Below are 224283 nucleotides of genomic sequence, written 5' to 3'. Positions count from 1 at the left end.
GTCCTTGATTTACGATCAGAGTTGAGCCCACAATTTACGTTGTGAAGAGAGAAATTTGCTAAGTGAGTTTTACTCCATTTTACAACTTTTCTTGCCATATTTGTTAACTGAATCATTGCAGGGGTTAAATTAGTAATACAGTTGTTAAGTGAATGTGGATTCTCCATTGACTTTGTTTGTCAGAAGGCTGCACAAGGGGATCATGTGACCCTGGGACACTGCAACTCTCATAAATGTGAGTCATTTGCCTAGCATCCGAATATAAATCACATGGCCATGGGGATGCTGCAATGGTCACAAATGTGAAAAATTGTCGTAAGTCACTTTTTTCAATGTTGTAACTTCGCACAGTCACTGAATGAACTGTTGTAAGTCGAGGACTACCTGTACACCACTACACCAAACTGACACTCTATTTTTTTCTCTCTAATTAAATATGAGAACTAATCATTGAAATGACTTGGTTAATTAGGTTTCATTAAATCCTTAAAAAGTGTTCCTCAACTTACAACCCTTCATTTATTGACCATTCAAAGGCACTGAAAAAAGTGATTTTGACCAGTTTCACACTTACGACCATTGCAGCATCCTCAGTTACGTGATCAAAATTCAGACACTTGCCAACCGGCATGTATTTTTGACAGTTGCAACATCCCGGGGTCATATGATCACCATTTGTAACCTTCCCAGCTGGCTTCCGGCAAGCAAAGCCAAGGGGGGTGGGAGGAGAGGGGGAGAGCCAGATTTGCTTAATGACTGGCAAAAAAGGATATAAAATGGGGCAAAACTCACTCTATTTATTTTATTTTTTCTTAATTATATTTATATACCGCCCTTCTCCCGAAGGACTTGGCGGTGAACAGCCAAGATCAAATACATAAATATAAAAATTAAAAACAATTTAAAACCAGATTAAATACTTTGGCCCATAATTAAAAACATTCCATTAAAATCCAATTTAAAATTTAAAACCGTTAAAATTAGCCTAGCCCGGCTTGCTGGAATAACAAAATCTTCAGGGCACGGTGGAAGGTGCGCAAGTCCGGGATCCTCCGTACCTCCGGGGGCAGCTCGTTCCAAAGGGCAGGAGCCCCCACTGAGAAGGCTCTCCCCCAGGGGGTCGCCAGTCGACATTGTCTGACCGACAGCATCCCGAGGAGCCCCACCCTGTGGGAGCGTACTGGCTGGTGGGGGGCTGTCGGTAGCAGAAGGCAGTCCCGTAAGTACCGAGGTCCTAAGCCATGGAGCGCTTTAAAGATGTTAATCAACACCTTGAATCGCACCCGGAAGACCACTGGGAGCCAATACAGCTCGCGCAGGAGAGGAGTTACATGGGAGCGCCCTGCCGCTCCCATAATCACCCACGCGGCCGCATTTTGGATGAGCTGGAGCCTCTGGATGCTCTTCAAGGGGAGCCCCATGTAGAGAGCATTGCAGTAGTCCAGTTGGGAAGTGATGAGGGCATGAGTGACCGTGCGCAGGGAGTCCCGATCCAGAAAGGGACGCAACTGGCGGATCAGGCGAACCTGATAAAAAGCCCCCCTGGCCACGGCCATCATATGCTCTTCTAAAGACAGCCATGCGTCCAGGATACCCAAGTTGTGAGCCCTCTCTGTGAGAACCAATGACTTGCCCCTAATAGCCAGCAATGGCACCAGCTGGCTATATCGGGATGCCGGAAGCCACAGCCACTCAGTCTTGGAGGGGTTGAGTCGGAGACTGTTTCTCCCCATCCAGACCTGCACGGCCTCCAGGCACCGGGACATCACTTTGAGGGCATCATTGGGGTGGTCTGGGGTGGAGATGTACAGCTGAGTGTCATCAGCGTACTGATGAAACTGCACCCCAAAACCACAGATGATCTCACCCAGCAGCTTCACATAAATGTTGAACAGAAGAGGCGAGAGGACCGACCCCTGCGGCACCCCACATATAAGGCGCCTCGAGGACAACCTCTGCCCCCTGCCAACACAGACTGCGATGGGTCAGAGAGAAAGGAGGAGAACCACCGTAATACAGTGCCCCCAACCCCCAGCCCCTCCAGCCGGAGTAGCATGATACTGCTGTGCTTAGCAATAGAAATTTTGGGCTCAATTATGGACGTAAACATATGACTACCTGTATTCAGTCTCAGATTGGCCTTTGACCTTGATAATGCAACTATTTTTGAGCTAGAAAAAAACAATGAACAGTAGACAATATTTTAACTACACTTTAATATCATAACATCATCTGCTTTATGCAACAGTTCCTGCTATGAGTATATGACCTTACCATCTCAGAAGAGATTTTCTGTAAAGCCTTATCACATTTTCAAAAGCCTTTTAGAAATCCATCTGCTCCCCATATTTTAACTGCCATTCCCTGTGTGTTCTCTTGCTCTTTCCGGGACCCCTTTCTGCAGAAGCCCCGGAAATGAAGAAACAACCCTGGGACAGGAAATGGGCCTCTTGCACTCCAACCTTTCTAGTCTGTTTACTTCTTCTTGCCCTTGGCAACCCCCTTGTTAGCAGCAGAACCTTTCTCCAGCTGGATCAGCTTGGCGTTAAACTGGTCCTCTGTGACTTTTAGACGCTGGTCGATGGAAAGGCGCAGCTGGGTTAACTCCTGGTTGAGTTGTGAGACGATGAAGTCCCTCAGGGCAGCCGTGGGACCTATAAATGAGTGAAGCAGAGTGAATTGTAATTCTAACAAAGAGCCCTAGTGGCGCAGTGGTTAGAATGCAGTCTTGCAGGCTGCCAACTGCCAGGAATTCGATCCTGACCAGCTCAAGGTTGATTCAGCCTTCCATCCTTACGAGGTCGATAAAATGAGGACTCAGATTGTTGGGGCAATATTCTGACTTTGTAAACTGCTTAGTCAGGACTATAAAGCACCATGAAATGATATGCAAGTGCTATTCCTATTGCTAATAAGCAACCCAAGAGAAGCACTGCCATCAGCCACTCGGGCTTCTGGTCCCACACTGCCAAAAATCATGTATTACTTAGCATTTATAATTTATAAGATAGAGAACTATTATCTCCCTCCTGAGGCTAAAAGAGAATGGCTATTAATGGCAAAGGGACAATCTAGAGAGCTGTGGATTGTTCGCCTCTGAAACCCCTACACCATACCCTGTGCTTCTGAAGCCCTCCACTTACTTTCTGCAGGGCCCCCAGCTTCCTCCAATTCCTCTTGCAAAGGAGACAGTCCTGCTTCTGTACTCTCAACCATAGCTTCTGTAGAAATGAAAAAGACGCTAAATCTTTTGGCAGCCCTGGAAGAAAAGGGGCGATCAGATAATGCTCTCTTTATTTTTAATCCCATTATTTTATATGATTGGTTGATGTAAGCTAACTCATTTTAGATAAGCCAAACTTGGACGGGAGGGTTATTAGGAAGTTTTGGTCCCTTCGATGTCTTGCGAATTTTGCTCCTGAAAGGAAGAAAGACCACAATCACAGCATACCCACCTTGCACACCCAAGGTTCAAGATTCCTTCCCAAGTGAACGGATCTCACTGATGGAGTTGAGAAAGATACCATCTCCAATCAGAAAGCCTCTTTCAGGAAGAAGAGAACTCAAATCTAGACTGGCCAATGGCTTAAGCCCACATCATGCAACTTTATATGTTTCCAGATCCAACCCATTGGGGGATATGTATTGCTTAGGTGTTTTTCAATCTTGGCAGCTTGAAGATGGGTGGACCAAGTCCCAGAAAGCTATGCCTGATGGTGAATTCTGGGAATTGAAGTCCACCAGTTTTCAAGTTGAAAAACACTATAGTTTATCTATCTTCCCCACTGTTGTTGCCTAGACTACAATGCTCAGTTGCTGAGTTGACTGAGAAGGTTCGGTAAACCAGCCACATCTGGAGGGCATCAGATGGGGGGGAAGGGGGAGAAGCTGTCTTAAGCCATCTTTCCAATGTGATTATCACTAGCTTTAGCTCTATTTGACCTGGGAGGAAGGTTTCCCATCCTGCTCCATTCTTTTTTTTCATCCTCCCAACTTAAAAAAGGAATGGATCAATGTACAGTAGACCTCAAAAGTGAGTTACAAAAGAATCCCAGCCCACCTCAACACTCACCTTCTCCTTTGGGTTCTGGTTCAGGCATCCCAACATAAGTGAATGAGATGTCCAGCCGCACCTATTGATTTAAAGCACAATCAGGGATGTTAAGCCCAGAGAGGTGAACTAATATTTGGATTTCATCTTCTTGAACCTCTATGTTTGGGATGCTCCCTTCATAAAGATGCTGCTCCATTTCGTGGCAACAAAATTCTCAGGAGTAGTCAAACGATGTCAGAGATCACATTTTGTAATTGGGCTGTTTTCCAGAGGGATGTTCTTCTTTTCCCATTGCAAGAAAATGGCAAGAGAACACCGGCCCTTCCCTAGAACTGCTTGGGCCAAAGGAAATCAGCCTTACCTGTGGGGTGAAAGCGTATTTGTAAAGTTTATAGTGACGGAAGTAAGTGTTAATCATGTAGTCGCTTAGGAGCACCAGCTGGTCCTGATTGAAGAGATCGATGCTGAAGGGGGGTCTCTGGAAAGAGAGAAAGAAGGAAAGGAGCCATAGAACCACTGCAAGGAGAGGGGAGGGGAGGAAGGCTCTCTGCAGGGAAGCTTCACTGAAAGCAAGCCACAGGTAGTCCTCAACTTATGACCATGATTGAACTCCAGATTTCTGTTGTTAGATGAGACAATGGTTAAGTGAATTTTGCCCCATTTTACGATCTTCCTTGCCAGAGGTTAAGGGAATCACTGCAGTTGTTAAGTTAGTAACACGATTGTTAAGTGAATCTGACTTCCCCCTTGACTTTGCTGGTCAGAAGATTGCAAAAGGTAATCACATGACCTAGGGACACTGCAACTGTCATAAATAGAAGTCAATTGCTAAGCTTTTGAATTTTGATCACGTGACCGTAGGGATGCTGCAACGGTTGTACATGTGAAAAATTGTCATAAATCACTTTTTTCACTGCAATTTGAATGGTCACTAAATGAACTGTTGTAAGTTGAGGACTACTTGTATGTGGATAAGGCAACATAAATCCACTTTTGGCTTGCCTGGCATTCACACACTCACCCGAATGGAGTGGCAGAACATCAGTTCAGAGAAATATTTATAGCATTCCTCCACATTGGGCAGTGGTGTTTCTACACAAAAATAACATGGTAGGAATAAGCAAAAGATCCACTTTAGCCTCTTTCCTTTCCTCCCCATCCTTCTTTCTGGTTCTAGCCTCACCCTGCTGCCCCGTTCCTCCATATCACCATCTCTGGTGGAGGCCTTTTTCCTTCCACTTCTAGGACTGGCTGCTCTTACTCACAGAGACATTTTCTCATGATGTATCCCCACATAACATCAAAAGGCAAACACAGCACATGGGACTGGCGGTACTATAGCCAGCCTAAGACAAACAGGGTCAGGGCAAACTGCAGAAACGTAATGTGATCTGGACATCTGAAACAACTATTATTTTCTCCCTTATCTCTCGCACAGCCTATTTCACTAATAAAACTCTTAAGTAAATAACGGAATAAGTTGCTTAGAGCTTTGGGACTGAAGCCGTGTAAAAGAGCCCAAATACGCAAGTAACTAAATAAATACAGTTTTCATCTTCTTCCCTCATGTTTCTCCACTCCTACAACCTTCCTTTTTTCGGTCTTTCTCAACATCCAGTTCCTTACCCACACAGGCCTCGTGCACATCCCTCACAATTGAGAAGAAAGCAGAGGTTTGTTCCCGGTTGAAGCTCTGCTCCCGGCTGAACTGGATGGTGTAGAAGTACAAATCTAACAAGATAGCAGAGCGAGGATTTGATTCAAAATCCTTCAGATCAAAGAGGTCAGAGAGGAGCCTGCAGAAAATAGGGGAAATTGAGGGGAAATTGACAGCTTGAACATTCACACCCATTTACCAGCTATTTTCATTACTTGATAATAACCTTTTAAAAAAGTTTCTATGTTTATGGCAAGGCTGGTAGATTTATTTGGTTAGAACTGGCATAATTTCATCTTGGTTTCTTCTGAGTTTAATTGAACCCAATTTAAAATCTCACTGCCACTACTCCAAAATTATGTGTACTTTTTATAGTGTGATTATCTCCTCTGTTAATGAAGGAAGGGAGATAAATCTGTTTATTGCACCACATTATGCTGGGATTCTCAAAAAATCTTTTTTGCAAGATGCTTCATGCTTTGCAACTATGCATCTTATTGTATATAAATACACTTCTGGGTTGGGCTATAGATGAAAAATGGTTTTATTAGTCGCTAGACTGGCAATGAATTTATTGAGATCTTCATTCTATGCATTTCTCATGTTTTGTTCACAAAAGAGATTAAGAAAGCCAGTCATGAAATGTTTCATAATCTTAAACTTGAATCACCTTTTCAGTTCATCAGTTGTTCCAGCATTATTGATGAGGTCCATGGAATGAACATCTAAATATTTCCTGAAACATCACAAAAAAGAAAAGAGAAAAACTAAGAATTGCTAATGTAACACAATTTTTTTTGTTTCTAGCAGTGTGATCTTATACAGGTTTTTTTGAAAATAAGGTCCAAATATGGTAAGTTTAAAGATGCTTACAGTGGATAAAGGATGTAGCCTAGTCAGCCAGAAATTCAATGAACCTCTCTCCATGGATCAACATGCAACTGTCTCTTCTGAATCTCAAGAATGAAAAGCTACTTACCACATACATATTTTTGCCTTATGTGGCTTGGGCTGAAAGAAAAAGATAAGTTTTAGATACATTTTCTGATAGTGTGATGTTTAGTCCATAAGGTCAATTCATTGTTTACTAAAAGCATCAGCAGTACTAATAGCTACATTTTATTGGTAGAACTCTAGATTTAATTCACACACTCATTATGGCCTATAAACCATGTTTCATTCGATAAACATTTATCATCTGATAGATTGCAATAAAGTATTGTCTACTATAACCGTAAACTTATATGTATCTTCACCAGGGTGGATTTGATTTAAATCGAGTTGATTTAAATCACAATTTAAATCATGATTTAAATCACTAGTAAAAAGGCTTGATTTAAATCAACTCGATTTAAATCATAATTTTTAAAGAGAAACTGTCATCTCTGCTACTCCCTTGACCCACTGTTGACTCACCGATAGTCCCAGTGTTGCAGAATATACAGCCTCATGCTACATAACTAAGCTCCATTTCATGCTGAATAAACTAAATTATTTATGTATTTTAAATAGAAAACTATCTTAAAATAAATTCGATAAAAATCAAAAAAATCCAATTTAAATAAAAAAATCTGATTTTTTTGATTTTTTTAAAAAAATCATTGATTTTTATCCATCCTGATCTTCACCTTTTGTGGTGATTAATTATACTTGCACATGTATCTCAAACCAGTGGTGGGTTACTATTAGTTTGCCCCGGATCAGGCAAACTGGTAGCAGTGGCAGCAGGAAGCTCTGCCCACTTGACAGGACGCTTCTGTGCATGCGCAGAAGCATCACACGCCTATGGGAGTGCGTGAGTGCCCACGAGCGAACCAGTAGTGATGGATTTTGAAACCCGTCCGTCTCAGACATCTACTAAGAAGCAGCCTGTGACTTGTAGCATTATGGTTTATTCAACAAGCCATAGTACAAAAAACTCCTATTTATGACTGTTACAGTGTCCTGGGGTCAAATGATCAACTTTTGTGACTTTCTGAGAAGCAAAATCAATGGGGAAGCCAGATTCTCTTAACAACTTTGTTACTAATTTAACAACTGCAGTGGTTCAGTTAACATCTGTGACAAGAAAGGTCATAAAATGGGGCAAAATCTATTTTACAAATCTCTCACTTAGCAACAGAAATTTTGGGCTCTATTGTGGTCATAAATCAAGGATTAGTTGTACTGTATTTCTTCACTGGATAATCCAATGGCTAAATCTTATTTAGTCAGGAGGAACCCACTGATAGCAAGGGTAATAAAACAATTTTCATTAATTTCAACCCTAATTATTTTATTTTAACTGTGGAATAAGCTAAAGATCAATTGACTCGAGTTTTGCCATTTTCACTTTAGCTCCTTCCCAGACGTTTTTTCTATTCGTAACCAGCGGTTGCACGGCAGGCAGACGTTCAACAGGTGAAACTTCCCAGCGATTCTGGATCTGTGGAAGGTGCATTTTTATCCCTCAAATGCCATAACATTCTCAGCCGAGGAAATAATTTATCCAAGATAGCAATTATAACTATTACTTTAATATTAATTTCACGTCTATTTTACCGGCTGGAGACTCTCCGGCCCCATTTCGGCTAGTTGGGCAGCGAGGCTTGGGGAAAAGCACGCGTTGCCATGGCAATCCCTGCTTCAGCCTCTCCGGGCTCCATCAGTAGCAGTGCAATCACGACGGGGTATACTAAGAAGGAGGCGGGACTAGCGAACGCTTCGCCAATCGCAGACATTTTCATTGGGGCGAAAGAAACGGGAGGACTTCCAATTGAGATAGAATATAATAACATAATAAAGTTACAAAAAACTCGGAATGGTTGCCAAGGAGAAAAAAACCATTTCTTTGTCTACCTTGCATAGAATTCATCTCTAACACTTGATAGTCAAATCGCCCCTTGCTACGCAGATGAGAAAACTTAATTCCCTCTCAAACAAAGTCCAATAGAACGGTTGTCTTGACATTTTCTATCTCTATCTCAATATCAATAGAAGGAAAGAGCCAATACGCCAGCGTAGCTATGGTAACACTATCTTTTCCCCCAACGTAGGCTCCAATCAGAGGGGACTTTTATCCAATCGCCTTCTTGTCCCGTCCCCTTCTTCCGACCAAGTGCGGAATAATAATCCCGCCTACTTTCCTACCGTCGTCGAAGAGGTGGAGCGTTGGTCGCCTAGCTAGCACGAGCGCCCGCGTCTGCGCACTGTGCTGAGCGCAGAGCGAGGCCGAAGACGTTGAGTTCCGTTGAGAGCGGAGGCGGAGATTGGGCCTCCGGGAGGAGAGTCGGACGAGCATGCGCAGTAGTTGCGCTGGCGTTGCTTGTCGGCAGCGTCGTAGCGAGCCGAGGGGTATGGAGGAAAGGGACGTCCGTGTGGGCCGGTGAGTGGTTGGGCAGCCTCTCCCTCACCGGGGGCTTTCCTTTCGCCCCCTCTCCTTTGCTACCTCTCCTCACTGAGGTCTCCCGCCTTGCCTAGCTTTCTGCAGACGGACCGTTTCTTCTTATACCGTATTTTAAAATACGCGTTGGGACTGAGACTGCAATTCGTAGCGGATACGGGGGCTTCTTTGGGGAAGTGTCACTCCTGGTGGAAGCAGGAAAGTTAGGAGAAAGGGCAGCCAATACTCAGGTTTTTTTCAGCTCTTTTAAGCAACCCAGATGTTGACAGTCCTTGGCTGTTTCTCTCCCCTTTTCCTCGCCCAAGCTGCCTTCCCCGTCTCTTACCTTTCTTCCAGTTTGGGTGTTTGTGTGTATACACATGTACCTATACATATATATGTGTCTATGTATATATATACACATATGTATTTATCCATATGTGTACGTGTGTACATATATATGTATATGTATATGTATGTATGTATGTATGTATTTCTCTTTAGCCAGGTTCTTCCTATGTAAACCAAGAATTTTATGCAGTCCTAGTTCAATGAAATCACAATCCACTACTTTCTAGGCTTTTTTCAGGCAGCCAGCAAGCACCCTGCTTCCCATTGGGAGACTAAGGAGACTAAGATAGATCTATTTCAGACTTTTCGGATCTATCTTAGTCTCCTTAGTCTCCCAATGGCAGCAGGGTGCTTGCTGGTTGCCTGAAAAAAGCCTAGAAAGTAATGGATTGTGATTTCACTGAACTAGGGCTGCATAAAAATCTTGGTTTACGTAGGAAGAACCTGGCTAAAGAGAAATACACATAAAGGCCTACGAAAAGAAAAGAAAACATACATATATATATGTATGTATATATATGTATGTATGTCTTTGGTTATTCGGGTTTTCTCCTGCATAAAATTGGAAGTGTCTTGGCTTCTAGGAGCATGAAGCTGAAAACACCAGCCTGAAGATGACGAATGAGACTTCGTCGAAACGTCATCAAGACACTTCCACTTTTACGTGGGAGAAAACCCGAATAACCAAAGACCTAGATACAAACACCCGCGAAAACCTCAGAAAACATACACACACACACACACATGTATGTGTGTGTGTGTGTGTATCTCAAATTTATATTTTGCTGATAAATAAAGCGACTGCTTGAGGGCTCCTGGATTGGAACTGAAAGGCTAAAGGGAGCAGAATCCCCCCTCCCACATATTGGGGTACACCAGGTGTCTTGATAGAAAAGCACTTTATATATATAAAGTGTTTTTCTATCGAGACACCTGATCTACCCCAGCATGTGATGTGGGAGGGAGCATACTGCATCCCTTTAGTTTTTCATCTCCAATCCAGGAGCCCTCAAGCAGTCACATTCACGACAAACCATTTTATACCAAATTTCTATTTTGGTGATAAAGAATAAAGGGAGACATATATATATATATATATGTCTTTTTCTTTTTCGTAGGCTTTTAGGTGCATATTATGTGCATATTATGTGCATAACCTGGCTAGAAAGAATATGCATATATATATATACATACATACATACATACACACACAAACATATACATATATATATACACACGCACACGGTATGTGTGTATATATTCACACACACACATACATACATACACATACATACATACACTGCCCCTCTACCCTACAAGGTGATTTTGGGCTGCAATTTCCCTTATTCCTTCTCTTTTCACTCTTCCCAGTTTTGTACTTCATCCGTACAATATTTAATAGCACCCACCCACCTGCTCGTATTTTTAAAAAAACACAGAATGGAGCAGGTTTGTGCTTAAAAAAAAACGCCATGCATTTTAAAAAATTTAATGCAATTTTAATGCAGTTTTTAATTTATCGCTTTAGTACTGGTGGAATGCTCCTCCCCCCTCCATGAAATTTGACTGGTCTCAATCCTGACAGCCTTTGGAAAGGCTTTGAAAATCTGATTGATGGACCAGAATGTGAGATTTGTTGGTGGACCCCAGCATTGTTGTTTTGTTCTTATTGATTTTGGGTTGTTTTGTTATTAAGGCCTTTGAAATTGTTTTTATTGATGTATGCTGCCTAAAGTTGCAAATTGGGTGCCCAAATCAATTCTAAAAATAAAATATGTTGCTACAGTCCCTGATTTTGTTCATGTTCTCCATCAAAAGTTCTGTGATGGGGCTTGTTTATCCCTCTTCTGGTCAGGTTTAGGCCAGTGATTTATTTGTTTATTTTATTTACTACATTTAGAAATCATCCATGTCCCTCACATATAAATATAATATAAGGTAGATTAAAACAAGAATAAAATATTTAAAATTCAGAATTAAAAGATTGAGGAAGGCTTTTAGACATTATATTCATTAAATATCATTCTAGGCTGCTTTTGGAGTAATTTCAACTTTTTCTCTTTTTTAGCTGAACAGCTGCCTCTTTGGCTAACTGCCTGATTCTTGGGTTCAGACCCATTGCTGAAAGTCACCATGTCAGGAGCTGGAAGCAAGCGGGCTGCTGGAGATGGAGGAGCAGGGCCTCCTGAGAAAAAATCCAACCGGGAGGAGAAGACCACTACAACGCTTATTGAACCAATCCGGCTTGGAGGCATCTCTTCCACGGTGAGGGATTTGGGGATTGAGTGCGGAGTGATAAAATCTGTGGCAGTTTATTTTAGAATCCAGCATTAGGAAGAAATATTGAGGACACTTGCACATAAAGACATAGCCCGTATTTGTAAAATGGGAATTCAGGATATTAGGAAATTGCAAATAAATAAATAAATAATAATTATAGAGCAAGGCGAGAAAAACCCTTTGCCTGAAAACCGACATAGGCCCAACTATTTTAGTAGCATCTAAACTATTGGAATACCAATAGTTAAAAGCTCTCTCTCTTTCTCTTTCTCTTTCTCTCTCTCTTTCTCTCCCTCTCCCTCTCTCTTTTTCTTTCTCTTTCTCTTTTAATAATTGAGATACAACATTTTGACCTACCTTCTGAACCATATAGACTTAAGACTCTGCCTATGTTGACTGGCTTATGAACCAGATCAGGTCTTAGATCTTATGCTGTGAAAGGTTCATTAAAAATGGTGGGAGGGAGTGGCTAATGGTTTATCCTATCTGAAGTATGTTAGTCTTGTTTTTGACAATCATGTTTATTTTTAAGGAGCAAAAGAGATTGGTTCATGAATTTGTTATCAATGTATTGCTAATATGATGGAAAAGCAAATGAGGAAAAAGCAGACATGTAGACAGGAATCTCTCGTGTGGAAGATTTGGGTATGATCATGATATAATATTGTAAGGTCCCAAATGTACTTGAGTCACCAGAATGCCAAAGAAAGAGACTCAAGACGAGGCTTGGAGAAGCAGATTTTATTTATGGCGAAAAACAAAATACTCGGTGGGACTATATCCAGAACATACAGATAAAATGCATATGAGGAAATAGCCACCCCTTGGGAAAATTATGGCATCCTTTTATACCTTCAGAGGCATTAGCTTAATACTCAATTCTGGCCCCCTGGTCCATGCCTTTCCTGTAGTCCAGCATTAACTGTGCAGCAAGGAGCAGGGGCAGGGGGGCTGAGCGCCTAGCAACAGAGAGCTGGGTGTGTAGCAACCCCGCTTCTTGAGATATTCACCAGGCACGGAGTGGTACAGAAAAACAAGATAATATAGAGTGGAGATCACTGCTAGAAGCAAATGGCAGAAGCAATTCTAATTCTTAGCAAAGCAATTCTTACAGTAGCAAAACAGCAACTCAAACCAATTCTACTGACACTACTATTATGTCCCACTAATTCTACCTGTTTTTTATTATTATTATTATTATTATTATTATTATTATTATTATTATTATTATTATTATTTTGTCCCTTCAATATGCTTGATATTCATCTTAGTTTGATGCTCTCTAGATCTCTTGGACTACAGTGGCCATAATCTGCTGGCAAGGCCATTGGTTAGGGATGAGGGGAAGTACAGAGGTATAGATTTGTGGGTTCAATAGTTGGAATGTAGAATTGTTTTTTAGAGAGGATTTCATTCTTGGATGTGACTTGGGGTGGTTGTGCTTGCAGGAGGAGATGGACCTCAAGGTGCTTCAGTTCAAGAATAAGAAGATAGCAGAACGTCTGGAGCAGCGGCAAGTGTTTGAGGATGAGCTGCGTGAGCGCATAGAGAAGCTGGAGAAGAGGCAGGCCACTGATGATGCCACTCTCTTGATTGTCAACCGCTACTGGAAGCAGGTTAGAGAGCCATCCGGGCTGATCTCGTGTTACTCCTTTCAGCTTCTAATCCATAAATTAACATACCAGGGGGAATCTTAAAGGTTTCAGCAAGATGTCTAGGGGCAAAAAGAAAACTGCTGCTGTTGTGGGTCCTTAAATTTCTCTCTGCTAGGCAGAATCAGAATAGAAAGTCCTCAATTTACAGCTGCAATAGAATGTGTGTGTTACAGTTATAAATTGTAACAGTTGTAAAGTCATCACGTAACCGACTTGATTTTATGGCCTTTTTTTGCTGTGTCGTTAAATGAATTGTCATGGTCATTAAATGAATCCTTGGTTGTTAAGCAAATACTGCACTTTTTTTTATTTAAAAAGTTTTAACAATCATTACAACAATTTTCCCCCCTCCCACCCCCCCATCCCCCCTCTCCCTCCAACCCCCCTCCCCCCCGACACCTACCCCCCAGACTTCCCAGAGCAAAAATGGTATAGCATAACAAACATAAGCTAAAATAAGCTAACTTTCTGTAGTCTCCAAACTCTCCCTTGCTCTTTAACTCCCCTTTCAACTAACTAAATATATTCAAAAAGGAAATATAGATTTCATTCATAAGCTATTTGAAACTTTTTAGTCCGATATTTGTTTTGAATATAGTCAATCCATCTTCTCCATTCCAATATATATCTTTCATTTGAATAGTCCTTCAAATACGCTGAAATTTTAGCCATCTCTGCTAAATTCACTACTTTTAGTGTCCATTCTTCAATAGTAGGCAAGTCTTCCTTCTTCCAGTACTGTGCCACCAAGAGTCTGGCTGCTGTTTTTAAATTTAAAATCAACTTAGTCTTTATAACAGTACAATCTGTAATTATGCCTAACAAAAAGAACTGTGAAGTAAATTTTATCTTCTTTTTGAGAATATTTTGAATAATCCGCTATATTTTTATCCAAAATGTCTTAATTTTTTTACATGTCCACCATATATGATAATACGTGGCATCATCATATTCACATCTCCAACACTTAGATTGCACACTTGGATACATATAGGCTAGCTTTTTAGGATCCAGATGCCATCTATAAAACATTTTATAAAAATTCTCTCTTAAGTTTTGGGCTTGCGTGAACTTCACATTTCTAACCCATATTTTTTCCCATGTTTCCATCATTATTGGTTCTTCAATATTTTGTGCCCACTTTATCATACAGTCCTTAACTAACTCTGTTTCTGAATCTATTTCTACCAACACATTATACAACATTTTTATATGCATTTGACTTTGATCTCTAATCTGTTTTACCAAGTTCTCCTCATTTTGCAGAAAACCAATTTTCTGATCTTCTCTCCATCTAGCTTTGCTCTACACTTATATTCTCTATCGCGTGTCTGGGTATTGCCCACAATGGTAACTTCTCGTTTAGTTTATACTTGTACTTTTTCCAGTTACGCAATAGAGCATTCCTTAATATATGACTTTTAAAAGTCTTGTCCACTTTCTTATCATATAATAAATAAGCATGCCACCCGTAAACCAAATCATATCCCTCAATATTCAATATTCTTTCTTCTGTTATATTCATCCAATCACTCATTGCTGATAGAACAGCTGCCTCATAATAAAGTCTTAAGTTAGGCATTTTGAGACCTCCTCTTTCACGTGTATCCTGCATTATTTTTTGTTTTATTCTCGTCTCTTCCCTGCCCAAACAAAATTATTAATACCCTTCTGCCATATCTTCAAATTCTCATCTTTTTTAAGTAGGTATCATTTGAAAAAGAAACAAAAACTTAGGCAAAACATTCATTTTTACTACTGCTATTCTTCCTAACAAGGATAAGTGTAATTTTTTCCAGTTTTCCATCTCTCTCTGTATTTTTTGCCACAACGATCATAATTATACTTAAATAATTTCATATTTGATGTCATAATATAGACCCCTAAATACTTAACTTTTTTTACAATTTAAAATCCTGTTAATCTTTCTAATTCTTCTTTTTGATTTATAGTCATATTTTTAGTTATCTTCGTTTTCCCTGCATTTATTTTAAATCCAGATACTTGTCCATATTTATTAATTATATCCATTAGACCTACAACCGACTGTAGTGGTTGGGTTAAAGTAACAACCAAATTGTCTGCGAATGCTCGTAATCTATAGTCATACTGCCTAATCTTAATTCCACTTATTTTGTCCGACCCACGTATCTTACTTAACAAAAATTCCAAAGTCAAAATAAACAATAATGGAGACAAAGGGCATCATTGTCTTGTTCCTTTTTCTCTATTAAAAGTATCTGTTAAACTACCATTAATTATTATTTACACTGTTTGTTTCTGATATATTGCCTTAATAGATTTTGTGAAATGTTCCCTAAACTGCATCTTTTCTATTATTTTCAATAAAAATTGCCAATTCAATGGATCAAATGCTTTCTCTGCATCAAGAAATATCAGCACCTCAGGGATTTGGTTGTTCTTCCCCAAATAGGTTAACAACTTGCCTTACATTACTCTTCATTTGTCTACCATTTATAAAACCAGTTTGATCATTATGAATCATTTGTTGCATGACTGTCATTAACCTATTTGCTAATATTTTAGCAAAAATCTTGTAATGTGTATTTAAGAGTGATATGGGCCTATAGTTTTTTGGCTGGGTGTGGTCTTGCTCCTCCTTTGGAATCAAAGAAATATAAGCTGTCCTCCAAGATGGAGGTACATCTCCTCCAGATTGTATATTAGTAAATAATTCTTTAAGTGGTCCCACCATTTCTAAGTGCAAATGTTTATAATAAGCAGCTGTCAAGTCATCCATCCAAGGAGCTTTACCCGCTTTCAACTGCTTAATTGCAAACAATCTCCTCAGTGGTTATTGGTCGATTTAAACCCTCCCTTTGCTCTTTTGTAATTGTAGGAATATTCTCTTTCTTTAGATATCTATCTATATCTGTACCTTGAATTTTATCACCAGCATACAACCTCGTATAAAATTCTAAAAATGCTTTTTTAATCATATTTTGCTGATAAACCTCTTTACCTTTATATTCTATTTTCTCTATGGTCTGTGACTTTTTTTTTTTTTAATTTGATTTATATGCCGTCCTTCTCCGAAGACTCAGGGCGGCTTACAATGTGCTCAGCAATAGCCTTCATCCTTTTGTATATTTATACAAAGTCAGCTTATTGCCCCCACAAACTGGGTCCTCATTTCACCTACCTTAGAAAGGATGGAAGGCTGAGTCAACCTTGAGCCTTGGCGAGATTCGAACCCTGCAGTAATTGCAGGCAGCTGGTCTTAATAAGCTTAATAACAGGGTGCCTTAAACCCCTGTACTACCAAGGCTCTTTTTTTTCCTTAACAAATATGCTAACCACCTCCCTGGTTTATTAGCATTACAAAAAATATTATGGTTAGCATATTGCAAATTAGTTGCGACCTGATCTGCCATTAACATATTAAATTGCCCTCGCAATAAATTAATTGCCTCTTATTTTCTTATCTGCTAGATTCAATATCAAAGCTTGTTCTTTTTTTCTGATTTCCTCTTCTAAATCCTTCTTTTTTTTTCCTGTTTGTGTCTATATTTATTATTCAAATATATCAAAATGCCTCTCATATATGCTTTACTTGCATCCCAAACCATTTCCATAGATGTATCCTTATGCATATTTATAATAAAAAATTCATAAATTTTTTACATTCTTTTACATTTTCCTCATATCTAAACAGATTTTCATTTAACCTCCAAGACTTCTTAGATCCCCTTCCATACTCTAATTCCATCCGGACTGGACTATGATCCGTTAAAACTCTTGGATAAATCTTTGTCTTCTTCACTCTGGAAAAGAAATCATTTGTAATTAATATAAAATCAACCCTTGAGAAAGATTGATGTCTATCAGAAAAAAAAGGTAAAGTATTTTTCTTCGGGGTTTCTCTCACGCAGATATCTCTCAGTTCCATATCCTCCATCATTTCAAAAAACGATTTTGGCAATCTGACACGCGTTGAAATGTTCTGCAAGAGCCCCTTATCTTTTTTATTGTCCAAAACTCCATTCCAATCACCTAATAAAATACATGATTTATAGTCCCATTGTAATAACTTGGAATGTAAAGGCTTATAAAAATTTTCTTGTTGTTGGTTTGGTGCACAGACTCCAATTAAAAGTATTTTTTCTCTTTTTATTAAAAGTTCAATTGCTATAAATCTTCCTTGATCATCTGCTTCAATTAATTTGGCAATTAAGTCTTTTTTTAGGTATATAATTATACCATTCTTCTTCTCAGGAGCAGATGCAACAAAATGTATACCTAACCTTGCATTTATTAAGTATTTTTGATCTTTACTTCTTTAACGGAGTCTCTTGTAAACAAATTACATCATTTTTAAACTGTTTCAAATAATGAAATATTTTTCTCCTCTTTTGTGGTGAATTTAGACTATTGACATTCTAGGTCAAAAATCTAGTTGCCATTCTTGGCCCCCTAAAGCACTTGGAGCATCTGCTGGAAATCTCCATGCATTTTACTTTTTGGCTTTGTTCCTCCCACTGCTTCTGTTTTTGTAGTATCTTGAATCATTTGAAGTTGTTGCACTCTTAATTCTTCTTGATGCTTGGCTGCTGCTTGAGTCGGTCTTTGATCCTTAGGTTCTTCTATCTCCAAAGCTTGAACAGTAGTCGAAAATTGTATTAATTCTTCTTGAATAATCAAATCACCCTTTTGGGCCTGTGCCAACAATTCTTCTTTCTCCCCCTTTCTTGCCCCCTCTATTTCCGTCTTCCTTCTAGCTTCCTGGGGCTGAGGGCATCCAGCCTTTAATACATTGGTATAGAAATCTCTTGCCTTCCACACTGACTTGAGACGGTATCTTTCTCCTGAATAATTCACCACTAGACCAGCTGGAACTTCCAATCTATACTGTATCTGACGGTATCTCAGTTCTTCCATCAGAAAGGTATAATCCTTTCTGGCTCTCAACATTTTGGGGGGAATTTCTTTCAGTGTTAAAACCTCCTGCCCCTGCACTTGAAGTTTATTTTTAAAAGTGACTTGTAGGATTTCATTGCATAGTCTCCTTGTTGTAAAACAAACTACAATGTCTTTTGGTAGATGTTTCTATCTGGCCACCCATGAATTGACACGATAAATTTTGTCAATTTGCCATTCAAAATTTGCTTTTTGATCTTCCATTATCTGTGCAAATGCTTCTGAAAAGATCTCTCTCAAATTCTCTTGTTTATTTTCCTTTAGGGCTCTTATTCTCAGAACAAATTCCATGTCTCTATATTGTATCATTATCACATCCGCCTCTGCTCTTTCCATCTTGTCCTGGACCTCCCCCATTTTATTTTCCAAGTTCTCATTAGACTGCTTAATTTCTTCCACTTTTTCATCTATTGCTTCAATGTGTCCTGCCAATCCTTGTACTGCCATAATAATATCTTCTCTAATTTCTTGGTTTCGTTTTTGTATAGTCTCTTTGACCTGAGCTATCTCTTCAGCAACTTCTCGAGTTTGCTCCTGAAACATTGAAGCAATTTTTTTTTCTGTAATAGAGGCTTGTGTTTTGAGGGCTTCCTGCAACATTTCAAATGTTAATATTGTTGGTTCTGTTGGAACAGAGAGAGATTGCAATCTGGATGTTTGAGCTGGCGAAGTCCCAGCACTTTTGGGGACAATAGCCTTAATTTGTTTTGAAGCCATTTTTAGTTTCCAATTTAAATTTAATCAGCTGCCAGAACAGTAGATCCACCAAATCCAGAAATCAGTCTATAAATAATATCAATCCTTTTTTTAAAAAAATCACTGCTGTAATCTTTGATCTTCTCCTTTTTTTTAAAAAAAAGCAACAACACAAATCTCTGATTTTGAACAGGGGCTGCCAACTCTAAAAGAAACTTTCCTTTTTAACTTTCGCTTTCATGCACCATTAAAGCTCAATCGCCATCTTGGTTTCACTTTCTCCCCTTAATAAGTCAGAAGGAAGTAATACTCATTTGGAGTAAAGTTCAGTACTTGCAGATCTAATCTCTCCTGAGTTTGCTCAGCTCCCATTGTTTGCAATGGGACATTTTTTGCCTAAAACATGAAGCAAATCGCAGTTATTGTGTCAGAGTTTCTTGCAAAGATCAAATCCAGAAGCACACACAGATAAACTGATGCAGCAGGATTCATTAACTTCTTTATATACACAATAATACATGAAGTAAATTTACAATACCAACAGCAGATTCACAGTTTCATTTCAGCTCAGATCAGCAGGCAGGTTGTTTCTCTGCACAGACTAAGAAGCTGCAGACTAAGACATGCCCTGGCTCCAGTCTGTCTCAGCTCCCAATTGGCTGACTTAGTTATTATGCCTATTCATTGGCTGACCTTGTTACCATGTCTTCCCAGTCATGAATATTCTGACATATTGGACTGCGAGACACTGTAAATGTGAGCCCATTGCCAAGTGCCCGAAATGTCATGTGATTTTTTTAAAAAAGATTTTTATTTTTAAACATACAATTCATCATTAATCAGTGTAACATCTGGGTATGAATTTTTTTGTGTCATCATATTCAATATTACCATCATTTTCTTAGTACATATTTATCTTTCTTCTTACATTTAAATTTAATGTATTACAACATATTTTTCCCATGTTCCTTATTTTTACATTGTCTATTGTCTATATTCAATCTCTATCCATTGATAAAATTGCCCCCATATGTAATACTCTGATTCTTCCTTCCCTCTAATTACTAATGTTAATCTACTCATTTCTGCACATTCTAATATTTTCTTAATTAGCTCTCCCTTTGTAGGAATTTTTTCTTCTTTCCAATTTTGTGCAAATTCTTGCTACCATTATTACATGTATAATCAAATATGTATTTTCTTTACTAAATTTACAGCTCCGATTTAAGATCAATGTGTTGCTGTATCATTTTCTCTAACCAAATTTGAATTTTTGCCCAATAATTTCTCGCTTCTGGACATGTCCACCACATGTGATAGTACGATCCCGATGTCTGCTACAATTTCCAACATTTCGTTGATTTATCTTTGAACATTTTTGCCAATCTTTTTGGTGACATGTGCCATCTATTAATCATTTTATACAAATTCTCTTTATATGTTGTTGCCATTGTTAATTTGTAATTTCTTTTCCATAATTGCTGCCATTTATCTAATTCTGTTGTATATCCAATTTTTTTTGCCCATGCTATCATTGTTTCTTTTACTTGTTCTTCTAATTTAACTCCAAGTAAATAACTATAGAATTTTTAAATAATTTTCTCATCTGTTCCTATGAGTATCTCATCCAATTCTCATCATCTCCAAGTAAAAACCATATAGCTTTGCATCTTTTTCATATCTCAATTGTATTTACAGTTGTATATACTACTCCATAACAATCCTTTGTTCTACTAGTTCTTATTTCGTTTTCAATTCCCCCTTTTCTGATAGAATATCTTTATATCTGATAATATTCCCCATATTAATAATATTTGGATGTACTAATGCTTCCATTGTTGAAAGCCATGTTGGTATTTTCAAATAATGTTTTTCTCTAACCTTCTCCCATACCAATAATAAAGCATTCCTTACATAATGTCTTTGAAAATAGCTATGCTTCTTATTTTTCCCATACCATAAAAAAGCATGCCAACCTAATTGTAAATTGTGCCCCTCCTAAGTCAATAACCTTGTATTTCTGCTGCTGTTTGATAGTATAATTCCCAGTTTGGTAGTCCAAATCCTCCCCTTTGTCTTGCATCTTGTAACATTTTCATGTTGATTCTCGCTATTTTCCCCTGCCATATAAATTTCATTATCATTCTATTCAGATTTTCAAAATATTTTTTTCCAGTTTTATTGGTATTGTTTGAAATAAAAACAACAATCTAGGAAATATATTTATCTTAACCACAGCTATTCTTCCCATTAATGATAATTGCAAATTTTTCTTTAAAAAAAAAAAAATCTTTATTTACATTTCATTTAAAAAGAAAGGACAAACAACATAAAATGACAAACATAACAATGCAACAATAAATATATGAACTTCCATATAGTACCCTAGTAAACACGTATTCGGTACTATAACTCTAAATTATATTCCGGAGAAGGCAGAACATCTTATATCTCTTAATACATCACTTAGGTCTATCCGACCACACTTGTCTTATATAGTATATATTATATACTATATAGTATATATTTCTCTTCCAATACCAGTCCAAAATATCCCAACAGAGGAGGCTATTATAAAAAATTTTTTTGGAATGTGCGGAAGTGGATACGCTAACTAAAAAGTTACAGGATAGAGAGCAAACACAAGTAGGTTTAGTTTGGGACAAACTCTATAAATGGTTAGAAAAGAGGAATTTATAACCCACATTAGATGAGGACTGGTATTGGAAGATAATTGCAAATTTTTCCATCTCTCCAAATCTGTCTCGATTTGTCCTTTCAATTTATAGTAATTATCTTTAATTGTTACAAACCTTGCTGTTAGTTGTATTCCTAAATACCTTACCTTTTTAGTAATCTGAATATCTAGTTTCTTCATTACATCCTTTTTCTGTTTCTCTGTGATACTTTTCACCAATATTTTTGTTTTATCTTAATAAAACATAATAAAATTTTCAACCTTGCTACTTCTCTGTATTCTTCTATTTGTTCTATCAGTCTGGGTCCTACTTCTTGAGGCTCCTCTAAAATAAACACTAGATCATCTGCAAATGCTTGTAGTTTCTATTCTTCTTTTTAAATTTTCATCCCTTTTATCTTTTCATTTTGTCTTATATTTTTATTTATCACCTCTAATGTCAACACAAATAGCAATGGAGATAGAGGACATCCCTGCCTTGTTCCTTTCATAATATTAGCCTTCTCTGTCATATCTCTATTTATTATCACCTTTGCAGATTGTTTATTATAAACTGCCTCATATTTATAAATATGATTATTTATAAATCTTCCCCCAAAGTCCATAGTCTGCAATTGTTTTATCATAAATTGCCAGTTCACATTATCAAAAGCCTTCTGTGCGTCTAGAAACATCAATGCCATTTGCTTTTCTGGGTGTACTTCATAATATTCCAAAGTATTTAAGATTGTCCTTATATTGTCTATGATCTGTCTCTTTGGTAAGAAACCATTTTGATCAGTGTGAATAAATTCATTTAACAATCTCTTCAATCTATTTGCCATTATTGATGCAAATATTTTATAATCCGCATTTAACAAGGAGATCGGTCTATAATGTTTAATTTGTTGTAAATCTGTGTCTTCTTTCGATATAAGAGTAATATATGCCTCTATCCAAGATTGGGTATTTTTGCATTTACTAAAAGTTCATTAAATACTTTCAACATTGTATTGCTTATTACATCCTGTAATATTTTGTACAACTCTGCTGGCAAACCATCTAGACCAGTGATGGCTAACCTTTTTGCCATCGCGTGCCAGGAGGGGGGAGGTGGGGGAGGGTCGCGCGCTCATGTGCCCACGCGCATGCGTGAGCAACCCCCTCCCCCCCGCTCCTGGCACATGATGGCCTGGTAGGCCCGTTTTTCTTTCTTACCTGGTTCCAGATCCTCTCTGTGTATCTGGGAAGGGCGAAAACAGCCTTTCCCACTCCCTTGGAGGCCCTACGGAGGCTGAAAGGGCCCATTTCCAAGTCTCGGTGGGACAGGAAGTGACATTTTTTGCTGTCCCCAGCGTCCAGAACCTCTCTAGGAGTTTCTAGGAGCCTCTCTAGGAGTCTCTAGGAACCTCTCTAGGAGTCTCTGGAGGCTGGGGACAGGAAAAAAGTCACTTCCTGTCCCACCGGGAGTCGGGAAATGGGCCCTTTCAGCCTCCGTAGGGCCTCCAAGGGAGTGAGAAAGGCTGTTTTCGCCCTTCCCAGATACAAAGAGGGGATCTGGAGCCAGGTGAGAAAGAAAAACGGGCCTTCCCCACCCCGCCCCCAGGCCCTCCAGAGGCAGGAAACAGCCTGTTTCCCTACTTCTGGTGGGCCCAGAAGGCCCGAAAATCAGCTGGCCGGCGCGTGCATGCGCCCCAGAGCTGAGCTGGCGTGCCCACTAATATGGCTCCATGTGCCACCTGTGGCACGTGTGCCATAGGTTTGCAATCACGGATCTAGACCCTGCGTTTCACCATCCTTTTGTTTTTTAATCCCGTCTGTTAATTCCATCATTGTTATTCTTTCTTCCAAAGCTTTCTTATATTTTTCTGCTATTTTAGGTAATTCAGACTTTTCTAAGTATTGCTTTATCTTCTCTTCACATATTATCTTTTGTATATAGAGTTTCTCATAGTATTTCTGTACTATTTTCTTCTTTTCCTCATTTTATTTATTTATTTATTTATTTATTAAATTTATATACCGCCCTATTCCTAAGGGACTCAGGGCGGTGAACAGCGAACGATAAAAATACATTTAATACAAATGTTAATAAAAAAAAACCAATTAAAATATACTAAACACTCTGGTCCTAGATAATTCAAGACATCCCAGTTTAAAATAAAATCAAAAAGCAATATAAAGGGAAAGTTAGGTCAAGCCGGCCTGCTGAAACAGGAATGTTTTGAGGGCACGGCGGAAAGTGCGCAGATCCGGAATCTTATGTATCTCTGGGGGGAGCTCGTTCCAGATGGTGGGTGCCCTCACAGAAAAGGCTCTCCCCCTGGGGGCCGCCAGTCGACATTGTTTGGCTGACGGCACCCTGAGAAGCCCCTCTCTATGGGAGCGTACTGGCAATAACATAAAGTTCCTTCCTCATCCTTTAATTGATTAATTAGTTATTTTTCTCTTTCCTTTTTCATTTCATAAGCCAACCATCTACCTGGCTTATTAGCATTTTCAAAAAAGTTTTGTTTTGACATCTTTATTTTATTTGCCAAGTCCTCTTTTTCAATTAAATTCATTTCATGTTTTTTCAAATCCATTTGATTTTTAATCCTCTTATTTTGTGTGTCTTTTTGTAATTCCATCTCTAACTTCCTGTATTCCTCTTCCAATTTTCTTTTCTTTTTATTTTTTTTTCCCAAATAAGTCATTGCCAATCCTCGAATGTATGCTTTCGCTGTATCCCACACATTTTGCAGTGAGATATCTTCCTTTTTATTTTCCCTGAAAAAGAAAACCAATTCTTCCTCCATATATTGTTGAAATTCTTTTTCATTTAATATTGTTTGATTCAAAGCCTATCTTAATCTCTTTCTCTGTCCCTTCCATGTGATTGTAATCGGGTTATGATCTGCTCAAATGCTTGCTTCAATATTTATATTTTGCACATTAACTAATAAATCTTGGTAGTACAGTGGTCTAAGGCACCCTGTTATTAAGCTGGTTATTAAGACCAGCTGCCTGCAATTACTGCAGGTTCGAATCTCGCCAAGGCTCAAGGTTGACTCAGCCTTCCATCCTTTCTAAGGTAGGTAAATTGAGGACCCAGTTGTGGAGGCAATAAGCTGACTTTGTATAAATATACAAAAGGATGAAGGCTATTGCTGAGCACATTGTAAGCCGCCCTGAGTCTCCGGAGAAGGGCGGCATATAAATCAAATTAAAAAAAAAATCAATTGACATTCACATCATATCTATTCTGGACCATGACCTATGTCTATTTGAAAAAAATGTACACTGTTTCTCCTTCAAATGCCTTTCTCTCCAGGAGTCTTGAATGCCTAGTTCCTCTACCATTGTAAAAAAAGCTTTTGGAAGAGTTTTGGAATAGTCATCTTATTTTAACTGTTAATCCCAGCATAATCATCCTTAGAAGGGCGGCATATAAATCAAATTAAAAATAAAAATAAAATAAAAAAAAATAGTTACTATTTCACCCAATATAATCATCTTTGTTTTTACCATTGGTCCCAAAATAATCTTACTTTTACTGATAAACCCAGTATAATCATTCTTATTTTTTGCTGTTACACCCATCATAATCATCCTTATATTTGCTGTTACACCCAGCATAATCATCTTTGTTTTTGCTGTTAAACCTAGCATAATCATCTTTGTTTTTTGCTGTTAAACCCAGCATAATCATCTTTATTTTTGCTGTTAATCCCAGCATAATCATCTTGTTTTACTATTAAACCCAACATAATCAACTTTATTTTTGCTGTTAAACCCAGCATACTCCTCTTTGATTTTGCTATTGATCCCAGCATAATCATCTTATTTCACTATTAATCCCTGCATAATCATCTTTGTTTTCCTAACAATCTCCTTTTTGTTGCTTCCCTCCATTTATGCATTACTTATTCATATTTAATCACATTATCAGTATCTTCTTTATAACAATTTAACATTGAGATATGAGTCTTATTTCAAATACATCCTTATAAGCATTAATTTCTTTTAAATAATCTATTTCTTAATTTCCCTTTTTCAGCTTTAAATATTCATAACATATTCTTCTAATATTTCTATTAATCCTTATTAATCCCCATATAGTTATGTTATAAATCAAAATCCTTATTTTTTGAAATATCATCTATAAAAAACCTCCTTTTTATTATTACTATCCGCCAATACTTTACTTAATCATTTTTAATCACATTATTTTTATATTCTTTATTTCCAATTATGTGTATCTTGTTTCTTCATTTTCTTGTCTGCAGGCGTATATTTCTTTTCAGTTTCAGTATTCTCTACTTTTATCCTCCATATGTCATTTTAATTCTTTTTCTTGCTTCTGTCCCAAGCAATCAGGGTGGATTTGATTTAAATCAAACTGATTTAAATCACGATTTAAATCACTAGTCAATAAGGCTTGATTTAAATAATAGTTTTCTACATAAAGACTAATTCTTGCTGGTATAACTTTAATATGCAAGTAGATGAAGATTTTTAGAATAACAACTTTTCATATTAGTTTTTTTATCCCCAGTTTAATAAGTTAATCATTCATATTTGGACAACTTTTCTGTTGTACTTAGGAAGGAGAAAAATAATCATTACCTTAATAATAACAATTTAAATAGATTTATTCAACTGAAACAATAACATTACAGTATATGTTATTTGCTTAAACAAACATCCATGTTTGTTAACTAATTTGATTAAACAAAATATATATATTTTAAGAAACTTAGACTGTCAGCCCAGCCTACACATGAAAAACTTAAATACTGTCCTCTGTAGCTCACTCGTCATCTTCATCATCTTCTTTGTTCATAATTTGGAAAAGAAAAACAAGCTTTCCTGCTTTATCGGGTCCCAAACGATTTCTCAATTTAAAATTAATGAGTCCAAAGGAAGAGAATATTTTTTCAACGCCTGCAGAAGAAGCTACTGCTGTTAAAAGTGAAATCATTACTTGAACAGTCTCTAAATCCAAGTGCTTAAGTGACTTCCACCAGTTCACTGGTGTGACTTTCTTTAAAATATCTTCAGCAAACATATATTTCTTGAATGGTTCCCCCTTAGCTTTGAAGTTTATTATCGTTGGCATTACAGATGGATGATTGCTGGATACCCATGTCATAGCTAACTCCTCTTCCTCAGCACTTAAGTTTTGACCCTGATACTGGATATTGACTATATTTGCCAAACAATGAGCTGGAGACAGTACTTGTCCCATTTGTTTTTTTAATGCTTGTAATTTAATTCTGTCCATGTGTAGTTCTGTTTTTAAGTGTTTACTCAGTTCCTTCCAAATTTCAACAGCATCAGCAATAAAACAGCAATTTTTCTGTATTTTGTTTAAAGCTTCAGAGATGGGTTTCAGGATGCTCAGCATATGTTCAACATTTCTTTTAAGCCCAATGTTGAGGATTTTGGCCGTGACAGTGCCATCTATTTTATCTCAATTTTCTTCACAAACTGTCATCAGAATAGGCCAGTTCTTGATATACTGCTCAAAACAGTCCACCACAGAGTTCCATCTAACATCTTGTGGGAACGTTAGCTTGGTTCCACCCATCCTTTTCAGAGCTGCTGCAGCAAAATGATTGTTACGGAAGTATTTAGCAATTTCAAAAACATTAGTCTTTATTTCTGGAACACTTAAGTCTTTGGCTAAGAGGTGCAGCAAATGAGCACTGAAACCATATGTTATTAGCTTTGTATTCCCTTCCTGCTCTTCTAAATTTCTTCTCATCTTGAATACATTTGCAGCATTGTCTGTGACCAAACTGCGTATTAGACATTTGAATTTTTGTTCACATGTTGTTATAGCTTTTACTGCCACTTCTTGTAAGTATTCTGCTGTGTGTGCATTTCCTGATGTATCAATTGTTTGTGCAAGGAAGACTTTCCCTTCTTCTGTTGTTATACAAGCACATACAATAGGATCATTGTGGACATTACTCCACCCATCAATATTTAGGTTAACAATTCTACCCTCCAGAACTGTTGCACATTGCTCCATTTATCCAGCAGTTTCCCTGCAACATCTGCTCTGCTGGGTGGACTGTATCCTGGTCTCAGTGACTGAACCATTTTAATGAAATGTGGGTTCTCAGTCAGACGGAAAGAAGAGTTCGTTGCATAAACAAACTGGGCAATTTTTTCATCAATTAACTCTTTTTCTAATCTGCTAGTTTTTATCACAAACTTATCTATGGTGGTTCCAGGAGGGAAGGGTTTTTTCTTTCTTTTAGGTGATAGTGATATGTGGCTGTGGGTGTCTGATGATGATGATGATGCTAATGAAGCCCTATCCTGGATGGATAACTCTGAAACTGTAGAACAGAAGGATGGTAATCTTGAAGGTGGATAATTTCCAGAATCCAACAAAAAAGTCAATGCTGTTATTTTATTGTTTATACAATTTCTGCTTATTGTACACAGCACTGCCCCAAAAGAAATATTTGCTTTTCTTCATAACTGTACCAAATGACAGTAACATGCAGTAATAATAAGAAATATAATTTTGCTCAAACATGACAGTTCAAGGCAGTCTTTAGAAATATGATTCAATAAAAATGTTTACCAACCTGAAGATCCTGCCTGTTCAAATGTGTTTCTTTGGTCATCTTCATCACAGCACTTCTCATGATGTTGCATCTAATGATGTTGCAACTGTTGCCTCATTCAGGCCACCAAGCCTTGCATTTCTTTGTTGCAGTGTTTGCAGTTTGCACGCATGCCTGCCTTACCAATAGGAAAAGGAACTTCATTAAAATATTGCCAAACTGGGTCTCTTTTACGGCCTGCTGCCATTATAGGTTTTTTCCTCCAAGGAAAGAATGTGATAAACCTCAGGTCATACACACAAAAAGATCCAAAGACTTGTCTGTCTGTGGCTGTGCAGTATTGTGCTCAGAAAGTTTCACTTTCATTTTGTACTGCTTGTCTGCTTGCCCCTTCCTCCTCACACTTAGTTTCACTTTCTTCTTGTGCAGATCTATTCCACTCCAAACAATCAGAAAAATATTGTTTCTATTCTATTCACTGAACTTCTTGAAACTTAGCACTGAAGGGGTTGATTCTGTATTCATATGTTTGTGGAACAATAGGATTAAGGTCTTTTTCTCAACTCTGTTCATGTTATAACATTTTTGCTGTGAAGAAGAGGCATGTGATCTCTGCTGAGTCAAATTCAATTTTGAGAACTGCAAAAGTAAACCAAGCATCTGTGATAATATCTTGTAGGCAGAGAAACTGGCCAATAATCTTACAAAAACTTCTGGAAGAGCATGACATTGTGAATGGATTAATGGAATTTGTTTACCAAAAAAATTAAACATATACAGCCTTAGTCTACATAATTAAAAAACTAATCTTTATTTCATGATGGAATAACCTTTGGATGGTAATATATTTTCCTCAAAAAGCATTTTATTTTAAAAAAATCCGATTTAAATAAAAAAAAAAATCTGATTTTTTTAATTTTTTTTAAAAAAATCATTGATTTTTATCCACCCTGCAAGCAATATACATCTACTTATTCCTTCTTTAATTCCTGCACCAGTTTATTCTTTTTAAGTTAATATCTTGCCAATTATAAGAGTTCCATTATAATTCCCCCTTCTTTTCACCAAAGTCAAGCCATTTGCAGACAGAGAAATCGTCGTCCGCCAATTCCCACGGTGATTATCTGTAGAACTCACAGTTTTTCAAAACAAAAAGCAAGTTACATTGTTCCTTTTTGAACCAGAAGGTGTCTCTCTGCAATCCACAATTTCCCTTAATCATACAAGAATCCGTTTTGTTTCAATTATATAACAGTCCTTCTTAAATTAATCTTCTTCTTTTCAGTTTTAAAAGTATCAAATCTTTTTTTTTATTATTTTACAATCCAATTCGAATTTGAGACTCTATCCAGCCTTTTAAGCATATCTCCATGTATAACTTTTCTAATTAGTCCTACTCAAATTCAGTTTTTGTTGGGTCTTTGTTTCTTTAAAAATTACATTTCAAGTCTTCTATGCCCCCGTATTCCTCAGCCGCTGTTTTATCACTAGGGGTCTTATAATTTAATGAATGTGGCTCTAAGCGTTGTTACAAGCCTGAGTTGGTTGTCATTCACCAGCTCCGTTCCTTTCCAGTCTCCTCCAGCACATCTCTTAGCCCGGTTGTCCCAGCTTCGTGGCAGCCGCCATGCCTGCCGCCCACCATTGCCGACTCACGGAGAGCTCCCTCTGACCTCTGAGGAACTTAGCTGTTCCACTTGGTTGTCTGAGGTGCTTCTCCTTCTACCCTATCCCTGCAGGACGGTTCCGGGCCGAAGACCCATCGGTGGTGGTTTGGCAGCCGGGGTTTTCGCGGGACTCTTCAGAGCCCGCTATTTCCCCAACTGTCTGGCCACGATGCCAAACCGGAAGTCCCCCCCCTCCAGGCGTCTTGAATGCCTAGTTCCTCTACCATTGTAAAAAAAGCATTTGGAAGAGTTTTTCTAGGCTTTTTGTTAATCTTTGTCGTTTTATAGTCCAAATCAACTTTTGTTATCGTATTAAAGTCCCCCATCATGCAGATATTTTCATACTCAAATTCTATTATTTTCCTATGTAATTTTCCATAAAATTCTTCTTGATTTTCATTCGGTGCATATATCACCACCAAGAGTATTTGTTTATAATTCAGTGTTATTTCCACCATAAGGATCCTCTCTTCTTCATCAGTAAATATTTGTTTTGGTTCTAATTTCTTTTTAATATATAATACTACACTTCTTTTACTTTGATGTGTCAATGCAGAAAATAATTCTCCCAATTTTGGATATTCCAATAGTTTTTCGTGTTGTTGTCTAATATGAACTTGTAAAAATATTAAGTCCATTTTTAGTTTTCCCTATTATTAAGAGTTCTTTTCCTTTTTATCGTCAAATTTAGACCATTAATATTTATTGATATTGCTTTTATTTCTTCTTCCATACTTTACTTATTACTAATTTTTGCCGATCTTGTCGTTCTTAACTCTGCTCCTTCTCTTATTGCTCTTCTTGTTCTCTTTTTTGTTCTTCTTTTTCTTTCACCGCTTCTTCCTGGATGCTAATCTCTCTTTCCTCTCTTATTTATTTATTTATTTTTTATTGAAAAAGTTTTTCAAATACAAGTTTTTCCCCCTTTTCCTCCCTTCTTCCCCAACCCGCCCTCACCACCCATTCCCCCTGTGACTTCTTCTTCACAACAATAAGCTAATTCATAATTAATTACATAATATTTTACCATGCCCTTACTCACTCCTCAAAGTACTGACCCTTAGCATAGTATTCTTATAACTCCGCTTTTCTCCGCTTTTCACAATCTACCCTTTTTCTCCTCCCCCAAACTTATAAAATATTATTATTATTACAACAACATAACTTTTACTTTTATATATATTAATTTAACATTTCAAAGCAGCCTTCTCCAAATTTATTCAGTTCTATCCAATTCTTCCACTCCCCAAAATATATGACTTAAAAATCCTTTTTCTTAAACTAATCAATCACTAAACTAGCCTATTTCAACCCAGTTTCCTGCAGGATTACCATGCACTACAATTCTAAATATAATCCACTGCCCACTCTGCTGAAATATACATATGTCTATATATACATTCCATTTTATAAAAAGAGAAAAGACAATAACTTTAAATTTATAATTCATTTAGTATCTTCTTTGATGTCTTTCCACTAGATTGTTAAATCCGTCATCCATAATAGGGTAACATAGCATCCTGGTGCAACAGTTTATTCAAAATCTTCAGTCATCTTCTGCCCCCATCAATAATGAATATCCTCATGTATATATAAAAGTAAAAACAACCACCCGAGTGACATTATAATTATATTCCATATAGTTGTAATTGTGGTTTTCATCAGGATTATAAATCCCCATCATCTTAGTGGGTAACAGCCAGATCTTCTGCATGCCCCAGCATGACTCTCTTGCCTTGTAACTCAAAATAGATATAATATATTTATCGGTAAAGGAAATCCAAAATAGATAGTTCAAATCCAACAATGTAAGGCTCTTTCCACATCCCAAAATCACGGCATTGCAGAGATCTGCCACTTTCCTCAAGATAGTATTAAACGATAATTCGCCTCCAATATCTTTTCACATATTCATTTATTTTTTTTTAAAATCCCTGGCTTCACTGTTGCTTGGTTTAGAAACTACTATTTCTACGAGATCTGTTTCTTTTCTTTTTCTTTTGCGGGTTGCATTTCCATCCAGATTTCCTTCCTACAAGTTGTGTATCAGCTGATCAGTTGTCATTCTGCTTTATAAATTGATCTTGTTGGTTTTGTTTTATTATCTCATATGTCTTTTCCATCACTTGTATATCAACTGGGTGATTTACGCACTTGTCTGTAAGTTGATAGTTCATCACATTAGAATCAGATGACACTGCTCTCAAATTTATAGACAGTCCAGCTGGGGTATCCAAGGAGTCCAAAGACAGTTTATCTACCACAGCCTCTGTAATTTGATGTTTTCCCTTTATTTCCAACTCCTTTTGCTTGTCCTGTGTTATGCCTAAAGATGTTAGATTTATTTTTAAAATTTTTTGATAAAATTCTTCCGCTTTTTCGACAGTATTCAGTTGGTATCTTACTCCTTGGTGTCTCAATATTAAACCAACTGGGACGTCCCACCTAAATAGAATATTCCTTTTTTTTAACTCATTCACTAGAAAACCAAATTTCTTCCTCTCCATTAACATCTTGGGCGGGAGTTCCTTAAAAATCCAGATCTTCCTTCCACGAAATTGCAAAGCAGAATCATAAGAATTCTGGACAATATTATTTCTAATTTCTTTGTCTGTAAAATAAATCACCACATCTCTAGGCAATTGCCTTTGTTTTGCCAACCAGGAGTTTATTCTATAAATTCTGTCAATCCTGCAAAACACTTCATCAGGTTGAACCTTTAAAATCCCAGCCAGAATTTCAGAAGATATCTTCCTTAAATCTCTGTCATCTTCCTGCAAACCTCTCAGTCTAATTGCATATTCTGTAAAATTGTATTGGATCATTAAAACTTCTCTTTCAATCCTCTGTTGTACATTTTCTTCATTAACAGTCTTTTGATCAGCCTCCATTTTAAGTTTGTCTTCTGAACTATTATCCTGAATGTTTGCCAAATCCTTTTTAATTTTTTGGATCTTGTCATCCAAATTCTCCTCAGTTTCTTTCATTTTAGAGTTAGTATTTGCTTCCAACTGAGTCATAAAGTCTGCTAAGCCATTAGCTACTTTTAAAATCTTTCGATCCAAAAAGCCAAACTTAGATTTCACCAATTCACCAATTTCTTTGATTTCCAACTTAAATTTTTCAAGTTGCTGATTCACAATCTCATCCCTTCTTACAATCTCCTCAAGAAGAAATTCTATTATATTAAAGTCAGGTTTCTGAGACTGGAGAGTTAAAACTTGTTGATGTAATTTATTAATGGGGGAATCCCCCCCCCACTGCCTGTTTGTCTAGTTTTATAAGTCTCAGTGCCATTTTTCCACGCAGACAAAATTTACTGGAAAAGAGAGAAAAAAAAAACTTTTTTTCCAACCAAGATCAATATCAGATCCTCAAAGAGAGAAAAAAAAAAGAAAAAAAAAAGAAAAAAAAACAGAAGTGAGAGTGAGATTTTGCCTTCAGTTACAGCCAAAAGTATTCATTCCGCTACTTTGTAATTGAAAACGGAAGGAGTTTCCCTTTCAGCCTCTCTTCAAGCCGCAGCAGCAATCGCCATTTTAAAAAAAAAACTTTTTTCCCTTCACTTCACTTCTTAGGCAAAATAGAATAAAAAGAATACTTGCGCTTCAGGATCAGAGGTCCAGCTCATATCTTCTTTAATTAATTTATTTGACAGATTTACAGGCTTGCTTTTGCCCCCTAGCTCTGCGTGTAGCAGAGATTTCCCAGAGCCCGGAGCATCGGCTGGGGATACGGGGAGTCTCTTCCGCTCCCTCCCAAAAGTAAATAAAAAACTTTTGGGATTAGGCAGAGGACTCTACCCACCCCAGCCGGCTCTATCTCCGTTTCCTAATGGAAACGGAGTTTTTTCGAGCCGCCATTCCGCTGAAAAAGGCGGCTCTTACAGGCAGTGGGTTCGACGATCCCGGAGGAGCGTCCAGCGGGAACAAGCAGCCCTCTCTTATTTTTTCTTCTTCTTGAAACCCCAAATATTGCTCATAAAATAGTTCTGCTTTCTCTATAGAGTCTAATCTGTGTCTTTGCTCCTGCCAATACACCAATATTCCTTCTGGTATTAACAAATTGAAATTTACTCCTTTTTTAATTAGACCTTTTGTCAAGAATTGATATTTTCTTCTCAAATCTCTTACCCTTCTGGGTATCTGTTTCAACACCACTATCTCTTTACCTTTATATTTTATAGGAGTATTCCTTGCTGTCTATAATATTTCTGTTTTTATTGCCTTCTTGGTGAACCTTACATGCATCTCTCTTGGTAGTTTATTTCTCATTGCATATCTTGTGTGTACTCTAAATATCCCGTCAATCCCATTTAATATCTTTTCTTTGGTTTCCTCCATCTTCCTCTATCTGCCAATATCTCTGCCATAACTTCAGCCAGATTCTCCCCCTTTTCTTCTATATTTCGAAATCTTAGATAAAAATCTGCACGATCCATCTTGAGGGAAATAATTGTCTTTTCCTGATTTTTGTCAATTGTAAGTCTATCATTCATCTCTCCCATTATTTTTTCTGTTGATTCTGCTCTTTCTTCCACTTTTTTAATTCTTTCTTCATTCTTTCCAATCATCCCCATGACATCTTTAAACTCCACTTCTACTTTTTCCATTCTCTCATCCAATTTACTTATTCTTTCTTTGAGGTCTTCATGTAAGGCCTGTATCATGTTTTTTTAATTCCAATTGCATGGCCATAGTGTCCAATGTTCTTTGAGCTGCAGGGTTTGAAGTTGTAGCTGTAGAAGGTAACTGTGTTGTTGTCTTCTTCATCTTGTCGTGTCTTAATACTGTAATCCACCAGGTTTGTAATCCAAGTACAGCTTTGATTTATAATCCAAATATCTAATCCACCCCGTTGGATGGGTTTGCGAAAAAAAAAAAAGGAAAAAGGTGGTGGTGGGGGAAAGAAAAATAACAAAAATAAAAGATGAAAAGCTCAATCAACCCAAAAACCAAAAATGCAAGGGAGGAAGAAAAGAAAACCAAATAAAAACCAAAACAAAAAACTCTGAAATTTCTCACTCTTTTTTTTTTTTGAAAAAAGTTTTATTTTAGATTAAAAATAAAAAAATAAAAAATAAAAAAACCACCACAACAACAACATAAAAATATCATCCTTACAAACAATTATAGACAGCATCTCAATTGGTTGAAATCATTTCGTGCTTACAATTCTCCAGATCTCCTCATATAACAATTATTCTTTACTTAAACTAAAAATACATATTTAAACATTTCATATATGCTATCTCATCTCCATACTTTTTTATCAAACCATTGATAAAATATCTCCCATATCAAATAGTATTGTTTATCTTCCTGTTCTCTTATTTCAAATGTCAATCTACTCATTTCAGTACAGTCCAACATTTTCATAATAATTTCTTCATCAGTAATTATCTTCTCTCCTTTCCAGTTTTTGGCAAATACAATTCTGGCCGCTGTTAAAATGTTCACAATTAAGTATTGTAATTCTTTATTAAATGTCTCTGGTAAAATGCCTAATAAAAATATTTCTGGTTTAAAGTCAATATGTCTCTTTGTCATTTTTTCTAACCACGTATGTATTTTAGTCCAAAATCTCCTTGCTTCCACGCATGTCCACCACATATGGTAGTACGATCCTGGAGTTTGATGACACTTCCAATATTTCTCCGATTTATTCTTAAACATCCTGGCTATTCTCGTTGGGGGTAGATGCCGCCTGTAAAACATCTTATATAAATTCTCTTTATATGCTGTTGACATTGTCATTTTATAATTATGTGACCACAATTTTTGCCATTTCTCTAAATCAATACTATAACCAAAATTTTCCCCCCATGCTATCATTGATTCTTTAACTTGTTCTTCTTCCAGTTTTGCTTCAAGTAAATATCCATATAACTTTTTAATTATATGGTCATCTGAACCCATTAATATCTTGTCCAAACCAGTCGAAACACTATAAATACCTTCTTGTTTAAAGTCTTCTCGATATCTGGAAAGTATTTGCATGTATGAAAACCAATCTATCTTAATTCCCTGATCTTCTAAGTTTTGTTTCAATTTAAATTCAACCTTTTCATCCAATAATTCATTATATCTAACAATTTGCTCCCCTTCAAATACCAGTGGATAAGAAAAAGCTTCAATTGTAGATACCCAGACTGGAATCTTCAAATAATGGTATTTTTTTATCTTCTCCCATGTCAAAAACAAAGCTTCACATATCTGGTGCCTTCTAAAATACCCCTGAATTTTAGTTCCTTTATACCATAAGAAAGCATGCCATCCCATCAGCAAATCATGCCCCTCCAAATTTAATAATCTAGTATTTTTCAATGTTACCCATTCTTTAATCCACATTAAACAAACTGCTTGATAGTATAATTCAAAATTCGGTAATCCAAAACCACCCCTCATTTTAGCATCTTGTAACAGTTTGAGTTTTATCTTTGCCTTCTTTCTCTGCCAAACATATTTCAAAACTATTTTATTTAAGTCTGCAAAAAATTCCTTACCCAACTTTACAGGAATTGTCTGAAAAAGATACAAGATTCTAGGTAAAATATTTGTCTTAATAGTTGCAATTCTACCAATCAAAGATAACTGCAAGTTTCCCCATTTCACCAAATCCTGTCCTATCTGTTGCTTGAGCTTATTATAATTATTCTCTTAAAGGGAACTACATCTTGCTGTTAATTGAATCCCCAAGTATTTTACCTTATTTGTGACCTGCATTTTTGTTTTTTTAGCATATTTTTAGTCATTATCTTCGTCTTCTCTTTATTAATTTTCAAACCAGCAACCTCCCCAAATTCACCTATTTTTTCTATCAATTTATTTATTGATATTAATGGTTCTTCAACAATAAAAACCAGGTCATCAGCTAAAGCTTGTAATTTATATTCTTCCTTTCTAATTTTCATTCCTTTTATCTCTTTTTCTTCTCTAACCTTTCTATTCAACACTTCCAACGCCAATATAAATAACAATGGGGATAAGGGACATCCTTGTCGAGTACCTTTTTCTATTTCAATAGCATCTGTCAATTCTCCATTAATCATTACCTTTGCCATCTGTTTTGTATATATAGCTTCAATTGCCTGAATAAATTTCCTTCCAAAGCCCATCTCTTCCATTTGTAACATCATAAATCGCCAGTTCACATTATCAAATGCTTTTTGTGCATCTAAGAATACCAAAGCCATTTGTTTTTCAGGGTGCGCTTCATAATATTCTAGAGTATTTAAAATTATTCTTATATTGTCTCTGATTTGTCTTTTTGGAAGAAATCCATTTTGATCTGGATGAATAAAGTTATTCAAGTGTCTCTTAAGTCTTTCTGCCAGTATTGAAGCAAAGATTTTATAATCCAAATTTAGCAGGGATATAGGCCTATAGTTTTTAACTTGCTGTGGGTCTGTGTCTTCTTTATGAATCAGTGTGATATAAGCCTCAGTCCATGATTGGGGTATTGTTTTATTTTTCATTACTTCATTCATAACATCCAAAAGTGGGAGGTATAAGGATTCTTGTAATGTCTTATAATATTCAACAGGCAAACCATCTGGTCCTGGTGTCTTTCCATTTTTTTGTTTCTTAATTGCTTCTGTTAGTGAAATTTCTCACTCTTCAGGTTCTTCTTCATTGGTGCCTCAAGATATCCCCACAATTCACTTTCACTCACCGGGGGGGGGGGGAGGGAGGGAGGAAAGGAAAAGTTTTCTAAGGATAGCTCATTCAATCATTTCAACTCAATTTCCATTTCAAAAGTTTAAAAATACTCCTTCAGGCTTTCTGCTCTAATTCTCTTGTTTCCAAATCAGTTTTACTAATTCATTCAATTTTCTTCTTCCATTTGGGCCAATCCACTTTCTAAGCTGCTGAAGGCAGAGAGCTGGCACACACCCACTCTCCCCTCCTCTCCTTGTGCCATTTCCTTCTCTTCAAACTATTTCCAGGGGTTTATGAAACAAAACATATATTTCAAAGTGTTTAAAAAGCAAGCTTTTCACCTAGATGATTCCACTTCCTTTACTTCTCCACTTCAGATGTAGCTGCCCCAGCTTTGTAGCAGCTCTCAATGGCTGCTTTCTCAGCCATCCAGTTGAGAGGGCTCTTCCAACCAGCCAGGGAATTTGCGGCTGTGCCTCTCTCATTCACTGTCCCTACAGTACAGCTTCGGCCAAACAAGATCCCCAGATGGCTGTGATATTGACGATCCTTCAAGAGCCCTGAAGAAAGCGCCGTTTTGCTGTGCACGCTGGCCACGCACCTGGACACTCCGAAATGTTGTGTGATTGTGGGATGGGCGCAACTATTGGAACTTTGGAACTGGGTCATAAGTACCTTTTGACTGGTCATAAGTCAAGGACTACCTGTAATTCATACTATGCTTAGAAGCTGCCTTCCTCCTATATGCCCTTACATGCCTTTAAAATTCTCTTAGTCATTTCTGTTTCTTCAGTTCCAGTTTTTTTCCCCCACTTCCTACAGCTAGATGAGACGGTGCAGGTGCTCCTAAGACATTACGATGGAGATTGTGGGCAGGTCCCTGAGGAGACCAAATTGGAAATTCCAGGTTCAGAATTGGAAGCTGTTCACTTAGAGAGCTCTGAAAGGAGAGGTAAGCTCAGGTTCCTGCATTCTGGAACATTTATTTACTTATTAGATCTTTTATCTGGCCTTTTGATCAGCTCCAGGCAGTGTGCACATCTGATTCTCCCTGCTCTTGATTTCCCTGCAGCCACAAACCCTGGAAGGTGGATGGCGAGAGTGACTCGCCCAAAATCACCCAGCTTTCATGCCTTAGATCTCACTATCTCTCCTTTTCTAGCTCAACACCTTAGTTACGACACAAAGCGTGGTAAGAGTTGAGCAAAGGTTGTGTCTGTCTGCCAGCAACCTTGACCTTCGTCTCTTTTCTTTTGGTCCGTTCAGAGGCAGTGCTGTCCCCTGTTACGCCCCCTGTGCCCTGGAAGGCTGGGGACCTTGTGCTGAACGAGCCATCCCTTTCCTTCTTGGCTACCTTGGCCAGCAGCAGCAATGAAGAAATTGAGCTTCAACTTCAAGAACGCATGGAATTCTCCAAAGCTGCCGTCTCCCGCATTGTGGAGGCTTCGGATAAGATCCACCGACGCACAGAGGAGCTTTGCCAGAAGATCCATGCACGGGGTGAGACTAGATCCCAGCTAAGGGACACCTTTTAAACTTTCTGAATGCACGCTTAGCCTCTTGCTATGCTGCCTCTGAAATTACTCCCCAAATGGAGGATTTGAGGCCTCAGATTTTTGAAAACTCAATAAGGGAAATGAGTGGTGGTGGTGGTTGGGAGGGGGGGGCGACGACAGTGGAATTACATGTTGTCATTTTGGATAGGTAATTTACTGTGGACTTGGTTGCGAGGAGGAGAATTGGTTTAGAAGTACATTTTTTCTATCCCCTCTCAGACTTTCTTTTTTTAGTTTATAATATAAAATACAAAAATACACAAGAAAATAGTAGAAAAAATAGGGGAGGGAAAAGGGAAGGAAAAAGTGTAGGAAAAGAGGGAGAAAGAAAGAAAAGGCTTCCGACTTCCTTTGGTGCAGTAGAATAAGATAACATCAAACCTTAACTTTTTACTTTTACAGAATAGTATTAACTAATCATTTCTATAACAACAAACCTATCTAATCAGCAAAACCCAGAATTAAAGATTCATTTTTTCCACTTTAACCACAATGTCCAGAAGTGGTTTCCAAGTAGAAACAAAAGTAGTGTGTTTTTTTTCTTTAATAGTCGTTTAGCCATCTCTGCTAACTCCATTTGCTTTTGCAGCTATTAATTCATTGTGGGAATCAAAGTGTCCTCCTATTCTTGTGCATAAAGTAATCTTGCTGCTGTCAACATATATAACATCAAAGACATCTCTCAGATATCTTGAAAATGTGCTATTGTGTAGAGATAGTTCAGACAGAAAACATTTGTAGACTCCCCCAGACTTAGTGTGTGAGGATGTTAAAAGTGCATACTTTGAAAAAAAACTGGAAGTGTATTGGTCCCAGGTAGAAGACATGACTTGGTAGAGTTTCTAAAGTGAACCTATTATTAATACGTTCATCTATAGTGTGTGCCACTCTTTAACTTAGTTGTACTTAACTTTTAGGGTGTCCTCGACTTATAAAAATACCCTTTGAAATCTGTGTTAAACATTTCCTAAATACTTAATAATTCAGATTTTTGTTCAGTCAAAGCTGAAGGATCTGGCAGCAGAGGATTTCTTGTATTCTGACAGATGATATGCTTTATCTTGGGGAGGGGGGTTGTATACAGGCTTTTTAAAATATGCTTTTTAAACAACTTTTTTGTTGCCTGACAATTTACAGTTATTTGGGGAGGTTGTTCTTTGTTGTGTATTTCCAGAGGAGAATTGAAGAAAACAATTTTGCCTCTGGAGATGTTGTTTTTTTAAACTCAGTCCAAGTATAGCATTCTTACCTTGGGTGTTTTGTTGCTTAAACTTGTTGCTCAAAGCAAAGTAGCACCACAAAAAAGATTTTTGGGAAAAGCAAAGCACATGTATGTGAGAGTGTAAGTGGTTGCCTGCTGACTCATCTAATCCAGCAGTCTGTCCTCCCAGTGGCCAGTCAACTACACAGGGAAGGCCATTAGCCTCCCAGCAGAAGCCTTCAGAGTCTATTACCACTAGCCACCAAAGCTAACAGCCATTGATCCCCAATGTAGTTTGGAGGAGAGTAAAAATTGGGAAGCCCAAATTCTGAGACTTAATGTCTTATTCTGCAGTGGAGTTTGACCAATTGGAAGAAGTTGTGAAGGCCCTCAACAAGGAGCTGACCAGAGAGAATCGCCACCTTCAGGACCTGATCACACAGATGCAGGAGAAACACCATAAAATTTCCTTGGAGGTAGGTTCCCTGCCCCGTCTTCCCTCTTGTGGCTTCTTGGGACAGGAGCTGTTCTGAGACTGGCTTCTTTTTCAGTACACAGAACTGCAGGACAAAGTGACTTCATCAGAAACCAAAGTGCTGGAAATGGAAACAACCATTGAAGACCTGCAGTGGGACATAGAGAAGCTGCGTAAACGGGAACAGAAGATCAACAAGCACCTGACCGAAGCATTGGAGCAGGCAAGAATGGCCTTCAAGGGGGCCCCCTCCCCTCCCTTCTCACTAGGGGAAGCTGCCTGTTTCCATTGAATTGTAACTACTGGGTAAGGGAGGGAACATTCTTCTGAATGTCCAGTTCTAAAGGGCAGGGAGTCCTTGTCTGGCTCTCCATTCTCAAGGACATGCAGACAGTAAGTGAAACAGGAGGAGCTTATCTTGAAGCTTCTGCCCCTCGATCACACTGTCTGAATAGGAGATGCTCTGGTGGGTTGCCCACTTTTAGGAGACCATTTCAGAAAGCTGTAGCTTTTCAGATCTTGCTGATCTGCGACTCCCATCCCTCTCAGTCATCGCGGTTAATGAGGAGGAATGCTGACAATAACAGTTCAGCAGATTTGGATAAACAACATATTTCCCACTTTGGTCCTACTGCAGATTTGAATCTTCTTTTGCCTCAGAGCATATATCATTTTTGCTCCTTGAGATACATATCTTAAGTGCCAAGATAATTCCTGATCTTACTCCTTTCCCTCACATCAGCTCATCTGCCCCTTGGGAAAGATGGATCTGTTCACTCAGTAGACAAGAGGTCTCTTCTTCTCTCATGGACCCAACAACCTTTTAAAGCCAAAGTTGTTATTTCTTGGGTTTGGGAAAGCTTTGAGGATAGTTCTGATGAAAATTTTTAACAAAAGCATCAGATCAACCTGATATGGCAAGGACTATAGATAGTCCCCGACTTACAATGACAATTGAGCTCAAAATTTCCATTGCTAAGCTAGACAGTTATCAAGTGAGTTCTGCTCCATTTTACGTCCTTTTTTGCTACAGATGTTAAGTGAATCACTACAGCTGTTAAATTAGTAACATGGTTGTTAAGTGAATCTGGCTTCCCCATTGATTTTGCCTGGCAGAAGGTGACACCGAGATAATGCAACTGTCATAAAACATGCCAGTTGCCAAGCGCCCAAATTTTGATCACATGATCATGGGAATGCTGCAATGATCATAAGTGTGAAAAACAGTTATAAGTCACTTTTTTCATTGCCGTTGTAACTTTGAACAGTTACTAAACGAATGGTTGTAAGTCGAAGACTATTTGTACTCTGCTTCTCTCACTATAATGACAATGATTTGCACTTTTTAATCAAACTATCACAGATTTGATAGGCTAAATAGTATAATTATTGATACAGTTAAGTATTGGCACTTTTAACAATACAATATGATAACATTTTAAATTATAATTCAAAAATATAGTGATGCTGAATTTTTATTATGTCTTAGTATATTGAAAGCCTCTTTGAGTCTTGAAATTTTTTAAGAGAAATTTTTTATTAAAGTTTATTGTAAGTTAAAATACAAATGCAAAAATTAAGAAAATTAGAAAAGATGTAAGAAATGATTTAAAGGTAATGACGTCTGACTTTTTTCAATGCAATATATATATATATATATATATATATATATATATATATATATATATATATATATATATATATATATATATATATATATATTTGTTTTCTCAGGTTTTCGCGGGTGTTTGTATGTAGGTCTTTGGTTATTCGGGTCTTCTCCCACGTAAAATTGGAAGTGTCTTGGCGACGTTTCGACGAAGTCTCATTCGTCATCTTCAGGCTGGTGTTCTCGGCTTCGTGCTTCCAGGAGCAATGCAACACCAGCCTGAAGATGACGAATGAGACTTCGTCGAAACGTCGCCAAGACACTTCCAATTTTACGTGGGAGAAGACCCGAATAACCAAAGACCTACATATATATATATATATAATTAACCTAAAGCTTTTGCTTTATATTTCTTAACATTTCAAGCCACTTCTATACCCCAAAATGTACCAACTCATTTTCCAAAAAACCTGTCAACAAAATCATTGCAATCATCAAAACCTAAAATTACAGTTTGATTTTTTCAGTTTCAAGTACAAAATCCAGAAGGAGTTCCCAAATGGAAACAAAAGTAGATAAATTCTTCTCTTTAGTTAAAACTCTTCTAATTAATGCGAGTCTTGAAATTGATATATAAAATCAATAGATCTCTACTATTGCAGGCAGAACCTATTGAAATCCAGAACTGTGACTAGCTATGCAGAGGTCCGTTTAAATATATAAACAAGTCAGAAAATGCAGTTCTGTGCACACCAAATTAATCTTTCAGTGTTATGCAAGTCCAGATGTCTTGTGAAACATTTTGTTCACACCGAGTGTGTGTGTGTGTGTGTGTGTGTGTGTGTGTGTGTGTATGTATGTATTTATACATTTGTTGTTTGGTTTTAAAGATCATTGATTTTTTCACTTTTTTTTGGTAGCTCAATTCGGGTTACTACGCCTCAGGCAGTTCTGGTGGGTTCCAGGGTGGTCAGATCACCCTCAGCATGCAGAAGGTAAGCCGGAGAACATGACTGGAAAGTAAATTGTAGCCCTGCATCTTGCAAGACTTGGGTCTTGCAACACACTTCCTGGACAAGTCTTTCTGCTGACTTAATTTGGGCTTGCTTTGCAGTTTGAGATGTTGAATGCAGAGCTGGAAGAGAATCAAGAACTTGCCAACAGTCGCATGGCAGAGCTGGAGAAACTGCAGCAGGAAATGCAGCAGGCTGTTAGAACTAATGAGAAGCTGAAGGTATTTGGATAGGTGTGAAATACAGCCACCCTGTGGTGATAAACTGGAAAAAACTAATACAGCCCTTAACAGCTGGCACTTTTGAATACATACGAGAGTGGCAGGAAACATTTAGTGACATCAAAGGCTTGAATTCAGATTTTTTTTTATTGCTGTTCATGCAATATTTGAAATTGGGTCAGCTTTTTTTCTTTTCATTAAAACCAGTGGATTAACCCATCAGACATAATTTTACTGTGCATGTTTTAAGTACAGGTAGTCCTCAACTTACGACCACTTATTTTAACAGCCATTCGAAGTTACGATGATGCTGAAAAGGTGACTTATACTCGGTCCTCATAGTGACGACTGTCACACTATCCCCACAATCACATGATCTCAATTCAGGCACTTGGCAACAAGCATGTTTTTATATAGTTGCGGCATTGACATGACAGCCATTTGCGGTCTTCCCAGGAAGCTTCCAACAAGCAAAGTTAATGGGGGAAGCTGGATTCACTGAATGACTGTATGATTCCCTTAACAACTATGGCAGAAAATAATAAAAAACATGACTCACTTAACAGTCGTATTGCTGAGCAACATAAGTTCCCATCACAGTGGTGGTCATAAAATGAGGACTACCTGTAGCAGTGGATTATGTGGCTCTAAATGCCACCAGCTTTTATTTATATGATTTAGGGGACCTACAGTTTCAGGAAGTTAGTTTGTGTTGCAGTTTACCAACCTTAGTTTAAATATAAAAGTGGAAATCTCAAAATCCATTCTTTTAGTCTTATTAATTCAGGTGCACTTAGTCCTTCTGATGGCAGTTACATTTCTGTCACTGATAAAACACTTCTGAATGAGGCCTTCCTTTTCTGGGAATCTATACCACCATATGTCTAAACCACCATTTGTCGGCTGTGGCATTCTGGGATCTTAAAGCAGCCAAGATTGAGAAGCACTGCTTTAGTTTGTAAGCAATGTCTCAAAGATCAAGCAGCTAGCTTCAGGTCTTAGATTGATTCTATTACTTGATATTAATATATTATTGAAGATATTGTTGTTTTGACCAGGGTAAAGGAACACACTCTCTCTCCCCGACTCCACTTTTCCTGTTTGCTCTAAGGATAACATGTCCAAAGGTATCTTTGAAAAAGAAATCATCTGGCTTTCTTCTCCTTCTATACCCCTGGCTTGTAGGTGGCGCTACGGAGTCTTCCTGAAGAGGCTGTAAAGGAGACTCTGGAGTACAAAGTGTTGCAGTCCCAGTTCTCACTGCTGTACAATGAAAGCCTGCAGGTGAAAACACAGCTGGATGAGGCCCGGGCCCTGCTTCTCACCACTAAGAACAGCCACCTACGCCACATCGAGCACATGGAGGTGAGCTCTCCAGCCCCTCTCCTGCTGCCAGAGGTACTGGGGTCTCAGCCATGGGTCATCATCATCATCATGGTCAGGCTTCGATGGACTGCCTGGCTTCGATGGACTGCCGAGTGGGGCCTCTTGGCTGCGTCCTTTGACTCCTGGGGGCTGATGTGGCTTCCTTCTCCTTGATGACAGAGTGACGAGCTGAATGTGCAGAAGAAGCTGCGGACAGAAGTGATCCAGCTGGAGGACACCCTGGCTCAGGTGCGCAAGGAGTATGAGATGCTGCGCATTGAATTTGAGCAGAACCTGGCAGCTAATGAGCAAGCAGGTGAGCCTGCGGTTCCTCTTCGGGGAGCCCAATATGCCTGCCCTGGGAACCAGTCATGCTGCAGCCCATTACCAGGAGATGATCTTTCCCTCTTACTTCAAGGTCTTCATTTCTTGGCCACAAGGAGAGAGCACCAACCGGTGTCCCTGGTGTTGCTAGTTACTTTCTGAATTCTACTTCCTGGTCTTTTTCTTTCCCCCAAGAAAGCTAATCTCTCCCTGCCATGTTCAGGTTGGTGGAAAGGCTCCAGTTATCTTCTGCGTGGACTCATGTTTAAATCATTCCTCCATTTTGTTGGGTTTTTAAAAATGATTTTAGTCTTTTTTAATTGTTTAAACTCTGAAAGCTCTCTCCGGTTATTCTACACATCTCTGAGATTCTTTCTAAGAAGAAGTGGTATAGATATTCTTTCAATGAAGAAATGTTGGGCTGCAACTCCCAATAGTCTTTTAAAATAAATTATTTTTTTGTTTAACTTTGGAAATTTGGATCAGAAACAGGATCTAGGCCTCCCTCATCCCTTGAAGCTCCCTGGGAGACCAGGGTATCTGTTATCTGAATAACAGATGAGGAGAGATGCTGAGCACTCTGTGGAGAGTTGGGATGGCAAAAGTGGCTCAAACATTTGTTGCTTCTCCCTTTGTCTCCCCTCTTGAATCGAAGGTCCCATCAATCGGGAGATGCGCCACCTCATCAGCAGCCTCCAGAATCACAACCACCAGCTGAAGGGAGATGTGCAGCGGTACAAGCGCAAACTGCGGGAGGTGCAGGCCGAGATCAACAAGGTGGGTCTTGTTGGGAGAAAGGCTGAAGGGAAGCCAGACATCTGGTCGATGGGCTTTCACTCCTTCTCTCCTGCCTGGTTTGGATTTGGGAAGGACACAGTTCTGCTTCAGAGCTGGGGACCTGAGGACTTGCAGATCATCTTGATATTCTTTTATTTTCATTGAAAAAGAAGGTGCTCAAAAGTGGCTTTTCACTATGAATCTAAAATCTAGCAGGCCTTACCATGGGCCTAACTTATGTTATAGCAATTTGCTGTCAATTTGTGGTTTCCTCAGCTCATGCTTCTTGTTCATCTCATGTTGGCCCTATACTCTGGAAAATGGAATCAATTTTTTTGTGTATAGCAGACCTGGGCATTTGATGGTCTGTGGGACACATCCGGTCCTTTGGGTGTCCCTGTCCAGGCAGGGATGGGCAGCAGGGTGGCGGCGGCAGGGATGGCAGCCCTCCACGACAATCCCAGTTTTTCATGTGCCCCCTTGGGAAAATGTATTGCACACTCCTGGTGTATAGGGTTGGCTGCCACCTTGTTCTAAAGTGCCTGTCAACTTGTTCTTTCTTCAGGTCCGCATGCAACAGAGTGGGTTTCCTTCTGGTTTGGCCACTGCAGCCCCAGCCCCGGGGAACGAAGACTCCAGCCACCCTGGGGTAGCTCCTGTTAAAGAGGAGGAAGAAACGGCGTCCTCTGAAATAAAGAAAGAATTCAAGGAGGTGCAAGTAAAGAAAGAGCCCAAGGAAGAGGTGGTATCTCCTCAGCTGCTCGGGAGCACGGAGGGAGTGAAAAAAGAAGAAGAGGAGACCTCTGCCCCCCAGCCTCCTGCTCCCCATCCGCCACCACCACCCCGCACCAAAGAGTCTGAGCGGTCCAAGGGACGTGGTGGAGACCGGGGAGTTGACCGCGAGAGGTCCCGGGATCGTGACAAAGAGGCCTCTTCCTCCTCCTCCTCCTCCTCTTCCTCTTCACGGGATCGGGAGAAGCAGAAAGGTGGTGGAGGTAGCGAAGATGCTAAGAAGAAAGATTCAGATTTGCTCAAGCAGCTGCGAACTGAGCTCAAGTGAGCCTTTGGAAAAGGGAGGGATGGGCCTGATGGGTGGAGGCGTTGAGTAGGGTTGGGTTTTGTTTCATTTTTGAAACCAGGTTGTGAATAGTACATGGAACATAGATGGGGTGAGAGTGTGCTATGTTTGTTCTGTTCTATCTGGAAAGCACTTTAGACTGAGAAGGGGAAAAGTCTTACTTACCTGGGAAGGATCTCTGCCAATCCTAAGACTCGGTGGAGCTGCTGTGTATTCACCCAAACTAGGAGAGAATTGGGGTGCTGGGGAGCAGAGGCAGGCCTGCTGCTTTGCCTTTATAGGAAGAAGCCATCTGGATAGTGTGAATGTTGTGAGTGGAATGTGAATGTTGTGAGAGATTCAACTAACATTCTTTGAAGGTTGGCCCAAAAAGGGGACTAATTGCAAGGGGGGGTGGAATCTGTCAGGAAGTGTTGCCTCCACTAGGTAGACCAAACCAGGAAATCATCTCCACAGGAAGGCTGCTGGAACTGTTTCTATTGAGGTTGGCTTTAAGTGGCAGAGTCCTGCATATAAGCACAAGCTTTCTTCAGAAGTGAGCTTGTGCTCACTGGAAGTTTTTAAGAAGCAGTTGGATAGCCATTTGTCTGACATGGTGTAGAGCAGAGGAATGGACTAGAACAGGAGCCTCTTCTTCATGTAGGTTCTGTTTCCTTTCTCAGAAAGGCTCAGGAGAGCCAGAAGGAGATGAAGCTTCTCTTGGATATGTACAAGTCGGCCCCCAAGGAGCAGCGGGACAAAGTGCAGCTAATGGCAGCAGAGAAGAAGACCAAAGCCGAGGTGAGATGAGGGTAGGGCCTATCCAGAGAGATGAGTCTTTCCAAAGTTCCAGTTCTTCTGCCTACCCTTTGTCATAGGAGACCTGGACCTGTGTGTCACTCTAGTGCCTGGGTCTGCTAAGTTCCGCCCCATTAGAGACTGCCAAGTTTCATGCACTTCAGTTCCATTGTATGTTTCAGGATCTGGTACTGGGCAAGGCATTTTGACTTCATGAAGAAAATGGCCATAGCTTCCTTGTATAGGGAAGAACCTGCTCCCGAAAGAAGGGTTGTGCTTTTGATAAATAACTCTATGGCATTTGTAATTGGGTTTGTTAGTTTGACCTGCAGATATACTTGGAAGGATTCTTCCCTGAGGGGTCCCAAGCGAAGGAGTTGCCCCTGCTTTCTTTGACTCATTTCTTTGGGCAGGTGGAAGAGCTGCGGGTGAGGATCCGTGAACTGGAGGAGAAAGAGAAGAAAGAGAGTAAGAAAATGGCTGATGAGGATGCCTTACGCAAGATCAAGATGGCTGAGGAACAAATTGAGCATCTGCAGAAAAAACTGGCAGCAACCAAGCAGGTATTTCTTTCCGGGAGGAATTTGTGCTGCCAGAAGCAATGCCCCAGAGCAGGAGGAGCCTAGAGAGCCTCTGAGGGCGGTTGCAACTTTTCCATAACCATAAACTCACTGTTGACTTGGCCCACTGGTTGCTGTGAAGGACCACCTTGATAGAAGATGAGGCTCAGGGTCTGGTGGTTAGCATCTGTTAGAAGCAGATCAATCCAGAAGTCCCTCTAGACATTCTAGCATGAGAAAGACAAAATGTGGTTATTAGTAAGGGCTGGGCTGGGTAAATTCCAGTTCATTCCAGTATTTTTTTCTGTGGATCAGGAGGAAGAGGCTCTTCTGTCAGAGATGGATGTGACAGGCCAAGCTTTTGAGGACATGCAAGAGCAGAACATGCGTCTAAACCAGCAGCTGCGTGAGAAGGATGATGCCAACTTCAAGCTGATGTCGGAGCGCATCAAATCCAACCAGATTCACAAGCTCCTGCGGGAGGAGAAGGAAGAACTGGCCGAGCAGGTGTTGGCCCTCAAGTCTCAGGTAGGCAGTCACCCCACCACCAGCAGGCTGGGAGGATCAGAGCTTTGAAGGAAGAGGCCACTAAATGCGGGTGGCTCCTGGAACATGTGCTGACCCTTGAGGATCTGGTTGCTTTCCTCAGGTGGACACCCAGCTCTTAGTCGTGCAGAAGCTGGAGGAGAAGGAACGAGTCCTGCAGGGCAATCTGGGCACTGTGGAGAAAGAGCTCACTTTACGCAGCCAGGCCCTGGAGCTCAACAAGAGGAAGGTGAGGAGCCAATATGGAGACTGCCAAGTTAGGAAGTGAGTGTGGGCCTTGGAGGCGCCCATTACTCCCAATAAAAAACCCCAATTAATTTTTAGGAAGTAGAAAAAGGGACAGCCCTGGAAATCGGATTTTGATTGATGGGATCTCACAGGGAGCCTACACAACCAGGGTTGATGGGGGAGCAGCCTTTAGATGTTGGTTTGGACGCCATGTTCTGCTTGCAGGCGGTGGAGGCAGCCCAGTTGGCAGAAGACCTGAAGGTGCAGCTGGAGCATGTGCAGGCTAAACTGAAGGAGATCCAGACCTTCATGGCGGAGAACAGGGCAGCCAAGGAGAAGGAGTCTTTCAACCTCAAGAGAGCTCAGGTAGAAGGGAAAAATGGGGAATGCTGGAGCTTATCCATTCATCTTCAGGTTCCTAGTTTACCCAGGTTTATGTTTTTAATGTTTTTCTAATGTAATGTTTGTTTATCCTTGTTTTATATGCCATCCAGTCGCTTGATTGAGATGGCCAGTGTATAAATTTAGTAAACAAACGAGCAAACAAACCTCTCTCCCCACTCCCTCTCTGGACTCATTGATGTGCCTGCTCTTCCTCCCAGGAGGATATATCTCGCCTTCGGCGCAAACTGGAAAAACAGCGCAAAGTGGAGGTATATGCAGATGCCGATGAGATCCTACAGGAGGAGATCAAGGAGTACAAGGTGAGAAGAGCAGGAGGAGGGGGAGGCTTGCAAAGGAAGGGCAGCTCTTCCCAATAATGCCTCAGCCCCTCACCCCTCTGGTCTGTGCATATCCCCAGGCCAAGCTCACTTGTCCGTGCTGCAACACACGCAAGAAGGACGCCGTCCTCACCAAATGCTTCCACGTCTTCTGCTTCGACTGCGTCAAGACCCGCTATGACACCCGCCAGCGGAAATGCCCCAAGTGCAATGCTGCCTTTGGTGCCAATGACTTCCACCGGATCTACATCAGCTGAGCGGCTGGCCCCATTTCCCCTAACTTGCCCTCCCATCTATGGACTCCTCGGGGTGGAGTGAGGGTGGGGAGGGCGTCTCGTGACTTACCTGTTCAAGACCAGCCTTAGATCCACCAGGACTTGTTCCAGCTTTTTTGTTGGCTCCAGTCTGGGGATCCCTTGATAGCCATCTAAGGTACTCCTGAGGTCCTTTGTTCAAGTGGATCCCTTACCTTCAAAGTACCCCCTCCCCTCTCTTCTCCCTGCTGGGTGCCCTTCCTGAGGCGGCTCGTGGGTTTTCTTTTGGATAACATTGGATCCTTTCCCCCCGGATCCTGAAGAACTTGGCTCCGTTGCTCTCTCCTTTCTGGTAGCCTTTCCTGAAGAGGCTCTTCAATTTGCCTTGGGATTCGGTGGTTTCTCTTCTAGCGTTTTGCAGATTTAACACAGAATCCTCCATCGCTGGCTGCTGGCAGCAGTCATGCAGTTCTAATGCCCCGTCTTGGAAATGGCATTATATTTTTTAAGAATTTCAAGAACTGCTTGAGTGTTTTGAAAATAAACGCAGAGGTGGTCTGCTCCTACAAAATTCCTCTCTTCATCTAAACCTAAGTGTCTGTGTTTTATTTGTGCACCGTGTTCTGCTCATTGGAGAATTATTTACAAAGCTATAAAGAGCTTTAGCTAAGACAACTCTATGTGGAGCTGAAGAGCAGTATTTGCAGCCAATGCAGTAATTTATTAACGTGCAATGACAGACATTCAATACAAAAGTTGTAATTAATATTCCTGGCACAAGAAGCTCTACAGCATACAATCCCCAAATCCTTCTAGGACTAATTTTTATCAAACCCAGAAGGCCAGGAACTATCTTTGCCTCAGAAGTGGGGAGAGGGGGCATCCTGTTCTGGAAGAACATTTAGAGGCATGGATATCTTTGACTGCAATTTCTGGGGGCAAGAGCCCCTCCTAAACAAAAACTAGCTATTTGGGTGAGAGAAAGATGGGGGAGGGGGTGGAATTCAAAGGGAGCCATTCCTGAAGACCAAGGAGAGGGATAGTGATTTAAAGGATTTTGTGTGTGTGCATGTGCGTGTAGGTGTTTAGAAAACCAATGCAAAACATGAGATAGGGAAGAACAGGGTTTACTAGCACTCTGTTATAAAATGACTGGAATTATTTATTTTATATATAGCTTATATTTGTTCAGGAGCTGCATGCTGCATACACAGCACTCTCTATTTTTGCAGGATCCAATCAGGATCAGTTCTCAGGATCAAAGGTGTAGTTTTTGGATTCATGCTAGAGCCCATCCTCGGGGAACTTATTTATGTTAGACATTCTGTTAAAAGTTCCCTGAGGATGGTCTCCAGCACTAGTCCACAAGCTCAGAAGACTAAATCTCTGGCCTCAGTGACTGACCCAGATTGGATACTTCAACATGAGCCTGGGACACACATATTTGCCTTCATTTCCTATTTTTCCCTGCCACAATAACCCTGTGAGATAGATTTGGTTACAAAAAACAAAAACACAAATTTTTGTCAATGTCGCCCAATGAATTTTCATGGATGAAGGGGGATTTGAGCAGGGTCTTCTCCAACTCCAGCACTATTACTACAGCAGCCTGTTAGCTTAAATGTTAGAGATGAGGATACAATTTGGAGCTGGTAAAAAAAAACATCACCAGAAAAAGGTGCCTGAATAGCAGGATCAACATTTTTTTAAAAAAATGAGCATATGATTTCAAGCTCAATTTTACAGGACTTGAAACAAATTGGTTTCATATCAGATCTGGGCTCACTTAATTGATGTTAGATTTTTTTATATTAGACTTATTTTTTCTGTGAATTTCTGAGACCCTTAAAAGCAGTCTCAAATATTTTAAACGTGAAGTGGCAATGCTTTTCTTTACTGTAAGCATCTATTAGGGATGTTTAATGCATACATTTTAACACCAACGGCCCAGGGTAGAACTCATGACCCGTGTACCAATCGAGTTCGACTGGAACGAGACAAATAGTGCTTCCGATTTACGGAATGAACTAGTCCGGGAAATATAGATGCGGAGAGCTCGTCGTGCGTCCAGAGTATGCCAGGATCTTTCGAGGTGGTGGGAAGGACGGGGACAGAAGTTAGGGAGGACCAGTTCTTGGGCTCGATGAAAAAGGGAATTCACTTTGGGCAGGAAGGCAGGATCAAGGCGGAGGACCACTCTGTCCTTGTGGAAAATACAAAGGTCCTGGCGAATGGAAAGTGCTCCCAACTCGGAAATACGACGAGCCGAAGTAATCGCTACCAAGAACGACACTTTGATAGAAAACAGAGAGAGACCTCTCACAGGGGCTCAAAGAGTTTTCTTTTACTCTCAATCTTGATCCATCAGACACATCTGTAGCTATGAAAACAAAAGAATTATATATAGAGATGTGAAGTCATAATTCAAATTTTTAAACTAAACTAAACTAAGCAGACAGGCAGAAGACTACATTTCCCAGAGATCTCTAAAAGAAGAAGGTGCGACACTTAAATGAAGCCGGGTTTGCAATCTGGCCGTTTTCTCTGGTTCCCCCCGCTGGACGAAAGCAGCGTCTACAGCCAGCTAGAGACGCTTTTACGGTTACATTTCTGCATTAAAGACGTGGCTAAATGTCTCCTTAGGGGAAGGGAACTGGATTGCTTGGCTATATTTTCACTTCTTCTGGGTTCCCAACTCAAATCCAGACAGGAAAGACGCGGACTGTCGTCTTCATCACTTCTGCAAAGGTTTTTTTTGTTTGTTTGCCTCTTGTCTTTCACGATTCTTTGGGAAACCGACATTTAATGTGTAAAGCTTTCACGGTCTTTAGGGGGTGGAGGAAGCTGTTGCATGCAATGCATCTGAATGCATTTTATTGTGCATTTCTTTATATTTTTTTCTTCCTTCTCCTTCCTTTCCTTCCTTTTCAATAACAGTCTTATTGAAGTCAATAAGGTAAATAGATTTAGAATGGCTGGATGAAACCTTTAGAAACCCGTCATTAATATGTTTTTATTTAAATGCAGTTCTCAAGATAGCAGCAGCACTTAAGACTTACATATCGCTTTATAGTGCTTTACAACCCTCTCTAAGCAGATTACAGAGTCGGCATATTTGAAAGATGAGGCATCTTCCCACCACATTGGAGTTGGGGAGGGTAGTTAAAGCCTGAGTTTTCACAAAAGTATGCTTGTTGGCAGAGAATATGTGTGTTTAAAAACCAGATGCTGGAAAAGCCTGTTTGTGTTGAATATGGTAATTGACGCATTGGCCCCTTGTTTGTGCACTGCCAAAAGACTAAATGTGTTCTTTTAGGGGGTGGCTAAAGTACAACTTCTAGCAGTTTTCTGACAGTATGGTAAAGGATGCAACAACATAAGCACATGCTGTTCAACTTCAGCAACTTTAAAATATGTGGACTTCAACTCCCAGAATTCTCCAGCCAGGTTAGGGAATTCTGGGAGTTGAAGTCCACAAATCTTAAGATTGCTGAGATTTAGAAACACTGTTCTACTTACTTTCCACTTCTCCTTCCCTGTTGTAAAAAAAAATGGTGCAACCACCAACATACCGTTTATATAATTAAATAGGTAGAAAATTATCCAATTAAACTTTTTGGGTGGATTGACCACAAGTGGGAAGATTTTAACTTTTATTTCTTTATTTGATTTATATGACCACCCATCTCTGACTCTGTATGCCTAACCAATATTAGAGAGTAAATAAAAACAAATACATAGACACATGCATACTATATATGTGGGTATGTAGATATGTAGATGTACATTTATGCAAACTTTGCAGATTGCTTGAGAAGTTAGCCTCCTTTTTGGAGAGCATCTTGAAAACTATTGTCTTGCATCATCTAGTTAGACAATGATCAAATTTTTTTCTGAGTTATAGTGGCACTTGATTTATGCTGCATATTTTAAAAAGTTCAGGCCCAGTCATGACTGACTTGGAAATTCAGACACTTTGCACGGAAAGTTACGGCTCTCGATCAGCTCGGCGTTACCAGGTCCTCCCTAATGGAAAGCTAAGCTCTGTGGCAGATGCCTCTGAAGCCTGGCACTTTCGTTCACTCCATCATATCTTCATGGTAAGTAAGCTGTTCTGGTTTTAAAAAAGGTTTAGAGCAGAGTTTCCCAACCTTGTCAACTTTTAAGATGTGCAGACTTCAACTTCCATGCTGGCTGGGGTATTCTGGGAATTGAAGTCCGCACGTCTTTAAAGTTGCCAAGGTTTGGAAACTTTAGCTTAAAGTTTATGGAGCTGCTTGACAGTAAGGGATACACAAATGATGACTGACTTAATTAAAAATAAATATAGCAGGTCTGATCCTCTCCAGCCATACTTTTAATAATTTTCTCATTATGTTTCCAAAGAATCTTACAATTTCACATCTTTTTTGTAGAGGTCTGGGAGTGGCAATTATGGCTTTCAGGAGTCCCAGGTTCTCAGGTTACACAAACTGTGATTTAAGTAATTTTAAGAACTTGATGAATATGATCACGGGTCCTCCTTATCTAATAAATGGATGCTGATTGCTGAGACACCCTTTCCTCTTGGACTTTCATTGGCTGTAAGATTTGACAGGATCCTTGCTGGGCCAATGGCAGGTGAGCCAGAGATACTTTGGTCAAGCAGAAGAAATTAATCAGCAGAGCACTTCATTGGGGAAGAGAATGCAAGCAGATTGGCAAAAATGATAGGGGATCCAGGAGCAGAAATTGTGTGGCTCAGAAGGAAGAAGATGCTCATCCTTTCTCTTTCCTGCAGTCCATCTTCCTGCCCCAAGGTTATCCTGAAAGTGTGAGCACGGACTACCTCGCCTACCAGTTCTGGGACACCATCCAGGTGAGGGAGGTTCCTTTCTGAGGGGCAGGGCAGCTCTCTTTCCATGGGAAAGCTCAAACCTTCCTTCTCTTCTCACCCAGAAAGGCAACTTCTCTGTTTTGGTATCTGTAGATGAGCAAGTTTTTGAACAGAGGACTTATTTTGACTAATCTTTGGGGGTGTGGGTTTTGGGGTCTGTGAGCTAAGAGGAACCCAGGTGATGAAGGCAGAACAAGAAGTAATGAATGGAAACTAATCAAAGATAGAAGCAACCTAGAACTAAGGAGAAATTTCCTAAAAGTTAGAACAATTAATCAGTGGAACAACTTGCCTCCAGAAGTTGTGGGAGCTCCAATACTGGACCTTTTTAAAAAGATTGGACAGTCATTTGTCTGCAGTGATATAGAGTCTCCTGCCTGAGCATGGGGTTGGACTAGAAGATTCCTTTCAACTGTTATTATGGTGCTGGAACTGGGCCCAGAGGATTCCTTATCTTATTCTAACTGTTGCCCTTTCTCTCTTCCTCTTCATCCCCCCATCAACCTGCAGGCTTTTGCAAGCAGCATCACAGGGACACTGGCCACCCAGGCAGTGCTGAAGGGAGTGGGGGTCGGGGATGAGACCTCCACCGTCGCAGCTGCCACTGTCACTTGGATTCTGAAAGGTGGGCCTTGCTGGAATTTCTCTGGGTCTTTTCTTCTCTTGGTGGAAGGCCTTTCTCCACCAGCTTCCTCACTTGTATTCCGGCGCTACTTCCATTGACAAGTCCTATTTCTTGTGCCTCCAGATCCCCTGGAGCAGGGGTCACCAACCTTTCGGACCTCAGGGACCACTAAATTCATAATTTTAAATCCCGTGGACCACTAATATGATCTGCCTAATGACCAGCTGGGTGGGCGTGGCTAGGTGATCATGTGACTGGGTGGGCGTGGCCAACTCGATGTCACTCACATCGAGGGGCGCCTTGCCAGCCTCTACTTGCTGCTACTCACCTCCCTGCCTGGGCTCCTTAGGGCCCCAACAGGAAGCAGCTGTTGGAGCTAAGCAGCCACCACGAGAAAAATTTGGCAAAACAGCTCAGTTCAAATTGGATCTGACCGAGAAGGAGGCTCAGCAGAAGCACCTCACTGAGGCCTAGGAGCATAGGCTTTCCAAGCAGAGGGAAGACCTGCAGGAGTGCAAGGCCAGGTACCGGTGCCTGGAGGCTCAGTGGGCTGAGATGGTCAGCCAGTTCCAGGCCATGATGCAATCCCACTGGAACAAGGCCCTCTGGCTCTTCGCCACCAGTGGTGCTTCCTTCCAGCCTTCACCCAAAGCCCCCCACCAGGAGGTTGAAGCAGACCCCAAGTTGGAATTTCTGCCCTCCTCTGACCCACACAAAAAGACCCGAAAGGGGGAGACTTTCTGCAGCAACAGAAATGTTCATTGCATGTATCCGGTCCAGGAGGCGTAGTTTGAGGATCCCTGATTTAGTGCAATATAAAAAAATGCAAATAATTTTTCTGCGGACCACCAAAATTTTCTCACAGACCACCAGTGGTCCACGGACCACCAGTTGGTGACCACTGCCCTGGAGAACTTCATCTCTTTGTCTCTTCTAATTTTCACTTAATGTAATAGGCTCCAAAGGTTGTAGCAGCTTAATCATTCTTCCTTGATTTCTAAACCCAACACAAAATTAGTGTGGGTTCGCCAACATTCATCATGGTTTATTTTAACTCTCGTTTACTTTTGAGCAGGCCAACCTAACCTAAGTCCTAAACATTGTTTTACAGACAACTTTGTTCACATAAAACACTAAACCCGTTTGCTTTACAAACAACTGTCTGGTTTGCATCATTGCTAAACCAAAATTCATATTTCATTATGAGGCAGTCAACTTGTGAATTCAGCTTGAATTTGGTAACGATATTTGAAATAGTAAATAGTTAATCATTCACGAATGTTAAATCCAGAAGTCAGTTAATGCATAATTTGCCTGTCAGGCAAGTAACACACAAATGATTTATTTAATAAATTTATCTGCCACCCATCTCACTTTTGAAGCAACTCTGAGGTTATTGTGCCATTTACATGATGATTAATTTATTGATAAAGTTGATTTCTACTGTTATATTTTCATAGATATGACTGGATGGCTCACAGCAACTTAAAAATAATAAAAAGACTAATATTCGTGAAATGTTATGCTAGTCTCTATTGATAAGTGTGCTGGGCATGATGGCTGATTAGATCTCAATTTCTTCAAATAATTGTTCCTTAAGTTTGAGCAAGCATAAAGTAAAGCTGTGGTGTATAAACAATTAAACTGCTTACATAGAATCTGTTTTAGTTGGATCTGGAGTCCCTGAAGCCATGTAGGTCTCAGTTATCATGAGTTTAAGCCCCTACTACTTTCTTCTCCTCTAGATCTACTAGCCATGGTAGTAGATCTCAAACTCAAACTTTCTCAGAATTCTCTCTTTGTGTTATTTTTGTATTTTCTTACTCTACCCTGTGTTGCCATGCAAACTATGTCTCTTCTGTGACAGATGGAACAGGAATGTTGGGCCGAATTGCTTTCGCTTGGAGCAAGGGGTGAGTCCTTCTCTCCTCACCTTAGATGGGGCTATTCATATTTTATATATTGCCTACTTTTCTCCCTAAGAACTCTCTACAACCAACTCTTGATGCCCAACTCTCCACAGCTAACTCCTTTTTAAAAAAATATTATTTTATTAGTTTTAAAAGTAAAACAATGGACATTGCTCAACGTCTCTGGTTTCTAACATTTACGTCAAAATTAAGTTAATAAGTAATCTATTCCTTGCTCTATATACAAATTTACATATCTCCTACTTCCATATATATCAAGTATACAGTATTTTACTTCCTAACCAACTATGTATGTATTTAATAAACCAATATTACATTCACAAGTTCAATATACATTGATATATTAATATACATTTATATATACATTTCCAGACATTCATTATCCCTTTATTCCAGAGTCTGGAATAAATTCTGCAACCAACTCTTGATGCCCAACTCTTCGCGGCCAACTCTCCATGCCCAACTCTCCACGGCCAACTTGCCATGGCCAACGGCTAACTTGCTGTGGGACAATTTGCTGTGGAACAAGAGTTACACTAATATCAAAGAAATGGTGGAGTGGAAAAGATGCAAAGGAAGGGACAAAATGAAATGTGAATGACAAAATTTAAGATAATGTTTTATTTATTTTAAATAATTAAATTGAACTGTTCAATTGTCCTGTGGCGAATTGGTTTTGGTGAGTTGGCCATAGCATATTGTCCCATTCTGTCCTGGAAAGTGGGCTGAGACGTAGTGATGGGCCTAAATCAATCCAGGAAATTTGAAAGACAAGTAGGGATGTGAATCTACACCTGAACTCGATCTTTAAACCCTGTTACTTCCTTGCTTGTTTTCTCTCTTTTCTTCCAGGAGCAAACTGGATTGTGATGCTAAGCAATGGAGGTAAAGAGAGATAAGGCCCTTTCTTCAGTTTTGACTTCCAATTAATAGGTCTCATGCCCAGTCTTAGGTACACATTCATACATTATCACAGCTGAGCATTGTACCCAAAAGGTACGCTTGGGGTGGGCTGATTTATTTCTAACCTTAACGGAGTGACTTTTTCAATACCACCGTTTAGACTCTTTGCCGATGTGCTCAACGACGTGGCCATCTTCATGGAGATCGTGGCGCCAGCTTTCCCAGCATGCTTCACACTTATTATCTGCACTAGTGGCTTTTTCAAGGTAAAAAAGCAAGAGTGCAGAGAAGGGGAGATGGCCATACAGGTAGTCCTCGAGTTACGACCACAACTGAGCCCAAAATTTATGTTGCTAAGTGAGACATCTGTTAAGTTAGTTTTGCCTCATTTTACGACTTTTCTTGTCATCATTTATTTATTTATTAAATTTACATTGCCGCCTATTCGCCCATGGCGACTCAAGGCGGCTTCCAGAATATAAAAACCACATTTAAAAACAGTAAAAACTAATAAATTAAATTAAACTAAACTAAAAAAAATCAAATAAATTAATGTAATAAAATCACCCCCCCACCTCCCACCCTGGCGACAGCAGATCACACGAGACATTTAATGGGCTCCATCCCACTCTGGGTTTCCCAGGCTCACTGGCAGAACCAGGTCTTCAGCGCCTTCCGGAAGAGAATTAAAGTGGGGGCTGTTCTAATCTCTAGGGGGAATGATGTTCCAGAGGGAGGGAGCCACCACGGAGAAGGCCCTTCTTCTGGGTCCTACCAGGCGTATTTCCCTCAGGGATGGGACCCACAGCATTCCCTACCTCCCTGCTCTAATGGGTTGGGTAGATGTGACTGGCAAGAGACAGTCCCTCAGATAACCTGGTCCCAAGACATGAAGGGCTTTAAAGGTGACAACCAGCACCTTGAATTGCACAATTGTTAAGTGAATCACCATAATTGTTAATTTAATAGCATGGTTGTTAAGTGAATCTGCCTTTCTACTTGTCAGAAAGTCACATGACCCCAGGACACTGTACTCATAAATATGAACCAGTTGGCAAGCATCCGAATTTTGATTATGTGACCAAAGATCATAAGTGTGAAAAATGGTCACAAGTCAACTTTTTCAGTGCTGTTGTAACTTTGAACAGTCACCCAATGAACTATTTTAAGTCAAGGACTACCTGTATTAAAGTGGAGTGAAAGTAACAGACTGAGGTCTCTCCAATGGGGAGACCAAACCTGGTGGCATGATTGTAGAGACCATGACAGTTTCAATCATGTTTCTCTTCTGTTCTTTTCTCTTGATGTCAGTGCATTGTGGGTGTAGCTGGAGGGGCCACCCGTGCAGCTCTCACCATGCACCAGGCCCGCCGGGACAACATGGCCGATGTATCAGCCAAAGATGGAAGCCAGGTGAGATGAGGGATCGAAGAAGCAACACCCGGCCCATGGCTTGGCCAAGTGGAGATCAGGAAGGATCTCTAGTCTAAACCGACTTCCTTCTAACCTTCTCCCGTCTTTCTTCCATCATGTAGGAGACCTTAGTGAATTTAGCTGGCCTACTCTTCAGTCTTTTCCTGATCCCTATTGTAGTAGACAATCTTCTGTGAGTTAAATACTGTTTTTTCATTCACTCTATATGTGTGCATGTAGACCAGGGCGATTGTGAAGGAATACTATACAAAGATTAAAGGAATGGAATGGTAAGGGAGGGAAAGGGGAGAGATGGGAAAAATAAAATTTGGAATGAGAAATCTTCTTCTTAATTCTCCTTCTCTTTCCTTCAGCCTCACCTATGCCTTCTATGCTCTCTTCACCATCCTCCATCTCTACGCCAACTATCAAGCAGTGCGGGCAGTTTGCATGGAGACCCTTAATCGTGCCCGGCTCCACCTGGTCTTGCAGCATTACTTGAAGTGGGAAGAAGTTCCTACTCCTGCTGTCATCAATCCTCAGGAGCCCCTTCTTCTAGGTATCTGAGGTCTCGTGATCCCAGGCATCCTACGGTACCATGTCCAGTGTTTGTCTTGATAATATGAACTACGGTGGCCATTAGTGATGGACTGGTTTAAAAAAATGATTATGGATAGCTGGGTGTATCGTTTTCCAGTTTTTCTCCTAGGAGTGCAAGAGGTATTCTGACGGAGAAGGTCTATCTCAATCTGATTTTAGTAAGAAAGAATAGCTTTGTTCAGGTTCTCATTTGCCAATAGGGCCAATTGAGCAATTCAGATGAGAAACATGGATGGGAATTTGCCAACTCATGGAATACAGGGTAGGACCACCAGTTCTTTTTTATTATTATTTTATTATTATTATTATTTTATTATACATCAATATCAGTACATGAACAGTGAAGCATCTGAGTATCATTCATTTGAATACAAGTAGTAATGATTGTATTAATATTATTCGCTATTTAAATCATATTTATGTAATTGTAATAATATTCTTATGCATATTTATATTAAAATATAAGCCTTCATTATTTAATTATTCAACATTTTAGTCCATTCTAATAACAATAACAGTATCACTAGAACGTACATAGTGTCACGATCTTTCAACATCTAATCTTTATATCTAGCTATTACTTTTAATATATTATATGAGAAATATGCATAATAATATTCCCCCTATTTCTTGTGTCTGCCTCTATTCTAGCTCCTAGTAAAGCCAATCTTGTGTTAGAAAACATTTCCTCTATCCATCATCTCTTGCCCGTTTTAATATTTCAATTCTTATTCATTTTTTGACTTGCCTCCTAAATTTCTCCCTTGGGTCTTCATCTCTACATCTTTCCTGTTTAACTTACATATTTCTTCCATCTCTACTATCTTTTGCTGCCAAGCCTCCAGAGGATCTGCCCAACTCTCTATTTTCTTTTCAAAGATATCTTTGTGTTTAACTAGCATCATTTTTGGTCTTTTATCATGTATTTTCCCTGAATTGCTTCATACATTTTTATTACCTTTATACCTATATATATTTATTACTCCCTCTTATCTTCTTGTTTTGTTTGTTTATTTAATTCTGTCTGTCTTTTCTCCTCTTCTCTCCATTCTCTCCTCTATTACCTGGGTTTTTTTTTTAAGTTTTTTATTTTAAACATAGTTAAAAAGACATACATAGACATACAACATATACAAGAATCTTAATTTCTTTTTCAGCTACATAACAATGATCCATTTCTTACTATATATAAATATTTACAGATATTATAATGTTAACTTATTCAGCCTTTTTCTCCTATTATATTTCATTTCTACTAACATGTTAATTGATCTATCACATTTTTCTCTTTCCCTTCTTCATTCCTTTAATTTATTTCCTTATTTTTCAGCCATTCATACCAATTATTCCACACTTTATAGTATTTGGTTTCCTCTTTCCCCTGATTTTCTTTAGTTAGTTTATCCAGTTCTGCACATTCCAGAATCTTTTTAATTATATCCTTATCTGGTAATTCTTCTTTCTTCCAGTATTGCGCATATATAATACGTGCTGCTGTCAATATATGTAGTATGAGATACTGTGTTTCTTTAGTATAATAGTATAATTATTTCTATCGATATCCCTAATAGAAACTGTTCAGGTTTTCCCTCTGCTGAATTCTGGATTATTTCTTTGATCCAATTTTTAATTTTCTTCCAAAAATTTTTTGCCACTGGGCATGTCCACCATTGGTGATAAAATGTTCCATAACTAATCTTACATTTCCAGCATTTCGGAGAATTGCTGGGGAACATTTTCGCTATTCTCACTGGTGGGAAATGCCATCTGTGAAACATTTTCATCTGGCTTTCCTTGTATGCAGTTGAGATTGTTAATTTCATATTTGTTTTCCACATCTTCTCCCACTTCTCCAACTCTATAGAATAATTAAAATTTTGGGCCCATTTGATTATTGTTTCTTTCACGGTTTCCTCTTCTGGTTTATACCGCAATAGAAATTTATATATTTTACTAATTAATTTTTGTTCATTCTTTAACAGAACTTTATCAAGGTCGGTTAGTTCTACTCTAATTTGATCTGTTTTCTTCTCCTCCATATATTTTGATCTTATTTGTAGGTATGATCACCATTGTGTTTCTCTATCTAAGTCCTGTTCCAATTCGTGTTTTGCTTTTAGGGTTCCCCCTTCATTAACAATATCCCTATATCTAATAATTTTGGACCAGTCTAGTAAATTTGGGTGTGCTAATATTTCTTCTGGAGAGATCCAGGATGGTACTCCTATATAGTGATGTTTCTTAATTTTGTTCCAAATTGTTAAGAGTGAGTTCCTAATTACATGTCTTTTGAAGTATCCATGTGTGTTCTGTTTCCCCCCCCCCCATAGAAATGTGTGCCACCCTACATGAAGATCGTGTCCCTCTAATATTAAAACTCTTTTATTTTCTAATTCTATCCACTCCTTTATCCAGATTAAGCCAGCTGCTTGGTAATAGGTCTCCAGTCCGGGAAGGCTATTCCTCCTCTGTCTCTTGTGTCTTGTAATACTTTTAATCTAATTCTGGCTTTCTTCCCTTGCCAAATAAATTTTGTAGTCATTCTGTTTAATAAATCAAAAAAAATTTTTTTCCATTCTAATCGGTATAACCTGGAAGAGGAATAAAATTTTGGGCAAGATACTCATTTTTATTGCCGCCACTCTTACTGTCCATGAAATTTGCAACTTTGTCCAATTTTCCAAATCCTTCTCAATTTGCCAAACCAATTTATCATAATTTTCTTTTTTGATTGATGAGCTTCTTGCGGTCAGCCAGATTCCCAAATATTTTATTTTTTTGGTAGTTTGTATATCCATAGTCTTTTCTAATTCTATCTCCTGTTCTTTTGTAAAGTTTTTGGTTAATAATTTTAATTTATTTTAATTTATTTTTAAACCCACTACTTCACCGAATTCCTCTACTTTTCTAATCAATTTAGGGCCTGATTTTAGCGGGTCTTCAATTATAAAAACCATATCATCTGCATAGGCTTGAATTTTATACTCCTCATTCTTAATTCTCAAACCTTTAATCTCTTGATCTTCCCTGATTCTATTTAAGAGTGGTTCCAGTGATAGGATAAAAAGAAATGGGGAGAGTGGGCAACCTTGTCTTACTCCCTTTGTTATCTCAAATCTCTCCGTCGTGTCTTGGTTAAACATTACTTTTGCTGTTTGTTTTGAATATATTTTTTCAACCATTTTTCCAAATTTTTGTCCAAATTCCACTTCCATTGTCATAAATTTCCAGTTCAAATTGTCGAAAGCTTTTTGTGCATCAAGGAAAACCAGTTAAATTTGCTTCTCCGAGTGTATTTTGTAATACTCTAATATGTCAACTATCATACGTGTATTATTTTTAATTTGCCCTGGTAAAAATCCGCTTTGGTCCGGATGAATATGCTTATTCAGAATCGTTTTTAGTCTTTCCGCAATTATTGACATAAATGTTTTATAATCAGAATTCAATAGAGAGATAGGCCTGTAGTTTTGTATTAGTTGTTGGTCCGAATCTTCCTTGTGTATAAGTGTAATTAATGTCTCTGACCATGATTTCGGAATGTTTGTCTCCTGTAATACATCATTAAATATTTCTAACATTAGCCCTCCTATCTGATTTATTATATTTTTATATAGTTCAATCGGTAATCCATCAGGGCCTGGGGTCTTATTATTTTTTTGTCTTTTTATAGCCATCCCAAATTCAGTTTCAGAAATTGGTCTGTTGAATATTTCTTTTTGTTCGTCTGTCAATTTACAAACATTTATTTCCTCAAAGTATTTTTTAATTTCCGATTCTTCTTTTTTTTCTTGTGCATATAATTTAGAGAAGAAATTATAGATTATTCGTTTTTTATCTTCTTTTCTGTATCGAATTGCCCCTTCTTCATCTTTCAGGCATTGTATATTTCTTTTGTCCTTTTCTTTTTTCAGTTTGTAGGCTAACCACCTACTTATTTTATTTGCATGCTCAAAATAATTTTGCTTCGCTGTCTTTATTTTCCAGGCTACTTCTTCCTGTGTAATAAAATTTAATTTATGTTTAATTATCCTTCTTTCCTCTTTAATTTTCTGGTTTTGGGGATCTTTATATAATTTTTCTTCTAATTTTGGAGTTCTTCCTGTAGTTTATTTTGTTGTTGATTTTTCTCTCTCCTTTTATTTGCAATATATGCGATCGAGACCCCTCTGATGTAGGCTTTTAGAGTATCCCAGAGATTTTGAGGGGAGGTATCTTCTTTTTTATTTATGCTCAGAAAGATCTCTATTTCTTTTTCCATTCACAATTTATATTCTTTCTCCTTACATACATATTGATTTAGAGTCCACCTTTTATATCTTTTTTGTCCCTTCCAATGAATTATTATAGGGTTATGGTCTGCCCATTTGTTTAATCCAATATCTATTTTTTTCAATTTCCAATTGCAATTGTGTTGACATCCAGGCCACGTCGATCCTGGACCAAGACTGACGTGGGTGTGAATAATAAGTGTAGTGCCTCTCTTCTTTATTGATTTCTCTCCAGGTATCTTTTAAACCTAATTCTTGTGTCATACTGAAAAACTCTTTTGGTAATATTTCTTTCTTTTTTCTTTTTTGGTTTTTTTCTCACTATGATAGTCTTTTTTATTATCCACTATAGCATTATAGTCTCCTATTATGCAAATGTTTTCTATCTCCTGTTCTACTATTTTATTATGTAATTTTTTATAATATTCTTGGTGATTTGAATTTGGGGCATATATCACAACTAATAAAAATTGTTTGGATTCGGTATCTAATTTGACAATCAAAATTCTGCCTTCATCATCCGCATACTTTAATTCTGATTTTATTCTTTCTTTTATGTACACTGCTATTCCCTTTTTTTTGGTTGAGATAGAGACACATATAGTTTCCCTAATTTCTTATTTTCCAATACTTTTTGAAAACCTTTTTTTATGTTAATTTCTTGTAAACAAATAATATCTATGTCTAACTTCTTTAATTTTGAGAATGTTTGTGTTCTTTTCTTCTGTATATTTAAACCATTAATGTTCACGGAAAATAATGATTTTGCTTCTTCCATCCCTTACTGTACTTGTTTTTTTGTATTTCTTGTCTCTCTCTTAACTCTTCCTCTTGCTCCTTCTCTTTCTTCTCGTTCTTTTTCTTGAGCTTTCTTTGATTCTTTCTCTCTTTCTATTTCTTCTTGTTGTTCCTCTTCTTGATTTTTACTTTCTAATTCGTCCTTATTTTCTTGTTCGTCTTCCAAATAATTTTTATAGAACTCCTGTGCTTTTTTCTACTGAGTCAATTTTGAGTTTTTATCTTGCCATGTGATAAGGATTCCTTCCGGCATAATCCATTGGAACATCACTTTGTGTTGTATTAGTTGGGATGTCAGCTGATGATATTGTTTTCTTTGGTCTCGTATTCTCCATGGAATTTGCTTTAATATAATAATTTCTTTTCCTTTATAAGATATTGTTTCCTCTCTAGATTTTTTATATATTTCGTCTCTCATTGCTTTTTTACTGAACCTAATGTGTACTTCTTGTGCCAATCAATGTCTTCTAATATAGTTATTATGTACTCGGAATGTTTCGTCTATCGAGTCTATTACCTCCTCTTTATCTCTTTGTATTAGTTCTGATATTATTTCGCTCATCGTCTCTTCCAAATCTTCTTCTTTCTCTTCCGCCACATTCTGAAAACGCAAATAGAAGGAAGCTTTCTCCATTTCTAAAAATGCGATAGAATCAGCCAATTCTTTATTTGCTTGTCGAGCATCCTGTTCTGCCATTTCTAGTTTCAGATCCAATAAGTCTACTTTAGATTTTTTTGACTTTCTGCTCGTTCTCTACTACTGTTTGTTGAATATTCTCCATCTTCTCCTTCATACTCTTTAGATCTTCCTTTAATTCTCCTATTTCATTTTTAATTTCTTTAGGGAACCTTCTAGCTTCCTCTTGGTGATCTGCCATATTTTCTTGAGATTTCATTAAAGTCTCTTGAATCGTTTGTAGCATGTTCTGCATAGTACTCATCGTTGGTTCCTTCTTATCTTTTTCTTTTCCCAGCATACTTTCAATCGAACACTGGGTTGTGGGGGAAGGCATCAAGGTTGGGGTTGATACAGGTTTTTTTCCAGTTTTTGTTATTGTTGTTGTTGACATTATTAAATTTCTTGTCAGGTTCCTCCACAATTTCATAAAAAGATTTAGATATCACTCTGACCTGTTACAATTCAATTTAACTAATCTTAGGATCTCTCACTTATGATTGCTATCTATTTGTTATTATTTAATCCTTAAATCCTTTAATCCTTGAATTTTAATTACAGTTTTCTAATACTATTTTCTATTTTGAGATTTTACCCTGTTTTAAACAATCCCTTTTTCCCTTTTTTCTTCCTATATCCCCTTCAACTCTTAATTTTCTATATCACAATAAAGCCTTTTCAGCAAAACAGAAAGCTCCCCTTCTCCGATTACAATTACTATTTCAGAAATAATCCAGTTACAATTTCAAAAATAATACTCAAACCAAAGTTCAATCTTTTACAGCAAATTTCTCTCTTTAGAATTCCCTTTTTTTTTAAAGACTGCCTTCTTCCGGTTCTTCCACACCTTATTGCATCAGCTTGCCCATTTTATTGTTCTCACCCTTGCCACTCTTCACTCCACCATCCGATCTGTCCCACTTCTCAGTCTTGCATCAATTTACATTCCACTGTATTTCCTGGTATTTATAAATCCACCGAATTCAATTGTCTATTTTTAATTTTCTGTCCACAGTTTTCTTCCCAATATTCTCAGTCCACCTACACCAATTTTATCAGTTAAAGAAAGGAAAGTTATCAGTTTTAATCTTAGTTCCAAAAATCTCTGTATTAATTTACTCTTTTTCTGTCTTCCGTCACAATAATCCTGGTTGTTACTTTGTATCTTCTTTGTTGCTTCTGCTTTCACTCCTTCCGCCGTCTTTGCTGTCTTCGTTCAATTGCCTCCTTTTAAGTGCAATCCCTCTCGATCGCCGCTTTCTCTGCTCCCTGCGTCTCTCTTTCTCGTAAATCTTTTCTTAAGTGTCACTTTTACTTTCTACTTTTTTTCTTTCTTTCAAACGATCACTGCCGCTGATACCACTATTTGCTTCCTCACTAAGGCGGCCGTCATTGCTCCTGATCTGCCTTAAAGGCAGATTTTTCCCTGCAGGATTTAAGGAGTCCGGCTTCCTTTCTCCAGAACTCTAGGGTCTCGCCCAACAATCAAGCCTTCCCCTTTAATATTCCAGACCCTCCGAGCCTGGAAATGCTCTTGACGGGGCTCCAAATCAGGAATTAGCTGGGTTTTCGGGAGCTGTCAAAAGCACCCTCACTCACTCCGGGAGACGTCACCGCCGGAAGTCTATTTCCTGGGTTTTTTTATCGTTATTCATTATCCCTTGTGGAGCACTTTCTATTTATGTTATTCATTAAGTCCATTATCTCCCTGTGATTCCTTGTCATAATATCGTGAATGCTTTGAAACATCGCCACCAATACTTTTTGCAACCCACTTATTTCCCCCTGCTGAACATCTTGCCTTCTTTTTTGATAAATCCAAATATCACTCAGTAGTCTGTCAATGTTCTATCACTGCCCCAGAGTTTCAATTATTTTTGCCCTCAGAAAGTCGATCTGGAAACCATTTACTCAGTCCTGATGTTGCTCCTCTGGTAATACAGTAATATGGTTCTTTATGTCCCACAATTAATCAGTTTAACTCTTTTTAGATAATCCAGGAAAATTTCTAAATGTCTCCTTAAGTCCCCGCTATAAGTTCAATCATAACTCCTGATTTAAAAGTCACTTTACTTAGATGTCTTCCATATTTTTAACATTAGAGCTCCAGTAGTCATGGAATAGATAAGTGTAAAGCAATAGATAGCACAGCAGTCTTCCAGGTGTTATTTCCACTTTCTCCTCTGTCTTATCAGTATTTTTTTCAGGGTTGTAGGAATATAATGTATTCCATTCACCAGTAGATGGCGCCTTCTGTTTAACTTCAACATTGCATCGATCCTAACAAGTTTAGTTTGTATTTATTCAAGCAAATAATCAAAATTCTGACAAGTAATTCCAGCATTTTAAAATGCATTACTACCAATAAAAATTAGAGATCCAATCTTTCCATGTTTTTAAAGGTTTTGCGCTCTCTTCTTAATATCCTTTTCTTTTCTTTCGGGTCTATGATTTTTCTCTCTGTAATTGTTCGCCACTTAAACAAACTCTTCAAAGAGTCCCTTTTCCAGAGTTTATTATCTTTATGGTGGGTTTTAGGTAAAAAAAAAAAATCACCTCACCCAGTTCCAGTCACTGTTCATTCATACCACTCCAGCACAGTCTTTGTTTCTTCAGCTACCCCAGCTTCACGGCAGCCATAATGGCTGCTTCTCCCCTTTGTTGTCAGATGGGAACGAATTAGCCCTGGATCAAGCAGGAGAACCGCTCTCCGCAACCTGCAGGGCACCCATCCACTCTTTGTCACCCCTACAGGGTGACTTTAGCCCCTTATGGGGCCTTCCAACGAAGGGATTCAGCACGAATTTGCAGAGCCCCGCTTTTCACGTCTGATAGTGCTACCACATCAACCGGACGTCAGGATCACCAGGTCTGAGCTGCAAGAATCACTAGATAGCAGCAAAGCTGCCACCTAGAGTCCCTTCAGTAGGAGATAGGCAGAAAATCATCATCTTCATTTAACGATCCAATAATCCCTTGCGGGGTGGAGTCTGGGCAACTGAATGGAGCTAGCAGAGTGTTTTAATGGCTGGATGCCCTGTCACTAATGTAGAGTTATATTCAGCAGATATATTCTCAGTGTGCCCTGAGAGAGAAATATCTGCCTCTACCTAGGATCAAACTCACAGGTAGAGGCAAATATTTCTTTCTCTGGGTACACTGAGAATATATCTGCAGCATTGGCAACAGGAAATTAATAAATAAAATGTAAGGATTCTTGTGCCACCTTGCTGCCCTCTAGTGGCCATCAGACATTCTGCAGCCATGGCTGATAAATCCAAGATGTTCTACTTTTTGATGGAAACCATGAAAGTTCTGTAAAAGATTTTCTGGGTACGTGTTAGTAGCTATTTTGGTAGTGATGGAGTTCATGCTCTACAACTTAGCCAAGTCTTCCACCAAACGTTTGGTCAGCATTATTTGAATCAAGGGTTGTGACTCATACAAATTTTTCAATGTAGGGTTTCGTCAGCAGCTCAAGATAACTTTTGGGGCTCCTCTTCATACAGTGACCTCCAGGTGAGTTTCCTCCATTATTCTGAGGAAACTGAACGCATGATTTAGCCTTTTAAAGTTGAGCTTTGATTTGATAAAATACAGCAAAGGGAGCATATTGTGAAAAAATACAGAAAAGAGAGCATATTTTATAGGAATTTAAAAATGCTAAGAAAGATGTATACTCTTAACTGGCGCTGCGAATGCAAACTTTTTTTCTCAGTGCTAAAAATATTCTTTTGGAGACTGACAAAAGGGTCTCTTCCCAACTTCGAAACATTCTTCTTTAACTTTTGTTACTCCTATGTTTTTTCTCCCATCCCCATCAGTGTTGCTGACTTCCAGAAAGCTCTTGAAGGCAATTCTTCGAATTACTTAATTTTCTTCAAACAACCAACAGGTGGGTATGTGATCATAGTGTAGGAAGTTGCAAAGTTAATCGACCCCCACAACTTCTTATAGAACAACTTTTTGGCATAGAGGACAGGTGTGATGTGGCGGATAGTCCTGAGCTGGGATACCTGAAATGAAAAGTCCCTTGGTCAGTTTCAGGGGTGAAATCCAGCAGGTTCTGACAGGTTCTGGAGAACTGGTAGCAGAAAGTTTGAACATTTTGGAGGACCGGTAACGGAAATTTTGAGTAGTTTGGAGAACCGGCAAATACCACCTCTGGCTGGCCCCAGAGTGGGGTGGAAATGGGGATTTTGCACTATCCTTCCCCTGGAGTGAGGTGGGAATGGGGATTTTGCAGTATCCTTCTCCTGCCACACCCACCAGGCCACGCCCACCAAGCCATATCACCCCCACCAAGCCAAGCCCACAGAACCAGTAGTAAAAAAAAATGGCTTTCACCACTGCTTAGTTTGCTCGACTTTGGGCCAATCATCATTTCTTAATCCAAGCGACCTCATGGAACGGTTGAGTGGAAACCTTTGAGTTCACCTTTGTTAGAATATTTAAATTTAGTAGCTGGACCAGTTGGGTTGTGCAATGAGCCAGAACACACAGTTGTGATTGATTGGCTGAAGATTGATGGCTCCTCTGTGAGGCAATCTGCACTATAATTAGTTGTTGTGGGTGTGGAGGGGGAGTTTATATATTGGACCCTGTCTATATATTGACCCCTGCCCTCCTCTGTAGGGGTGATCTCTATCCTACTCCATCGGCAAGCAGACAGTGTGGATGTGATTAAAGCCTATACACACGCCCTTCTTCTAGAGGCCTTGCTGTATCAAGATATGGAAACCTGTGCCTTGGAAAGACGGTCCCTCCTGAGTTTGCAACATCAGTTACGTAAAGGTGATGACCTGGGAAGTGAATGTGGAGGAAGAAACGAATTGTAATGGGGGAGGGGGGACTGTCTACAGCAGCGGTCACCAACTGGTGGTCCGTGGACCGCTGGTGGTCCGCAAGAAAATTTTGGTGGTCCGCAGAAAAATTATTTGGATTTTTTTATATTGCAGTAAATCAGGGGTCCTCAAACTACAGCCCCTGCGACAGATACGTGTAATGAATGTTTGTGTTGCTGCAGAGAGTCTCCCCCTTCGGGATCTTTTTGTGTGGGTCGGAGGGGGACAGAAATTCCGACTTGGGGTCTGCTTCAGCCTCCTGGTGCGGGGCTTTGGGCAAAGGCTGGAGGGAAGTGCCGCTGGTGGCTAAGAGCCGGAGGACCTTGTTCCAGTGGGACTGCATCATGGCCTGGAACTGGCTGACCATTCCATCCCGCTGAGCTTCCAAGTGCCAGCACCTGGCCTTGCACTCCTGCAGGTTTTCCCTCTGCTCCTAGGCCTCAGTGAGGTGCTTCTACTGAGCCTCCTTCTCGGTCAGATCCAATTTGAACTGACCCAGCTGTTTTGCCAGCTCCTTCTAATGGTGGCTGCTTAGCTCCAACAACTGCTTCCTGTTGGGGCCCTAAGGAGCCCGGATGGGGAGATGAGGAGTGGCTGGCAGGGGAGGAGTGAGGAGAGACCGACAAGGTGCTCCTTGACGTGAGTGGCATCGAGTTGGTTAGGCCCACCCAGTCACATGACCACCTAGCCATGCCCACTTAGGTCATTAGGTAGATCGTATTAGTGGCCGGTGGGATTTAAAATTATGAAGTTAGTGGTCCCTGAGGTCTGAAAGATTGGGGACCCCTGGTCTAGAGGACTCCTCATAATTTGATGAGACTGGAAATTCACATCTCAGGTTCCTTTTCTGGCATGTCTCATTAGAAGGGACTGAGAAGAACATCTCTTTGTGATCCTGATTGTCTATTAGGATTGGTAGCCCTTTTAATCCAGCACATTAGACATAGTCCTCGACATACAACTGTAATGGAGCCTGGAGCTTTCTTCAATGCTGTGTAATAGAATAATAGAATAGAATAACTTTATTCATTGAATGTACACTAATCGGCATACATGAAAATGAAATTTCATTGCCTACAGCTCTCAAAGGGTCACCACCTCCAATATACACTACATAAACATGGCAGAATAAATAAATACAAATTTATGCATATACCCACATATATTATATGACACAGAGAAATAACAGTCTAGTAAGGCTAGACTACACAATAGGCTGTGTTAGCGAAGCAGAACGGGTCGTTTTGTCGCTTGGCCATGTGGTGTGATTCTGGAAGCAGCTGCCATGTTCCCAACTATTAGAATTTCATGCAGCTGCTGGGAACGTGGTGGCCACTTCCTGAATCACACCACAAGGCCACACAATGAAGCCATCTGTTCCAGCATTGTAGAAAGCACCAGAGCTCTTCAATAGGTAAGTGATGAGGTGGAGGGTGTTTGGTCTGATGAGGTGGGAATCGGGCCTAAGGCCTGTGAGAACCCAATGAGGGAGGGGAAGGCCTGCAGGAACCTGGGGTGGGGGTGGAGGGGAATGGGGGAAGATAAGCAGGGGTTCTGCAACATCTCTGTGGTCGGTCAGAAAGCTGAGTGCTATAGTGGCCATTACTTTGGGATTGGCTTCCTCAGGAGCTTTTGGGGGCTGTTATTCTAGCACATTACATGCGGCGACTCCACTAGTGCAACCATCTATTAGCGATTTATCACTTTTAGGGGGGCTCCCCCCCCCCTAATAATTTATGTAACCTAGTCCTCGACAAACAACCATAATGGAACCTGGAACTTTTGAGGGGGTCTGCTGTAACTTTGAATGGCCATTAAGCAACAACCACATGTACATTGTGCTAGATGCACTGAATGGCCCACTCCAGGTGCATCCTCATATTTCCCTACAGTCTTCTGCCAGTGAGATGTTTTCACCTGCCTTCCTCATATCTAATCAGTTGAGAAGGGGCTTGCAAATGAAACCAAGATGTTTACACCACCTTCCTCAGGTCAATTATATTCCTTCCACAGCTGCTCTCCGGTAGACCTTTTTCAAGGAAGGTGGGGCCTATGGAAGAACTGAAGAGATTTTGGAGATGGAGGTGGCCATCTACATTAGGCTACTCCAAGGGCTTTGGGGCAGGGAGAAAAGGGAGGTTGCTCATCATAGATGATACTTGATGAAGTGGATGATTGCAACAGATAGCCCTTGGCTTACAACCATCCATTTAGGACTGTTCGAAGTTACAACGGCACTGAAAAAAGTGACATATGACTGTTTTTCACACTTACAACCATTGCAGCATTCCTAGGGTCACATGATCAAAATTTGGATGCTTGGCAACTGATTCATATTTATGACCGTGGCAGTGTCCTGAGATCATATGATCACTTTTTGAGACCTTCTGACAAGCAAAGTCAATGGGGAAGCCAAATTCACTTAACAACTGTCTTACTAACTTAACAGCTGCGATGATTTTCTTAACAATTGTGGCAAGAAAGGTCGTAAAATGACGCAAAACTCACTTAACTACTGTCTCGCTTAGCAATACAAGTGTTGGGCTCAAATTATGGCCATAAGGTGAAGACTAGGTTGTAATCTGCCTTATGTTCTAATTCTCTCTCCTGCAGCATTTGGAAAAAAATGTGCAGTTTCTGGCAACCGAACCTGTACCTTGTTTGTGGATTAATTTCCTTTGCATTTATACTGCCAGGGACTCAAGGAGAAGTGCTTCTCTTCCATTTTCCAAGGGTTCCCCCCCCTCCCCTTTTTCTCCTTTGTGTTTGGCATAAATATGCTGTGCAGGCTCTTCCTCATATCCCATCTTCCATTCCTTTTCTGCTTTTCAGAATCCAGTAAAGAGGATCCCAGGATACATTCCAAAATACATCAGTTCTTAGACAGGATATTTCCGAAATTCCTGGCAGGTGCGTGGTGGAAATTTAGAAACTGAGTTTAGTTTAAATCCTGCATTCAGCACCAAGAAAACTCAAATCTCACTTTTCAAAAGATTTGTGAAGCCCATCTACGCCTTTAAAACCTTTTTGGATGTTCGGTTGCACAATTCAATCAGGCTTGGTATTGTATTGATGGCCAGGGACCACACATATTGGGAAGGGGAGGGGGCTGGGGGTCTCAAGAGGATAGGATTTATTTATTTATTTATTTATTATTAATCAAATTTCTATACCGCCCTACTCCCAAAGGACTCAGGGCGGTGAACAGCCAAGATGAAATACAGATAATACAAATATTAAAAAATCCCTTAAAATTATTAAATATTTTGGCCGAAACACAGATTAAAACACCCAATTTATAAAATCACGAATTAAAAATTTAAAAGAGGAGAGTTAGGCCAGGCCAGCCTGCTGAAAGAAAAAAGTTTTGAGAGCACGACGAAACGTGCGCAGGTCCGGGATCCTCCGTATCTCTGGGGGGAGCTCGTTCCAGATGGTAGGTGCCCCCACAGAGAAGGCTCTCCCCCTGGGGGCCGCCAGTCGACACTGTTTGGCCGACAGCACCCTGAGAAGCCCCTCTCTATGGGAGCGTACTGGTCGGTGAGAGGCTATTGGTAGCAGAAGGCGGTCTCGTAAATACCCTGGTCCGATGCCATGGAGTGCTCTAAAGGTGGTAACCAAAACCTTGAAGCGCACCCGGAAGACCACTGGGAGCCAGTGCAGCTTGCGCAGGAGGGGGGGTCACATGGGAGCACCACGTCGCTCCCATAACATATTCATGTGGATCGTATTCATGTGGATGAAACCATGATCGGTGGGAATTTTTTGGGGTGGGGGCATTTGCTCTTTAATTGTGATAATGCCTGTTTTAGTAGCTCTCATGCATCTTCCACCTCAAAACAGCAGGAAATAATGCAATCAGCTTTTAGCAGGTGATCAGAATAGCCTCCAGAAACCACAAAAGTTTCTTTCATGACCTCTGAGGTCACACTGCCACCACCAGGCCCCCCCAGTGCTGACTAAAAGAGGAAGATTTAGATCAGTTTTTCCTCAGCCTTGGCCACTTGAAGTTGTGTGGACTTCAACCCCCACAATTCCACATTACAGAATCCTAGAAGTTGAAGTCCACACATCTTTAAATGGTCAAGGTTGAGAAACACTGATTAATGCAGTCCTAAAGAACATCAAAAGATTCCACAGTTCTTTGAAGATGTGAAATCATCCTTGTTCAAAGCTTTTCCCAGCACTCTGGAAGTGCTTCTGAGTGTCAGTCAAAACTTTGCCCAGTTTTTTTTAATTATAGCAGACATAGATAATCCTTACTTACTCATCCTTTGTTCGGTAACTATTTGAATTTGTGATGACTATTTGTGATGACAGTGCTCAATGTTGAGACTTATGACGGGTCCTCAAAGTTGTAGGCATTGCAGCATCCTGGATTCATGTGAATGTCATTTGCAACCTTGACTTCTGGCTTCTGACAAAGTCAATGGAGAAGCTGGCAGAAGCTACAAGTCACAGGGTGACATTGTTCTTAACCAACCTGCGTTGATTCACTTAATGACCACAGCCAGAAACTTCAAACTCCCATTGTAACTAGAATGCAGTCACATGATTTTTCAGTCTACAATAATTGCTTAGTAACAGAGTTGTTGGTTCCTATTGCAGTGGGTAAGTGAGGAATACTGCAGTTTTGAATTTCTAGTGCTGTTTTACACTTAATGTCCCTTGTACCTTGACCAGAAAGGTAGAAACCAAGGTTAGGGTGCAATGTTTATAGATACACCCAATCCTTTCTGTTCACTTCGGATTCCCCTGTGCTTCCAAGGATTGACAGCCGCCGGATGGGTAACTGATCGGAACCTTCTGGGCCCCGAGGAATGGCGGATGGAATGGCTCAGCGCTGAGAAGAAAATGCTCTGATTCTGATTCTGGAAGAATTTTTATGCCAAGAACCTGATTTATTCAATCCTAGAAAAGGAGATCTGATTTCCTCGGAGTTGTCTTTTACAAAGTCAACTGTAGATTTGGATTTGCCTTGCCTCATTTTACCTCTCCTTAATTGTAAAATAAAGATGAGGTGCTGACAACATAAGACCTCACTTCTTTCCAATTACTATTTTTTAAAAATGTGATGGTGTTTACATATTTTGCCTTTGGGAATAAAACTAATATATATCTTCAGAGCAGCACTGCAAGACTTAACAGATGTGCATTTAATTGTACAGGTAATCCTCATTTAGTGACTACCATTGGGAAAGACAATCTGATCATTAATTGAAGTGGCTGTTAAATGAATTGCAACTGTGTTTATGGTCTTCCTTCACCTTTCCTTGCTTTGCAGACCTGCAAAGGTTATAAATGTGAGGTTCGGTTGCAAAGTTATTTTTGCATCATTATCATAACTGAATGGTCATTGTCTGAGGCAGTCGCTAAACAAAGATTATCAGGGTGTGCCTTGTTCAGTATGGAGGATTCTATCTCTTACATAGATTTTTAACTCCCAAATTTGATTTTCTATCTCAAAGAGAAATATGTCAACTTTCTTTTACATCTGTTCACTTGTCTTGTCCTGTCTAGTATAAGGTAAAGGTAAAGGTTTCCCTTGCACATATGTGCTAGTCGTTTCTGACTCTAGGGGGCGGTGCTCATCTCCATTTCAAAGCCAAAGAGCCAGTGCTGTCCGAAGACATCTCCGTGGTCATGTGGTCGGCATGACTAAACACCAAAGGCGCACGGAAGGCTGTTACCTTCCCACCAAAGGTAGTCCCTATTTTTCTACTTGCATTTTTTACATGCTTTTGAACTGCTAGGTTGGCAGAAGCTGGGACAAATAACAGGAGCTCACCCTGTTATGTGGCACTTGGGATTCAAATTGCTGAACTGCCAACTTTTCGATCGACAAGCTCAGCGTCTTAGCCACTGAGCCGCCACATTTCTTTTTATACCTGTATACACAGATGCTATGATTGGTTTGGTTTTTTTCCCATCTTCCGAATATATTTTATTGTTTTTGTCTCTCTTTTCCAAAGATTTGAAAGGCATGGGATGGAATACGAAGCATTGTGGAAGAATAGAATAAGTGGGTGCACCTTCGCATGGCTAGTGAGGAATAAAAGGGCATCTGGTGCCTTATATATATATATATATATATATATTGCAATCCTGGAATAAATTCAGCAGCTCCTTATGGAGGAGGAGAACATGAGAGGTGCATGAGATTGGAGAGCATAAATATTAGTGAAGGACATTGAGGCAAACATACCATGATAAACATGCAGTCTGAAGAATTATAGATAATCATAATTAGAGGTAGTTTAGGTCAGGAGTCCCCAACCCCTGGTCGGTGGACTGGCACTGGGCCACGGCATACCAGAAACCGGGCTGCGCATACAAGTGAAGCCCCATCCATGGGATGCAGGCAGCACGCGAAGCCACACCCCTCCAATCTGCGGAAAACCTCTCCATGGAACAGTCCCTGGTGCCCATAAGGTTGGGGGCCACTGGTTTAGGTGACCAGTTGTGAAATTACAACAAGTAAGAAAATGTTCGTAGGAGACAGTGGCAGAGCCTGGCAGGTGGAGTCAAAAGAGGAATTAGCCTAGAGTCGTTATATAGCCACCAACAGACTGACTCTAACTCCTTTTGAATCCCATTAATGGTTATCTACCACCAAAATAGTGCTAACCATTAGTTGACTAGATTCCTAGGCCTAGGCACAACCAATAAATCAGTTTAATTAGAACTTAGCATGTGACTTTGGTGTTTCCTGCCTGACAATATTTTCTAAGACTCTGAAAACTGAATGTTCCAAGTCATCTCTGGACACTTAAAAAGGATGAGTTTCTCCCTAACTCCAGCTGTCCATAGTTTTGTGTGGCTTGTCTTTTTCATGATCTAAGATGGTCTCCCAAAGATTTAGTTGCTATGAGATTTGGTGAATGTTGACCTGGATGACATAGTTAGATCTTCAGTGATTTGGATGATGGCAAATGACCCAGATGACTGTTAGGGAGTCCTTGCTGGTGCCATCTTTTTGCTCTTCTCTGGGCCTGATGGGTTGATGGGATGTAGCTGGAGGGGTTGGTGAACTACATATTCTACTGAGCTTTTGAGGACCCTCAGGCATAGAAGGCCCACATGAAGATGGCTAGGGCCATCATGATCACAGCATTAATGTTGACTACTTGCTTCCAGAGTGTGCGCTCTATGATGACTGCCAGATCCTGGAAATCCTTGTCCTTCTCTTCTGGGTTCAGTTCTGGCTCCTTTGGGCTGCCAGAATTCATCCCACAAAACCAGGCCAGGCTTTGACGTAGTCGGCCACAGGAGGTCATTGTTTTGGGATCTGCATGGAGAGGGAAGAGGCATCTGAAGTTAGGGTTCTCTCTCAAAAATTGCGATGATTGTGAAATTGTGACAAGGGCAAACTCAAAAGGAAAGTCACACACACACTGAGAGAATCTGATGATTTGGAGACATACTAGAATTGTAGGTTTTATAAAGGCTGTATCTTGTTTCCCAAATAATACCATGTAAGAGCTAATGTGGTGCAGTTTTTAAGGGGTTGGACTGGCATTGGGGAGACCCAGATTCAGGTCTACCCTGACTAGATGATTTTGGACCAGTCATGCTCTCTCACTACCTTAAAAGAAAAAGGGAGTCCTATTTTATTTATTTAATTTTTATTCTGCCTTTATTACTTTATAAGAAGGTACTTTAAAAAGTAATAAAAATATTTTATAAGTTATTCAATGTGGCAATAATACTCCTCCCTCCTCTTCCTCCCCAACAACAACAATCCTGTGAGGTAGGTTGGACTGAGAAAGAGTGATTGGCCCAAAGTTACCCAGCCGGCTTTCATGCCTAAGGCGGGACTAGAACTCACAGTCTCCTGGTGATTGGCTCAAAGTCACCCAACCAGCTTTCATGTCTATGGCAGGACTAGAACTCACAGTCTCCTGGTGATTGGCCACAGTCGCTCAGCTGGCTTTCATTACTAAGGCAGAACTAGAATGCATTGTCTCCTGGTTTCTAGGCCATTACTTTAACCACTACACCAAACTGGCTCTGCTTTGAGCTCCCGAATGAAGGAAAGCTATCAATCTAATAAATAGATAGCACAACGTTCCCTCACCATCCACTTCTAGGACCAGCTCTGGTCTTCCATTCGTGGTGGCTGCATTCTCTGCTTGCCGTTGCTGCTGTTTTGCTTCCTCCTCCTCCTCTTCTGTATCCAGATCAACCCGTGTTTCTTTGCTGTGCCTGAGGCTGAATACTAGGCGATGCAGCTGGGTTGGCAGAATGTAAGTTTTAAAATGCACAAATGGTGAAACAGAATGACTGGGTGGGGAAGGAAGGGGATTCTGGGAATTGTTGCAAGTTTGTCAACAACAAGCTAGAAGAGGTTAGCTTGGCTCTATAAAGGAGAAATGAGTGCATTCCGTTGTCAGGTGATCAATTTCTGAGTGAGGGAGGTGAAGTGATTCCAGGAAACTCCCTGGAATCTCCCAGGTGTCACCATCTCTGATTTTCTTTGGGATCCCTGTCAGTGCCTATGAAGAACAACTTGTAAATAATTCAGTTGCCATGCAAAAGGTTTGTGGACTAGCTTAGGGCCCTGAGTCTTCGGAGAGGGGCGGCATATAAATTGAATTAATTAAATTAAATTAAATTAAATTAGAATACCTGCTCCAATTAGAAGATGAGAAATGGGGGCTGGGAAGAGGTAACAGATGGACTGTTGAGGATTAGAGAAATATGGGGCGGGGGGGGAAGGAAATCCCCCCCTCCCACCAGAAATTAAAAGCTAATTCAAGCTTGGTTAATCCCTAGTACAAGTCTCCTGTGTGAGCAGGGGGTTGGACTAGATGACCTCCAAGGTCCCTTCCAACTCTGTTACTGTTAATGTAATAAATTCAGGTGTGTGTGTGTGAGAGAGAGAGGGAGAGAGAGAGAGAGAGGGAAAGGGATGGATGGATTGAACAAATGTACTTATATCCATACCAACAAACATTATATATTAATGTATTGTTCTAAGCTATGGTTTATAACACAAAATAGGTGAAGCTTGACTCTTGCAGATTTCTTAGTCCTCTTTTATCTTTAGTATACGAAAGAGAGGGGGCCTTTCTAGGCCACTGCCTCCGTGATTTGGAGGTCTGACATGGAAGAGCTTTAAGTGGACATGGGGAAGGAAGCACAAGTCTTAGAACGCTATTTGTTTAGCGACGATTCAGAGTTACGACGGCACTGAAGAAAGTGACTTATAACCAGTTCTTGCACTTCGTGCAACTCCCCACAGTTGTAATGTCCCATGATTGCCATTTGCAACCTTCCCAGCTGGCTTCCAACAAGCAAAGTCAATGGGAGAAGCCAGATTAGCTTAACAACCACACAACTCACTTTAACAACAGCGATTCATTTAGCAACTGTGGCAAAAAAAGGTTGTAAAATCGGGCATGAGTCACTGAACAGCCACCTTGCTTAGCAATTTTGGTGCTGATTGTGGTCATATGTTGAGGACTACTACCTGTATTCCAATACATTGGCATTATTTCCCTTCTCCTCCTCCCCACCCCCCCCAAATTCCCCCTGTACTTACATGTTTATCAGGAATCGGTGAAGTGCAGAGCGAGACCCCCACTGCAATGGCAGCTGTAGCCAAGAATAGGATAATGGCGAAGTAAAGGTAGTGGACCCCACAGATCAGGCGAGGGCAGTTGCTTGGGAAGAGACAGCTCCCTGCCCCATAGACGAATTCTGGGATCATTCGGGCCATGCCTATGGCTAGTCCTCCCATCATGCCCCAGAATGCACCCTGAAGAGGAACATGGAGGATGAGGAACAAACAAGAAGGACACTACACATTGCATCAGGGACACTTTGATCCTATTCGGATAGCCCTTCCCCCTTCCCTAAAACTAAGAGAAGAGACTATTGCAAATCTGGGGAAAGCATAATTATTAAAAATAAAGGGGAATATTTGTAGCTCAGGAATGAAATGAGGGGTCTTTGGTGCTCTCTGAGCTTGCTTGTTTTCTTCCAGATGTTTCATTACCCTAACTAGGTTATCAGTGCTAACACTGATGCTAACACTGATGATGTTACCTAGTTAGGGTAATGAAACATTTGGAAGAAAACAAGTAAGCTCAGAGAGCACGAAGGATCCCTCAGCTGGAAGTGTGTGTGACACAGACGTCTTTCACCTCTATTTCTCCATGCTAGTAGACCAATGTTTTCCCATCTCCAAGGCTGCATATCATGAAACGGTTGACTTCAACCCAACTCTTGATGACTATGGCACTTGGCAGAAGTAGTTTTCTTCTGCCTTCTTAGGGATTTTTTTCCCCAACTTCTTAGTATCTGGAATCTCTGAATGGTCACTTATTTAACTATATAGGAAGTCCAAATTGGCTTAGGGCAGTTAAGGTAACCTAGATGCCACCATTCTAACTGGGCTTAAAATTCTGGTACTCTTATTTTCTTTATTTTGAGTGTTTGTGTTTCCCCTCCATGGATCTCACCCCTTATGTGGAGTATGTGGTTGGCTGTGTCTTTTTTTTTTAACCTGCTCACCTGCTCATTAAGCCTTTTGACAAAGACTCCAAGGAGGAAAATGGCAGCAATGGGTGGGGCCAGATAGCTGCTGATGGACTGGATGTAGTCAAAGAGTTGTCCACCTTGGGCGACCTGTACCACAGGGATCCATGCAATGCTGATCCCCACAAGCAGCAAGATCCACACCCTGTAGAGAGAAACAGCAAAGTGAAAATGTATCCCTTGCCCGGGAGGCGGGGACATGCTTGCAAAGTGGGGTTTAATTGAGGATATGAAAGAATTTTTGTGGGTGTACTCACAGCCACGTAAAATTTACTTATCTCGTGATACAAGTGAGTTCTAATATTCATGCTTCTAATGCAGTTGACGTGGCTCGCAGGATGGCAAAAATATCAGAGAAGTGGACAAATTTGGGAACCTTGTAGTATTTATAGCAGTGAGGTGCCAGTGTGTATCATTAACAATCCTTGATGATGCCTTCCAACTTCCAAAATTAAAGAAAATAATCTCACAAATTTGCCAGACTTTGCAATATTTCAGGGGCCGTGCATTAGTTCTTGTAGATTCCAAGTGAGAATATTAACCTTGCAATGAATGAATGAATGAAAATGAATGAGTGAGTGAGTGAGTGAGTGAATGAATGAATGAATGAATGGAGTTTTGGTGCCTGCATCAGTGCACAACTCCCCTCACTCTTTGAAAATGTTGCCATTCTGTGAGCTAAAGCTTTAACTTGGTTAGTATCACCAATCTCCCCCCCCCAAAAAAATCTGGCTGAGCATTGCAAGAATTACAGTAGAGTCACAACACATCTATAGGGCACCCAATGGAGGAAGACTAACAAGATGCCAGTGGTTGCTGTTGCAATAGTAAACGAAGAATGTGCATGAACAAGGGTGCCCCAGATCTCTTTCTCACCGGCCCACAATCAACAGCTCCCTCTCCTTGGCTTGGGGCCTCAAGCGTTTGTAGATGTCCATGGTGAAGAGGGTGCCGCTGCTGTTGAAGATGGAGGCCAGGGAGCTCATGAGGGCTGCCAGCATCACTGCTAACATCAGCCCCCGAAGGCCTGTGGTAATAAAACATAATGGGAAGGAACAAGGAATGAATTCCAGCATTCAGCATCCCTCGGGGCCATACAGCTGGTTAAATTCACAATAGAACTGGGACCTCTAATTCAATGGTAAAGTCCAAAATCCTGCTCTCTGTAATAGGGCTGGTCAAACTCCTCCATTATTGTTGATGGTCCCAACTAGATGGACAAGTTGTTTGATTTTGCAGGTGCTCCTCAAGGCACGGAGCTGTTACAAGCTTCCGCCTCCGCTGCCAACTTTGGCTAAAGCGAGTGTATTGGGGTCAGGAAGGAAATCTCATTCTTACCATTTGGCATGAGAGACACAACCAGTTTTGGATAGGCAATGTTAGAACACCCAACTTCTGTGCCACATATTTGCTTGCATTCATCTGGAACGACGCAAGCTACTTCGTCTGTAAAGTGAAGAAGAAGAAGGAGGAGGAGGATGAGTGATTCTGTCATAGGTAACAACGCTGCGTTAACATATACACATGCATGTGCACACAGATATATATATGACCAAGGTTGTGTACACCAAATACAGTATACTGTTTCTGCTGGGTGCCAAGAAGTGTTTGTTTTCACCATCTTAAATGCCTCTCTTCTACATTTGTGAGCGACCAGCCTGAGGTGCTATGTTCTTAAATTAACAGAGGAGAAGGTGGGAGGGAGGGTTTGGGGATTTTCTCTACAGGAGACTACAAACCCACTCCTCAGTTCCTCAGAGAAGTAATATTATTTTCTTGTAGAAAAATGGTGGCATTTAGACTCTTTTGATATAAATTGTACAAAGTTTCTGTTTTGAGAAGAATCTTTCTATTAAAATTGATATCTTCTACCTATCATCAATCAAGGGATTTATGATAACCTTTCTCATATCACTCTCTCTCTCTGTCTCTGTCTCTGTCTCTCTCTCTGTCTGTCTGTCTCTGTCTTTCTTTCTCTCTCTGTCTGTCTGTCTCTCTCTTTCTCTCTGTCTCTGTCTCTGTTTCTCTCTCTGTGTCTTTCTGTCTCTGTCTTTCTCTCTGTCTCTGTCTCTGTCTGTCTTTCTGCCTCTGCCTCTGTCTCTGTCTCTCTCTCTGTGTTTGTCTCTGTCTGTCTTTCTGCCTCTGTGTCGGCAGTGGGGTCAACCAGAAAAGAAAACCATAAACAAAATGAAAGTTTCAGAGCCAGCAACAAATGTTAAGAGATAGAACTACTAATTCGACTGGCCAATTTTTCTCTCCCTTTCAATAGAACAATAGAGAAAGAAGTTAGAATCATCAGAATAGAGCTGGAATGGACCTTGGAGGTCTTCTAGTCCAGCCCCCTGCTCAAGCAGGAGACCCTATAAATGGATAACCTGTATTTTTTTCCCAAAGGGTTTAATTCCATTTAAATTCTCTGGCACTTAAGTTTTAATTTCAAACGAAGGGAGGAAGGGTTTTCAACATTTCACTTGTGACAGTTCACCAACCCTATTGTTTCAGCATGTCCCAGTCCCAGCCCAGGCCTCTTTGCTGTCCTGACTTCTAATCGACCAAAGATATAAGCTGTTATTTCTCCTGACGAGAGAAGCTGAGAGACGTGGATAGAACTCATTTTCTCATGGACAGTAACCTTCCCATGGGAAAGGACGGTGGGGGCTGCGGCCATGATGGAAAAGGGGAAGAGGGGACTGGAAAGAGTGGTTGAAGTTCTAGGGAGATAGAAAAAGGCTGTCTGGCCATCCACCAGTGCTATACAGATAGTCCTTGACTTATCACAGTTCACTTAGTGACCGTTCGAAGTTACAACAGCACTGAGAAAAGTGATTTAGGATCATTTTTCACACTCATGACCATTCCAGCACCCCCATGTTCACGTGATTTACATTTGGATGCTTGACAACCTGCTCACATTTATGACGGTTGCAGTGCCCTGGGTTTACATGAGCCCTTTTTCTGACAAGCAAAGTCAATAAGGAAGCCAGATTCACTTAACAACCGTGCTACTAATTTAACAATGGCAGTGATTCACTTAACAAATATGGCGAGAAAAGTCGTAAAATGGGGCAAAACTCACTTAACAAATTTTTCACTTAGCAACAGAAATTTTGGGCTCAATTGTGGTTGTAAGTCGAGGTCTACTTACACAGCATAAGATTCAGGTAGTCATCAATTTATGACAGGTCACTTAGCAACCATTGGAAGTTAATTGGAAGACAAATTCCTTGTGTGTCCAATCACACTTGGCCAATAAAGAATTCTATTCTATTCTATTCTATTCTATTCTATTCTATTCTATTCTATTCTATTCTATTCTATTCTATTCTATTCTATTCTATTCTATTCTAAATTCTGAAAGACTTTGAAAATAGGACTTTCAACCCAGGGGTGGATTCTACTTACCTTTACTACCGGTTCACAACAGGGCCACACGTGCGCTCTTCTGCGCATGCTCGGAAGTGTTCTGATGACGTTGGGGTCGGTGGGCGGAGCCTCCCGCTGGTTTTACTACCGGTTCTATAGAACCGGTGCGAACTGGGTGCAACCCACCACTGTTTCAACCTGGATTTGAAGTTCTAACATCCACTTCCAATGCCACACGATCACATGACTGCATTTTAGGCACACTGGCAGCCAGCATTTATGGCCATTTCCAGCACCCACAGTCATATTGGTGCGATTTACAATGTTTTTGCTAGAAACTGGCCTTTACTTCCGAGTTCTGGCAAAAACTGCCCCATAGCAAACAATAGGTAGACTTAATAACCTTGGCAATTGCTTTATAATTGCTTAAAGACTATTGCAAAAAAAAAAGATCGCAAAATTTGGCTTTATTTATTATTTTTACAAATAACTTAAGGCGGCGAACATAACCAACAGACCTTCCTTCTTTTATTTTCCCTACAAGAACAACAACCCTGTGAAGTGGGTTGGGCTGAGAGGGAATTGGGGGCTTCAGTTGGCTTTCATGGCTAAATTGAGACTAGAACTCACCGTCTCCTGTTTTCTAGCCTGGTGCCTTAATCACAGGGTGAAATCCAGCAGGTTCCGACAGATTCTGGAGAACCGGTAGCAGAAATTTTGAGTAGTTCGGAGAACCGGTAAATATCACCTCTGGATGGCCCCAGAGTAGGGAAGGAATGGAGATTTCGCAATATCCTTCCCCTGGAGTGGGGTGGGAATGGAGATTTTGCAGTATCCTTCCCCCAGGAGTGGGGTGGGAATGGAGATTTTGCAGTATCCTTCCCCTGTCACACCCACCAAGCCACACCACCACCACCAAGCCACGCCCACAAAACCGGTAGTAAAAAAAAATTGGATTTCACCACTGCTTAATCACCAGACCATGGGCTGTTTAGCTGCACAAACATCAACCCTTCAGTGATTGCCACTTCACTACCATTTATTACAAAACTACAGAACAATAGGAAAAGGAATCCAACCTATTTAGTTGTTGTAACTGCCAGAATCTCTTTACATGCTTGGAAATTAAACGAATGGCTTGCCTTGCTGATAAAACAAGGAACAAATTCACAGGGAGGTCCTGGCTGTCGCACTGATTCCAGGACTTTACAAAGCCTTCCTGATTTATACTTTGGGGTCACAGAGGTGAAACCTGATTCATCCAGAGCAGAGGATAATTTGAGGGTGTTGACTGAGCCCAAGAGAGCCATCTGACCAATCTTAGTGATTTCTGAAGAAAGCCTCCATAGTGTGATTGACTGTATATACGAATCAATAGAAAATAATGCTAAATTGTAAAATTGGGTAGTGTTAAACTTAGGTATGGACCTTATGCTTGAGTTGAGTTCTTCAATAGCCTCTTCTAAGAATCCTGCACATATAGCTAATCACTATGATTGGTGGAAGAGTAGGGTACGGTAAGGTAGGGTAGGGTAGGGTAGGGTAGGGTAGAACAGAACAGAACAGAACAGAGACCTTTGCTGAAGAGCTGGAAGGGACCTTGGAGGTCTTCTAGTCCAACCACCTGCTCCAGAAGGAAACCCTATACCATTTCAGACAAATGGTTGCGCAATCTCTTCTTAAAAACTTCCAGTGTTGGAGCATTCACAACTTCTGGAGGGAAGTTGTTCCACTGGTTAATTGTTCTGACTGTCAGGAAATTTCTCCTTGGTTCTAGGTTGGTTTTCTCCTTGATTAGTTTCCACCCATTGCTTCTTGTCCTGCCCTCAGGTGCTTTGGAGAATAGTTTGACTCCCTCTTCTTTGTGGCAGCCCCTGAGATATTGGAACACTTCTATCGTGTCACCCCAGGCCTTCTTTTCATTAAACTAGACATACCCAATTCCAGCAACCGTTCTTTATGTGTTTTAAAGAAGTGTGCCATAACTCTCTTCATAACACTTCTCTGCGCAATACTTTTTATTGTTAATAATAATTATTTTTGCACTACATGCTTTTGTGTGGTAAAGAAATGAACAGTAACTGTCTCCACCTGAGGAAATGGACACTCAGTTGTGAATATATATACTGTGGACGCTCTTAGATTTTATCAGAGCCATTTTTATTTAAGTGAAGAGAGAGTGACTATCTTCATATATTTTTCTTTTCTGCAAAAGTTTAAGAAGATTATTTCTGGGTTAAAGCCATTGTGAATAAAGCACCAGTTGAATTTTAATTGGAATAGCTTTCAAGTCCCTTCCATGGGCAGGCTGGGATGGGAAAAAAAATGCTCATAAGCAATAAGTAAACCAAGATTGAGAACATTAGAAAAGTCAATACTGGCTCTAATGTAACTAGATCAGTAACTAGATATGTTTCCTTGTTTGAAATAAAATTAATACATTTTTACAATTACAATGAATTGTTTACAATTCATACAAAATTCATACAGTTGATTATGCAACATACTAGATCAGGGATGGTTAACCTTTTTGGTGCCGAGTGCCCAAAGTGCGCACCTGCGCATGAATGCACACATGCATTCCCGAACAAACAAAATGCAATGCGAGCGCCCCCCTGCGCATGCCCCCTGCCCCCTGTGCCCCATTCTGGCTTCCAGGTTGGTGCAGGAGGCTTTCCATGCCCAAAACAGAGCGTGGGGGCACTGCGTGATGGCCCCCCCCGTGCCCCATTTTGGGCCTGGAAAGCCTCCTGCACCAACCTGCACCCCCCTATGCATGTGCCCTGTGCCCACGCATGTGTGGCAGAGACCCGAAGACCAGCTGGCTGGCAGGAGGCGTGCACGTATGCTGAAGCTGGGCTGGGGCGACAGCTGGCGTGCCCACAGAGAGGGTTCTGTGTGCCACCTGTGGCACGCTTGCCATAGGTTTGTCATCACAGTACTAGATCAACCTGGAACTAGAATCTGTATTCTCAGCTATCTGAACCCTGACAAAGCTAGAAAAGGTTTTTCTTGGCTGAGTTGGTTCCAAAGATCTCTAAATTCTCTAAAGAAGTAACTTATGACCATTTTTCACATAACTGCGGATCATGCGGATAACTGTGGATCATGCGGATAACACATGTGATCCGCATGATCACATGATCAAAATTCAGATGCTTGCCAATTGGTTCATATTCATAACCCAATTGCCGTGTCCCGGGTCATGTGATTCCCTTTTGTGACCTTCTAACGAGCAAAGTCAATGGAGAAGCCAGCTTCGCTTAACAACCATGTTACTAATTTAACAGGAGCCTTGGTAGTACAGTGGTTTAATGCACCCTGTAATTAACACAGCTGCCTGCAATTACTGCAGGGTTCGAATCTCGCCAAGGCTCAAGGTTGACTCAGCCTTCCATCCTTTCTAAGGTAGGTGAAATGAGGACCCAGTTTGTGGGGGCAATAAGCTGACTTTGTATAAATATACAAAAGTATGAAGGCTATTGCTTAACGCATTGTAAGCCGCCCTGAGTCTCCGGAGAAGGGCGGCATATAAATCAAATAAAAATAAAAAAAATAAACAACTGCAGTGATTCACTTAACCACTGTGGCAAGAAAGGTCATAAAATGGGGCAAAACTCACCACCCCTGTCTCAATTGTGGGCTCAATTGTGTTTGTAAGTCGAGGACTACAGGTAGCATCTGAGACTGTTCTTTGGCTCAGTTAGATCAACTGTTTTTCATTTTTCTTCTGATATCTCCATTCCAACCATCACCTCAGAGGTTTACCTGGATACAGGATCCGGCTCATCATGCCAGGCATTACCATGAGGAACATGGGGAGCAGTTTGAGGTACCCACAAAGGATGCAGCCAGCTTTCACATGGGTCAAGTTCTTCCCGGCGAGGCACCTCTGTACTATGACCTACATGGGATGCAAATGGGAAGGTTTGCTGTAAAACATCTACGCCGTCTTCATTTCTGCCTTAGGGTAGCCTAGGGGTTGAACAACTATACTATTGGCAAGGTGGATATAAAGTCAGAAGTTGAATTCAGCTTAACAGAGGCTTGGTCTTAAATATACTGTAAGTAATTTTCCTTCCACACCAACAATCAATCAGGGGGCATAATCAAAGGTTATGCACAATCAACCTGGAATTAAGGAGAAACTTCCTCGCAGTTAGTTAGAATAATTAACCAGTGGAACAGCTTGCCTTCAGAAGTTGTGGGTGCTTCATCACTGGAGGTTTTTAAAGAAGAGACTGGACAGTCACTTGTCTGAAATGGTATAGGATCTCCGGCTTGAGCAGGGGGTTGGAATAGAAGACCTCAAAAGTCCCTTCCAGCTCTATTCTGATCGATTAATTACTTCCAATGGAAAGCCTTAGGAAAACTTCTTAGGCATAATAGCAGGATTTAGTGGGAGGCTTCTAGGCAGCTAAGTAAGGAACTGGGAGTTTAATGCAGACTAAAAGGTTGTGATTCTTCAGAAATAAACACACTGTTTTTATTCCCCCTTATCCTTCCCTAAAAATCATTCTGTACCTGGTCACTGCACCAATACCAGAGAGAGTTGATGGAAAGACCGAGGATGACAGCTGGCCAGGGCAGATCGCTAGTGGTGGCATCTCTGATCATGTGAAAAGAGTCTTCACGGGGCAGGTAGCAGGAAGACGAGATGTTGTAGAGGGCAGGGATGGGTGAAAGTGTCTGCTTGGGAATAGCCCCCATATATTTGTCAAATAATCCTTGATAACCTCCGATTTCATTGAAGGCTGTATGGGAAGAGTCATGGTCACGCTGGAACTAAAATTGCATTTTTATTCAGATGTTTGCATGTTACATTACACTTCCTGTTTCCCACATTTCTTGTTTCCCAGTTTGGAGATCTCTTCCCTCCCTCTGACTTTTCCCTGTACAAAGAAATTGCATTCCAGCATAGCAGCAGTGGTGGGATTCAGCTGGTTTGAGCCGGTTCGGGCGAATCAGTAGTTAAATTGCTGGCTAGCCCCTCCCCTCCCCCTCCAGGAATCCTCAAGCGCCCCATTTTGGCTTCCAGGTAAGTGCAGGGAGGCCTACTAGGCCCAAAATGGGGCGCGGAGGTGAGGCGCGCTGCGGCCCATTTTCGCTCCCAGGAGGCTTTAGGGAGGCCTTCTAAGACCAAAACGGGCACAGCCCAGGTGGCTTCAGGGAGGCCTCCTAGGCACAAAATGGGGTGCCGGGATCCAGTCCGTTTCCCCCCCCCCGCAGCCCGTTTTTGCTCCCAGGGGGCGTGCAGGAGGCTGAGTGCTGCCTGTCACACCCCCTGGCCACACCCACCCAGGCGGTCATTAGGGCAGAGAACCGGTTGTTAAATTCTTTGAATCCCACCACTGCATAGCAGGTTCTTTGTTACAGCTTTTAAAAAGTTAACTTGTTTTAGATCGATAGGATCAGTTGAACCTGAATAATTTAACTAATGAATATGTAATTGAAAAAAAAAATGGCAGAATCTCATTACATGTGCAAAATCAAAAGACTTATATCACTATATTCGTCACAAGGATTTTAGTAAATAAGGGTTAGTTTGAAAAGTTTACTGATCCAATTTATCTCTGGTTCAGATCGTGCCTCTTTTTTTTCAAAAAATTTTTTACAAAAAAATAGGTGAATCTGTGGAATGGCGTTATTTTTTTGTCCTTAAAAACTGAGATTTATTTTATGAGGATTCCCACCCTTTAGACAAAAATTTCAGAGCATCACATTAGATAAAAATGCCAGAGCATTATAAATGGCTAATATATATACTTTTTCATATGGCTGTTGACAAAAATAGGATTACCAGTATGATCGCCAACATCCGATGACGGATATGGCACAAGAGGAATAAGAATATAATGTAACCTGAATTCCCCCTATAGAGAATTAGTGATTAATTGTTCTCACTATCAAGAAATTTCTCCTTAGTTCTAGGTTGCTTTTCTCCTTGATTAGTTTCCACCCATTGCTTCTTCTCCTGCCTTCAGGTGCTTTGGAAGATAGCTTGACCCCCACCCCCCTCCTCTTTGAGCAGTGATTAGGCAACTGGTCATAAGTCAAGGACTACCTGTATCTACTTCCATGGTGCTTTCCTATGTGTGAGGCTAATGGAACCCACTTTCTGCAGTTTGAGATGAGAGAAGAAACTCAGTCTTTGTATCTTCAGCAACTTACTCACCAAACCCCATCAGGACGAAAGCACCTCCAATCATAACAAAAGTCTGGACTGTGTCAGTGTACATCAAGGCTGCTAATCCTCCTGAAAGTAAGATGGAGACTCATATGCAGGTATGATAATGCTTTGGTTCAGTGGTGAAATCCAATTTTTTTTTACTACCAGTTCTGTGGGCGTGGCTTGGTGGGCACGGTGTGGCTTGGTGGGCATGGCAGGGGAAGGATACTGCAAAATCTCCATTCCCACCCCACTCTGGATCCAGCCAGAGGTGGTATTTGCCGGTTCTCCAAACTGCTCAAAATTTCTGCTACTGGTTCTCCAGAACCTGTCAGAACCTGCTGGATTTCACCCCTGCTTTGGTTCCTCATGCAACTGGACAAAGCAATAAAAATAGTTTGTCTAGCAGTAGTGACTCTTTGGCTGAGCAGCTAAATCAATTCTTCAGCCATTTTGAGGTGGACACAGGAACGACCATCATTCCAGCATTTACCACTGATAGTACACCATTAACATCTACCATTGATAGATAACCACTTCTACTGCAGATCTCTGATGTGAGACGTGCTTTCCAGAATGTTAATATCCGGAAGGCAACTGTGCCTGATGGAATTCTGGGACGAGCTGTCAGGGACTGCGCTGCAGAGCTAGCTGGAGTGTTCACAGATATTTTCAATTTATCCCTGTGGCAGTGCTCTATCCCTACCTGCCTGAAGACATCTATTATAGTGCCAGTCCCTAAGCAGACAGTAGTGGTATCCCTTAATGATTATAGACCAGTAGCTTTAACATCTGTTGTCATGAAATGTTTTGAGAGGCTGGTGTTGAACTATATTAAGGCTAGTCTTCCATCTACTTTGGACCGATACCAATTTGCATATAGGGCTAATAGATCAACTGACGATGCTATGTCTCACGTTGTCCATACTGTTTTGAATCATTTGGAACAACAGGGGACATATGTGAGGCTATTATTTGTGGATTATAGCTCTGCCTTTAACACCATTTTACCCAACAGGTTGTTTTTTTTTAAATGTCCAATTTAGGTATAAATCAGAGGATTTGTTTGTGGATAAGGGATTTTCTGACAGATAGGCTACAGTCAGTAAGGATGGAATCTCACCATTCCTCTACTCTGATACTAAGCACAGGAGCCCCACAGGGTTGTGTGCTAAGCCATTTTCTTTATTCCTTGTACACACATGACTGCACCCGATTGTATAACACCAACACAATTATTAAATTTGCGGATGACACTACAGTGGTGAGGCTCATTAATAAGAACAATGGGTCTGCTTACAGGAAGGAAGTACAAGGGCTGACATTGTGGTGTAATGAAAATAATCTCACACTTAAAACCACAAAAACTAAAGAATTTATAATTGACTTCAGGAGGAAGAGAGATGTACATTTACCATTGTACATAAATGGTGAGGAGGTGGAGAGAGTGGGTAGTTTTAAATTACTGGGAGGACCTCTCATAGACTATGAATGCTAACGTGCTTGTGAAGAGGGCACAGAAAAGGCTGTACTTCCTGAGAATGCTCAGGAAGATAAATCTATCTCGGCATCTACTTCTGTCTTACTATCGCAGCACCATTGAGAGGGTCCTGACATACGGCATTCTTGCATGGTATGGGAGCAGCTCTCTAGCGGACAAAAAAGCTCTACAGGGAATCATTAAAACTGCCCAGAATATCATCGGAGTCCAGCTACCAGCCCTGGACGACATCTTTGAATCTCGCTGTTTGAGAAAGTTGCATAACTCTGGTCGCCGTCGTCGCCAGACGGTCTTTTATGACCGCCAGCCCCGCCGCCCGTAAAGAGCCACCTCCACAGCTGAGAGGCAGCTCGAAAAAACTCTGTTTCTCTGAAGAAGTGTGAGGAGAGCCGGCGAGAGCAGGTAGAGCCCCTGTGAAGTCCCCAGAGTGGGTTTTTTTTTGCCTCTGGGGAGGAAGCAGGATGAGGCTCCCTATCCAGCTCGCCGAGGCTCCGGGCACCAGGGGAACTCTGCTTGCTGCAGAGCTAGACGACGCGACCAACGTAATTAGTGATTTATCAAAATAAACAGGGTGAAATCCGGATCTGGAATCCAAAACCGCAAGTATATATATTAGCCCTGTGATTGGATTTAAGAATGAAGAAAGAGTGAAAGTTTAAAATGGCGTCCGGCTTTAGCTGCTTGAAAAAAAAAAAAAAAAGCTGAAAGCGAAAGTGGACTTGCCTGACTGTTTTATTATGCTACAAAGTATCTAAAATAACAGCGCTGGTTACAAGAGAAGGGAAAAGGTTTTTTTTCTTATGTTCTATCTCTTTAGAGACTTGATTAACTCTGAGAGGATTTTATGCTGGAAAAAAGGGAGAGAAGATTTTCTTCTTAAAAAAAATTGGTCTGCATGGCAGCATGGCTTTAAAGCTAGATAATAAAGTTGTTTGGGGCGGCTCCCCTATTTATAAGTCACAAGAGCAGTCTCCAAGTTTGCAGATTCAAAGCCAGAATTTTAAAGACTTGAAGGAATTTATTACTGCAGCTTTGATGAGACAAGAGGTGGCTATGGATCAGAAGTTTGAGAAATTTCAACAGGAAACTAAGGAGTTGGTTCAAGAAAAGTATGATAAGATGAAACGAGATATTTTGACAGTCCTGACTGGCTTCTCAGAAGTAATTTTCCAGATTGATAAAAAGATGGAAGAATTCAGTTTAGAAGTAGAGTCTAAAATGAAGGAAATTGATTACAAGATCTATAATGTGGACAATAGAATGCAAAGGATTGAAAATGAAGTAACAATGATGCAATTCAAATTTATGGAATCTGCTGTAAGACTGAGGGGGATAAAGGAAAACAACAGAGATTTGAGAAGGATTTGTGCTGATGCTTTGGCTGTGATGTTAAAGGTTAACTCTGAAGAGGTTTTGTCTAAAATTGACAAGATTTACAGAGTGAATTCTTGGGTGGCAAGGCAAAGGCAATTGCCCAGAGATGTAGTGATATACTTTACAGATAAAAGAATAAGAAATGACATCTTGCAAAAGTCTTTTGTTTCTACTTTACAAGTGGATGGAAGGCAGATTGGGATTTACAAAGAGTTGCCGCCTAAGATGCTAAAAGACAGAAAAGACTTTGGATTTTTGGTGATTGAACTAAAGAAACAACAGATTCCATATAGATGGGATGTCCCAGTTGGCATAAGACTGACGTATCAAGGAGAAAGATATCGATTAAATACTGTTGAAAAAGCGGAAGAATTTTATAGCAATGTTTTTAAAACTGGCTCAACATCTCCATGTATATTGTCATCGTCAGGAATACAGGAGGGAGATAAAGAAAAGCAAATTGAACAAAAGATTGAAGTCCAGTGGAAGCAGATGGAGGTGGAACCAATGGAAATACAAGGAATCACAGGGGGCTCTTTGGATGACCCGTGCTCGGATCATCCTCTAAAGGTTTTAGGTGGATCACTTAAAAACACAAGAGAAGCGGCTTTGGATCTTGATCTGATGTCTTGCAAAGTTAAAGATCAGCATACAACTCGAACAGCATACAAACAAATTCCAGAAAAACAACAACAGCAGAGGTTCAAGCCAGCACAAGGCAAGAAAAAAAGCAGGTTCCACAAAAGAAAGTTTTAGACTAATACTTTTTTTTGAATATGGATTATAAAATTTTTGTAAAATTATTACCCAACAGATCAATGCCAGTTATCTAAGAACCGATTTATGTTTATGCAGGACTTATAGAAGGCAGATATATAAAAGATAATGTGAGGCAAATTATAGACTTATTGGACTATTTTGAGAAGAATAAACAGATCCCTGCAGTGCTGGTGTTTAAGCATGTGGAGAAGGCCTGTAAGTGAGTGAATTGGAACTTTCTATTATAGATTTTAAGAAAGATGGATTATGTGTACGTTGAAGGGAATAATCATGAGGCAAGAGGACTACGGAACAAGGGCACTTGCAGTTGATCTGGTTGTCACCCTAACATGGTCGATGGAATTAATAATCTAGATGAAAGACTTTGCGGAAGATATCATATGGAATATAAATATAAAGTCACTCGGGGTGGTTTTATACATAAAATTACTCTTCAATGAGGGGGGCAGATGGCAACTAAAGACACTAAATACACTGTTGGAAGAAGGATCTGATGTGATTGTTTAGATTTTATAAATAATTATGTATGGTGGACCTGCGGGAAAGTGGGTGAAACAAAACTGATATGGGGATAGGTTAGGTTATATTGGAAAAGGGATGTTATTGAAGAATGGACTTTGAAGGTGGCCAGTCTCGCAGAAATGGTGAAGTTATCAGTATATATAAAAGACCGGACACAAGAGATTTATGTAAGGGAGAAGAGGATATGGATAGATTATGTGTAGAATAAATACTAAACTAGGAAGTACCAGATAATTCTGAGATAAATGTTGTCTAGAAATGTATAGTTTACAGGGGATAGTACACTAGAATATCAGAAGAAATGTATAACACACAGGGGGTAGAATAGATGGGCGGTAAAGTATTATATAACATGATTTGGATTTGGATTTCATCCTGGGGAAGCCATGGGGGGTGGGCAGGGTAAGGGAGGGTTAGGGAGGGAAAGGGGGGGTGGGGAAGGGGGAAAAATTTGTATTTGTAAAACTTTTTCAATAAAAAAAAAAAGAGAAAGTTGCATAACATTCTCAGAAACTCTTCCCATCCTGCTTACAATCTTTTTGACTGTTGCCTTCTGGCAGAAGATACAGAACAATTAAATCTCGGACCACATGTTTTCTGAATAGTTTTTATCCCAGAGCTATAATTGCACACTACAATGAACTAAAGGGCCACCATCAGTGATCTGTTGGACAGTATTACTTGGTCTATTGTATGGATGTTTGGGTGGTTTAAAGGTGGGGAATTGTGGTGGGTGGGAGTGTACTTGGGGATTGTTATGTGTGTTGGACCTGGTCTTTGGGTGTTAAGTGAATTTTGTTGTATGGGTATACTGTGTATACCCATACAATGACAATAAAGTTACTTATTTTATTTATTTATTTATCTGCACCTGTTTTAGGCAACTGAGGGTCCTTTAAATGCCATTCTGCAATAAGGACAAACCCACCTGGGAAAGATGATGAGGGCTGCAGGCAACGCATTTTGAGAGAACCATATCAGTAGTTTTTGACCTGTAATCCCCACTGAGCCCAATCAAGGCAGTTGTAAAATGACTTGTGCCCCATTTTATGACCTTTCTGGCCACAGTTGTTAAGTGAATCACTGCAATTGTTAAGTTAGCAACACAGTTGTTAAGTGATTCTGGCTTTCCCATTGATTTTACTTGTCAGAAGGTTGCAAAAGGTGAACACATGACCCCGGGACACTGCAACCATCATAAATACATGCCAGTTGCCAAGTGTCCAAATTTTGAGTAGGAGGATGCTATAAAGGCCGTAAGTGTGACAAACAGTCATAAGTCACTTTTTTCAGTGCCATTGTAAATTTGAATGGTCACTAAATGAATGGTTGTATGTTGAAGATTATCTGTATGCTTTCTTTTAGATCCTTCTGACCTCTTCTACCTCAAAGAATCATGCACACTGATCTGTTTGTTGGAAACATGACTACATGAGCTAATTCTACAATTTTGTAAGGCTACATTAACAGGATCTTGCAAGTCTTAAGGTGCAAAGTTCTCACCGCCACTTTTAAGTGTGTGATCCATTATGGTGAGTCCTTCCTAAGTTTCTTCTTTGACTGTTAAGCAATAGAGGGCTCCTCCCTCTCTTATCTTTTCGTTCCCTAAGCAACATTTCTTTCCTTATTCCCAAGGTCATCCATACATCCATTACAAGCATGCACAGGCAGGCAGCATCTTTTTGGAAAGATGCTTTCCCACAGGATTCTGGTGTGAGTCATGGCGGACTGAAGACATCTCTGCAAATGGCCAAGATGACAACCGCTATGTAGAACGAAAGATTGCCAAGTTAAACTGGTTCTTCAAATTTCTCCAGAGAAAGAAAAAATCAAGAGATCGCCCATAACTGCTTTGATTGACAGCACCCTGTGAGACCATAAAACAAAGGTCTCTCACCCATTTGAGTGCCAAGGGACAGGAGCAGAGCCTTTCATGAAGAACTCCCTTTCTAATCACTTTTGGAAATGTTCAGCTTAATCATTTTATGAATATTAGAGACCTTCAAAACAGCAAACTTAAATTGGCACCAGGTGAGTTTTACATTCTTCTTTGCATTTAAGAAATTTTAAAGAGAGTCTCCAAAATTTAAAATAATATACAATTGGCAAAAGGAAGGGAAAAAAAGGAGAAATTATTCTGAAATATTAATAATATTGAGAGATATTAATATCTCAGAAAGAATACAGATTCCAATGAATAAACTTTTACAAGGCGATAAGAATATTTTTTTAAAAAAACATTGACCTAACAAATATTATAGAGTTTGGAGACATGGAAGACCACAAAAATTGAAATTACTAAAATGGGAATACAAAAGAGAAATCAAGAATCTGGATTTGGATTTGGATTTGGATTTACAACAGCTTTGACAAGAAAACCTGGATATTGTCTCTTTATGTAATTTATAAAGTAGGCTGGTAGTTTTGAAATCTCTTTGAAGGTTTATTTTAAATACCAAACAGTGATGAAAGATCAAATCCAGCAATGCCATAGGAAGGATTTAAAGGTCAAGATTGTGCAAAGCAAAAAGAAGAAATATACAGTAAAGTTGAATTATTTGACTAGGAATAAATGATTCTTATTTGTGGAATCCTTGGTGCTCTCTTAGCTTGGTTGTTTTCTTGCAGATGTTTCATTACCCAGTTAAGTAATACCTTCAGTTTAACAACATAATAGTTTAAATAACAACATAATCAAAGAAGTACCAAAAAGAAATTCACCCCCACCTATACTGACAGGGCAAACTGCTATATATAAACAAGAGAGTACACCCCATTCCCTTCTAGACCTGAAGATGTTATCTAGTTGGGTAATGAAATGTCTGAAAGAAAATAACTAAGCTCAGAGAGCATCAAGGACTCCACATGTGATTCAACATTGAGCTACACATATTCTCCTCCAGTATTTGTTTGATATTTTTTTTAATTCCTAATGTATATTTTGCTAAACAAGGATTGAAAATATGATTATTTCTGGATAAAAGGCTATGGGGAGAAGATGTTTTTTTAATTTATAACTTATAAAGTTTATAAACTTATAAAATGTATAAACTTATAAATTTTAATTTATAAAGAAAGGTTAAAAGTTAGCATATTAGTTTATGCTTGGTGTGATGCAAATTGGAAGCCACTTCTATATTATTATCTTCTGCTATCTTTTTCTGTTGCCTTTTTCTCTTTTCGTTTAATTTTTATTAATCAGTTTTATTAATTTTTATTGTTTATTAAAAACATTAGTACAAATATTTTAAAGTCTGCCTCACATTTGCTGAAAATGCCAAGCACTTGAACACAGGTGCTTTTGTCTACGAAGTCTAAAGCTTGCTATCAACTTACACTCCTTCCTCCTTTCCTTGATGATCTAGAACAGCGTTTCTCAACCTCGGCAAGTTTGACACGTGTGGACTTCAACTTCCAGAATTGGGGGAATTCTGGGAGTTGAAGTCCACATGTCTGAAACTTGCCAAGATTGAGAAACACTGCTCTAGACCAGCATTTCTCCATCTCAGCAACTTTTAAGGTGGGTGGACTTCCACTCCTAGACTTCCCCAGCCAGCCATGCTGATTGTGGAATTCTGGTAGTTGAAGTTGACATCTTAAAGTTTCTGGGGCTGAGAAACACTGTACTTTTTTAGAATTAGATGGGAAAGGATGTAGACGATTGTTGGAGCTAGGAGAAAATTTTGTTGCTGTCCAACATAAATCTGACCCACATACCTTTGGTTTTTGGATTTTTTGGGTAACCAATTGTATTCTTACACGTCTAGTTCCTTGCTTAATTATAAAACAACCCATTGTCTTGTGTCAGGGTCTTGCCCATGGAATGCTGCTGAACTTGCCCATGGGTGCTCGGCCTGATTTTGCAACCCCATCATAATATATTTGGAGATTCTGATATCCAGCTTGAGTAGACCAAACAAAACTCATTCTCAAGAAGAGAGAGAGAATTGGTAAGTTGAGAAGTTTTCTCTTATATTTTTTTTTTCCAGTTGTACATCATGTATCTTGGGATGCTCCGTTAACCAAGATTTGTTTTTGGCTTCCTTTGTGATATAAGATACAGGCAGCTTTGGTGGAGACCTTATTACCAACCTTGGTGCCACTTGAAGACCTATGGGCTTCATGCTGGCTGGGGAATTCTGTGAGTTAAAGTCCACAAGTCTTAAAGTTGCCAGGGTTACCCCTGTCTTACAGCCCTGCCTTACAGACAAGGAATTGTCTGTGATTGTGTGTGATTACTTACTCATTAATCAGATGTCATGGCTATATGTGAAACAAGCTGCTCTTAAAACAAGAGATTCAGAACACTTGAGTCTTTCCTGCCTATGGAGTAAATATGTGTCTGTCCGTCCGTCAGTCCGTCCATCCATCCGTCTGTCTGTCTGTCCGTCCGTCTGTCTATCTATCATCCATCCATCCATCCAGTGGTGGGATTCAAATAATTGACCATCCCCCAACCTCCCCCGCTGTCAAAGTGGATCCTGGGTGTTGCGCTGCAATGGAGAAATGGGAAACGGAGCGGCCGGAATGAGGGAAGAAGGAGGCTGCTTTCCCTCTTTCTTCTCCCTGCTGCTCCTCCACCATCCGCTTCATTTCCTGTTTCTCTATTGCAGTACAAGCACCCAGGATCCACTTTGACACTTCTCAAAATCCTAACTCTGCCTGTCTACTAAATGGGCTTTGCCCAGCATGTATGTACGGCGTTGTGTAGTGCGCAGCTGTGCAGTCCCATTTGACAAGAAACCCAGAGATTAGCCTTTTTGGGGGAGGGCCGCAGACAACAGAAGCGGGAACTAGAGAAAGACCACTTTCCTAACAAGATAAAGGGGTAGCCTCTACCGTGTGAACAATGCAGGTTAATAAAAGCATCGGAACCCAGGAATTTCTGGGTTAAGGTCCTTTTATCAAGTACAGCTACTGGACCATTTAGGAAGGCATGTTGCTGTGGCCGTCAGCCAAATGCAAGGGATGAATCCTCGGGCGGGAGCTGTTGTGGCTCCGTTACCTGAGCCTGTGTCATCGGCAGGAGAGGACTCCGAGAGTGAAGGAGAGGAGTTGGCAAGGCCTCCCTCTCCAGGACCCTCCTCTCTGGCAATGCCTTCGGTGCCCACCGAAGGGCAAGAGATAGGGCCGGGGCCAAGCACTTCCATGCAGCCACAGGTGGACAGTAATGAGGGAGATGAGTCTTGGCTGGATCCTCAGCAGCGTCACAGAGATAAGCACGCGCAACAGAAGAAGAGGCATGCCAGAGATTAAGATGAGTCACTGGACCACACCTCACAGGATATAAAAGGGGATGAGGCAGCCATTCAGACTCTGTGACGGACAAAACTAACTACTATCGAGTCACATTGCATCTTTGGAAACAACATTCTCTGCCTTGAATTTATTTTACGAACTGGACAATTCTTGAACTGTGTGTATTTTGTTTAGGAGTAAAGTTCTTGGCACGCAGCTACTGGGTTGCTGCCAAGCCTCTTATCGGAAGAATTGGTTGTCTGCCAGTTTATTTAACCCTCGGCTGTCTGTTTGTGTGCGTGTGTGAGACGGGGACAGAACAGGAGCCAAATCACACCCCAGCTAGCTTCAAGGGGTTACGGGGGCAGCGCCGCTCATTCCAGCCGTCCTTCCCATGCCGTTGCCTTCATCCACCATCTTAGGAGAAGCGGGGCTCATCAGGTTTGAGTCCTACCACAGGCCAACTGGAAATCAGCTGTGTGGGAAGCTGTGGGGACCACCAGGGCTCAGAAAGACCTGACCTGAAGTCCGACGCCTAACTCCAAGTGAAGAAGGTCCTCTGCATCATTGTGCATGCTCATGTTTCTGGTGCATGCTCAAGAGAGCACTTGCTGAGCTGAACATCGCTAGAAAACCTTGGTGGCTGCTTCTCAAACAAATATGGAACAAAGCGTGTGCAAAGGCGGCTGACGAAGTCTCATCACTAACCTACCCTTTTTCTCTCTCTTTTCTGCTCTCCCTATGCTTTCCTACTTAATTTAGTAATTTCTACCCTCGTGATTTGATACGGCTTCTTCTGCTGCTGCCATGTGAATGCATGGTAGTCTGGCCATTTAGGAGCCAGTTTGCCAAACTTTACAAAAAATTAGCCACCGGTTCTGCTAAACCAGTGCAAACCAACTGAATCCCACCACTCTATCCAACCAACCAACCAACCAACCGTCCGTCCGTCCGTCCGTCCGTCCGTCCGTCCGTCCGTCCGTCCATCCATCCATCCATCTATCTATCTATCTATCTATCTATCTATCTATCTATCTATCTATCTATCTATCTATCATGACAGATCTATCTATCTATGGGTGTGTGTATGTATATATATGTGTGTGTGTGTGTGTGTGTTTTCTTTTCGTAGGCCTTTATGTGTATTTCTCTTTAGCCAGGTTCTTCCTACTTAAACCAAGATTTTTATGCAGCCCTAGTTCAGTGAAATCCCAATCCACTAGTTTCTAGGCTTTTTTTCAAGCAGCCAGCAAGCTCCCTGCTTAGTCTCCTTAGTCTCCCAACGGGCAACAGGGAGCTTGCTGGCTGCTGGAAAAAAAGCCTAGAAACTAGTGGATTGGGATTTCACTGAACTAGGGCTGCATAAAAATCTTGGTTTACGTAGGAAGAACCTGGTTAAAGAGAAATACACACACACACACACACACACTGTGTATGTATGTGTGTGTGTGTGTGTGTGTGTGTGTGTGTGTGTGTGTGTGTGTATATATATATATATATATATATATATATATATATATTACTGATAAAGAAATAAAGGGAGACTGGTATAGATCTACACCAGTCTCCCTTTATTTCTTTATCAGCAAAATATATTTTTGGTATAAAAAATGGTTTGTTGTGGATGCAACTGCTTGAGGGCTCCTGGGTTGGAGCTGAAAGGCAAAAGAGAGCAGAATGCTGTCTCCCACATGTTGGAGTAGACCAGGTGTCTCGGTAAAACACTTAATATATATATATATATGTGTGTGTGTAAGTTTTCCCGGGTATATACGTTGTACAGTTAATATTTCGGGTTTCTTCCCGTGTAATTGTGAACATATCCCTAAAACGGTAGAAGCGACGTTTCGACAGAATCTCATCTGCCATCATCAGGCTTATGTGAGGGGTCCTCTCACATAAGCCTGATGATGGCAGATGAGATTCTGTCGAAACGTCGCTTCTACCCTTTTAGGGATATGTTCACAATTACACGGGAAGAAACACTAAATATTAACTGTACACACACACACACACACGCACACACACACACACACACACATATGGTGCTGGAAGCTAAAACATACAAGGAATGTTTATAGGAATTGGGTATGACTAATGTAATGAAAAGAAGAACTAGGGAAGACAGAATAGCAGTATTCCAATATTTGAGGGGCTCCTACAAAGATGAGGGGGTCAAACTATTTTCCAAAGCACCAAAAGGGGGAGGGCCTTCTCTGTGGGGGCTCCTACCCTCTGGAATCAGTTACCCCCTGAGATAAGGAGAATCCATGACATCAATGCCTTCCGTCGTGCCCTTAAAACCCATCTTTTCCAGCAAGCCGGGCTGGCTTAAGAAGAAATTTTTAAATTCTTTTAATCAGTTTGTGACTTCTTAATTTTCGGGCCAAATTTATATATATATTTAACTGTTTTTAATATTTGTATTCTATGTTCTTATCTTGGCTGTACACAGCCCTGAGTCCTCAGGGAGAAGGGCGGTATATAAATTTGAAATTAAATTAAATTAAATTAAATTAAAAGGCCAGAAAACAAACAATGGATGGAAACTAACCAAGGAGAGAAGCAACCTAGAACTAAGGAGAAATTTCCAGCTTGCCTTCAGAAGTTGTGGGTGCTCCATCATTGGAGCTTTCAAAAAGAGATTGGACAACCATTTATCTGAAATGGTATACGGTCTCCTGCTCGAGCTAGTTTGGGATTAGAAGACCTCCAACATTCCTTCCGACACTATTATTCTATGTTCTACATGTGTGTGTTTAGGGAATAGGTCATGTGATGGCGAAAGGTTCATTCTGTGAACAATTCTTCTAGATTTCTGGCCTGATTATTTCCTGGCTACTGCATTGTTCTTTTTAGAAGGGATTAAGTTTTAATTGGCTGATAAGCGGTGTGCGTAGGTTGTGTGCGAGAGAGGACTCGGCTGCTGGCATTCTACCTGGCTGTTTGGGCATCCAGAATCGTAGCATCCGTCTGAAAGAGGAATGGTAATCCTGAGACAAATGTAAATTTGGCAAAATTATGAAGAAAAGGACAAAATCCAGTAGGGAAGAAAGCCCACTTACTGGCTGCTAAATGTTGGTTGTGAGGTAAAGAGAATAATTTTTTAATGGTAATATTCTAAAAGAAGATTTGGCTCGCTGGATGTGAGGAGAAATAGGATTGTTCTGCAGTACTAAGCTTGGTTGCCTGGCTTCAAATAAGTGAATAAATGACAGAAAATATTCCCTTATTTCATTATTTTTAATGAATGCTAGACCCTCTACAAAAATATTCCTTTTCATCAGTGTCAACTTATGGTACCTTTTTAACCTTGCCAGGATCATGTAAAGTCCTAGATCATTAAAAACAGTTATGACGCAGGTAAAAATGGGTGGAGCTTCAATCACAGGGGTGGGGCTGCCCTCTTCACCTTTTCGATCCTTCCCTTGCAGACATTCCTGAATCCTTCCAATTAGCAAGTGATTGTTCCTTCCATATTTATTTCCGTGTTTTTTCTACTGCCTAAAAGGCTGTAATTATACCTCACATACAAAAAAATCAGTCTTTCTTTTTGGCTTGGTGTTTGGAACCCTCCCCCCAGCTATATTTTATCACATTGCCCAGGAACTTCAGTTTCCTATTTAAAACAGGTAAGTCATCAATTTATAACCACAATTGGGACTAGAATTACTGTTGTTAAGCAAGGCCATTGTTAAGTGTCTCACGTTCAATTTTATGACCTTTTTTGCCATGGTTGTTAAATGAATCACTGCAGTAGTTATATGAGTCATGCAGTCGTTAAATGAATCCAGGTTCCCCCCCCCCTTGACATTGCTGGTCAGAAGCCAGCTGACAATGGCAATTGTGTGATCCCAAGGCGCTACAACCGTCCTAAATACACAACCAAGTGCCCCAATTTTGATCACATAACTGTGGGAATGCTGCGATGGTCATAAGTGTGAGGGCTGGTCATAAGTCATTTTTTTCAAGCAACATTTGTAACTTCAAATGTAAACGAATGGTTGTAAGTTAAGGACTGTACCCAGTTCATTCCCAGCCCAAGAACCCAAGTTACCTGTCACGGTATAAATGGTGGTTATGATCAGAAGCGCTATGACAGCTAGATAAATATTCCAGCCCAAGGCTTGCTGGATGAACACAGCACCAGAAAACATGTCCACCTGCAGGTAAGAGAAGCAGAAACGGCACCAGGAAAAAGTGCAGATTAATCAGAATTTAAAAGCCACGAGAACATTTATACCAGCCTTCCTAAGAAGGCAAAAGTAAAGAGATTTCCAAATATTCCCCATGATCTGTCACTGTGTCCTGGAAGTCTGGAGAAAAATGACCTACTGATATTTTGGTGAAGATGTACATGAAAAGAGAGAGGATGGAGAGGTAGAGACGGATCCTTTGGCCTCCAAAACGTTTCTTCAGGTACTGGGGCATTGTGATGACCTACATGGGGGAGGAAGCAGAGAACATGTTAATGTCTATTTATTATTTCTTATATTATATTATTTCTTATATATATTTCTTATAGCCAGCTTTTATGCCTAAGGTGGGACTAGAACTCACCATCTCCTGGTGATTGGCCCAAAGTCAACCAACCAGCTTTCAGGGTTATATGGTGGGACTAGTATTCACCATTATATGGTTATATGATGGTTGTATTGTGGGACTAGAATTCACCATCTCCTGGTTTCTAGGCCAATACCTTAATCATTATACCCAGTTGGCTCTTTTCTCTCCATAATGTCAGAAGTTCCCAAAAAGGCCAGAGTGTTTAATCCACAGCTCAAGTGTTTTGCAACATTTTCAGGGCACAAGAGGATTTGTAGGATCGAATCAGGGTTGGTCAGTGGGATTAGAGGTTTTGTCTTCCAAGCTGGAGCCCAACTTCTCTGTGTCAATAAGATTTGACAGCGTTGGGCATGCTCAAGGTGGCGCACTAAGTGCAAGATATGTGCCTTTTCTGTACCAGCCCTGCATGCTGTTTGAAAAGTTTTAAAGGTTGGGCACTTTTTCCAGTTACTGGATTAGGAAAGAGTACGCATTTTCCAGCTCTTTAGTTTTTGTGTTGCATAAAACAACAGGAATGGATCCTGTTTGGTTAAATTAAGAATTAGGAGGAGGCTGGCATTTGGCAAGCTCACTCCAGATATTTGGCTGCACCATTTCTTTGAGCTTAATCTACCTCGCAAGGCTGATATGTAGGGAGGGTGGAGAGAATGATGGATCTGCTCTGAATTATTTGGGAAGATTAAAAATGCCACAGAGAAATGTGTGATTGAGAAAAGAAATCACTACCTCAGCAGAGAGGTAAACTGGAACAAAGAACCATCCCAGCAGAAGAACAAAAAATATAGCCTAAAAAGAAAGAAAACAAAATAGAATGAGAACCAGGATAGATCAAGTTTCCATCTTTTTCTTTTCTCCCCAAATTCTCATCAAAGCTTCTGGACAATTAATTTGCAGTGACAGGCAGAAAAGAAACAGGTGAAGCTTCTTCCAGCACTGCATTGTCAATTCTTACTGATTTATCTGTGGAGATCGACAAAATAATAATTGCTCTCACAGCAAGAGTCGTGGGCAGGTTGAGAATCAAGAAAGGAAAGGTGGCATTCATATTGTATGATCAAACTACTGCTGCCTCTTAATGTGCACCATTGCACGATTGTGGGGGCCATCTTGCCTTTTATGACCCCCCTACCCTGTGGATACTCCTTTTCTCCCTGTTGATGGGGAGGGGCAAATCAGGGATTGTATTCTGGTGCTTTCTGCTCAGCAAATGAAGCAGGTCTTGCTCCACCCCCTTGTGGGGATTCCTCTTTGGCAAGGGTGAGCACCTTGTGTCCCCTTTATGACCTGTGGACTTCAACTTCCACGGCTGGTTCAGGAATTCTGGGAGTTGAAGTCCACAAGTCTTAAAGAGGCCATAGTTGTGCACCCCTGCTCTGGGGAAACTCTCAATCTTGTCCTTCTGCTACTTACATTCCACTCAAATCCTGCCACTGCTAGGCCATTCGCTGCTCCGGTGCCTGCCAATCCCACAAAATGCCCACTGCCAATGTTGCTGGCAAAGAGAGAAGCACCAATCTGTGAACACAACCACCAAATTTTCTTTAAAAAAAAAAAAGCATATCGACTTTCCAAATCTATTGGGCCCTGTCGCCTTGGGTCTCATCTCCCAGTTCATCCAGAAACTTAGGTCGCTTTTCTTTCTCTCTTATCTTTATCGCATCTTCATAGAATCCTATGATCGGGGTGGGGAACCAAAAAGTCCAGTGGCCCGCAACTTTTTGGGCACAGGGACCGTTCTGTGGAGAGAGGTTTATCCGTGGACAGGAGGGGGCGTGGTTTCATGTGCTGCCTGCATCCCACGGATGGGGCTTCGCTTGTTTGTGTGGCCCGGTTTCTGGCATGCCAAGGACTGGTGCCGGTCCTTGGACTGGAGGATGGAGACCCCTGATCTAGTCCTATCCCCATGCCCATCACTGACAGATTGTTTCATATCCCTCTTCTTCCTAAATAACCCACTTGATTTTCCTTCTATAACTTTACTTTGCTGCATCCCCTATTCTAAAATTTTGTTGAGTGCCCTCTGTCCCATCCCTCAAGTAATTGGGGTCTCTTGTCTCCTCTCTCCACTCTCTCTTCTGGTCACTCACCGGCCACCACACCATCTTCCTTCCAGCCAAGAAATATCCTCCAACTGTCCCTCGATTGATCCGGTGCATAGACTGCAAACCACAAGAGAAAGAGGAAAGATATGAGGATTTATGGTCTGAGTCACATAACACATCCTACCATGCAGTGGTGGGATTCATTTTTTTAAACTTCCGGTTCTGTGGGCGTGGCTTGGTGGGCGTGGCTTGGTGGGCATGGCAGGGGAAGGTTACTGCAAAATCCCCATTTCATCCTGATCAGCTGGGATTCGGGAGGCAGAGAATAGATGGGGGCGGGGCCAATCAGAAGTGGTATTTACCAGTTCTCTAAACTTCTCAAAATTTCCGCTACCGGTTCTCCAGAACTGGTCAAAACCTGCTGAATACTACATCTCCTACCCTGGTTGTCTTAAGCATGGTTTGTGGTATAAACCAGGGGTGAAATCTAGCAGGTTCTGGCAGGTTCTGGAGAACCGGTAGCGGAAATTTTGAGCAGTTTGGAGAATCGGCCCCAGGAGTGGGGTGGGAATGGAGATTTTGCAGTATCCTTCCCCTGCCACGCCCACCAAGCCACGCCCACAGAACCAGTAGTAAAAAATTTGGATTTCACCACTGGTATAAACCACAAGTATCAGGGTTTCCTGCATCATGATTTCCCTGTGCAGCCCTACTTTTCCTTTTGTGGCCCTTGGAACCACCTCTAATCAGGACTGACAGGAGTCATTTGAGCTCTATAATAGGGGTATCACAGTGAAGAAAGCAAAATCAAGTTCCCAAACTGTCCTCTACCGAAATCCAGATCTGCCCTCCATGTTGAAGCTCCTTGCAGATTCCCCCCCTCTTTCCTTCACACTTTAAGACACGTGGACTTCAACTCCCAGAATTCTCCAGCCAGCGATGCTAGCTGAGGAATTCTGGGAGTTGAAGTCCACACCTCTTCAAAGGCCCAAAGTTGAAAAAAACCACTGCTCTAAATATAGGAAGGATATGTTCAGGGCATGGTCGAAAAAGCCAAGATGGCGGGTGTGACAGTATGATCAAAGCTTCTTCTTTTTTTTACATGCAATGCAGGACGAGCTTTAATTGCACTGTTGCGCTGCCATTTTGGCTTTTTTAACCCATGCCCTGCAGACACCCCTGAAATAAAGCCAGATAAAAGAGGCTAATATGATTCAGCTTGGCATATGAGGTACATGATCATTTAATCCCATTTAATCGGTATCAAAGGAAGAATTTCTAGACTAAACTAGAAGACAGTGCCTGGGAGCAGACTGTAATTCTTTAAAGAACAGACAATTCACTCACTCATCTTTTCAATTTTACTCATTACCAGCTTCCAGTACATTCCTGAACCGTGTAACTGAGGATAATAATTAACCCCCTGGAGCAATAAGGTCAGAAATTAAAAAAAGAGAAGAAACTAGCAGCCTGGATAAAAAAGCCTAATAAACGTGCACATGAGTCACCCTGCCAGCTTGCATTTGGGCACATGATTTTGTGAAAAAGGGCTGTAAGTGGCATTGTCTTATTTATACCCAACATTGTCACTGTTTAAATACTTTGCCTACCTTTTCACGATTGACTCAATATTATATAAATCCAGGGAGTTTGGGTTAGACACTTTGAACAGATTGCATGCACTTTTATGCACTAACTCAATATATAACTCAATCAGTTGCTTTGCTAATTAAAAATGCCTTTGTTAGACAATGTTTGATTTCTAAATTCTGGCACAATTTATTGAGTTGCCCTTTAAAAGATGATTCCCTGTGTAATTTATAAATTGGAACAAATAAACATTTTAAATGGAATATTATTCCAACAAATAAAAAAAGAAAGAAAATGGCAGTAATATATTAGGTTCCTCAGTTTTATCCCTTAAATAAAGGATGCCTGGAGATACAGACTTTCTTGACCTTAACAATTGCAATAACTACAACTAACAACTTTCTTGGCCTATACACCCTTGTGAAAAAATAAAGATATTGAGATAAAATAGAGAATCTCCAAATCTCTTTCATGTTTCCCTAAAAGCGGTCCATCTTGATTTAGATTTCCCTTCTTGGCTATCAGCAGATTTGGAGCCAGATTTCAATATGGAGGGAATCCACCCTGGAGGGAAATGTTACTGACTGTTTCCAGTATTGTGAGCCTAAAACAAATCATTTTTAGGGAAATTAAGAGACCCTTTGAACCACCTCTGAAATTTTGCTTGAAATTTCATTGACATTGAATCCCAGTGGTACAGGTAGTCCTTGACTTACAACCACAATTGAGCCCAAAATTTGCACTGCTAAGCAAGGCAGTTGTTAAGTGAGTTTTGTCCCACTTTATGACCGTTTTTGCCACAATTGTTAAAAGTGAATCATTTCAGTTGTTAAGTGAATCATGTGGTCATTAAGCAAATCTGACTTTGCTTGTCAGAAGCCAGCTGGGAAGTTACAAATGGTGATCCCAATATCCTGGGATCGTGCAACGGTTATAAATACATGCCAGTTGCCAAGCACCCAAATTTTGATCATCTGACCAATGGAGATGTTACAATGGTCAAAAGTGTGAAAACCGATCATAAGTCTCTTTTTCAGTGACACTGTAGCTTTGAATGGTGACTAAATGAATGTTGTAAGTCGAGCACTGCCTGTGCTTTTTACAAACGAAATGCCCCATTACCAGCAGAGCAATTTCAGTCCAGCATTACGTCCCATGAAGAAAGTGACCTCTACGTACCCAAAGGCCAGTGCCAATGACCACAAGGAAGTAAAAACAGATGACCAGAATGTCTGCCGCATTGCTGATGGCCGCCGTTTTAGATGTGAGGGTTGGTGATTCTGTCTCCATGATGCCGTAAACTCCAGTTGTAACTCTGGCCACAAGACCAAAGAGAAATAACCTTCTTGGACCGTTCTTCTAAAGAACGTTCATGAGTAGTTAATAACCAACTTAGTCATGGGTTGGATGTGCAATTAACTTGGAACATAACTTGACCTGGAGGGCAGGGGGTGGAAATGATGCGAGAAAAGGCAACTTCTACTATCTGGGTTCAGCTTGTCTCCCCCAACGTTTTGTGGCCAAAAGTTGCCTAGTAGGCAGATGTCAACAGGCAGAGCATTCCTTGACACAAATCTTCATGTTTTGGTTTGGATACCCAAGTAGTTGTTTGATGTGTGTTGACTGTTCTTGACACTGAAAACAAAGGCTTAGTCCACTGTTTCTCAATCTCAGGAACTTGAAGATGTGGTGGACTTCAACTCCCAGAATTCCCCCAGCCAGCCATATGAGTCGAAGTTCACATATCTTTAAGTTCCCGAGATTGAGAAACATTGGCTTAGTGCGTTAGAACTAATAAAGGAGAATATTTGTAGCTCAGGGTTGAAATGAGGGGTCCTTAGTACTTTCTGAGCTTGCTAGCACTGATGCTGTTACCTAGTTAGGGTAATGAAATGTCTGCAAGAAAACAAGCAAGCTCAGAGAGCACCAAGGAACCTTCTAACAACTGCGGCCAAGAAAGTCATAAAATATGGCTTAAGACCTGTCTTGCTTAGCAATGGAAATTTTGGGATTAACTGTGGCTGTACAGTAGGTCTAGACCAGTGATGGCGAACCTTTTTTTCCTCGGGTGCGGAAAGCGCGCACGCGCGTGCCCACATCCATAATTCAATGTCCCACATGCACCCTGCCTCCCTGTGCATGTGTGTGCGACCCCCCTGCAGTGCCCCACCCCCACATGCAAGCACAACCCCCACGCATGCGTGCATGATCCCCCCCATGCCCCATTTTGGGCCTAGCAGGCCTCCCTGAAGCCTCCGGGCCCATTTCCAGACTTACAGTAGGCCTGGTAGGCCTGTTTTTCGCCCTTCCCAGGCTCCAGAGGCTTTCCTAGCACCGGGGGAGGGCGAAAACGGCCTCCCCGCCTCCCCGGAGGCCCTCCGGAGGCTGGAAACGGCACATTTCCCAACTTCAGATCGGCCCGGCAGACCCGTTTTTTGCCCTCCCCAGACTCCAGAGGCTTTCTTGGAGCCTGGGGAGGGTGAAAGCAGTCTCCCTCAACCCTGGAGGCTCTCTAGGGGCCAAAAATGGCCTCCCAGAGCTTCTGCATGAGCCCTGTATTTACCTGGCATCAAAATGGGCTGTGTGGAGACTCCTGGGAGGGGATGGGCGGTATGAAAATCAGCTGGCCGGCACGCACATGCACGCTGGAGCTGAGTTAGGGCAATGGCTCGTATTCCCGTAGATATGGCTCCGCGTGTCACCTGTGGCATGCGTGCCATAGGTTTGCCATCACGGGTCTAGACTATAGGACTATCTAAATAGTCTATCTGATGCCAAAACAAAAGATTTCCCATTGCAAATCTATGGAATTGTTTTAACAAGGTAGAAAACTGTGGCTTTATATCTCAACATGATTTAATCGATTCCACTTATCTAAGTACTGGTTTTTCCCCACACAACCTTGGAAACTTTAAGGACTTCAGCTCCCACAATTCCACAGTCAGTGAACCTCACCCAGTCAGCTAAACATCTTTATTCAATCAATTTCTATTCGGGTCACAGACCAGCATTACTATGTATCTTTATTTTTGCATCTTTGGCGAAGCGGAAGAACCGTAGCCATGTATTTTGGGAAATTGTGTCCGCAAGCTTGCACCACAAGATTTTCACCAGCAGAGAGGGCTATTGGCTGGAAGGATCAGGTGATTCAGATCTATTTACTGAATGAAAATAATAAGACCTGTAAGTTCTCTGGCAACTGTAAGCAATTGAAGTGATAAGAAAAGAGAAATTCAGGAACTATTCTATTCTGTTCTACTCTAAAATCATATCTGTACAAAACTGGTTAAAGAAACTTCCTAACAGTGAGGACAATTAACCAGTGGGAACAGCTTGTTTTCAGAGGTTGTGGGTGCTTCATCTCTGGAGGTTTTTAAGAAGAGACTGGACAGCCACTTGTCTGAAATGGTATAGGATCTCCTGCTTGAGCAGGGGGATGGACTAGAAGACCTCCAAGGCCCCTTCCAGCTCTGATAATAGCAGTAACTATGAAAGGGATCTTGGAGTCTTAGTGGACAACCAATTAAATATGAGTCAACGGTGTGCAGTAGCAGCCAAAAAAGCCAGTGCAAGTTGCATTAATAGAGAGATACAATCAAGATCACGTGAGGTACTAATACCACTCTATATAGCCTTAGAAAGACCACACTTAGAATACTGCATCCACTTTTGGTCTCCACACTATAAAAAAAGATGTTGAGACTCTAGAAAGAGTGCAGAGAAGAGCAACAAAAACGATTAGGGGACTGGAGGCTAAAACATATGGAGAACTGTTACAGGAACTGGGCATGGCTAATCTAGTGAAGAGAAGGTCCAGGGGAGACATGATAGCTGTGTTCCAATATTTGAGGGGCTGCCACAGAGAGGAGGAGGTCAAGCTATTCTCCAAAGCACCTGAAAGACAGACAAGGAATAATGGATGGAAACTGATCAAGGAGGGATTCAATCTAGAAATAAGGAGAAATTTTCTGACTGTGAGAACAATCAACCAATGGAACAGCTTGCATTCAGACATTGTGGGAGCTTCATCACTGGAAGCTTTCAAGAAGAGACTGGACTGCCATCTGTCAGAAATGGTGTAGGGTCTCCTGCTTGAGTGTAGGATTGGATGTACAGATGATCTACAAGGTCCCTTCCAACTCTGTTATTCTGAGGTTGTCTTGGCTGTTTTAATTTGTGAGCTACCTAAAGTCACATAAATAAGATGAGTAGTAATATTAATTGAATGAAGTAAATACAATTGTTTTTAAATATCCCCAAAGCTTTTTAGTCTACCATCTCTTGAAGTAATTGAATACCCCATTAAAAAGCAAGGAGTTCTTCAACCAATAATCATTAATAAGGGGTTTTGAAACTGGGAGAGAAAAATCAGAGCTTATCATGTTTTCCCATAGCTAATGCATGCAAAATGAGGACATACTGGCTAGGAAATTCTAGGGCTTAAAGTCCACACATCTTCAAATTGCCATAATTTAAAAACTTTTTGATAGAGATTGGATTCCAAAAACAGCTGTTTCATTCCAAGTTCCTGTGTGATAACAGAACTGTCTTCTGGAGCAGTTTTGGAAGGAGTTCACCTCAGAATCGTAGACTTCATGAGTACTTGTGGAAACTGGGATCGTAGAAACACCCAGGAGCATAGAAGAGTCCAAAGGCAGATGCATGAATAAATGTGATAAATGTATTTATTCATATAACAAAACATATTAACTATATACAAAGGCTGTCTTAATATCCATTAGGATAGGGGGCACACAGCGTGTGTGACTACCCTTATCAAAGATCTTGTCTCATGGAGAACAAACGTAAAAAGAGCATGGTTAGAGGGGGTTTTATACTCAGTGTAAGCCCCTCCTCTCCACATAGGGGTGGGGGCACTTTCTGCCTCCACTAGTGTCTGTATGATACATGTGCCAATGGCTTGCAAATACTTGACAGTACTTTATATCATCCATCAACAGAGCTCCACAAGTCAGTGATCGTGCTGACTTTGAAACATACTATGTACCAGTTTGGTCTTGTGGTTAAGGCACTAAGCTAGAAAGTGGAGACGGTGAGTTCTGGTCCTGCCTTAGCCATGAAAGCCAACTGGATGACTTTGGACCAATCACTGGGAGATGGCGAGTTCTAGTCCCACCTTAGCAGGGGTGAAATCCAGCAGGTTCTGACAGGTTCTGGAGAACCGGTAGTGGAAATTTTGAGCAGTTCGGAGAACTGGCAAATACCACCTCTGGCTGGCCCCAGAGTGGGGTGGGAATGGAGATTTGCAATATTCTTCCCCCAGGAGGGGAGAGAGTGGAGATTTTGCAGTATCTTTCCCCTGGAGTGGAGTGGGAATGGAGATTTTGCAATATCCTTACCCTGCCACGCAAAGTCAATGGGGAAGCCAGATTCACTCAACAACCGAGTTAACTAACTTATCAACTGCAGTAATTCATTTAACAACTGTGGCAAGAAAGGTTGTAAAATGAGGCAAAACTGACTGAACAGCAGAAATTTTGGGCTCAATTGTGGTCATATGTCAAAGACTACCTGTATTTTAAAGAGAAAATAGCACTGTTATATCTAGAAGACGACAAGCGAGTTCAAGGGGAAAGATTAAAAACAGAAACTTGAATTCATTTGTATTTGGACAGAACAAGATTAGAAATAGTCTGTGTTTCTTTAATTGAGGTAAGATTCAGAGAAAATTACTCATACTTCACCCTCACTGAAATCAATGAAGTGGAAGTTAGTCATGCCTGAAGTGTCCAAATAGTTACTACAGTGCTCAAGTGTAATTCACATTCTCTAAGTGCAGACAGTTTAATCTTAGGAAAATAAACTTTACAGATTCTAAGGAAAATGTGAAAACAATGAGTTTCTGGACTCATGACAAAAGAGGTGGCGGTTGATACCCCCAGACTTTTGGTCATGGGGGATTTTAACTTGCCATCCATCGGTGAAACGTCTGAGGTAGCTCGGGAGTTCATGGCTTCCATGACAGCCATGGACCTGACTCAAGTAATTCATGGCCCTACTCACATAGGTGGACACACTCTGGACTTAGTTTTTATCTCTGGTCAGTGGTCGAGTGGCCTGGATACAGGGGATATAGGCATTGAACCCTTGTCATGGTCTGACCACTCGCTCCTCAGACTTGACTTTCTGACCGCAGCACCCCATCGCAGGGGGGCGGAACCGACCAGGTGGTTCCGCCCCAGGCGCCTGATGGATCCTGATAGGTTCCAGATGGAGCTTAGGCCATTTCCTGAGACTCTGGCTCACGACTCGGCTGAGGACCTGGTGGCTGCCTGGGATAGTGCGGCCGCCGGGGCTTTGGACCGTGCAGTGCCTTTGCGGCCTTTGACCCGGCACCGAACTCAGTTAGCTCCTTGTTTCTCCGAGGAGCTGAGGGAGATGAAACGCCGGAAAAGACGCCTAGAGAGCGGTTGGAGGGCCAGCCGGTCCGAATCTGATTTGACACTGGTAAGGTCCCATATTAAGACCTACCTAGTGGCGATAAAAGCGGCGAAATCTAGTACTTTGCCGCTCTTATCGCGTCATCAGATAATCGCCCAGCCGCCCAGTTTAGGGTGACCCGCTCCCTCCTCCATCTGGGAGCATGGGATGACCCCTTGCAGGGCTGAGCTGAGGATTTTGTACAATATCTGTATGATAAAATAACTCAGATTCAGGAATACTTGGCTGCTGACTGGGTTAGTTCAGACGAGATGACTGAGGCAGGTCTTGAGAGTGTTATCTGGGAGGAGTTCGATCCTGTGACTCTCGAGGACATGGACAGGATCTTGGGACGGCTGAACACGACCACATGTTTGTTGGACCCGTGTCCCTCCTGGTTGGTGCTGGCTTCCCGGGAGGTTACACGAGGCTGGCTCCAGGGGATTATTAACACTTCTTTGAGTGAGGGTGTCCTGCCGGCCGCCTTGAAAGAGGCGGTGGTGAGGTCCCTCATCAAGAAGCCCTCTTTGGATCCGGCTGTTTTGGCTAACTATCGTCCAGTCTCCAAACTTCGTTTTATTGCGAAGGTTGTTGAGAGTGTGGTGGCGCGGCAGCTTCCCCAGTACCTGGATGAAGCTGTCTGTTTGGACCCGCTCCAGTCCGGTTTCAGGCCTGGGTACAGCATGGAAACGGCATTGGTCACATTGGTGGATGATCTCTGGAGGGCTCGGGGTAGGGATTATTCCTCTATCCTGGTCCTGTTAGATCTCTCAGTGGCTTTTGATACCATCGACCATGGTATCATGTTGCACCGGTTGGAGGGATTGGGAGTGGGGGGCACCGTTTTGCAGTGGTTCTCCTCCTATCTCTCTGACCGCTCGCAGTTTGTGTTGGCAGGGGGGCAGCGGTCGACCCTGAGGCGCCTTATTTGCGGGGTGCCACAGGGGTTGGTCCTCTCGCCCCTCCTGTTCAACATTTATGTGAAGCCGCTGGGTGAGATCATCCATGGTTTTGGGGTGGAGTTCCATCAATACACTGATGACACTCAGCTGTACATCTCCACCCCAGACCATCCCAACGATGCCTTGGAAGTGATGTCCCGGTGCCTGGAGGCCGTGCGGGTCTGGATGGGGAGAAACAGGCTTCGACTCAACCCTTCCAAGACCGAGTGGCTGTGGCTGCCGGCATCCCGGTATAGCCAGCTGGTGCCATCGCTGGTTATTGGGGGCGAATCACTGGTCCCCACGGAAAGGGCCCACAACTTGGGCATCTTCCTGGATGTACGGCTGTCTTTAGAAGAGCATACGACGACCGTGGCCAGGGGGGGGTTTCTATCAGGTTCGCCTGATATGCCAGTTGCGCCCCTTTCTAGATCGGGACTCCTTACGCCGGTCACTCAAGCACTCGTCACTTCTCGTCTGGACTATTGTAACGCTCTCTACATGGGGTGCACCCGGAGGCTCCAACTGGTGCAAAATGCGGCCGCGCGGGGGATTATGGGAGCGACGGGGCGCTCCCACGTGGCACCTCTCCTGCACGAGCTGCATTGGCTTCTGGTGGACTTCCGGGTGCGCTTCAAGGTGTTGGTGACCACTTTTAAAGCGCTCCATGGCTTAGGGCCGGGGTACTTACGGGACTGCCTTCTGCCACCAATTGCCTCCCACTGGACGGTTCGTCCCACAGAGAGGGCCTCCTCAGGGGGCCGTCAGCCAGACAATGTCGGCTGGCGACCCCCAGGGGAAGAGCCTTCTCTGTGGTAGCACCTACCCTCTGGAACGATCTACCCCCAGAGATACAAGTGATCCCAGACCTCTGGACTTTTCGTCAGGCCCTAAAAACCTACTTTTTCCAGTTAGCCGGCTGGCCTGATTCCATGTTGGTTTTAACGTTTGATACTGATTTTTAATTGAAATGTCTTAAATTATGGGCCAAATTTCATTTAATTATTTTTAAAAAATATTTTAACTTTTGTGTACAAATGTTTTTATTTTGGCTGTTCACCGCCCTGAGTCCGAAAGGAGAAGGGCGATATATAAATCTAATAAAAGATAAAAGAAAGATAAAGAAGACAAGTGTTAAGGAAATATAGGCAGCTTGGTCTAGTAGTTAAACCTCCAGGCTAGAAAGCAGGAAACTGTGAGTTCTAGTCCTGCCTTTGCCCTCCTCACTTATAGGGTTGTTGTGAGGAAAACAGGAATAAGAATGTATGTTGGCTATGTTTGAGTTATTTGTAAAAATAATAAAGACAGGATACAAATAAATAAAAATAAATAAACAAAAATATAAATTCGTTTCTTTGTTTTAGTCATATCTGGCACCAAGAAAGACCTTCTCACTGACAATATTTCCCACTAGGGTTAGCTTGGTTATACTGAATTAACCATTTTTCTGTCTTTGCATAATATATGGAGCAGAAATTAAACCTTCCAAGCTGGGTTTGTGTAACATTCATTGCCAGGAATAACAAGCAAACTAAGGTTAAAATTAGTCAAGCTTAGTGTATACAGACGGTCCTTGACTTATGATCAGAGTTGGGACCAGAATTTTGATTAAGTAAATCATGTCTGATTTTATGGCTTCATTGCCATGGTTGGTATGCAAATCACTACAACTGTTAAATGAATCATGCTGTCATTAAGTGAATCCAGTTTCCTTTATTTATTTTTCTTGTCAGAAGCCAGTTGGTTACATCAGTGGTGAAATCCAATTTTTTTTACTACTGGTTCTGTGGATGTGGCTTGGTGGGCGTGGTGTGGCTTGGTGGGCATGGCAGGGGAAGGATACTGCAAAATCCCCATTTCCTCCCCACTCCTGGGGGAAGAAAATTGCAAAATCTCCATTCCCACCCCACTCTGGGGCCAGCCAGAGGTGGTATTAGCCAGTTCACCGAACTACTCAAAATTTCTGCTACCAGTTCTTCAGAACCTGTCAGAATCTGCTGGATTTCACCCCTGGGTCACATGATCTCAATATGGGGATCACATGATCCCTGGGATGGTTGCCACCATCACACCAATTGCTAAGTATGGGAATTTTGATCACGTTGGGATGCTGCGACAGTCATAAGTGTGAGGAACAGTTGTAAGGCACTGAATGCTGCTGTAAATTCAAATGGTTGCTCAGCGAAGGATTACAAGGCAATGACTACTTATAGTGTAAAAACAGCAAGTAGATCTTTAACTAATGTGGTTTAGCCCTCCGGTGATAGCCCCGTGTGCAAAAACTACTGGAAGGAAAGGTCTGCTGTTATCTGACTGGTTTATATGTGGGTTTTGATATAGGAAATTTGCACAGTGTCTCTTGGAACAGGAGTAGGCGGTGCTCAGGCCTACGTACAATTTATCACTCTATCTATCAAAAGAACTTAGATAAGGAAGGTGTCAGCGTCTCACCGCTGGCATAGAGAGGAGAGAGATAAGCCCTGAACTTTTGCCTGCTAAATCCCTTTGAAGCCCGGTCGTCGTGGAAATGAGGAGGGGGGAGACATTCCTGTGAAATGACGAGATAAGAAGTCAGTGGAGTGACTTGGAAGATAGCCAATGAGAAGCAGATAATTGGGGATTGGAAAGGGAGGGATTGGGGGGCAAAAGGTCAGTCTTGTCCGCATCGAGTCATGATCCGGTTGCTGTGCTCAATTAAAGAGAAGATTTCCTTAAAGATTGGCAGTTTGGAAATTCATTTATTATGAGATAGCATCGAAATCTGACAGAAGGCATGTGAAACACTGTTTCTGGAATTTTTTTCCAATTGCTTTACCAGCAGTGTGGTGGGCCATAAGGCAGATTTAGAGCTGCTCATAGCTGTTGCTGCATACTTACCGGTATATATTATATAATACCTTGGTAAGGCCACACTTGGAATACTGCATCTAGTTTTGGTCACCACGATGTAAAAAAGATTTTGAGATTCTAGAAAGAGTGCAGAGAAGAGCAACAAAAACGATTAGGGGACCGAAGGTTAAAACATATGAAGAAGGGTTGCAGGAACTGGGAATGTCTAGTTTAATGAAAACAAGGAGTGACATGACAGCAGTGTTCCAATATCTCAGAGGTTGCCACAAAGAGGGAGTCAAGCTATTTTTCAAAGCACCTGGAGATAGGACAAGAAGTAATGGATGGAAACTAATCAAGGAGAGAAGCAACTTTTTTCAGCACTGTTGTAACTTCAAATGGTCACTAAATGAACTGTTGTAATTCGAGGACTCCCTGTATAGTGCTCATGGCTGGTTGACAGTTCTGACTTCTTTTACATAATTTCTTTCCAACGTTACATTGGATTGAAAGGAATTTTAAAAAGGCAAAGGTATCACTTATCATCTTGCACTAATTACATCCTGGATTACTAGAAGGAATTACTAGTAGGTATCTAGTGATACTAAGATGTCATCTGAAGAAACAGGGATAAAGGTATTCCTTGTTTAGTGACTACCTCATTTAGTGACTGTGTGCAGTTTGTATTGACGATTTAAAACTTGTAGTAGTGCAGAACAGACAGCATCAAATCCTATTTTACAAAATTGTGGGGCTAACAGATTTGGACTGCAAAACTATGAACCACCACTGAATGGCAGCAGTGATACAATAGTCCTAACTCTCTGCTACCACCTAATGATTGTGTGGATGATTGTAGCTGGATATAGTAGTATAAGACTCCGAAATGTAAAACCTGTCGGTGGGCCAGACAAACAGCAGGTAAAACTCTTTTGTTACTATGCTGTAGTTAGATTGGGGCAGTTGCAGAGGTGGGTTTCAGCAGGTTCTGACCAGTTCTGGAGAACCGGTAGCAGAAATTTTGAATAGTTTGGAGAACCGTTAGCAAAAATTCTGACTGGCCCCGCCCCCATCTATTTTCTGCCTCCCAAGTCCCAGCTGATAGGGAGGAAATGGGGATTTTGCAGTATCCTTCCCCTGGATTGGGAAGGGAATGGAGATTTTACAGTATCCAGGAGATAGCCCTATCCCCAGAATCTTTCCTCTTGGGTATGACTGAAGACGGCCTCAATAATAACAAAACGCAACTCATAATTCAGATTACAACAGCGGCTAGATTAGCCTTTGTGAAACTCTAGAAAAATAAATCTACGCCCTCAGAAGAAATATTAATAAACAAAATTCTAGAGTGCGCAGAAATGGCAAAATTGACGAGTGAGTTAAAAAATGAGGAGAATGCTAAATATTATGAAGTATGGGGAAATTGGTATAACTGGTTGAAGAATAAAATAAAAGTATGAGCATAGGATATGACTTGCTATACATTTGAATTGGATTTAATCGTATAGAACACTGTATAGTTAAAGATGAACTTATTCAACGTACAATGTACCAAATTGTATAAACACTGTACCTCTGATCAAGAAAGAGATTATATACTATTTTTATATTTTGGAAAAAATCAATAAAGTATTTAAAAAAAAAAATTAACAAAAGAGCTTAAAAAAAGAGGATACGGAATATTATACAATCTGACACAAATGATATAAGTGGCTGGAGAATAGGAATAGGAATAACGGAGAAGAAAAATAGGGGTGAAATATAAAAAAGGAAAGAATGAATATATCAATGTATAGAAAATATAAAGTTAATAGGGGTCTTAATAAATACACTGTAATTAAAAGAGAGGGGATAAGAAGAAACTGGAATAATATAAAGGGAAAAGGGAGAAAATGTAAATACTAGGAGATCATCAAGAAATAGCTGTTAAGAAAGTATATATATATATATATATATATATAAATGTTGTATGTCTTGTAATGTCATTTTATGTTATAATAATAAAAAATTTAAAATTAAAAAAAAGAAATTAAAAAGTTTCTTAATTTATATAAAAATTATATAAATTGTTTAAAAGTTAGACTGGCCTATCCCACTTGTACTGGCAGAAAAGACATCTGGGACCCGCACCATGTTTTCTCCGGGCCAATGGGACGGGCCAATCAACCCGTGGAACTGTTTGCCTCTAACACTGGAGGTTATTAGGAAGAGATTCGGCATGCATTTGTCCACAATGATATAGGGTCTCCTAACTGAACAGGGGGTTGGACTAGAAGACCTCCAAAGTCCCTTCCAACTCTGTTATCCTGTGATTTGATCTGTATAATGGGCTACATTGTTAGATTTGGGGGGGGGGTGATCAGAAGAAAATCCATCCAGATCTTCTGTACAACTTTAACAAAAATAGCTGACAGCAAACAGCTTTATTGTGTCTTGGCAAGTTGGCAACTGCTCCATTCTAACTACAGCATAGTAACAAAAGAATTTTACCTGATATTTTCCTTGCCCACAAACAGGTTTTACATTTCGGAGTCTCAGTACTATACTACCATATCCAGCTACAAACATCCATACAATCACTAGGTGGTAGCAGAGAGTTAGGACTATTGCATCACTGCTGCCATGCAGTGGTGGTTCATATTTTTGCAGTCCAAATCTGGTAGCCCCACAATTTTATAAAACAGGATTTGATGCTGTCTGTTTTGGTATTTGTCCAGAATGGCATAATGTATTTTGCCATTCATAATTTCCTAAGCAGGGAATTGGAGTAGAAGATCTTCAGAAGACCTTCAAAGTTCCTTCAAACAAAACATATTAACTATATACAAAGGCTGTCTTAATATCCATTAGGATAGGGGGCACGCAGCGTGTGTGACTACCCTTATCAAAGATCTTGTCTCATGGAGAACAAACGTAAAAAGAGAGCATGGTGGAAAGGTTAGAGGGGGTTTTATACTCAGTGTAAGCCCCTCCTCTCCACATAGGGGTGGGGGCACTTTCTGCCTCCACTAGTGTCTGTATGATACATGTGCCAATGGCTTGCAAATACTTGACAGTACTTTATATCATCCATCAACAGAGCTCCACAAGTCAGTGATCGTGCTGACTTTGAAACATACTATGTACCAGTTTGGTCTTGTGGTTAAGGCACTAAGCTAGAAAGTGGAGACGGTGAGTTCTGGTCCTGCCTTAGCCATGAAAGCCAACTGGGTGACTTTGGACCAATCACTGGGAGATGGCGAGTTCTAGTCCCACCTTAGCAGGGGTGAAATCCAGCAGGTTCTGACAGGTTCTGGAGAACCGGTAGTGGAAATTTTGAGTAGTTCGGAGAACTGGCAAATACCACCTCTGGCTGGCCCCAGAGTGGGGTGGGAATGGAGATTTTGCAATATCCTTCCCCCAGGAGGGGAGAGAATGGAGATTTTGCAGTATCTTTCCCCTGAAGTGGAGTGGGAATGGAGATTTTGCAATATCCTTACCCTGCCACGCCCACCAACCACAGAACCGATAGGGAAAAAATTTGGATTTCATCCCTGCACCTTAGGCATGAAAACTGGTGAGTGACTTTGGGCCAATCACCAGGGAGATTGTGAGTTCTAGTCCTGCCTTAGCCATTAAAGCCAGCTGAGTGACCTTGGGCCTGTCATTCTCTTTTCAGCCAAAGTTACCTCACAGGGTTGTTGTGGGGAAAATAGGAGGAGGAAGGAATGTTGGATATGTTCGCTGCCTTGAGTTATTTGTAATAATAATAAAGGCAGGATACAAATAAATAAAAACTACCTTAGCTCCGCAGAGAGTTGTGATTGCTCAGAAGACCCGTCATAGAAGTAGAGAGGACAATGATGGATTGTGGAATCATTAAGTGCTCTCCGAGCTTGGTTGTTTTGCCTGCAGATGTTTTAGCATCTAAATAGGGAACATTATCAGTGCATTAGGTAATGCTTCTATTGATTTATCCCAACTCTATATTTTGTACCCTATTGTATACTGGGACACACAGCTTCAGGAGACTGGCGTTGTTTTATTTTGGGTGTCCACCATGTATATTGGAATCAGGTTCCAGAAATTACATTTAGCTTTCTTCCAGCTTCCAGGCTAAAAGGCTGATTGTCTTTCGGAGAGGATAAAATATTAACATGCTCAAAATGGTAACAGGGTGTGCTCTGCTTCTACCTGGATGATGGATTCCTGCCAACAGCTCATCTTCCTATCTAATTTAAAAGCTTTTCTTGCAAGAGTGACAGCTGATTGCTAACATACAAAATATCCGTGTTGTCAGCTTTGCCCCACAGCGACTTCTATATGTTGGCTCTTTCTCACGAATGTAATAAACATTCAGATAAATTATGAAGGGCTCAGCTTACCACAGAAATTAATAATGCATGAAGCAACTTGGCCTCGTGTGTAGACACAGAGTCTCCCTCCCTCCCTCCCTGTCAGCTAGCATTTCACAGTATTCTGGAAATGAGAGGTGATAACAGAAATAAAAAGATAATGTACTAAAGACAATGTGAAATTTAAAATCTGCATCCCCTCCCCCCCCCACAACTGTGAAGCAATTATGTGCAACAGAACATATTCCCATTTGGTTTTTGAAGAACCGATCAATTAAAGTGGAATTAATGTTTAATATATTTTTAATGCTTTTTAGTCAATCTTGACTCCTCACGACCATATAGATGAGTCTGTGCCTTCTTCCTAGGCCAAAAGAAGAATGTTTAGTCCCAAGCCTTCCACTTTTTGCCTAAAGCAGGATTAGAACTCATGACCTCCAGGTTTCTAGGCAGTGCCTTTAGCCATTTTCCTGAATTAACTCTCCATAATCACATTATTCTGGTTTTACACTGATATTGTTGATGATACAAAGGGAGTTCCTTAACATATGACCACAACGGAATCAAAATTTCTTTTGCTAAACTAGAATAGAACAGAACAGAACAAAACAGAACAGAATAGTTTTATTGTCATGTTGAATGTACACTAATTGGCATACATTAAAATGAAATTTCATTGCATACAATACACACTACAAAACCATGACAAAGTATTAAATAAATAAATAAATAAATAAATAAATAAATAAATGCATATACCCACATATATTATATGACACAGAGAAACAACTCAGTCTAAAGACAGTTGTTAAATGAGTTTTGCATCATTTTGCAACCCTTTTTGCTGCAGTTGTTAATTGAGTCACTGCAATTAAGCTGCTGTTAAATGAATCTGGCTTCCCCATTGACTGCTGGTCAGGTCATAAAATGTGATCACGTGTCCGCAGGACACTACAACTGTCATAAATACATGCCAGTTGCCAAGTGTCTGAATTTTGATCACATGACCATGGGGAAGCTGCAATGGTTGTAAGTGTGAAAAACAGTCATACGTCACTTTTTTCAGCTCTGTTATTAAATTAATGGTTGTAAGTTAAGGACTACCAATACATTGGTTTCTACTCTGTTTTTTATTCTAAGAGCTATCTTAACTACCATCCAGTTAAAAGAAATTACAACTGGTTGTGTTAATGGATTGAGCTCATTGGCAGGCAAGAAAATAATACAGGTAGTCCTTAACTTACAACAGTTTGTTTAGTGACCATTCAAAGTTACAACGGCACTGAAAAATGTGACTTATGACTGTTTTTCACAGTTACGACCATTGCAGCATGCCCATGACCAAAATTCAGATGTGTAGGCTACTGGTTCATATTTATGACGGTCGCAGTGTCCCAGGGTCATGTGATCCCCTTTTTGTGAACTTCTGACAAGCAAAATCAATGGGGAAGCCAGATTCACTCAACAACCGAGTTAACTAACTTATCAACTGCAGTAATTCATTTAACAACTGTGGCAAGAAAGGTCATAAAATGAGGCAAAACTGACTGAACAGCAGAAATTTTGGGCTCAATTGTGGTCATATGTCAAAGACTATCTGTATTTTAAAGAGAAAATAACACTGTTATATCTAGAAGACGACAAGCGAGTTCAAGGGGAAAGACTAAAAACAGAAACTTGAATTCATTTGTATTTGGACAGGACAAGATTAGAAATAGTCTGTGTTTCTTTAATTGAGGTAAGATTCAGAGAAAATTACTCATACTTCACCCTCACTGAAATCAATGAAGTGGAAGTTAGTCATGCCTGAAGTGTCCAAATAGTTACTACAGTGCTCAAGTGTGCTTCACGTCCTCTAAGTGCAGACAGTTTAATCTTAGGAAAATAAACTTTACAGATTCTAAGGAAAATGTGAAAACAATGAGTTTCTGGACTCATGACAAAAGATATGGATCCATCACGTACTCTTACTCTGCAGAAATGTTTGCCTTGGCAATTTTTTTTTTAATGGAAGAGAGACAGATGTGAGTCCCTTTTTGTGAAGTGGGGTCGTGGGGTGCAGATGGGTCTGTTGGTCACATACCTGGCTCCCTGCCACGTGGCAATGACCCTGCCTGAGCTCCTCAACGTCATAGCCGAGGTGGCGGTTGATACCCCCAGACTTTTGGTCATGGGGGATTTTAACCTGCCATCCATCGGTGAAACGTCTGAGGTAGCTCGGGAGTTCATGGCTTCCATGACAGCCATGGACCTGACTCAAGTAATTCATGGCCCTACTCACATAGGTGGACACACTCTGGACTTAGTTTTTATCTCTGGTCAGTGGTCGAGTGGCCTGGATACAGGGGATATAGGCATTGAACCCTTGTCATGGTCTGACCACTCGCTCCTTTGACTTGACTTTCTGACCGCAGCACCCCGTCGCAGGGGGGCGGAACCGACTAGGTGGTTCCGCCCCAGGCGCCTGATGGATCCTGATAGGTTCCAGATGGAGCTTAGGCCATTTCCTGAGACTCTGGCTCACGACTCGGCTGAGGACCTGGTGGCTGCTTGGGATAGTGGGGCCGCCGGGGCTTTGGATCGTGCAGTGCCTTTGCGGCCTTTGACCCGGCACCGAACTCAGTTAGCTCCTTGTTTCTCCGAGGAGCTGAGGGAGATGAAGCGCCGGAAAAGACGCCTAGAGAGCGGTTTCGGAGTAGGGGTTATTCCTCTATCCTGGTCCTGTTAGATCTCTCAGTGGCTTTTGATACCATCGACCATGGTATCATATTGCACCGGTTGGAGGGATTGGGAGTGGGGGGCACCGTTTTGCAGTGGTTCTCCTCCTATCTCTCTGACCGCTCGCAGTTTGTGTTGGCAGGGGGGCAGCGGTCGACCCTGAGGCGCCTTGTTTGCAGGGTGCCACAGGGGTCGGTCCTCTCGCCCCTCCTGTTCAACATTTATGTGAAGCCGCTGGGTGAGATCATCTGTGGTTTTGGGGTGGAGTTCCATCAATACACTGATGACACTCAGCTGTACATCTCCACCCCAGACCATCCCAACGATGCCTTGGAAGTGATGTCCCAGTGCCTGGAGGCCATGCGGGTCTGGATGGGGAGAAACAGGCTTCGACTCAACCCTTCCAAGACCGAGTGGCTGTGGCTGCCGGCATCCCGATATAGCCAGCTGGTGCCATCGCTGGTTATTGGGGGCGAATCACTGGTCCCCACGGAAAGGGCCCACAACTTGGGCATCTTCCTGGATGTACGGCTATCTTTAGAAGAGCATACGACGACCGTGGCCAGGGGGGGCTTTCTATCAGGTTCGCCTGATACGCCAGTTGCACCCCTTTCTAGATCGGGACTCCTTACGCCGGTCACTCAAACACTCGTCACTTCTCGTCTGGACTATTGTAACGCTCTCTACATGGGGCTCCCTTTGGGGTGCACCCGGAGGCTCCAACTGGTGCAAAATGCGGCCGCGCGGGGGATTATGGGAGCGATGGGGCGCTCCCACGTGGCACCTCTCCTGCACGAGCTGCATTGGCTTCTGGTGGACTTCCGGGTGCGCTTCAAGGTGTTGGTGACCACTTTTAAAGCGTTCCATGGCTTAGGGCCGGGGTACTTACGGGACTGCCTTCTGCCACCAATTGCCTCCCACTGGACGGTTCGTCCCACAGAGAGGGCCTCCTCAGGGGGCCGTCAGCCAGACAATGTCGGCTGGCGACCCCCAGGGGAAGAGCCTTCTCTGTGGTAGCACCTACCCTCTGGAACGATCTACCCCCAGAGATACAAGTGATCCCAGACCTCTGGACTTTTCGTCAGGCCCTAAAAACCTACTTTTTCCAGTTAGCCGGCTGGCCTGATTCCATGTTGGTTTTAACGTTTGATACTGATTTTTAATTGAAATGTCTTAAATTATGGGCCAAATTTCATTTAATTATTTTTAAAAATTATTTTAACTTTTGTGTACAAATGTTTTTATTTTGGCTGTTCACCGCCCTGAGTCCGAAAGGAGAAGGGCGATATATAAATCTAATAAAAGATAAAAGAAAGATAAAGAAGACAAGTGTTAAGGAAATATAGGCAGCTTGGTCTAGTAGTTAAACCTCCAGGCTAGAAAGCAGGAAACTGTGAGTTCTAGTGCTGCCTTTGCCCTCCTCACTTCATAGGGTTGTTGTGAGGAAAACAGGAATAAGAATGTATGTTGGCTATGTTTGAGTTATTTGTAAAAATAATAAAGACAGGATACAAATAAATAAAAATAAATAAACAAAAATATAAATTCGTTTCTTTGTTTTAGTCATATCTGGCACCAAGAAAGACCTTCTCACTGACAATATTTCCCACTAGGGTTAGCTTGGTTATACGGAATTAACCATTTTTCTGTCTTTGCATAATATATGGAGCAGAAATTAAACCTTCCAAGCTGGGTTTGTGTAACATTCATTGCCAGGAATAACAAGCAAACTAAGGTTAAAATTAGTCAAGCTTAGTGTATACAGACGGTCCTTGACTTATGATCAGAGTTGGGACCAGAATTTTGATTAAGTAAATCATGTCTGATTTTATGGCTTCATTGCCATGGTTGGTATGCAAATCACTACAACTGTTAAATGAATCATGCTGTCATTAAGTGAATCCAGTTTCCTTTATTTATTTTTCTTGTCAGAAGCCAGTTGGTTACATCAGTGGTGAAATCCAATTTTTTTTACTACTGGTTCTGTGGATGTGGCTTGGTGGGCGTGGTGTGGCTTGGTGGGCGTGGCAGGGGAAGGATACTGCAAAATCCCCATTTCCTCCCCACTCCTGGGGGAAGAAAATTGCAAAATCTCCATTCCCACCCCACTCTGGGGCCAGCCAGAGGTGGTATTAGCCAGTTCACCGAACTACTCAAAATTTCTGCTACCAGTTCTTCAGAACCTGTCAGAATCTGCTGGATTTCACCCCTGGGTCACATGATCTCAATATGGGGATCACATGATCCCTGGGATGGTTGCCACCATCACACCAATTGCTAAGTATGGGAATTTTGATCACGTTGGGATGCTGCGACAGTCATAAGTGTGAGGAACAGTTGTAAGGCACTGAATGCTGCTGTAAATTCAAATGGTTGCTCAGCGAAGGATTACAAGGCAATGACTACTTATAGTGTAAAAGCAGCAAGTAGATCTTTAACTAATGTGGTTTAGCCCTCCGGTGATAGCCCCGTGTGCAAAAACTACTGGAAGGAAAGGTCTGCTGTTATCTGACTGGTTTATATGTGGGTTTTGATATAGGAAATTTGCACAGTGTCTCTTGGAACAGGAGTAGGCGGTGCTCAGGCCTACGTACAATTTATCACTCTATCTATCAAAAGAACTTAGATAAGGAAGGTGTCAGCGTCTCACCGCTGGCATAGAGAGGAGAGAGATAAGCCCTGAACTTTTGCCTGCTAAATCCCTTTGAAGCCCGGTCGTCGTGGAAATGAGGAGGGGGGAGACATTCCTGTGAAATGACGAGATAAGAAGTCAGTGGAGTGACTTGGAAGATAGCCAATGAGAAGCAGATAATTGGGGATTGGAAAGGGAGGGATTGGGGGGCAAAAGGTCAGTCTTGTCCGCATCGAGTCATGATCCAGTTGCTGTGCTCAATTAACGAGAAGATTTCCTTTAAGATTGGCAGTTTGGAAATTCATTTATTATGAGATAGCATCGAAATCTGACAGAAGGCATGTGAAACACTGTTTCTGGAAATTTTTCCAATTGCTTTACCAGCAGTGTGGTGGGCCATAAGGCAGATTTAGAGCTGCTCATAGCTGTTGCTGCATACTTACCGGTATATATTATATAATACCTTGGTAAGGCCACACTTGGAATACTGCATCTAGTTTTGGTCACCACGATGTAAAAAAGATTTTGAGATTCTAGAAAGAGTGCAGAGAAGAGCAACAAAAACGATTAGGGGACCGAAGGTTAAAACATATGAAGAAGGGTTGCAGGAACTGGGAATGTCTAGTTTAATGAAAACAAGGAGTGACATGATAGCAGTGTTCCAATATCTCAGAGGTTGCCACAAAGAGGGAGTCAAGCTATTTTTCAAAGCACCTGGAGATAGGACAAGAAGTAATGGATGGAAACTAATCAAGGAGAGAAGCAACTTTTTTCAGCACTGTTGTAACTTCAAATGGTCACTAAATGAACTGTTGTAATTCGAGGACTCCCTGTATAGTGCTCATGGCTGGTTGACAGTTCTGACTTCTTTTACATAATTTCTTTCCAACGTTACATTGGATTGAAAGGAATTTTAAAAAGGCAAAGGTATCACTTATCATCTTGCACTAATTACATCCTGGATTACTAGAAGGAATTACTAGTAGGTATCTAGTGATACTAAGATGTCATCTGAAGAAACAGGGATAAAGGTATTCCTTGTTTAGTGACTACCTCATTTAGTGACTGTGTGCAGTTTGTATTGACGATTTAAAACTTGTAGTAGTGCAGAACAGACAGCATCAAATCCTATTTTACAAAATTGTGGGGCTAACAGATTTGGACTGCAAAACTATGAACCACCACTGAATGGCAGCAGTGATACAATAGTCCTAACTCTCTGCTACCACCTAATGATTGTGTGGATGATTGTAGCTGGATATAGTAGTATAAGACTCCGAAATGTAAAACCTGTCGGTGGGCCAGACAAACAGCAGGTAAAACTCTTTTGTTACTATGCTGTAGTTAGATTGGGGCAGTTGCAGAGGTGGGTTTCAGCAGGTTCTGACCAGTTCTGGAGAACCGGTAGCAGAAATTTTGAATAGTTTGGAGAACCGTTAGCAAAAATTCTGACTGGCCCCGCCCCCATCTATTTTCTGCCTCCCAAGTCCCAGCTGATAGGGAGGAAATGGGGATTTTGCAGTATCCTTCCCCTGGATTGGGAAGGGAATGGAGATTTTACAGTATCCTTCCCCTGCCACGCCCACCAAGCCACGTCCACAGAACCGGTAGTAAAAAAATTTGAAACCCACCATTGAGCAGTTGCCAACTTGCCAAGACACTGTAAGGCTGTTTCTCGTCAGCTATTTTTGTTAAAGTTGTACAGAAGACCTGGATGGATTTTCTCCTGATCACCTCCCAAAATCTAACAATGTAGCCCATTATACAGATCAAATCACAGAATAACAGAGTTGGAAGGGACTCTGGAGGTCTTCTAATCCAACTCCCTGTTCAATTAGGAGACCCTATATCATTCTGGACAAATGCCTGCCGAATCTCTTCCTAATAACCTCCAGTGTTGGAGCACTCACAACTTCTGAAGGCAAACAGTTCCACTCAGGGCCGGATTTTCCTATAGGCTAACTAGGCTTCAGCCTAGGGCCTCAAGATCAAGAGGGGCCTACATTCAAATTGTTAGCAAAATTAAAATTACACTTTCACTATAGGTGAAAGGGCCTCATAAGTGGAATAGCCTAGGGCCTCTTTTCATCTAAATCCGGCCCTGGTTCCACTGGTTGATTGTTCTTGCCTCAGGCAGCTATGAGCTTCAATAGGAGAGAGGGATCTTAATATTTGTTATTTAGAAAGCGGATTATTAAATCTTGTTTTCATTTTGCAGACTGCCAATTCCAGTTTTGAAGTAGTTTGGATTTACATCCTGATTCTGATCAAATCCTTATGAACACTTTCAACCCTTGAGGGAGCAATATCTATCTATCTATCTATCTATCTATCTATCTATCTATCTATCTATCTATCTATCTATCTACCTACCTACCTACCTACCTACCTACCTACCTACCTACCTATCTATCTATGAAAATATCTTTACAAAGCTTTACCGGAAAAAGAAAACAATAGCTGAACAATAGAATAGAATAGAATAACAGAGTTAGAAGGGACCTTGGAGGTCTTCTAGTCCAACCCTCTGCTTAGGCAGGATACCCTACACCACTTCAGACAAATGGTTATCTAATATCTTTTTTAAAACTTCCAGTGTTGGAGCATTTACAACTTCTGGAGGCAAGTGGTTCCACTGATTAATTGTTAATTGTTCTGAATGTCAGGAAATTTCTCCTTAGTTCTAAGTTGCTTCTCTCCTTGATTAGTTTCCATCCGTGGCTTCTTGTCCTGCCTTCAGGTGCTTTGGAGAATAGTTTGGGGCAACCCCTGACATATTGGAACACTGCTATCATGTCACCCCCATAGTCCTTCTTTTCATCAGACTAGACATACCCAGTTCCAGCAACTGTTCTTCGTATGTTTTAGCCTCCAGTCCAAGTGCCTGAATTTTGATCACATGACCATGAGGTTGCCACAATGGTCATAAGTGTGAAAAGCAGTTATAAGTCACTTTTTTTCAGTGCCATTGTAACTTTGAATGGTCCTGAAACGAATGGTTGTAAGTTAAGGACTACCTGTAATGGATAAACATTGTTGGAGAAAAAGTTGTAGAAGATTATTTCAAAATATGATATGTGGTAAGATTATTATAGGCACAGAAATGGATAGATTTGACACTACCCATTATGGAGGAAAAGTTGATGGAGCTGACAGATTTGCCAAAAATGATGAATTGACTTCCTTGATTAAAGACATTATCCACATTTATTAATGACTGGAAGCCTCTTATGGGCTTTTTTCTTTGCAGTGAAACTGAGAGAAAGTAGTGATTTATGGTTTTGATGATTTATAGAAAGGAGAGGAATACAATGTAGCTTTAAAGAAAGAGGTTAAATTGCATTTATAACTTCCCTCAATATCTGAAGAGGTAAAAGAGGAAGATTTATCGCTGTTATAAAGACTATTGGAAGCAACATCTTTATAATCCTTTTTCTTGGTTTTCTATTTCTCAACTTTTTTATTTTTTCCAACGTTTTGTTTTTTCTCTGATTTCATTTCATTTATTTCTTTTTTCTTATTCATATACACTACATACATAAATTAAATCAAAAATTTAATTTTTAATTAAATTATATAATTATAATTTAATTTCTAATGAATTATATTATTAAATTAACTTTTTATTACATTATAGAAATTAAAAAGTTAATTTAGCCATCTCGGCACACTCTAAGATTTTTTTAATCAACTCTTCTTCTGTTGGTATATTTTCCTTTAAAAACTTTTGTGTGTATACTATATGGACAGCAATGTTACAATGTGTAAGATCAAATATTTTATTTCCTTGGTATATTTTTCCATAAATATCCCTAATAAGAATGTCTCTGGATAAATTAACAAAAGAGCTTAAAAAAAAGAGGATACGGAATATTATATAATCTGACACAAATGATATAAGTGGCTGGAGAATAGGAATAGGAATAACGGAGAAGAAAAATAGGGGTGAAATATAAAAAAGGAAAGAATGAATATATCATTGTATAGAAAATATAAAGTTAATAGGGGTCTTAATAAATACACTGTAATTAAAAGAGAGGGGATAAGAAGAAACTGGAATAATATAAAGGGAAAAGGGAGAAAATGTAAATACTAAGAGATCATCAAGAAATAGCTGTTAAGAGAGTATATATATATATATAAATGTTGTATGTCTTGTAATGTCATTTTATGTTATAATAATAAAAAATTAAAAATTAAAAAAAAAGAAATTAAAAAGTTTCTTAATTTATATAAAAATTATATAAATTGTTTAAAAGTTAGACTGGCCTATCCCACTTGTACTGGCAGAAAAGACATCTGGGACCCGCACCATGTTTTCTCCGGGCCAATGGGACGGGCCAATCAACCCGTGGAACTGTTTGCCTCTAACACTGGAGGTTATTAAGAAGAGATTCGGCATGCATTTGTCCACAATGATATAGGGTCTCCTAACTGAACAGGGGGTTGGACTAGAAGACCTCCAAAGTCCCTTCCAACTCTGTTATTCTGTGATTTGATCTGTATAATGGGCTACATTGTTAGATTTGGGGGGGGGGTGATCAGAAGAAAATCCATCCAGATCTTCTGTACAACTTTAACAAAAATAGCTGACAGCAAACAGCTTTATTGTGTCTTGGCAAGTTGGCAACTGCTCCATTCTAACTACAGCATAGTAACAAAAGAATTTTACCTGATATTTTCCTTGCCCACAAACAGGTTTTACATTTTGGAGTCTCAGTACTATACTACCATATCCAGCTACAAACATCCATACAATCACTAGGTGGTAGCAGAGAGTTAGGACTATTGCATCACTGCTGCCATGCAGTGGTGGTTCATATTTTTGCAGTCCAAATCTGGTAGCCCCACAATTTTGTGAAACAGGATTTGATGCTGTCTGTTTTGGTATTTGTCCAGAATGGCATAATGTATTTTGCCATTCATAATTTCCTGAGCAGGGAATTGGAGTAGAAGATCTTCAGAAGACCTTCAAAGTTCCTTCAAACATACTCTCTCTCTCTTTCTCTTTCTCTTTCTCCCTCCCTCCCTCCCTTCCTCTCCCTCTCCCTCTCCCTCTCTCCCCCTCTCCCCCTCTCCCCCTCTCCCCCTCTCTTCCTCTCCCCCACTCTTCCCGTCTCTCTCTCTCTCTTCCTTACCCCCTCTCCCTCTCCCTCTCTCCCTCTCTCCTGTCTTTATCTCTGGACGAAATTTCATTTTAAGACTATGCCAATTGGACAGAAGTCATGACATGTTTTTGCCGCATGTCTTGAAACCTCCTGAGGTCTTAAGTAGTAAAATGATACTCCAGTTCTTCAAGCATAGCATATATCTCTCTCCACAAATTGTGAAGCAGGTCCTGCCACCTTTATCAAAGAATCACACACCCTAAAGTGACAACAAGCATTGCAACATCATCAGCAGATCTTGCTGGGTCAAGACTTTTACAATTCCCCCTTATTGATGTATGGGGGCTGCTTTGAAGAAACACCAGAAGGCCTGGCTGGATGATGTCAAAGATAATGACCCACCAAGCCCAAAATTTGATCATCAAAGAAGCCACCTTCCTTTCCACAGCAGTTTTCTCCAACATATCTGGCATACTCAGATATAATAGGATTAACGTTGACCTGAAAACCTACTTGATAGAGAACAGATTCTTTGGGTGTGTTTGGTTATGCACGAGTGGGAATTCCGATGATTTGCTTGCAATCATCTTGATGTTCTAGAAATTATGTCCTCTCTTTTAAAATCTACACACAAAAACGTTCTTCAAGCTTCTGGTGAGTTTTTGTTCACATTTTCAAAAAGCTGTTTCCCATTGCTGAATTAAATTGCTCTCCATCTATGCTTGGGTTGGTAAAAAAAATGGAACGTGTTAAATTGACTGCACCCATTGCTGAGCCCTATCCTTCCTTTATTGTCTCTTTAGGATCCTTGGTGCTCTCTAAGCTTGGTTGTTTTCTTGCAGACATTTCGCTACCCAATTAGGTAGCATCATCTGTGCTAGAAGGGAGTGGGGTTTTCTCTGCTTATGTACAAATAACACTGATGATGTTATATAGCTGGGTAATGAAACGTCTGCAAGAAAACATCCAAGCTCAGAGAGCACCAAGGATCCTAAAGAGACAATAAAGGAAGCTCAAAGGGCACCATGGACCCCACAGTTCAATTCCAAGCTGCAAATAATTTCTTCTACTAGTTTATTGTTCTCTGTTCTGAATCACGGTGCAGCTCTGCTGATTTTGCACTTGCATCCTTTGATTGGCAAAGCGATTAGTTGAATCTTCGGGATCTATTGCCTTCCTTCTTTATTAGTGGGAAGAATATCAGCCAGTCATGAATCTGGAGAATGGAACTGACCCAGCATCACAATTTGTCCATCTAGGTTCCTTTTCAGTGTCACCTCCTATATACCTCCATCCTCTGCTAGGGAGGTTGGGCTGGGTTTGTTCCGTAATTTTAGCGTTAGATTACCTCAGCCTTGTAGTGCATCACATGTCGTTATTACTTCATTTCATGGTTGCCTTATATTTCACCATGGCATTGTGTTACCGTTACGCTATGTTCTTGTTGTGCTGTTTCAAGATCCATGTAGTAGTTGTGTTTTCTACATGCACAATTGTGCTTTATAGTTTAGAGATGCAATGTGGTTGCCAATGATGCGGTTGATGGTGGGGGATGCCTGGGTCAGCCTGAAAGAGGCTGACTTGTCCTATACTGTCACTGCTCACTTATTTTTACGTCTGCCACAACTGATGCAGGGATAAAATGCACTTACCTTCACTACTGGATCGCAAATGTGAGCTCAGGCACGCGCCCTCTCCAGTCGTGTCCGGCTCTAGGAAATGGTGCTTATCTCTGTTCCTTAGCTGAGGAAGCCAGCGTTGTCCATTGTCATGTAGTCAGCATGACTATATGCCAAGGCGCATGGAACTCTGTTACAGTCTCACCGAAGTGGTATCTATTTATCTACTTGCAATTGCATGCTTTCAAACTACTAGGTGGGCAGGAGTTGAGACAAGTAACAGGAGCTCACCCCGTTGAGCAGCACTTGGGTCTCAAACCTGGGCTGTCAACTTTCCAATTGACAAGCTCAGCATCTTTAACCACTGATCCATCATGCCTCCCCCCCCCATTTATGTTATGCTGAAGTGCAATAGGGAAAAACTAACATTTTCAGCACGCCCGAAAAATAAAATTTCAATTTCTCCTGATGGTGCTCTTGATCCAACTTTCCCAGGGAGTTTCTTCTTTCATGGTTATCTTCCCTTGGGATTAAATCGGTGGTGAAATCCTCCACAGATTGCCACTGGTTCGCTGCCCGCGCATATGCGGTGCGCACCTAACGTGTGCTACGCGCATGTATGCAGTGTGTGCCAAAAGCACACTGCAAATGTATGCGCAGTGTGTACCAAATGCACACTTCACGGGGAAAAAGAAGGCTTCAATAGGTAAGTAGAACAATGGGGGGAACAGTTGTATCACGTGATTTAGATTCCCTAGAAAGATTTCCTGCTTTCTAGTGAATACAAACCACGTGGCACAGCTGATCATTGGAAATACCAGTTCGGACGAACCATTAGCTTTTTTTAACTACTGGTTCGCATGAACTGGCAGCTTTTTAACTACTGGTTCAACCAAACCTGTAGCTTTTTTTTACTACTCTTTTTCCCCTGTTTTTTTTTTCCAGAGAGAACTTAAGGATAAACTGTGCTGATGAAATTGTTCTGTTCTGTAGAGGAGCATGTTGAAATAGCAGGCAGTTTTTTTGCAAATGCTCAGGGCGTCTTTCCATATTTATTCTCTTCTTCCTGCAGCTACTGGTGTCTAAATGTGGTGGCTTCCTAGATGATTTTGTAGGCGGCTATAAACAAAGCTATATGGCAATGAAAACAGGTGATCTGAAAGTCACTGAAAGATAGCAAAAAAATGGGCAACTCTTAGGCTTCAACCAATGGTCAATTTCCTTCCTTCCTTCCTTCCTTCCTTCCTTCCTTCCTTCCTTCCTTCCTTCCTTCCTTCCTTCCTTCCTTCCTTCCTCCTTCCTTCCCTCCCTCCCTCCCTCCCTCCCTTCCCTTCCCTTCCCTTCCCTTCCCTTCCCTCTCTCACTCCCATATGTGGGGTCTGCCGGAGGAAAAGACATAGTAGATTTATAATGATCATAAGGCCCAGCCTAGATCCATTGATTGGGAATTTTAAGGGTCATTCTCAATATAAGAAAAACTCTTGGTTGGGTAAATCTAGTCCTGTGATGGTGAACCTATGGCACGCATGCCACAGGTGGCACGCTGAGCCATATCTGTGGGCATGCGAGCGTTGCTCTACCTCAGTCCAGTGCGCATGTGCACACTGGCCAGCTAATTTTCAGGCCTTCCGGGCCCACCGGAAGTCAGGAATTGGGCTGTTTCCGGCCTCTGGAGGGCCTCCAGGGGGATAGGAAAGGCCGTTTTCGCTCTCCCCAGGCTCCAAGAAAGCCTCTGGAGCCTGGGGAGGGCGAAAAATGGGCCTACCGGGCCCACCGTGCCATTGTGTACCAAAAGCAGGGGGAGCGGGGGTGGTGGTATCACACACATGTGCGGGGGGACAGGGTGCATTGAATTATGGGTATGGGCATGCGGGCGCGCGATCCCCTGTACTCCCCCCGCTTTTGGCACGCCACAGCAAAAAGGTTAGCCATCCCTGATCTAGTCTATTCAGTAGAAAAATAGTGGGATTTTTTTAATGGAATAATAATAATAATAATAATAATAATAATAATAATAATAATAATAATTTTATTTCTATACCCGAAGGACTCAGGGCGGTGTACAGCCAATTTAAAAACACAAGACACAACAATGATTAAAAATTAAAATAATTAAATAGATTTGGCCGGTTTAAAACCCCCAAAATTTAAAATACCCCAATTTAAAATTATTATATTGATAGCCCGGCCTGGCGGAACAACAGGGTCTTCAGTGCGCAGCGAAACACCCGGAGGTCGGTGATCTTACGTATTTCCGGGGGCAGTTCATTCCACAGGGCTGGGGCTCCCACAGAGAAGGCCCTCCCCCTGGGTGTTGCCAGCCGACATAACTTGGCTGATGGCACCCTGAGGAGACCCTCTCTGTGGGAGCGGACTGGTCGGTGGGAGGCTATTGGTGGCAGAAGACGGTCTCGAAGGTACCCGGGTCCTATGCCATGGAGCGCTTTAAAGGTGGTAACCAACACCTTGAATCGCACCCAGAAGACCACTGGGAGCCAGTGCAGCTCGCGCAGGAGGGGTGTCACGCGGGCACAACAAGTTGCGCCCATAACCACCCGCGCGGCCGCATTCTGGACCAGTTGGAGCCTCCGAGTGCTCTTCAAGGGGAGCCCCATGTAGAGAGCATTACAATAGTCCAGCCGGGAGGTGACAAGGGCATGAGTGACCATGTGCAAGGTGTCCCGGTCCAGAAAGGGCTCTTAGAAGAATAAATTGCATCATTTGCTTACTTTGGGCACTGTATTTTCCCAGCTACAGTATTAAGAAAGGTATACCAGTATTCTACCTATGCATCTTAATTCCTATTTTATAATGCCTAAGCTAACAATCTAGAAGTTAGAGTCTGTAACCTCAGAGTCTGTAGATTAAAAAGTAGACATACTGTAATTATTAGAATAATTAGTTCCTCCTTATTTTTTCTTCAGATGCAAACAAGAATCTTCCCTTTATTTAATCAGTTCCTAATCTTCTCTGTCTTGCCAAAGTTAAACAGCCTGTAGCTGTTTACAGTGCAAATGAACATTCAGCTACCATAACTGAGTTAAAGTATTGTCTGTTCCAGAGAAAAACATGCCAAATTTTTGGCTAATGGAACAAATCCAAATGAAGCTAAGCAAATCTTGATTCTCTGCATTAAGAGTTTAGCCCAAGTTAATTTATTTCACTTTTCTTCCTTTTTGCTGTTTTGTTGCCTCAGCAAGGGTATTGACTAATCCAGTTCCAACTTTTTGATTGACAGGTTGCATGGGCAAGCCAGGGTTGTTAAACTTGGTCACTTCAGCATTTCATGTGTGCTTTGAGACTCAGCATGTTTGAGAACCTAGCCTCCCAAGTAGTCTGTGATTTGAAGCAGTCCATGAAAAATTGAGAAATCCAGGAGCAGATTGTATGTTGTACAAATACAACTGTTGGACTAATAGAATGGCTTAGCTTAGCAAATCTATTTTTATCTTCTGGGCCTGTGAGGTTGGCTTTCTCATGATCCAGACTGACTTATATAACTTTCTTTGGCTGTTTGCAAACATTTGCCAGCTCCAATATCCGAGTGCCACATAATATGACAATGCTTCATTATGAGGACAGACCTGGCTCTCACCAAAGTAATGGCAAAATATTGCTCATTAAAAAAGGATGTCAGATATTGAATTGATATAATTTATATACTTGACTTACAACTTGAACCTGAAATTTCTGTTGTTAAGTGAGATAGTTGTTAAGTGCATTTTGCCCCATTTTGTATCCAGTTTTGGTCACCACACTACAAAAATGATGTTGAGACATTGGAAAAAGTGAGAGAAGAGCGACTAAAATGATGAAAGGCCTGGAGACTAAAACACATGAAGAATGGTTGCAGGATTTTAGTTTGGCTAGTCTAGAGAAAAGAAGGACTAGTGGGGGACATGATAGCAATATTCCAGTATTTGAGAGGTTGAGATATTGCTGATTTTAGGAGAAATACAGGTAGTCCTCAATTTGCAACCACAAGTGAGCCCAAAATTTCTGTGCTAAGCGAGAAAACTGTTAAGTGAATTTTGCCCCATTTTATAATCTTTCTTGCTACATTGTTAAATGAATAACTGCATTTGTTAAGTTAGCAACATGATTGTTAAGTGAATCTGGTTTCCCCATTGACTTTGCTTGTCAGAAGGTCAGAAAAGAGAATTGCATGACCCTGGGACACTGCAACCGTCATAAATATGAGTCAGTTGCCGAGTGACTGAATTTCGATCATATGACCATGGAGATATTGCCACATCGCAAGTGTGAAAAAGCCAATTTTTCAGTGCCATTATAACTTTGGTCATTACGAAATGCTGTGGACATAGTATACTCAGACTTCAGCAAGGCATTCGACAAAGTAGACCAAAATCTACTTCTTGGTAAACTAGGAAAATGTGGGATGGACAGCATCGCTACAAGATGAATTTGTAACTGGATGATAAACCATACTCAATGAGTCATCCATAATGGTACTACATCTTCATGGAGGGAAATAAGCAATAGGGTACCACATGGTTCCATCTTAGGCCCATCTTCATAAATGACTTAGATGAGGGAATAGAAGGGGAACTCATCAAATCTACAGATGAAACTAGGCTGCCAGGAATAGCCAACACCCCAGAAGACAAGCTCAGGATCCAAAAAGATCTTGACAGACTTGAACAATGGGCCCTATGATCCAACAACATGAATTTTAATGTGGAGAAAAGCAAGGTTTTACACCTGGGCAGGTAAAACCAAAGTTTAAAATATACATTAGGCGAAACCTGGCTCAATAACGGTAACTGTGAGAGGGACCTTGGAGTCCTAGTGGATGATCCCTTAAAAATGAGCCAGCAATCTGTGGCAGCAGCCAAAAAAAGCTAATACAATTCTTGGTTGTATAAACAGAGACATAGAATCAAAATCATGTGACGTATTAGTACTGCTTTATAAAGCCTTAGTAAGGCCACACCTGGAATACTGCATCCAGTTTTGGTCATCACATTACAAAAAAGATGTTTGAGACTTTGGAAAAAGTGCAGAGAAGAGCAACTAAGATGATTAAAGGCCTGGAGACTAAAACATATGAAGAACGGTTGCAGGATTTGGGTTTGGCTAGTGCACAAAAAAGAAGGACTAGGGGTGATATGATAGCAGTATTCCAGTATTTGAGAGGTTGGGATGCTGCTGGTTTGAGAGGGAATACAAGTAGTCCTCAATTTACGACCACAATTGAGCCCAAAATTTCTGTTGCTAAGCAAGAGGGTTGTGAATTTTGCCCATTTTATGGCCTTTCTTGCTACAGTTGTTAAGTGAATCACTGCGGTTGTTAAGCTAGTAACATGGTTGTTAAGTGAAGCTGGTTTCCCCATTGATTTTGCTTGTCAGAAGGTCAGAAAAGAGGATTTGCATGACCCCAGGACATGGCAACCGTCATAAATACGAGCCAGTTGCCAAGTGTCTGAATTTTTGATCATGTGACCATGGAGATGCTGCCACAGTCACAAGTAGGAAAAATGATCATAAGTCACTATTTTCAGCTCTGTTGTAAGTTCAATCGGTCACTAAGTGAACTGCTGTCATTTAAGGACTTACCTGTATACCACTTCGAAACCGAAAGATCTAAGGGCAGCTTCATCTCATCCTAGCTAGGAACAAGTTGATGGTTACGTCATGGAAACTTCACAGAAAAAATACATTTCCTGATTCAGTGCAAGTGTAAAGGTAAAGCTTCCCCTCGCACATATGTGCTAGTCGTTCCTGACTCTAGGGGGCGGTGCTCATCTCCGTTTCAAAGCTGAAGAGCCAGCGATGTCCGAAGACATCTCCGTGGTCATGTGGCCGGCATGACTAAAAGTCAAAGACGCACGGAACGCTGTTACCTTCCCACCAAAGGTGGTCCCTATTTTTCTTCTTGCATTTTTACGTGCTTTTGACCTGCTAGGTTGGCAGAAGCTGGGACATGTAACGGGAGCTCACCCCGTTATGCAGCACTAGGGATTCGAATCGCTGAACTGCCGACCTTTCGATTGACAAGCTCAGCGTCTTAGCCACTGAGCCACCATGTCCCTTTTAGTGCAAGTGAGGACATGGCTTAAATTTAATAGCTTCAGTTTAGAGACTGATAAATAATATGATTCGGTTTCGGAAGAGGCTGCATTACCTAACCTGAAATTATGCTTTTCTTGGCATCTGTGGAAAGACACTGTAGAGAGGATACCTTCCTTGGAAGATGCCAGAGTGAATCGATGCACATAAAGCATCGATTCCAGCATCTACGTCTTGGCGTTAAAAAACCGATCCCCAATAATTATCATGGCTCATAAGTTTGGCTGTTTGCCAAGCACTTCACCAGCATTTCATATCAGAATAGAGCTACTCTCCTATCCATGATTTATTGTGCGAGAAAGAAAGGCAGGAATTGCAGGTTTCTTCTTATAAACTCCGAGAAATTAAAGAAGAGTAGTAAATACGCTTTGTGGCTGATGCCCTGAGGTTTCGGTGTTCCATTCTTGATTTAAGTGAACAACGTTAGAATTTCTGCTGATTCTCAAATGCTCAAAAAAAGCAAAGGGAAAAAGGCTATGCCTGGAATTTACGGAAGCCCTTTCAATTTCTGGGGAATCCAGACAGTGGTGGGTTTCCCTTACCTTTGCTACTGCTTTGCTTGCGCACACGCCACTTCTGCACATGCACAGAGCGTATTTGATGACATCCAGGCAGGTGGGCGGAGCCTCCCACAGCTGCTGCTACTGGTTCGCCTGAACCGGGGCGAACCAGTAGCAACCCACCACTGAATCCAGAAAATCCCAAAATAGGTCCTTAATGAACAGGAGGTTGAACTGATAGGAAAGATCTCCCTTCAAGGAATTAAACCAAAATATTATAGTTGTATTATAAGCAACTTTTGGCTGTGGAAATTTCCCTGGACTGCACTCTTATTAAGTATAGATAATCCTCAAATTATGACCTTTTTTGTGGCAGTTGTTAAGTGAACACTGTGGTCATTAAGCAAACGCCATGATCATTAACTGAACCCAGTGATCACTTTGGAACATTTTTTGCCAGAAACCGAAGTAAACTTTGATTTCCAGGAAAACCAAATTGTTGCCACATAACCACGGGGCACTGCAAATGGCTGTAAATGCAGGCCATTGCCGAGAGCCAAAAATACAGTCATGTGACCCCAAAGGGGGAAAGTGACAAATATCAGAACTTCAAATCCGGGTCTTAAGTTCCTTTTTCAAGGTCAATCATAACTTTGAACAATTGCTAAGCGACCGGTTAAGTCCTCCTTATTGAGGACTACCTACAATAAGAAGGTTTTTGGATTTTGTCCCTCAAATACTCCCCTGCAAATCTGATCAGCCTATTTGCCCACCCTTCTGCCTTCCGTAACCTCTTAATCTCAGTTTGGCTGTGGAATTCTGAGAGTTGAAATCTAATCATCTTCAAGTTGCCTAAGAACCTGCTCCATTGATCATCAATGTCAAATTTCTAAGTATCAAGGAAAAGAGGGAGCACGATGGCTCAGCGGTCAAAGCCACTGAGCTTGTCAGCTAGAAAGTTAACAGTCTGGGTTTGAGACCCGAGTGTTGCTTGATGGGGTGAGTTCCCATTTCTTGCTCCAGCTCTATCCACTCTTGCATTTCAAAAGCACGCAAATGTGAATAGATAAATAGGTAGCACTTTGGTGGGAAGATAACAGTGTTTTGTACGCCTCGTATAGCCAGGCTGGCCACATGACCATGGTAACGTCTTCGGGCAATGCTGGCTCCCTCGGCTAAGAAACAGAGATGAACATCGCTCTCTAGAGTCAGGCATGAATGGAAAGGGGAAACCTTTACCTTTATCAAGAAAAATACAAGCAAAATAAAAACCCCGTTTCTGGGTTTTAACTAGAAATGAAGATCCAGGAAGAAAAAGGAATGGTGGGAGATATTTTTATTCTCTCCTTAGTTCCTTAATCAGCAAATACAGGTAGTCCTCGACTTATGTCAGTTTATTTAGTTACCGTTCGAAGTTACAACGGCACCAGAAAAAGTGACTTGTTTGTTTCCTAGTATGATTTGATTGCTTATTAGTAACCTATGACTATCACTAAGTGTTGTATCTTATGATTCTTGATGAATGTATTTTTTTCTTTTTTTTCCTTTTATGTACACTGAAAGCATATGCACCGAAGACAAATTCCTTGTGTGTCCAATCACACTTGGCCAATAAAGAATTCTATTCTATTCTATTCTATTCTATTCTATTCTATTCTATTCTATTCTATTCTATTCTATTCTATTCAGACCATTTTTCACACTTATGACCATTGCAGCATCCCCCATAGTTACGTGATCAAAATTCAGACGCTTGGCAACTGATTCCTATTTGTGACGGTTGCAATGCCCCGGATAATGTGATTACTTTTTCCAAACTTCTGACAAGCAAAATCAGTGGGGAATCAGATTCGCTTAACCACTGTTGTTACTAATTTAACAACTGCATTGATTCACTTAACAAACATGATAAGACAAGTCGTAAAATAGGGCAAAACTCACTTAACAACTGTCTCACTTAACAACAGAAATTTTGGGCTCAATTGTGGTCATAAATCGAAGATTACCTCTACTGAAAGTGTCCAATCAGAAACCCTCCAAATGTCTCAGTTCTACAGCTTCCAGCATTCCCAACTGACCTCACTTCTGTACAGGTAGTCCTCGACTTATGACCACAACTGAGCCCAGAATTTATGGGGCTAGGTGAGAAATTTGTTAAGCGAGTTTTGCCCCGTTTTACGACTTGCCTTGCTATGTTTGTTAAGTGAATTAGTGCAGTTGTTAAATTAATAACAATGGTGGTTAAGCAAATTTGGCTTCTCCATTGACTTCACTTGTCTGAAGGTCACAAAAAGGGATCAGGTGACCCCGGGACGCTGCAACCGTCATAAATATGAACCTGAGGTGTCAAGCATCCAAATGTAAATCCCGTGACTACGAGAATGCTGCAATGGTCATAAGTGTGAAAAATGCCACTAGGCAAGTTACGAAGGCTTTTCCCAGTGCCTTCGTAACTTCGAATGGTCACTAAATGAACTGTTATTAAGTCGAGGAGTACCTGCATTCGGGGTCCTTAGATGGGTAAAGACAGAGCAATTGAGCAGGGGGTTTGATTGGAAGTCCTCCAAAGTCCCTTCCAACTCTGTCATTCTTGTTACATAATTAAACGTGATTCAAGATCGGGACGCCAGCCATCCAATCACAAAGCCTGATGATCAATCGGTCAGCTAATTCCATTTGATTGGTTGGCTATGCAGGTGAGTTCCTCCCAGTGTGAAAAAATAGGCAAACAAAAATTACCAATAGGCAAGTCCCTGGGTGGATGGTCCAATGCCTCTTTTCTGAAGGTGTGTCTAATTTTCCTGCCTACCCACTGCTTCCTTCTGCCTGGGAGGAGCAAGCCCTTAATAAAAGCCGTGTTTCCTCAGACAGAAAGACACTCCCGAAAAGAAGTGGTTCCCCAAGACTTCAACACCAGAAAGAGCCAAGCGGAGCAGGTAAGCAACAGGGAGAAATCCTCCCAGAGGTAGAGTTTGAATCCAAGAGAAGCCAGGTGTTTTTCAACCTTGATGTGAAGTCCCTCACAAATTTCTGGCTTCTCCTTGGTCTCCAGCGAGGAACCTGCTTTGCTTTCAAGGACTTCTCGGAATGTCCTTGTGGCAAGATGGGTCGGGAATCGTAGGTGGGCTGATTCCCTTTGATTTTTGGAAGCAGATGTATAATGTAGTGGTTCTTCAGAGGTGGGATTAGGAAAGAGAAACCCAGGTTTGAGTTTATTCTCAGCCTTCACAGCTCACTACGTGACTTTGGGCTAGACTTGCTAGAACCCAAGGTAGTGTAGTGGTGCAGGTGGCTGGTTTAGGTAGGAATAGGGAGATGCAGGTTGTAGTTCCTTCTCAGTCACAGAAGCTCAGTGAGTGACAAGACGCCAGTCTCTCCCTTTTAATCCAACCTATATTCCAGGTTGTGGTTATATAGGAAAACAGGTGGAAGAGGAGCACCACTGCCACAACGTTGAGCTGCGGTATGAAAGCCAGGTTATAAATCACATCTATAATCAGTCAACCGATATGTAGAACTGCCCTGCTGCAGGAGGTTGGTCTGGGGAGCCTGTGGTATCTTCCAAGCTTCTTATCAGATCAGCAGCCTTTGGAGGTTTCCCAATCTCCATTGAGTAAGGCTGTTTCTGTGCATGATAAGCTTTACTACTGACCCTCGAGCAGCATCAGAATTAGGCGTAAGCTATGCAAATGACAATCTAGAACAGCGGTCCCCAATCTTTCCAGCTTGGCAGCCGGGGTGTGTCTGTGTGAGTGGCCAGCACACGCACACAGCTCCATTTGTGCATGCGCCCTGCACTCATGCAAATGGAGCTTCGAGAGCGAGTGGCAGGCCACTTGTGCTTGCACGCAAAGCTCCATTCGCATGAATGGAGCTTCCTGCACAAACGCAAGCACCCTCTGCTCGCATGAGTGGAGATTTGCACATATGCACGTGTTTACAGGAGTACAGCTTCATGTGTGTGCGCTTGCCCATTTCGCCCGCGGTCCGGTTTTGAACAGGCCACGGCCTGGTAGTAGGCTGCAGCCCAGCATTTGTGGACACCCGGTCTACATCTTTCCATTTGAAGGGAGCTCTCAAAATGTCAGTGTTTTTAAAGTCCTGCAGTTTTACTACACTGTCATATATAAGATAAATGTTCCCCTCGCACATATGTGCTAGTCGTTCCCAACTCTAGGGGGCGGTGCTCATCTCCGTTTCAAAGCCGAAGAGCCAGTGCTGTCCGAAAACGTCTCCGTGGTCATGTGGCTAGCATGACTCAACGTCGAAGGCACATGGAACACTGTTACCTTCCCACCAAAGGTGGTCCCTCTTTTTCTACTTGCATTTTTTACGTGCTTTCGAACTGCTAAGTTTGCAGAAGCTGGGACAAGTAACGGGAGCTCACCCCGTTACGCGGCATTAGGGATTCGAACCGCTGAACTGCTGATCTTTCGATCGACAAGCTCAGCATCTTAGCCACTGAGCCACCGCCTCCCTTGTCATATATAGAACCTCCCATAGACCACGCCTTCCCTGAATGCCTACAGAAAGGCCTATTTAAAGGGCCCCCATAGACAGCTTAAAACAGGCCATGTTTCTGCAGCATTCACACCATCTCTTTTGAGAGGCCCTGCCCCACCCATCGAGATTTATTATGCATCCTGGCAGCAGGCTTGCCAACGTCAGCTCTTATGTGGCATTATGCACTCTTTGCACTTGCCAAATGCAGCTTCGGCAGTTTCCTTTAGCTTAAGGATTCACTATGCTCAGATCCGTCCTGCCAACGAGATATATAATAATATATAATAGATATATAAATGGGATTCTTTAACATGTACATGGCAATCTTTCCCAACCTGTGGTCTTGCAGCACAGTTAGCCTTAACAACCATTTGTTTAGTTACAACAGCACTGAAAAAAGTGACTTATGACAATTTTTCACATTTATGACCGTTGCAGCATCCCCACGGTCACGCGGTCAAAATTCAGACACTTGTGTCAAAATATGACACTGACTCATATTTATGACAGTCATAGTGTCTCGGGGTCATGTGATCACCTATTCTGACAAGCAGAAGCCAATTTGCCTACAGGTTAAACTCCAATACAAGTAGTCCTCGACTTACAACCGCAGCTGAGCCCACAATTTCTTGTTGCCAAGGAAGACTGTTGTTTTGCCCAATCTTGCGACCTTTCTTGCCACTGTTGTTAAACTAGTAACGCAGTTACTAGCTGATTCACTTAACAACCAGGTTACTAGCTTAACAACTGCAGAGATTCACTTAACAGCAGTGGCATGGAAGTTCGCAAAATTGGGCAAAACTCACTTAACAACCGTCTTGCTTAACAATGGAAATTTGGGGCTGTGTTGTGGTCGTACGTCGAGGACCACGTGTGTTGGATTTTAACCTGTAGGCAAATTGGAATTGGAGATGTCGAGAGAGTGACGTGTTGAAAAAAGTCTACCTCCTTTGAAATGGAATTAATTAATGTTTAGCATAGTTATCATGCAAGTTATTGTTTGGGCAGGTAAGTAGCAGGGAGAAACTCATGAATTGCTAGATTCCAGAAGGCTAGCCTCCTTAGTTGACTGGTTTGGTAACCTGCTCAGAGCTTTTTTTAATTTAGAATATAGAACATAAAATCATAAGACTGGAAGGGACCTCAGAGATCTTCTAATCCAACCTCCTACTCAAGGCTGTACAAACTACGTGTGGGAGAAAAAGATTGGCTCTGTAATCTATTAACGACGTGCTTCCTCTATGCAGGTACAATGGGAAGTGTTGGTTTTCCGTTGAAATTATCAGCATGCATTCTGATCTTCCTGATCCTGGAAAATTTCTGTGTTACTTCTGATGGTAAGTACTGGTAGTACGTTTTCTACCATGTGACCTTCCTAGAATATGGATTTGCAATTTCAGTTTCCAGTGGGAGACAACCTCCTTAATGGCCAGTTTTAGAAAATTATCTGAATCCCGTCATCTGCAACGGAGAGAAATTTGGCGTCAGTTGCTCCTAGTTCAGTGGTTGGTTGCCCCTAGTTTGGACTGGTTCTATAGAACCGGTAGTAAAACTAGCAGAAGGCTCCGCCCACTGACTTGGACGTCATCATAAGTGAACAGTGCATGCGCGGGCATGATGCGAACCGGTAGTAAAGGTAAATAGAATCCACCCCTGTCCTAGTTGTAAATTAAGAGTTTACAGTTACCAAAGCTATACTACAGGTAGTCCTCAATTTACGACCACAATTGAACCCCAAATTTCTGTTGCTAAGCAAAACAGCTCTTGTGAGTTTTGCCCTATTTTACAACCTTTCTTGCAACAGTTGTTAAGTGATCACTGAGGTTGTTAAGTTAGTAAAACTGTTGTTAAGTGAATGTATCTTCCCAGTTGACTCTGCTTGTCAGAAAGTCGCAAAACGTGATCACATGACCTCGGGACACTACATGCCGGTTATAAATACATGCCGGTTGCCAAGTATTTGAAGTTTAATCACATTACCATGGGGATGCTACAACAATCGTAAGTGTGAAAAACGGTCATTAGTCACTTTTTAAGTGCCATTGTAACTTTGGTCACTAAACAAATGGTTGTAAGTCAAGGACTACCTGTACTTTGAAACAGGGGTCTCCAACCTTGGCAATTTTAAGACTTTAAGACTTTTAAGCAAAGCTGGCTGAGGAATTCTGGGAATTGAAGTCCACAAGTCTTAAAGTTGCCAAGATTGGAGACCCCTGCTTTGAAGGAGTCAGTCCTTCAAGTGAACCTGTGATTAGAAATGAGTAGCATTCCCTCTTTTTATGGGAATCTGTGAAGTTAAAATCTAAACAAGGACAATAGTTCTTTTTTGGGGGGGGGGAATTTCATTTTAAACATCTGTAATGTTTATCTTGGGGAAAGGAGTTTTCTCAATATCTTCAGTTCCTATATGCGAGGGGTTGGGAAAGTTGGTGAGGAAGAGGATTAGACAATCCGTTTGCATGCCAAAAAGTTGGTTTAGGTGTTGAATGAAAGCAGGAATGTCTTTAGAAAGAGTCAAAAAAGTCAAGATTGTGGCCATAACTATACACATGACGCCCACACATAAAAAGGGGCAGGGCTTTGATTGCCTGGCTGGGTTGTCATCTTGATTTTTTTTTTTTTGACGTTCCTGCAAATGCTACTGAATGCAAGAAATACCTTACCAATGCTTTTAGCATTTGTTGCTTTCAATGTTTCCTTAAAAAGCCATTTAATTTTCCTTTTCTTTTTCTATCTTGCAGAACATTGGTGCTATAACGACCCAAAATGTGGTAAGCTGTGTTTTTTTTTCTGACTCCAGAAAACTTCTTATTGGAGTTACCACAATGCTCGTTGTAGGAAAATCAATGAAGATTGACAAATTCAATCAAATTCAGCAATCCATTTAGGGTAGGGCTCAGTGGTGGGTTTCTCCCGGTTCGGCCCAGTTCTGCTGAGCCGGTAGCGGTGACGATATGACATCACTGAACCGGTTCTGGCGCTACCGCTCCCCCACCCCCCGCATTATTCTTACCTTTTATTTGGCCCCACCCCCAATCTATTGCTGCCTCCTGAGTCCCAGCTGATCAGCTAGAAGGAAAAAAACTGTTTAAACTCTTGGCGCAGGGCTTCAAAGGGCCGCCCTACAGCTGATCAATGTTTTTTTTTTTAATTGGAAAAGTTTTACAAACAACAAATTTTTTTCCCATTTCCCCCCCCACCATCCCTCCCCAACCCCCCCAACCCCTCCCTCCCCATGACTTCCCCAAGGTGAAATCCATCCACATTATATTATGTCATACTTTACCCCCCCTCTATTCCCCTCCCTGTGCACTATAAATTTTTACATCACAATAAACTATTTCACCCCTTATAGACTATACATTTCTACACAACATTTAGCTAAAAACTATCTGATACTTCCTAGTTTGGTATTTATTCTGCACATAATCTATCCAATTCTTCCACTCCCATACATAACTCTCTTGTGTCCGGTCTTTTAAATATGCTGATATCTTCGCCATTTCTGCGAAATTGGCCATCTTCAAAGTCCATTCTTGAATTGTAGGCACATCAACCCTTTTCCAATATTAGCTGATCAGTGTTAAAAGGCAGTGTGGTGGTAGACCGGTGCCTCTAAAAACAAATGAGTAGACCGGTACAGCTCTGCAAGCAGTTAAAAGCCTGGTAGACTAGTACCTCTGCTAAATCCTAAAGAATTGTCACATGACTATCAAGCCACGCCCACAAAATAAGCCATGCCCACTGAACCCGTATTCAAAATTTTTAGAACCCACCCTTGGTAGGGCTGTCCGACCTTGGCAACTTTAAGACTTGTGGACTTCAATTCCCAGAACTCTGGGAGTTCTGGAATTCTGGGAGTTGAAGTCCATAGGTCTTAAAGTTGCTAGGGTTGGACATCCCCGATCTAGGGGTTTTTAATGGAATCAGTGACCACCTTAAGTTTAACATTGGCTGTTATTATAATTAATGTACTGCTTACTTCCTCCACGGAGGACACTTTGAAGAAGTGTACATCTCAGATTTTGTTAAAGGCTAGCATCTCTCTCTCTCTCTCTCTCTCTCTCTCTCTCTCTCTCTCTCTCTCTCTCTCACTCACTCACTCACTCACTCACTACTTACTACTGACAAGTAAAGTTAATGGGGAAGCCAGATTCAATTAACAACCTACCGTATTTTTCGGACTATAAGATGCACCTTTTTCCCCAAAAAAAGAGGGTGAAAATCTGAGTGCGTCATATACTACAAATGCAGCCCCGCCCAGTTTCTCAAATGGAGGTTTCAGAGGTTGAAAAAAGCATCAGAAACGAAGCTTCAGAAAAAGAAGCCCCCAAACAGAGCTTCAGAGGCTTTTCTTTCTGAAGCTGTTTCGGAGGCTTTTAGAGGCAAGAAAAAAAGTTTTTTCTGAAACAGAGTTTCAGAAGTTTCAGAGGCAGAAAAAAAAGCAAAAAAACAAAAAAAAAACAAAAAAAAAAGCAAGGCACAGAGCTCACAACCAATGAACCTGTTGCTAAAATTCACCTCTGGGAACAGCTGATTGGGGGTATTCCGGGAAGCTGATCCACCCACCAATCAGCTTTTTTCTTATTTTCCTCCCCAAAAACTAAGGTGCGTCTTATACTCCGGTGTATCTACAGCAATTTACTTAACAACTGGAGCAAGAAAGATGGTAAAATGGGCAGAACTGTGCTGCTTAACAACAAAAATTTGGGACTCCAATATGTGGTTGTAAGTCGAGGACTACCTCTGTAGCTGCCCAACTCATAGATAGGTGACTCTGGGTGGTGTACAAAATTTAAAAATTCCACCACATAATAAATACCGATAAATCCCCAAACCCACCCCATCCCCCTGGCAGCAACAATGCAATCAAATCAGCCAGTTGATCAGCTCCATTTCCATTTGTGGTTTCCAGGTCTGCTGACAAAACCATGTTTTAGGGACTTTTAGAAAAGCAAGGGTAAGGGGCAACTGTACCTCAGAGGGAATGATGTTCCATAAAAAAGGAGCCACCACCGTGAAGGCCCTTTTTGTGGTCCCACCAGATCAGAATCAGAAAAGAACTGAAAGGGACCTTGGAGGTCTTCGAGTCCAGCCCTCTGCTTGAGCAGGAGATCCTATACCCGTGATGGCGAACCTATGGCACGCGTACCCATATCAGTGGGCACACCAGCTCAGCTCTTGCGCACATGCGCACCCCGGCCACCTGATTTTCAGGCCTTTTGGGCCCACCAGAAGTAGGGAAACAGGCTGTTTCCTGCCTCCGGAGGGCCTGGGGGTATGTGGGGAAGGCTGTTTTCGCCCTCCCCAGATGCATAGAGAGGATCTGGAGCCAGGTGACAAAGAAAAACGGGCCTATCGGGCCATCATGTGCCTGGAGTGGGGGGGTGGAATGGGGGTTGGGCGCACATGCGCAGGGTGGGGTGCATAGAATTATGGGTGTGGGCACATGTGCAAACCTCCCCCGCTCCCTCTTCCTGGCACGCGATGGCAAAAATGTTAGCCATCACTGTCCTATACCATTTCAGACAAGTGACTGTCCAGTCTCTTCTTAAAAACCTCCAGTGATGAAGCATCCATAATATCTGAAGGCAAACTATTCCACTGGTTAATTGTCTTCACTATTTGGAAGTTTCTCCTTAATTCCAGGTTGCTTCTCTCCTTGATTAATTTCCATCCATTGTTTCTTGTCTTGCCTTCTGGTGCTTTGGGAAATAAGTTGACTTTTTTTGTGGCAGCCCCTCAAATATTGGAACACTGCTATCATGTCCCCTCTAGTCCTTCTTTTCTCTAGACAAGCCAAATCCATGTCCTGCAACCATTCTTCATATGTTTTAGTCTCCAGGCCTTTGATCATCTTAGTTGCTCTTCTCTGCACTTTTTCCAAAGTCTCAAACATCTTTTTTGTAATGTGGTGACCAAAACTGGATGCAGTATTTCAGGTGTGTTCTTACTAAGGCTTTATAAAGCGGTATAAATACTTCACGTGATTTTGATTTTATGCATCTGTTTATACAATCAAAGATTGTATTAGCTTTTTTGGCTGCTGCCACACACTGCTGGCTCATTTTTAAGGGATCGTCCACTAGGACTCCAAGGTCCCTCTCACAGTTACTGTTATTGAGCCAGGTTTCGCCTAATGTATATTTTAAACTTTGATTTTTCCTGCCCAGGTGTAAAACCTTGGTTTTCTCCACATTAAAATTCATATTGTTCAAGTCTGTCAAGACGTTTTTGGATCCTGAGCTATTGGCTATTCCTGACAGCTTAGTGTCATCTGCAAATTTGATGAGTTCCTAATGACAATTCCTAATCAATGGGACTGCAACATGCCCTGCCATCCCGCCCTGGTGGGCCAGGTGGGTGAGAAGAGAATAAGAATAAGAGTGAAGTGGTCCTTCAAATAACCTGGCCCCAAGCCATGAAGGGCTTTAAAGTTCAAAGCCAACACCTTGAATTTTATCTGGAAACTGACTGAGTAAATACATTTGCCAAATTCTGAAAAAGTGTTCTAACTGCAAAAAGAAAAAAAAATTATATGATGAATATAATCATCTCCTTACTCTTTTTCTGCTAGGACCTAACACCTGGGGGCCTATTGGCTCTTGCAGTGGCAAGAAACAATCTCCCATCAACATCGAGAGCAAGGCAGCCAAACACAAATCTAATTTCGAATCCATATATTTCTCTGAGTATGAAAACCTTAACATCGCCAAGAAAGTATGGAATACAGGGCATTACGGTACGTATTCATTGATGACCATCTATTGCTAAATGTATAAGAAGTTCACTTGGAAGAATACTTTTGACACCAATGGTTCCCAGCCTTGGCAATTTCCAGATTGACGGACTTCAACTCCCAGAATTCTCAGCAATGGCCCTGCCAGCTGTGGAATTCTGGAAATCCAGGCCTAGATATCTGGTAGTTGCCAAAGCTGAAAAAACCTTGTGCTACATCACAGTGGTATATTGCTAACGATAGCAGTTCAGCTGGGTTGCAGCTCCCGTTTTCTATCTGGCAATCTAACTACTAGACCAACTTGTCTTTCTTTATCCCAACATAAAATGAAAGTTGGGTTAGAAGAAACTGAACAAGGGGACACATAGTTACTGTGGACTATAGTCACAACATTATTAAATATCAACTCTTTTCCTGCCATATCTTATCTTCTTCAGATTGCAGGTGAACTCTCGGAGTCTATTAAACAAAAGTGGAACTGCCATACATGGAAAATAGCAAACAGATGGACCTTTATCTGTTAAAAGAGTCCTTCATTTAAGGAACCCAAGACAAGGATGTTTAGATAGAAAAACTGGATAAATTGCCAGTCCTTAGTAAATGCACTAAGCAAGGTTTCTGTGTACAAACGACAGACTCAATAATTCCTCTGTAGAACTGTATCAGCAGATCCTTGGGCAAATCTGAGCTTTCTGAGTTGATGCAGGAAGAACATTCTTTGTTGCGCCTTTTTAATGATGGTTCTAATGTTAGGTATCCATTTTAAATCCTGGGAGATTATAGAACCCAGAAACGTGGAGCTCTCTACTGTTTATACTGTGTTGTCTAATATTATAGAATAGGAGAGCTTCTCCTAAAATCTACTATCATCTGTACAGATTTAAGAGTGAGATTTTCTGGGATTGTGTGACACCTACCTTCCTAAACACTTAATTTGATTTACGAATCATCTATTGGACTAATGCCAGTTTGCTCCTTAGTCAAAGACCCATCATTGCTCTTAATTTTGTTTTTCGCTCTGTTGCAGCTCAAATAAATTTTGAGGTCAAAGCAACAATCTCTGGTCCCGGATTTTCAGCAAAATATTACCTGTGGCAGTGCCACTTCCATTGGGGCACCGAAAATAGCAATGGCGCAGAGCACACAATCGATGGCAAACGCTATGCCATGGAGGTAATAAATTCAGGATGCCGGCAAGAATGGAATTGCTAAGGGATGAATGCAGTGGTGGGTTCCTCCTGGTTCAGTCCGGTTCGGCCGAGCTGGTAGCGGTGACGATATGACATCACCGAACCGGTTCTCCCCCACCCACCCACGTTATTCTTACCTTTTATTTGGTCCCACCCCCAATCTATTGCTGCCTCCTGAGTCCCAGCTGATGACTAGAGGGAAAAAACCTGTTTAAACTCTTGCCACAGGGCTTCAAAGGGCCGTCCTACAGCTGATCAGTGTTAAAAGCAAACAAATGAATCGGGTCGTAAGTGCAAGGACTGGTCGTAAGTGCGAGGACCTTCCAGAAATGACTCTGACCAGCTAGCCACGCCCATCTAGTCACATGACCTCCAAGCCACACCCACAAAATAAGGCACGCCCACAGAACTGGTAGTAAAAAAATTTAGAACCAACCCCTGGATGAATGTTTGGCTTAATAGTAAGAAAATACAAGTAGTTCTCAACTTACAATCACAATTTGAGATCAGAATTTATGTCATCTAGCATGGAGATGGTTAAGTGGATCTTGCCTGATATGATGACCTTTTTTGACACGGTTGTTAAATGATTCATTGCAGTAAAGTGAATTTTTCAGTCTTTAAGTGAATCCTACTTCCTGTATTGACTTTGCTTGTCAACTTGGAAGGTCACGAATGGAGATCATGTGACTCCAGGATGCTCCAACTGTTGTAAATACATGCAGGTTGCCAAGTGTCCAAATATTGATCAGGTGACCGTGTGGATGTTGATTGTAGGTGTAAAGACCAGTTGTAAGTTACAGTTTTCAGTGACTTTGTAACTTTGAATGGTCACAAAGCAAATGGTTGTAAGTCAAGGACTATTTGCCTGTCTATGAAGCTTCTCAGTCATCCAGGCCATGGTTGTCCCAAAGGTGCTTTTTCAAGAGGCAATGTTTTGGGGGTTGACAACTGGACTTCATTTTTGTTTTTCTTTGAAGACATTTTGCTTTTCATCTAAGAAGCTTCTTCAGTTCTGTCTGAATGGTGGAAAAGTGGCAATTCAACAATTCCCAGAAAGAGTAGTAATGACCAGATGATTGCAAGGAATATGAACTCTTCCATTCCCCACCATTCAGTCAGTACTGAAGAAGCTTTTTTGATGAGAAGTGAAATGTCTTCAAGAAAAGACAAAGAAAGTCCAGTTGCCTCTTTCAAAGGCACCTTTTGGACTAACTATAGTGCCGATTATTTGACCAGCTAATATCACTTTACTATTCTGCAACCAGAATCTTTAACTTTTTGCATTTCTATTTCAGCAGCTTTTTTCATAAGCTATTTTATATGTTGCTGATAGTCCTCAGGGGAAGGATGTCAAAATCAGTAATGGGAGGTGCAAAGTCCTTTCAGAATAGGTTACTTCTTAAAAAGGGAATACAACTACTGTTGTGATCAGAGTTATCTTAAGAGAACAAATGGGAACTACAAGTAGCCAATCACTGAGCATTAGAGATTCTGTATGTATATGTGGAGGGGAGGAAGGAATCACTGACTGGGGAATTCTGGGAGTTGAAGTCCATACATCTTAAAATTGCCAGGGTTGAGAAAAGCTGTATTATACAGACAGCCCTTGACTTATGACCACAACTGAGCCCAAAATTTCCACTGCTAAGCGAGACTGTTGTTAAGCGACTTTTACCTCATTTTATTTGCTTTCTTGCCACAGCTGTTAATTGAATCACTACAGTTGTTGAGTTAGTACCACAGCTGTTAAATGAATCTGGCTTCCCCATTGATTTTGCTTGTCAGAAGAATGCAAAAGGTGATCATGTCATCACGGCACACTGCAACCGTCATAAATATGAGCCAGTTGCCAAGCCTCAGAATGGGACCGTGGGATACCGCAATGGTCATAAGTGTGACAAACGGTCACAAGTCATTTTTGTCAGTGCCATTGTAACTTCCAATGGTCACTAAACACATGGTTGTTAAGTCGAGGACTACCTGTATTGTTACACTCTATTTAAAATATTGCCGCTGATGCTCGTTCTCCATTCTTGCACCAGATGCACTTGGTTCATACTAAAAACAACATGACTATAGAAGAGGCATCGAAGCAGTCTGATGGATTTGTCGTCCTGGCATTCTTATTAGAGGTGAGCAACGCGAATGGTTGGCCAGGAGAAAAGCCAATCCAAGACTGGATTGGTTCAAGATCAATATCTTCATCAATAATTTAGACAAGGGGATAGATGGGGAACTCATCAAACTTTCAGAGGACACCAAGTTGGCAGGAATAGCCAGCATTCCCGAAGACAGGCTTAAGATACAGAAGGATCTCGACAGACTTAAACACTGGGCGTTCTTTATATATGAAGAAATGAAATTCAATGGTGAAAAAAATAAGGTTCTGCATTTAGGCAAGAAAAACCAAAAGCACGGGTATAGTATAGCTGGCATCTGGCTCAATAATATTTATTTATTTATTTATTGATTGATTGATTGAATTTCTATACCGCCCTTCTCCCGAAGGACTCAGGGTAGTGAACAGATTAAGATTTCATATACATATAATTTTTTTTTTAATAAACAGTAAATTATAAATTGAGTCAACTTGGTGTATCTGCTAAGACAATAATAGTAACTGTGGGAGGGATCTTGGAGTCCTAGTGGACAACCATTTAAATATGAGCTGGCAGTGCGCTGCAACTGCCAAAAAACCCCAACACACTTCCTGGCTGCATTAACAGAGGGATAGAATCAAGATAATATGAAGTATTCATATCACTTTATAATGCCTTGGTAAGCCCACACTTGGAATACTGCATCCAGTTTTGGTCACCACAAAGAAAAAAAGATGTTGAGACTCTAGAAAGAGTGCAGAAAAGAGAGACAAAGATGATTCGGGGACTGGAGGATAAAATATATGAAGAACGGTTGCAGGAACTGGGCATGGCTAGTCTAGTGAAGAAAAACCCAGGGGTGACATAATAGCAGTGTTCCAATATCTCAGGGGTTGCCACAAAGAAGAGGGAGTCAAGCTATTCTCCAGAGTACCCGAGGGCAGGACAAGAAGCAATGGGTGGAAACAAATCAAAGAGAGAAGCAACTTCTCTAAGGAGAAACTTCCTGACAGTTAGAACAATTAATCAGTGGAACAACTTGCCTCCAGACGTTGTGAATACACTGGAAGTTTTTAAGAAGACATTGGGCACCTGTTTGTCTGAAATGGTATGATAGGGTTTCCTGCCTGAGCAGGGGGTTGGACTAGAAGACCTCCAAGGTCCCTTCCAATTTTGTTATTCTAAGTTTCTAAAAGTCTGTCTGTTCTTTAGGCTGCCTAAGTCATGGCATGCCACATAATTTTCTTTTTTAAAAAAAGTATTAAACATTTTTTAAAAAAATAAAAAGAAAGCTTTAACAATTTTTCCTTTTCAACAGGTTCGCACCGGTAAAGGATTTCTTACCCATACATTTTTTCTCCCTTATTCTAATGTATCTTTTGTACATACACTTCTAATGTTAATTTATTTATTTACATATATACATATAAATAACCGTGTACACAATTTCATTTCTACAGGTTTTTTCCCCCATATTTGTTATTGTACTTCTAGTCCTATTTTGACCATTATTTGATCTTTCCTTGCCTTTTATCTCTCTCCTCCAGCCATTCATACCATTTCTCCCACACTAAGTAATATTCTGTTTCCTCTTTTTCTTGAATCTCCTTTGTAAATTGTCCATTTCCACACATTCCAAAACTTTTCTGATCAAATTATCTTCGGTTGATATATTGATTTTCCAATTCTGTGCATAGATTATTCTTGCTCTGTGATAATATGAATAATTAAATATTGTATTTCTTTTTTATATGACCCTGGGAGTATTTCTAATAAAAATATTTCTCGCCTCATCTCTATATGTTGTTTAGTTATCTCTTCTAATTGTGATCTAATTTTACTCCAATATTGTTTTGCTTTGTGACAGGACCACCAAATGTGGTAATACATTCCCTTTTGCTGTTTGCATTTCCAGCACGTTGGTGAAGTATTGGGAAACAACTTTGCCAGTCTGGCTGGTGGCAAGTGCCACCTATAAAACATTTTGTACATGTTTTCTTTATAGGATACAGACATTGTCAGTTTATAATTTTTGTTCCATAATTTCTCCCATTTGTCCAATTCAATGTTATATCCGAAATTTTTCACCCAAATTATCATATTTTCCTTAACTACCTCCTCTTCCAATTTGTATCTTAATAGATAATTATAATTTTTTTAATCAATTTATCTTCTGTGCCTTGGAGGATTTAATCTAATTCATGTACTTCTCTTTGGAATCCGTGTCTTATATCTAGATTTTATTTGCATGTAAGGCCACCAATCAATGTCTGTATCCTGTTCTTTTAATTCCTGCCTTGTTTTCAGTTCCCCTTGGCTATTTAACAAATCTTTATATCTTTTCATTTTATCAATGTCCAATATATTTGGGTAAATTTGTGCCTCTATTGTGGATAACCATTCTGGAATTTTATCATAGTGATTCTTTTTTATCCCTTATCATGTTTGTAGTAGTGCATCTCTGGTTAAATGTTGTTGAAAATAGATATGTTGTCTATTTTTTCCTTCCCATAAAAAGGCATGCCACCCTCTCTGTAAATCGTATCCCTCTAATGTTAACATTCTTTTGTTTCTTAATTCCATCCAGTCTTTGATCCATATAAGTGATGTTGCTTTATAGTAAGTTTTCCAATCTGGGAGACCAAATCCTCCTCTTTCTCTACTATCTTGCAGTGATTGTATTTTAATTCTTGATTTTTTTCCCTGCCAAATATAGTTCGCTATTAATTTATTTAATAGCTTTTAAAATTAAAAGTTTAACTTATTTAAACTTTAAAAAAGTTTTTACCTAATTTTATGGGTACTACTTGGAATAAGAATAGTATTGAACAATAGATTGATTGTTCATTTTAATCAATGCTATTTTTCCTAAAAAGGATAATTGTAATTTACTCCAAATTTCCAATTCTTTCTTTATCTGTAGTATTAATTTATTATAGTTGTCTTCTTTGATTGACAAGCGCCTTTATTTGTTAACCATATTCCTACGTTTTATTTTGTTTTTCTCGTTTGGATACCCATTTTGTCTTCTAATTTTTTCTCCTGCTGCTTGGCGAGGTTTTTTGTTAATACCTTTGTTTTGAGTTTATTAATTTTAAGTCCCGCTACTTTTCCATATTCTTCTATTTGCGTTAATAATTTGGGTCCTGTCAGTATTGGTTGTTCTAAAATGAAGACCAGGTCATCAGCAAAGGCTTGGACTATATATTCCTCTTTTTTTATTTTCAGACCTTTTATTTCGTTTTCACTTCTGATTTTATTTAACAATATCTTTAATGTTAAGATAAATGATAAGAGGGTTAGAGGACATCCCTGTCTCACTCATTTTGCTATTATGTATTGTTTGGTAGTATCTCCATTTATTGCTATCTTTGCCGTTTGGGTTGAGTATATTTTTTCCACCATCTTTACAAATTTGTCTCCGAATTTCATATTTTCTAATTGTAAAATAAGAAAACTCCAATTTAAATTGTCGAAGGCTTTTAATTTTCATGCCACATAATTTTCTATGTTAATTTGTATGGGCTCCTAGTTACTGTCTCTGCTGTCCATCATGATTTTAAAGCTTTCATAGAACCGATTTGGGTGAGATAAAGTACGTAAAGATCAGGATACCAGCTTTAGTTGTTCCCATATCACGTTCCCTACTAATAGAAAGGATTGTGTTGGTTAATTTGAACACACATTGACAATTATAATATGTGAGTCACCCCTGCGAGGTAGTCCAGACAAGAAGCATAGCAATGAGTACAACCTCTTGTAAGGTTACATTAACAGAAACTTGCAAGACTGAACATATGGCACCCCTCCCCTCCTTTTACTCTCTGGAAAACTAGGGAAGGTCTTTTTGGAAAAGCTTCCTATGTCCTCCGTCCTTCCAAGGGTTGAGATATCTTTGACGTGACGCTTGTCCAATCTCTGGCTCTCTCTTCTGTTTCCCAATGTCATTCTCACATTACAGGTTGTTCTCAACTTACGACCATAATATGCCCCACCCCCAAATTTTCACCGCTAAGCAAGGCAGTTGTTAAGTGAGTCATACCTCAGTTTATGGTTGTTGAGCAAATTACTGCAGTTGTTAAAGGAATCATGTGGTCATTAAACAAGTCTGCTTCTTCCTTGGACTTCGCTTGTCAGAAGCCAGCTGGGAAGCTTGCAAATGGTGATCACATGACCCTAAATACGTGCCAGTTACCCAGCACCCAAATTTCGATCACATGACCATAGGTATGCTGTGATGGTTGTAAATGTGCAAATAGTTCATAAGTCACCTTTGTTCAGTGCCATTGTCAGTATATAGGGTGTATAGTGTATAGGGTCTCCTGCTTGAGCAGGGGGTTGGACTAGAAGATCTCCAAGGTCCCTTCCAGCTCTATTCTGATTGATTGATTGGTCAGTAAATGAATGGTTGTAAGTCAGAGACTCTATATAGACATAAATGCAACTGTAACCCACTTTTGCCCCAAGTATGTTCATGCTATATTCTCTATAAGCTAGCATCTCCACTTTAGAGACTATTTTGCAAGCTAAGCCATTACAGGTAGTCCTCGACTTACAACTGTTTGTTTAGTGGCTGTTGAAAGTTACAACGGCACCGAAAAAAGTGACTTATGACTGCGTTTCACAGCTACGACCTTTCCAGCATCCCCATGATCAGGTGATCAGTTGCTTGGCAACCGGTTCATATTTAGGACCGTTGCTGTGTCCTGATCCCCTTTTGCAAGCTTCTGACCAGCAAAGTCCATGGGGAAGACAAATTCACTTCACAACTGCGTCGCTAACTTATCAACTGCAGTGACTCACTTAACAACTGAGGCAAAATGGGGCAAAAATCACTTAACAATTTGATTCACTTAACAACATAAATTTTGGGCTCAATTGTGGCCATAAGTTGAAGACTATCTGTATTTCCTGCACCCCACCAACTATGGTGTACATACAGTTTATTAGTATATGCACAGGAGACCATATATTATTTTCTTTCAATTTCCCACAGGTAGACAAAGAGCATAAACAAGTCACTCCATGGGACACTCTAGCCAGGCTTTTCAAGGAAATCCCAGAGAAAGGTGAGTCTTAATTCACTCCCACCACCACCACAGCCACTTCCCTAAATTAAAAATGAGGTGATGCTATACCTGTCTCTTTTTCTGGTTTTACAGATGACTCTTATGATGTGAAAGGGGAATTCTCTATGGGTGGTTTATTGCACACAGCAGATTTTAGCCACTATTACCGCTATTCAGGCTCTCTCACTTCTCCACCCTGTGCCGAGGCTGTGGACTGGATTGTGTTTCCATACCCCATTTACCTTTCATACCAAGTGGTGAGTGGATAAGATCTGATTCATCTCAGTTTTCAGGAATGGATTCTAAGGCTCTCTGAAAATAGATTGGCCCAGTGGTGAAATTCATTTTTTTTTTTTAACTACCGGTTCTGTGGGCGTGGTGTGGCTTGGTGGGTGTGGCTTGGTGGGCGTGGCAGGGGAAGGATACTGCAAAATCCCCATTCCCTCCCCACTCCTGGGGGAAGGATATTGCAAAATCTCCATTCCCACCCTACTCTGGGGCCAGCCAGAGGTGGTATTTGCCGGTTCTCCAAACTACTCAAATTTCCGCTACCAGTTCTCCAGAACCTGTCAGAACCTGCTGGATTTCACCCCTGGATTGGCCCTTATTAGAGTCAGTTGATCCTCCAATGCTCAGATTCCTGAGTAGGTCGCAAAACCTCTATGGATTAGGACACAGTTGCTACAAGTAGTCCTCAACTTTACGACTACAATTGAGCCCCAAATTTATGTTGCTAAGTGAGGCATTTGTTAAGTGACCTTTGTCCCATTTTACGACTTTCCTTGCCACATTTGTTAAGTGAATCACAGCAGTTGTTAAGTTAGTAACAGGGATGTTAAGTGAATCTGATTTCTCCATTGACCTTGCTTGTTAGAAGGTTGCAAAATTTATTTATTTATTTATTTATTTATTTATTTATTTATTTATTTATTTATTTATTTATTTATTTATTTATTTATTTATTTATTTATTTATTGGTTTGATTTATATGCCGCCCTTTTCCGGAGACTCAGGGCAGCTTACAATGCGTTAAGCAAAAGCCTTCATACTTTTGTATATACCTGCTTAGTAGGGCTTTCGGCCCCTCCCAAGCGGTGTTCTTTTTTATGCAAAGTCAGCTTATTGCCCCCACAATCCGGGTCCTCATTTTACCTACCTCGAAAGGATGGAAGGCTGAGTCAACCTTGAGCCTGGTGAGATTTGAACTTGCAATAATTGCAGGCAGCTGGTGCTACTTTAACAGTGCTTTAGTCTGCTGCACCACCAAGGCAATCACATGACCCCACGGACGGACACTGCAGCCGTCATAAATATGGGTCAGTTGCCAAGCGTCCAAATTTTGATCCCGTGTTGATAGAGCTGGCCCTATTAAGAGGCAGATAAGATGCGGCAACAAGAGGCTGATGGAGGTTGAGGTGGGGGGCCAGGGAAGCATTGAAGGGGGTACAGATAGCATTCAACGTATGACAGGTTATTATGATGGCCTATTCAAAGTTATGATGGCCTCTGAAAAGTGCTTTATGGCTTATAATACACTTCCAAGCATTGTAAAATGTTGCAAAACAACCACGCTTCCACCCCATCAAGGTCACATGAGTACATTTCAAGGGCTTATCAGCTGCTCACATTTAGGACTGGTGGCAGGATCCCGTGGTCACATGACCCATGGTTTGTTATGTTTTTGCCAGTTTATGGCAAAAACTGCCCATTCAGGAGAATGGATTTGCTTAACGACCACAGTAATTTGCTTAATCAGCATTGTGAAAAAGGACCCCCCCTCCCCTCCAAAATAGAACTGGTCACATAGGTGCTTTGAATTATGTCTGCAATGACTTACGACCAGAATTCCAGCCCCAATTGTGAACGTAAGTTGAGGGCCACCTGCAGGTCTATATATGGGGATCCTCGATTTATGACCAGAATTGAGCCCAAAATGGATGTCATTAAGTGAGACATTTGTTAAATGAGTTTTGCCCCATTTTATGACCTTTCTAGCCACAGTTGTTAAGCAAATTGTTGCAGTCGTTAAATTAGTAACATGGTTGTTAGGTGTATCTGATCCTGCGGCCATGGGGAAGCTGCGATGCAATGGTCATAAGGGTGAAAAATGGTAATAAATTAACTTTGAATGGTCACTAAATGAACTGTTGTAAATCAAGGTCTACCTGTATGTTTAAGCCAGCTGAGATGCAATCACATTGTGCATTTAAGCCCCAAGATGTTATTTTTAGAATAGGCAGGTAGTTCCTCGACTTACAATAGTTCATTTAGTGATTTATTCAAAGTTAAAACATCACAGGAAAAAGTGACTTATTGCTAATGACTGTTTTTCACACTTATGGCCATTGCAGCATCCCCAGGGTCACGTCATCAAAATTCAGACCCTTGGCAACTGACTTGCATTTATGACCATTGCAGTGTCCTGGGGTCACGTGATCTCCTTTTATAACCTTTGGACAAGCAAATTGAAGGGAAGCAAGATTCACTGAACAACTATGTCAAGAAACAAGTTCATAAAAATCAGGCAAAGTTCACTTAACAACTGCCTTGCTTAGCAACATAAATTCTGGTCTTAGTTTTGGTTGTAAGTTGAGGACTACTTTGTTTCCACGTTTCTTGTCTGAAACAGCAGAAAATTGACTGGTTGTAATTTCAGGAAATAGAATGTTCTCTGGGCTGAAAGTCAGATATCCTTACTTAAGATATTAAAAAATCTGAGTTCTGGATGGATGAAGTAATTTTTCACTTTTTGCTGTCTCTTCTCCTCTCCTCTCCTCTCCTCTCCTCTCCTCTCCTCTCCTCTCCTCTCCTCTCCTCTCCTCTCCTCTCCTCTCTGCCATTGGTTTTTCTCCCTCCCTTCTTCCAGGCTAACATAATGAGAACCTCACTATATTTTACTACTATTAAAGATAACAGACCAATGGAGAACAATTTCCGTCCTACGCAGGACTTAAATGGTCGAGAAGTCTATTACTACACAGAACATAAATCACTGTTCACCTGCATTGGATATTGCTTTTCCAGATGGTTTTGAAGAGGATTTCAGCTTCTCTTGAATAAAACCTGGTCTTCCGGTCTTGAATGTTGTGAGTCTAATTTTGCACAATATTAAATAAACTCAGTAATATCCATAAAATGTTTGTTGTGGTTTTTCAATTAAGCTTGTATTTATTACTTTATATATTAGGTAGATACAAACTCTCATCATCTCAACCACAAAAAAACTCTTATTATGAGAATAAGAACTGAAAATAAATGAATTTGAAAAGAGATTTAGGATGTAGTAGTATCTTGCCTACTCTGACTTCAAAGGCATCTAAAATATGGTGGTTTCTAATTTTTTTTTAAAAAGGCCATTAATTCAAATCTAGGAAAGACACTATAAAATTCTTCTGAGAGAGTCTTCCAGATCCTTCTAATCTAGAAATTAGGGGATATAGTACAGTACAGATAGTCCTCATTTAGCGAATGTCTCATATAGCAACCATTCACAGTTATGATGATGATAAAAAAAATGTAACTTTGTGACCAATCCTCTCATTTATGACATTCACACAGACCTATAAAGCAAAGGAGAACAGAAAAAAGAGAATAAGCACATTTGCTGATTTAATTAAAGGCCGCTTAGCTTACTGACTGAGTTGCTGATCTCAGTTGTAGTTGCTAAACAAGGACTTCCTGTACAGTATTCCAGTGAGCCACTATTATGGTGACAGAGTTAACAGGTTTACCTAAGTTCAGGTCAAGACCAGGTTCAAATCACCACTCCGTCACAAGGTTTATTAGATAATTACAGGTTGCTGACTATCTACACTTAACCTACCTCACAAAATTAATATGAGGACACAGCGGTTGCAATGGAAGCAGATACAAAATGCTGATCTTCCTGAAAAAAATGGTGAGAATAACTAATGACAACAGCCATCCCAACAGATTTAGGGGATATTGAGAAGGTTGAATTATAGTAAGAAAGTATGACTCAGAGAAAGGACATATCTTCCTTGAGCTATCAAATACTTTTACCACAAGTTGTATATTAAAATCACCTGAAATATTAGTACTGCTTTATAAAGTCTTAGTAAGGCCACACTTGGAATACTGCAGCCAATTTTGATCACCATACTACAAAAAAGATGTTGAGACTTTGGAAAAAGTTTAGAGAAGAGCAACTAAGACGATTAAAGGCCTGGAGTCTAAAACATATGAAGAATGGCTGCAGGATTTGGGGTTGGTTAGTCTAGAGAAAAGAAGAATTAGGGGGACATGATAGCAGTATTCTAGTATTTGAGGGGCTGCCACAAAGAAAAGGGGGTCAACTTATTTTCCAAAACATCAGGAGGCAGGACAAGAAACAATGGATGGAAACTAATCAAGGAGAATTAAAGAGAAACTTCCTAATAATGAGGACAATTAACCAGTGAAATAGCTTGCTGTCAGAAGTTGTAGGTGCTTCATCACTGGAGGTTTTTAAGAAGAGATTGGACAATCATTTGTCTGAAATAGTATAAGTTCTCCTGCTTGAGGAGGGGGCTGGACCAGAAGATCTCCAAGATCCCTTCGAGCTCTATTCTGATATAACCAGATAAACTATATACATTCACAGACCCATCCTGATCAGCTGATTCCTGAATACATTAATCTTCTAAGGACTCAATTGGACCCTGCAGTTAGTCCTTGATTTACAACCATTTGTTTAGTGATGGTTCTGAGTTACAATGGCATTGAAAAAAGTGACTTATGACCATTCCTCACACTTAAGACTGTCGTAACATCCCCGGGGTCGGTGATCAAAATTCAAGCACTTGGTAACCAGCATGAATATCGGTTGGAGTGTCCCAGGGTCATTACCATTTGCAACCGTCCCAGCTGGCCTCCGACAAGCAAAGTCAATGGGGGAAGTTAGATTCACTTAACAACTGCAGTGATTTGCTTAACAACCACAGCAAAAAAAAGTTGCAATATCGGGCATGACTCATTTTAACAACCCCATTGCTTAGCAGTAGAAATTCTGGTGCAAACTATGGTCATTAATCAAGGACTAGCTGTATATCTGAATTACTGCCTTCTCCCGCATTTAATTATTTCAAAACTACAGTAAAAATTATCCCTACGTGGAACGTGACCAGACGTCCCGCTTTTGGCGGGACAGTCCCGATTTTTAACAATTTGCCCCGCCTCCCACAGTGTTTTAAAAAAGTCTAGATTTTTGGAAAGAATGCAGGACAAGCTAGGGAACGGCGGGAGAATGGGAAGGGAATATACGGTTTTTACTCACCCTCACCCTCTGCCTCTGTTGGATCGCTGGTCCCCGTTTGCTTACCCTGCCCACTCCCAATCTATTGCTGAGTCCTAGCTGATGGCTAGAGGGAAAAAAACTGTTTAAATTCTTGCCATGGGGCTTCAAAAGGCCGCCCTACAGCTGATCAGTGTTAAAAGAAAACAAATGAGTAGACTGGTGCCTGCAAAAATAGAAAAAACAGCCCCTTTCAGCTTCAGCATAGGTTAATTACCATAAGTTGATTTGATCAGCCTCCGGACTCTCAGCTGATTTACTCTCAGCTGTTTTGCAGAGGGCTCTGTTGCTAGCTAGCTGCAAAGAGGTAAATTGCTGTAGCAGATGTATTTTTCCCCTAGCTATGCTGAAAAAGCGAAACTGAAAGTAAAGCTGGGTCTTTGATGCAAGGTGACAAAATGAGGCAGAGAGAGATTTCTTTTTCTTTTTCTTCACCAAAAAAGGTAGGTGCAAAACTGCAAACAATGGGAAATTTAGGACAAAAGAGGAGGTTCAAGATTTTAAAACACAAAAGAAAAAAAGCTCAATTTAACTAGGGAATTGTAATAATTGAGATACTATTAATTGTATATTGTGTTGAAAGCAGAAATGGTTAAGTTGTGGTTTGGAGGAATATATAGGGGAAATTATTTGGTTTATTATTATTGGTAAATATAATTAATTAATTTGTAAGAAATTGGATTGCATGGAAATAATTGGAATATTCATGTTCATATTGATTAATATACAAAAAAGATAGTTATATAACTAATTGATTTAAATTAAAATGTTGAATTTGTATTAAACAACTGTATTACATAATTACATAATTAACCAACGTGAGGATGTATATAAAAATAGATGACAATGGGAAGGGAAAAATTGAATTTGATTAAGATTAGAGGTGAGGATGAAGGGTAATATTGGTTTTTTTAAAAAATAGATGAGGAATAAATATGGCAAAAAGGAAATATAGAAATTGTAAATTTAATTGAAATGACTAAACACTGTTTAAATTTGTGAACCGGCCAAATACTCTGTTCAAAGAAAATACATCGTATGTTTGTATGTGTGTTTCTAATTATTGCTATTTATTCATATTTGTTCTCTTTTATTCTTTAAAGTTTAACAATTCATTCTTTATCTTAATATCTTTATATTTGTTTGGGGTTGGTTTTCTTCCCTTTCAACTTTTTTATTGTACAGCAATCTTTCTCCTCAAACCTACCACCTCTCTCTTTTCTTTCTTTCTTACTTTCTCTTCCCCCCTCTTCTTCTCCTCCCTACTTCCTCTTCCTTTCTCCTTCTCCTCCTCTCTTCCTCCCTCTCTTACCCTCACTCCTACTCTAATTTCCCTTCCCTTCCTTCATCCTTCTCTATTGCTGTTTCCTTTTATGCACGTGGCCTATCAGAGGGCTGAAAAAGTTATTTTTGACTGGTCCTCGCACTTTTGACCAGTCCTTGAACTTATGACTGTCCTCACATTTTACGTTTTTGCCCTATCTTGTCACCATGGTGAAGAGAAGCAGTTGTGAAATGAGTGACACGGCTGTTAAGAATGCTACAATGGGCATAAATGATGACCAGTCATAAGTGCGAAGACCGGTCAAAAGTGCGAGGACCTGTCAGAAATCACTTTTTTCAGCCCTCTGGGTAGTCCTTTTGTGCACATGGACTACTCAGAGGGCTGAAAAAGTTATTTTTGACTGGTCCTCGCACTTTTGACCAGTCCTCGAATTTACGACTGTCCTCACATTTTATGTTTTTTGCCCTATCTTATCACCATGGTGAAGAGAAGCAGTTGTGAAATGAGTGACATGGTTGTTAAGAATGCTGCACGGGCATAAATGTGAGGATGGTCATAAGTGTGAGGACCAGTCAAAAGTGCGAGGACCTGTCAAAAATGCCTTTTTTCAGCCCTCTGAGTAGTCCCTATAGTATACACATACCCATGGCCACCTGATCACATGACCAGCTAGCCATGCCCACCCAGTCACATGACCTCCAAGCCACGCCCACAAAATAAGCCACACCTACAGAACCGGTAGTAAAAAAATTTTAGAACCCACTCCTGGTTGGGGTCACCACAACATGAGGAACTGTATTAAAGGGTCGCGGCATTAGGAAGGTTGAGAACCACTGGGCTAGAAGGAAAAAAATTGTTTAAACTCTTGCCGCAGGGCTTCAAAGGGCCACCCTACAGCTGATCAATGTTAAAAGGCAGTGTGGTGGTGGACCGGTGCCTCCAAAAACAAATGAGTAGACTGGAACGCTCCAAGAACAAATGAGTAGACCGGTACAGCTCTGCAAGCAGTTAAAAGCCTGGTAGACCAGTACCTCTGCTAAATGCTAAAGAATTGTCACATGACCATCAAACCACGCCCACAAAATAAGCCACGCCCACAGAACCGGTAGTAAAAAAATTTAGAACCCACCCCTGATGTGCACCATTCCAGGGGTGGTGTTTTTTAGTTTGTCCCAAAGGTGCTTTTTCAAGAGGCAACTGGACTTTCTGATTTTTCTTTCTTTTAGTTTGTGTTGATGTCATTTTTGTTTATTTTAATTCTTGTTTGCTGCCTAGAGTTATGTTGTGAGTGGACGGCCATATATATTGAAATAAATAAATAAATAAATATTTGCAGTTGATTGATTATCTGATCAACTTTTTTCATAAGGGCATAGCTCTTATGTTGCTGTAGCTTTACTGCCATTATTATATTTGCACACCAGGGGAAACATCACCTGCTGAATGTTTGCTTGTCACATATTTTTTAAAGATCACACTTCTTGGCAAGCTGCTTGATTTATGCTTGAAGAGTGCACAGAAAGCATTTATATGAGTTTATAGGGGGACCAAGCAATTTATTTTGATTGCATTTATTTGTTTATTTATTTTTAGGGTATTTTCTTTCACAAGACAATACACAAAGATGCATAATAAAGTAGAAAGTAATCAGTCTAAAACACAGTAAAATTAATCCAATGATGCAAGGCAATTAAAATTAAAATGCTTTGGGAAAGGTTTTTATTGAAAAGAACCTGTTAGTGCTTATACAGAATTCTCATTGAAAAGGCCTTATTAGTGATGGTCCAGAGAACAGGGTCTCAGACAGTGATTTTCATGTTCATCAGGCAGACTCCTTTGGGGACAATATTTCTTCAAATATTTTGATTAAAAAAAATAGAACTTCAAAGACTAAAGCAAACACTTAAACAAAATCCAGAAATGAACAGGCAAACAATGTAATTGTACTGGGATTGGTCTATTACGTTCTTTTTTGATATGCATTCTCTTTATTATTATTATTTTTAAATTAATATACACGAACTTGTACTTTAAGAAAATAAAATATGTGTCAGGGATAATATACAGTATGTCCTACCCAGAAAGAATTTAGTTGATTACATTAATTTTTTTTATTTATTATATTTGTAAATTGTACTTATGTTGAAATTTTAAAAAATATATTACAATACTACTTTTGCGTTCTATGAAAATTTTTGTTGCTCTATATAGACCAAATTTTTAATCAAGAACATACCCCCCCGCCCCCCGTCAATGGTGTCCCACTTTACCAATGTTAAAATCTGGTCACCTTACTTACGTCACAATCACCACCTAACTTGGCAAGGTCACATTTTATAAGATCCCAACAAAACTATTTTCATTTTGTGAATCCCCAAGGACGGTAACATTCTTAAAAAATTCCACATAAAAAGGCATGTTTTTTTTCACACCCTCGAGGAGCAGCTTGTAGCACTAAATTATACATTGGCTTCAGTTTTAGTTACATTTTCTGCAGTTCACAAATTCGGCTTTAAAGCAAAAAGAAGCTAGTTCTGGTATCAAGACGGAAAGTTAGTTATGGGGGTGATAATTCCCTCCCCTTGTTATTCATGAAGAAGATCTTGGCCTGCTGTTCTGCAAGCCTAATTGTCCAATAACAGGAGAATCAAGCTGGGGTTTTATCATACTTGCCCTTTGATTACTCTCTACATCAGGGGTGTCAAAGTCATGGCCGTGGGCTGGATCTGGCCCGTGGGGTGCTTAGATCTGGCCCGTGGGGCTGCCCTTGCCTCTGCCAGCGAAAACAGAGCTCCTTTTTCACTGGCAGACGGTTGCAGGAGGGCCGTTTTCCTCCGTTTTCGCTGGCAGAGGTTTGCAGTAGGCCGTTGCAACTGAAAACGGAGCTTGGCAGCCTGTTTTTGCTGGCATAGCGCTCGGGCCACCATGGATGCCCCCAACATGAGTGATGTCAAGCTAGCCACGCCCACCATGCTTCCCGCCCCCCCCCCCCAAGGTCAAACAAAAGCCTGATGTGGCCCTCAATGAAATCAAATTTGACACCCCTGCTCTACACTTTGGGGCTCATCCTGTTTGCCCAAGAAGAGGGTCCTCCATTAACTGTGTCCAGAGGACAGTGACATTCAAACATACATTCAATTCCAGCCTCTGGTGAAGACAATTTCTGCCTTACTTGTCTTGCTCCAGAGCAAAAATAACTTCCTTCTGTTCCTGCCATGTCTGTTCCCTCCTGTGGCCATTTTGTCCCAGGCTGAACATCTTTCTTTGTTTGCAACAGATCGGTCTATCCTTCTGTTACTTTCTTCCATGTCCCCGATAAACGGGTGAAAGGCGAACTTTCTATCTGCACCAGTGGTGAAATTCAAATTTTTTACTACCGGTTCTGTGGGTGTGGCTTGGTTGGTGTTAGGAAATGGCCATTGCCTAACTGGTTGGGTTGGAAATATATATATAAACCATCAATGCATGTTTACAGTCAAAATGTAACATATAGCTTTAAGACTGTAATGCTGTATTGCATCATATTGTATTCTAATTGGCTAGCTCTGTAGCCAACGTACTTAAGAGAAAGTTTGAGTCATGGCTTATTGTTCTTATTACATTATTATTGCTACCTCTTCTCCCCTCTGCCTGTTCTCTCTGCATGATCACTGCTTGATCATTGCTACTTGTTGTTTTCTACTGTTTTACTGATTGTTTTACTGCTGTACTTGTTCCTGTTTGCAACTCCAAAAAGAACTGTTTTATTGCATATGACTACAACAACTGGTAAGAAGACTTTGTTCTTGGAATATCCCTGGATTTACAATTTAACTATCTTTATCTGTGTATGACCTGGATTGTTTATTGGACTTTGCTTTTCTTTTTCCTAAAAGTAAAAGAATATCACAACTCAGTGTGTCTGTGTATTGATAGTGCTTATTCACAAGCATTCTCAGCCATTTTCTCATGTGCACACCCCTGCTATTCAAGGGTTACTCTGCGCATATTCCTTAACAGTGAGCGTGGCAAGGGAAGGGTACTGCAAAATCTCCATTTCCACCCCACTCCAGGGGAAGGATATTGCAAAATCTCCATTCCCACCCCACTCTGGAGCCAGCCAGAGGTGGTATTTGCCAGTTCTCCAAACTACTCAAAATTTCTGCTACCGGTTCTCCAGAACCTGTCAGAACCTGCTGGATTTCACCCTGATCTGTACCCAGTTGAAATTTGTAAGGAGTCTGCTCATTTCCTTTTCTAACCGCAGGGTACAAAAGAAGAATAAAACATTTCATTTTTACTAGTCTGATGGCAGCAGGAGAGGGGACCCTCTTTGGGTAATGTTTTCAGTAGTTAGGAGTTTTTTTGATTGATGTTTCTAGTTCTTTGCAGTAACAAAGCAAATTCTCTAAGAGTCTGGCAAGAACTGGTTCAAACCTGCTCAAGACAAGGACTGTACGTAGATTTGAACTCCAGTAACTTGCAAACTCATTATAATATGACAGCCACACCTCCTGAATATGATGAGCACAAACAAGATCATACTCAAGAGTTTTTTTTGGGACGTGATGAAATGTTACATGGTACATATATCACAAATGACTCAAATGATGTTAACCAAAGAAAAAACTCATTCCAAACCCAATAATATTTGAACTTGAATAAAGTGATTTTCTGCCTTTCTAAATTGTTGTCTTTACCTCTCTTTGGGTCAGATGCCTCTCCTTACTTGTGTGCTTAAATAAAGAAACGCAGAGAGTCCTCCATTTACAACCATTCATTTAGTGACCGCTTGAAGTTACAGTGACGCTGCAAAAAAAGTGACTTATTATGACCATTTTTCACACTTAACGACCGTTGCAGCATCCCTCCAGTCACATGATCAAAATTTGGATGCTTAGCAACTGGCATTTGTTTGCACTGTCCCAGGGATAGGCGGTTCCCTTTTGCGACCTTCTGACAAGCAAAGTCAATGGGGAAGCCAGATTCACCTAACAACTGTGTTGGTAACTTTGACAAGTGCAGGGATTCACTTAACAATTATGGCAAGGAAGGTCTTAAAATGGGGCAAAATTTACTTAACAACTTGTTTTCCTCAGCAGTGAAAATCTGGATCTCAGTCAGGGGAGAAATGCTCCCGGTTTGGACCAGATCACTCGATCCGGTAACAATGGAGGCGGGTGGTTCGGAGAACCGGTAGCAAAAATCCCTGCCTCCCCACATGCCCAGCTGAGCCGCACAATCATCAGAGGCTTTTTTTTTTTACTTTTAAAAGCATTTTTTCTACAACTTCTACGGCTGAAAAAATGTTTTTAAAAGTAAAAAAAAAAGCCTTTTCAGAGGTTGTAGAAAAAATGCTTTCAAAAGTCTCTGACGATCCCAGCTGAGTTGCCTGATTGGCAGAGGCTTTTTTTCCTTTAAATGCCTCTGACCATCAGGCAACTCAGCTTGGATCATCAGAGGCTTTTAAAAGAAAAAAAAGCCTCTGCCAATCAGACAACTCAGCTGGGATCGTCAGAGATTTTTCAAAGCATTTTTTTTACCACCTCTTCAGTCAAGAGGTTGCAGAAAAAAATGCTTTGAAAAGCCTCTGATGATCCTAGCTGAGCCGCGCGATCATCAGAGGCTTTTTTTTTTTACTTTTAAAAGCATTTTTTCGTCAGAAGAGTTTGTAGAAAAAATGCTTTTAAAAGTAAAAAAAAAAAATTGGCCACGGCCACCAAGTCACATTACCCCCGCCCCCAAGCCATGCCCACAGAACCGGTAGTAACAAATTAGATTTCACCACTGATCTCAGTTGTGGTCGTAAGTCGAGGACTACCCATATTAATCTATATTTCTGGCTCAGATCCCATTTGAGCAAGGCACACTGGTTACACTTGCCGACGTTTATGGCTAACAAGTGCTTGGTGGAGAGGAGGTTCAGTCCAAGCGGGAATCAAGGATCATGTGAAAGTTGTGGTCATAGAAATCACCCATCGTCAAACATAGCCCTTCTTCCCCACCCCATTCCCAAAAAATGAACGAGTTTCTGAGCTTCCTGTTCCAGCAAAGATTGGTCATTATAAAGAAACAGGAGAGTGTCCATGATTGGGACGTGTCTGGACCGAACTCTTGACCAGTATCGTTGCCAAGCCTGGGGTATGATTGAAATATGTATGGCAATCTCCAGCTGGCATTCGCCAATGAGATAAGCAGCTTAAGCCGCCCTGCAGAAAAGCTTCAATATCAGCTGAATGTACTCCATGGGCTTGGCTCTGCTGAAGACAAAGGTGTGGCATTTGCCACAAGGAGAAGATGGCATTTCAGTGCAGCGCTTTTAAAAAAATGAAACTATATCCATCCAGAAACCCATAATTGAATCTCTTTCCTCATCTCCCTCTCTCCCCTTTTCTCCCTCTCCCTCCCTCTGTCTCTCTCATCTATGTACATTTTTACCTATTTTATCTCTCCGATCTTAAAAAAATGAACATCATCTTTTGAAAATGACGATTTACAGGTTTCATAAAACTTCATTTTGAGTGAAGAGTTTCCATTTCAGCTTTGGCCTTAACATGTTTAACAGCACCATATCACAGCGATTGGATCAAGCAGTATTAGCTTTCTTCCAGTTTTTCCTGTGTTTCTGTTTTATTCTTTTTTTTTTTCATTCATTCATCCGTTCATTCATTCATTCATGCATTTGTTCGTTCATTTGTTTGTTTTGCCACTGATACAGTGACTCCAGGCAGCTTACAATACAATAAAAAGTACACACAAAAAAAGGGCAATACAAAGCAATTAAAATTAGGAGAATTAAATACAAAGCTAAACAACCAAGATGGTGGGTGACCTGGGGGTGAAGATCTTCTCTAGCCAGCTAGTCACTCCCAATAAATAAGTAGTAGGACCCTGTCTTGGCCCCAAGTCAAGTGGCAGAATGGACCATTCTTCCAAAGGGGGAGAATATTCCATAAGGCAGGGATTTATGGAACAGAAAAGCCTCTTTTCCTGGACCTTGCCAACCGAAATTATTTGATCCTCAGCCACCTTCCAACTTTCAAACTTGATTTTCCTGGATTTCTGCCCTGAATAAGCGGGTTGAGGGCAAGGAGATGGTAAAATGGAGCATGTGGAGGGCACAAAGGCGGTAGCTAGCTGTAACCACACGGGAACTGCAAGTCCGCATGATTCGCTTCTGCTATCTTCCCTTACATGGAGAAGAATGGTTGAAAGGTGGCGATAGACAGGAAGAGGATGAATACAGTTGGAGGAGAAACAAAAATGGTAGCTGCAGACTTCAAAGCATCAGATACCTCCACTTTGCGCTCTCCAATCTTCTGTATGGGACGGAAGTTGTTCATTAGCCGGGGTCCCTTTGAAGACTCCGTAGACGAGAGATTTGAAGCAAATTTCCTGACCTATTGAAAGAAAGAGGAGTGGAGATGATAGCAAGAAAGACATGATGGCGGCGTTCCAATATTTGAGGGGATACCCACAGAAAAGTGGGTCAACCTACTCTCCAAAGCCCCTGAAGGCAGAGCAAGAAGTAATGTATGGAAAATAATCAAGGAGAGACTCAACCTATAATTAAGGAGAAATTTCCTGAAAAAACAATCAACCAGTGGAACAACTTTCCTCCAGAAATTGTGAATACTCCAACACTAGAGGTTTTTAATAAAAAAATTGGACAAATATTTGACTGAAATGGTATATGTTTTCCTGTTTGAACAGGGGGTTGGACTAGAAGACCTCCAGGGTCCCTTCTAACACTGTTAGGCTGCAATGTTTCTCATCATCAAAATGCATCAGGACAAATCAACAAGGTGGCCCAACAAAGCATTACAATAACCTCTTCATGTGCATCCTTGGTTATTTAAGAAGCTCTGTCTTCAACTCTCTGTTGGAAATTCCCAGGGCTGATGGGATTCAATGGAAATTAATTTGTAACAAAAAAGAAAAGATTATCAGACAGATGGACAAGAAAGAAGGTTTTGGAGACTGTCTTCCTAAAACTTTCTTTAAAAAGTTACTTTGGATAGTGAATGGAGCTGATTGCCTACTATAGAGATTGTCCTTGACTTATAACCATTTGTTTAGTGGCTGTTTGAAGTTATGACTGTTTTTCACACTTATGACCATTGCAGCAGGGATGAAATGCTCCCGGTTCGGACCGGATCGCCTGATCCGGTAACGATGGCGGCGGGTGGTTCAGAGAACCGGTAGCAAAAATCCCTGCGCACCCCCCCAACATGCCCAGCTGAGCCACACAATCATCAGAGGGGTTTTTTTTAACTTTTTTTTTACTTTAAAAGCATTTTTTCTACAACCTCTTCTGACGAAAAAATGCTTTTAAAAGTAAAAAAAAAAAGCCTCTGATGATTGCGCGGCTCAGCTGGGATAGTCAGAGGCTTTTCAAAGCATTTTTTTCTGCAATCTCTTGACCGAAGAGGTGGTAAAAAAAATGCTTTGAAAAGTCTCTGACGATCCCAGCTGAGTTGCCTGATTGGCAGAGGCTTTTCAAAGCATTAGAAAAAATGCTTTGAAAAGTTAAAAAAAAAAAAAGTTGGCCACGCCCACCCAGTCACACACACACACACACACACACACACACACACACACACACACACCCCAAGCCATGCCCACAGAACCGGTAGTAACAAATTTTACATTTCACCCCTGCATTGCAGCATCCCCATGCTTAAATTATCAAAATTCGAATGCTTGCTCATATTTATGACGGCTGCAGTGTCCTGGGATCGCGTGATCCCCTTTTGCGACCTTCTGACAAGCAAAGTCAATGAGGAAGCTAGATTCATTTAACAACCGTGTTAGTAACATAACAGTGGGAGTGATTCACCTAACAACTGCGGCAAAAAAGGTTGTAAAATGGGACACAATTCACTGAACAACCATCTTGCTTAGCAACAGGAATTTTTGGCTCAGTTGTGGTCGTAAATCGAGGCCTACTTGTAATTCTTTTGTGGAGCCAAAGAGAAAAAATTAAACTAAAAAGGAGCTACCTATTTCTAGCAGAGCTGAATTTAATGTCAAAACCACAAAATTTGCTTCTGTCTTGCACGCAACCACAGCACTGACCTGGTTTGGCAACATCCTTTGACTGTTCATACAGCTATGCTGTTTTTACTTCCATCTCCAGCCCATGAGCAACATGGACCTAAGTCATCCTTGGTTGCCCCTGTGTCGAAATAGTGTTTCCTACTGTATTCTGACACCATATAAGGCACATACACTTTGTAAAATTATGTCAGAGAAAAGTCAGGTGCGCAGTGACTTAAAGCAGAAAAAAAAAAAAGCAGGAAATGGATCAGCAACGGGGAGGACCAATTTCATGACAGAATTGTATTTGGCTGAGTCGGGAGGGCAAAAACTGAAAGCTCCATTTTCAGAGGAGTTCAGAGGAGAGAAACATTCTCAGGAGTGTCCTTGGGGAGGAGGGGGTCAAAAAAGTCAAGATGGTGTCCACAACTGAATGATCAAACGTTCGCTCTTTTTTGCCTACAGGTAGTCCTCGACTTACAACCTTTTGTTTAATGATCATGTAAAGTTACAACAACACTGAAAAAAAGTGAATTATGAACATTTTTCAGGCTTACGTCCATTGCAACATCCTTGTGGTCATGTAATCAACATCCGAACGCTTGGCAACTGGTGTGTATTTATGACGGTTGCCCCAGGGTCATGCAATCACCTTTTGCAACCTTCTGACCAGCAAAGTCAATGCCGAAGCCAAATTCACTTACTAACTTAACAACCAGTGATTCATTTGACAACTGTGGCAACTGTCTTGTTTAGGAATTGAAAGTTTGGACTCAGTTGTGGTCATAAGTTGAGGACTACCTGTATACATCTCCCCATTTATGTTGCACATACTTTCTCCTTAGCAAAGTCCTTTTATGGATTTTTTTGCTGGGCTCCAAGCTTGTTGGAGGGAGAGATTGGCTGAGCCAGAGGAAAGAGTCAAACAGGGAATTAGTCTGGAATCCCTACATGCACATAAGAGAGTAAAGTTTGGCACCTCCCCCTTCTCTTGAATGCCATTGAACTTTGTTTAGTCTTACTCAGGTGCAAACCCTCAGAAGATTCCTATTTTATAGGCCTGAGCCATGAAATGGCTAACTGAACTCTTCAGGTGTAGATTTTGTTGTTCACGTGCTGACACAACTGTATTCTTACCACTTCAGGAGACACCAGGATGGGGTCTGCAAAGACGGTCCATATCACAGCCTCATCACAGCTAGGGGTGGTGAGGGATCCAAGGTAGCGGTAATAATGGCTGAAGTTACTGGAACCCATCAAATCCATCAGAGAAAAAGAGCAGTTAAGAAGCATATCTTCACCTGTTCAGGAATCGGAGGAAAAGTAGTTAAGTATGCCTACTTTTGCTTGTGCAACTGAATTATTTTCAAGTCTGTTTTCACACTAACTGTGAAAGAAAAATGGAAAACCAATTAGAGCTGAGAACCTTCTCACCGGCGCTGTCAGGAAGGAGTTCCTATTGCTACCCAAATTAAAATAAAACGTGAAATGCTTTATTTTTTTAAAATAAAATTTAAAATCTCTTGTGATCAACCTGAAACTTGGAAGATCTTGCAAAACAAGCAAGCAACAAGCACCTCATGCAAGCTTGCATTTTTGGTGAGGTTGCCTGAATTTGTTGATGATGGTGAGAAAAATTTGGGACTTGGAAGAGTTCCATATATAGAGTCACACCTATGTTGGCATCTATAGCCTGAAAGAAGTACAGGCCTCTGTTGTAGTAAGTGTGGAACATCAGATTAGGAATGAAGAAACGTGGGATCAAATCCTACCAGCCCTGAAAGTTGTTGGGAGGTGTTGCACATTCCTGCTGAATCATACTGATCTCTCTCTCTAGCCACTGACTTTCTGCACAAGCTCTTCAGAGGCATCTTCTGCCTCAATTCCTCAAGGGCTCTAAAAAAAGGTTGGTCAAGTTCATGGAAGTGATGGAGACCAAAGCCTATTAGCCTTCAGGACAGACGGACTGCCTCTGAAGGCCATCTGCTGGGAGACCAATGGGTTTCCTTGTGCAGTTGGTCAACCACTGGGAGAGCTATATGCTGAACTAGATGGGGTCCAATCTAGTGGAGTGACTTAGGTTTTTATATATCAATTAATAGCTTTTAGCCCATCCATCCTCATAAGGATGCCATGAGGAAAATATGGAGGGGACAGGAAATATGTATCATCATTGATCTCCCTAGAACAGTGGTGTCCAAACATGGCAATTTTAAAACTTGTGGACTTCAACTCCCAGAATTCCTCAGCCAGCCTGGAACTTTAAATTTTGTGGAGTCCCTGATGCTCTCTGACCTTGGTTGTTCTGCAGACCTTTCACTACCCAACTAGCTAACCTCATCTGTGCTACTGAATTTGCTCCCTATTTTTATAATTGCCCTACCAGTGTTGATTGGGTGTGGTTTTTGTCCTTGGTAGTTCCTTGATTAGGGCATTGTTTTCTGTTTGTTTGTTTGTTTCTTTATCTCCTTAGTAGGTCCTTGATTAGAGTATTGTATTCTGCTTGTTTGTTTGTCAGGTGCCAATTCCTGCTTATGTAGGTTGGTTTATGTAGGTTGCTTATTTTATCTATTTTGATTATTTTTTTAACATTGGCAAGTCATTAGAAAGGCATGTCAGGGGAAGACGGGGGAATGGTTGGAGCAATTAGCCCACTAGACAATGCCGGTTGCAAAATGGAAGCCTCTATTTTCCAGCTCATTATGGAAGGCTGTGTGAAGTCTTAGAGATACAAGAAGATCCAAACATCTCTCCAGGAATTTGACAAACTTACCTTTTTCGGAAATATTTTTGAGGTTCTCGGCAAACAATTCCCACGCCTCTGCAGTTTTGCTCTCAGCATTCTTAGATTTCTGCAAAAAAGGAGGAAAAAATAGGAGGGGTTGTAAGCATGAAAGATCAGGTCCCTTTGTGAATGTTCAAATTAACTGATTTATTGCTAAAGGCCTATGCACAAGAATCTTTCCAACTAATGGTTAAAACCTGGTTAGAGTTAGATAAGGGTCAATGACAGTGAAAATAAGTTAGACTTAGTTCTTTTGTAGCTACGTAGGGATTTTAGATCAATCCCTTTTCAGTCCTCCCTCTGACTCTTCCACTGCTTTTCCTCCATAACACTCAAGAATTTGGCGATGAAAAAAAATTGGACATTGAATATTCTCTTCCCCTAACTAACTGCTTTCAGTTTTCCACCCTTCTGCAATTTTAGAATCAAAACCATAAACACAGGGAGGCATTCCTGATTGATACTGATAGCATATTGCCTATTATGAAATTTACAGTGAAAAAATACTGGATTGGCAGTTAGTTTGATGTCTGTTTGCTGCCCCCTAGCAGAGGTTTCTAATTTTGCAATGCAAATCTAATAGCCTTAAACGCAACTTATTGTAATTGAAATGCTAAAAATATACAATAGCCACCATCCACCCCAAAAGGGTTTCTTAAGACGATATTTCACATCGATTGGGGAAATGATCTATAGTTTTCAGGGAAATAGATTTCCCTCAACTCTTTCATTTACATTACACTCAAGTGGTGGTTGGGAGTAGACAGAGAAAAACAGAAAGACAGAGAAGCACAGAATCAAAGCATATTTTATTTTTATTTATTTATTTTTAATTTAATTTGTATACCGCCCTTCTCCCAAAAGGGACTCAGGGCGTTGAACAGCCAAAATTAAAATACGTACAATACAAAAGTTAAGATAATTAAAAGAGATTAAATCAATCGGCCTCCTAATTTAAAACCCCAAGTCTATAAAATTTAAAAAATCCCATTAAAAACCATTTAGGCTAGGCCGGCTTGCTGGAATAAATAAGTCTTCAGGGCCTTTTGAGAATCGGATTAATTGCTTTTGTCTTTTTTTATTTTTCTCTTGGTTTCTTCTTCAAAGTTGCAAAACTATTGATTCCCTCACTTTGGATCAATTAATCAATGGGAAAAATACAAAAATTTTCATACTCATTTCTCTGACAGAATGAATTTCTATACAGGTGATTCTCGATAATAGGACTGTAATTGAACAAGAAATTTCGGTCATAAATTGTGTCATCAAGCAGGTTACTACATCACCAGACCTGATTTTACAAACTTTTTTGTGGCAGCCATTAAACGAATGCAGCAGTTGCTAAGTGAATCCTTTGTTTCAGTGGTGGGTTGCTACCGGTTCTCCCCGGTTCTTGTGAACCAGTACCACCTCTGACTGGCCCTGCCCCCAATCTATTCGCTGCCTCACGAGTCCCAGCTGATTGGCTAGAAGGAAAAAATCAGGGCTCACTTGACAAAGAAGAGAGAAAAAACAAACAAACAAGACACCTTAACTTTAAATTGAGAAGCCAAGAAGCCTCCCAACTGATCGCCTAGAACCAATCCGCTCCTTGTAAACCGCTCGGTGGTGGTAGATAGGCAATTGAGGCCAAGATGCCTGAAAGCGGTTTCTGATGCTTTCGGTGGTGGTAGAGCAGCAAAAAAATGTTTAAACTCTTGTTGCGGCGCTTCAAAGGACCGCCCTACAGCTAATCAGTGGTAAAAGGCAGTGTGGTAGACCAGTGCGCTCCAAAAATAAATGGGTAGACCGGTACGGCTCTGCAAGCAGTTAAAAGCCTGGTAGATCAGAACCTCTGATAAATCCTAAAGACTTGTCACATGACCATCAAACCACGACCACAAAATAAGTCACGCCCACAGAACAAGTAGTAAAAAATTTTAGAGCCCACCCCTGCTTTGTTTGCTATGGGGTGAAACCAGAAGTAAATGTGGGTTTTGGCAAAAAGTTTCTAGTGGTCATGTGACCAAGGGGCAGTGCAAATGGCTATAAATAGAGGCTGGTTGGTGAACACCCAAAATGTGATCACATGACTACAAGACTACAGGTGGTAGAGATCAGAAATTCAAATCAGGATTGTAAATAGCTTTTGGGGAGACCCGTCGTAACTTTGAACCCGGTTGTAAATTGAAGACTACATCTAGACATTTGGCCTGGCCAGAACATTTTCTAACTATATATATTTTTTGTTGGGGAAAAAATTTCCTCCATGCTTTTGGCCCCTTTGTACATTTCTGTAAATATCTTCCTTATCTTAACACCTGGTTTTTATAGATTGGCATATTTGGTCCAGGGACGCGGTGGCTGAGTGGCTAAGATGCTGAGCTTGTTGAGCGAAAGGTCAGCAGCTCAGCGGTTCAAATCCCTAGTGTCGTATAATGGGGTGAACTCCCATTACTTGTCCCATCTTCTGCCAACCTAGCAGTTCGAAAGCATGTAAAAAATGCAAGTAGAAAAATAGGGACCACCTTTGGTGGGAAGGTAACAGTGTTCTGTGCTCCTTTGGCGTTGAGTCATACCGGCCAAATGACCACGGATACGTCTTCGGACAGTGCTGACTCTTTGGCTTTGAAACGGAGATGAGCACCACCCCCTAGAGTCGGGAACAACTAGCACATATGTGCGAGGGGAACCTTTACCTTTTTATATTTGGTCAATGTAGCTGATTTGGATTGGGGGCTCACCTGGATAAAAAATGCCAGCACTGCGATGCCCTTTGAATTCTTCACAGCATTTGGGATGCTCAGGTTGTTTCTGGTATGTACGATGTGCAACTGAAGAGAGAACACAAAGATTTTATGAGACCTGTGCTTCTCCTTGGTATCCTGATTGTATATAGACCAAGCTTTCTTACCTGATTTTTATTTATTTAATTTATTTGTACCCTGTCTTTATTAGTTTTACAAATAACTCCATGGAGCACAACTCCATCCTCCTATTTTCCTCATAGCAGCAATCCTGTGAAGTGATTAGGTTGAGAGAGAATGACTGGTCCAAATTCACTCAAAGGGCTTTCATAGCTAAGATGGTCTCCCGCTTTCTAGCCTGGTACCTTAACCACTAGACCAGCCTGTTTTCCTCCAAGTATAGTGAATTATAACTTCCACAATTCCCTTCAATATTTATTTATTATTAGAGTTTTATCTCATCAACTCTTGGCAATTAACCCTCCTGCCTCTTGTTTTCCCCACAACAACAATATCTTAAGGCAGATTGGGTGGAGAAAGTGTGACTGGCCTAATGTTATCTTTCATGACTAAAGAAGGACTAAAATTCACAATCTCCCAGTTTCTAGTCTGGCATCTTAACCACTGACTCTTGAAGTCTATACAGCATGAGGGATATCACATTGGGAAAAGTTGATATATGCAACCAAGCCAGTGGTGAAATCTAAATTTTTTTACTACTGATTATGTGGGCATGGCTTGGTGGGCGTGGCAGGGGAAGGATACTGCAAAATCTCCATTCCCACCCCACTCCAGGGAAAGGATACTGTAAAATCCCCATTCCCTCCCCACTCCTGGGGGAAGGATATTGCAAAATCTCCATTCCCACCCACTCTGGAGCCAGCCAGAGATGTATTTGCCAGTTCTCTGAACTACTCAAAATTTCCGCTACCGGTTCTCCATCAAGCCATGATAGATGTTGCAGCTCTAACCGCTTTTCCTTGGAGATGTGGAAGTTAAGATCCCATGTGGCCCTGGGGAATCTGAGATACAGTCCCCTACAGAGTTCCAGAAGCTGCCAGTAGGTTGCTATTTTGAATGCAATAGACACATTGAACTTAATGTGTCAATGCAATGCAATTAATGTGATTTTAAACTATATATTTAATTGAATCTTTGAACTAACTCCATTTAATTTGGGAAATGTGCTCCTGGTTGCATTCCAGATCTGGCTTCAGACCTTAAAATATTGCAAATTCTTACATTCCATGGAAAAGCTTTAATTGGAAGAAGGACAATAGATTTCAGAAACTGCAACATGGCAAACTCAGTCCTGAAAACTCTTGGTTTTCCCAAGCTTCAGACAAATTTCCAGAGGATTTGACCTTGTTACAGATAATCCTCGATTTATGACCACAATTTGAGCCCAACATTTCTGTTGCTAAGCAAGACGGTTGTTGAGTTTTGCCCCATTTTGCAATCTTTTTTTGCCAGAGTTGTTAAATGACACAGCAGTTGTTCCATTAGTAACATGATTATTAAGTGAATCTCCCTTCCACATTGACCTTGCTTGTCAGAAGGTCACAAAAGGGGCTCAGATGGCCCCGGGAAACTGCTATCGTCATAAATACATGCCAAGTGTCCAAATTTTGATCAAGTGAGCATGGGGAATGCTACAAAAGTTGTAAGTGTGAAAAATGGTCCTAAGTCATTTTTTTCACTGTCATAACTTTGAACCATCACTAAACAAATAGTTGTAAATCAAGGACTGCCTGTAACCAGCAGCAGCTGAAACAATTGCTTATGCTGTAATAAAGCAGTACCGGTAGACTCTGTGGGGGCACAAAAAAAGAGAACCCCACATAAGTTGGCTGGGGAATTTGACCTCACCTCCATTGAGTATGGTTTGCCATTAATCTGATGCTCCGAACCTGGTCGCGTGGCACCATCTCCCCAGTGAAGGTGAAAGGATTTGGCTGTATAGCGGGTGGGAAGGCCAAAACCAGCAAGATGAAGACCGTCTTCCAGGGATACGTCAACTGCCGATTAAAGAGAGAAGAAAGATCCAGCACTGTGCTCAGTGTTCTAGATCCGGTCTTCAACCTTTTGATTGTGGGAGTTTAATCCAAAGCACTTCAAGAGCCCAACTTTGCTTTCGTTTGAGCTAAAATCAGGGATGGGTAACCATGGCAACTTTATGACCGGTGGACTTCAACTCCCATCCCATGATTGCTAATTTTTGAGGAACAATGCAGAGAAATTCACACTAAAGCAATTCCTGGCATGAACACAAGTAGAGCAAGGGATTGTGGAGTTTCTAATCTAATATTTAGAGAGAGAATTTGGTGCAGTGGAGGGGTGGGTTCTACTTACCTTTACTACCGATTCGCAATGGGAGCATGTGCACCTGCTTGCTTTGCTCGCTCACTCGCACACGCTTCTGTGCATGTGCAGAAGCTTCTGTGCATGCGCAGATCACCAGTGATGATGTTGTGGCAGGTGGGCGGAGCCTCCCACTGGTTTTACTACCGGTTCTATAGAACCGGACCGAACCGGGGGCAACCCACCATTGGTGCAGTGGTTAAAGGAGCTGGTTCCAAAGCTAGGTGACTGTGAATTCTAGTCTTGTAGTCAGTTGGGACTTATTAGGCCAGCCACTCTTGCTCAGCAAACCAAAGGTGGAAAAGATTTCTCTGTAGTCTGTAGGGAATTGATCCTGGTTACCAAGGGCCACGATCAACTGGAAGAGCCATACCAACAAGAGCCTAACATTAGAAGAGCATCAAATCCATTTTGATCCAGCTTCTCCTTCCCTTCTCCAACTATCAGCTGTTAAAATTCTCCCTCCCTGTAGTCCCTCCATTTTTCCCTCCTTGCATCCTGCAACACAAATTCCCAAATAGTCTGAAACTCAAAGTGGTTAATGATTGGAACAGCCTATAAGTGCAGCACGTACATTTCCACACAGCTAGAGAATGGACCCCAAAAGTTATACACAGTGTGCAAAGACTGTCACAGATGTTCCTTCTTGCACTTTGGCTGTTTGATTGGAGTTTCTCCCCCCCCCGCCCCTACTGCTCCTATTTTAAGGACTAGAAACATTTTCATTTTAAAAGAGCCCATGAGAATTCTATATGCAAGAAATGGAAAGATACATAATCCCCACAACAGAAGAATGGATGGAAAAAGGGATGGAGACAGCCATGATGGCAAAATAGATTCTTTTAATTGGAGAAAAGAAATATATCCAGGTTTGTGTTGACTTGGGAGACCATTTCTGGACTTTGTGCTCGAGACAGAACAAAATGAATTCTTGGCATTGGGTTTTGCTGAGTAATCTAGTTTGTCGTTACATAAATGGCTAGTATTTTATTTGTTTGTTTGTCTCTGCCTTTATTTATACAAATAACTCAAGGCAGCAAACATACCTAATATGCCTTCCTTTTCTTATTTTCCCCATAACCCTGTGAGGTGAGGTGAGCTGAAAGAGAATGACTGGCACAAAGTCACCTAGCTGGCATTCACGGCTATGTCGGGGCTAGAACTCACAGTCTCCTGATGCTTAGCCAAGGTCATCCAGCTGGCTTTCATGCCTAACATGGGATTTGAACTCATAGTCTCTCACTTTCTAGCCAGGTACCTTAATCATTGGACCAAACTGGCTCTGCAGTACTTATTATATTGGTAAAATAAAAGTTGAAGCTATACAGTAATTCTATTTTGTATTTCATTGTGCTGAAAATAATTCGAAATCCATGCTTCTTTTTTCTTTTCCCCTCCTTCCCTTTTTTTCCTACTATATTTTCATTTGTATTTCATATCATGATAATCTTAATAAAATTGCTGAAAACACAGCACAGTAACTCACCTGTTTTCCCAGTATTCTTGATTTTTAGCAGCTTTTTGCAGTTGTCATAACCAACAAGATCCAGAGGACCCAGACTGGGGTTATGGATAGCATCTTTGTGAATAATGTTGATGGGTGACTGTCTCTTGCCGTTGCAATGACCATGAGATATCCAGGTTCTAGGACCTTCCCAACAATCCCCCCCAAAAAGGATAGTTGTTAGACTAGAAGTGTCAAAGAAATACATTTTAAAAAAAAAGCAGATGGAATCTAGTTTTCCTAAAAGCTACTATCTCTGTTGGGTATTCTGCTCACAGTTAGCAAATTATATGAACAGGATTTTTATTTTTACTACAAAGTAAAGCCATGGGAAGAGATATATTCGCAAATCTAAGTTTTGGAATTTAAATGCAATGGATGATCTCTGGCTGAGACTAAGTATGATCTGGGGCAGGGATGGCAAACCTTTTTGGCACTGAGTGCCCAAACCGGAATGCGTGCCGGAAACCTGAAGACCAGTGCACCAGCCAGCTGATCTTTGGGTTTCTGACACTTCGGTGCACGCGAAGATGGGCACCGGAAACCCAAAGACCAGGTGGCCAGCACACGCACGCGCACTGGCCACCTGGTCTTCGGGTTTCTGGCATGCGCGAAGACCAGCTGGCCGGTGTGCATGCACATGCTGGAAACCAGAAGAGCAGCTGGAGATGGCACACATGTTCACAGAGAGGGCTCTGCATGCCACCTCTGGCATGCGTGCCATAGGTTCGCCATCATGGATCTAGGGCAGTGATGGCTAACCTTTTTGCCGTCGCGTGCCAAAAGCAGGGGGTCGCGTGGGGGGTCAAGCGCGCACATGCCCCCACACACAATTCAATGTGCCCCACCCCCCATGCATGCACACATGACCCTCCTCCCCACGCGACCCCCGCTTTTGGCATGCGATGGCCCGGTGGGCCCGGTAGGCCTGTTTTTTGCCCTCCCCAGGCTCCAGAGGCTTTCTAGGAGCCTGGAGAGGGCAAAAATGGTCTTCCCCACCCCCTTGGAGGCCAGAAAAGGCCCATTTCCTGATTTCCGGTGGGCCCGAAAGGCCCAAAAATCAGCTGGCTGGCGTACGCATGCATGCTGGAACTGAGCTAGGGTAACGCTCGCATGCCCACAGATATGGCTCCGTGTGCCACCTGTGGCACGCGTGCCATAGGTTCGCCATCACAGATCTAGGGGATCAAAGGAAAAATAGCTCTGTTTTTCTTACCACAGTGTCGTTCCGTATAACACCAGGATCCTATAAAGGAAAGAAATAGGGTGAACTAGGCTTCTACCACAATCCCAAGACAGTTTTTGGAACTAGGGTGTCTTTAAGTTATGGCAAAAAAATCAAAATGGCCACCATAATCAAAACTTTGCTTAGTTTTGGACCACATTTGCAGATACCTCTGAGTAGCTAAAAGGAAGGATCTATAGGAGAAGAACAGGCAGAGTAGGAGGGCAGAGTTAAATGAGTCATCAGCTTAGAGTCCTTATGTTCTCAAAAACATTTTAGAAGTTTGGTTTGTCTTCTGGGTCACTTCACCTCAGGGAATGTAGGCGTCTGTCGTTCAGAGACGGCTGCATAGCTGTTGCATTTATCCAGGTAGTCCTTGACTTACGACCATAACTGAGTCCAAAATTTTTGTCGCTAGGTGAGACATTTGTCAAGTGAATTTTGCCCCATTTTACGACCTTTTTGGCCACAGCGGTTAAATGAATCATGGCAAGTGTTAGGAAGGCTACAAAGGTGGATCACATGATCCCAAGACACCGCAAGGATCATAAATATGAGGAGAAATTTCCTGACATTTAGAACAGTTAATCAGTGGAGTGACTTGCTTCCAGAAGTTGTGAATGCTCCAACACTGGACGTTTTAAAGAAAAGATTGGATAACCATTTGTCTGAAATGGTGTAGGGTTTCCTTCCTAAGCAGGGAGTTGGACTAGAAGACCTCCAAGGTCCCCCTTCCAACTTTGTTATTCTATTCTGTTCTGTTCTGTTCTGTTCTGTTCCGAACATCTAAATTTTGATCATGTCACCATGAGAAAGCTGCAATAGTCATAAGTGTGGAAAATGGCCCTAAGTCACTTTTTTCAGTTCCGTTGTAATTTCAAATCGTCACTAAATGAACTGTTGTAAGTCGAGGACCACCTGTACTTCTGCAAATGTTAACATCATTTGAATTTGCCTGCCTTCCACTGCCTCTCAACAGGAAGTCAATTCTACCAATTAGCGTGCAGGATGTGCATTTCCACACATTTGGGATTTGGGAGTTGTACGCGTTGAACTATCTGCAGTTATCTGCAACCTACGCTTGTCTATCAACCCCTTCACAACATAGTTGTGTGTTGACACCTATGTGCAGTTGCGAACAAGTCAAAATCAAGCTTAAGTCCAACCCTTCTTAAATTCTGTTCTGGTACCAATTTAGGGCTGAATTTAATGGACTAGTTTCTTGTGTATAGGCCTGGGCATGAAATCTGAACTGCAACTTAACGTATTTCTGGATTCTTGCACCTGTCAGGATGCCTTGAATCCAGCTATAGTCCTTATAACCTCCACATATTTTTCATGGCCTTCAAACCAAAGTGTTTAGTCACTGATTTTTTTCCAACTCATCTCCAATCTAGCATTTCCCATCCAGGCTCAACCTTGTTAGCTTTCAAAAGTTGGCGAGCCAAATCCATCCGAAGCGGATTTAGTTGAACCCTGGAAGGATTTTCTAGCTTTCCGCTGCCCCCCTCCTCCCCATCAAGGTGCTTCCTAAATAGGGTGTCATATTAGGCTTCCAGCCTAATATGGCTTCCAAAACTGACATAGGGTAGCATTACCTTCAGAATTGGTGTAGCATCCACTCGGAAGCCAAAAGACCATTGTAAGGGTTGTGAGTATCTTGAGAGAATCCATGGGACGGGATTTTGTCCGGCTATGGGGAAAAGTGCAGGCCAATTGGTTAATCCATAAGGCAAACATTAGTAATAAGAGACCTGGTGGCGCAATGGTTAGAATACAATATTGCAGGCTAACACCGCCCACAGCCTGAAGTTTGATTCTTACAGACTCAAAGTTGATTCAGCCTTCCAACCTTCCGAGGTCAGTAAAATGAGGACATATGTTGTTGGGGTCAATATACTGACACTGTAAACTGTCCAGACAGTTGTAAAGTACTACGGGGCGACATAAGTTTAAGTGCTATTATAATTCATAGTAAAAGTATATGAATCAGTGTTTCTTTTTCCTGGCCAGTTTGAAGATGAGTGGATTTCAACTCCCAGAATTCCACAGCCTTCCAAAATTCTGGGCCTTTAAGTCCATACATCTTCAAGTAGTCAACATTAAAAAACACTGATATGAACTACGGTATAATAGCACTTATTTAGTGGTAATAGTAATAATACTAGTGGTATAAACAAATGGTAGTAGCAAGGCTCAGTCTAAGTATATGATTAATCATAACAATCATAATATAAATTAGACATTCTATCAGGTTTATATACTCGGTAAACTGAATGGGTGAACAATTTGCTGAATTCTTTCCCGCAGTTGTTTTAAATCTTTAAAATTAATATTATTTCAAATTACTCCCCATAGCAATGCTGAGTTCTAGAATCTTTTGAAAACAGGATTAACGGTAACTGTTAACTGCCATTGTTCTTTGCCATTGTTGGTTGTCTTTTAAAATATGAAAGAAGCTTCATGGGCTGCTGATGCAGCTATAAACAAAAAGGATGTATATAAACAATATAGGATGTACATATAATCAGATATCACGGCCCAACATTCAGTTCTGGCATCAGAATGGCTAGATAAACAGCCGAGTGTTTTGGGTGCAGTAGTTTGGTTGCCAAATTTTGAAAGAAGTAATCTATGATTGAGCGCATGACTTCACACACACATTTGCATTGATCACCAGAAGCTACAACCAACTTCCACAGTGCAAAGCAAACACTTATATAACAACAAAGAACGTGTGATGATGAGACCATTGATAAGAAGTTGTACATGTTGCAACAGAGGAGAAATTTCTGTACACACCAAAAAACTTTTAGGAGTGAGTAGCTGAAACTTAAAAAAAAACACACGCATCATGAATGATAACAGTGCTGAGGTTTAATTAACTTACAGACCTCATTACCACAAGATGTTATAATAAATATGACAAATTCACAGGAAACCAATTCATGGCTTTCTAAATGAAACTTCTCTTTTTCGGGTATCATTGTGCTCACAACATTTTTATGTTCAGAATAAGTGACAGGAAAGATGAGATTGCTGCCATGTCCTATTTGAGGGGCTGCCACAAAGAAAAGGGGGTCAACCTATTTTCCAAAGCACCAGAAGGCAAGACAAGAAACAATGGATGGAAACTAATCAAGGAGAGAAGCAACCTAGAATTAAGAAGAAACTTCCTAACAGTGAGGACAAGTAACCAGTGGAACAGCTTGCCTCCAGAAGTTGTTGGTGCTCTGGTGGGTTGCTCCTAGTTCGCACCGGTTCGCAAGAACCGGTAGTAAAAAAATTAATAGTTCGGAGAACCGGTAATAAGATTAGCTGGCCACGCCCGGAACGCAGAAGATTCGCTTACCCTGCCCACTCCCAATCTATTGCTGCCTTCTGAGTCCCAGCTGATGGCTAGAGGGAAAAAAACTGTTTAAAGTCTTGCTGGGGGGCTTCAAAGGGCCGCCCTACAGCTGATCAGTGTTAAAAGAAAACAAATGAGTAGACCGATGCCTGCAAAAATAGAAAAAACAGCCCCTTTCAGCTTCAGTATAGTTAATTAGTACAAGTTGATTAGATCGGCCTCCAGACTCTCAGCTGATTTGCTCTCAGCTGTTTTGCACAGGGCTCTGTTGCTAGCTGCAAAGAGTATTGGAGCAGATTTTTTTCCCTTATGCTGAAAAAACGAAACTGAAAGTAAAGCAGGGTCTTTACAACGTGACAAAATGAGGCAGAGAGAGATTTCTTTTTCTTTTTCCTCACCAAAAAAGGTAGGTGCAAAACTGCAAACAATGGGAAATTTAGGGCAAAAGAGGAGGTTCAAGATTTTAAAACACAAAAGAAAAAAAGCTCTATTTAACTAGGGAATTGTAATAATTGAGATACTATTAATTGTATATTGTGTTGAAAGCAGAAATGGTTAAATTGTGGTTTGGAGGTATATATGGGGGAAATTGTTTGGTTTATTATTATTGGTAAATATAATTAATTGATTTGTAAGAAATTGGATTGCATGGAAATAATTGGAATATTCATGTTCATATTGATTAATATACAAAAAAGATAGTTATATAAGTAATTGATTTATATTAAAATGTTGAATTTGTATTACACAACTGTAATATTACATAATTAACCAATGTGAGGATGGATATAAAAATAGATGACAATGGGAAGGGGTATAATATAGAATAGAAGGGGAAAATTGAATTTGATTAAGATTAGAGCTGAGGATGAAGGGTAATAATGGTTTTTTTAAAAAATAGATGAGGAATAAATATGGCAAAAAGGAAATATAGAAATTGTAAATTTAATTGAAATGACTAAACACTATTTAAATTTGTGAACCGGCCAAATACGCTGTTCAAAGAAAATATATTGTATGTTTGTATGTGTGTTTCTAATTATTGCTATTTATTCATATTTGTTCTCTTTTATTCTTTAAAGTTTAACAATTCATTCTTTATCTTAATATCTTTATATTTGTTTGGGGTTGGCTTTCTTCCCTTTCATCTTTTTTATTGTACAGCAATCTTTCTCCTCAAACCTACCACCTCTCTCTTTTCTTTCCTTCTTACTTTCTCTTCGCCCCACCCTCTTCTTCTCCTCCCTACTTCCTCTTCCTTTCTCCTTCTCCTCCTCTCTTCCTCCCTCTCTTACCCTCACTCCTACTCTAATTTCCCTTCCCTTCCTTCATCCCTCTCTATTGCTGTATCCTTTTATGCATATGGATTACTCAAACGGCTGAAAAAGTTATTTTTGACTGGTCCTCGCACTTTTGACCAGTCCTTGAACTTACGACTGTCCTCACATTTTACGTTTTTGCCCTATCTTGTCACCATGGTGAAGAGAAGCAGTTGTGAAATGAGTGACACGGTTGTTAAGAATGCTGCACGGGCATAAATGATGACCAGTCATAAATGCGAAGACCGGTCAAAAGTGCGAGGACCTGTCAGAAATCACTTTTTTCAGCCCTCTGGGTAGTCCTTTTGTGCATATGGACTACTCAGAGGGCTGAAAAAGTTATTTTTGACTGGTCCTCGCACTTTTGACCAGTTCTCAAACTTATGACTGTCCTCACATTTTACGTTTTTTGCCCTATCTTGTCACCATGGTGAAGAGAAGCAGTTGTGAAATGAGTGACATGGTTGTTAAGAATGCTGCACGGGCATAAATGTGAGGATGGTCATAAGTGTGAGGATCAGTCAAAAGTGCGAGGCCTGTCAGAAATGACTTTTTTCAGCCCTCTGAGTAGTCCCTATACACATAGCCATGGCCACCCGGTCACATGACCAGCTAGCCATGCCCACCCAGGCACATGACATCCAAGCCGTGCCCACGAAATAAGCCACAGCCACAGAACCGGTAGTAAACATTTTTAGAACCCACCCCTGTTGCCCCATCACCCATCATTTGTCTGAAATGGTGTAGTGTCTCCCTTACAACTCTGTTATTCTGTTCTGTTATTCTGCTATTTCTATACATCAAGGAGGATTATATATCTCCTTTCCTTTCCTTTCCTTTCCTTTCCTTTCCTTTCCTTTCCTTTCCTTTCCTTCCCTTCCCTTCCCTTCCCTTCCCTTCCCTTCCCTTTTTATTTATTTATTTTTTATTTTATTTTATTTTATTGCTTTATTGCCTCATTTCTATATGTCAAGGAGGGTTGGATACATTTATTTCTTTAAGTTCTATCCCTTTATTACTTGAGTTATTTGTAAGAATAATAGATGTGGGATTTAAACAAACAAACACACTGAAGGCAGCAAAATTTCTAATATTCCTTCCTCCTCCTATTTTCCCCATAGCAATAAACCTGTGAGGTGGGTTGGACTGAGAGAGAGAGAGAGTGTAACTGTCCAAAATCACCCATTTGGTTTTTATGTCTAAGGCAGGACTAGAACTCACAGAGTCCTGGTTTCTAGGTCAGCACCTTAACCATTACACCAAACTGGCTGTACATTATTACATCATTCTCAGAAAGAGGCTATGAAAATTGATGGGTCCTTGGAGTGATACTGAGTACCATTTATTTTCTTAGTAAACCATAGAGACCGTAAAGTGTCTTGATCACCACTAAAAATAGCCAGAAATTCAAAATCTTCCCCATTAGAAAGGTGCTCACCCACGATCTATCGCAAAATAAAACTCTTGCAGCATCAGTTGTCCAATTTATCCAAATTTCTAAACCATCTTTTGTCATTTAAAACCCCACCACTGGGAAGGCTCACCTATCCGGCAGATGTCTCTTTCTGTCCTGCTGCACAAGGTGACAGCGATGATGGCAGAAGCATCCTTCCTTCTTTTTATATGTGTGTCTCTGCCTCTGTATGTGTGTGTGTGTTTGTGCGTGTGTGTGTGGGCATGCAATAAGGTCACCACCCTTCTTGCTAATGGGGCGGGTGGAATTACTTGCAAAGGAGGATGAGTTACAGCGAAGGAAAGGAAAGAGAAGCAGGTCAGAAAGGCTACAGACTCCTAGCCCGTATACGTGTGCAAGGAAGGGATGGGTGAGCAATCAAGAGTTACACAATTCTTAGGAAATCATCTTAGCAGAAGCCTCCTTTTTAAACAAGGACATAATCTATTACTCTTCCCTTTCCTGTTTTTGTTGGGATCCAGGTCTGGATGTAACCACTAGGCTCTTTTCTCTTCAGAGAGACCTCCAAGGCCTCCCACCAACTCTATTCTGATTGATCGATATATATATATGGGCCTGTTACCAACACTATAGACAGGGGTGGCCTATTTTTCCTCAATGAAAAATCTGTCCGCTTCTCCTGTTTTAATCTAATGTAGTTACTTCCCAGGAGAAGGTTGACTGGTTGATTTCCACCAGCAATTACAATTTCTAACTTTCTTGATTTGTTAGAAGGCCGCCTAATTAGCAGTGTGATGCAGCTGCCAAAAAAGCCAACACGATTCTAAGCTGCATAAACAGAGGGATAGAATCAAGATCACGTGAAGTGTTAATACCATTTTATAATGCCTTGGTAAGGCCACACTTGGAACACTGCATCCAATTTTGGCCACCATGATGTAAAATAGATGTTGAGACTCTAGAAGGAGTGCAGAGAAGAGCCACAAAGATGATTAGAGGATTCAAGGATAAAACAAAAAGAACGGTTGCTGGAACTGGGTATGCCTAGTCTTATGAAAAGAAGGACTAGGGGTGACACGATAGAAGTGTTCCAATATTTCAGGGGCTGCACAAAGAAGAGGAAGTCAAAGTATTCTCCAAAGCACTTGAGGGCAGGACAAGAAGCAATGGGTGGAAACTAATCAAGGAGAGAAGCAACTTAGAACTAAGGAGAAATTTTCTGACAGTTCGAACAATTAATCAGTGGAACCACTTGCCTCCAGAAGTTGTGATTGCTCCAACACTGGACGTTTTAAAGAAGAGATTAGACCATTTGTCTGAAGTGGTGTAGGGTTTCCTGCCTAAGCAGAAGGTTGGACTAGAAGACCTCCAAGGTCCCTTCCAACTCTGTTATTCTATACTATTCTTGGGCATTTCTCTCTGAGCAGGCAAGGAGAAATCTGATGCAAAACCATCTTGAATGTGTGTTCATAGTTTTTTGTATTCTGTTTGGGAGGGGTGGGGGGCTACTCCTAAAAGCACAGGAGCCTTGAAAAGAGACCACGCTTGGCATCCACCTAGCTCTTCATCCGCTGTTGTTCACCAATTCTAGGAATCTTCATTTACCATTCTTCCTGTGTTATATATTTAAAATCCTTACTTCCTTTTCAGAAATAACCCAGAAATCGTGCCGAGTCATGCTGGGTTGCCAATTCCTCAGAATGATTTTTTTAAAAAAGAAAAGATCATGCACACTGATGCTGCAGGGTTTTTCTAAATTATTTTAGAAAATCTTTTCACAGTTTTGAGTGATGTTATCTGCAATTCTGGCTTGTAAGGAAAATAAGGGAATAAGGATGCATAAAACAACTACTAACGTTACACTCTACCTGACTTTCTTCCCGTACGGAATAAAAATCCTGGGAATTATTTCCTGATCCATTTGGGTTCACAGACTGGATTTTTTTTAGCTTTCAGAGACTTCAAGAATGAGGTTTGAGCTGTCAGAAAATCAAGGAAAAGAACCTGGAATTTCTGCCTGAGCAAGCACTGTACGTACAGGTAGCCATCAACTTATGACCACAATTGAGCCCAAAATTTATGTTAAGTGAGAAATTTATTCAGTGAGTTTTGCCCCATTCTATGACTTTTTTTGCCACAATTGTTAAGTGAATCACAGCAGTTGTTAAATTAGTAATACAGTTGTTAAGTGAATCTGGTTTCTCCATTGACTTTGCTTGTCAGAAGGTCGCAAAATGGGATCACATGACCTTGGGACACTCCAATCCAGTGGTGAAATCCTGCCGGTTTTGTCCGGCTTGCATGAACTGGTAGCGACGGTGGCATGTGGTTTGGCGAACCGGTAGCAGCAGCAGCACGAGGCTCCTCCCACCCACCTGGATGTCGCTACTTCCTGGTTTTAACCAGGAAGTAACCCATTTTTGAGCCTCTGCGCATGTGCAGAAGGCTTTGTGCTTGCGCAGAGGGTCAAAAATCGGATGTGACGATGGCGCAGGCACTTCCAACCTGGTAGGGAAGGTAAGTAGATTTCACCCCTACTCCAATCGTCATAAATTTGCACCAGTTGTCAAGCATCCGAATCTAAATGATGTGACCATGGGGATGCTACAACGGTCATAAGCGTGAGTCATGGCCATAGCTCACGTTATCCAGTGCCAACGTAACTTTGAACGGTCATTAAACGAATGGCTAAAAGTCAAGGGCTGCCTGTACTTATCTTTCAGCTTAATTCAAATTAAATGTAGCTAATACGATTATCCTCCAGTCACTTTTTTATAATTTCCCTTTTCTAATGATATGGTCAGGACATTCCACCTACAGCCTTATAATTTTAATTTTAATCTTCCCCAGTTTATGATCATGGTTTGCCATTCCTCACCCAAACGTCTTGCAGACATTTCATTACCTAAGAAGGTACCGTCATCAGTTTTACAGGTAGGATTGATGACGTTATCTAGTTAGGTAACGAAGCACCTGCAAGGAAACAGCCAAACTCAGACAGAACCAATGACCACTCAGTTCAACTCTGAGCTGTAAATGTCACTGCCCGCTTTTCCCTTTCCCATAAATATAAATATGCCTTTGATCTAAATCACTTTGGATGGTTACTGAGCAGGTTTACTCTGCTATGTTTCTGGACATGGCTTTGTCATCACTATAAACACGATCAATTTCAGGAGAACCGGTTGGGTCAGAGCAGGTAGACAGACCAGCTTTGACCTACATCGTATGCTCTTCCTCTCCTTCCCCTATGTCCATAATCGAATGGTGACCCTTCCTCCATTGCTCCAGGACAGGCAAAGTCACCAGAAGTGTAGCTTGTCTCCTCACAATGGGAATATCCATATTTTCTTGCAACACAGAAATTGTTTGGTGTTTTTGTTTTTTTCATTTTACCCTTCTAGGATGAGATTCCCTTGCATTAACGGGATCTCACTTGGCTTATATTTTTGAGATCAGCTTTAGTTGGCTAGCTGCTGTCTGATTTCATTCTCACGTTGACCAGCAGAAGGTCCAGCAAAAGTAGTATGGGTACACCTTGACGAATGACACAAACAGAACTTCTGTTTCTAAGCAAGGCAGCTGTTAAGTGACTTGCAATATTACAATCTTTTTTTTTTTTTTTGCCACAGTTGTCAAGTGAATCACGCAGTCATTAAGCAAATCTGTTTTCCCCCTTTGACTTTGCTTGTCTAAAGCTCCTTTGATAGGTTGCAAATGACAGTTCCAGGATCTCAGGATCTCATGCTGCAACCGTCATAAAAACAGGCCGGTTGCCCAGCACCCAAATTTTGATCATGGGACGAATGGTGGATTTCAAAAATTTTTACTACTGGTTCTGTGGGTATGGCTTGGTGGGCATGGCTTTGTGGGCATGGCAGGGGAAGGATACTGTAAAATCTCCATTCCCACCCCACTCCAAGGAAAGGTTTCTGCAAAATCCCCATTTCCTTCCGATCAGCTGGGACTCAGGAGGCAGAGAATAGATGGGGGCGGGGCCAGTCATAGGTGGTATTTTGAGTTCTCTAAACTACTCAAAATTTCTACTACCAGTTCTTCAGAACTGGTCAGAACCTGCTGAAACCCACCTCTGCATGGGACTCTGAGGTTGCTGTAGTGGTTGTAAATGTGAGGACTGATTGTAAATCACCTTTTTTCAGTGCTGTTATAACTTTGAACAGTCATTAAATAAATAGTTGTAAGTCAAGGACTACCTATATAGATTAGAAGAGGAAAATGTATTGGTAGAATGAAATGGCCAAATTTTAGTCAGGGCAGTACAGATAGTCCTCAATTTATGACCACAATTGAGCCCAAAATTTCCATGGCTAGGGACGGCGTTGTGAGTCTTGCTATATTTACAACCTTTCTCGCCACAGTTGTTAGGCGAATCACTGCAGTTGTTAAGTGAACCATGCAGTCATTAAGCAAATCTGGTTTCCCTCCTATTGACTTTGCTTGTCAGAAGCCAGTTGGGATGGTCACAAATCACATGACCCCAGGACAGTGCAATTGTCATAAATACATTACCAAGCACCCAGATTTTGTTCATGTGATCGTGGGAATGCTACAACAGCCACAAGTGTGGAAAACAGTCATAGGTTTCCAGGGCCATTTTAAATTTCAACGGTCACTAAACAAATGGTTGTAAGTCAAGGACTACATTTAAGGTGGCATTAGGAAGTATGGGTGATTTGCTGCTGAGGAAGAGATATGAGAGGACTTTTTCTGAATTTTCTGGAAACCTTGTACAGGGGAAGGATGGGAAAGGGACATGAGATCCTCAAAATGTCTGGTCCCACTGAGGCAACAGGTTCAGCTCCAAGAAAGTGGGTCGATCCAAGCTGAGGTAACTCAGGGATGTGGTGTAAGATGTGGAAACTGAGAACCCACAAAGTAAGTAGGAAGAAGCCAGCTTTCAAAATTCAGGAAGAAGTCCTATTAGGAAATTGGGAACCAAGGTTTTCCCCCCTCTTATCATAATTTTGTTTTTGGTTTTAGGCAATTGAGTCAACTGAAGAGCCTGAGGCAGAGAGGAGAATCAGCCAAACATATTACTAAATGGAATGCAACTGGAGGAGGCCATTTCTTTCGTCATCATGCCAGGTCCTAGTTTCACCTGGTAAGGAAACAAAGACCAGGAACCTCCGATTTGCATGAAGGGCATGATAAGAAGGATGTCCAGACCAACTTACTCAAGTATTGGCTGCCAAATGCAGACAAGGAATCTAGGAGCTGTCCAGGAAATACCTGTCAATTAAGAAGTGTCCTACTTTCCTATGCTAAGGCTAACAAAGCAAAGAAATGACATGTATTATGATGAGTTTACAACTTGGGTTCTTTCCTTTCCTTTCCTTTCCTTTCCTTTCCTTTCCTTTCCTTTCCTTTCCTTTCCTTTCCTTTCCTTTCCTTTCCTTTCCTTTCCTTTCCTTCCCTTCCCTTCCCTTCCCTTCCCTTTCCTTTCCTTTCCTTTCCCCTCCCCACCCCCTCTCTCCCCCACTCCCTCCCGTTCCCCCTCCCCTCCCCTTCCTCTCCTTTCCCCTCCCCTCCCTCCTGTCCCTCCCCTCCCCTCTCCTTTCCTTTCCCCTCCCTTCCTTTTCCTCCTTTCCCTTCCCTTCCCTTCCCTTCCCCTTGCCTTTCCCCTCCCTTTTGTCCTTTCCCTTCCTCTCCCCCCTTCCCCTCCCCTTTCCTTCCCTTTCCTTTTTCCAAAATGTCCCCAAAGTTAAGGTAGTGTGAGGCAAGCCCACAAACATATTGTATAGATGTGGGTCAGTTGAAGAGTTTCTGTGTTTGTTTTTATTTATTGGTTGCCAGACGCCCAGGATTATATTGCATAAGATGGGAGAGTATATAAATCTTTTAAATAAATAACCAAATAAATAAATAAAATATTGATTCTGCATGGGTGCAGTCTTTTGTGATAACTGGGCAACATCAGGCTTTGTTATTTGGGATCAGTTCTGGTGTACGGAGTGAGTAGGGTGCCTTCACAGGTTGGTCATTTGTGACCTTGGTTGCTGCCTCCTCCCTGGCTCTTTAGGTGGTCCAGAATGGTGACCAATTGGATCTAGGAGGTATTCAATACCTCACTGCATGATGAATTGATGTCAATCACCATTGAGAGGGCCAAGGTGCACTTCGCCCTCAGGAGGTCCTCTCTGAAACTATCTGTACTTGATACATATAATCTAAGTCAGAATTCTTCTACAGAGTCCCTTAGAAGAAGGATATTACCTGGATCTTTTCTAGTTGGGATTCAGACCTAGGCATGATACTGAGACAGTATTAATTGATGACTTGTGTCATGGACTGTATAGAGAATCGCTACTCTACTTTAGAAGTCTTCAGTACCATCAACCATGACGTCCTTCTAGATTGCCTACAGGAGTTGGGAGATAGAAGCACTGAGTTGAATGGATCTGGTTCAGGGGTGAAATCCAGCAGGTTCTGAGAGGTTCTGGAGAACCAGTAGCGGAAATTTTGAGTAGTTCAGAGAACTGGCAAATACCACCTCTGGTTGGTCCCAGAGTGGGGTGGGAATGGAGATTTTGCAATATCCTTCCCGCAGGAGTGGGGAGGGAATGGAGATTTTGCAGTATCCTTCCCCTGCCATGCCCACCAAGCCACACCCACAGAACCAGTAGTAAAAAAAATCTGAATTTCACCACTGATCTGATTTACTTCAATGGACAAGACCAATCAGTATCTGGGAGCTTCATTACTGGAAGCTTTCAAGAAGAGACTGGACTGCCATATATCAGAAATGATGTAGAATCTCCTGCTTGGGCTGGGGGGGTGGGGTTGGACTAGATAACTTACAAGGTCCCTTCCAACTCTGTTATTCTGTTAAACCTGATAATTGAGATGTAATAAATTTCACTTCCCATACAGTGGTGGGTTTCAAAATTTTTTACTACCAGTTCTATGGGCGTGGCTTGGTGGGAGTGGCATGGCTTGGTGAGCATGACTTGGTGGGCATGGCAGGGGAAGGATACTGTAAAATCTCCATTCCCATCCCACTCCAGGGGAAGGTTACTGCAAAATCCCCATTTCCTCCCGATCAACTCCTCGACTTAGGAGGCAGAGAATAGATGGGGGCAGGACCAGTCAGAGGTGGTATTTACCAATTCTCCAAACTACTCAAAATTTCCGCTACCGGTTCTCCAGAACTGGTCAGAACCTGCTGAAACCCACCTCTGTTCCCATGGCTTTATGCCATTAGACTTTGGACTGGTTAGGAATTATGGAAGCCAATATCCAATACATCAGGTGGAGGGAATCTGTAACATAATTAAATTCTTTATTATTCTCAATGTATACCCAGTTGAGTTGATTTCCTAAGCATCCAGTTGACATGTTGAGAATTATATGAGATGAAACCCAATCCTTTTGAAGCAACCTACATTGGTAAAGATTGCACCAATCTGTTATGTGGAAAGATTCCTAAAATACAGGCCCAGAAAAGACATCCCTACAAGCCAAATTTGACAGGACGTGGTGCAATTCATGAAGTGCAATTATGCAATTTTGCTCTTTATTTTAAATACAGTTTGGGTCAGGAAGATGTGAACAGAGCTTTGATGCTCTCATGATCATTATTTATTCTTAACAAAAGATTTACACAATTGCTATCAAGAGAAGTGTAATATTTATTTCCAGTTCATGCTGTTACCACTTTGCCTCTCTTTTTCCAGCAGGATGAAGGTTCCGAGGCACAATACAATATTTACAGAAATTTAATTTCTCCTGGAAGGAAGTCAATAGAAGCCTCTGGAGTGTCATAACAGTAGGATTTGAGTGCAAATATAAAAGTTAAGAATAGGGAAGGCACAACTCAAAAGGACCAAAAATAAGCCAAATCCATGACCTCCACCCTGTCTCTGAAGGGTGTTCCTTTATCTCCTACGCTTTAACATTCATGTGAAACTCCTAAGAGAGATCATCAGAAGGTTTTAGCTTCAGATTTCATCAATAGGCTGATGACACCCAACTCTACATTACTACTTGTTTGTGTTTTGTGGCTATGAGGATCTAGGTGGGGCAGAACAGACTGAGGTTAAACTCTGACAAGGTAGAATTGTTGCTTTTTCATTGTGAGTTCTCAGTTATTTCCTCCAGTTGCATTACTTGATGGGGTGCCAATGCCACATCAGGCTTGGGAACTGAGAATCTTCCCGATCTAGTGACTATTGCCTGAAAGCTTACAGCCTTGCTTAGGAGAGGATGACCTTGCAACACTGACTTGTGCCATCATCACCAGTTGGCTGGATCACTGATATGCTGTACACTGGAACCTCAATGCATATAATGCAACGATCCAATTATTGATGTGCCAACATGAGCATATTAAACTTGCAGTCTAGTCTTGCACTGGCCTTCTATTAGCTTCTGTGTCCTATCTGAAGTGCTGTTTTCGAACTTTGAAGACCTACATGTCTTGATTCCAGAATATCTCCAGGGCCATCTCCTCCATTCATTATTAATTTGTCCAGTGTGGAGCTCTCAGGGGTATCTATTAGAAGTCCCCCATTCAGTGAGATAAGGGAGGAGCAGGTGTCCAAATGCTTGGCAGTCCCAAAGTTATGGAACCTCCCTTGTCTCCTCACACAGGATCATCAGCTGTCTTGATGGGCTTCAGGAAATGATAAAAATTACAATTCTCTTAAGAGGGCCTTTGGTTTGCGATACAGGTAGTCCTCGACTTATGAACACAACTGAGCCCAAATTTTTGGCTATTAAGTGAGACATTTGTTAAGTGAGTTTTGTCCCATTTTACGACCTTTCTTGCCACCGTTGTTAAGTGAATCGCTCCAGTTGGTAAATTAGTAACCCGGTTGTGAAGTCAATCTGGCTTCCCCATTGACTTTGTTTGTCAGAAGGTTGCATAAAAGGATCACATGACCCTGGGAAACTGCAACCGTTGTAAATCTGAGCCAGTTGTCAAGCATCCAAATATAAATCATGTGACCCTGGGGATGCTGCAACAGTTGTAAGTGTGAAAAATGGTCATAAGTCACTTTTTTCAGTGCTATTGTAACTTTGAAAAGTCTCTATGAACTGTTATAAGTTGAGCACTACCTGTACTGGCAAATATTTTTGATTTTAAGTATAGCTTTTCTATTTTATCTATGGCTTAATTTTTGTTTATCGTTATACAAAACTGTTGGTACAATGTATGTTTTATTGTTGAGATTGCCACAAATCTGTTAACTGGCAGAACAAAAAACAAGAAAACAAATAAATACAGATAGTCCTCAGCCTATGGCCACAACTGGGACCAGAATTTCTATTGTTCAGTGAGTCACATCCAATTTTACAATCTTTTTGCTATAGTTTTTAAGTGAATCCAGTTTCTTCCATTGATTTTCTTTCTCAGAAGCCATCTGGGAAGGTCACAAAATGGCAATCACATGACCAAGCTCACTCCAACTGTTGTAAATACGAATAGTCCTCGACTTATGACCACAATTGAGCCCAAATTTTCTGTTGTTAAGTGAGATATTTGGTAAGTGAGTTTTGCCCCATTTTACGATGGGGCATTTTTCTAGCCACAGTTGTTAAGTGAATCACTGCAGTTGATAAGTTAGTAACCTGATTGTGAAGTGCATCTGGCTTCCTTATTGACTTTGTTTGTCAGAAGGTCACAAAAGGGATGTAGGAAGTTAGCACTCACCCCTCTCCCTAGAAGAATGAGATATTCTAGGAAATATTAAAAAGGTAGAATATTATACCTCCCTGGATGAGAAATGGAGAAACATTTTTTTTTCAGGCAGGAAGCAGACTCACTCTTAATAGCCCCCACCCTCCTCAATAGCCCACAGCAGATGTCAGCACTTAAGAGATAAAGAGATAGCTAGGTCTATTCATAAACAAATACCCTCACCCAAGATCCAACAAAGGTAGGATTAGCCCTCTACCCATCTAGCCACAGAACTCACCATATGGCACCTGGGGAAATGACATCACCCAGCAGGATTCAACCAAGTTTGGGACTCAAAAGACAACCTACAAAGTTACCTCTGCATGTGTTCTGTCCCTGTCTCACAAACACACACAAACAGACAGCCGGGGGTTAAATAAACTGGCAGACAACCAATTCTTCCGATAAGACCCTTGGCAGCAACCCAGTAGTTGTTTGCCAAGAACTTTTACTCAATAAACAAAATACCCACAGTCAAGAATTGTCCAGTTCGTAAAATAAATCCAAGGCCGATAATGTTGTTTCCAAAGATGCAATGTGACTCGATAGTAGTTAGTTTTGTCCGTCACAGAGTCTGAATGGCCACCTCACCCCCTTTTATACCCTGTGGGGTGTGGTCCAGTGACTCAGCCTAATCTCTAGCACGCCTTTTCTTCTGTTGCACGCGCTTATCTCTGCGACGCTGCCGAGGATCTACCCAAGACTCATTACCCTCATCACTGTCCACCTGTGGCTGCGTGGATGTGCTTGGCCCCGGCCCTATCTCTTGCCCTTCGGCGGACACCAAAGGCATTGTCAGAGAGGAGGGTCCTGGAGAGGGAGGCCTTGCCAACTCCTCTCCTTCACTCTCGGAGTCCTCTCCTGCCGATGACACAGGCTCAGGTAATGGAGCCACAACAGCATGCCCCCATGGGAATCTAACAACCAATCAGAATACAAGCTCAAATTCAAAGCCCAACAATGGGTATAAATATCTCTCTCTCTCTCTCTCTCTCTCTCTCTCTCTCTCACCCATGTGGTTTTTTTTTGCCCAGGACCTCAAATCCATGTGGTCCTGTCCACCATTAAGCCATCTTTTCAACAGTCTCCATGTTTCCAGTGTCTTTTTCCCCACTTGGAACTGAACCCAGATGGACATTTCTTCCAACGGGGGATCACACTGTCCCCAGGACACGGAACTCTGGTAAATATGAACCAGTTGCCAAGCATCTGAATTTTGATCTCGTGACCACGGGGATCCTTTCATTGTCATAAGGGTGAAAAATGGTCATAAGTCACTTTTTTTTAGTGGTGTTGTAACTTTGAATGGTCACTAAATGAAGTGTTGTAAGTTGTAAGTTGAGGACTACGTGCATGTGCCAATTGCCAGGGTCCAAATTTTGATCATGCGATGCTCGTAAGTGCGAGGATGCATCATAAATCACTTTTTTCAGTGCCATTGTAGCTTCAGATGGTCACTAACTGAATGTTTGTAAATTGAGGACTAATTGTGTGGGCACCACAGCATCTATGCCATTGCCTATCATGGTCTTTCCGGTATGTTTTGCAGAAGTAATTTTAATAAAATGCACTTTTCTTACCTCTTTGACTCCTTTTGGCTTGAGATGTTATCACATCTGAAGAAAGAACAATTATCCTCTTGTCTTTCATGGGAATATCTGCAAAATCCAACCTGCCAGGAAGTGAGAACATGCACGCTCCAACCTGCCCCACTGCATCATCCAATTCTGGGATTTATCAAGTGTCACTTGGAGAGGTAAATGAGTTGGTTATGTACAAAATCGAGTGTGTGTAGGATTACTAATCAACCCATTACGGTTCCAGATGTTGGGAATGGGGATAAAAGATAATGGATAATTCAGGTGTGGAGGAAGCAGGTGGCCTGGATAAGAAAGGTGTATGTGAACATGTCCTTCAACCTATATTCCTCTGTTTGTCTGAATGGTGGAGGAAGTTTGAAAAACAGTGTCCTGAAGCTAAATTCTTCTTTAATGTTTAGCCAACATTTGTTTTGATTATCCAGTTGATAGAAATAACCTGATATATGTGTTTTTAGGAAATGTGAGATTGTTCCCACTTGGGGACACTCTGCCCACGCCACCATTTGATTTGCACATATAGTAGTGGCTACAGGTTGTGTGAGTTTACACTGTAATCAACCTTCTGTTTACCAGCTTGAATGTCCTCCACATCTCTTCCATGGCAAAAGGCAAGATGCCTGTAGATTTCCAGATGAGGCCAGTTCTCTCTCTACTAAGGAAGCCAGAAAATGATCCCAGCAAGGGAGAGACCTCCACCAAGGAGATTATTAGTATCCTGGTGTACCAGGATCCTTACTTTGACTCAGCAGTCTTTTGAGACAGGATATGAGTAGGAATAACAGAATACATAAGAATAGAATTGGAAGGGACCTTGGAGGTCTTCTAGTCCAACCCCTGCTCAGGCAGGAAATCCTGACTTATACCATTCCAGAAAAAATGGTTGTCCAATCTGTTCCTAAAAACCTCAGGTGTTGGAGCACCTGCAACTTTTGGAGGCTAATTGTTCTACTGATTAATTGTTCTAATTGTCAGGAAATTTCTCCTTAGTTCTAGGTTGCTTCTCTCCTTGATTAAAAATGGGCATAAGATTTTGGGGTGACACTCACAAAGATGTAGCTTTTCTCTTTGCATGTCTGTTGTCTATATGCATGTGGAATAAGTTCATCACAGCTCTTCTTTGTACAAAAAAAGTACTATTTACTAAGTCTGCACTACTATTAATCTTCTCATCGTTCCCACCACCCATCTCCTTCCACTTATGACTGTAACTTTGTTGCTTGTATCCTTATGATTTATATCAGGGGTCCCCAAATTTGGCAGCTATGCTGGCTGGAGAATTCTGGGAGTTGAAGTCCACAAGTCTTAAAGCTGCCAAGTTTGAAGACCTCTGATTTTTATTGATATTGTTTCCTGATTGCTTATTTGTACCCTACGACTATCATTAAGTGTTGTACCTTATGATTCTTGATGAACGTATCTTTTCTTTTATGTACGCTGAGAGCATATGCACCAAGACAAATTCCTTGTGTGTCCAGTCACACTTAGCCAATAAAAAATTCTATTCTATTCTATTCTATTCTATTCTATTCTATTCTATTCTATTCTATTCTATTCTATTCTATTCTATTCTATTCTATTCTATTCTACAGGTAGTCCTTGACTTACAGTTGAGCCCAAAATTTCTATTGCTAAGTGAGACATTTGTTTTGCTCCATTTTACAACCTTTCTTGCCACAGTTGTTAAGTGAATCACTGAAGTTGTTGGGTTAGTAACACAGTTGTTAAATGAATCTGCATTTCCCATTGACTTTGCTTCTCAATGGGATCACATTGCAAAAGATGATCCCGGGACACTGCAACTGTCATAAATATGAGTCAGTTGCCAAGCGGCTGAATTTTGATCATGTGACCATGGAAATGCTGCAAGGATCATGTGTGAAAACAGTTAAAAGTCACTTTTTTCAGTGCTGTGGTAATTTCGAACAGTCACTAAATGAACTGTTGTAAGTCAAGTTATAAGTCTGTTGTACTAATAAAGCACTTGGTTGCTTTTTGATGATTTTCTGAAGTGCTTCCTTGCTTTGTATAATGGTAGGACCTGCTTAGGTAACCAATCTTAATTTTATTCAATTTTTTTTCTCCCCAGTCTCATACCATGCAAATGAGTGAGTTCCAACATCAATCAGTTCCCTGATCATCCAATAGTCTGAGATGGAAGATGGAGAGGAATGCTGGCTGATTTGAGCTTTAAATTTATGAAGGGAGGCCTGTCTTCTTCTTTTTAGCATTCTTTTTAAAGTTTTGCTTGCAGTGTCCTATTCATCACTCTGCATGCTACATAATTTGACTGCAATTTAAATGCAAAGCCTTGCACAGAAATGCCTTATGCTTCAAAACAGCATTAAATATTAATATAAAATAAAATGTTTATTACAAAATAATAAAATTAAAAATCCCATTCATAAAATTAATAAATATTAATGCGTTTGTGGTTGTCTTGAGTCTTGCAACAGTTTCCCAAAAAGTAGTAGTGCATAAATGCACTAACGTTGCCTATCGTCCCTGTCATTGCATTTTTATTCTTTTATTCTTGTTCTCGTTCTTGTTTGACAAATTCTAACAAATAAATAAAATAAACAAACTGATACGCACTTTTTCACCTTTCTCCAGAATCATTTCAAAAAAAATCCTAGCCTACCAGTAAAACTACTACTCCCAAAATGCAGTTCTCCGCTCCACTCCTCCCATTTTTTTTGACAAGACCACGTACTCAATGGGAGTTGTAGGATACGGTTTAGTTCCCGTCATCCTTTGCTCTACACGTTCACGCCTGCCATTTGCTGGCGCACAGCCCTATGGAAGTTGCGGTCCTTCCTGTTAACGCTGTTTATCACAAAGGGCGACGAAGGAACTACAGCTACCGTCATGCACCACTTCTTCCCCGGCCAAGCTTGGAATTGTGTGATCTATCCCGGGACTGATAGCCTCTCCCCTTTGTCTTGGAGGGGGGGGACTACAGTTCCCGGCGTGCCTCGGGCCCCCGTCCTTTGATGTTTACCCCCCTATAGCACTTAGGAAGGGGATTCTCCCCAAAATGGCGGCTCCTGCTTTAAGGGGTTCGGGGGGTGGAGCCTGTACCCCCACCGGCTCCCTAGATTACTGCCTGGCCCAGTTGCAGAGGGGGACCGAGCCAGGGCTGGGCAAGGCCTTGTTGGCCCTCAGGACCCAGCACATCAAGGAAGTGGGAGGCATTGCCCGTTTCAGGACCCACGGGGGGCTGGCGCCACTTTTGGGGATCCTCTCCAGCTCCCCGCGACCGCGCCGCACTTTGGATCTGGCCCTCAGCATCCTGGGCAACTGCTGCACCGAAGGGGGTAGCCGCACCCAAGTGCGCGAACTTGGGGGGATCCCGCCGTTAGGTGAGTGCAAAAAGTGTGTTGGGTGGGGGCAGAATGGGGGGGGGGAGACTTTATGACTAAAGAATAAGTTAAGATTAATTAATTAATTAATTAAGATAAGATCATGGCATCCGGCCTTCTCAATTCCTCGCAAATCGATGGGAAAGAAATGGAGGTAATGACAGATTTTATTTTCCTGGGCTCCAAGATCACCGCAGCCAAGAAATTAAAAGACGCTTGCTCCTGGGGAGGAAAGCTATGGCAAAGTTAGACAGCATACTAAAAAGCAGAGACATCACCCTGCCAACAAAAGCGTATATAGTCAAGGCTATGGTTTTCCCAGTTGCAATGTGTGGCTGTGAAAGTTGGACCATAAGAGAGGCTGAGCGCCAAAGAATTGAGGCCTTTGAACTATGGTGCTGGAGAAGACTCCCTTGGACTGCAAGGCGATCAAACCGGTCAGTCCTAGAGGAGATCCACCCTGGCTGCTCTTTAGAAGGCCAGATCCTGAAGATGAAACTCAAATCCTTTGGCCACCTAATGAGAAGGAAGGACTTACTGGAGAAGAGCTTAATGCTGGGAGAGATTGAGGGCAAAGGAAGAAGGGGACGATAGAGAATGAGGTGGCTGGATGGAGTCACTGAAGCAGTCGGCGTAAACTTAAATGGACTCCAGAGGATGGTAGAGGACAGGAAGGCCTGGAGGAAGATTGTCCATAAGGTCGCGATGGGTCGGACACAACTTCGCAACTAACAACAACAACAAATGACTAAAGAAATGCTCCCCCCCCTGGATTTCTGGAAGGGTGGGGCTGTTTCAACGTCTCCCATCCGAGCCTGATGCCTGGACACATCTTGGACTTCAACTCCCAGGATTCCCAGCCAGGCAGGCTGGTGGGTGAGCTGCATTGGGAATTCTGGGAGTTGAAGTCCGTGATATCGGGAAGGGCATCTCGCCTGGCCAAGGAGTGAAGATACAGCCTTGGTGGGGGGAGGGGGGGAAGCCTTGTGCCCATCAAGCCAAGCTCTTCCCCAACCCCCAAGTCTCCCCTCTTGTAGGTGGGGCTTCTTTCTCAAATAAGGGTGCCCACGGGGGTGGGGGGGAGAAAGGGGATCACTTTTACGTGACACCCCCTTAAATTGGAAGGTGTGTGTAACCTTTTGATTCAAAAGGATGATAACCTCAAAAAGGATTTAAGGATGTTGGAAGTGGGCAAGCTGAATGCTCAGGTTCCCCCCCCCCTTAGTCTTAGAGAGGATTTCAGCTAGAAATAATTCTTATTTCTTAAACTTGCAATCTTAAGGATTTAAAACCATGCCAAACTGAGCCTTGTGTATTGGCCCGGACTGTAGAACATCCCTAAAACTGGGAACATCTCAAGTTAGATTTGTGATGGTTTCTTTGGGCTAAAATGTTTGCCTAAATCCTTAAAAAAAAAATCACAGCTAAATTATGCCTAGGGTCTGCAGTTCCTTTACTTGGCACGCCATCTGCCTGTTAATATTGTGAATACCGCAGCTTCGTCCTTTAAAATGGAGGGACAGGGAAAATGGAAAGCTAGCTATTCATGGTTTCAAGCCAGCAAAAACAAGTTTAGGTTCTATTAATATTTACCTTTTGATTTTATCAGACTCTCCTTGATGCCAAGTTATGAGGCTATGTTAAGTACTTTTTGTTTAGATAACTAAATGCCTGCAAGAATTGGCTAATAGATGTTTTTTGAATTGGAGCTTATACCGCTGCATGCCCTAGCAGTGAAAAGATCTCATAAGTGCATGTATACTCAGCATGGAAGGGATTTGCAACTTTTCCAGAAATATCTAGCATCACATAGCACTTGGTGTAATATGTAAAATGTAGGAAGCTGTTATTTATCTCTAAATTATATGCATATTCTGCTTTTTATTTTTTACAGTTTAAGCTAGCATACATAATGCTATTTTCTCCATGAGGAACAGCCCTGTGAGATGGGTTCGGCTGAGAAAGAGGGACTGGCCAGAAGCCACCCAGATGACTTTCTTTGCCTAAGGAAAGACTAGAGCTCACAATCTCCCAGTTTTTAATCTACACCAAACTACTTCTTGAAACGTGTTTTTTTAGAAGCTGATATTCTATAATACATGGATTGGATTGGCATCAGATAGCAAGTGTTGCCCATCCTTGGTTCTGGGGGGGAGGGAGAAATTGTCCCCCTCAGAACAGGCTCGCAATTTGGGTGTCCTCCTAGACTCACAGCTAAGATTAGAGCAACATCTGACAGCTGTGGCTAGGGGGACCTTTGCACAGGTTCGCCTGGTGCACCAATTGCGACCCTACTTGGATTGGGAGGCTCTCCTCACAGTCACTCATGCCCTTGTCACCTCACGGTTAGATTATTGCAACACGCTCTACATGGGGCTACCCTTGAAAAGTGTTCGGAGACTACAGTTGGTCCAGAATGCAGCCGCGCGAACTATCGTGGGTGCACCTAGATACACCCACATTACATCAATTCTCCGCGAGCTGCACTGGCTCCCTATTGGTCTCCGGGCACAATTCAAGGTGTTGGTTATTACCTTTAAAGCCCTATATGGCTCAGGGCCAGGTTATCTTTGAGACTGCCTTCTACCACATAGCTCCCAGCGACCGATAAGATCCCACAGAGTTGGTCTCCTCTGGGTCCCGTCAGCTAAACAATGCTGGCTGGTGTGCCCACGGGGGAGGGCCTTCTCTGTGGCTACCCCAGTTCTCTGGAACCAGTTACCTCCTGAGGTCCAGACTACCCCCACCCTATTGGCCTTCCGAAAAACGGTGAAGACCTGGCTCTTCCGGCAGGCCTGGGGCCGTTGATCACGCTGTTGCGATCTTGTGAGATCCGGCCATGAATGGTGTGCATGGGCTTTTAATGTTTTAATTTTTAAATGTTTTTATACATATATATATTTTAAATGCATTGTAAGCTGCCCTGAATCTCCGGAGAAAGGCAGCATATAAATTGAAATCATCATCATCATCATCATCATCATCATCATCCTAGCCCTAGCCACAAACTGCATGAAGGCAAAAATTCAACATGTTACCATCAACAGCAAATGCCGCCTCTGCAACGAGAAAGATGAGACAGTCGACCACCTGATCAGTGGGTGCAGCAAAATTTCACAAACTGACTACCTACAACGCCATGACCGTGTTGCTAAGATCATTCACTGGAAATTGTGCCAGAAGTTTGGATTTGAGTACAGCAAAAACCACTGGGAACATCAGGTTGAGAAAGTTTTAGAGAATGAGAAACTCAAGATCTTGTGGGACTTTAGGATTCGGACTGACAGGCACTTGGTCCACAACACACCTGACATAACAATAGTTGAAAAGAAAAAAGTATGGTTCATTGACATTGCAATACCTGGTGATGCACGGATTGAAGATAAGCAGCAAGAAAAAATCACAAAGTACCGGGACTTGCAAATTGAAGTTAAGCGACTGTGGAAAAAGAAATCGTGTGTTGTCCCGATTGTAATTGGAGCCCTTGGAGCAATACCCAAAGGGCTACCCCGCTATTTAGAAATTCTAAATTTACCGGACTTGAACATTTTGACTCTACAAAAAACCACCTTACTCGGAACAGCTTACATCCTCCTATGATACCTTAACAGTTCCTAGGTCCTTGGTTAGGACTCGAGCTGCTGAGCTATTAACCAGCCTCAAAGGCTGTGAATCTCACTAAAGATTAACTAATAATAATAATAATCCTAGAGATACCTGCCTCTTAGCAAAAAGTGATTAAAAAGCTAAATGTATTATTGTTTGAAGTGCCACAAGACTCTCTTTCCCCCCCCCCTCCCCAAGACAGCTACTTCTCTGAAAGATGTTGTGGTTTTACAGCTGGTTTATCAAATTGCAACCTTTCCCCACTTTCTCTGTTTCTAGTTACTATCCTGAAGTCACTTGCTGTGGAAAGTATCCTGAATCGGACAGCACGGGCACTCGGCAACTTGGCTGTAGACTCAGAAAATTGCCAGGCCATCCATGAAGCAGGTTGGACAGGGGCTGGGTGGGGAAGAGGGTAGGATCTATTTAAGTGTAGAACTGAGATTTGTAGCATGCGTATCTATCTATACACACACACACACAACTCCTTGTTTACCAACCACTCAGTCAGTGATGTTCAAAGTTACAACCATGCTGAAAAAAGAGACTTATGACCACTCCTCAAAGTTGTGACTGTTGCCACTTCTTTGGGGTCACATAATTGCGATTTGGGTGTTTTTTGTTTTTTGTTTTTAAATTTGATTTATATGCCGCCCTTCTCCGAAGACTCAGGGCGGCTTAAATGCGTTAAGCAATAGCCTTCATACTTTTGTATATTTATACAAAGTCAGCTTATTGCCCTCACAATCTGGGTCCTCATTTCACCTACCTTAGAAAGGATGGAAGGCTGAGTCAACCTTGAGCCTGGCGAGATTCGATCTTACTTTAATTGCAGACAGCTGATGTTAAATTACAGAGCTCTGTTGAGCTATCCAGGCTCCTACCAGTTTTGACAACTGGTAAACATTTACAACAGTTGCAGTATCCCACAGTTGTCGTGATCATCCTTTGTGACCTTCACGGCTGGCTTCTGACAAGCAAAGTCATTGGGGAAGCCAGCAGGAAGCTGTTAAATCAGAGTCACCTGACATTGTGTTTAATCTTTGCAGGTGCTTTCCTTAATGACAGCAGCTGAAATTGATGTAAGTTGATGTGGTCACATAATGTAATACTTAATGACCGTGCCACTTAGCGACAGATTGTGGTTGGTAAGTGAGTATCTGTGACTTAGGAGTTTACCTATCTTTCTCACCCACTTAATGGTTAAAGGGCACTTCAGGTTTATTTTCTAACATCGTTAGTTGGACTTTCTCCTCCCTTTCTCCATTATGAACAGACACACACACAAAGAGTAAGTTCGAATCTCACCAGGCTCAAGGTTGACTCAGCCTTCCATCCTTTCTAAGGTAGGTAAATTGAGGATCCAGTTTGTGGGGGCAATAAGCTGACTTTGTATAAATATACAAAAGTATGAAGGCTTTTGCTTAACGCATTGTAAGCCACCCTGAGTTTCCGGAGAAGGGCGGCATATAAATCAAATTTAAAAAAGAGAGAGAGAAAGGTTAACAGCTATTAATTGCTTGGAGTCAATATGGCATGGTGGATAAAGATTCTTTGTTCAGTATCAAGCACCCTCAGACAAATTTATGTTCCCACATTCTCAACTGCCCCTTACAAATATGCAGATAATCATTCAATTTTATTGTATGCTAATTAGACATGCTAATGTCTAATATGCTTGGCTATTCTGAGGGCTTGAAATAGTAAAAAAAAATACATTTTATATATTCTGTTAATAATACTTGGTGCAAATTCTGAAGGGCATCATGCATATATAAAAATTCTTTAATGGAATTCATTTAACAAAGTAAAACCTTTGCAATACAGGTAGTCCTCAACTATCTATATTGCAATAAATTGAGCCCAGAATTTATGTTGCTGAGTGTATGTTAAATGGGCTTTGCCCCATTTTACAACTTTTCTTGCCACATTTGTTTAATAATAATAATAATAATAATAATAATAATAATAATAATAATAATAATAATAATAATAATAATTTTTTTAAAAAATTTTTATTTATATACCGCCCTTCTCCCGAAGGATTTCGGGTGGTGTACAGCCAAGATTAAAAACATAAATATACAATATCATAGTTAAAATTAATTAAAATCATTAAATAATTGGCCAAATTTTAAAACCCAATATTAAAACCCAATTTAAAATCATTCAGTTAGACAGCCCCACCTGTCAGAACAGTAGGGTCTTGAGGGCACAGTGAAAGATCCGGAGGTCAGAGATATCCGGGGGCAATTCATTCCAAAGGGCAGGAGCTCCAACAGAGAAGGCTCTCCTCCTGGGTATCGCCAGCCGACATAACTTGGTTGACGGTACCCTGAGGAGTCCCTCTCTGTGGGAGCAGACTGGTCGGTGGGAAGCTATTGGTGGCAGAAGGCGGTCCCGTAAATATCCTGGTCCTATGCCATGGAGTGCTTTAAAGGTGGTGACCAACACCTTGAATTGCACCCGGAAGACCACTGGGAGCAAGTGCAGCTCGCACAGGAGAGGTGTTACATGGGTGTAACGAGGTGCGCCCATAACCACCCGCGCGGCCGCATTCTGGACCAATTGGAACCTCCGAGTGCTCTTCAAGGGGAGCCCCATGTAGAGAGCATTACAATAGTCCAGATGAGAGGTGACGAGGGCGTGAGTGACTGTGCGCAAGGCTTCCTGATCCAGAAATGGACGCAACTGGCGGATCAGGCGAACCTGATAAAAAGCCCCCCTGGCTACGGCCGTCATATGCTCTTCTAAAGACAGCCGTGAGTCCAGGAGGACACCCAGATTGCGAGCCCTCTCTGGGGGGGGCAAAGATTCACCCCCAATAGTCAGCGATGGCACCAGCTGACTATACTGGGACGCCGGAATTCACAGCCACTCAGTCTTGGAAGGGTTGAGTCTGAGCCTATTTCTCCCCATCCCGACCCGCACAGCCTCCAGGCAGCAGGACATCACATCAGGGGCATCATTGGGCTGGTTTGGGGTGGAGATGTACAGCTGGGTGTCATCAGCGTACTGATGGACTCTCACCCCAAAACCATGGATGATCTCACCCAGCGGCTTCACATAAATGTTGAACAGAAGGGGCGAGAGGACCGACCCTTGCGGCACCCCCCAAGCGAGATGCCTCGAGGTCGACCTCTGCCCCCCTGCCAACAAAAACTGCAAGCGGTCGGAGAGGTAGGAGGAGAACAATCGTAACACGGTGCCTCCAATTCCTAACCCCCTCAACCGCTGCAGCATGATACCATGGTCGATGGTATCAAAAGCCGCTGAGAGATCTAATAGGAGCAGGACAGAGGAGCAACCCCTGTCCCGAGCCCTCCAGAGATCATCCACCAATGCAACCAATGCCGTTTCTGTGATGTACCCCTGTCTGAAGCCCGACTGGTACGGGTCCAGATAGACAGCTTCCTCCAGGTACCGGGGTAGCTGTTGTGCCACCACACTCTAGACAACCTTCGCCACAAAGCGAAGGTTGGAGACCGGACAGTAATTTGCTAATACAGCCGGGTCCAGGGATGGCTTCTTGAGGAGAGGCTTCACCACCACCTCTTTCAAGGCGGGGAAAGGCACCCTCACTCAAAGAAGCATTTATAATCCCCTAGAGCCAGCCTCGTGTAACCTCCGGGAGGCCAGTACCAACCAGGAGGGACACGGGTCCAATAAACATGTGGCAGCATTAAGCCCACCCAGAATCCTGTCCACGTCCTCAGGAGCCAAAGGGTCAAACTCTTCCCAGATAAAATTCTCAAGACTCACCCCCGTCTCCCTCCCCGGACTCACCCAGTTGGAGTCCAAGCCTTCCCGAATCTGAGCGACTTTATCATGCAGGAATTGCACAAAATCCTCAGTTTGATCCTGCAAGGGATCTTCCCGCACTTCCACCCAAAGGAGGGAGTGGGTCACCTTAAATAGAGCGGCTGGGCATTTCTCTGCAGATGCGATAAGAGCGGAAAAATAGTTAGATTTTGCTGCTTTTATCACCATTAGGTAGGTCTTGATATAAGACCTCACCTGTGTCCGGTCAGATTTGGATTGACTATCCTCCAAACACTCTCTAGGCGTCTTTTCCGATGCTTCATCTCTCTCAGCTCCTCGGAGAACCAAGGAGACAATTGAGATTGGCATCGGGTCAGAGGCCGCAAAGTCCAAAGCCCCTGCGGCCGCACTATCCCAAGCGGCCATCAAGTCTTCAGTCGAGTCGTGTGCCAGAGTCTCAGGAAACGGCCCAAGCTCCATCTGGAACCTTTCGGGATCCATCAGGCGCCTGGGACGGAACCATCTAGTCAGTTCCGTCTCCCTGTGGCGGGGGGAAGCGGCTTGAAAGTCTAAGCGAAGGAACTAATGATCTGTCCATGACAAGGGTTTAATGTCTAGGTCCCCTCTACCAAGATCATTCAGCCACTGACCAGAGATAAAAATCAAGTCCAGAGTGTGTCCCCCTGTGTGAGTGGGGCCTTGCACTAACTGGGTCAGGTCCATGACTGTCACGGAAGCCATGAACTCCCGAGCCACCTCTGATGTCTCACCGACGGATGGCAAGTTGAAATCCCCCATAACAATAAGTCTGGGGGTATCAACCACCACCCCGACAATCACGTCGAGTAGCTCAGGCAGGGTCGCTGCCACGTGGCAGGGAGCCAGGTACGTAGTCGGCAAGCCCATCTGCACCCCACAACCCCACTTCACAAAAAGGGACTCACATCCGGGTATCTGAGGAACAGTGGCCTCCCTCGGACAAAGACTTTCTCTAATAATTGCCGCTACTCCCCCACCCCTCCCCTGGGCCCTCAGCTGATGAAATGCACGGAAGCCTGGAGGGCACAGTTCAACGAGGGGAACCCCTCCCCTCCTGGCCCAATCAGGTCTCCGTAATCCCAGCCAGGTCTACACCCTCCTCCACAATAAGATCACAAATGAGGGGGGCTTTGTTAATTACCGACCTGGCATTACATAACATCAGTCGAGGACCCAGGGCCTGAAACTGTGCAATCCAGGACACGAGCCACGTTATGGGGGCCGGAATGCGCAATCGCTCGAAGACAGCGAGTGCGCACCCCCTGAACCTGATATGGCCCCCTGCGCCTGCCATACCTGCCCCTCCCACTTATCACTTTGATGGAACTGCCCTTCCTTTCGCCCCCCCCCGGTGCCCCGGTCAGATTACCCTTCTCCCCTCCTCCACTGAGCCCATCCAACCCACCACCCCACACAGTGGCTATATGGACCCCCCCGGTCCATCTCTACAGCCCCCTCTCCCCCCTCCCCGGTCCCCTTAAAAGCGTCCCTGTTACCCTTTTTAAAAAACCCCTCAACCCCCTCTTTTTCACATGCCACTTCTCCGGGTCCCAAAACCCGTCATTGAGGTAGGCCCTCGATAATGTGGAGGGCCAGTCTGCGAGAGGGGGGCATCTCGCAATGCAATTAGTTAAGCCACCAAATACACCCACTAAGAAGACCAAATGGAACTGGTATCTGGGTGGGGTCCAATAAAGTTCTATAGAAGATGGTGAAAGATGGTAGAAACCATGTGGAAGAAACAGCTGGCTTCCACTGTTCTCTCACCAAGTGAATCACTGCTGTTGTTAAATCAGTGACATGGTTGTTAAATGAATTGGCTTCCCCATGGACTTTGCCCGTCAGGTCACCAAAGGTGATAACATGACCCCTGGACATTACAACCGTCATAGATATGAGTCTGTTGCCAAGCATCTGGGTTTTGATCACATGTCCATGGGGATGCTACAACAGTCATAAGTGTGAAAACTGATCATAAGTCACTTTTAAAAAACTTTTAAAACTTTGAATGGTCATTAAACAAACTGTTGTAAGTCAAGGACTGCCTGTCATTTGAGACAACTGGAAATAGATCTGACTCATGTTTAGACTATGTAGGATCTTCTCTTCCTTGCCATTTTCTCACTGCCCGATATTTTCCCTTACAGGAGCCGTTCCCCAGCTAATCCAGGTCCTCACCACCTCCCAGGACAGTGAATGTTTGCAGAGCGTGATCAGGGCCATTCGCTATCTGGCCGATACTCCTGCTCACCGTCTAGTGCTGGCCCAGCAGGGGGCAGTCCGCCCCATAGTGGAGCGCCTGACTTCCTCCCTGGAGGACGGGGCCCTGATTGTAGCCGCGGTGCGCACCCTCGTGGAGCTCTCAAAGGGCTGCAGTCGTGACTGTGCGGAGCAGCTCAGCTTGGGAGGCGGGATGGTGCCCCTCGTAGCCTTAGCCAGCCACGAGAAACGGGTGGTGCAGGAATCGGCCCTCGCGGTCCTGGCCAACCTCTGTCTGCAAGGCATGCTGAGGCCAGCTATCGGCAATGCTGGGGGGGTGGAGCTGCTAGTGGGGGAGATCCAACGCCGGAGGGGAGCCGGGGCACCTGGGGCCTCCCTCCATCCGCTGGTGAAAGCTTTGTGCCTCCTGTGCCGCGAGGCGGTTAATCGGAGCCGGGTGCGTGAGACCGGAGGATTAGAGTTACTGCTCTCCCTCTTGCGGGATCGATGTCACAGCTATTCGCACGCTCGGGTGGTGGTGGCTTTCGTGGCCTTTTTCTACGACGAGGAGGCCCTGGAGATGCTGCAGGCCGGAGGACTGGTGCCCTTGCTGGTTGGCAGGCTGGCGGCCCAGAGCCAGTGGTCGGGCTGGGAACAAGTGGAGGAGGAGGAGAAAGAACATGAAGATGAGAAAGACGCGGCGTCGTTTGACTTCCCTGCTGAGGGGCGGCGAGGAGAGCAGGCCTTACCAGGAGCAGAGAGTTCCAGCTTTCAGAGCCTGAGGTAAATTTGGTTTTAGCCTGGAGGCCATCTGGGTGCAGGGACTGTTCAACAGCTTCAGATGGGTTGGACTACAAATCACTCAGATGTGCTGGATCTGCTGCCTCACAGTCATTGGCCAAATTGGCCTTGGGTTCCAATAAGAAGCATTGTACAGGTAGTCCTCGACTTACGACCACAACAGAGTCCAAAATTTATGTTGTTAAGTGAGATGCTTGTTAAGTGATTTTTTTGTTTTTGCCCCGTTTTACAACCTTTCTCGCCTCCGTTGTTAAGTGAATCACTGCAGTTGTTAAGTTAGTAACAGGGTTGTTAAGTGAATCTGACTTCCCTATTGACTTTTGTTTGTCAGAAGGTGGCAAAAGGGGATCACCTGACACCAGAACACCGCAATTGTCATAAACATGAATCGGTTCCCCAGCACCTGAATTTTGATTACATGACCATGGGGAATGCTGCAACGTTCAGTGCCATTGTAACTTTGAGAACCACCTATACTCCAAAGCTCTTAACCAGTATTGCAGTGGAAAAGGCAGGTTTATAAATCAGAGATGGATGGGGCTAAGTTTGAAAAGCTGCCAAAAATGTGTTTACATTCTGAAGCCCATTTGGGAAATGGACAGTAAACATGAACAGACAATAAAAAAAGGAAAACTCTGCATCAATTCTTCAGGTTTTTTAGCACGTTTGCAAGTAAAGGACATTTGTTTATCTTGCATATCCAAATGCAATCCTAAATTGCATTAACAGGGATTTAATCAAGATCACTTGAGGTCCTAATACCACCGTATAAAGCCTTAGAAAGACCAAACCTGGAATACTGCATCCAGTTTTTGTCACCACACAATTAAAAAAAAAAAGATGTTGAGACTCTAGAAAAAGTGCAGAGAAGAGCAACCAGGATGATTAGGGGACTGGAGGCTAAAACATACAACGAACAGTTGCAGGAACTGGGCATGGCTAGTCTAGTGAAGAGAAGGACCAGGGGAGATAGGATAGCAGCCTTCCAATATTTGAGGGGCTGTCACAGAGAGGAAGGGATCAAGGTATTTTCCAAAGCATCTGAAGGCCAGACAAGGAATAATGGATGGAAACTGATCAAGGAGGAATTCAACCTGGAAATAAGGAGAAATTTTCTGACAGTGAGAACAATCAACCAATGGAACAGAAGTTCCTTTCGGAAATCGTGGCAGCTTCATCACTGCAGGATTTCAAGAAGAGACTGGACTGCTATTTGTCAGAAATGGTGTAGGGTCTCCTGCTTGGGTGGGGGTTTGGGCTAAATGACTTACAAGGTCCGTTCCAACTCTGTTATTCTGTTCTGTTCTGTTATTCTGATATCCGATCCTAGGATTTCCTAAATTGGAATTCTAGGAAAGCCCTGGCAAACTGAAAAACACAAAAATATCCAAATAAGGAGCGGGTGGGCAGTAGAGGTAAGCAAAGCTGGGCAACTGACTTTCTCTGATTGCTGCCAGCTCTGCAGAGTTACGTCTGCATTCTTCATATAAAGTTCACCTAGTTTATAGGTCCAGTTGTTTGTTTTTCTTTTAATGGGAAGTTGAATTTCTCTGAATTTGGGGCCTCCTATTTGATTTACTCATGAAAACCCTTCAGCAGATGAAAATGCCTAGCTGACCATGTGAAGCTAAGCAGAATCAGGCTTGGTTGATACTTGGATGGGAGACTGGCAGGATATACCAGGCCTATTCCAAATATTTGGAAATTTTCAAAAAACATCCCAGAAGCCCTAGTCTATGAAGTCTACGAAGTCACCAAGAGTCGAGTTCTGTTTGAAGGGGCTACTCCTTGACTTTCATGAATTCATTTAGTGACCGTTGGCACTGACTTAATGGCACTGAAAAAAGAGACTTGCAACAACTGGCTCTCGCACATATGACTGTCACAATGCCCCTGGGGTCTCATGATCAAATTTTGGACCATCTGGCATTCTGCATGTAATTACGATTGTTGTGGCATCTTGGAGTCATGTGATCAATATCTGCAACCTTCCCAGCTACCTTCAGACGAGCGAAGTCCAAATGTGGGCTTCGCATAATTTAACAACCAGTTCGTCCAGCATTGAAAATGTGAGCGCATGCACCTTCCGTGCAGCTTCTGCACATGTGCTTTGCTCGGGCGTGTGACTCATGCACATGTGCAGCTTAAAAAATGTAGCTAAATAGGACAGCATAGTGCAGGGGCACGTGGGCGGGCGGGCCCACCCCTAGGTAGCAACTACTGGTTTGCCCGAACCAGTCCGAACTGACTGAATCCCACCACTGGTGAAGTCAATGGGGGAAGCCAGACTTGCTTAACAACCATATGATTCATTTAACAGTTGCAATGATTTGCTTATCAACTTTGGCAAGAAGGTTGTAAAATCATGCATGACTCACTTAACAAGTGCCTTATTTAGCAACAGAAATTCTGGTCCCAGTGGCTGGCTGGGGAATTCTGGGAGTTGAAGTCCATATATCTTACAAGTTGCCAAGATTGAAAATACACTGCATTGTAATAACATGAAAATTCAGTGTACTATAAACCATTCAGGGCTTTGTGCCCTGAATGGCTTGGCACACCTTTCATTACTTTTCCACCAGGCACGGATGGCCTGTGACAGCATTGCTCTGCAGAAGGAGAATCTTCTGACTTGCTAATTTGGATAATTGAAAAATTTACAGTTGAGAGAGTTCAACTGTACAATCTGTACCCAGTATTTATTCCAGTGCTTTTCAGCCAAACATGCTCTTCTCCCCATTCCAAATCTTCCATCATGTATATATTTCAAAGCTTATTCTTCTATGTCTCCAACGCAGGTCCTGGCTTGTCTCGGAAGGTTATATTTCCAGTCCAGGAGATCTTTCTCCCCAGTGGTCTCCTGACACCACCCTTTCTGAGTTGGAGGCCCAAGGAGATATTAGTCCCAGCCAAGAACTGCAAGATGAATCTCTAGGACCTTGCCACAGCACGTCTGGGGTGAAAACCCATTCTAGAGCCGAATCGCCCGATTTTTTACATTCTCCTTTCTTGGATTTGCCTCCTGGGGGGCAGCCCAGCCTTTCAGAGACTTCAAACTTAGCAGCAAAAGGCGGAATTCTTCCAGATCACAACCTCAATCCTACAGCGGTAACTTTGTCGGCTGAATCTGAAAATCTCCACCCAGAACCTGTCTTGGAGGTCCCACATTCAGAGGGGAATAAGGAGGGAAAAACAGATGGGGCCAATAAGCTGCCAAAAGAGCTGGCGATGTCAGAACTGGCAAATTTAGAGGAGGAGGTTCTCCCTGGAGATGATATCTTACAGCTGCCTTGTTTATCCACGTCAGAGGAAATGCCAAATTCAGGAAAAATAGATGGACGAGCTGAACAATCCCCTTGGGTTGCCTTGGTAGCCAGCCAGAACAGCTCTGGGCCCAGTAACTCCAACTCCATTCCATTTATCGTGATTCCAAGCAATAGTGACAGAATCCAGCTGTCACCGGGGCCTGTTGCCAAATCCCCAGTCAAAGAGGAAGCGTGCTCGGTCACTCCAAAGCTGAATGTTCAGGCTCTCCCAACTTCTCCTGAGGAGTACAAGACGCCTACCGCTTACTGGAAACGGCGCACCAAGCTCCGCTCCTTCTTGGAGCAAAGCACACCGCCATCTCAGGGCTTGTGCCCTGTCCCCGAGGCTTCGTCTCCCTGGCTCTCCTTGACCTTGCCACTCTCTTTTTCTCCCCACATGGGTGACCCAGACTTCCATGCTCCTGAAGCACCAGCCCTGCTCCTCCTTTCCCGCTTTTCTCAAGCCGAGGATCCTAGTCGGAGTCTGGTGACGCCGGACACGCTGCAAGGACTCTTGCGTTATATCACCAGGAGTCCTTCCCCTTCCTCCCGCTGCCTTCGGCTGCTTCATCGTCTCACCTGCAATCCGGCTTGCCTAGAAGCCTTCGTGCGCTCCCATGGGCCCTCGCTCATCAGGGCTTGGTTGATACTGGGTGTATCCCCTGAGCAAGCCGCTACCGCCATCACTGGGGAAGCCGAAGAAGCCGAGACAAGCGGGTTGTGTGATCCTGGGAAATTCAAGGAACTTGGTGTGTTGGTGTTGGGGGGTGTGTGTGTGTGTGTGTGTGTGCGATCACGTAGTTTAGGACAATCTCCCACCTGTGACTGGATGTATGATTCCCTTTATTCCAGTCAAGATGCTTCTTTAGGCTTACAGTTAGTCCTTGACTTAACAACCAAAGTTGAGCTCAAAATTTCTGTTGCTAAGCGAGACAGTAAGTGAGTTTTGCCCCATTTTGCAACCTTTCTTGCCACAGTTGTTAAGTGAATCACTGCAGTTGTTAAGTTAGTAACCCAGTTGTTAAGTGAATCTGGTTTCCCCATTGACTTTGATTTATTTTGATTTATTTGGCTTGTCAGAAAGTCGCAAAAGGGAGACAATGCAAATCGCCATAAAGATGAGTCAGTTGCCAAGCATCTGAATTTTGACCACGTGACCATGGGGATGCTGTAGTGATTGTGTTATAAGTCACATTTTTCAGTGCTGTTATAACTTTGAAAATAGTCACTAAATGAATGGTTGTAAGTTGAGGACTTCCTGTATAGGAGTTGGATGATTTAGACTACATCCCTAGGTTGGGAAGGCTGTCCAGAATACTGTAATAGCAATAGCACTTACATACCGCTTCACAGAGCTTTAACACTCTCTCTAAGCGGTTTACAGAGTCAGCCTATTGCCCCCAACAATCTGGCTCCTCATTTTACCCACCTCAGAAGGATGGAAGGCTGAATCAAGCTTGAGCCTGGTGAGATTTGAACTGCCAGTCAGCAGAAATAGCCTGCAGTACAAGACAGGTAGTCCTCGGCTTACAACAGTTCATTTAGCAACAGCTCAAAGTTACAATGGCCCTAAAAAAAGTGGCTTATGACCGTTTTTCACACTTATGACTGTTGCAACATCCCTGTGGTCGTGGGATCAAAATTCAGATGCTTGACAGCTGACTCATATTTATGGACAGTTGCAATGATCCTCGTTTGCGACCTTCTGACAAGCCAAGTCGATGGGGAAGCCAGATTCACTTACCCACCATGTGATTCACTGAACATCTGCGGTGATTAACAACCGTGGCAAACGGCAAAACTCGCTTAGCAAATGTTTTGCTTGGCATGAGAAATGTTGGGCTCAATTGTGGTCGTAAGTCGAGGACTACATGTATCGGAGTCGATATTGGTCCAATTGCTAAGCAAGACAGTTGTTAAGTCA

At 41.5% G+C, this 224283-nt stretch overlaps 7 protein-coding genes across 17 annotated transcripts in view; 4 read left to right on the top strand and 3 right to left on the bottom strand.

Moving 5' to 3' along the window:
• Positions 1-2198: 2198 nt before the first annotated feature.
• On the bottom strand, positions 2199-8991 carry CFAP119 (cilia and flagella associated protein 119). 4 transcript variants are annotated; one of them, XM_087891791.1, is made up of 9 exons: positions 8841-8991; positions 6691-6722; positions 6382-6447; positions 5681-5850; positions 5076-5146; positions 4416-4532; positions 4073-4133; positions 3144-3221; positions 2199-2654 (listed from the first exon to the last, which is right to left on the bottom strand). In XM_087891791.1, exons 2-9 carry the CDS (start codon positions 6693-6695, stop codon positions 2476-2478), a joined length of 747 nt encoding a protein of 248 aa, XP_087747917.1. In that variant the 5' UTR covers positions 6696-6722; positions 8841-8991; the 3' UTR covers positions 2199-2475. The 4 variants fall into 4 exon arrangements, with proteins under 4 accessions (XP_087747917.1, XP_034275676.1, XP_034275674.1 ...); XM_034419785.3 differs by having other exon boundaries at positions 6585-6722; positions 8253-8906; XM_034419783.3 differs by having other exon boundaries at positions 8253-8854.
• Positions 8992-8993: 2 nt separating this feature from the next.
• RNF40 (ring finger protein 40) lies at positions 8994-50858 on the top strand. Its single transcript, XM_034419782.2, has 20 exons — positions 8994-9075; positions 11492-11688; positions 13152-13319; positions 38386-38515; positions 38830-39063; positions 40675-40796; positions 40872-41018; positions 43325-43399; positions 43519-43638; positions 44824-45003; positions 45184-45319; positions 45983-46104; positions 46670-47160; positions 47845-47962; positions 48373-48522; positions 48835-49047; positions 49169-49294; positions 49519-49659; positions 49896-49997; positions 50096-50858. Exons 2-20 carry the CDS (start codon positions 11557-11559, stop codon positions 50270-50272), a joined length of 3084 nt encoding a protein of 1027 aa, XP_034275673.1. The 5' UTR covers positions 8994-9075; positions 11492-11556; the 3' UTR covers positions 50273-50858.
• A 1948-nt stretch (positions 50859-52806) lies between these two features.
• Positions 52807-76241, top strand: RUSF1 (RUS family member 1). Of its 5 annotated transcripts, none has more exons than XM_034419790.3 (15): positions 52807-53017; positions 54212-54369; positions 55050-55127; positions 55656-55770; positions 57638-57683; positions 58554-58586; positions 58765-58870; positions 59916-60017; positions 60140-60210; positions 60392-60576; positions 69824-69881; positions 70187-70257; positions 70998-71156; positions 74039-74116; positions 75975-76241. In XM_034419790.3, the coding sequence occupies exons 2-15, from the start codon at positions 54220-54222 to the stop codon at positions 76067-76069; spliced, it is 1347 nt and encodes a 448-aa protein (XP_034275681.2). In that variant the 5' UTR covers positions 52807-53017; positions 54212-54219; the 3' UTR covers positions 76070-76241. The 5 variants fall into 5 exon arrangements, 3 of the variants coding, with proteins under 3 accessions (XP_034275681.2, XP_034275680.2, XP_034275679.2); XM_034419789.3 differs by having other exon boundaries at positions 52822-53017; positions 54207-54369; XR_015733682.1 differs by having other exon boundaries at positions 52840-53017; positions 54207-54369; positions 70998-71145.
• Positions 76242-76331: 90 nt separating this feature from the next.
• Positions 76332-110199, bottom strand: SLC5A2 (solute carrier family 5 member 2). 2 transcript variants are annotated; one of them, XM_060692829.2, is made up of 15 exons: positions 110073-110199; positions 107349-107420; positions 106672-106776; positions 105988-106047; positions 105031-105135; positions 104753-104858; positions 91287-91367; positions 89636-89865; positions 88880-89015; positions 83087-83194; positions 82625-82775; positions 81725-81893; positions 80751-80966; positions 79284-79437; positions 76332-78494 (listed from the first exon to the last, which is right to left on the bottom strand). In XM_060692829.2, exons 1-15 carry the CDS (start codon positions 110181-110183, stop codon positions 78268-78270), a joined length of 2031 nt encoding a protein of 676 aa, XP_060548812.2. In that variant the 5' UTR covers positions 110184-110199; the 3' UTR covers positions 76332-78267. The 2 variants fall into 2 exon arrangements, with proteins under 2 accessions (XP_060548812.2, XP_087747915.1); XM_087891789.1 differs by having other exon boundaries at positions 76332-78517; positions 79352-79437.
• LOC117666814 (putative carbonic anhydrase 3) lies at positions 89853-164844 on the top strand. 2 transcript variants are annotated; one of them, XM_034419793.3, is made up of 13 exons: positions 89853-91396; positions 96823-96989; positions 97093-97488; positions 99266-99407; positions 144973-145041; positions 147856-147945; positions 149350-149379; positions 153186-153350; positions 154375-154520; positions 156583-156672; positions 161636-161708; positions 161802-161965; positions 164575-164844. In XM_034419793.3, exons 6-13 carry the CDS (start codon positions 147861-147863, stop codon positions 164740-164742), a joined length of 921 nt encoding a protein of 306 aa, XP_034275684.1. In that variant the 5' UTR covers positions 89853-91396; positions 96823-96989; positions 97093-97488; positions 99266-99407; positions 144973-145041; positions 147856-147860; the 3' UTR covers positions 164743-164844. The 2 variants fall into 2 exon arrangements, with proteins under 2 accessions (XP_034275684.1, XP_087747916.1); XM_087891790.1 differs by lacking the exon at positions 144973-145041.
• Positions 164845-175025: 10181 nt separating this feature from the next.
• LOC117666878 (carbonic anhydrase 4-like) lies at positions 175026-194189 on the bottom strand. Of its 2 annotated transcripts, XM_034419886.2 has the most exons (9): positions 194118-194189; positions 189504-189598; positions 187897-187926; positions 186663-186827; positions 184685-184833; positions 182813-182902; positions 180078-180156; positions 178442-178605; positions 175026-175665 (listed from the first exon to the last, which is right to left on the bottom strand). In XM_034419886.2, the coding sequence occupies exons 2-9, from the start codon at positions 189577-189579 to the stop codon at positions 175456-175458; spliced, it is 963 nt and encodes a 320-aa protein (XP_034275777.1). In that variant the 5' UTR covers positions 189580-189598; positions 194118-194189; the 3' UTR covers positions 175026-175455. The 2 variants fall into 2 exon arrangements, with proteins under 2 accessions (XP_034275777.1, XP_087747914.1); XM_087891788.1 differs by lacking the exon at positions 194118-194189 and having other exon boundaries at positions 189504-189732.
• A 13870-nt stretch (positions 194190-208059) lies between these two features.
• The window catches only part of ARMC5 (armadillo repeat containing 5), a 19105-nt gene continuing 2881 nt past the window's right edge, over positions 208060-224283 (top strand). The window contains exons 1-4 of the mRNA XM_034419794.3: positions 208060-208647; positions 212533-212640; positions 218202-219036; positions 221853-223108. Coding sequence (XP_034275685.2) covers positions 208323-208647; positions 212533-212640; positions 218202-219036; positions 221853-223108 — 2524 coding nt within the window. The 5' untranslated portion in view covers positions 208060-208322. The remainder of the gene's footprint in view (positions 208648-212532; positions 212641-218201; positions 219037-221852; positions 223109-224283) is intronic.

The sequence above is a fragment of the Pantherophis guttatus genome, chromosome 4 (genome assembly GCF_059756535.1).
Source record: "Pantherophis guttatus breed Tessera chromosome 4, ASM5975653v1, whole genome shotgun sequence".
Classification (NCBI taxonomy): domain Eukaryota; kingdom Metazoa; phylum Chordata; class Lepidosauria; order Squamata; family Colubridae; genus Pantherophis; species Pantherophis guttatus.
Note: the sequence above shows the minus strand (reverse complement) of the source record. Positions and strands in the feature narration are given on the sequence as shown.

What these genes read in the sequence shown, in the direction of transcription:
- SLC5A2 (XM_060692829.2), bottom strand. Translation starts at nt 110,183, where the DNA reads ATGGAGACAGAATCACCAACCCTCACATCTAAAACGGCGGCCATCAGC. An exon ending in TCATTGGCACTGGCCTTTGG is followed by an intron (nt 107,421 to 110,072) that starts GTACGTAGAGGT and finishes TGTGGTTTGCAG; the next exon opens with TCTATGCACCGGATCAATCG. An exon ending in CACCGATTCCTGATAAACAT is followed by an intron (nt 79,438 to 80,750) that starts GTAAGTACAGGG and finishes CTGCCAACCCAG; the next exon opens with CTGCATCGCCTAGTATTCAG.
- CFAP119 (XM_034419783.3), bottom strand. Translation starts at nt 8,276, where the DNA reads ATGGGGCCGGAGAGTCTCCAGCCG. An exon ending in GGCCGGAGAGTCTCCAGCCG is followed by an intron (nt 6,723 to 8,252) that starts GTAAAATAGACG and finishes TTTTTCTTTCAG; the next exon opens with CCCAAGCCACATAAGGCAAA. An exon ending in AGCTGGGGGCCCTGCAGAAA is followed by an intron (nt 2,655 to 3,143) that starts GTAAGTGGAGGG and finishes ACTCATTTATAG; the next exon opens with GTCCCACGGCTGCCCTGAGG.
- RUSF1 (XM_034419788.3), top strand. Translation starts at nt 54,187, where the DNA reads ATGCTGCATATTTTAAAAAGTTCAGGCCCAGTCATGACTGACTTGGAA. An exon ending in TGTGATGCTAAGCAATGGAG is followed by an intron (nt 58,587 to 58,764) that starts GTAAAGAGAGAT and finishes ACCACCGTTTAG; the next exon opens with ACTCTTTGCCGATGTGCTCA. An exon ending in TCAGGAGCCCCTTCTTCTAG is followed by an intron (nt 60,577 to 69,823) that starts GTATCTGAGGTC and finishes TTTTCAATGTAG; the next exon opens with GGTTTCGTCAGCAGCTCAAG.
- LOC117666878 (XM_087891788.1), bottom strand. Translation starts at nt 189,645, where the DNA reads ATGTTTGCCTTATGGATTAACCAATTGGCCTGCACTTTTCCCCATAGC. An exon ending in CAAGAATACTGGGAAAACAG is followed by an intron (nt 184,834 to 186,662) that starts GTGAGTTACTGT and finishes TTTAATCGGCAG; the next exon opens with TTGACGTATCCCTGGAAGAC. An exon ending in GCAAACCATACTCAATGGAG is followed by an intron (nt 182,903 to 184,684) that starts GTGAGGTCAAAT and finishes TTCTCTCTTCAG; the next exon opens with TTGCACATCGTACATACCAG.
- RNF40 (XM_034419782.2), top strand. Translation starts at nt 11,557, where the DNA reads ATGTCAGGAGCTGGAAGCAAGCGGGCTGCTGGAGATGGAGGAGCAGGG. An exon ending in TCACCCTCAGCATGCAGAAG is followed by an intron (nt 43,400 to 43,518) that starts GTAAGCCGGAGA and finishes CTTGCTTTGCAG; the next exon opens with TTTGAGATGTTGAATGCAGA. An exon ending in TGGAGCTCAACAAGAGGAAG is followed by an intron (nt 49,295 to 49,518) that starts GTGAGGAGCCAA and finishes TTCTGCTTGCAG; the next exon opens with GCGGTGGAGGCAGCCCAGTT.
- LOC117666814 (XM_087891790.1), top strand. Translation starts at nt 147,861, where the DNA reads ATGGGAAGTGTTGGTTTTCCGTTGAAATTATCAGCATGCATTCTGATC. An exon ending in ATGGAATACAGGGCATTACG is followed by an intron (nt 153,351 to 154,374) that starts GTACGTATTCAT and finishes GCTCTGTTGCAG; the next exon opens with CTCAAATAAATTTTGAGGTC. An exon ending in TTTACCTTTCATACCAAGTG is followed by an intron (nt 161,966 to 164,574) that starts GTGAGTGGATAA and finishes CCCTTCTTCCAG; the next exon opens with GCTAACATAATGAGAACCTC.